Source organism: Pristis pectinata, chromosome 16 (genome assembly GCF_009764475.1).
Source record: "Pristis pectinata isolate sPriPec2 chromosome 16, sPriPec2.1.pri, whole genome shotgun sequence".
NCBI classification, from domain to species: domain Eukaryota; kingdom Metazoa; phylum Chordata; class Chondrichthyes; order Rhinopristiformes; family Pristidae; genus Pristis; species Pristis pectinata.
In genome coordinates, this window is record NC_067420.1 from 25,233,682 (window position 1) to 25,469,522 (window position 235,841).

A 235,841-nucleotide genomic window follows, 5' to 3' on the forward strand; every position below is an offset into this window, starting at 1 on the left:
TGATGAGCCTTAACCTAAGACATTTCTGCTTTCCTGAGTTTACAATCCAGCATTCTCCTGAGCAACTTTTACATATTAATAGCGCCTTTGTTTAATGTTTCAACCAAATGACAGCACTTCCAACAATGCAGCACTGCATCAATCTTGCACAGGAATGTCAGATTAGATTAAGCGTTCAAATCCTGGACTGGTGTTCAGTCGACAATATTTTGACTTGGAGGTTGAATGTTAACCACTGATGGAATGGTTTCGAAACGATAACCTCATGCAGATTACTAAATAGGGACATGTTGCAGTAAATCTCGGATTTTTGTGTCGATTAAGCAAAAACAAAGTGGGAACTGGATTTCTGATATGAAACGGTGACTGTGCCTAAATTTGATGCCCAGGTAAAACGTTGCAAGTGCATGGCGCATAACTGATCCTGTAACGCCATGCAGTAGTTTCATTTTCCAAATACATCTTTTATGGGATCAGGTTCACAGATTTGATATGTACTTTTGTTTTCAGGAAAGGTTCTGAAATTGATCCCAACAGAGTAGGATTTAAAAAAAACAATTCTAAAAATACAAAACTTGCAGGGTATTTATAGTTCAAATTCAGATAGATTTTCAAAAAAAATTGATCGCTCTGAAGCAGATCAATTAATTGCATTCCGGTGCATTTTAGCTCTGCTGTTAACAGTGGCGTCAATCTTCCTCTGAATGACAAAGGCACGTTCAGTAATCCATAAGAGTTCAAGTTACGTTAATGGCATTTAAGTTTCCGCCATTAATATACTGGAAATTGAGCCTAAATTTGGCAGTAATGGGACATATTCGCCGATTTTTTTAAAATGTCGATATATAAAGTTTACAGTGGGGTAGTTAATCTGGCGCCACACGGACAAGACTTTCGTCTACCTCGGTCACGTCGAACGTAATGATGAAGTTTTACGGTTAGGATGATTTTGGTTCTGATTATTTACAACAACAATTTTCCTTTATTTAGTGCCTTTAATACCCATGCGCAATTATCAGGATTTCTAATCAAACACGAAAATAGTGCAGATACTTCAAAAAAGTGAAATTTGAGAAAAGTCCTCAGAAAGGAAAGAGAGTCGAAATACTGGAAATATTAATGGAGGGAATTTCAGAACTGAGGGTCTTGGCAGCGGCAAGCAAGGAGGCCAGTGGTGAAACGATTAAAATTGCAGATGCTCAGGAGGCCGGAACTGAAGTAGGGCAGGAGTGAGGACCAATGAAGATTAGAGTTAAGGAAATCACTCATTTTAAGTTCCTCCCACTTTTTTTGCAGTACAAATGTAGCTGCAGTTAACTCGGTTATAGGGAATCCGCAGAAATTAAAGGCTGTTTTTTTTAAAGAAACTATTTTTGAAAAGCACCGTCGAATTGGTATCAAAGTAGGAATGGTTTATCTGTAATTCCTAATCGAAAACGTCCCAACCACACACCATGCCGTCCCTCCGATAGTGTCTGTTATGACAGAAGAGGTTATTACAGTCTTTCACGAAAAGCAAAGGGAGACATCCAGTACTAAATAGTTTGCCGCAATGTATGCATGCCGTCTTTAAGTTGACAATTACATTTATATAAAATACTACGAAGTATATTGATAGGTTTTAATGGAATAAAACAAATCACAGTATTCTGAAATAAATGCGTAAATGCTGGAAATACACAACAGGTCGGTCAGTGGCTGAAGAGAATAGGATGAAGATCACGGGCCAGAACTGATTCCCAATTTGAAGAGCTTTCATCCCAAACACTAATTTACTATTTTACGAATCCTACATAATTTCTTATTATTGTTTCATAAACTATTTTGATGTATATTGTAGTTTAATGGGTTTTTCGATTTGTAAACCTGTTATTTGCCTAATTTCTATTCGAACTTTACTTTTTCAATTTATCGAAATAACGCACGCCTTTTATGTATTGGTTTATTTTGTTTAATCTTTCACGTCAGTCGTTATTAATTTTAAATATAACTAAAATTGTAGCTTTTATGAAAAGAGATGTCTCAATTTATAATAGACCCCAAAGTCTAAATCAAGTGATGGATAATACTGTTGATTTGGGTTTGACTGTACGCGTGCGTGTAGATCTTCCGTGTGGGCTACTGATTTACTGATAGAACGACAGGCTGACCCACGTTAGTCATCTAGTAGACCTTTTTCAATGCATCACGCCACTGACAAACCTTGAGAAATTTTAAATATAAAAAATGAAATCCAGGCTTAGCTTGCCGATTTAAAAATACCCTCCCCTCACCCCAAACCATCAAAACCATTATTTACTACTGATACTCAAACACTGTCAAGGCAGCAGATAGCAAAGCCTTGGGAGATGTGGTGCGACTTGCTCCTGTTTCAGGTAGTTCAAGCTGTTTTGGAAAGCACTGACATTGGATGATGGTTATCGAGTTTTTAAAAAAAATAATGTGGTGACTTTCATAATGGATTGCGACCAGGAACAGGCTGGGAGCTCGAACAATGCTCCCTCCCTTCCGAACTGCTGCCTGCAAAGCCCCAGTACTGCATGTTTTAGAGGGCACAGCTTGCTTTAAACTAACAATTTTTCATAATTCTCTGCATTTATCTTTCGCTCGATTTATTTATTTAAAATATAGAAGTTTCTTAAGTGCATGCACCGCTTCGAGATTTTATGGGATCATCTCGAGAATGATTGAGGAAGTTGATGGCTGTGGAGGGGTCTTGCGGTGAAATATTCTTGATACTTGTGTAGCCTCATTCAGATTACCCTCATGCGAAGTTACTCACAAAAGAACATTTTTTGTTTTCCGATTTTACATAGAATTGCCTGTAATATTGTTCAAAACCTAGTACCGTCACCATCAAATTATCAACTATTAATTGGCACTGTAACATTCTCCTGCCTGGATCTAATAAATTAGGGGCTGGTTAAAAAAATGGTAGATGGGATCTCTTTTTAAATCCATAGATTATAAACACGCTTCTGAACACGGACATATCGCTCGTCATTACCACAGCTCCCATCTAATTGCCTTATAACATTTGTGCGCCTGCATCAATCTATATGAATGTACTTCAAAAGATCGGGGTGCTGCAGTTCATATCATAACCAAAACACTTCCGCTGGGTTATCGCAATATTCTGACTATAAATCGGCTTTGGTTTGCTCCACGTTGAAACTCAGCACGTCGGGTCACGCTGTGAAATCGGACAAGGAGCGCAATAAGATTTTTGCCTATCTTTTTTATTAAAATGTGCCATTTCTCCATTTTAAGGCTATCAACCCTTAAAGAATCGTGCTGTTAAATCCTCTGATTGATCAATCCGTACCATGTGACTGCGCACAGCGGATTGACACAAATGTCGGATTTCTACATTCTTCCTGCTGTTTACTGTTGCAACAGCTTTATTGCTTTCCGCCCTGTTTTAGTCATAAAAGCCTGGATTATCTGTTAACTTGCTTACCATCTTCCATTCACCATTCAGGTAAATGGAATATTTTATGCTTCCATTTATTATTCGGGTTTCTCTCACGAATCTGCGTGTTAATGATAGTTTATTTTACCAATCCAATCATGGTTTAATATGCAATAAAGCCTCCTGAATACTTCTCAAAGCAATACAGTAGATGTATATCCCAGTTCTATAGACAGATAACTAATATATCGTTATTTTATACAGAAATTATTTTCTAACGTGGGCCTCTCTGTTCTGGGGCAGTAGGTGCATTTGGATAAGTTGTGGTGTTAAACCAGTTGGGGTGATGGGGGCGGAACAAAGTGGATTTGCTCGGTGCCAACGCTGCAGCAGTCGCCCTAGATTCGTGTGGTTTACTTAATAGCTTCCTAGATCATTCCAATCTGCAGGATACTCATCCCACACTAGCCAGGTGGTTAGAGCGGGTGATCAACCATTCCCATTCTTGGAATTTTATGGACATTACAAAATGAAAATACACTATTTGGTGCAACCAGTCCATGATGGCATTTACCTGACAGCAAAACTTTTCTATATTACATATGTGTCCATAGTTCTTTGCCACATTTGGTTTAACCTGCCTATCCACTTCTAAACATTAAAATGGCCTTTCTAATCACAGATCCAATATTTTCTTGTGTAAAAAGAAATTCATTTTTCCTTTCTAAACAAAATATTTTGCAGTTAATCATGAATATATGACCCTTCAACCTGCACTGAATTATCAATAATAGTATGGCTTGCATTAACATTGTGCCTTTAATGAAGAAACCCAGCCTGTATATTTTATTGGATATTATCTGACTGTCCCTATCCCAGTCTGTGCTTTCCTTACAGTTTCTCTTCCAATGAAAACTGCTACAATTCAAGTGTTTATTCATATCTTCTAACGTGCAAAATCTTAAAATCTGCATTCAACCTTAAATATGACACTGGAATCCCTGGCACTGTACAAGACTGCACAGTATGCTATTTTTGTTAGAAAGTCAAAAATCAAACCTCAGACCACTATTTCATCAAACTTTAAAATTTTATACCTCCAGCTATAACTCCCATTATTTTGTTAGCTTTTTGTTTATTGCCTTATCTATTTGATGAACAAGTTTTTAAAAGCATCTTGTGAGTGTAAACCTTCAAATTGCACCATTCTTCTTGTCACCCAAATTTCTCATTCAAAATACTACATTTTTTGCACCAAAAGATACCACTTCACAGCTGCTGATATTGAACTCTACTTTTTAATCTAGAAAAACAAAGGACTGCAGATGCTGGAATCTAGATGAAAAATACTATGACACTGGAGGAACTCAGCAGACCAGGCAGCATCCATGGAGAAAAACAGGCGGTCAACGTTTCAGGTCAGGACCCTTCTTCAGGACTGAAGATAGGAAATGGGGAAGCCCAATATACAGGAGAGAAAAGGAGAGCAGTGGATCCCCCAGTGGATCTGTTCTCCTCTCCTCCCCCACACCTGCCTATCACTCTCTCTTACCTGCATCTACCTATCACCACCCTGTGCCCACCCTGCCTCCCCTCTTTTGTCCACCTATCGCTGCTCTGCTTTTCCCTCCTTTATATTGGGCTTCCCCTTTTCCTATTTTCAGTCCTGAAGAAGGGTCCTGACCTGAAATGTTGACTGCCAGCTTTTCTACTTTTTATCTATTCCACAATATAATCACCTTGCACTTGTAGATTCATTTGGCCCTTGGAACTATTATTATACATTCTATTTTAGTATCACCTGCTAATTCAGAACTGCTCCTTTTACCCCATACCCCCCAAAGGCAGGCACCAGTACTTATTTCTATGAAGTCAAAGTTTTCTTTCCTCCTCCTAGCCCTTACTAACATCACCCCCTCCATTTTATTTATTTATGTATAAGATATACACACACACACACACACACACACACAGATGCTTGGACCAACTCAAAAACTTTACCAATTTTCTCTTGTTTGGTTCTTCATTCAAAAAGTTTCTGGAAGTTCGTGAACACAACATATACTAAAGTTCATCCATCTATTTCCTAACTACAGAACTCTTTCAAGTTTGGCAAGCATGACTTTCATTATTGAAAGATGTTTCTTCATTCTATAACATCTGCATCTGTTTGTAAAACTGTTTAGATACTGCATTTAATTCCCCTTATGCTACACATTGGTAAGTCTGGGGATAGGATTTTTTTTTATAGACAGTATAATTTGTACATGACACAAATTGTATCATCCTATGATTAGTAAGTGCATAAATTGATTTCTCTCTGTAAGACCAAGACTACTTATACATGGCTAAGCAACAGTGCACATACAGCCTATTGAAGATTAATTGATCTTGGATATATTGATTAAAGGCTATTTGCTGCTGCAGAATTCTGTACAAAACCAATAGGAAATAATTAACTTTCCTGCTCCCTTTAAATCTTTGTATAAAGTTTGACTCCTAATATAGTCTTAAAATATTTGTGTGGAAATGCAGTTAAGTGAAGTTTTAAAAATGTAATTTATTTAGTTTTAAACAAGATCTTTTAGCAATATCTTAGAATGTAGATGCATTTCCATTTAGGCTACAATAATTAGCCTGAAGGTTCTTATTGGCAATATTAGCAGATGAATGGAATATTTTCTCAAATAAAATGTGGATAAAGGAAAGAAATAACTATAATGCATCTACTTTCTAACATCAGTCTTGGTCAAACTACAGACACAGTCTCAAAGTAGTGTGGATTAAGGTCTTTAGTGAAGAATGCAGGCAGGAAAACTCACACAGATTGACTGACTGCATAGCTTTGAAGTAGTTTGAGGTTATACTGCATTGTGTGTGGAATCCCCACTGAATGAGACCAGCTCCTGAATAGAATCTATCATATCTTAGTTTAGTGCATTTGGAAGGCAGGGCAATGACCAGATTCTGGACTTGTATTAAAACTTTCATATTACCAGTTCTGTCTCAGTACACCCACATTATTGCACAGCAAAATTGTTACATAGGAAAGGAATATATTGAATTGCATGATTTTTTGGTAGTTGTGTGATTCTGGCAGGATATAATTATTTTAACAAATTATTGATGATTTAATGGAAAGTGTTGATGAAGGGAATGCAGTACATGCCATCTACATGGACTTTCAGAAGGTAATTAATATCCCATACAAAAGGCTAGCTAGCAGACTTGGGCTTCATGGAATTACAGGGTCACAGCATGGACAGGAAATCAACTTAAAAGGCATAATAAGGCAGAGAGTAATGGTAAATGGTTCTTTTTCAGATTGGAAGATGGTAAGTAGTGGTGTTCCCCTGGGGTCAATCCTGCGACCACTGCTTTTTGATATATATGTTAATAACATGGATGTGCAAAATAACATTTCCAAATCTGCAATGGCACAAGTTAGGGAATATGATAAAGTGTGGAGAATGGTAAACTGCAAGAAGACATGGATAGGCTGTCTGAAAGGGCTGACAAGTGACAGATGAAATTTGGTATAGACAAGTATTATAATTTTGCAGATAGAACAAAGTCAAGTTTGTCATCTGCACAGGTACAATGAAAAACTTACTTGCAGCAGCACCACAGGCACAAAACATCATAAGCAGCATTCACAAGAAAAACATAAATTAAACACCATTTTTACAAGAAAGAACACAATTAGAACAAACATAAATAGTCCATTTTAGTGCAAAGTGATCAAAGTGGTCATAGTGTTGCCAAACTCTAGTGATTAGGGACAAGGAGAGAGAATAGGGATTTAAGACAGTCCTTAGGGTACAGAAATGGAGGGACCTGTGGAAAACCTTTAAAAGTGGATGTCATGTTGAGAGAGTAATTATGATTCTGGGAATTATTATTAGAGCCATAGAGTACAAAAGCAGGGAGGTTATATCGAATGCACAGAATCACTGGTTAGACCTCACCAAAATTTAGGAAAGATATGAAGATCCTAGAGAGCGTGCAGAAAAGATTTAATAAAATCTTTTCAGCTATAAAGTGGAAAAGCTCAAGTTCTTTTCAGAGCAAATGTGGTTAAAAGGAAACTGATAAAGGTGTACAAGAACACAGCTGTCTGGGATAGGGTAAATATAGGAAAGCTGTTCACATTTATGGATGCTTCAAAGACCAGAGGAGAAAGTTTAAAATTCTGGACTAACAATAGCAGGAGGAATGTGAGGAAAAGCTTTTTAAATCAGATCAATTATAGTCTGAAATTCATGACCTCTAAAACAAGTGAAAACATAATCAATCAATCAGTGCTGTCGGTGAAGAACAGTATAGGCCATTGAAAGAGTAATTTGCAAGGCAAAGGGGAGAGAGACCTGGCGAATGGGATTATAGGGATTCTTTTAATAACATACAGCACAGACATATTGGGCAGAATGGCCATCCTCTGCTGTAACAGTTCTATGAGGTTAAAAACTGCAAGGTTACCGGCTGAATTTTGAAATCATTAGCAAATCTGACTGATGTTTCTATCAGTAATTGCATATATTATTGGCTAAAATTTAAATCACTTCCAGTAAATATTTTCAGTTTCTTTAGATTTCAAAATAATATAATGGAACTACCTTTACTTAGTAATTTTCTTCACATTAATTTTTTCCTCTGGTCTCCTAAAGGTGGTGGTATACGCAGAGGCACAATGTATCTTACTGGAGTATGGTTCTACAGGCTGCTGTATCTCTTTCAAGTGGACATTCTTCTTATACAAGTCTGGACTGTAAGTAGGGGCAAGTTATTGGATAATAGAAGGTATCAAAACAGTCCCTCCGTCTGACATTTTTCATAAGATCATTTGGAGATCACTAATTTGCTTTCAGGATTATGACTGAATCTTTGATTTTTTTTCTTTCCCCAGTTCCAAGATAACTCAGGTGAACTTCTAACCACAAGTAACATTGCAATGGCTATTTCAGCACACATGGGGATTAAATTAGAACCTGGTCTGCATAAATTCAGCAGTACATTAGAAACACTAAGGGCCAACAAAAGCCTAATTGGCATTGGGACTCCCTCCAGAGGCACTTATTAAATCACAAAGGAATACAGTGAGTCACTCAACCCATATTTACTTAATTAACTTTACCTAATTATTTACTACATTAACTTTTAATGCATGGTATAAACAGAATATAACATGAAGACCTTTGGGAAATCATTTATTTCACATGACTGATGCTTATCATCAATCAGAATGAATGAAATTATTGTCAGTTATCAAGTCAGGACACACTGCAACCAGCTTCTCACTTGTCACTGCCTGTTAAATGCAATCATGACTTTAGATCTAGCCCAAAAAGATGAATGTTTTGAGTTAACACTGCTGGTACAGAGTTTTCTGCAATGTTGGAACAGATTAGGAATTCAGGATTAATTGACAGCAGATCATGCAGGCTATGAAGAGTATGCTGCCTTTATCCCCCAAGCCCCATTATACACCTGAATCTTACAAAGACGTACACTAGGGATAATAAATGCAAAAACAAGTCCAGTGGGTACTCGTAGGCTGAGAATTTTTTTTAAATGAATACTCAGTTTATCATTTAGGTAGTGAATTAGGAGAACTGGAACCTAACTATTAGAAGCTTGAAAATGTAATCATTTTTTGTAAAATGTATTAAAGTAATATCATGCCTGCTCACTGGAGAAGAATCCCATATCACAATTCGTATACTTCATTTTAGTCTCTTTTCTACTTTAAAATATTTAAAGCTATTTTTGTAAACACAAAACCATATTGTGCATTACCAGACATTATATTTCCATGGACATTCTTCTTTTATTTAAATGTAAAATACAAAGCCCATTAAAAATGCATATTTTGTCCACAATAGTTGTGCAGTAAACTAATATAATTTTTGCATATAGCGATGCCCATTTTGCAACTTTTATTAAGCCAAAACATCAACATCTTACCCAACCCATCATTTTCTGTTCCTGGAGTTGGCTGTAAAAGATGTGAAGAAATCACTCAGTGGTCAGTGTCTTTTGTTAATTCTTGGGAAGTTCAGGTGGGAGACTCATGGTATAAAATCTAGGACATCATCAAAACTTAAAATAGGAAAGGAGACAAGTTAAATCAAAAGAAAGCAGATTGGACAACAATGCTGAATTTTAAACAGAATTGTCCAAAGCAGATGATAGTAAGGGGAGGTTAAAATTCTACAGTTTGGTTGTTGATGGAAACATTTTAATCAGAATGGTATTTAAACCAGATTTCAGATAATTAGGAATTAATCAATACAGATTCCAAAAATGGTCAAAGAGTCATTAAAAGTACATGAAAATAAACTAGGAAACAATAGCAAAGAAAATAAAAGAAAAAGCACAAAAGGCAAAATAGAAGTCAGGTGTTTAGAACTAATTTAAGAGTTTAATGTATTAATATTGCAGTAATAACTACTATATACCTTCTTTTGTCAAAACAAGACACACTGTTTAAAAATAATTAGCCTTGGGGACCCAGAATATGCTCTAGATGCTAATGCCTCAAGGTTCAAATTCTACAGAACAGCATTTCGAAGCAAAAAGTTGAAGTACCTCCATTGAATCTCATCTTAAATCTTATTTCTTCCAAGATGCATACAACCTGTTTTTCTTTTCATTCCAATCATTCTCATAAATTATTTCCAAAACCTTGTTAAGGATGCAAAATTCTTTCCAAAATGTGGTATCCCGAACTGAACATAATCTCCCAGCTGAGGGTTAAGGATAGGTTTTCTTAAAGGTTTAACATGACATCATTATTTTTTGCTCTTTGCCACTATTAATAAAGCCAGACATCCATTTGAACAGCCTCACTGTGTCCTGTTACCTTTTAAGTTTTGTGTAAATTCATTCTTCCTGCTCCCTTTTGAAAACTGTACCATTTAGTTTATATTGCCTTTCCTTTTTTTTGGCAAAATGCATCACTTCATGTTTCCCACCAATAAATTTCATCCAGCATTTTACCAGTCTTTTCATGTCCTCTTGGTAACCTCTCCAAGGTCTCCTGCATTTCCCTTCTCCATCCTGATACCGACATTCCCCTTTGTTCTTCCCTGCACCACTGCTTACTCCCAGCTCCATACATGTTTGAGCACTGTTAACTGCTAACCATTTCCACTACCGGTGCAAGGTAATTGACTTAAAAGTTAACCCCGTTTCTCTCTCCACAGATCCGACAAGACCTACTGAATATTTACAGAAAATTCAGTTTTTAATCTCCATTTTAAACCCACTGCTCACCTTAGGTTAGTACCTCATTTGCACTTTCATTAGTGCTATGCAATGCTCTGTTTCAGTGATGAGAAAATTGGATCAAATCAACGGTTAGCTTCAGGTTCATTCTGCAGGCAAATGACCTTCCACTAGAATTGTTCGTTCTTCACCAAATATAAAGAAAATATTTAGTCCTTTTGTGAGAACATAAATGCACTTGCCCAATGCGCTGTTAACATTAACTTAAGGAGCTGCACAAATGTTGCAGTGCATACAAAAATAGAGACTATAGGAACATTGATGTTTAACTGCTCTAGAAATAGAGTTGTTTCTTGAGTTTTTAAATTTGTAGTCAGAATGCTAATTCCCACTGATCATCTCCACAGGAGTGCCTTCTCTTATCATGGTCAAAAGCAGCATTACCCCTTGATCAATGCTTAACAAGCTCCCCCCCCCCCCCCCCCCCCCAAGGAAGATAACAGGCTTGGCTCTCATTTTTTTTTAATTTTGGAAAAACAACATGAATGGGCTGGCTTTAGCACAGACTAATTTAAACAAGGGTGTCAGGCAGCTTGAATAAATGTACAGATGCTGCCTTGAAAAGAATATCAAGAGTGTTTTAAACCACGTGAAGCAAAGGTATGGGAACATGGAAAACCTAAGCAACGGTTTAATCACTAGAGACACAAGAGACTACAGATGCTGGAATCTGGAGCAACAAACAAACAATCTGCTGGAGGAACTCAGCAGGTTGAGCAGCATCTGTGGGAGGAAAGGAATTGTAGAGGTTTTGAGTCAAAACCCTGTACCAGGACTGAGAGCAGAGATGGCCGGTATAAGGAGGAGGAGAGGAGCGGTGGACGGGAGTCCAAGGTGATTGGTGAACGATGACAGGCAGGTTGCGCCAGGTAGGGGAGGGGCTGGAGCTGGGAGACAATGGCAGGTGAACGATAGATGGAGGCAGACAAAGAAGGAAAACAATTGAGAGGCAGATGGAACAAGGTGGGGTGGGGGGGTGTTTCAATCCAGATAGTGATTAAACTATCCGGAAAGAGACAAAGCAAAATAGATAAAACAACCTTATTAAGAAACCTTCTCCTTTATTGAGACCTCCAACCTCAAGAAAACTGAACAACTCAATATATTTACATTAAACATTAAATTTGTATCTCATTAAGCTGTCATTTCCAAAGAAGTTCATGCAGTACTTATGAAGTCAGAGACTCTTAGTGTTTACATGTGTACATTATCTTGCCTTCCAGTGGTGTCACACTGCCATGATGTCTTTTTAAGACATTGGTATTTCATATCCAGAAATAATTCAGTGAACCATCCCACCAAAGTAGTCTGAAGTTCTTCTTGGATAACAAGTGGTCCCTGGTTTCAGAAAGCAGCCATGATCAAACTAACAAAGTCAAATCACAGTCTAAAGATTGGTACTTGTAACCAATACACAGTCATTATTGCATCAAGCATTTTCCTCCACACAGCTCAATTCACCAAAGTTCCTTCTAGAAATTTGCATTCATTTATAAACATCAAAAAAAAACTAGAAATGAACATTTGTAAATGAACACAAGGTTAAACAAATCATTGATAATAACTTTTCAAGCTGGAGCAGCCAAATTAATTCCTCTATCAACCTTCTAAATGACCCAAACATAATGTAACATTTACAAAATAATAATAATTGCACAACTAATATAAATATTGACCAGAAAAATTACTTGTGAACACACGAATTAGGAATGGGGTCTCAAGCCTGTTCCCCCATTTAGTAAGATCATGGCTGATTTGATTGTAATCTCAAGTCTGCATTACTATCTATCTGTGATAACCTTTCGATCCCTTACTTATCAAGAATCTGTCCAAATAAAATATTGAAAGGCTGTACTTCTACCACAGTTTAAGGAAGAAAGTTCCAAACACTCGTGACTCCAAGAAAGAAAACAATGCAGGGTTTCTACCCAAAACGTCAACAATTCTTTTCCCCCAAAAGATGCTGCTTGACCTGTTGAGTTCATCCAGCTCATTGTTTATTGCTGGAATTTTCAGCATCGGCAATCTCTTGTCTCTGCATTCCCTTACTTCTAGAATAAATGGGTAACTCTTCATTATTAAACAGTCAAAGCTTAAAATTAATTAAACAAATGTTGCCTTCCTAACTCTCTTCTGCTCAGAGCAGCAAATGGTGTGAATGTCAGGTACAAAGACTAGTGATAAGCCTAAAGTTATATGCTAGGATGCAAGGTATGAGTGAGTAAAATTTAACAGCAGAAAGAAGCACAGCTTATGTGAGGAAGAATACAAAGGATGTTTCCTCAGCAGTAATGGCAAGTATAACACAGATCCGGCACTAAGCAATAGGTGATGCACTTTCTGCTTTCCTCTGTTTCTCAGTGTTTCACAGTGAGAGTTTGGTCCTACAGAGAAGATGTTGATGGAGGCACAGGGAACTATGTTGGTCAAGGTTGCTGCTACTGGTGTTCTTTTAGTATTTTGTTATAGTCTGTCCAAATAATATTGTTCTGGTTATATAATGAGGGGGCAGAAACATTGCTTATCTCAGAATGTAACACAGTCAAGTTGGATTTCCTCACAAGTGAAGCAATGTGTCCTGGCACTAGTAGCCAGAGTTGGAGTGAATTTAAGGGTCCCTGATTCTGTATACATGGTGGCATTTAGCTACACATCTATTATTTTTGTGTAGCAGCAGCAGACCCAGGAGGTAGAGCTCCATTCTTAAGCAGATGAGGTTCATAGGCAAGTTCCTTTCTGCAAAAGGAAATTTTAAGTTCTTTCACAGGTAAGAACATTGTCGTTCACATGGAACATCAACACCGCTCTCGCTTCTGGATTGCGCCAGGGGTATCTAGTCCAGAAATAGCATTTCAGAAATTGCAAATCACTTGCGAACATTCTACTGGATTTCTGTGGCCTTGATGCTTGTGTCAGTGATGTAATGTTGAAAGCACACATCAACATCTAGAATGTGGTACAGGGCGTATTTACTGCAGAATGGGTATTCAAAAGGGCTGATGCAGACATTGACCTCCTGTGGGAGGCTCTCATTGAGTGATCGTTTCTGGAAAGTCTTGTCAGGATAGTTGCCAAACTTTCAGTTTTTCCAAAAGGATACTAATTATCCTGAAAGTTTAGTGGCACTTGATGATGCTTGAAAGTTTTGGTAGTTAGCCATCACATCAGAAGAAACTTCAACGGCTTTTTCGCTCCATGTTTGCTTGTGGTGGTAATCGTATAGTAGTTACCTGTGAGTGTCTGGGAGGTTGGTTGCAAAAGCATTAGAACTGACTTTTAGCTCTGAGATTGCACCAAGCTGGCCAAGAGATTCAAGGGTTTTCCCCTTTGAAGTGTGAGAAATTGAGATGTTCTCTGGTTTTTTGGCATTGTATCACTCTATCTTCTTCTAAGGAATCCAGGAGAGCTATTGCTGTGTTCAAGTCTTGGGCATTGATGAACTCTGCCAACAGCATTTCACTCTCCTGGGATCAGCAATGGCTTGTGTTGTATTCTATAGCCATGCAGTGCACTTACTGTGGCTGAGAGTTTAAAAAGTCAAGTAAAGCAGTTGTAATTGTGGTGGTATTCTCCAGTTTGTTTCCTCGATGTTATTTGTGAATATGGGTTACAAAGCCTTTGGGAAGTTTCATCTTCATTTTGTGGCAGAATTGACTATTGGCACCTTGACTCCCATATGTATTGCACCGGGCAGTGAGCAGGGCAAGTTCTTAAAGATCTGTTGGGAGCAGCTGGATGGCTGACTTTCACTGTCACCAATCATGAAATAGAGGACCAAGCAGTACACCTTTCAGTGGGAGAAGGAGAAGAAAGGTGTCAGGCTGTTTGGCATCAACGACAAGCAAGATGTTAGGTGCCTCTAGTTGTCTGTCTGCTCTAATTTTTAGTAGCCTCACATTGGTAACAGCTATTAAAATTGCCAATGTAAATAGCCAACTGTAATGGAGAAACAACAGTTGTCTTCTTGAGTGACTTCTTCAGCTTCCATACCTCAATGGATATGGACATACTACTGGACAAGGCTTTTCTTGGCAGGCTAATCAGTGGAAACCAGGCATCCTCACAGTGCATGGGTTGGGTTTGGAATATGGGTTCTTGAAAGGCAAGAACGTCAATCTTCTGTGTGCCAAGTTCTTTTGATAAGACTTCACATTTTGATCCGGGCAGGCCCTTCACATTAAGTTGATTGATGCAGTGTTGGCCCATGGTTTCAGGTGACATCTTTTGGTGCTTCTTTGCTTTCCAGACTGGGGAGCTACTTATGGGCATTCAGTTGTCTTTTTGAGTATACTACCTGATAACATCTCATTAAAATAATACATGGGGAAACCATGTTATAGGGTTACGATGTATCATTAGCTTTCCATCTCAGCACTGAAATCATGCTTAATGTGGTCAGTATTAGATACCAGTTCCTTATCTCCTCCTTCTCTATTTTGAGACAAAGGATTAATCCTTCAATTGATAATCCATCCTAGGACAGTACATTATATCTGTCCTCTTTGGCATGTTAACATTCAACATCTCATGAATAGGTCAGATCAAATAACTGGACCTTTTCTTGTATCAGTACATAAATAAAGCACAACATAAATGCTGATTCTATATTAGCAAAAAAGGGACAAAAAGAACATAAGCTTGTCTGTTATTTCCTTGAAGTGGGGCTTCATCTGGTGGTTCCACACTCATGACTTTCTTTTTCCTGTTCTAATGCTACTCTTTGGTGCAGCTTGAAGCTCCATGCCCCAAGAGGTGATGAGAAATTGATTGACAAGATCCTTATGACAAAGGTGTTCTTCCTCCTGCAAAAGCTTGAACCTGGATGGTTCCAGTGCCAAATGCATCTCTGGGTCAATTCTGGGAAGACTGATAATGCCTCCAGTATTCCAGTGGTGAAATGTTCTGAGGGATCCAACATGCCTGACTAACCTGAGAGAGAGTAGTTTCTGGCATACTGTTGCTGTTGAGCATTTCTTTGCATTGACCTGCTCACCTTAGTCAGAAGCAATGATTCAAACAAGGAAGGAGAGCTGTAATATAAAAATAAACTAACAGAGGCAAACAAAAGATTTTTAGTACAAATATATCCTGTTGTAGAAAGGTGTGTGAAGAAGGAAAATTAGAGGTAGCTTTTTTTTTAATTATTAAGCTTTAGTATAAAGATCTACCCATTTGCTTGATGCATCAATCGTGTTTTTTTTAAAAAAAGGTATGGTTCTAGACTATCCTCTATAACATTCTCCCTATTTAATTTCTAATAAATTAGAATAAATTGTAAGGTGAGAGGAAATGTAAAAATCTAAAGAAAAATTCAAGGCCAAGAGCAGTCTGGCAGATTGTGTAATGATAGGCAGGGAGTGACGGGAAGCAGACAGAATTTAATGCTAATAGTAAGCTCATGAAAAAGACAAATCAGTAAAAAGAAAGCTATTTTTGAATACATAAAGCATTTGTTATGAGGTTAATGAATTAATGGCACAAATAGAGATAAATGGGTTTGATCTAATAGCCATTACAAAACAGGTATGATTAGATGGTGACCAGGGTTGCAAAATGAATACTTTAGGGTGTAGCATTTTAAAAAGACAACAAAATCAAAGAGATGGGATGAGTAGCCCTGATAATAAAAGATAATTGACTGGAAATTTATTACTAAGTGCTAAATGCACTATATAATTAACAGTTCAGCACATCTAGCAATATTATCCATGGACAAATTTCTAGCCAGACATGAGGACAGTGGTAGAGAAGGTCAGATAGCAGAATCATTCCAAGTGAGGATAACAAATAATAAAGGATAAAGGCATGATCTATAGCCTCCTGACCAATAACCATATTGTATCAAGAAAGAAGAGTTGTAAGAAACATAATGTGATAAACATGAGGAACTTTGATCTTGATATTGACTGCACAAATCAAATAAGTAAAAGTATTTCTGAATTTTTTTTATTCATTGCAAGAAATTCCCTAAGAGAACTTACATAAACAACTAGGGTACAGGTAATTTTTAAAAATATCTTGTCCTATGTAATACGATAACATTAATTAATAGTTTTATGCTAAAGGACAAAACAAAACAAAACTTCACATTAAGTTTGATAGGGATTTAAGGTCCTAACCTTAAATAAACCTGATGAAATGGGTATTGGGACATTTTAGAAGTACAGCAATCACTTAACAACTTAACTACGTCATAATTGAAACTTTTAATTTGGAAAGCAATGCTGGTTTCTGAGTCTGTTCTTATAGTGTTGTAATCTCGACAGAATTAACTTGCAATGGCAAATAAAAGTTTCTTTTAAAGTCGTACTTGGCTAATTTCCATGCCCAATTAATAGGAAGAGAGAAAAGGAAATGGAGGAAGAAAACAGATGCAGAACCATGATGGAGAATATCCATTAGATGTGGCCAGATTTGTAAGGGAAGATCAATGAGTCTAATCATCATTGTGAATTAGACAGGACAGATTATAATGCACAGAATATTTCCCACTACATTAACAATTATGTATAATTTTTTGTAATTTTTGAATGTAAAATTGTCCATTTTTCCTTTTTTCTACCCAATTCATAGACAGACAAGACTTCCTGTAGAGCAATTGTCAGTTGCCAGGGTAACTGAATACATGAGAAACACAATAAAGAGCTACATAGATTTACAAACTTGTGTGGTATATTCCCATATATAGGATTGTTTCTTCAGTTTGGATTCAGGATTTCTGTAATTCTTTCTTTTCTTCCCATTTTTTTAACTATACATCCTTTCCCAAAGTCAGTAAGTTAGTCACACACACACACACACACACACACACACACACACAGAGGGATAGAATTCCACATTTAGAAAAGCCATCTCAACTAAAGTGTTAATTTTCAGAGCAAGACAGCATTAAGCTGCTGGACTTTACACAATCCTGTTCTCCCTAGTTCGCAAGCAGTCATAATTTAAGCAAGAATTGTTTGATTTCACAGTTCCTGGTATTTCACAAGTTTTGGTACCACAGGTGTTAGTACAGATCAACCAAAAGCAACCTTGGTTGATTATATCGGTACTAATACCTGTGGTAGCAAACCGAACAGTGGTATCCAACATTGCCACTGGAAGACTGACTCAGCACAGAACTAGAATTGATTGCAGGATATTTCAACTGACAACCTCTAAGGAACTTCACTTCACAATCAGCTGTGTAGTTATGGATCAGCAACTCACCGCATCAGAACATTTACTCAGCTGAAGGAAGAGACTTGAAGGAAATTACAGTTATTTTGCATTTATAATGAGGAAAATACCTAACAGCATTGTAATTAAAACCATGATGGCTCACCTCAAATCATAAAGACCACTGTGAACAATGACCATGGATTTGGAAGAAATTATTCATGTTGAAAATACTTGAGGAAATGATTAAAATCAGTGTACAAAATATTTAGATAGCTGTAATTTACTCAGAGTATTAGAATGCAATAGTTCTACATATATGTGGGCAAAATTGCTTTCAGTGAAGAAAAATGCATGAACTGTTGTTTCATTATGACACCATTTGCTCTGCCATCCAAGGCAAATTTATACCTTAAGGTTTTTTTTAAAAAAAAGCGACCAGAGGAATAAATACAAATGAAAATCCAGAAAACTGCAGATGCCAGAAGTCTGAAATAAAAAGAGAAGATTTTGTGGAAAGAGGAAGAGTTAAAAGATTACAGGGCAAAGACCTTACAAGTGATAAAGGGTCTTCAACCTGAATTGCTAACTCTGCTTCTCTTTGCACAAATGCTGTCTGACCTGCTAAATGTTTCTAACATTTTCTGAATGAAGCAAACAAAACAAGGAAAGCTAAGATCTGAGATTATTTTCTCCTGCCCCCACCTTCAACTATTGACGGAATCAGATTTTCACGGGAGTTTGGCATTGCGGCTTGGTACAGCAACTGCTCTGCTCAGGACCGCAAGAAACTGCAGAGCTGTGGACACAGCCCAGCGCATCACGGACACCAGCCTCCCCTCCTTGGACTCTGTCTTTACCTCTCGCTGTCTTGTTGAAGCAGCCAGCATAATCAAAAACCCCACTCATCCGGGTCACTCTCTCTTCTCTCCTCTTCCATTGGGTGGAAGATACAGGAGCCTGAGGGCACATACCACCAGACTTAAGGACAGCTTCTACCACACTATGATAAGACTATTGAATGGTTCCCTTATACAATGAGATGGACTCTGACCTCACGATCTACCTTGTTGTGACCTTGCACCTTATTGAACTGCACTTTTTCTGTAGCTGTGACACACTACTGTTATTGTTTTTTTACCTGTACTACATCAATGCACTCTGTACTAACTCAATGTAACTGCACCGTGTAATGAATTGACCTGTACGATCAGTACGCAAGGCAAGTTTTTCACTGTACCTCAGTACATGTGCCAATAATAAACCAATACCAATCATGGAACTCAATGGGAAATAGAGAAAATCTCTCCACTGGAGGGAGCCATACCTTGCACAAAGGAATGTTAGTGTTGAAGGTAAATCATCTCAGACATGGGACATCTCTGCAAAAGTTTCTTGGGACCATGGCCCAACCACCCTCAAACACTTCTTCAATGTTTTGCCTCCATCCAAGGGTCCGAAGTAGCATTTTGTGTTCTATTCACAACTTCTCAGATGAAGTAGACTATCACTGCCGCACCAAGACCCAGACAAGTCAGCATTTGGCTGGAAACTGCCAAGTAAATCTGCATCACACACATCTGACAATGACCATCTCTGGCAAGAGAAGGTTGAAACACTTCCCTTTAACATCCAAAAGCACTTCATTGTTAAATTGCCCACTGCTGACTTTCTTGGCTGGAGGAGGAAGTTGTTGGTCACCTTTGCTCAGAAATTGAATGGGACCAGCCATATAATTACTTTAAGAGACCAGGTTAGTAAGTGTACATTCTGTGCTGAGTAATTCCCTAAGCCTTTCCACCACCTACAATGCCAAGTCAAGAGTGTGATGTTATACTGTCTGCTTGCCTTGATGGATATAGCTCGAACAACACTCGTGAAGTTCAATACAATTCACAACAAAGCAGCTTGCTTGATTGGTGCCCCATTCTACCTTCTTAGAAATTCGCTCCCTCTATTAATAGCAGACAGTGCTTGCATTGTGCACCTTCCATAAAATGCTCTGCAGCAACTTGCTAAGGCTCCTTCAACAACATCTCCAAGACCTTGTTAATGAAGTCTGTTCACTATGCAGTTGGTATTAGAATATGGGGATGGACGTGCTGAGTAACTAATGGCAGGTTCACAGGGGTAAGGTGATTGAAGGTCTTGTGCTGAAACTTACACCCACCAGAATAAATAACACCTAGCTGTCTTCTGAAATGACCCAACATGTCATTCTGTTGAAGGGCCATTTACTGTTAGACAATAATTCTTGCATTTGCTAGGGATGTCTGCAACCTGTAAACAATTGGCTTGAACTTGTAGAAGTAATAATATCTAGGATAGGGACATGTTCGGCACAGCTTTGTGGGCCGAAGGGCCTGAATTGTGCTGTAATTTCTAAAACATTGTGAAACTTTGATCCAACTCTAAGCAGTTTTGCAGCTTTGCCACTGGAATTAAGGGGAATTCAGCTGAATTGATGTGGTTAAGCTTTTTACAAACTAGTCCAACTGCAAAATATTCCTGAAAATATTATGCCTTCTTGCATGGGGGTCTAAGAAAGATTTTAAATGGCATATTATGGCTTAGCCCTAAATGCCAAATTTCATGCAATAGGATTTCAGATAAATATTTAAAGCTTCTCACTATTTTTTTTAAAGAATTTATATTTCAGCCACTTTCTTAATAAGATGCATATATGCCCATCTTTATTTAGCAACCTGTAAATATTTAATAAATTAAAACATTAATTTTCCTTTATTGCCTACGAGAATGCTTTAATGTGATTTTTTTTATTTTTCATTCATGGAATGTGGGGATGTTGCTGTCAAAACCAATGTTCATTACCTGTCCCCATCTGCCCTAGCTTCTGGGGAGCAGTTAAGAGTCAACCATTTGACCGCAGTCTGGAGTCACAAACAGATCAAACTGGGTAAAGGTGGCTGATCTCCTTCCCTAAAGAACCAAATGGATTTCTTTTTGTATGACAATCCAGTAATACTAGAATCAATACAAGTATTACAGTATCTTTAGTAAAATCCAGATTATTTGATTAACTGAATACAAATTTATCATCTTCCACAATGGAACCTGAACCTATACCTCCAGCTCTCTAGATAAGTAGTTCAGTATAACAACCACAGCACTGGCATTCCTCACTGATGATGTTTTGCTGCTGACTGCAGAATTCAGACAAATGCTTTATCAGTCTAGTTTTCATGTCAAATGCATGATGCAGTTGAATCTGCTAATTCAAACTATTATACAGTCAAAGATCTTTAAAAATGCTCCCTTCAGCCTAATGTTGTTGTATGCATCATCCTAGTCTCCAGTATGGTCCTCCTTCTTGCCCCTCAACGCCCTTTACCACCATCAGCTGTAATTCCTTCAGTCACCTTGCTTCCATTCTATGGAGTTTCTTCACTGAATATCTCCACCTTGCTTCTTAACTTTTGAAGGCTTCCTTAAGATGCTTCTATTAAAACAAGATTTTTTTAAAACAATTGTAAAGATGTGAAATTTTTTTCAAAGAAAATTTGCATGACTGATTTATGCCAGGTTTATACTAGGTTGATATGCAAAAATATCAAAAATCATTTATGCCAACCGAGTTACATTAGCCAAAATCTCACAGTTCCTCTTCCCCCATGCGGGAAGATGGATTATGTGCCATAGTTTGGGTTTTCTTTCCGATTTCTGATCATTTTATCTCAGCTTTTACATTTTGTATCCATAGATGCAAAGAAAATTAAGATAATTTAATGTCTACTGCCACTTCTTGCAAGCCCTCTATATCCCTTTCTTGACAGGCAGTTGTTGATAGCCACCCTAGATGAGTTGGATTTCACCTACTGAGTCACGGCAAAGACCAAAGCCAGCAACTTGGGCCTCTGTAACATAATCTATACGCTCATTGTTGATTTAACTGCCCTCCCAGCTGTCAGACGTTGAACCATTCCATTGGCAACCTCACTGTCCTAATTGGTTTGGAACCGAGTGTGATCCCATATACCTTGTCTCACAAAGACTAGCTCCAAAATGGATTGCCTTTGAAAAAGGCCAAAGGCAAAGAAGAGAATGACAGTATAATAATAAAACAACATACTGGAGATAATGAAAAGCTGAAATAGTAAAAGGAAATATTGCAAATGCACAAAACATCTCTGAAGAGAAAAACTGATCAACATTTCAGGTCGATGACATTTCAGCAGAATTTGAAGCAATCACAGGCTTAAAAATTTTTAAATCATGAACAGAGGTGAGGCTAGGGGAAATGGGAAGGGGGAGAAAAAAAGGACTGGGCAAAAGGCAGTAGTGTTTAAAGAATGAAAGGAGTGGTAATGGAAAAATAAAGATGCCCAGAGCTGAAGATGACAGCACAATCTCTACCAATGACATTGTGCAAGTCCAAAAGGTTACAATTCCTCAAGCTTAAGTGTTCACTGGAGTATTATAAGAGGCTAAGAACAGAGTGATTAGGGAGTTGAACATGGAGGTGGTGGGGAAGGTGACAACAATAGAACCTTATCATAGTTTTTGGTAGGATGTGGATAAGAACTGTGGCAAGAAGTAGGGAAAATAGGATGGAATAGGTTGAGGAAACAGTAAGAACAATGGAGGGTATTCCTGAGGAAAAAGACATTAAGGAAGCATTTGTGTGAAAGGGTTGCATTTTCAAAACAGGTAATACAGAACCAGAGAAAGCGGAAGATTGGCAGGATGGAAGGAAGCCAAATCAAATGTAGCCGAGGGAGTCAGTTGGCTTATATTGTTTGATAGATAATCCAACAGGAACATATGTCAGAGATGCATTGGAGATGGACCAAATGAAGGTGAGGAAAGAGTGAAAACTGGAACACAAATTGATGAAATTTTCATTTTTGGGAAGAGAGCAGGAAGCACTGATACAGCAATCAGTATATTCCTAAAACTCAGAGGAGATGCAGTAGGGGAATAAAACATTCCGAGTATCTGCAAAAAAAATAATAAGATAGGCTTGTGTGTTATGCATACAGGTTTCCCTAGTACCATCTTTTATTTGGAGGAAATGAATGGAATCAAAAAGTTGTTCAACTTGAGCTAGTTTAGCCAGAGAGGATGGTGTTAGTCATTGGAAAATGGTTGGGCCTCAATTCAAGACGACGACCCAAAGTGGCGTCCTATTGGGAATGAAGGTGCAGGGGAGAAAATGAGACTGTTAAGAACACAAAAAAAAACTGGAAATTGTTAAATCACAAAATGCACAGGAAAAGTTGACGATCTAGGTCAAAAGAAGAAAATAAATTTTAGTTAAACAAGTCCATATAAGGAAGATATGCCAATGTCACAACATACAACCACATGTTGTGATACAAGTCCATACCATGAGTGTATATTATACAATTGCAAGTATCAGAACTAGTACACATTCAACATTACAAACTGCACAAATATATGTTAAATGTTACATTCTATATATGGTGCTTTGGAGGTAATCAAACAGGAAGAGAAAAGTCAATGATGACATCAAGTTTTCCCTCAACTATAACCCATTTAGTCCCAAGTCTTTACCTCTATCATTACCAAGACAGATGTAGAGAGAAGTCAGAAATTTAGTATTTTGCACCTACACAAAAATTGTCTTTGCTGGTTACAGTGCCCCTGATGTTTTGCCATTTCAACTGCTCCGAGCCCAAGGAATTTCAGATTGGGACTATATTGGCGTTGCATTAGGTTTACAAATGATTGACTCGAGTCACTTAAAGTGTCCTCAAAGAAAACAGAAATGTTGATCTGATTTAATATTTTTGCATCAGCTTTTGTACAATGAAGTAAGCTGAAACATTAATTTAATGCTACATTTAATTTCAGCAATGCATGCTGCCTGGCAATATTGACTGTAATGGAGTTTTGCATAGTGTAAACCCTTTCACTTCCCAAACATAATCACTTTCCACAGCAGACCGCCCTTGTCATTTCTCTCAGATTAAATCAGAGCCTTTGTTCACTTGCAACAGAATTAGGTCAGCTCAAGCATTTTTGCTTGTACTCCTCATAAGGGAAGAGAAGTTACCAACGAGTCTGATTAAAAAGCTAATATCCTGCATGCTCTTGAAAAGCAGTTGAAATCATTACATAGATAGGCACCCACCACCAGCACAATCATTCAAGCTGTGATAAATTTTGCAACAGATTTCACCTCCAATATAGTGAGTCAGAGCAGTTAACTATTGGACTTGGGTACTCAGTTAGCTGCCGAACATTGGACCTAACACGATATACAAACCTAGTGCTACACTAATGCCAGAGGGCTTTAAAATAATACAATCACAATTTAAGATTTGAGTGTGGTTTAAGGAGAACAGGAAAGTCTGGAGATTGCACCTAATATCGCAGAGGCAGGGAGATAGTCAATGTTTCAGGTTGAGATCCTACATTAATCCTCCACAGATGCTGCCTGACCTGCTGAGTTCCTCCAACAGTTTGTTGTTTGCTCCAGATCACAGCACCTGCTGTCTTGTGTCTCCTTTTGTCTAATACTGTCTTTGGAAAGACTTGATGAAAATGGGTGTTGGAATTGCATCATGCTACCACCTAGTGGTGCTCTTATGGATGAACTAGTTCCCTTCCAAAAAAAATACAATCCCTTGTGAGTTTGTCCAACGATGAGCTCAGTTACCTTACAGCCTCAAAACCGGTTTTGATTATTGTTATGATTGAAATGATTTCTAACCTTACTTTCTCATGCATGTGGCTTACCAATCATCCTCAATTGTGGGCTATGCCCGTTTCAGTCAATGAAGTCTGGATCTACATATTAATTCAGATCACTTGCTGGAAATAACATTCTACCAGCGATTTTAAAGATTTATAACATCAAAGCACTTTGCACTACTGCAACAATATTCCAACTCTAGATGAGTTGGGAAGTAAAGATTTCAAGAACACAAAATGTACAAGTCATCAAAGGAGACGACTCCTTTTAAAAGTGGCTGTTCTTGTGGCCATTTCTGCCAAGGTGTGAAATAACACTCTGCTGTGAAATAAATACCACGTTAGAGTCTGAAGAATCCATACATTTACTGCTAATGCAACAGTAACAGACAGCCCAAAGCCCTTATATCTTCTCTCCTTTGACATAGACAAGATATTGGTGACTCCTTTATCAGCTAATTTTGGTGGCTTATAAACTGCACTCACTTGATAAGGTAATTAGTTACAAATGGATTTGAGATGGAGTGAACCCGAGGTCACACAGATGGTTACCTTTCTGGGAAATGTGTATCACAACTTATAGGCAATACTGCTCCAACATCAGATCATAAATTTCCAGCAATAAATTGTTCAGTGTGACACGATATAAAAATCTCATATTGCTGCAGACAAATCATGCAGTTAAGCAGCATTAGATTGCCAAATTATGCTTCAGACTTGGTGAGGTGCTATCAGCATCTGATGCAGACAAGCAATCTTTTGCATAGAATAAGGTCTATGCATAACATATAAATGAATTTTGTCTGAAAAACAAACGCTAAATGTGCTCGTCTTCCACGTACATGACTGCTAAACTTAATGTGCTCTTTGTGCCCCCATGGATTACTGTTGGAAATTCATTCAGGGTCTTCTATGCATTTCCCATGTAAACTTACAGAGCAGCCAGATATGCATAATAACATCAACTTCTGAGCACTCAGTGCCTACAAACACTATAGCCCACACACACCAAACCAAACGTTACTTGAAGAATTGAAAGCTGCTTCAGGATTGATTAAGGTCACAGCCTTGGCATCCAGGACAACTGTCAACTTACAGGTTGATCTTGCTACAAGCCCCCTATAAATGCTCAAGTATTTTGAGATATTGTTAAGGTGTCCAGGCTCACTTCCCCTCACTCCAGACCCAACCCAACTTCACCTGGAATAATACAACCCCACTGAATTTAGCTTTGAACTCCTCCCACCACCTAATCTCCTCCCCACCATCCAAACTCGTGTCAAACCACCAGATGCCCTGTCCCTTAAATGATGCTCCTACCCAAATTCCTCCCAAACTCCAGGCCTGATCCTCCCACATTCCACTCCCACCTCCCAATGGGATTTGGAGCTTACATAAAAGTATCTCAGATCTCCACAATGGCATACACAGGTCAATTTTACTGAAAACTCCTCTGACCTCAAGCACAACCTCACACAAAAAACTGGTAGCAGCATTTTACCAAACTATCACAAGACAAGGGAGCAGAAGTAGGCCATTCAGCCCATCGAGTCTGCTCCAAGGAAAAGGGAAAAAAGAAAAAGTGAGAAATTGGGGGGGGGGGGGCAGGTGAAAAAAAAAAACTATTCTAACCCCAATTTCCAGCCTTATCCCCATATCCGTCGATACCCTGACTATTTAGATATCTATCTCTTCCTTAAACGCCTCCAATGATCTGGCCTCCACTGCTGTACCTGGCAAGGAATTCCACAAATATCTCTGGTACAGTATTTGCAAGAAATTAATTTCATTGGTGTTTATTACAAACTTCAGTTCCCCTGGACATACTCTCTGTAGATGCTGTTATTTTTCAGCAAAATGATCTTTGCAGCATTGTACACGAACCATTGGTAAAGGGAACACTTGCATGAATTCTCCCAGTAAATAGGTAACCAAGTGAAAAATGTTAACTGTTTCTCTTCCCACACATGCTGCTCAACCTGTTGAGCATTTCCAACATTTTCTGTTTTGTACCAATTATTGTCACATTATATTTCTGCTCATAACTGCAATGTAAAGTTTAGAAAATACATTAGTTTGACTTAACTGGCTTGATCTATTAATTTCCCATCCAAAGACAGCTACTGCTTTCACTGCTCAAAAAAATAAAAACATCAATTCACTTGTTTAATTTGTACATGCAAGTGTTACAAATTCTAAGTCTTGGTCCTTGATTATCACTACCACACTAATTTTGGTTGGTCTGCTTGAAAGTTTATACCCTTTATTCCAGATTACTGACAGAAAAAAAACAATGGAAAGTTGATGCGCTGGTTCATATATTATTTGTCGAATTAAAGAAGTTCTCTCTAATAGCGAGGTCAAGTGACAGTTGCTAATTAATTTGGCTGCAAACCAGTCAATATTTTGCTAAATGATTATCCTTGTAATATCAAGTGATAACCATCACAGGATTCAAAATCCTACAGGTAGGGAGATTGGAGCAACTGCAAATAATTCTCTTCATGTCCTAAAGCAAAAGCAATGGATTTGGTATTTGGCCACCTTCAAATATGATTGATTTGGCCAATCAATAATACTAAAAACCCTAATTAGTTGCTAAGCCATGCAGGAAATCCTTTCTTTCAAGTAATTAATTATGATAATATTCTTTTAAAAAGAGATTGAATAGTCACACATTTCCTGTGTCATAATTTTTGTCATTTTTGCCAATCATTACAAAGACGTTACCATGGGAATGCATGTAGGCCTGACCTTTGCTCGGGTTTTTAAAGTGAACTCTATTTATTCCAGTCCCTCCCTGGTCTCTTGCCTCTTTTTGTTTTAAAAACAGTTATAATTTAATTTAACCATTCAATATAGAGTACCCAAACTCCAACCAAAAAAACCAACAAACATTGGTCTTAAAAAGCCCTTGTTTACCAATGCATGATAGGTAACTTGAATCAGTTAAAAATTACATTAACTCTTCCTCTTAATGAAGGCAATGTACCTTACTGTATATCATTAAACATTTGCATCCAGCATGCACACTTTTTTCATACCTATCTCACTAACTTTGTCATGTCCAGTAATTACGATAAAGGTGTCAGCAGAGGAACCATAAGATACAAACAATGCCCAAGTTTTCATGGGAATGCTCTTTCAGTCCTTCTCAGATCCCTTCCCTCATCTCATTCACCAGAACACTGATGAGTGTTTAAGTGCTATTTCCATCTCTTGCCTCAAATTGGAAAGATTTGCCTAATACAGGCAAATGGGATTAGTGTAGGTGTGTAACAAGGTTGGCACAGACATGGTGGGCTGAATGCCCCGTTACTGAGCTGGACAACAATGACTCTATGAAAAACTTCTCCAGCTTTGCTTCCCATTTCCACCATTCCCTCAGCTTCATGCCTCTGATTCTTCTTTTCTCATTCTCAACTTCTCTGCCTCAGTCTCTGGAGAGGAGGTTGTCAAATCAATACACAACATCAGCCTATACCGACCCTCACATTTCCTGTCACTCTGACTCACGCAAGGGCTCTACTAATTCTAGTTTCTCTGCTTCTGTGACATCCATCCTGACAATATCACCATTTACACCAGCATATGTCAGTTTAGCTCTGCTCCAAATGACAGAGCCAGTGAATCTCTCCATTTCATTTCCTGCACTTTTGCTCACACCTCATCCCTTCCTTCCCAGAACCATGATAAGTCTCCTTATCGTCACTCTTCCCCAACCCTCAAACACCAGACTCTCCATTCGACAAATCCTTACACATTTATGATGATGCCAAGACCAAACAATGTCATTCTAGAAGCATTCCAACAGGACAATTCATCAGCCAATCACCTGGGTTATTGCTCAATCACATCCCACTTCCCAGGTCACCTTCCAAAGCAAGCACATTTCCCTTCCTACCATCAGAGCTCCAATCACTCCTTACTGATAGTAGAAGTGATTTATTTGCACCTCTTTCAATTTGATGTAGTTTTGCTGCTCCCAAACACAGTACATCAGAGAAATCCAACAAAGATTCTGCAACTGCTTTGCAGGACACAATTATTTACATCTGCAGCTAAGAACCTGAGCTTGTAGTCAACTCTCACACTTCAATTTTTCATCCCAACCCCATCTGCCTCAGCCTATCCCAATAATACTTGAAATAAATTTGAGGTACAAAATGCCAACTTTCAATTAAACACTGTACAGCATGCCAGGTTCAACGAGTTCAACAATTTTAGATTATGATTCTCAATCATATTCAAGAGACAAGATTTCCCACACACAAAGCAATGCTAACAATCCCTTATCTTTCCCTGCCTCCCCAAATGCAGGTGATCCTATCTCTCAGAATCCCCTCCAGTAACTTTCCCATCACTGACATTAGGCTCACCAGCCTGTAGTTCCCTGGCTTGTCCTTGCAGTTCTTCTTAAAAAGACACAGAACATTAGCCACCCTCCAGCTTCCAGTACCTCACCCATGGCTAACAATGATACAAATACCTCTGCCAGGAGCCCAGCAATTTCTTCCTTAGCGTCCCACAATGTCCTAGGATATACTTGGTCCGACCCCAGAGATTTAACCACCTTTGTGCGCTGTAAGACCACCAGCACCTCCTCTTATGTGGATACGTTTCAAGACATTATTATATTCTTCCCTGAATTCTCTAGCTTCCATGATCACCTCCACGGTAAATACAGATAGGGAATATTTAAGACCTCATCTCATGTCCCTTTCTGCCCTCCTGATTTCCATCTTAAGTGTACTCCTACATCCCTTATACTCAAGGGATTTGCTTGATCCCAGCTGCTTACCACTGACATATGCCTCCTTTTTTCTGAGTAGAGCTCCAATATCCCTCATGAACCAGAATTCCCTATTCCTGCCAGCCTTGCCCCTCACCCTAACAGGAGCATGTTGGCCCCGAGCTCTCCCCATTTTGTTCCCTAGCTCTCCCTATCTTGTCTCCCACTTACCTGATGTCCCTTTACCTGCAAACTGCCTTTGCAAGTTCCTGCCTAATGCTATCAAAATTAGCTTTGCCCCAATTTAGAACTTTAACTTGTGGACCAGACCCATCTTTTTCCATAACTATTTATAAACAATAGAATAATGATCACCAACAGAATCACTCCAGACATTTTATGCTCACCTCCCTGAAGTGGAAGCTGGAATCTTTCGACTCAGGCAGAAGTGCTTGTAATTGTAACTCCTGAATGTGCTGTAATAAAACCATTTCCTCCACCAAAACCATCATTTCCAGTAGGTATTCTCTCAGTCTTAAAATCTACCCTGAATCTCAGCTTGAAAAGGCATCATTTTATAGTTGTCACCATGTAACCAACTAAGAAACGTTAAAATCTTACAGCAAGTTGGGGAAACGAGCTCTGATGCAGGGTTGCGAACACAAACAGCGAGACTCCTGATACAGGGTTTTAGCCTGAAATGTTGACAATTCCTTTCCTCCAACAGACACTGCTCGACCTGCTGAGTTCCTTCAGAAGATTGTTTGCTGCTCTTACATTAAGTTGTTAAAAGCATAATATTAAAGATATCCTCCCCCCCCCACAGCAAAAAGTTTCTGACTACATTGTCCTTACCACAAAAGCCAGAGTTATACGGCACAGAAGCGGGCCACACAGCCCACACCAACCTTTTTACCCATCTACACAAATCCCATTTACCTGCATTAAGATCATATCCTTCCACATCTCTTAAAACTAGTAATTGTATCTAATTCCACCACCTCCTCTGCCTTCTCGTTCCAGATATCAACCATTTTCTCTGTAAAAGAAAACTTTCTCCCAAGATAAACAGCAAGCAGAATGTTTTACCTAACATTCTACAATTTATGTTCATTCTAAACATTCTAAAATCCCTATTACAAATCTTGGATGTATTTGAATTTGCTTTCACTGAGTATGTAAGTTACATCTACAATTTATGATCTGATGTTTTGAACCAAAAATAAAAACTTTCCATTTAACAGACCAAATTCCACAAATACTAACAATTGGGGATGAAGGATAATACAATGAAAAGATACAAAAAAGTGGAAGATAAGTTTTACTGGCAAAATAAATGTTATATTTACCTATATTTATTTATACTGTTGGTGCAATTATTTCAGGTTTCAGAACAGTTCAATTTTTATGAATATATTAGGTGGTATAATGCAAATCAAGCAAATACAGAAAAAAATTATTTTTTTTAAAACTGAAAGAATTTGCATTTATTTTGTATTCAACTTCATACCTTCACAATATCATTGGACTCTTAAGGTCACTAATATCCAGTAGTAAAGTGCAACTACACTGGTACTCCAGATAACATTATCCCATAGAGCTGCAATTCACCACAGTGCTCTTGGTCCCAGAGTCCAAACACTCACAGGTTAGTTCTTTGAAAAATTGTGTGCTGTTGTGCCAACAACATAGCACAATCTTCTACTGCCCACTGGGGTCCAGCAACAATGAAATGTCTATGACATCACCTTGCAGTTCAGTGTGCAGTGAACCACCAAAGCACTGAAAAGTTATTGGCCGGCTGAGGCAAACTATATGGCCACTTAACATTCCCATGCAGGGCTCAAGGGTGCAAACACTGGCCAGCACTGTCAGAATGGGTTATTGCCAGGGACTAGCAATGGATGCTCCACACATTGACAGACCAGCTGTAGCCAACATCATCACCACCTGTTGGATGCAATGGAAGCTGTTTCTTCTCCCCAATTCTGCTTGGCTGCAAAGCTTGCCCCAGACCAGCAAGATATTTGTTTTAAAGTTTCATTTTCAGGATCTGAGCATTGCTGTGTAGGCCAAGATGTTTTGCCCATCTCTAATTGAGAAGAGGATGGCAAACCACCTTCCTGAACCACTGCAGTCCCTCTGAAGATACTCCCACAGTGCTGTTGAGTTGGGAATTCCAAGATTTAGACCCAATGATGAAGGACACATGTATTTCCAATTTAAGGTGGTGGGCGATTTGTAGGTAAATCTACAGGTACATATCCACTGCTCGTCTTTCTTGGTGGTAGAATTTGTTGGTTTGGGAGGTGCTGCTGGAATAGCCTGGGCAAGTAACTGTAGTGCACAGCAATTGTGTGCTGATCGTGGTGGCAAAGAATGTCTCGGGTGATTGATGGGATGCCAATCAAATGGGCTGCTTTGTCATGGATGGTGACAAGCTTCTTCATAGTTGCTTGTGCTGCTTTCATCAAACTAATTGGAGAGTATTCCATCATGCTCCTGATTGAAGCCTCAATGGTAGAAATACTTTGGGCTATCAGCAGCCAAGTCACTCGAGGATAACCAGTCCCTGACTTACTGCCATAGTTACAGAATATATATGGCTCGCTCAGTTGAGTTTCTGGACAATGGTGACTCCCAGGATATTGACGATGGGAAACTAAGTGATGATAATGCCATTGAATGGCAAGGCTGATTGGTTGCTAACCACTTAGCTTGTTACCATAGACAAATCTCCAGGCTGGGGAAGAGTTGTACAGTCATGCAAAGAGGGAGGGACAGCAGAATCCATTGCATCCAACAAAACACCTGCAGGATTTGGGCTATCATCACATGGAGCAGCAATTACTAAACACCAGCAATGGCCCGAATTCACCTTATAGAGTTCAACTTTAAGCCTCATATTTCACTAATTCTAGTGGCAACAGCACTCACCCCAGCCAGTCCAAAACCATTCCTTACTGGGGCCACTGCACATTGCCTCAATAGCTTTACCTACGTCCAGACATAAGGTGATGAGATCACTTCAATGTTGCAGGAGAGCCAGCAGAGGGCTTTACCACATTTCTGGCACAGCACCATAGAGTACAGGAACTTGCAAGAGGTTTCCAGCATAGTACAAATGTCTACAATGCTGTTATTCAGTACCAATTCCACTGGGGATGCATATCCATTGGAAAAAAATCCTGTCTTTTTTTTTTTAAAAACCAGAACAATTGAATTTCATTACCCATTTTCAAAGTTTTCACTTATTCAAAACCAACCTGAAAAATCTTGCTAGGCAATTCATTCTACCCAGAGTGCATCAACATAACAGGACGAAGTTTTAAAAATACTAGGAATATTCAGCCCTCAAGTGTGCCATGCAGCTCATAGAGCCTGCCAACTCAAAGACTCCATGCACTTATAATTCAAACTGGCTGACTTCTTTTAATTAAAGTTTTGTAAACCTGGTGAATTGGAAAAAACCTTTCATGTGTGAATACATCTTTAATCATGGTACCAAATTCTGTCAGTCACCTCATCTTCAGATATACATTTATATATACACCCCATGACACAACAAAAGTGCATTATCAGACAAAATTTAGCACCAAAGAAAACAATAAACTTGGTCAAAGAATAAGGCTTTAATGAGCTCTTGAAAAGAGAAAGGTGAATCTGATTTTAATCAGAGGGCTGCATTAACTAATTTTGGATTAATAATTTTTAACTGAATGATGAGGAAGAAAAGAACAGCATTTCAATACACTGATCATTTCTAAACCATACATTCCATAACTATTCACCAAGGCTGTTCACCTTGAAGGTTATTGCTGAACATAGTAAGGAGTTGAACAGTACCGTGCAGGTGTAATACACCCATAATACCAACTGACCAACTCCACCACCATCCATCAATTGCAAAGTTCTTGACTAGTTTACATAGTTACTTGACATTTCTTTCAAGAGAAATTTACAAAACTTGAAGATTCAGAATTCAATGCAATTCATGCATAGTTATTCATTACACATTTTTAACAACACAGTATATCCAAACGTGAATGGAAAGAAAGCCGAACATAATTGAATGAAGCCATGAAGAAGAAATCACTTGTGCTTGCTAAACAGATATTGTTTATTAAGGCTTGTATTCTCCTAGAGGAAAGAAAATCAACCCAATGATGTTCATTTACCTTACAGGCAATATTCCATAGACATAACTAAAATTGTCTAAATAAGTCTAAATGATAGTTTATTTCTTTAAATTGAGGTCCATTTTTATAACTAAGTTTAGAAGAGTTAATTGTTTGCTTCCTAATGATAGTAAAGTTCCTCTACAATAAACACGTGCAAGTTTCTGTGAACTAAAGCAACAGGCATGAGCACCGTTTCATGCTTTATCCAGTCGGCAGCAATTTCAATGGTTCCCTCATTTCACAGACAGTACAGCAAAGTACAGCTTTCGGACAGAAAAAAAGAATCAAAATATTTCGTCTCCGAAGAATCAAGAGACGTTTGCATCAATTTATAATTTTTTTGAGACATCAACCATCATTTCCACTATTTGCTCCTACATTAAAGCTCAGCTTTACAGAAGAAAAAATAAAATGGCCTTGGGATTTTCATGAAAGAATGCAAATTAACAGCAGCTTGAAAAAAAAAGCTCAAAGTTAACGCACATCACCAAAAACTAGTAACGTTGAAAGCATCACATCATCCAAACAACAGAAGGCTGATGCAGTAATATTTCCTATAAAAGGAGCACGAAGGGCTCATCTTCACAGGATTGCTAAACAAATGCAAGCTAAAGCTTCAGTGTAACAGAAGTTACCAGTGACTGCTACAGCATTTAGGTGCAAAATTACAAACAAAATGCAGACCAGTCTGGGCAAAACCAAAAAAAAAATAAAAAAAACAGAGGAGTATTAAAAACATGATATAGCTTAATTCCCCTGCACATAAAGATATCACTGGAGCAGAAAGCTTTGATATTTCATTCTGATGCTGGGATCCCAGCACCAGGTTTTCAGTCTTTTTTTTAATAATTCATCAAGTCAAATGTTTTCTTATCATTTGTTTCGATTCAGGCGTTCCTGCAGAGAAAGAAAAGAGTTATTTTTGTAAAGGTACAAGGAACTATTTTCTTTTAACCTACATTTTATGCAATATACTAACCAATTGTTAGGTTTTCAACTGTACTTCATAATCCATCAACAAAGTCTTTTCTTATCCTCTTGCTTTGCATTTTAAAATGTAAACAATAGCAATTCTTGTCAATAAATTATAATTATAATCATGTATTAATTCACAGTATTGCAAAGACTTTTCTTGTTTTAAACAAATCAAGTACATTTGTTAATTTGTTGGAAACTGATTAGCTATAAGAACAATGTACTGTAGTTGACTGGAGTTCTAGTTGAAAACAAACACATTGGACAGATTGTGAATTGAGTCTCCAAGTCATAAGCATGAGTATGTCCAGGTAACTCCATATTTCAGATAATGATCCAAAGCCAGCAATGCTTACAGAAGTGGTTCTCAGGATGCCAGCCCTTTTCAAAAATTCTATTATCCATCCTAATACATGCTCCTTTTTACGTACCTTGTGCGATGTGAAAACCCCACACCATATTTCTCATCAGTTCTTTACAGCTTGCACATTTGATAATTTTTTTTAAAAAACATACAACATAGCAGCCCTGAAGTTCTCACATCAGCGCAGCCCTACTGCAGGCAAGTATTAGTCACAAGTTCACAATTGTGCTACAGTTGTATCAGCATAATTCTTGTCAGTTATGATTGGGCCAAAGGGAGAATGCAGGTCCCACACTGAAATTCATTGTGTTTGGGACAGTTCTATCCCTAGTGTCACCTTGCACCCCCCCCCACCCCCCCAAAATGAGGGCATCACAAATGTAGTGAAATACGCCAGCAGACTTCTTAAAGCTTACTTGTCATTTATAAAGTTGACTAAAAACTTCTGGAAGTCTTGATATTTACTTGCAATAAGCTCTTTATAGATTTATTTTGCACTAAAAAAAATGTTATTTCTACATGAACATCAGAGAATATTGGCTGAGATTGGCCTAGATCAATCAACCGGAAAGTCAGTAACTGGGTTATTTCTGGCCTTGGGCTGATGCACACCATTCTACTTAGCACTACCAACTTCTACAGATTTCTCAGCTATCACTCTGGGAAACCTCCGTACCTGCTGAGCCCAGACCAAGTATAACAGACCCTGACAATGGATGGAAGAAATCGACTGCTGGGAGAAAGCCAGGAAGAGCAATTAATTTAACCTAAATACTTCTAATTGTTTTTAAGTAATTTTTCATGCTTAGAATTTTAAATATTAAAAAAAAATACATCCATAGTGATTCTGTATGTTCATGAATGTCAAGGTACTCATTCAACAATGGCTTTCAGACCCATGACCTTGGTGTGGGGGCAGCAGGCCTTTTCAATCAGGGCTGCCAGCCAGTTATCCTGAGAAATGGATTCACTCTGTAACCATGCTGTGCTTGGCCCTTCCGATCACCTGGGAGTAGGGCTCCCAGCAGAAAACTACACCCCAGATCACAATGATGCAGCAGCATGATGCAGGAGCAAGTAGGTAGCAGTTTTCGCACTTTCAGAAAATCCTCTGCATTATGTAGCAGATCTTTGCAACTTAGTGGGAAAGGAATTACCTTTTAATACCGCCCCACCAAAATTCCAATCTGCACTGAAGGCCAATTCCCAACCAAGGGCCTATTACAACAAGGGGGAGGGGCCATCCCTATAACTTACACAAAGCTATCGGGGCCAGAATACCCAAAGACAATGAAATGCAATCCTAGAATTGGCAAGAACGTAATTTGACTCTGTAAATAAATCAATAATTGTGTGCCACAACATATAGTACAATATTAGGGCGTTATTTTTTTTTTACTGCTTTTTCTATCCAAAGCAAAAGCTTCAAATTTGCAGCTCAGAGTCAAAAGACATTTAGGATTACAAGAGAATTGGTATCATATTCAAAGGAAAACAATTGTTTTCTACACAGAAGATTTCCACCCATGTTCTCTGCACACAAACCAACCTTTCACCTACCCTGACCTTCCCAAGACTCCTTTATCTGAACCATTTTCCTAGGAGCAAAGAGACATGATTTTTTTAAAATCAGATTGGAAGTAGGTTAAAGGCCAAATTTTTAAGGGGAGAAATAGTGCAGCAAACTCCAATGGGATCTTTCTATTAAGTAAACATATTTATTTCATTACAGGTGGATCTTAGAAGTTTTTCAAAACAGAAGTCTCTCATTACCTGCACAGCCAACTGTTACCTTCTTCCCACTGAACTTCTCCCACTGAAACTCTCAACTGGAATGATTTATGAGAAATGGAAGATTTGTGACGTTAGAAGATCCTCCCTTTCTAGAACAGGAAAAGAAAGAGTCTACCACAGTGGAACTAAATTATATCAAGATGTGCAAAATGTGTTTTACAATGATCCTAATCCTTGGCTTCTCAGAATTCTTGGGAATTTTTAGGATGCAGGGGGACAGAGGAAATGGCTCTCAAAACTACTGCAGCTTTTGCGTCTCGTGAATAACAAGCAGATTAAGAGCCAAGACCATGTGCACTTTAAAGAAAATGGAGGTAGGGTTAAGGATTAATGCAATCATAAATGCCAGAAAATGGTATAGGGAATAGGCTGTGGAGCGCCCAGTTATGATGAAATGTTGAAAGATATAATGGAAACATTTAGGGTTGAGTCAAAATGAGAGAGAATAAGCCCCTTAAGAACACCAGAACAGTACATAAGCCTAAAGGAAATCACACTGCTCCACCATTTAATAAACTTAGCCCACAGATTGATAGAAGCAAGATCTGCAATATTGAAAATAAACAAAGGCCCATGAACAAGAACCTTCCTTAGGCACTATTGACTGCTTTGAAGCAATACCTAGAACAAGCAGGAAAATATATGGAACACAGGACATGAGTAGGGTATTAATTCTTCAACCCCATCTCAATGAGATCATGGTTGGTCAGTACCTTGATTCCACTGACCTGCCTTTGCTTGGAACTTGGAGATCCTGGCTGATACGTTCTGCCTCAAATATGTCTGAGGAACAGTATCATTGACAAAATTGAGTCACCATTGCAGATATCTTACAGGTCTAATCTAACTAGTTGCACAGTATATGTAATCACTAAAATGATGTGTTCCTACTGAAGCCTGCAATACGATTGCTCGATTAGTTGGAAATGTCAATCCAGCCATGTGCCAAGGTGCAGCTCAAATTTTCAAGACCAAATTCCTGAATGTCTTAAACATGGAAACTAGATTATATCTTGCTGTGTTCAGCACATTTTGGCTTTTAATTAAATTACAGAATCTATACTAGGTAGATTAAATACTGTCTTGCTGTTTTGATAACCTTACTATAAACTTCACTCACTAGGGATCAAGTGGTGACCTAATGTGCTCTAACAAAGGGTCTCAGACCTCATAGGTTAACTATGTTTCTCTTTTCACAAATGCTGCTTGACCTGAGTGTTTCTAGATTTTATTTCAGATTTCTAGTCTCTACAGTTTTTTTAAAATTTTTATCCAATTTAGCCACATTGAGGTTTCTAGATCCTCAAAAAAGCCTGTGGTAATCAGACTTTTTCTATTTGTCCAATTATTAATGCTGAAACATAATTATGAACATATTTTCTGCAAATGTAACTAGTTTTCCTGTGTATAGGTCAAAATCAACATGCTGCTGGTTTCAGTAGAGCTGCCTCATTTATATTGCTCAACATTGCCCAAAGAAGGAGCAGTTCTACTACAATCCACTCATTGGCAATTCATCCTTGTTTGGCAAATCAATTGAGCCATGAACGCCATTGTTCTTTGCTACTAGGATTCAATACAGTAGCGCAGCGGTTAACGCAACGCTATTACAGCGCCAGCGATTGGGGTTCAATTCCCGTCGCTGTCTGTAAGGAGTCTGTACATTCTCCCGTGGGTTCCCTCCGGGTGCTCCGGTTTCCTCCCACATTGCAAAGACGTACGGGTAGGTTAATTGGGTTTAAAATGGGCAGCGTGGACTCATTGGGCCGGAAGAGCCTGTTACCACGCTGTAAATAAAATTTTTTTAAAAATTAAGTATGTAGATCGAAACTTAAAATATAAACACAAGAATTTGGAACAGAAATGGAAACAAGTTGATAAAATGAAAGACTACAATGTAGCAATACTAGTATGTTAAAATTTGAAATAGGGACAAACATTCGACATGTATCCCTATCCTGCATGCTAAAAGAAATACGTTAAAATCCAGGAAACAGTTTTATTTTGCACTGCCTGAAAATTGGCATAGGCATTTCCCTCAACTTAGATTGCAATTAAGTGTCAATACAGCCCGTGAATGGGTCAAAATATTACACAGCTTATCACAAAGAACAAAAAAGACACATTTGCTAGGTTTTAAGCTGCAACTAGTTCAGCTACACCAATTGTGTACATGACCCACAGCAGTCCCAAAAAAGTCTTACACCATTTCTATTTCGACATCTATTTCCCATCTTTAGTTTTCTGGGGAGCTGGCTGCAAAGAAATCAAAAGTAATGGACTCTCTTTCAGCAAGTGTACAAATAATGCTATCAAACTATGCCTAACGTATGCAGATTGCACTACATATTGTGTGCAAGATCTAACACACTGATTTAGTGGAAGTCAGGAGTAGCCATTCCAATTTGCCACAAGTGTTTAGGCAAAACGTAGGGGAAGAACTTTTTTCCCCAGTCTCCACCTTGGCACCTAGTTGGAACTTAACACCACGGAATGATGACTCCTTTGTTGGTCTAGATTAAGTTTTCTATTGACGCTTACCAGAGGTCTTTGGAGCAAAACTTGAAGAGGATGAGGACAGATGCAGCCGTTCTGATGCAGCTCATTCTCCCTGGAGCTTGGATGACTGTGCCTTCATAGGAACGGTGGCTGGAAGGGGAAGAGGAGTGGGATGACTTTGAGCACTTGCCGACCAGAGGCAAGTCAGACACTGATGCTTCAGCCATCTTGGATTTTGTGATCTTATGCAATCTTTGAACCAAGACTTCCCAATTTTATTTCCCTTGGAGTTTGACAATTCACATAATGCTACATTGTGGTCATGAAAAAGGTAATAAACATTATGTTCAGTGAAAGGCCAGAACAGAATTCATTACAAATAAAACCATGACCACAACGCCAGAGACAGATGGGCATGGTATTGTAGATCCTCTCACACTCATGATAGTTGCGTGATCACACCCATTTTCAATAGGAGAAAGAACTGAGGAGCAACGGCATGGGGAATGTAGTAAAGGGTATGGGGAAAAAAAAGGGTCACAAATGGGACAGACATCCTAAAACCTCCCACCATATGAATACTGGCTTCGGATCATTACTAAATTTTCTGGAGGAAATGAAAATAATTCACTTTAATTTTATTTTTCGTACTTGTTCATGATTCTAAATATTGTTCTATCACAACCAAAAGTTTTCTTCAATAGAACATAACGTTATAAACAATGTTGAGAATGCCTAAAATGTCACATCAGTGTAACTTGAATCATAGATCACAGTGCAAATGCATAAGAATATGCTGAATAAATAAGCTTTGAGTGACAATATTCAGATTTAATAATTCACAGGCAAATGCAGTTAGTGGCTTCTTCTAAAGTATAATATTTCTCTATTTTTAGCATACAAATGCATATAGGCATGTTGGTAACTGTATCTATGCAAATTAAATTTTATTAGAATTGAGAAGTACAATTGCACCAGAGAACTTACTAGAACATATTTTAAGCTTCATAGATTGGAACAATAGGATAACAATTAAACATTTCTTCAACATTTTATTTAAGTATGCTTGTTGAAGAACAGCAAACCTTTGCTTTCATTCTTGCATGTAACTGGTCTCTATCATGGCTGTCAATTTGGTCACATGTTCAAAGACCCAATGCAAATTTGGACTTTTATAAGAGGCAGTGTAGCATTCTGGACCTCTCCAATAATCAACCCGAATTCAGGAATTGCCATGTAGGAAATTCTAGGCAAAAACCTGTATCATACACTGTACTGGCAGAGGCCATGGGCTTGGTGCAAGAAAGAATGATACAGTATGTTCTAAAATCATCTGACATTATTATAGCACAGGCAAGGAATAAAGTTCAGCAGGCAGCCATGCTCCAAGAGAGAGAATAAAACCAGATACTAAAGAGTGAAAATGTGTGGCCAGATTTGAAAACTGGAAGCATCAACTCGAAAAGATTTGTTTTCAATTTGTAAACATTTTTCACACATATGAAATGGTTAAATGTTACATTGAGTTATTTCTTTATATGGCAACTTTAATCAATTTACACTCTATTTCCTGTGCCAGCTGTTTTCCAAACTCTATCCCAAACACTCAGCAGTCACCAAGCCAACCAAAGATTCTACAGTCTGGTCTGAGTATGATCAGCTTTTTGTTTCCCAGCTGAGTTACAAATGGCATATGCACGTAAACAAAAACCATCCAAAATGCCACAAGCTTTTTTTTTCAAAAAACTAATACATTCTTTTATAATATTTACCTTGTAAATAATGAGAAGCCACTGGCAGAGAAACCTTGTCCTGAAAATTTAAAACAAAAAGGCATGTCTTTTTGATTTGTTGGTTTACTATGTATGACAGAAGTAACATGTTAACTCATTCATCAATGCAACACCCCTTAATAAGAGCTCATAAATAACACTACACTTCAACAACAGGTTTTCTATTTAAATGCCAGAAGTAGTATAGACATTAAACTCAGTTAAATGCTATTACTGGACCAAATTAGCAAGAACTGGAAAAACCTGGTACTGAGTCATTTTATCTCAATATTATTTTGAATTAATGCCTTATGTCAATATAAAACTTTGTAATCTCCACATTCAAATTGGGCATCCCTACAGGAATTAATTTTTTCATGAATCAGAATGGATAAACCATCCATACAGTCAGAGTTAAGTACATCCCTCAATTTACTTGTCCAATGGAAAGACTATCCTAGATGATCCAGTCAGGAACTGCACTTGCTAGCAAAGGGATCAAACAAATTAATATTTTAGTTAGTTGAACTGATTAATGAATGACAAGTTTGCATTTTAAATTCCTTTAAAATGCAAAATAAAGGAACCTAGGCTAACTACAATCTCCGCGAATTACATTTTTATCTCAAACTGCTGTGACCACCAGAATATACTCATTTTGGGACCGTCACTTTGGATACAAAAGTGAGTGGTACAGCAGTTAAATGGAGACAAGAAATTCTGCAGATGCTGGAATCTGGAACAATATACAAAAAGTGCTGGAGGAACTGAGCAGGTCAGGCAGCATCTATGGAGGGAAATATACAGTCGACATTTCGAGAAGAGACCCTTCATCAGCACGGGAAAGGAAGAGGGCAGAAGCCAAAAGCCAGAATAAGAAGGTTTTGGGGGGGGGGGGGGGGGGGGGGGGGGGGGGGAGGAGCACATGCAGGCAGGTGATAGGCGAGTCCAGGTGAGGGGGGGAGGGGGGGAAGAAGTAATAAGCTGAGAGATGATAGGTAGAAGGGCTGAAGGAGGAGGAATCCAGTAGGAGGGCAGTAGTCCACTTTGTGGTCCCAAAATGGCCTTCCGTTCTAGGATCATCTTGGAAAGCATAATGCCGGTTTCTTTTCCCACTAAATTTGTTTAAACTTTTACAAACAGCTCATGGATTATCACCACCTGTTCAACAGCCTCCCATTTTCTCCCTTTCCCACTGAGGTAAAACTTATCTTGGTGGGAAAGGAAAGAAAAAAGTGTTAAATCTCTGCCCGACATACAAATTTCTCTCAATTCTCTTCCCATGCCTCAAGAGCCCCATTCTCAACTAATCAAACACTATTTCTAATTGTTACAAAATAAGGGGGAATAGGAAGAAAAGCTTCAAAAAAAAGAAAGAAAGAAAGAAAGAAAGATTGTTACCATTGGGAACTCGCTCTCTGGAAGGTGATGGAAACAGAGTCAATCAGGGATTCAAAAGGAAATTGGAAAAGCACTTGATGGAAAATAGTTTTTGGGTACTGAGGAATGAGCAAGCAGACTTGATAGTCCAAATGGCTTTCTGTGAGGTAACGATTCTGTGATTCCATTCTTTAACTGCTCCCAAGCTTACAATTCGTAAGTATTTATTATTTTCCCCAATTCTGGTTTCCTCAACACACTCTACCCACTACATTTCTGGTTGTTACACTTGAGATCTGTGGAATTCCCACTCTGAACATTCCTTTGTTCTCTCATTGAAAACCATATCATCTAGGACTTTAATCATTCCTACACATTTTCCTTTGGCTTGAAGTCAATTTATGCATTGGTGAACAATCCTGCAAGGTATTTCTATTATAAAATGCAGAAAAAAATAGCAAGTAGTTACTGGAAATAAAACAAAATTTGACTGAGTCCTAAATCAATACAGACTAAGATTTAGCACAAGTGAAGATTTCATTATTTTTAAACTGAAGACTCATGTTTAGCTTGCATGTCAAAGCAAATGCCAACAAAATTCAGGTCAGTTTTATACAATTAAATTAATCAAAAATAAATTGAATGAATCAATAAAATGAAAGAAATAGCTTTGCAATTTTGGATTCAGGCAAGAAATGAAAGAAGTTGCACAGCACTGTTACGTTCCAATCTAAAATGAATAGCTTATCTTAGTCAGGCCAGACTGCACCTTCAGATATTCCACCAGCATTATTCTTGTGTCAGACTGCACATATACTTTGATTTGGCTTCATATTGTTCTTTGCAGTATTTTCTTAAAGCTTCAAAAAGACTGATGTTATTTTCAATTTGCAATGATCAATAACTTCTAAGAAGCAACTCGGATCAATGTTTTTAGTAAATTAATAATCAGGACAGAGGAATTAACCTTTCTCTTGGCTTTTGTACTATTGCAAAGTGGACAACCTAAAACAGAAAGCTATACTTTCACCTCCCATTAAACAGATCAATGTATAACGTGCTCAGAAGGAACAAAAAAAGCTAATTTAAATACAAGTGTATCATAATACAACCGTTTCTGAACATTGAAATTATCTAACTGGCTGAACACATACCTGGATCGCAGAAATCAAAAGGTTTAGATGCAGTCACCGTATTGTTAGTTATATGCAGACATCAGCTGCATGAACAATGCAAGAGCCAAATAAGAAACAATGTAATGTCTGCATGGCAACCTGGACACGTCTAGATTTGTATGAAACAACGGAGCAGATCTTCATCTTCACCATTTTTATGATAATCCAATGGATCAAATCCAGATTGCACTCCTTTATAAAACCCTAACATCAGTGAAGAGATTACCAGGCACTCTGTGAAAGCGTGGCAACCCACTCCTAAAGATTACTGTCCAGGTGAAGGCAAAACCATGCTTCAATGTTTCAAAACACTTCCACAATGAGAATACACCCAACCACAAAGATTTTATTACTATAGCTGAGCAAGTCCCATATACATCCAAGTAGTTCACCCAAATGTAATACCTTTTACTAATAGTGGGAAGGAAAAATGCTGTCAGAGAAAACTGATTAGATTTTGAATACTTCATAACTGACCAAGTTCTCACAGGCTAATCGATAATGGACAGTCAACATAATACCAGTAAATGCTGAATATCAACTTCCTTGAATATGGGGAAAAAAACAAGAGGATTCAGCACTTTAAATCTGTACCTCCATTTAATTAGATTGTGGCTTCTCAATTTCATTTACTCACCTTTAATCCAGTATTAAACATTTGAGATAACTTTAATTGCTGCATTGTTTTTGGGGTTGGGGTGGGGGTGGAAATTTCAGACTTCCACATCTACTCTGTGTGGAAAAAAAATGTTTTCTTAATTGTGTGGCTTCAATTTTGTAATCACAATCTGTTGTTTGCATTCCCAAAGGAATTAATTTCCCTACGTTTACACTGTCATATTAAGTTCATTTCAAACATGCCAATTAGATCATATTGTACCTTCTAAACAGAAGCAAATTAGGCCCTGGCAAAGTTCTGCTGAAATGTCCACATCATTTAGTTCTGTGCCTACTGTAGCTCATGATTTTGTGAAACTGTTAAGAGGTTTCAGAAGGGGGGAAAGAGAATGGGTGTTGTTCCAAAAACTCTTAAAGGGACACAGCGGATTATGTGTAACTGAATATTCTCAGTTGTTTCACCTTGCTACCTTTATTATAGGACAAATCAGAATTTTTACATCACAAAATGCATTTCTTTTAACAATTTACCTCCAGTAAAGGATTGCATTTTAAAGAATTTTTTTTGTTATTTCCCCACACCTGCTTTTAAACCTTGAGATTGCCTAGAGTTTATCTGACTTAAGAGAAACAAAAAATGGGGAGAAATTTGTCTTTGGTCACAAGAGCTGTCCCATTTCAACTGAACATGTGGCAGCAAGTACAACCGGCAGCCAATACTCTTGCATACATTTAGCTCAATTGACCAAAAATAAATTTCTCCTCTGATGGATATTTAGAAAATTGCTGATCCTAAATGACATGACTGAATTTATGCATTTTCTAAATGTTTGCCAGTTTAAGTAGAACTACCTGAACATATTAAGAAGTTCTTTTAATGTCATTAATTTTTGAAGGTCAGTTTCAAACCGTGTACAATCATTCCCCACAAACCTAAATAAAATTTGTATCCAGTGTGAAGAGTGTAGTAAGGACATGCAAAGCACAACATTCATAGTTATAATTATTTTGCATATAATGACAACTACTCAGTTGAAACAATCAGGATTTTACCTTCTAACTAGCATCAGAACAATACATCTTAGATGATCACATTCTCCACTCTGGACTCTATAAATCACAATAATAAAAAGCTGGGGTGGGGGAGGAATGGGATTGTAGGGGGATAGTGTTTCCTGCCAATTTCTGCAGAACAGCAAAAGATGTGACTTGAAACCTTGAAGGGTTACCAAATTATCATCTTAAACAAATACTGAATGACAACACCGGCCAGGGTGTCCCAATTATACTAACATTCCAACTTTATTGGTAAGTAATTATGTATTTTTTTCCTTCTGCAGTTACAGTAATTGTTCAGTCAAATGTATACAATAAACTCAAATATTCCAACATGAGAGCAAGTTGATTGCACTTGAATCATAAGCGCATAAATACCCCAACAGGACTCACCTTACGTACAACTTCCTCCTCTTCCTGGCGCTTTTCGTAATGTGAAAAGTCATCAAAAATTGAGGTGGTGTGCTTGTAAGTAGCAATAATTTTGAGCACTTGCTTGGCTTTTTCTAAAGGAACCTCCTGTGTGTCTCGAGAGTTAGTGACTGGTTTATTATCATTGTTTTCCAAACGGATATGCCTCAGCTGGTTATTAGGCACATCCTTTACAAAGATCCACTTTACATCAAATTTGCCTTTCCACTTGTCCTGTGACCAAACCCCAGCACATGTACCATAGTCCACTGCTGATTTCATTTCTGCCACTCCACAAAAATGTCCACTGCCATTTACACTGAATAGTAAGTAAACAGGACCTTTGCCAGCCATCGAGCGATACGCACTGTCCAAGCGTTTATTGCCATGTTCTGTACTGCACCAAATGGAGTACTTGATGGAGCGATGGATGTCATCCTCAGAGTAGCTCTTGATAATAAACACTCGACCATTTTTGACATTCCAGTCAAAGTCTTTTGGATTGTAGCTGTAAGCAGCCTTCAGTTTTTCAAGGACAGGATGAGTCTCATTGCTTGGTGGAGAGCTAACTGGTACATTACCCAGAGAGTTGTTTTCATTACCAGCTCCATTGTTTTGACCAAATGCTGCACCTCTGTTGCGAGGGGCAATCCAACGATTCTGTGGGGGTTGCTGAGGATTCTGAAATGGTTGCTGTGGAATCTGCAACTGCTGAGGTGGAGGGGGCTGAGTCAACTGCTGCTGAGGAACTGCCTGAGTAGTAGGGACCTGATGAGGTGGAGGAGCTTTTGGTACAGGTCCTTTATTGTCCCATGTACCAATATCCATATTGTGTTTTATAGGAGGTGGGGGCAACGTAGAACTTCCCACTGCCGCTCCAGTCTTTGGTTTTAGTTTCGGTTGAGGCTTGGCTGGTTTACTTGCAATGGCAGCCCATGATGTCGGCTTTGGAGCAGATACACCTGCTGTTGAGCCATTTCCAGATGCTGCATTGGTCATACCTGGGCTATTTACCACAGACCCCACTGTCTTCACACCTGATGATGTCACAGCGCCACCTATCTTTAATCCAACCATCCCTTGTTCAATGCTATTCATGCCTGGAGCTTTATTCAAAGTATCATTCGGAAACCCTGCCTGTCCATCAACTATTGTACCACCCAAAGAACTAGGTGGGTAACTATAGCTACTGCCATATGCTGAGCTTGGTGTTTGTTGTCCCTGAGACCCACCTGTCCCCCATGCAGAAAACCCGGGGTTTTCAGGAAAAAAGTTGAACCTATGTTGATTTAAATATGGAGTGCTCCCTAGACCCCCAGGTTGACCAAAGACAGCATCATGCATGAAATGATGGTCTCCATTGCTCAGCTGTCCATAGGTTGTTAAGTATGGAATAGGAGGATCACCACCAGTGGACCACGGTGCTGCTTCACTAAGAGAATAGGAAAATCCAATGGAAGGAGCATAATAACTTGACAGATATGGATCAGTCATTGAAGGATAGCTGTTATTCTGTTGATTAAAAAAAAGACAAAGGTTAAAGAACCACGTTATAATCATTTGCACTTATCTATTCTTCCATTCTAAAATAATTCAATTTAAAGTTAATCCAACTGATTAATTTGAAGACCTTCAAGACTGTGATTGGTTGCAGAATTTTCATTTTATTAAGCAGTCAAATAATTAAAAATACTATTTGAAGATACAATTAAACTTCTGAATCTCTACCAGACCCATCACTTGGGTATTGCAGAAATAAACTGACTTAGTACTAAAATTCCACAGGATCAACTAATATAATATGTATTTGAACAGTAAATCTGTTACTACATGACTTATAAAAGCAAAAGAACTATAATAAAATACCATACATCTGGTTTGAAATAATTTGTTAATGTTGTACAAGTAGTATAGAATTTTCAGAAATAGTCAATTTCGTTTGCCATATTCTGACATCAAAATCCTTAAATACCTTAGAAAATTAATACGTGCTGGAAGAAGCGGGTACATATATATCAAAGAGCATTAAAAGTGTGAGTGACAGAGTTGATAGCCTTTCACTCAGTTTCAAATGCAGCCATGGAAAACTCCAATAATCCACAATCCGATTGTTCGGCATCTGGTTCTCTGGGTGATGTTTTCCAGGCTCTCTTTAATATTTTTCAATGAACCAGGAAAGTTTAAACTATTGTGTAACATCTAAGAAACAAATGAATTAAAAATGTATAGTGGTATTAATAGAAATAGCATCAAAAAAAACTACCAGTTCAGCACCTATGTCCCCAGGGTGCCAGATTATCGGAGTTTTACTGTACCAAACCTACAGGAGCTACCACTAGAGGTGACATGCCAAACAAAGCACCCATTTTAAAGAACAATCCATTTTAAACAACTTAAGCAAGAAACTGGATGGACTGAAAATAATTTTCCCCCTGTATTTTCAACACAGTAATAATTTCAGAAAAGCTGAGATGTCATTAAATGAATGCAATTTCTCCTCCAGAGGAAAAAAAATACACTTGAGGTATGTCAAAATTAAAACTATTGTATTTACATTCCAGCCTAATGTTTTGAAAATTAGCCCTAAACTGTTCCTGGAAAACCTGTGATGAACATCCAATCAAACATCAACCAGTAGGAAAGGATATACACACACATATTCTCTGGTAGAGTTAAACTAAATAACGATAAGCAAAAGCAGAACTGATTTTCTACCACTAAATCAAGAGCAATAAAATTAATTCCCTGACTAGGATCAGTGCAAACAAGGGCTCAGATTTAGAACTTTACAACTTAAGACGGTTTAGCACAATATTAAGAAATATAATACAGTAGGATATAGACATCAGACATTTTTGACAGGTGACTAAGCCTCCATTGGTGTGACATGTTCTGTCTAAATTGAGGCCACAAAAAGAAAACAGTATTTGTTCAGGGTGCATTGGGTTGATGGAATGGGTCTGAAATGCAACTGAATTCATTAAATTGATTCAATTTTTGCCCTAAATAAATGACTATAAAGTAAATGCCAATGACTATCATATAAATGCTTTCAGACATTGACACAATATTGTTAATTTAGAAAAAGAATCATCATCTGTTAGGAATCACTGAAATTACGAGACAGAAGGAAAACCATTTGGACCAATATGCCTCTGGCGGGGTTAACACTTTAACTGAAACTCATTATTCCACTCTCATTTCCCAGCACCTCTTAGAAATCCTTTAAAGACATTTTAAAACAATTATCAATATCTTTTTAAAATTATGTTACATAGTTTCATTTTAAAGGCAAATTTACAATTCTAATTATAAAAACTTCTGCCTTAATGGTTACTGTATTGAATTTATAACTCCATATAGTGATCGCCTAATCAATAGGAATAATCCCGCTTTGTATATTTTCTCAAAGCCTTTTGTAAATCTTGATTCATTCAGATCCTTCAACTTTGAAAACAAAAATAATGCAAATGCTGGAAGTACAAAATTAAAACAGAAAATTGTATAGAAAAAGAGAATTAACATTTCAGATCTGGGGTTCAGTTTATATGTCATTGTTTAGGCACCAATATGTGTCTTACTGGAGAAGTGACAATCATGTAAAATGTATACTGCACCAACACTGTTAGCCTGGACCTTATAATCGGTTAACAAACACTCTGGCAAACCAAATTAAATTTTCCTATCTTAAACGAAACAAAAATAGATTCTTAAATTTCCAAGTCCTAAAATCTTTGTTAATTACAAAATTCAGTACCTAATCAATACAATTATTTGTCACATTGCACATTACAAGTTTTGCCCATAAATATCAAATTACAACCCACAGGAACCAAGTCATGGCTTCACAATTGTGGAGTTCAATTTGTGGTGAGCTTCAAAAATGCAAATCAAGTTGGTCACAAATATTGCAAGCTACATCAACAACACCATGACCAATTTCACTGTTGCACTCTCTTAAATAATTATATTACGTGAATGGATATCAGTTGAGTGTTCTTTCACATCTCTCCCATAAAGGTATATTACATGGTGTCTACATTAGAAAGTCCACTTACAAATACTGCACTTGGCCAGGCCAAAGTGGTCTTGTAGTCTATCAAACTATCCAAAAGCCAAATTTTACTGAAAATAATTTAAAATATGTATTTAAGTTTAATTTAAAGGGGGGGGGGGAAAGAGTACATCTCAAAACTTAGGAGGAAGGAATTCATTCTTGAGATGTTTTTCTTGCAAAGTTCACACTTACTGTTGTTAAGGCTTTCCTTTTGAACTGTTACTGAACATCTAGCACTAGCATTAATATAATAGTTCAGTCAGGATTTAGTCCGAGGGAGAATGCAGGACCCACAAAATATACTCAGCTCAAGACTGTATGGTCTTCTAGATGACAGAAGAGATGGGCATGGAAGGAGAAGCAGCAGCAAGTCATTGTAATGTATTGCATAAGTGGACAATGGATGAAGTAAAATACTGTGCCCAGCTGGTACCAAGCATCTTAAGTACAAGACAGATGCACCCATCAAGGAAAGTGGAAAGTACTCTGTCACATGCCCAACTTGCACCTTGCAGGTGGCAAAAGGCTTGAGAGTCAGATAAAACACTCAGTATAATACTAAGTTTTGATATAATATTAATACGAATAATTCAGTTTAGTTTTTAGTCAATTATGTTCTTGAAAGATATTGATGGTGGGGATCCACTGATGGCGATACCACTGAATTCAATACGAGATGGTTTGCTTTTCTTTATTGGAGATGGTTGTTGCCTGCCACATGGTTGGCACAAATGCAACTTGCTGCATGCACAAATAAACTGTTTCATTCCTGAGGAATTCAGTACATGTTTTATGATTAAAGAACTTTTACAAATGCGTTTTCCTTACAATTTAATTTCTTTAAAGTATTGCAGCCCCTGATTGACCATGTATCAGTAACCATTTTTGAAATTCTTAAGTTACGTTACATAAACTTCAGAATTCAATATTCAACGGACACAAGATTCCCCTAAAAGCCATTTTCCAATTAATGTATCAATCCTCTTGACAAGAAAGTGGTTGAATACCATTCTAATGCTGCTGCAAATTTGTACAAAATAATTTTTCTAAAATCCAGTTATTCACAGTAATAAAATTAATTCATCTGCTCCACCATTTTAGGAAATTGTTCTGAAAATATATAACTGCAGATATTTTTATATCACTATGGATTTACTTTTAGAATTTTTAATGTCATTCATAACCTATAGAACAGGAAACAGAAATTTAAACAATACAATCAAAATGTAAAAGCAGTCCTTTCAGTATCTTTTTTTTTAAATACATAATTAGAACATGGGATTAAGAAAGGCAATTCAGGTGTAGTATCAATGGAGGGCTTTTATATTACTAAAATATAAAAAAAATTATAGTTAAAATATAACCAACCAGAATATCTTTTTAAACAAGGAATTTCATATTATGGAGAAAAACTGTACTTAATATTCCAGGTATGGTGCAATCAAGTTTATACAGTTTAAACTGACATTCCCTGCTTTCCCTAGTCTTCTTTTGCTCAATTTTCTCACAAAAAAGTTATTAACCTGCTTTTTGTGACTGATGTACACATACAACTAGATTATTCATTTTAAATGTGATTAATTAAATTTTGTTAACCAAAAGGCATTGAGAACAGGGTAGTCAAAGCTCAAACATTATCTCATTGAATGGTAGAAAGATGCAAGAGGCAATAGATATACCCTGTATCTACAATTCCTTTCCTTTAACCAACCTCACATTTAGATTCATTTTCTAGGATGCCTGGGACTTCTTTCAATTTTACCAGAATAATCTTTAACTACACAGAAGCATTTCAGATATGTTTTAATAGGTAGGGAGCTAAAATTGGTGGCCAGAATTATATTCAGAATTGTGAAGATTACTATTCTTGGGCTGTTATTTTATTTGAATATTCAGCTTTTGAAAATATTCATATGATTTTGCAAGTATAGACCAAACAACTAAAAGATTCTTTATTCTGAATATTAAGAAAATTCAATACATGGTTAGCCACTGTGTAATTTTCAGTTAACTCTGGGAATATTTGGGGGAAGTTAACATAATGAACTTGAAGTCATCTGTTACATCTAATAACGTGTGCAACCCAAGGCAAGTCACAGCAAGTACTTTTAACATTAACTCAGTTGGAACACTTAGTACATTTCTTTGCAATAGACAAAATTCAATAGTAATCTATATCACAAAATAATTCATCATAATAAATGCAAATTTGAACTAATTGATCTGAACTTGCATTACATTAAAAATAAAGAGGCAATTACTACATATAGTAGGCTCTTGAATGGAACTGTAAACCATCCAATGACCAAGCAAGTCACATATACCAGGATGGTCTCAGTTTGATACTGTGTGCCAAGTTAACTGACGCATTGGCAGACATACTATTATTGGCCTCACTGCCCTGGAATAAGGAAGGACATTCAGATGAGGCTCTAGATTCTAATCACCATCACGTAACACCTGCTAGAAATGCATGCATAAGTACATGGAATGAGGCAGCAACAACAATCTGTTGTCCTGTACTATAATCTTCCAGTATTTGGTCAAGGATCGACCAGAATACTTGGTAAAGTATTTCAAGAATTATTGCCACAGACCGCAGGCACAGACAGGAAAAAAAGAGCGCAACTCAAGACCTTTTTGTGCAATGAACAAATAACTAACTTGATTTAAAAAATGTAACTTATTGGAGAGATCCAACAGGTTGTTTGTTATTAGGATTTCTGATCAAGTGACTTCTAAATAGAAGATGGAATGTAATAGTGGGTGAATTTAAGTCATTTGTCTTTACATCCAATGCGTGGCACTATTACAGAACCAACCTACAAGACAATAAGTTACTTCAGTAGAACAAAAGCATTACAAAACAAATATTAGAGCGATCAGCAACATTCCATTGGTTATGATCCAAAAAAAAACAAATCTTTTAAATCATTCAATTAACAGAGTTAATATACTATGAACGCAAAAAATGACTAAACGTCATCAAAGGAATTCAGATGCACACAAACTGCTCAGTTACTGAACATGATGACTTTGAACATTCACCAGATTGAAATGCATATAAAAGCTGACTAACAGGAATTAACATTAGTTCTTTAGCTACTTCACCAATCAGTGATTCCTACTTCAGAAATACAAACACATTTTGATTTTTTTTTGCAGAAAATACTCTTAGTATGGCAGCCAGAGAACTGGATACATGTTTGTGGGCTCAATCATGAAAGCTTCCTTAAAATGAGTGTGAAAATGTATGGCACGATGAAAATGAAAAATTAGACCATCACAACATTGAGATTTTATCAAATATAATTAGATTTGTGGCATCAATATTAATAGTACAACTTTCCAATAATAAACTAAGGTGTGCAGTTCCTCATCTTTTGGTATGGAACATTAAAAGGATGCACTGTTTATCAAATAATGTTAATGGTTTCAAATGACAGTTGTCAAACTGACTAATGTTTAAAATAGCAAATATAATTGGCACAAACATTTTTTCCCCATTAGGTGAAATAGTTTCATAACATCAAAAATGTATACTTTGATTGATATGTTCACTTTGTATCCCAACACTACATTTAAAATGTACACAAATCTTAAACAAGCTCTATCCTAAAGTTCATATAAAAGTATTTTCAGATCTACTGGAAGCCCCATAATACACACACACACAATGTTTTGCTCCTCCAATTAAGTCTACACTTCTGTAAAGTACAATGTGCAAAGAACACAACTTTTTAAACTACTATAATCGCACCTTCCAAAGGATAAAAAAAGTTCTCCCCATTTATTATAGCTGGATTTGACAGCCCCCAGATCTCTATACATGAAATATGCAACAGACTCACTTGATTAGACTGGCTGCTTAGGTATGGCTCAAAATCGTTGTCGTGCACTGTATCCTTTTGATGCAGCGAACCATTTTGCACTGCAAAACAAGACATCCTAATAAACGTCGATATCGTTTCCATAAATCTTCAAAGATGCCAATTACACAACAAATCACAAAAGCTGGAAATCAATAGCAAAACAAATCTACAAATATCCGTCTGTAAAAACTACATGGTCACATCGTATTTCCAGCATTTTGTTTTGGAGAACGGCATTTTGCTAAATAAGGAGACAAAAAAAAGTCTCATTTTATTTAGACTGGTGAAGGTAAATTCGCCCCACAGTTGCTCATCTGGATAAAACAAGGCAAAAAACATATGATCTTTCCTTTGTACAAATCATCCAGAGCCGGGAAAACTTGGCCTTAACTCCTAACTTTACCCAACATTTCCGCCACATATACTGCCAACGTGATTGCAGACCCAAGATCAGAGGAGACGGCCCAGACGGGTAAAGGAAAGGGAGATCGATCTCTCCTCAAAAATGAAAGAGGAAGCAAACATTAAGGGCAACTTTATACTTTGTTTAATCCCCTCTGCAAGAGCCCGGGCCTCCAGGCCAGCATCTTACCTTTATTCTCTTGTCCTTTTGCTCTCTGTTTAGGGCCACCAGATAGACACACACAGCAACAGCAAAATGGGAAGGAAGAAAAAAAAGTGTTAGTGCCCGATTGCTCCGGAGCACCCGTGGCCTCCGCAGATGGAAGCGAGCCCGCCATCCATCGCCCCCCGCCCCCGTGAAGCAACCAGCAGGGGAGAGGGGGCACAACAAAGACCCGGCCGCCTGCCGGCCCTGCCTACCTGAGGGTCAACGCTTGTGGCAGACATGCTTCATTAATCACCGCTTGCACCCGCTCAGCTGCAGACTCGCTATCCCAAGCGGTGTGGGGGCGCTGGGCTCGGGCCGGAGCAGTAACCAGAGGCCGCCGTTTCTCCTCCTCCCCCCCCTCCCCCCAGCTTCAACTTGGCTCCTCGTCCGGATTTCTCAGACGTTTAACCCAATGGCGACCATACTCGGGTTCCAGTGACGTAGTACGCATTCCGCGCACCGACACTGACGGGAAGGGGCGGGGGGGGGGGGGGGGGAGGAGTCCGCCACTATTGATTACGTGGTGCACATGACAACGGGGATGGTGGAATGAATGGCGCTGCTCCACACCTCTGAGCCCGCACCAAACTCTGATGTGTCTTTACCATTCCTGCCCCTCTTTTTGACGCTGAGGCCTAACTTTGCACAACTTATGGCTGCACCTCAGGAAGTTATGGGCCTGACAGGATGTCGCGCTCTTCTTCTGCCGTCTTTGCCTCCGTGCCTGTTGCTTCGGCAAAGAATCCTCAAACGCTCCCCTCCGCCGCTCACGGCCCCCTCTCACATCTCCAGCACTCCCCTTCCACTTGGACACCCTCTTACGCTCTCCTGAGCTTTTCATTTCTAATTGCTGACTCATCATTGACCGTCCTGACTTCTCCATTCCCCTCACTCATTCCAACCTTACCCCCCTGAACTCGCAGCTCTCCATTCATTTTGCACCAATCTCAACCTTATCATCAAGCCTGCAGATAAGGGTGACGCCGTTGTGATTTGACACCCAGACCGCTACCTCGCAGAGGCCAAACGGCAGCTCTTGGACACCTTCTCGTACCTTTCCCTGGACCAGGACCCAACTAACAAACACTAGGTCACTGTCTCCCAGACCATTACTGATCTTATTGCATCGAGCAATATCCACAGCCTCCAACCTGATAGTGCCCAATGCCACACTGCTTCTATCTCCTACCTAAAACCCACAAACAGGACTTTCCTGGTAGACCCATTGTTTCTGCCTGCTCCTGCCCTACCAAATATATCTCTTCAAACCCTGATTCTGCCCTGTCTCCCCATATCCAGTCCATTCCCACCTACATCCTAGAGTCCTCTCACGTCCTCCACCATTTTGACAACTTCTAGTTCCCTGGTTCCCAGCACCTCATCTTCACCATGCACGCCCAGTCTCTGTACACCTTCATCCCTCATCAGGAAGGTCTTGGGGCCCTCCACTTTCTGGAACAAAGACCCAACCAGTTCCTCTCCACAACAGTCTCATACCTCAACAACTTCTTACCCTGAACAACTTCTCCCTGGATCCCTCCCACTTTCTACAAATCAAAGGCATAGCCACGGGGCACTTGCATGGGCCCCATCTAATCCTGTCTTTTTGTTGGCTATGTGGAACAGTCCTTCTTCCAAACCTATGCTGGTACCCCTCCCCAACTCTTTCTCCACCACGTTGATGACTGCATTGATGCCGCTTTCTACATTCGTACAGAACTCATCAATTTGATCACCTTTGCCACCATCTTCCACCCTGGACTATTTCTGACACTTCTCTTCCTTTTCTGGATCTCTCTGTCTCCATCTCAAAAGGCAAATTATCCACCAATACCTACTATAAATCTACAGACTCCCACAGCTACATCGCCTCCCACCCTGTCACCTGCAAGGATGCTATCCCTTTCAGTTTCTCCATCTGCATTGCATCTACTCTCAAGACAAGGTTCTTCTCTCTCTCCTTCCCCCCCCCCCCACCTTTTCTGCTTTCTGCACGAACCACTCTCTCTGTGATTCCCTGTTCTGCGCATGCTCATCGCTTCCTACCCCTCCCCCCCCTGTCCCCTGGTACTTACCCCTGAAACTGTAGGAAGTGCAATACTTGTCCTTACACCTCCTCCCTCACCACCATCCAAGGATCTAAACAGCCCTTCCACGAGGCAGTGATTTACGTGCACTTCCTCTAACCTGGTCTATTGCATTCAGTGCTCGTGATATGACCTCCTCTACAGTGGTGAGACCAAGTGGAAACCAAGCAACCATTTTGCAGAGCACCCGCATTCTGTCCACAATGGCCATCCTGAGTTTCTGGTTGCATGTCATTTCAACCCCCCTTTCTATTCCCACACCGACCTGTCTATCCTTGGCTTTCTCCACTGCCACAGTGAGACCAAACGCAAACTAGAATTGCACCTCGTATTCCTCTTGGGTAGCCAATGGCCCAATGACAGGAACATCAAATTTTCCAGTTTCAGGTAACCCACACCCCATGTTACTTTTCCTCTCCCACCAGTCCACCCAGTTTCTCTCTCCCTTAATTCACCTTTAACATTCCTCCCGCCGTTGTTACCTAGATTCATCATCCTCCCCACCTGGTTCCATCAGCCCATTATCCCTCCCTTATCTGGTTCCACCTATCACATACCAGATTTTGTCACGACCTTTACCCCTCCCCTCCCCTGCCTGGCTTCACCTGCCTATATTTTTCTTCTTATATTTCTCATGTGGGAAAGGAGAATATTGCAGTTAGTGCTGCAGAATCTCCCAAATCTACTACCTAGTGCTAAAATAGAAATGGTCAGAAACCTGATGTTCAGCTACTGCTTCCCTTTTTAACAGTGAGTTAAATTGCATGTAAAATAATGTTTGAGAGAAAAGGAGAACTCTTCTTTTGCATAGCTTGCAGTAAGATGCAAGTCATGCTCTTTTATAAATATAACACATATTACTTAGGTGTAATGTATGTTTGGCTTTAAGGCAGCAGACCATAATATTTGTAAATCTGGAGACCAGTGGGGCAAAGATCAGGTCAAAATCTGTGCCCAGCCTAAACACTTCCCTTACTTTTATTGACCTGCAGCACCACCTCTTCCTCCATGATCCCCTGATCAGTTACCACTTGTGCGCCCTTGGAATGGGAGAAGGAGGAGGAAAAAATGGTTAAAAGTGTTGTAGCATAATCATTCCGGAAGTTATCCACTATATTCAAAGATCCAGTTTGACCGAAAGTGGTGGGCAAACTATTGGAGAGGATCTTAGGGACAGGATTTACGAGCATTTGGAGAAGTATAGTCTTATTAGGGATATTCAGCATGGCTTTGTGAGGTGCACATCGTGCTTCACGAGCCTAATTGAGTTTTTGGAAGATGCGACCAAACAAATTGATGAGGGTAGAGTGGTGGATGTGATGTATGTGGACTTTAGTAAGGCGTTTGACAAGGTTCCCCATGGTAGGCGCATCCAGAAAGTTATGAGGCATGGGATCCGTGGAGACTTGGTTGCATAGATTCGGAATTAGCTTGCCCACAGAAGGCAGAGGGTGGTAATAGATGGAGTGGATTCTGCCTGGAGGTCAGTCACTAGTGGTGTTCTGCAGGGATGTGTTCTGGACCCCTGCTCTTTGTGATTTTTATAAATGACTTGGATGAGGAAGTGGAGGGATGGGTTGGTAAGTTTGCAGATGACACAAAGGTTGGAGGTGTTGTGGATAGTGTAGAAGGTTGTCGTAGGTTACAACAGGATATAGACAGGATACAGAGCGGAGCGGAGAAGTGGCAGATGGAGTTCAATCCGGACAAGTGTGAAGTGATACACTTTGGAAGATCAAACTTGAAAATGGGAGTACAAGGTTAATGGCAGGATTCTTGGCAGTGTGGAGGAATAGAGGGATCTTGGGGTCCAAGTCCATAGTTCCCTTGAAGTTGCTGCGCAAGTTGATAGGGTGGTAAGAAGGTATATGGTGTGCTGGCCTTCATTAGTCAGGGGATTCAGTTCAAGAGCCACGAGATAACGCTGCAGCTATATAAAACTTTGGTTAGACTGCACTGAGAGTATTGTGTTCAGTTCTGGTCGCCTGATTATAGGAAGGATGTGGAAGTTTTAGAGAGGGTGCAGAGGAGATTTACCAGGATGCTGCCTGGATTAGAGAACATGTCTTATAAGGCAAGGTTGAACAAGCTAGTGCTTTTCTATTTGGAGTGACAGGGGATGAAAGGTAACTTGATAGAGTTGTATAAGATTATGAGAGGCATAGATAGAGTGGACAGACAGCACCTTTTCCCCAGGGTGGCAATGGCCAATACCAGAGGACACCAGTTTAAGGTCAGAGGAGGAAAGTTTAGGCAGGATGTCAGAGGTAGGATTTTTACACAGAGAGTGGTGTGTGCCTGGAATGCACTGCAGGGGGTGGTGGTTGAGACTAGTGCAATAGGGACATTTGAAAGACTCTTAGATAGGCATGTGGATGTAAGAAACATGGAGGGTTATGGGCTGTGTAGGAGGGAAGGGTTAGATTGATCTTAGAGTCGGTCGGCACAACATTGGACTGAAGGGCCTGTACTGTGCTATATTGTTCTATGTTGTATGTTCTATGAAAGATAGACGCCACAGTTTACATGGCAAAAGAATATGCTCCCACTCTGATTTCCTCCCCATCGTAGGCTACCTTGCATCCACAAGTACACTTGACCCACATCCTTATGTTCTAACCCCAGATAACTTTATTGGCTGCTTAATTTCAGCCCTGGGTGAATTATTGCCAAAGAGTCAAAGCAAGAGGATTTAATTTCACAAGAAAGAAGTGTGTAACACAGATCTTAAATTGGCTCTGGCACCCTGCACCTGCTGCAGCTATAGGCCTTTCATGAGTCTTGATCTATGGAGTTCCTTCTCTAAATCTTCCATGCTCCAACATGTTATTCATCAATTTCTTCCTTTGGAAAAACACAGGAAAATGGTTAAGTAATTTACTATAAGAATGTAAGAAAAAGGAGCAGTGGTAAGCCAGTTATTCCTTCATATCTACACCACTCATTAAGATTATGGATGATCTTCTACCTCAAAGTTATTCTTCTACAGTATCCCCATACCTGTTTAATCTCTAAATATTGGGAAATCTATCTTTCTCTGTTTTGAATGAACTTAAGGACTGAGCTTCCACAGAGCTGGCAGTAACAGGAAACTCAGTGACAGCAATTATATTGTTTCCCTCAGCAGAGATATGAATTTATCAAAAGAACCAATATTCCATTTTGTAAATGATCAGCCTGATCTACATCTCAACCACAAGAGCCGGTGCAACATCTACAAAAGGATTTGTCTCAGGAAGGCAATGTCCATCATTAAGGACTCCCACTTTGCAGGCCATGCCCTCTTCTCATTGTGTCATCAGACAGGAGGTACAGGAGCCTGAAGACCCACACCTCAAGGTTAAACAACAGCTTTTCCCCCACTGCCATCCAGTTCTTGAACTGACCTGAAAAGCCCTAATTCAACCTCGGACTATATTTCCCACAACTCGCACTGATGTCATTGCATTTACTTCTGGTTATTTTATCGTGCAAGTTATGTATAGTTTTATGTTAATTTAAGTTTATGTAATTAATGTTTGTAATGTACTGTGTTGCTGCTGCAAAAAGCTAAATTTCATGGCATTTACACCCTGGGTATATATGCCCATGACAATAAATTTGAACTTGAACTTGAAACCACCTGACCATGTTTCCAAGTCTCTGTTTTGTCTGCTCTGTCCCTCAAACAAACCTGTTAAAGAGATAAATAACATTTTTCCCATTATGTTAATAAAATACTGATTTCTGAATTGAAGCCCTGCAAATGCTTTTATTGCCTGCCAGGACAGCTTCAGCATCTTCTTCTTAGACAGTCTCTCAGAGTCAAGGATGAATTCCATTCAGCGATTCTGAAGTAACTGATGAATCCTTTGCAAGGACTGCAGATTGCCACAGGTGGCTCTCAATGAGTGGATCGGTGATTAATTTGGATTATTGAATACTCCTTCTGCTCATTATGCTTCCTGGTGTAGAGACATAATGCTAGGGGCTTTCTCCAATGCTTCTTCACCAGTTTGAGCTGATTTGGGACAGGGATTCCCATGAGTTGGTGAGGCTATTACATTTTTTTCCAAGAAAGCTTTGAGGACATTCCTGAGACACAAGAAATTCTGTAGATGCTGGAATCTGGAGCAATACATAAAAAGTGCTGGAGGAATTCAGCAGGTCAGGTAGCATCCATGGAGGGAAATAAACAGTCGGTGTTTCGGGCCGAGACCCTTCATCAGGACTGGAAAGGAAGAGGGCAGAAGCCAGAACAAGAAGGTGAGAGGAGGAGGAGGAGCACACACAGGCAGTTGATAGGTGAGTTCAGGTGATAGGCGAGTCCAGGTGAGAGGGCGGTTAGGTGGGTGGGGGAGGGGGGAAGATGTAATAAGCCGATAGGTGATAGGTAGAAGAGGCAAAGGGCTGAAGAAGAAGGAATCCGGTAGGAAAGGGCAGTGGACAATGGAATAAAGGATAGGGGAGGAGAGGAGATGGGCAGGTCATCAAGGCGGGGAAAGGGAGCCACAGGAATTCAGCAAAGACAAAGCAGTGGGGGGAAGAAAAAGAAGGGGTGGGGTTACTGGAAGTTAGAGAAGTCGATGCTAGAGACTCCCAATGCGGAATATGGAAGTCTTTTCTCTGTCCTACTGGAAATCTCTTGTGATGAAGCTCAGAGATAAGTACTTGCTTCAGACGTTTGATGTCAGGCATGTAAATGATGTGGCCTAAAGCTAGATATACATGATCAGATCATGCTAGAGATGGTGGGCTGGGAGACAAAGTTGACATTGGTTAATTATATAACCTGAAAGTGGAAGTATAGATGCAGCATCCACCAATGTCAATTCGTGCCACCTCATTTATCTTATGGGGCTGCTAGGTTCTTGGTGTTCTTTTTAATTGAGCCCACTGAAGATCCACCTCATCCAGTAGGGCTGCTGTTCTTTGTCTCCAAAATTTGAAACAAAATAGGACGTTAGAATGAGCTGAAAACAATAAATTGTGTAGCCTGGCAGAGTGAAAGAAATTTACTCAGTGTTCAAGTGTCTTCACCAGCCTTAATTTCAAGGGAAACGTTCACGAGAATGCCTCAGATTGCAAACAGAATTGTATATTTGTTAATTATTTTTAATTGTTTGAGTATTTCCTATACCTCCATTAGTTGCCTTTCCATTCATTAATTAGTAAATGAGCATTGTGTCAGAACTGGTTCTATTTTGAAACAAATGAAACAATATAAATTTGGCCCATTTTGCATTTTTGGGCATTCCAAAAGAGTGAATAGCTAATTAACCATCTTTGAAGCGCCAGTGCTGAAATGAAAAACAGAATTACATGCATAATTGGCCAGATAAAATTATTTTCATGATGTTGATTAAGGGATCAAATTGCCCCGGGGATTCCCTTATTCTTCTTCAAATATATCATGAATTTTTTTTACATTCACCTGATAGGGCAAAGGGATCTGCTTCCAATGTCTAATCTAAAACTTGGTGCCTCCAATAGTGCAACACTTTTTCAGTAGTTTTGTCCATAGAGTTAAGGTGCTCAAGTAACTGAAGTGGTGCTTATGACTTTGGCAAGAGTGCTACTACTGAAGTGGTGAGCCAAACCCTAACCGAATTTAGGAAACAAATAATGTGAATTTGTAACGACTATTATTTTGCTGTCTTTGAAAAGAAAACTAATAAATCACAGCAAAGAAGGCAAATTCTCCTTTTATGAATAAATTCTAAAAATACTATTGTTTACTGGATATGGGATCTAATTAATCAATATGGAATCCAATTAATCAGTGAACATTTCGGATTGCTCAACTCATCCTCACAGATGGATTCCCCTCTGTTCCCACCTTTTACACCCTTGATGATTGCCAAGTCTTGTTAGAGTTTCATAGTAACTCATTCAAACACAGGGCTGTTATTGTCAGAAACAAAAATAGTGACCAGTCTGAATCTGAAATACATTAATCACCTATTCAAACTTTTTCTTTTGAGTATAGCTAATGCAGAAATTGCCTTTTTAAACTTATTAGGAATTGCTAACTTACGGGGTAATTTACCACGACAAAAAAGGAAGAGCTGAAATTTACAAAATCAATTATTTAAATTCCATGGGAACACTAGCCTTCTGGTCAATCACTGGGCTACTAACATAAAGTATAGAGTAATGAAATGTCAGTTCAAATCACACTATGGAAACTAAGGTGTCACAGGTAGGGTGGTGAAAAAGGCTTTTGGCACGCTGGCCTTCATCAGTCAGGGCACTGAAAATAAAAGTTGGCATGTTGTTTTATAGATGCACAAGACATTGGTGGGGCTGCACTTGGAATATTGTGGAGACACAAGAGACTGCAGATACTGAAAGTCTGGAGCAACACACAAAGGAGCTGGAGGAATTCAGTGGGTCAGGCAGCATCTATGGAGGGAAATGGACAGTTGACGTTTCGGGTTGGGACCCTTCATCAGGACTGGAAAGAAAGAGGGGAGATAGCCAGTATAAAAAGGTGGGGGGAAGGGGTGGAGCAAGAGCTGGCAGGCGATAGGTGGATCCAGGTGAGGGGAGGGTGGTGAAAGGCAGGTGGGGGAGGGAGAAGAGTGGGAATGAAGTGAGAAGCTGAGAGATGATAGGTGGAAGCACAACGGGCTGAAGAAGTTGGAATCTGATAGGAAAGGATACTGGACTATGAAATAAAGGGAAGGGGGTGAGGAGGGGAACCGGTGGGAGAAATGTATGGGTGATGAGCAGATCGAGAGGGTGGAAGAGAGGAAAGAGATGGGGTGATTGGGGCTGGTGGGATAAGGAAAAAAAAGTATGTGTTCAGTTTTGGTCAGCTTGCTGTAGGAAAGATGCCATTAAGCTCGAAAGATTGCAGAAAAGATTTTCGAGGATGTTGCTAGGACTAGAGGGAGTAGTTTATAGGAAGAGGTTGAGCAGGTGAGGACTTTATTCCTTAGACCGTAGAAGACTGAGGGGTGATCGTATAGAGGTGTATAAAATTATGAGGGGTATAGACAGGGTAAATGCACACAGTCTCCTTCTCAGGGATAAGGAATCAAGAACTAGAGGGCATAGGTTTAAGGTGAGAGGGGAAAGATTTAATAGGAACCTGAGGGGCAACTTTTTTACACAGATGGTGGTACGTATATGGAACGAGCTGCCAGAGGAAGTGGTTGAAGTAGGTACGTTAACAAAATCTAAATGACATTTGGATAGGTACATGGATAGGAAAGGTTTAGAGGGGTATGGGTCAAATGTGGGCAAAAGGGGTTAGCTTAGATGGGCATCTTGGTCAACATGGACGAGTTGGGCCGAAGGTCCTGTTTCCATGCTGTATTATTCTAAGACTCTATAACTCTAAGACATTTACATTTGAAATCTTTCAGTCTGAAACAATGGCATAGTAAGAATGGACATGAAACCACTGGATCGTTGCATATGTCCTGGCCCATTAGCAGGACAGGTGTAGCAGATGGAGTGGCATAACGATGGATGGTCAAGAGGGAATGATGCTCATTCTCAACATGGAATCAGGTGGTAAATGGGTATGGAAATCTGCTGAATGCCAGCTCATGTCTTTCCACAGCCTATGAATCATCTTCATGTGGAATGCCACTTTGAAGCAAGTACTCTCCACAGGGGTCATCAATGCCTATCACCAAGGGTAGATTTAGAGCACAGCAACTAACCTTGTCCTGTAGCTACCGAGACTGAGTCTGCAGTATATGTCGTGAGAGGATGAACACAAGAGGTGAACTACTTCCCTTCACCCTCAACACTTTACCTGTTGCAGATGCAGCTGTTCAGCATTATTGGTATGAGTGACCACCACACACTCTTGTGGAAATACACTGTGGGTACCATGAATCACACATGGTGCTACCATTATGCTAATTCAGTTCAATTCAGAGCAGATATACATGCTTAAATCTATTTGGGCCATCAGGAGGAGCAGAAATATATTCCATTATGATGTTTAACCTCGAGCCCAGCTGCCTCACTTTAGCACAACCAATGTGGAAGGAGCATTGTTATACCTGGTAAAGCTATAACACAGAATTATCTGCTTACTAAACAGCAGAAATGGTGGGCTGAGTGATCCTGTAATTAAAACTTTTCATTTGTGAATGGTGGTGAACTGTGAGCTAGCTTATGGAAAGATGAGACTTCATGAACATCCTTCACAACCAAAATGGAGCCACAATGCTGAAACAGTGATCCATTTCAGCTGCCTTCTAAGGTTCCTGCCATGACAAAGTCAGTTTTCAGTCAATTTATTCATTTCACACCATAATAAGAAAGAAAGAAATGCACTGGATACTGCCAAAGGTAAGAATCGCAACAATATCGTAGCCAATGGGCTGAAGGCTTAAGCTGCAGAACTAGCTGCACCAGCTTTCCCACTACAGTGTCCCTTACCTAGCCTTGTGGAAATGGGAAAAAACTGCAGATGCTGGAAATCTAAAATAAAAACAGAATGTGCTGAAAATACACAGCAGGTCAGGGCATCTGTCAGGAGTGAAACAGTTAATATTTCAAGTCAAAAATCTTTCATCACCCACATAAGTATGGCCACAGGAGCAGATCAGAGGCTAGAAATCCTGTGGTAAGTGACTCATTTGCTGGTTGTCCAAAATGTACCTTCTTCGACATAAGCCAGGAGTTGGATTATTTTACCAAAGTTAACTATTTTTATTCTATCATCATCTAGATTCCAGTATGTGAACATTAGTTAAAAAGATTAATTTTACTGAGTTCAAAATGCAGTAGGTTAGATTTCCAGCCCCCACTCTTACTATATTGTTTGAATATGATTTTGAAAAAGACTTCATAGACTCATGAAAATCATAAGGAAACGTTTGGAGTTGACTTCTACTGAATCATTAAGTGGAAACTTACATGCTGTTCCTTATATTTCTGGGTAACCAGCATTTTTTAAATCAGGGCACAGACTTAGACAGTATTTGATTAGAGTACCACTCTCACGAATCTTCCAACCTAGTGAATTGTGGACTAATGTGCTGATGTGGATTTGTGAATACAATTTTCCATTTGGTGAGTTTCTAATTTCAAGGATACCACCTTGGGGAGTTGCTGAGTGAAAAAAAGACATTTCCTCACATGAATTTAATAGGACCAATGCGATTGTTTATTTGCACTAATGGAATACATACCCCCCGGAGATAATGGAAATTAGAACCTAAATAAAATCTCACATAAACAAGATGCACACTGATCAATGGTTAGGGTTAAGTGTACAAGCCTTCTATCCATGGCTCTGCTTAAACATTTTTCTTTCCAAATGTTTTTTTTTGTGTTTTCAATTGCTGACAAACGATGTGAAGAGCAACAAACTGTGCTCTTAAAATGCAAGAAACCGGATCTTGATGACCAGATATTGAGAACCAAAATGCCAACTCATCATGTTTGTCTAAACTTTGGCAGGATGGGCAAAAGCAGGCGCTTTTCATTATATCATTCTACAATATGGAAACACATAGTTTGGTCCACCAAGTCTTTGCTAGTATTTCTGTCCTCCTTTGGTGAAATCCATTGAGCTTGCTAACCATCAGCCCTTCAGTATCCCATGTCAAGATACTAATTTTCTTTATTTTAAGAAATAGGTTTTCTTTCAACATCATCTCCCAGTACAAAAACTTATATTCTAATTCCCCTCACTATGAAACTTTCTTCCAATCTCCCCGGTGATTCTTAAGATTATTATAAGTTGGTGCATTGTTGTAACTGTCAAACCTCTGGAAACAATCTATCAAAGTCATTGTCTTTATAATCTTGAAGCCCTCAGTGCGATTTCTGTTTAACTTTCTTAGCTCCACTAGTAAATGTAAATTACAATTTAAAGTTTCTCAGCTTTTTATTTAAATCCATTCATCAGTTTTCCACTCCATATATTTTACAAACTTTTCCAAGCCTACAACCCACCTAGAACACTTTCTCTTTGACTTCCTCTTGCGTGACTCCTTTTTCCTCAGCCTCATCATTTAGTTGTCCATAATTCATGATGTGGAATTTGTTTCCAAAAATATTTTACCTCCTCCCCTCTCTCTTCTCCTTGAAGGCCTACTTTAAATTGATTGTCTGAAACTCACCTAACTAACATATCTTTTGTTGGCTCAGCATCCATGCTTGGATGGAGACATTGTCAAGAAAGAGAGATTTTTTTGAATATCGGGAATGAAAGGATATGGGGTCTGTACAGGAGAGTGGTGCTGAGGTGAAAGATTAACCATGATCTTACTGAATGATGGAGCAGATGTGGAGTGGCCAGAAGACCTACTCTTGCTTCTCCTTCTTTTGTCTGATTAGGTTTCCATAAAATGCATTAAACTGTTCTGCTAAAATTCAGATGCCAGAAATATAAGCAGCTGTTTTAAGAAGTATATAGTTTCTCTGTCTGGGGACCTACATTGTCATGACAATATTTACTTCACTGAGAGTTGCAAAAATAACTAGGATAAACATTATAAATAGGGTTTTCTGTCTTGGGTGTGAATTGTGACCATTAATAGAATTAAGTTTTAACAGGGAACAAGAAATTGGATCACTAGGTCTTTTGCTTAGTCCATGCTGAATAACTGTCCTGAACATGTCTTTGGTCAGGCTGCACAGTTCTGTAATTCAGTCTTCCATCTTTTGAGCAGGGGGCTCATAAATAATGCACAGTGGATGAAAACGTTGGCCTTTAGCAGGCCTTTTGCTATTTCACTGTCTGCTTGTGAAAAGCAGGTGTAAAAGTCTACAATCAATATAAAGAAATAGATAGAATTTAAAATATATTTCCTTTATTTTTTACATCCTAGATATAATTATATAATAATACAGTATTATTCTTTCTAATTATACAATGTTTGTAAAATGCATTCATTTATTGTTATTGCAGTATAATGTTATTGTGTAACAGATTTTTCATGTCAAAATCCCTACCAAATATAAAGTAGGTATTTGCCTAAATAAACTACAGAAATTCCAAGGAATTTATCTTTTTGCGGAAATGGTAGGTTTTCCACTCTTCCCTGTTTAAATCTAGAATGATGGTCTCTGAGGTAATAACTGTCATGTTTAAACCCCAACCTGGGGTATTGGATTTAATTTATTACATGAAATCTGTAAGAACTGCCACATTAGTACATTCAATTAAGCAACTATGTTAAATAACTCTACCTTCTTTTCCTATGTTTAGAAACATCATTCACAAATTTGATGGCTGTTGCCACATTTCAATTCTACTGCATTATTTTTAAATATTTATGAAAATGATTTTTCATTTATAATTTAGAAGTAGATCATACAATCCAAACACCTTACTAAAATGAAATTCAAAGGCAGAAGTTCACAGTGCACACAGATATTTGACACTCAAGAATTCTAGATCAAAGTAGCTAAACAACCTTTTTTTGGTGAAAGACAGGCCTGGATGTGTACCAGACTTTATAAAAATGCATTACCATTTCATGTTGCAACCATCTGCTTCTTATGCCTTTTGTGTTATCTTGTTTTATTATCCTTTCTCCTGCTAGTCTTGTTATGATGTATATCTTCTCTGAGCAAGACAAGTAAGCCAAGCTCACTCACTCCCTGTGAGAAGCAACCCCGCCTTTATGAGCTGCCTCTCAATATTAACATGATTGAACCCAGAAATTCAACATTGAGGGAATTACCACATTTTACCATAGAAGCTCTTTGTGATACATTTCTTTCGAGTCCAAATAGATTGTATTCACTGTGTTATCGTCATTCACCATTCTTGTAACTTAAAAAAAAATTAAGTTTTTGAGAGGTAACTTTCTTTACAGAAACTGTGCTGGGTATAATTAGGAGTAGTGAAATAGAAGATTCCTAATGATAGTATCAAGGATCATATTTATTAGTAAAGTTGAACTAATGGCCCCTTAGTTACTTATTTATAGCTTACAGCATTGTGAGAAAAATTGAACTATGATGGCATTCTTCCAGTTTAAATAATTGCAATTAATCATGGGAATGTTGTTGGTAAGGACTGTTTGGTATTTGGTACTCTTGTTTAACAGTGGAGAACAAATAATATGTCAGTGTGGAGGCTCAAGATTAGGATATGATGGCTAGCAGTGATTTTACTTGGAAGACTTAGGTTGGTGAAAGAAGCAGTTCTTTGGGAGGGAGGTGTGGTGAGGCTTCCAAAGAAGAGTACTCTAATCATCCAAGAAAGTATGCCACTTCACTTGCTTCCTGCAGCATCAGCTGTGTAACCATCTGGCTTTCTGATATTCTCTGGGACATATTACCAATGTTTTTTTCTGATCGTAGAGTTGTGAAACACACAATATGCTCCCACAATTAGCAAGATAGTACTGACTGCAGACTGCAAGGCATCTTTGGGCTTATCTAGGTACTGGAACTTTCCTTCAAGTATATCGATAGTTTGCTCAGTTCTTAACTCTTTCTTATTGTTCCATTCTTCTGCAAACACTGATCCTATAAAGAGCTGTCGTGAGGGTTGCAAGTTTCCTGTCTTATTCAGCCATCCTTTCTGCTGTTGAACCAAAGCTGAGATTCTGAATTAACCAAGTATGAGAGCGAGAACGAGAGCAAGAAGCAGTTTGAAAAGATAGGCCCGTTGTTGTTGTTTTTGTTGCTATGGTGAGTTAATAGGGCTGTTGATTAGCTAATTAGCCAGTAAAAAGAAATTAGGGTTAAGCAGAGTGGCCATTTTGGGGTGGCCATTGTCGGAGTGGACAGTGTTAGAGTGGGGAACTGAGGCTTTGGCTAAAGAGGCATCGGCGTGAAGAGGCAGAGTAGATGAGTGAAGGCTTCTGGTAGGTTCTCTTTCTCTTGCTGTTATTTGTAATTTTCTTTGTATAGAACAGTGGGGACGGCAGTCAGGGTAGAAGTATGCTCATCCTGTAAGATGTGGGAAAACAGGGATACCTCCAATGTCCCTGATGACTTCGCCTGCAGGAAGTGCATCCAGCTGCAGCTCCTTACAGACCACATTAGGGAGCTTGAGCTGCAGCTGGATGAACTTGGGATCATTCGGGAAGCTGAGGAGATGATAGATAGGAGTTACCAGGAGGCAGTTACATCTAGGGTGCGGGATGTAAATAGTTGGGTGTGTGTAGTTAGAGGAGGGAAAAGGAATAGGGAGTCGGTACAGGATGCCTACCCCAGTGACTGTTTCCCTTGATAACAAGTATATCTTTTTGGATGCTGTTGGGGAGGATGAGTCACTGGTGGAGAGCCACAGCAGCCGGGCGGAGTCTGGCTCTGTGGCTTAGAAGGGAAGTGGGGGTGGGAAGAGGAGTGTGATAGTGATAGGGGATTCATTGGTTAGGGGGACAGACAGGAAATTCTGTGGACAAGAACGAGACTCCCGAATGGTATGTTGCCTCCCAGGTGCCAGGGTGAGGGACATCTCAGATCAAGTGCACAGCATTCTAAAGGGGGAGGGGGAGGGGGAGAAGCCAGAAGTTGTGGTGCACATTGGCACCAACGACATGGGTAAGATAAGAGATGAGGTCCTGAAGAACGAATATTGGGAGTTAGGAAGGAAGCTGAAAAGCAGGACCTCAAGGGTAGTAATTTCTGGATTGCTGCCTGCACCACATGCTAGGGAGGGAAAGAATAGGAAGATAGGGCAGACTAATGTGTGGCTAAAGAGTTGGTGCAGGGAGCAGGGGTTCAGATTTGTGGATCATTGGGATCTCTTCTGGGGTAGTTATGACCTGTACAAAAGGGATGGGTTACACTTGAACTCAAGAGGGACCGATGTCCTTGTGGACAGGTTCGCTAGAGCTGTTGGGGAGGGTTTAAACTAGGTTGGCAGAGGGATAGGAACCGGAGTGTCAGATTAGAGGATGGATCAGTTGGTGTCGAAGTAGATGCGATGTGCACAGAGAAGGTGAGGAGTGATAGGCAGGGGACGGGGCATAAACGCAATCAGTGAGATGGGTTAAAATGTGTTTACCTTGTGTTAAGTGTTAAGAATAAGGGTGATGAACTTAGAGCATGGATCATTAAGTAGAATTACGATGTTGTGGCCATTACAGAGACTTGGCTGCCGCAAAGGCAGGAGTGGCTGCTTGAGGTTCCTGGGTTTAGATCTTTCAAAAGGGATAAAGAAGGAGGTAGAAGTGATGGTGGGGGGGTGGTATTGCTAATCAGGGATAATATCACAGCTGTAGGAAGGGAGGACATCATAGAAGGATCGTCTATTGAGTCAGTGTGGGTGGAAGTCAGAAACAGGAAGGGAGCGATCACTCTATTGGGAGTATTCTATAGGCCCCCAAATAGAAATAGGGACACTGAGGAGCATATAAGTAGGCAGATTTTGGAAACATGAAAAAGTAACAGGGTTGTTGTCATGTGTGATTTCAGCTTCCCTAATATTGATTGGCACCTCCTTAGTGCAAAAGGTTTAGATGGGGCAGAATTTGTTAGGTGTGTCCAGGAAGGATTCCCGACACAGTATGTGGACAGGCCAACTGGAGGAAAGGCCATACTGGATCTGGTATTAGGCAATGAACCTGGTCAGGTGAAGGACCTCTTGGTGGGCGAGCATTTTGGGGATAGTGACCACAACTCCCTGACATTTAGCATAGCCATGGACAAAGATAGGAGAAAACATCATGGGAAAGTATTTAATTGGGGGAGGGCAAATTACAACGGTATTAGGCAAGAACTTGGGAGCATAAACTGGGAATAGATGTTCTCTGGTAAATGCACCGCAGAAATGTGGAGGTTGTTTGGGGACCACTTGCATGGGGTTCTAGATAGGTTTGTCCTGCTGAGACAAGGAAAGGATGGTAGGGTGAAGGAACCATGGTTAACAAGAGAGGTGGAAGGTTTAGTCAAAAGGAAGAAGGAAGCATATTTAGGTTTAAGAAGCAAAAATCATATAGGGCTCTTGAGAGTTATAAGGTAGCCAGGAAGGAGCTTAAGAAGGGACTTAGGAGAGCTAGAAGGAGTCATGAGAAGGCACTGGCAAGTAGGGTTAAGGAAAACCGTAAGGTGTTTTACACATATGTGAGGAACAAGAGGATGACTAGGATGAGGGTAGGACCGCTCAGGGATAAGAGGGGAAAAATGTATCTGGAGTCAAAGGAGGTAGGGGAGATCCTAAATGAATATTTTGATTCAATGTTCACCAGTGAGAGGGACTTAGATGAATGTGAGCTTAGTATAGAACAGGCAAATGTGTTGGAGCATGTTGAGGTTAAGAAAGAAGCAGTGTTGGAGCTACTAAAAAGCATTAAGACAGATAAGACCACAGAGTCGGACAGGATATACCCCAGGTTACTATGCGAAGCAAGGGAAGAGATTGCTGGAGCATTAATGATGATCTTTGAGTCCTCCCTGGCCACAGGAGTGGTACCAGAGGACTGGAGGATGGCAAATGTTGTTCCATTGTTCAAGAAATGTATAAGGGATAATCCAGGGAATTATAGACCAGTGAGTTTTATGTCAGTGGTGGGCAAACTATTGGAGAAGATTCTTAGGGACAGGAATTATGAGCATTTGGAGAAGCATAGTCTTATTAGTGATAGTCAACATGCCTTTGTGAAGGGCAGGTCGTGCCTCACAAGCTTAATAGAGTTTTTTGAGGAAGTGACAAGACAAATTGATGAAGATAGTGCTGTGGATGTGGTATATATGGGTTTTTAGCAAGGCGTTTAACAAGGTTCCTCATGGTAGGCTCATTAGAAAATCATGATGTATGGGATCCATGGAAAATTGGCTGCATGGATTTGAAATTGGCTTGCCCACAGAAGGCAGAGGGTGGTTGTAGAAGGGAAGTATTTGACCTGGAGGTCAGTGACTAGTGGTGTTCCACAGGCATCTGTTCTGGGACCCCTGCTCTTTGTGATTTTTATAAATTATTTGGATGAGAAAGTGGAAGGATGGGTTGGTAAGTTTGCAGATGACATGAAGGTTGGTGGTGTAGTGGATAGTGTCGTAGGTTGCAACAGGATTTAGACAGGATGCAGAGCTGGGCAGAGAAGTGACAGATGGAATTCAGTCAGGAGAAGTGTGAAGTGATACACTTTGGAAGATTGAACTTGAAGGCAGAGTACATGGTTAATAGCAGGATGCTTAGCAGTGTGGAGGAACAAAGAGTTCTTGGGGTCCAAGTACATAGACCCCTCAAAGGGCAGTTAAGAAGGCATATGGTATGCTGGCCTTCATTAGCCGGGGGATTGTGTTGAAGAGCAGAGAGGTAATGTTGCAACTTTGTAACAGTCTGGTTAGACCACACTTGGAATATTGTGTTCAGTCACCACATTATAGGAAGGATGTGGAAGCTTTGGAGAGGGTGCAGAGGAGACTTACAAGGATGCTACCTGGGTTGAAGAGCATGTCTTATGAGGAGAGGTTGAGCAAGTTAGGGCTTTTCTCTTTGGAGTGATGGAGGATGAGAGGAGACTTGATAGAGGTATATAAGATTATGAGAGGCATAGACAGAGTGGACAGCCAGCATCTTTTCCCCAGGGTGGCAATGGCCAATACTAGAGGTCACCCATTTAAGGTGCATGGAGGAAAGTTCAGGAGAGATGTCAGAGGTAGGTTTTTTTACACAGAGAGTGGTGGGTGCCTGGAATGCACGGCCATGGATGGCGGTAGGGGCCAATATGATAGGGTCACTTAACAGACTATTAGATAGGCACATGGACGAAAGAAAAATAGAAGATTATGGGAGGTGAAGTAGGGAGGTGGATAGATTGAATGGGAATAAGGTTTATATAGGTCAGCACAACATCCTGGGCTGAAGGGCCTGTACTGTGCTGAATTATTCTATGTTCATTCTAACAGGTCCTAGCATATGAATTTCACATGTAGGAAGTTGTTCTGTCTTTGGTTTATATATATTAAAAGATGTATTTAAATTTAAATTTCAATGACATGTATTTCAGCAAGGCTCCATTATGCCTCAGAATAGTCATCACTTATGTAATTATTATGTCATTACTTATGTGCCTGTGATGCTGCTGCAGGTAAAGTTTGCATTACACCTGTGCATACATGTGTTTGTGCATTTGACAATAAACTCGACTTTGACTTTGAATAACTGTACTTCATGGCTTAGCATGGGTCACATACAGATGACCGCCCAAGTCCAGGTTCTGAGAGAAGAAGATCAATTGAATTGTCATGTGATGGTCAAACAACCAAAAAAGTATTTGACCCTCTGCATCTGCACCATTCTAATGCACCCTAATGGTTGAACTAGAATTCCCAAATAGATAGCAAATCCTCAATGTAGCATTTAATGCTATTCTACTGATATGGTCTCATATTACAGTGTCAAAAACAATGTACTGAGCCAATATTTTTCAAGTGAATTGATAATATAGTTGCTGGCAAAGGAAGTCAAGCAGTGCTTTTGGGTCATTGCCTTGTCAATTAATATTATGTCCAAAAATAAACAGATTGGACCTAGTAACCACACCAGGAAGCAAATATATTCCAGGTCACCCTTTTGATGATGTTGTCAGACCACGCACATTTCATTGTTTCACTCAACAGATATATATAGGACTGCCAGGGAGCTCAATTGTCAGGGCAATCTGATTTTAACTTAATTCTTGAAGCATATACAGCGAGGAAATGTCTGATGCCATGTATTCACAGAAGTTTTTTTTGGTTACTTCCCCTTCAAAGATAAATTACTTCAAGCTGGATGCAGAATCAGTTAAAATACTGGTCAACCTGACAGTGTATGGATTTGAGCTCCTTGACTGTTGCTTAAGATTGAACAGGCCTATGAGAGGAGAGGCAGTGTACGCTGCCCCCGGGAGGACTGCACTGGGGACGAGACAGTCGCCCACCTCTTTGCGGGCTGTGGGTTTGCAAGGAGGGTGTGGCAAAAGATGTAATGGTTCTTGTCACGGTTCATCCCCAGCAGCTGCGTAACAGAGGATTCTCTGATCTACGGGCAGTTTGGGGCGGCACGGTAGTGTAGCGGTTAGCGCGACGCTATTACAGCGCCAGCGATCGGGGTTCGATTCCCGTCGCTGTCTGTAAGGAGTTTGTACATTCTCCCGTGTCTGCGTGGGTTTCCTCCGGGTGCTCCGGTATCCTCCCACATTTCAAAGACGTACGGGTAGGTCAATTCGCGTTTAAAATGGGTGGCGCGGACTCGTTGGGCCGGAAGGGCCTGTTACCACGCTGTAAATAAAATTAAGGATTGATGACCACTGTTTGAAACAGAGTTTTATAAATGCTCAACCAAGCCACTAGATGGAGCTCCTCGGGTTGCCTTGACTCTCCTAGAGCTATTTATAGAATAGCATAAAAAAGTTTTTTTTAACCAGGAAACATTTGTTTAAATTCTAATTAAAAATAAAAATTTCTTTGTGTCCATAGCAGTAAGTCCCAGCATGTACACAAAAGAAATTAGAACATTAGTTCCGAGTCCTCCACCCTCTTCCATTCCAGATTAACAGAGACAATAGAAATTCATGACTCCTTTGGGACGTTTCTGTAGGAAGTTGGAGTTGCAGATTAATCAACCGTTTGATATTATTCAAGCTGCTGAAAATATGTTTAATTGCAATGGAAATATGTTTTAACAGTTTTCCTTTGAATTTGCTTCAAATTATTATGTGTTTACCTATTAAGCTACACCACAAGCAATCTCTGTCAGATGCCTATTTAAGAGCTGCTTATTCTACCTTCCTAAAACTACTACTGAACATTGCTCAAGGTATCTGTGAATCAAATTTACACGGCCTTTGCTGACAGATATTTCTTGATATAAATAATATTGGCATTTCATAGGTCTATAACAATTTCTCATTTAGATTGGAGTAAAATCTTCTTTTCAAACGTAAGAAGAATTTTTCTTACCTAAAGAAATGTAATTGTCGATGGTTTCTTGATAACATTTTTTTACCTCTTGTGTAGATTTAGTCCATAAGTTATTCAGTATACCCTAAGGGAAAGAGCAATATTTACATATATCTACTTCCATTCGGGAAAAAAACTGTTTGGCCCACTGAATTTTAAAATATGTTGCATTGGCCCAGAATTTATATGATAATGATGCCAAAATCATCAATGTTTACTGTCATCCATGTACAAGACCTCAAGCAACTTTTTCTATCTGTGCATATATAATTACATGTAAAAATCAAGAAGTTGCTTTCAGTTATACCCTACTTGTTGACCACATCTCCATAGATGTGATCAACACCAAATGTTTGATTTAACAAGATTTTCATTACTTTCACTATTCTCAAAGTTAGATTTGTTCCTTATCTATCCCACAGTCTGATGATAATGCCACATGTCCTCAGTATTAATACAGGACTTGTCTTCACAAATACAGTGTAGTGGTCACTCCTGCTAATATTATCAGGGACAGATGGATCTGTGATTGATAAAAAAAACTGGCTCGAGTGTATAATTCCCTCATGGTGGCTCCCTCACCACTTGGTATAAGCCAACAAGATTAATGATTTGACCAAGCACTCCTGTGATGGATTTTAAAGATCCTAACCTGGAGTATATTCTATGTCCTTGCTATCCAATGTGGTGGAGTATGGATCCATCAGCTAAAGGAAGATGATAAATGATTTTCAGTCTGAAGTTTCTTTACCTATATCTAGCTTGAAACTATGTGATATCTTGGGATATAACGTTTAAGTTTATCACAATAACTTTCACTCAACCATGATTTTGCTTCCAATGTGAGTCTGTCCTCACAATTAGACAGGGCACATCAAGGTATCCTGAGAAGGAGTATGAGACATTAGCTGATTTGGATGAACTTGTGACCATGATTTTACCAGGCTATTGCTTAACTAGCTAATGGTACAAACTCTTGTCAGAATCGGCATCATTCTCAAGACACTAAGGGGATAATTTTGAATGGTTGACTGGTCTGGTTTGGATATACCATTGTCATTTTTTAATTCAATACATAAGTCACAGGTCAGTAATCTATCTGGTTCTATTGTTATTATTCTGCCAGAAATTTGACAAAATTGTGGCTTCAGTGGAAAGTTAAGGGTCCCCATATCAGTTCAGTACTGGGGTTACACATAGGTTGATATATTATATTTCCTTCCCTGAGAGATATCAGTGAACCATTTTGCTTTTTATGATAATCCAATCATTTCATGGTAATTTTAACCGGTACTAACTCTTTATTCCAGCTAAATTAATACTTTTAAACTGAGTTCAACTTTTTTAATCTTGTATATTGGGATTCAAATTGATTGTCTCTGGATTAAAAACTCATTACCATATGTAATGTATATTTGCACTTTTGTCACCATATCAGGAGTTTGCATACATTTTCACCAATATTTTCGATGACATACCATTACACCATTATGTTACATAAAATTTTCAAGTGATAAAGTTACATATCTGAAACACAGTTTTATAGTATTATTCTTTTTTTGTGGCGCTTGAGGCTCCATGGTAGACCCTATAGAGCCCTGGAATAAAAGCAAAGTCCTTCCAACTCTAAATCATGGAAAAAAAATCTAGCAGTATCATATATCCCACTGTGGAAATTTTATTATGCTTCATGTATGTCTCAAGTGATTATTATCTCTATTTGATAATATCATTTTGAACTGATATTAACTTTCACTCATGGAAATGTTTCCCCATTAATACAATTGATGTGACATTAAAATAATATTACGCATTTGATATTTCAGAGATTTATGGCATCAGTATGTTGCCATTGAGGCTGCAACAATGATATCAATTAAAAGAGAATTAGTTAAGTATTTGAAAAGTGAGAAGATAGGGGGAAAGCTACAGAATAAGGTTAGCTAGCTGCACTTGAAGAAGCAGCATTAGAAAATAATGTTTAGGCTAGGTAGCTGGTGCACATTATGGAATTACATTTGGTGCACAGCTGATTTACAAGTTATCGATATCTTAACATTGCTGTTTTGTTAATGGGACAATCAGAAACATTAAAAGCAATGGATATGCCTGCAAAATGTGGAAGAAAATGATCAAATGAAGAATGAAATGATTTCCAAGATGATAGTCAGAGCTGAATTTTTTTCATTTGGTTGCTTACTTTACTCTTGAAAGGTGCACTTCCACCTGGGCACAGAGCTCTGACTTAGGTCCCTAAAATCTCTCACTCACTTGATATTTTATCTAGCTTCAAAGCATTCCTGACTGCCCTGGCTCAGCCCTAACACCTAGATCCAAAGCATTCCATTTGGACTCACGTCAAAACATTCCCAGGTGTCCGATTTATTCCAGCATCAATTCACCACTCATTTTTTTTTGTTTATTATTGTCATATGCACCAAGGTACAGTGAAAAACTTGTCTTGCATACCATTCATACAGATCAATTCATTACACAGTGCATCGAGGTAGTACAAGGCAAAACAATAACAGAATGCAGTATAAAGTGTCACAGCTGCAGTGCAGGTAGATAATAAGGTGCAAGGTCAGAACAAGGTAGATTGGGTGATCAAGAGTCCATCTTATTGTACTAGGGAACTGTTCAGTAGTCTTATAACAGCTGTCCTTGAGGCTTCTGGTATGTGCTTTGAGGCTTTTGTATCCTCCACCCGATGGGAGAGGGGAGAAGGGAGAATGTCCGGGGTGGGTGGGGTCTTTGATTATGCTGGCTGCTTTACCAAGGCAGCGAGAAGTATAGACAGAGTCCATGGAGGGGAGGTTGGTTTCCGTGATGTGCTGAGCTGTGTTCCCAACTCTCTGCAGCTTCTAGTTGTCATGTGAAGAGCAGTTGCTATACTAAGCCATGACAAATCCAGATAGGATGCTTTCTATGGTGCATCAATAAAAATTGGTGATGGTTGACGGCAACATGCCAATTTCTTTAGCCTCTTGAGAAAGTAGAGGCACTGGTGAGCTTTCTAGGCCATGGCGTCTCCATGGTTGAACCAGGACAGGCTATTAGTGATGTTCATTCTTAGGAACTTGAAGTTCTCAACCCTCTGGATCTCAGCACCGTTGACATAGACAGGAGTATGTGCACCGTCCCCCTTACTGAAGTCAATGACCAGCTCTTCTGTTTTGCTGGCAATGAGGGAAAGGTTGTCATGTCACTAAGCTCTCTATCAAGTCTTGAAGAGAAAATCAGCTGCAAAAGCTTCTCTCGTTGCTTCTGCACTTTTACTTCTAGAGTCCCATCAGAATGTATCCTTGGATTCTTTATTTCTCATCCCATTAACAAAACACGTTAGATATCTGAAGTAAGCTGAAGACAGTTTCTTCTTTCTGGACCTATCCATTTTCTTTGATTTGACAAAAATGTTTCTATTTGTATGATCCTTCAGTACCTTTGAGTGTTCTTCACTATGATAAAAGCCTCATATAAATCCAAGTTGGTATTTACCGAATGCTATCCATGTCCCATTGCTCTACCTTGTACTGCTGCTCCTCTTCTGTGATAATCATATATAAGAGTATCCTGAAGATGTTCTTATAGAAGGAGGTGGTAAGTTTGCACACTTACTAGTGATATAAGCATGAAGAAACAGTCAGAAACAAGCGAAGGTAGCTATAAACAAAATGCCGGGGGGCGGGGGGGAGGAACCTGCTTTAAACGTAATTACCTATCTGAAAAAACCTGCATTGAATCTATCCAGACTTGACTGACTCAGGAACCTTTAGTTTAATCAACAGATCCTGGCAGCTGCTGCACTCTATAGAACCAATATAATTTAACTCAAGTGCAGCAAAAGTCCAAACCCAGCAAAGTAAGAATTAACTCACAATTAGTGTGCAGATGACAACATTCCAGAAGCACAAAGAAACTTGAGGAAGTGCTTAAAAATAAAGACTTACATTTAGCAGTTTTCACAACCTCTTGATGTCCTAGAGCAAATATAGCCAATGAAGTAGTTTTAAAATCTAATCATTTTTTAATGTAGAAAGTACAGCAGCCAATTTGTGAACAACATAAAGAACAAAACAATATGTTACCATACAATCTGTTTTAACTTTTGGCTGAGAGACAAATAGTAACCAAGATACCATAAATGGAAATCTACTATTGTACACAATCCAGTAGCCATATATAAGTGAATTAATTAGTCTAAGTTAATATTACACTATTAAATAACTGAATGAACAAAAATGTCTCTACAATGGATGATCCAATAAAATGACAATAAGTAGAGACAGACCTGTCACATTATTATAAATTGCACATAAGTTACTATAAGTTTCTTTGGAGCAGCAATAGGAACTATAATAAGATATACTCGCAAAAGTAACTCATATTTCAAATTAGGTTTAGTAATTCTGCATCCTTCAAGTTTGTTACAAATATGATGATCCATTCTGGCCTTTAATGAATTACAAGTGATTCTTTGACTCACATGGGTGGTCTTTAACACTATAAAACATCTGAAGGTGCTTCACAAAAGAGTTATCAAACAAAATTTGACACAGCACAAGAGGGGATATGACAAATCATGATAAATAGATTGACAAATAAGTATTATGGAGTATCTTAATTGGATATAAGAGATGGGGAGGTTTTGGCTGAGAACTGCAGACTGTAGGACCTTATTAGATGAAGGCACAACAGATGGAGCAATTAAAATTGAGATGCTCAAGGAAATTGAAGGATTGCACTTACCTTGGAGGGCTGTAGGATTAGAAATTATGAAGGGAGAAATGACACTATGAAGGTATTTAGAAACAAGTATTGGGATTTTAAAACCAAGACACTGCCAGAAACTAATGTAGGCCCATGCAGAGTGATGTTTAAATCTGGTGTGAGTTAGGACATAGGCAGCAAAATTTGTATGACTTTAAGTTTATAGAAGGCAGAATTCTACAAACTGGATTGCTCATAGTGGTCACCTTCCAAATAAAAATGTAACACCTGAAAGGCATAACGACCTCCAGTGCAATTGCTTCTATGGATTTTTTGAAAATGATTCTTTATTGTCAGAAGCGTTATCTTATTATTGTGAACAGGCAGTGTGCTCTGTATGCAGACTACTAGTGTACATAAATGTGGAATGGATTATATCACTATCAAATTATTGGATGGGACTTCATTATGAAAAGAATGCCATATGGACATTCTTGGCAATAATTAAATATCAAATTGTACTACTTGAGAAATCTGGATAGTGGAATTTCCTGTCTGCAAAAAATGTAGATCCAATGAATAATGCAAACTTACAGCTAAAATATAAACATCTCAGTCTGTCACTTTTCAACATTTCAAAAGGATATTAAGATGTTTAATTTTATGCTGGATTTTCCTGATTGGGAGCCAAAACCTGTAAGTACCTGCCAACCTGCAAATTCCTCCACCAAGCAATAATTAACTTTCATTTGACATCAGAATCTGCTACTTACAGCTATTAGACCTTATGCTTCAAATGGACAGGTGGAATTGCATCTCAGCAACAAAATAACTCTTGCTAATTGTCATGCCTTAATACTTATAAGTTGTAGCTATAAATTGATTATCTATTAGAATCTTTAAAAATCTGTCAGACAGAAACTATAGAACATTAAATTTAAATACAAGTATGTGACTAATCAACAGAAACCCCAATAGTTAGGTACAGATTATTTACAAAAAACAACTGATATCATTGAATGTTCTTTGAATTTTTGCCTAAAATTAACATCTTTCTCTTTGCTCCCTTTGTTCCTTTCCTTCTGTTTCTCCACACCATTATTTCCACTGGAAAAAATTAGTAGCCCATCACATCCCATTGTTAATGGTACTAAACAATTAAACAAGTTATGGGAGGAGGAGAAGGCTCCCAAAATATTAATCTCCTCAATGGTTCAAGGACAATGCCCTGAGGAATTCCTTCATTGATGCCCTAAGGTTAAGGTGATTGATTTCCAATTATTACAAACATCCATGCATACTGTGGCTACAACAACAGGGCAGAATCTGGCTATCCTGTCGCAAGTGATTCTCTTCCTGACACCCAAGACCTTTTCATTATCTGGAAGGTACAAGTCAGGAGAATGATGGACTACTCTACACTTGCCTGGATGAGTGCAGCTTCAACAACACTCAAGAAGTTCAATACTGTCCAGGACAAAACAATTCATTTTATTACTATCCCATCCACCAACCTAAAAATTCATACCTTCCACCACTGATGCACAGTGGCTGACTTGTGTACTATGCACTGCATTTAGTCACCTAAGATACTCCAACAGTACCTCCCAAGCCCACAAGCTCACCAAGGAGGACATAGACTTTAGGCACATGGAAGACTACCACCTGCAGGTTCCCCTACAAATCACACACAATCTTGACTTGGAAATGTACAGTTGTTATATCATCATTACAATGTATAAGTCCTGGAAGTCCCCACCCAAAAGCACAGTAGGAGTACCTTCACCAGAAGGACTACAGCGGTTCAAATTAGAAGTTCACCACTGCCTTCTCAAGGTCAATTAGGGATGACCAATAAATATTGTCCTTGCTAGCATTTCTAAGATCCCCAAAAATGAATAAATTGAAAAAATTCTAAACATTCACATTTTCCACTGCCAATATGCTATGGCTACAGAATGCACTCATTTTAATATGCACAGCAACTACACACCAACTATTCCAATTGTACCTCCCAAACTAACACCTCTACCACAAAGCAAGACAAAAATAGTGGGCATTTCTGAATGCCATTGTCTGGAAGTTTCTGAGTCACTCCATCCTGACTTGGTAATATATCACTGTGGCTACATCACCAACTTTCTAGATCCTGGAACTGCCTATGCAAAAATTGCAAGGGACTATCTTCACCAGAAGGACTGCAGCAGTTCAAGTGGCATCTCCCAATCAAGTGCTCAAGTGTAATTAGAAATATGTAGTAAATGGTGACCTTGCCAGTGGCAACTACATTCTGTAAATGAATTAAGTACATCTGCTCAAGGTTAATAAGAGCTAGGAGAAATGATTGTTGTAGAGAAGTACCCTGTAGAAATGTCTGCAAATTCAATAGTCTGTATGTATGAATTCTGAAATTTAGCCTCTAAAGACCAAAAGATAGTAAAAATGTTGATTTCTAATCATATTTTAATGGCATTAAGTAGTTTGCTAAAATGTCCTCATTTGTGGTGAGGAGAAGTTTTTATCATTGATTGGTTCAAAAGTTGATTGCCACAAACAACAGAACATCCTTGACACTGACAGAGTGTAGTGCATCCACAATCAAACATGACTTTGTTAATACATGAACATGATTCATGGTAATGGTCATCATTTCAGAAACATACTAGTGTTCATGAGTTCTTGGTTCAGATCAGTTTTGCTAACTGCTTGGCTACACCCAGTTAAAAGGGGACCAATACATCCTATTTACCAACATTTGGTCAAGGTGGCCATCCTTCTCGTTTCTCAGATTTGCTTTGGATCACAGGTTCAGCTTAATGAATAGATTTGAGAAGCAAATGTAAATGTTACAGCAGTGCCATGCTTGGAAATGACCAGCCTATGGGGGCTGATATTCTATGTCTTTGTGTCCAACAGTATCCGTAGTGGAACAGAAATGCCCACAGGTTTGTAAAAACAAATTATGGAATGCAGTCCTTAACTTATCTGGGGCAGACAGAATTGGCAGACCAGAGGATTTTATCTTGATCTACCAATGGAAAACATAGAGGTCCATATTTCTCCACAGGAGAATCCAGACACCATTTCAATGCTATTCTCAGAGGAGTGTTTATAAAGGAATGTTTATAAAAAATGTGAGATGTAACCACAGTACAACAATTTAAAAAGAACTTAATTGGATGTAAACCACCTTGGATGTCTTAAGGTCATGAAAAGTAAAATGAAGTAAATGCCACTTTTTTTTGCAATCAGTACACGAGGAATCAATTACTTTTATCATAGAAACTTTTGGAAGCATTTTTTTAAGCTAAATTGAGCTCATGTGAGTTCCTAGCCAGTAGGCACTTTGATTTCCTTATGCAGCCTGGAACTTCTCCAGATATGATCCCTTCATGTGGAAAAGGTTAGTGAAAAACCAATGTGCCAGGTTATGCCCTAAATTCCAGCTCTGAGGGTTTATCCAGTCAGCACTCCAGATGCCATAGCTTCCAGTCATACTGCAGAGGGTGAGGTTGCTTATACTCTTAACATTATTTATCACACATGTAGACCTGAGCTAATAGATACACTAGCCAATTGAAGCAGTTAGCTTGTCAGCTATTTAAGAGATTAATCTTAAAGCAGTAGGCTCTGATCACTACTGTAGTTAATACAAACCATCTATTGAAGTTTTCTCAGTGATACACTGAATCGTCTGTGAGCCCTCTGCTACCTTTTCTGGTTAAGTAATTTTGTTCAATAATGATTTGTCACTTAAGTACTCAGAAATTCTGAATGCACTTATATATTTCTTACCCATCTTCATACTCGACTTTAATTTGTGATTTATAAGCAATAAATAGTGTTTAATAGTCTGGCATCTTCCTTGATGATGTGGCAAGAAATAATGAATTCACTTACTCAGCAGCTTGAGGGTAACCTAACTGAGAGTTAGTAAATTAAATTCATTTTCAAATGAACTAGTAAGTATGAACAGTTTGGCAAGTCAAGTCAGGCACCATTCATTCCTAAACACATCTTAGTAAATGATACCCCAGATAATTAATATATGGCAAGGAACCAGATAATCCCTACATGATATTTATCTGGTTCCTTGCCATATATTAATTAGGATGCTTTCTTTCAAGCTCTCCCTTCCCTTTACCTATCCTTTTGAAATTTCAGATGTGAATAGACTGAATATAAACGGTGCTCTATGTAATAACATGATGACTTACATAAGCATGTCCACATACCTTTTAAACAGCCGGGGTAGTTAGCATGTATTGATTCAAGATGAATATTGCATAGCGCAATGTTGGACTGTATCAGAAGAATAGCATGGCTCAGTATCAAATTGCTGGCCAGCATATCAGCTCATTTGTTTTTTGTATACCTTTTTGTATTATTAAAATGTTGTCTTTCTGAATTTTGAAACATAACCTTGAAAGACCATCTTGCATCTATTTCAATCCTATTTTTCTTTCACTTTATTTGTATCCATGCCTAATTCTAAACATTTGTTAAATACTGCAGCCAATTATTGAGACATATATCACAAAGAGAACAAGAGTTAGACTAAAAGACTATTTTAGATTGTGTGAGTATTGCCAAAAATCCTGCAGCACAAGTCCTGGGCAGTAAAGTGCAATATTATTAAAGGTTGTTTGCAGTGTCAGCCCAGGAAACCAGACAAAAATAAAGCTGGCATTTGGCTAGCATTTTCCTGCAGATGTCTTTTGTTCCAGGAATCTGGCAGTATTCGTGTAATACTGAATTACTTGTCCCGTAACCATATAATTTAACCCACAAGTAAAGAGACAGATCACTACCATTTTGTGAAAGGATCAAAATGTTGAAATCTAGAATTAAATCACTACTGCTCCAAATTACTACATGTTATGCTTTTCTAAATCAATAAAAACCTGCATATATGCTACTTTGAAAGTATAAATGGAAATCTTTGAATATAAAACTTCAAAGTTTAATATATATGAAGAAAATTACAAACCCTGTACAATGGCAATTACACATTAAAAAGTTGTGAATATTCACAAAACAGAAATAATACATAATTCATCACATTTTATATGGGAAGCATTGAAGAGGAATTGTAAAATTTCTGGGAAACTATTTCCCTCATCCTACATATTCACACTTAGTCTATTTGTTCACATCCTACAGTTTCATTAAAAGTTTTGTTTCTAAAGAGATCTTTTATTTATTACTTAGCACATTAAAATGAAAGAAACAGTGGAAGACTGCCATTTAATGGAGGCACATGCTAATAAACTGAACGTTGTGATCTACAATGTCACAATGCACTTTTCAAACAACCTCAATAATATGTAATTATACATTATAATACATGATGCAATCATGAATCAATAGCAACAAAATTATCACTTGGTATGATTGTATATTTTCTGATGTATACTCACAATTGTCTATCAGAATTATTACAATATCAAAATAATTGCTTTCCCAGGTATCTTTCCAAAATGTTATAACATGACAGTGTATTATAACAGAAAACTGGTTATCAGGCAAATTATTTTTTGCAAATGGAAAAGACAATCTTTCTAACATTTTAGAGATGGCTCTAGATAATCATCCATAAAAGATATTGGGTACTTCTTTTTTTGTAAATTCACTTGCAGTGCAGCAATTGAACTTATACTGTATCAAGTTAATTTTGCTGCCTTTGCAAGGTGTCACTGATGCCACCTATTTTAAAGCTGTTTACATTTTTGCAATCAATATTAATTATGATCTTGATGGATGTGTCCATGCAACTCTCTGCTCTTCTTGCACCTGTCAATCATGAAGCTGTATTCAAGGTGAAGACCAGAGGTGAATGAAATGAATACATAAAAATGTTTCCCATCATTTCAAAACTTAAATAAAAGACTGCATCAAGAACAAAAATGTTCAAAGAGGTTATTGAGCCCTTCAACTAGTTTGGACCTTTTGTTTTTGTTCATCTGGCCTGATATTCAGAACTTTAGGAATTACTGCTAATATTTACTTCATTGATATAACATTTTCCTGTCTGCTGCTTGAAGGGAACATTAAAGCTGAGAGATATTTTCCTTCTCTCATCCATGTTTAATGAAAATATTGTGGTGTATAAAGAAACTTGTGTTGTATGTGGTATTGCTTACTAATATACAGTGTTGCACCTTTGACTAAACCTTGCTAAGGACCAAGCTATTTCCTATTCAAATCGATGGAGTTTCTTCTTCATATGTCCTAATTCAAGTGTTAAATGCCCTAATTTTTTGTAGTTAAAAAAAAATCATTAAACTGAATGGAACATAATGTAATACACGGACCTAAATGTAAATTAACCTACTGAACGCTAGTCATCATCTTTTCTCTTATTTGTAATACAATAGTCATATCTATCTTACTTATTTTGTTTCCCACTGCTTTTATACTGAGCAAGGTATAAATATTGTGAGAAATTATTCCTGACTACCTCGGCTGCTACACAAAAACAGCTACCCATCTTTGTACTTTCTTTTACACCCAACATACATGTGAAATACTGCTTACACTATTGACCTTGATAATATTATGTCAAAAAGAAGTTATGCAAAGTCCAAATGACATGGCTGGTGATTGAAGTTCAACTCAAACCGAAATTTGGCGATCCTAAACTTGGTGTAAGGCACTGTGAATAATGGAAATATCAGTGAGACTCACAAGTGAAGTCAAGAGGGTTGGAACTTTGCACAAAGATTCTTCCTGCTCTAGATATCCCTCTAAAACAATGGCCTTGTAGATGCAGTGGTCTGTCTGACCAAACTGTGGAGGACAAACTGGTTTGTATTGTTAGGTTGTGCAATTCTAAATGCTGAAAAGTGCCAGCTTAATGCAGTCAATGGACTACAGTTGCCAAAAATGTCATTACCAAGTTAGAAACCACAAATTTCATCAAATGTGCTGCAAATAAACTTACATAATTCCTTATTTTCAGATTAAAATGTTCAATTTTTGTTTGATTTTTACACAAGGCTTGTAAAATGTACATGTTACTACAATCTTCTGTTTAGAATTGCTGTTACTTTTGTTTCAGATTTTTTGATTTGTCCTTGATGGCATATTTTACAGATATACAGTTGATGGCACGATTATTGACCTGCCTCTATTAATAACTCCAACAGTAAAGATTTACTGTCAAACAGGTACCCACTGATGCTATAACAACTGATAAGCATGGACAGTTAAGTCAGGAGCAGACACGCAAAGATTATTTGAAGTACCAAAGGCAGGATTCTGATGCCCCAATGTAAATATATTTTTGAACAGATGAGGGCAGTGTTCTCCAAAAGTAGCTTAAATATAAAATTGGCAGATTCAGTCTGTACACCAAGATTTGCTTCTTTATCACCCTTCCCACCAAACTTTTCTTTAAACTAAGAAGTTACAAAATGGCAGATACAATGCCTTGGGTAGCATGTCATATTACATACTTCACTGGACAATAAAATGATTTTAATGTCAATAAAAACAAAAGGCTGAGGACAGGTAGACATTATCACATCCTTCACTGCACCATTACTAAACATGTTGCTGTAAACTGATGCATAGCGTTGGTGAACTAACATGTCCACATCAGAAAGAGCAATGAAAGGTGACCCAGAAGCATCAAAACAAGAAATCTGAAGCCCAAGAAGGAAGTAATAGATCTGTACTGTCCAATATGTCTTTATGGCCTCTCCATTAACATGAATGGCAATCAAAAATTGACATATCCCTGAAACAGAATATTAATCCTTAAACTATATGGCGTATCTTTCTTGAAAAGTGTATATATTTAGAACATTACTAGAAGTAGATCACAAGACTGGACATGAAGTACTTTGATAAGATTAATCAAGTTTCCATTTTAATGTAGCAAATTAAAACTTTTAATGTACTGCAATGGTGTGAAATTCTTTGTATAGTGTTTTAAGGATGGTGTTGCCTCTTTTATTGTTTCTTACAAAATATCACCTCTCTTTCTCAGTGCTCCTTTAAATACTTAAACATATAATGCAGTTCTTGCCAGCAGTGCTGTAGGATTATATAGCGTCTCTTCCAAGATGGGGTGGCAGAATCTAAAGGCTTGTGTTTAATGTACAACCTTATGTTTTCCTTCAAATTAGTTTGCAAAGTTATGCAGTTTCCATGGAAAGGGAGAAGTGCTAATATTAATTTTGTGTAAACATCAGCTGTTATCAAGATGGTTAAAATTCTCAAAAATATTAACACCTCCTTGCCATTCACTCAAGACCTGTCTTTACGGTAGAGACTTCATACAGGTGTAATAAATAATGAAATTTCATCTGGTGTCAAATGTGGCTTGGTTAGCAGCACTTGTCTCTGAGGTGGAAGGTTTGGAGTTCAAATCTCACTCCAGAGACTTGTGGATGAAAATGTAAGCTGGCATCCAGTGCTATACTGAGAGAATGCAACATTGCTTGAAGTGCTGTCTTTCAGATGTGATATCAAACTGAGGCTCCTTTTGCTCTCTAGATTAGATGTCAAAGCCATTATGTTCCATTTAGAATAATAGGGAACTTTATATCCGTCAACACAATATCAGTAAAACAGATTATCCGACCAATATCACAACACTGGTTGTGTAGCTTGTTGTGCAGAAAATTACTGCCTCGTTTCTTACATTACAGCAGTGACTACACCTCAAAAAATGTACAGAACTTTGAGCCATACTGATGTTGTGAACAATGCTATATAAAAAAAATCTTTCAGTTTCTGAATTTCAGAACAAGTAGTGCATGGCTAAAGATACACTACGTCTGAGCTCAGTCAACCATTTATTCTTCATCTTAGAATGATTATTAAAGCTGAAGAGGATTCAATCAAAGATCTGAAAAACAAACCTAATGTGGGAGCAATTTTCTATTTATGTAACAAGACCTGAAAGCCAGCACAGGTGACATCAAATAAGAACCTTGACATGTCACAAATCAAAACAATTCACAGTAGAAGATTGTGAAAAATTCTAACACAAAAGAATAAAAAGTTCAATGAGATTTGAAGCAGCTCCTGTTTAAACAAATGTTGGAACAAACTTTGAACAAACATTCTGCTAAAACGGAGACAATATTTTGCCAGGCAGCAAGGCATGTTGTTTCTCTATCCCAAGGAAATTAAGAGCTATTCTGATGAACAACAATTTAGCAAATTGAAGAGTAAAACATCTTTTTTCCACTATCCAGAGCTGACTGTCTTGATTTTCAGAGTACAGAAAATAGAAAAATGACTAAACTGGACATCTTTCCTTAATGTGCACCTATGACTCTGTAAACCAGTTCTCTATATTGCTCCAGTAGACTTGCTGCTTGAATTCCCATATCTCGGTTCTCAGATGAGCAATTTTTCGTAAAGCTAGACAAGGGGAATTATGGCAATTTAAATGAAAACATGTTTATATTAGAAATGACTGTAAATTGAGGCATATTCAAAAAGTTAATTGTTTTGGAATGAGATGGCTGGAACCAGGTGAGCTAGCTCTTGGTGCACTGATCTTCGACAGCTGAAGAGTTGTTGCGGAGAAGTCTTTTCACTTACGTAGACCTGCGGGGAAAGTAAGAGACAATGCTATAAGTAAACTGGATTTTATGTCTTAAAGCTTTTCCTCCTTAACTAAAAATGTTCTGTTTCCTCAACAACAAAATGAACTTAGCCAGCTGAGCCATACCATCGCAGCTGGATTCCTGATCTGAAAAATATGGAAGAGTGATGCTTGTTTGTGAGGGAGAGGGAGGTTTTCCTGGTCAGAATCTCTAACAGCTTGTACCATAGATTTGTGCGTACAAGGTGGATCACACTTGGCCTTAATTTCCCTGTAGTCCCCTACCCCACAACAGGTTATTAAGCAGCATGATCAGCTATCTGTGGACTGAAACAATAAGGTTCAAGGACTTTTCCATGTGTTTAATCATTTAATAGAAGGCTTTCTCCATTCCCTGACACTGAACTTCCTAAACTGGAGAATTAGATGATGATGTCTAGCTAGTAACCAGCAAAACCCATTGTCCACTCAGACCCATGGCAAGCTCTTTGAAAGGTTGATACTTGAGTATCTATTATACTAAATTACCAGAATCAAAATCATGTTCAAATTTCATCTGGGTATATTTCTTTCCTACCCCTTATTCCCAGGCTAGAAAAACCAAATGAAATGGAACATTCAGGACTTCTCCTCTATTAATGATTTTATTTGCAATGCATTGCAATGTCAAATGTTGAGCATAGCTAATCCATTTGAGCCTAACCAGAACAATCTGAAAGCATGGAACCTTGCAACACAAGAGCTCAGACGGGACCAAGATGGAAGAAAACTAATTTCAAAATTGGCCAGCAGAAAGTGCATCCTCCAAACGCTTCAGACCACCAGAAAGTGCAAGGTTACAGAAGGTTGCAGTCCAAAATGTAACCCTACAAGTTATTCTTATAGAACACAAATTATTCTGGAATGAAAGGGTATTAGCAAATTCAAATCTGCTTAAGAATTTTTTTCTTGGGAAATCATGAAAATAGTTTTCCCCCACACATATATAAATTGGTTCTCACATTCAGTAAACTTGAGCCTGTATACATCAGCATTTTTAATTTGTACTTAAAGTATTTGAGTCTTGGTCCAATGTACAGCCTGTTACAAAGATTTCCAGCATGAAGAGCAAAGGGAATGAAAGGCTACAAAATAGTTCCACTCCATTTTATGGTAGTCAGCTAAAGTTATATATTCTTTTTGACCAAACACTTGTCAAGGGGAATTCTGTAACACTGAATCTTGTTTTTTTTTTCACTTAAGAGATTCAAAAGGGAGTTAAACATTATATGGGGGTGAGGGGGAAGAAGGTAATTTCACAAACCCATAATGCCAGGGGTGCTTCAATTCACTGGCACAGTAAATTGAAAATTTGGGCTAACCCAACTTTCCAATTTGTCCTGCAAACCAGTGGGCACTCTGCTGGTGGCAGGAGCTTGTAAAATGATTGCCAGTGAATTCTGTAAATTCTCAATCTTGTATTCAAGCAGTATCAGTATACCCTCCATCTATGTCCAGGCCTTATTCAGACAAGGTTGCTAAAATGGAAAATAGACAGGTTAAAGATTGCACGTTGCAGTACAAAAAGCCATTATGGTGACATGAGTAATTACTTACAGATAAATTGGCTTTAATAGTACATGAGAGTGTTTCTGAGGCACATGGTAGACGGAGAATGAATCAAATCCACCTATAAAATCAACTGAAATCACAACAAAATTGTAAATAAATAAGACGTATGAAGAACACCTTTCCATGGTTAAAACAAAGCAACCAAACAGCAATTTTAAATGAAAATATAACAAACTGATCAAGATAAAGTTAAAAATGAAAACAAACCAAAGTTGAGGTACAAGAAAATACAGATAATGAAAAAAAATCTCATTTTTAACAAGAAACTGAAGTAGTATTGCATTAAGTAGATCAGAAAGGTTCCTGCTCCAGTAATTCTAATTCAACATCATTTAAAAACTGTGATACATCAATGTTACAAATTCAAGCAGGCAACTAAATGCAATCAACAAAATGAAAAGTTGAATGAACCTTACATGATGGAGGAATTATCCCAATTCCTTCTACTTGACTATGACTGTCACTGTAAAAATTTAAGATGCAACCTATGGTTCCAAATAACATTAATGCTGCCAAGGCAATGTTTGAATCCCACGCTTGACATTTATTGTAACTCAGTTTCTTATAACAGCAGATTGAAGGTGTGTGAGCTCTGAAGTAGTGCACCTCATTCAACCTCAGACTCAATTATACATTTTATTCATGACTTCCAGCTCCAAGAATTTATAGCTCTTTAATTCAGTAATCATAAATCAAATGTACTTTTCAGCTGTTGCTTAGAGATCAACCATGATTCAAAACTGTTCGAGAAATTTTCAGGATTTCAACCAGTTCTAATGCAATCGGAAGGGAAAGGAAAACAGCAGCCTTATTTCTTTTCTTTCCAACTTACAATTTCAGATTATTGCCTATAATCAGATCTGTGCCCACCAAACTTTTACAAAGATAAAAATGAACACCGTCACTCTCCACTGCAGGTGCCAATGAGGAGCTTTTAATAAAGCACTTACAGAGAGTTTTGAAGATTAATGTTGAACTTACAGAATGACACAAGAAGCGAGATGGCTCTCAGGAAAGATTTTAGCACTGATTCATAGGATATGGGTCTTACTGACAAGGCCAGCATCTATTGCTGATCCCCAAGTGTTTTTGTGCAGTTGGTGGTGAACCACCATCTTGAACCATTGCAGTCAATAAGATGAAGTTATTCCAGTAGTGCTAGTAGGTAGGGTATTTCTAAGTGAGAAGGTTTGCGATTGGAAGGGAAGTATAAAGGCAGTGGACTTCCCAAGCCTTGCTGTACTGGCACTTCTAGGTAATAGAGATTGCAGGTTTGGGAGTGCTGTTCAAGAAACCATGAGATGCTGCTATACCTACTTAAGACAGTAAACATTGCAGATTTGTAATAACAATGGTGTAAGGTGGAACTCATTTGTGTAAAAAGGGGAAGATAGAAAAATAACCAGGCCGACGTCTTCAAGATTATGAAAGGATAGATTTGGAAAAGATTATTTCCATTTGAATCAGAATCAGATTTATTATCACTGACACCTGACATGAAATTTGTTGTCTTGCAGCAGTGGTATAGGGCAAAGACAAAAAAATTTTAATTTTTTAATTTCTCCTGCCTTCCACCCTATCACAGACTTTCACTTTTATTCTCACTTTTCCTTTCCACTTCCTCTGCACTTGATTTATTTCCAACAGTTTACAGTTTTGATGAAAGGCCATCCACATAAATTGTTACTTCTTTCTCTTGGTCAAAAGATGCTGCCCGAACTGCTGACCATTTTGAGCAGTGTCTTTTTTTTCCATTAGCATTTCCATTAGATTGCCAAAGTGAAATAAAAGTTATTCTTGAAAATTAATAAGATTTTCTCACAGTTGAAGCACGATTATCTTTCTTTCTTTATTATATGTATGGTGAGAGAATATATTTTCACTCTCATATTTTCAGTTATATGTACTACTGGCATTTACATACTGTTAATTTCATTTTTTTTGCACAAGTTCCAAAGTTCCAATTAAAAAGACATTTCCCTCTCATTACGTAAGCATGGCCAAAAATGCGTCAATGGTTTTCTCCAAAGGATTTTGAAACAAGGTGAGAAGTTAAGAGAGAGACAATTCTGGGTCAGGCTAATAAAAAAATCAATGTTGTGTTGAATGAAGAAGGCAAATTAGCTATAATGCAATTGGTGGAGCATAGAGGAGCCATGGTGGTTAGTCGACCTAAGTAATTTCTGCTAATTGATCCCGGCCTTAACAAAGTTCATAACAAGCTGAAATGTCACACAAAATAGGAAAGCAAATGTAATTAGTGTATGATTAATTGGGAATGAAACTGAGAAAAGTCTTGTGTACCAGAAAACCTACTATCATTGATTATTTTAACAGGATCTACACATTATTTCTCATTTGTCTGACCACAGCAACCTCAATCACACTGGTCACATGTAATGATGTGGTATTGATTAGTACAGAATAAAGGAAAGCGATAAAATAGCACTTTCACCAAAACAGATAAACTTGATGTAACTACTGCATTTATTTGTACTGATACAAAGACAAACATGCATTCAAAGAAATGGACAGATTTGTACTTGATAAGCATATAGGTATATACAAGAGCAAGCCAACATTTGAACATACATGAGCATAAACGCATAACATTTTGTTCACAGAATCCCACACTCGGGCTGCCTGCAGTCCTGGATTGTGCAACTTCAGTGTTTTAAGAGAGCTAACAAGTGTGCACACCCTTGAACTTGAAATGAATCTCCAGCACAGTGTTTTTTTTAAACCTCATTAGACATTGTAGTGGATATACTCTACTTGGTCTCAAACCCAAGCCATGTGGGAAGACTTATTCGTAGGATCTCAATTATTTCTTTTCATGGTAATATTCAGACCCAACTGAAGAAATCGCTGCTGATCAGCTTGAAAATGGCTGAACCTGAAACATTAGACCATGCTCTACAACATGTTCACTGGAACACTGACTTGAAATAATATAAATACAGTTAGTCTTGTGAAGCTCCTCTCATAGCTGAGCCATTACTATTTAAAAGAATCAGATTACAATTGGTACAATATTAAAGGGAGTCCAGGAACACAGAAACCAAGACCGGGAGTGTTGCGTTCACCTGCACAAATCTGTGAATCCTTATTAAACTTTAAATAAACATACAGGATTTTGGGCTTCATAAGCAAAGGTATCAAAGAGGAAATTGGTATTAAGTCACCAGCACTAAGTACATGCAGGAGTCACCCATATGCTCACCTCCCAATGGTCAGTTCTACTGAATGAAACCGGCGGTGAATACTCTTACACATACTTTGTGCTGGCAATCACAAATCGATTTCTTCCTCTATGGAGAAAAATAGCATGACAACACTACAATTACGGTATCAATACAGCTTCTATTGAACTACCCCATCCTACCTTTCAGTTATTAGTTTTGACAGAGTCACAGCAAAACCAGAGTGCACTGAAAACATTATTTGCCCATGGTCACTTCCTTGTGCTGTTGCAGACAGATGTCTTTCTGGGTTATAGGGGATTTTATACCTAACCATATGATACAGAACCTGAAAATGCTTTTAATAACCTTGGGTGGGATAAATGAAAATATATTCTATTCCATAACACTGACATCTCTCATCTGGAAGAGCATAAAAATGATTTAATTTATCAGGGATCCATCACAATACAGTGCCCTTGCAGGTCACATGATGACATGATACACTTAAGTCGTTCAGACCTGAATGACAAAATAGAAATGATTTGAGAACTGTTTCGGCTGCAAGGTCAAAATATACAGTTGAAAGGTTAAAGAAAATAAGACAAATTGTTAACTTTAGTGAAAGCAGATAAGTAGAGGCTGTTAAATATGGCAGAGACAATGATGCTACAGGTTTACTTTTTGCATTGGCTCCAGATTTCTCTGTACTTTGGAGGAACAGCAACTTGTACAGGCAGATGTGACACAATGTATAGGTTTAATAAAGCAGCAGTATCCAAGGTTTAAAAGTTGTGGATGAAAATGTGTAATGATGCAACAGGGAACAAGAAATCATAGCCAATACTTAAGGAAAAAAAATCTATTGCAAAGATTTTCACTGCAGAATCTTTCACTGCAGATCACCTTTTACTTCAGGGTAATAAAATGTACTGTGGCACTATGAGGGAAGCAAATGCAAAGAATTCTGTAAAAGGCAGAATACAGAAACGAGTCATTCAACTCGAATGGCCCATGCTGGTTTTTATATTCCACACAGGTCTTCTTCCAATGGAGTTACTTCAGCTAACACTGTCAACATTCTTTTCTTTTCTGCTTTACATGTTTATCTAGCTTCCTACTAAACATATCCATGCTAATTGTCTCAATGACTTATAGTAGCAAGTTTCATTTTGTAACAATTCTGGGTAAAGCTGCTGTCCCTGATCACCCATGCAATTTCTTACTGACTATCTTATATTAATGGCCCTACTTTTGATATGCCCTAGAAGTGGAAACACCTTCTCCACAGCTAACTTACTAAACCGCTTCATAATTTAAAAATTTGCTGCCAAGTTACTCCTCAGCTTTCTCTCAAGAATAAAGCTCCAGATATTTTTTCCTTCTTGCTACAAATAATCTCTCAGTTCTGGTATCACTCTTGTAAATCCTTGGAGCACCTGCAGTAGCTCTATATCCTAAGACAGTATAGAAACTAGAACTGTGTAGTGCATTTGAAACATCATTTCCCTTAGGTTCTGCACATGGTTAAAAAATTATTTGCTTTTCAGTGTTATCCCTCTACTATAAAGTCAATTAAGGTACCTTGTTTTCACAAAAACAGATTTGGACAAATTGTGGTAACTTTCCCAAGTACCAGCAGCCTTAAATCTTGATTCTCGAGTGCAAACTGGACTACGTATTATAATTTTTCCATGCGTCTTGATTCCAGGTATGGCTACTCACCATCAACATTAAAACTTAGTTTATAGGGCACATAACCACTTTTTGGAAAACAATTAATAATATTGGCATGAAATGAATTGTTACAGATTTTAAATTGGATTATGTTTGATGTTTCACCCATCGGCAAACAATATGAAAGTGTTTAAATGCAGAACAAGGGAAAGATGTTTCTGCATAAAATGTGTTGTTTCCTCCACTGTTGGCTCACAACCAAAATGTTGTGGGTTGAATTCCTTGGCTGGTCTTAACTCAACTTTCTAATCTCCCTGGTAAACTGATCTTCAACCAGTCTTAAGTCAGGCACTTCGATTCTGTATGTGCCTAATAAAATGTATGGCATCATTGAGTAAAAGCTGTGGCAATAGTTGGTGAGATGCCATAATCAAGTTTGGTATTTGCATATTCCAAAGAGTTCTTTGGTACGGCCCTGAGAGGAAGCAAATAAACAAATCTGGCCATGCCAACATCCTGAATATCATATTATTTACTTTGAATGAGATATTATCTCCCTTTGTAACTAACCTTGCCCATGTTCTTTGTAATAAACCTCTGGCATCCCCATGGATTAAAGAGGAATTAATGCAAATGTAACAGGTGGAAGGTGACTCGTTAGAGTAATTATCACTTTTGGCAAACATCTTGCAGCTGGCCATGTTGTTTTAAGAGTTATTCAAAAACCCAAATATATGTATGATGGCTTCAGAAAGTGCTCAGCTTTCCAAAATTCATTATGAAAATGTTCCAGAAAACTGAAGGATATTTGAGTTCGTTTGGCAAAACTATGCTGTGGCAATGAAGCTGCAGCAGGAGATGGAAAACGTCCAGGTAACAACACATTTGACTGTGATGGGTGGAAACATTTAAAGGTTATTCCATTTGGACAAAATGGTCCAAAAAGGGGAATAAATACAAACTAGTACATGCTCGGAAGTTGCGTCTGCACTATTGATCATGCATTAGTTTAACAGGGGAAGCCAGGAGACTGGAGAATCATATGGCCACTATGCAACAGCATTATGAAAACTTACTGAAGGGTATGAGTTTCATACAATTACACAGGAAGAAATACTCAGAGATAGATATGTTTGGACTTGCAGATGAGAGTGTGAAAAGATTGCTCTGAGAAACTAACCTAACCTTACAAAAAAAAGTGAGATTTGTCAGATGGCAGAGAGCATAGAGACTTAATTTAAAGTTATCAGTAAATCAACAAAATAGAATATGTGCAGCATGTAGATCGAAAGAAATATCTAGGAATGACAAAAATATGCTTCAAGCTATGGCTAAAGAAACCCAGGTCCACGAGGTTTTTGGAATCCTGAGCAGAAGCACGAGTTCCACAAGAGACAATTATGTACTAGTTTTGGTAAAATATGTGATAAGTATAGATAGAGCAATCACTTTGCAAAGAAATGGCATGGAAAAGAATAATTTGCATATAAACAGCCAAGCAGATCTATTTATTAAGCATCAAGAATAGTTTTTTTGTGGTCAATGAGGTCAATACTTTTGGTTTGGATGACAAAGAGTCAGTGAACTACTTGTGATTTCAGATAGACACTGGAGTTCAATATGATGCAGTTCCACTTCATATACAGTGTTGTAACCAATGATTTTAAACAAAAGTGCAACCACATGTATCTGCAATCATAGGTTAAAATGGAACTCATCTTCCTGCTGGAGGGCAGGTAGAACTATTAGCTTAGAATCCCTACTATAAATGTAAATTGAACTGTCATCTTGTGAATAGCATGAGCATAATGCTTCTGGTGGACAGTAAACTTGTTTGAGCATGGATGTTATTAGTTATAACGATACGATAGAACACAATCCACTGCAGTCCTGATCAATGCGATAAATGATCATAAACTAATAACCAAGGAGTGTTTAATGTTGGAGTATTCTGAAGTGTTTAGTGATAGAGTTGGACAACATAAAGGAGAATACCAAGTTAGTCTTGTTGAAGCAGTAGATCCATATGCCAATTTAAGGGATAAGCTGAAAATAAGCACCAAAAGGCATGATCAGATAAGGTTTTCTGGCTCTGGGAACAACAACTGTTCAGATGTTCAATAGGAGCTATAATGAAGCAGGATTATTCAGCTTTAGGTTCCAATGACTTTAATAATGCTACTTTAAAAAAAAGCCTTATCTACTGCCAACAATAGAATATGTAGCTACACCCACAAAGTGCTAAAGTTTTCACGATTCTTAATGTTCAGAATGAGTTTTGGCATATGAATTTTGATGATTAGTCATCAGACTTAATCACTTTCCACATACCTTCTGGGCAGCGTTATTGGAAATGCATGACATTTGGGATTAGCTCAATGACAATGTTTTTCAAAGGACAATACATGAGTTGGTGGAAGGACAAAGTCATTGCAGATGTTTGATGTGGTTGCAGGCTTTAGAGAAACAGTAGAAGTAATTTAAAGCTATAATAAACACCCAGATGCATTTCTTCAAAAAGCATGCTGTGAAGATAAAGTGAAACAGAGGCAGAAGTTGCTATTATTGGATATTGATATATTGTCATGGACCAAGGACTTGGTGTTGATACAGCCAAAGTATACTTGGAGGCAGGATTTCAATATTTGTTGCGATATCTCCTACATCCATCAGACATGGTGAAGCTGTTCAGTGATTTAACATGGAAAGATGCAGAGTGGTTCTGGGGAGAATCCCAAGAAGCAATGCCATAAAAGCTTTGTGGTCAAGTAGCATGCCAGTTTTAAGATATTATGATATTAAGGAAGCAGTAACTTTACAAATTGATGTATCTCAATCTGAACAATGAAATATAATGGATACCAGTTGTCTTTGCATCAAGGGAAGCAGAGATAAGATATGCACAAATGAAAAAGGAACTCTTGGCAAATTGTATTTGCCTGTGACGAACTTGAACTATCTTTTTTTAAGGACTGGACATAGTAATATTGAAAGAAATCATCATCAGTCAAAATCAATTCTCAAACCACTAAATAATGCTCCCACGAGACTCAGAGAATGCAATAAAAATTACAAACTCTTTCTTGAAAAAGGGAAAGGGTTGTCTTGTCAGATAGACTAAGCAAAGGATACCTGTCAGAGGTCAGCACCTATGATTTTATACAAGTCTGAAGAAAGTGATCACTGTAAACACTTCCAGTTAAGGATCCATATTGGCAATAGCTTCATCACATGGCTAAAAATGTACCTGTGCTAATGAAAAACACAATAATTCTAGAGGAACTCAGGAGGCCAGGCAGCATCCGTGGAGAAAAGCAGGTGGTCAACATTTCGGGTCAGGATCCTATCTTCAGGACTGAAGGTAGGGAAAGGGGAGCCCAATATATAGGAGGGAAAAGCAGAGCAGTGATAGGTGGACAAAAGGGGGGAGGCGGGGTGGGCACAGGGTGGTGATAGGTTGATGCAGGTAAGAGATAGTGATAGTCAGGTGTGGGGGAGGGGAGAGCAGATCCACCAGGGGATGGGTCAAAGGTAAGAAGAAAGAGAAAAAAAGGGCTAGGAAAGGGAAGAAGCAGCATGGTGGGTTGGGGATTACCTGAAGTGGGAGAATTCAATATTCATGCCATTAGGCTGCAAGGTTCCAAGACGAAAAATGAGGTGCTGTTCCTCCAGTTTGCACTTGGAATTCTCCTGGCGGTGGAGGAGGACAAGGACTGTCATATCAGTGATAGTGTGGGAGGGGGAGTTGAAGTGACTGGCAATGGGGAGATACAGGTCACGGTTACGGACAGAGCGCAGGTGTTCTGTGAAACGGTCACCTAGTCTGCATTTGGTCTCAGCAATGTAGAGGAGGCCACACTTGGAGCACCGAATGCAGTAGATGATATTAAGGGAGGTACAGGTGAATCTCTGTCTCACCTGAAAGGACTGTTTGGGTCCCTGGATGGAGGTGGTGTAGGGGCAGGTGTTACACCTATGGCGGGAGCAGTGGAAGGTTCCCAGGGTGGGAGCAGGATGGCTGGGGGGGGGGGAGGGGGGGAGAGGGGGAGAGGAGTGAACGAGGGAGTCGCGGAGAGAGCAGTCCCTGCGAAAGGCGGAAAGGGGTGGGGAGGGGAAGATATGCTTGGTGGTGGGGTCCCCTTGGAAGTGGCGGAGGAGGATACATTGGATACGTAGGCTGGTGGGTTGAAATGTGAGGACAAGGGGCACCCTATCCCTCTTAGGTCTGGGGGGGGTGGGGGTGAGAGCAAAGGTGCGGGAAATGGCAGAGATATGGGTGCAAGCTCTCCTGACCACAGTCTGGGGGAAGCCCTGTTTAGAAAAGAAGTTGAACATCTCAGATGTCCTGGAATGGAAAGCCTCATCGTGGGAGCAGATGTGGCACTGGTGGAGAAATTGAGAAAAAGGGATTGCATCCTTGCAAGAGACAGGGCGGGAGGAGCTGTAATCGAGGTAGCCATGGGTCGGTCCTGAAAAAGGGACCTGACCCGAAACGTTGACCGCCTGCTTTTCTCCACGGATGCTGCCTGGCCTGCTGAGTTCCTCCAGCATTATCGTGTTTTTCTTCTAGATTCCAGCATCTGCAGTCCTTGGTTTCTCCTGTACCTGTGCTGATGCGTGTTGAGTGAGCAAAGACATTGGGCCAGGTTGTGCTGATCCCAATCTGGAGGTCACTGTCCACCTCTGCCTGTGCTGTGGGTTAGTGCAGGAAAGTGGTGCCTAAGAAAACGTCAGCCTTGATCTTACTGAGTCCAGTCGATTCAGGAATTAATTAACCATAAGCACAAGATGTTACTGGATTGGAACTTGGAACTCTGCCATGCCTCAAAGGAAAGGAAACAACACTACAGACGCCTGAAGGCAGAGGTCCAGCAGAAAACACATGACCTGAAGAACAGGTAGTGATGGGAAAAGTGTAGGAGACTCAGCAGCTCACTGACAGCCATGTATACATACATACATACATACTCTTTAATGCTGCCAAGGTTACCTGCAGCCCAAACACCCAAAATCCAACCCTAATGAAAGCTAAAAACAAAGGTGAACTTAACAAGAACAGAAAAAAGAAACACTTTGAAGACTGCACCTCTGTCTTTAATATACACACCCTTGACCCCAGAGCAACCTATTCAGTTCAGCCTTGCTGTCACCTCTGACCAAAGAGAAGTCAGAAAGGCTTTGTGCCAACTGAAAAACAACAAAGCCTCTGGAGCAGGTGATATCCTTGATGAACTTCTAGAACTCACCAGTGAGGAATTTCACTCACAAATCCAGAATTTCATTGTTTGTATCTAGTAAGAGGAGGGTACAAAATGAGGCCTCAGAGGTGCCATAATCGTGGATAAAAGTGATAAATCCAACTGAGACAACAACTACAGAGGGATCTTCCTGCTGTCTACAATCAGAAAAGTTCTGCTAGATCCCCTTCTCACAGTAGTCTGGAGCTCCTCCTCAGATGGCCGAGTGAATTCCATCCATATAGTGGCACAGTTGACATGATCTTCACTACACAACAACACCAACAGAAATGCAAGAGGCAGCATCCATCTGACCTTTTTTGACCCCACTAAAGCCTTTGACTTGGAGGGGGTGGAGCTCCTTCTTTAAATTTGGCTGCCTGCGGAAATTCATTTCTATTTCGTGTTATGACAACCGAGATCCTAACTAATGAATCCACAGCGGAGCCAATCTCAATGAAGACTGGTGTCAATCAAGTCTCTGTCATTCATTGTCCTGACACATTTACAATTTTTCTTGCAACGATGATGCACCTCACGTTCAACACGCATACCACTGGAGTGGAACTAATCTATAAGGTTAATGGGAAAGTGTTTTGCCTTCATTAGCTCTTTATGCAACACAGCTGATACCACCAGTTGTTGTCCTTTGAGCATTAGGTTTCCTTGCACAGTTAGTTCATTTAAAAAAATTAAAGGAGGGAAGAAAACACACAGGTACCACTGAGATGACCCTTGACCATCCTTGCTGAATAACAACTCATGGCTGTTTCTAAGCTGATCATTTGTGATATTTGTTATGTTCAAAGTTCACCACGTAAGGAACCTTCAACACGACATTGCGGTTTGGCCAGCAGTGAAGATTGTTGCTATTCCATGGATTATATGTCTTAATTCCACTTATTATTTGTGATTATTACAATAATTATATTGAAGTGACTAGAGTTACTTCAGCTACCTCGAACAGTGTTTTTAAAGAACATCAAACATTCACTAGATCCAAATGCCAACATAACAATTCGTCTGCCAAGACAATACCAAACACAAGGGACCACAATTTACATTTGCAGTGTTTGCTAAGACATTAAGTAATGTGGCATGTGTCAAAAACATCCATTCTATAATCAAATGATCAAGCCAGGTATGTAGACAAAACTGTTAAAAAACTTTTCATAAAAAGCAAGGAAACCTGCTTTGTTAGATTAGTGCAATTTACAAAATGAAGGGATAGAATTAGTAATTGGTTTATTATTGTCACACGTAACTAGATACAGTGAAAAGTTTTTATTTGCATGCCATCCAGACAGATCAATCCATACACAAGTACATTGAGGTAGTACAAAAAGGGGAAAAAAAACAGAATGCAGAATATATTGCTACAGTTATAGAGAAAGTGCAGTGCAGGTAGACAAATAAAGTGCTAGGGCCATGATAAGGTAGACTGAGAGATTAAGAGTTCATCTTTATCGTATAAGAGATCCATTCAATAATCTTATAACAGCGGGGCAGAAGCTGTCCTTGAGCCTGGTAGTATGTGTTCTTAAACTTTGGTATCTTCTGCCTGAGAGAAAGGGGGGGAGAAGAGAGAATAACCAGGGTGTGAGAGGTCCTTGGTTATGAACTGGACCTGATGAGAGATTCATGAGTCGAGTGTGCAAGGACTACTACCTTTTGTAGGCACATTGCCACATCATTGAAATTATGCTCAGGTAGACACTTGTGCACTGACGGGCATGAAGAAATACCAGTAGCATTACTTTAACACTAAACTGCATCAAAAAATATATCTCAGAGATAATAGAAGGATAGGACTCCTGGGCCATTGTACTAAATTGTAGCTAAATGGAGAATCTGAGAAGCTTATGTACAAGCTGGAAACTCATTTTACAGCAATTGATTTATGCTGATGAACTGCCTGAGATTGAGGACTATTCTGAGATATCTTTATATTTTATAAAATACACAAAGCATTTTACATGTGGTAACATACAACATGTAAGTAAAATAATATGTAATTTGAGAGGTATTTCTTTTAAAAATAAACACCTTCACTTTTTTGCAAGAGCCTCAGGAAGTCAAGCAATGCAATTAATGTGAAACTCTCCTTCTTGTATACTCCTACTGTATTGGGTTTACCAGCAAAACCACAAAAGCAATATTTTACTGAATCAGACCTAAAATGGCTTTAGAATATCAATATTAAATGTTCTCAATATTGTACCCAAATGTGCCAATAAAATGAGTTAGAATTCAACAATTGATGAATGTGCTGATTAATTCCAAAAGGAAAATTTACTTGAATCCCATCAAAGTGGTGACCTTACATGTTTTACATCTTTAACAGTAGCTTTATTTGAACAAAAATACACATTTCAAAATTTGTCAGATGATTAACTATTAAAGGTAACTCTGTGCTTATAATCAAAATGAATAAAATGAATGTGATTAACAAAATGCAGATGAATCTGGGTAAGCGACTGTATCAGCTGCCGACAATATTAACTATTGATGACCTACCAAAGTTAATCATTTTAAATGATACATTGGGGATGAGTGAAAGAATGAAATATCTCTCCTGGACATTAAAACATTAAACAGTTACAGTCATAAAACAACTAAGTCATTCGGGAATAAATCCGGTGTCACTAACGTAAAAATGAACAAATATTAATATTTAATAGACCAATAAATTAAACATTAGGCTCATTTGGAATATTGTGTGCATTTCTGATTGTGCCATTATAGAAAGAATGTAGAAGCCTTGGGAAGGGTGCAGAAGAGGTTCACCTGGATGCTGCATGGATTAGAGAATATTAGCTATAAAGAGAGACCAAACAAAGTTGGATCATTTTTTCTCCAGTGGAACCTGAGGGGAGATCTGATAGAAGTTTATAAAATTATGAAAGGCATAGATAGGGCAGATAGTCAGAATATTTTTGCCCAGGGTAGAAATGCCAAATACTAGAGGGCAAGCTTTAAGGCAAGAGGGGAAAGTTCAAAGGAGAAGTTCGGGGCAAGTTTTTTTCCCCCACACATAGAGTAATAGGTGCCTGGAACATGCTGTCAGGGGTGGTGGTGGTGGTGGATGCAAACACAGTAGTAGCATTTAGACAGGCACATGAACATGCGGGGAATGGAGGGACATTGATCATGTGCAGGCCAATGGGTTTAGTTTAATTTGGCATTGTGCTCAGCACAGATATCATGGGCCAAAGGGCCTTTTCCTGTGCTGTTCTACATTCTGTGTTGCAGTGTAGAATTCTCATATTCTTTCAATTGACAGGATAAAATCATGCAACTTTAAGTCTGATATACTTTAGTATTTAATTTTTTTTTGTATTCACTCAAAAAGCACTGCAAGTGAGAGCAAGGTAAACAGCACAGAATTTCTTGGCACCAAGAACAAATTCTTCACTCATATAGTATACCATTAGAAGGGTTTATCATTACAGAATAAAAGGGATAAATCATTGGAAATTGTCTGAACATGATTTAATAATCCAACCTACCTTTAAAATGTTCTGTTAAAGAATTTCTGTCACAGGAACTATATTTACATGAAGACACGTTGACAGTTCCTGTGGAAATAAGCTGGTGTGCTTTGGAGCCTTAGGCTACTAATGAACTTCTCATGATGGTATAAGTTCTACAATTTACTCAAGGATTCAAATCAGTCTTCTTCCCTGCTCATTAATCCTTGAATTTTGTCAGTTTCAGTGCAGTATTCCCTATTGAAATGTTGCAAGTTTTCACAGTTGTCAGCATGTAACCCAGCAGGCGTGACCTCTGAAGCCAATTCTTAAAGGGATGTACCACATTGTAAGCAACACTCTGCCAACTATGGGCGGATTGGGGGACTGTCCTCAAGGGATCAGAGGGAACCTGGAGCTGCCAATGAACCACAGTGTTCCAAAAGGCATGTCTTTTGTAAATGGCAGCACCAAGACCCTCCTGGGCTACAGCCAGGCATTGTTGGCAGGAGATTGCCGGGGAAGTGCCTATTAGGACATAAGTGTAGTCTATGAATGCTTGCACTTTGAGGAAGCCTGAAATGTTCCCATTCTGCCTGTCCCCATGAGCTGAAAGAAAATGCATGCCGCCTCCCCTCCTTAAGTGTGAAGTTTGGCTGACCTCTATAATGCAGCAGTGAGTAGCAATCTGTGAGATATGACAAAAATCAGCCACAGCTTGGAATAGCCCTAAGAGTGACTATTACCCTGATCTCCACTGGCAAAGCATAGAACATAAAATATGAACGGCACATCTCAGGAACAGGAAGCAGTCAAGCTAGTATCTGATGACATGGGACGGCATAGTTCTGGGTCAGGGTAAAGAATGCAGTTTGAGTGTTGGACCTTTAAATAGCATGAAGAAATTAGGTCTGTGAGTTAATAAGAACTCTTCAGACCTGACAACTTCACCATAGACAAATTTTACATGCTGATGATGTTGAAATGTTGATGCCACTGGGGAAAGTTACAACAAAAGTACGCTAGCGCAAATAAAAACCCCACCAAAAAAGATTCCCCATGTGCAAGATTACTCTGCATTAAGCCAATTTCGAAAAGCACAACACCACTTTTTTCTGCAGTTGTAAGACTGTTTCTAACTCAATACTATTCCTTAATGATAAGAGATCTATTTTGTATTTGTGTACAAATTCAATGGTCCCCATGCTGAATAATCAGTACATTTTTGCTAAAAGACACAAGCTGCAGCTCTGTGAAATCTCATTTTAAGATCAATTTAGACTTAACTTCTGAAATGTTAAAAGATTTGGGTAAAAGTGACAGGAAAATAGAACCGAAGCTAATAGCTCAGAAATGAAGTTGGCATTGAGGCAGGTTTGTTAAGCCAAATGATCTCTTTATGCTCTGACATTTTGATGGTTTTATGTCAAATAGGAAATTAATCAAAATCATCATATCTGATAAACTCCTTTGAAAAACATTTTTAAAAATTTGGAGAGAAATACTGCACCAAAGGACAGGACTATTTTGTGTCCAAAGAAATGTTACTCATAAAAATAAAGTTATTAGGAAAATAAATATCAATAGGATTTATAAATCTGAAGTTCTGTAACTAAATGTGGTCAAAACAGTCTCATTGGTAAGAACTAGAATACACTGCTCAATAAATAACTACTATCTCCATTAAAGAATGACAACAAGTTATTATGGAGTAACTTTGTATTCTGGCAGAATTTTGTTCATATAAATTGCTTGAATTTTACTAATTAGGTAGTGAATCACTATCAACCAATTTTTCTGGGCATGATGTTAAAATAAGTTGAAAGCCTATCATCTAGCTATCAGATTTCAAAGCATCAAAAGTAAATTACGCAAAATTTAATGCACAATAACACAGGAGCAGGAGTAGGCCACTTGCCCCTCAAGCCTGACCCACCATCCAATATATTCATAGTTGATCTAACCAGGCCTCGACTCATTCTCTCTTTCAGATCCCTATAGCCCTCAATCCCCAGATCTTTCAAAAATTTATCTCGCCTCCACAACTCTCTGGGCCAGAAAATTTCAGAGATTCGCCACCCTCTGCAGAGAAGAAATTTCTATGAACCTCTACATTTTCAATTTCAATCCAAGGAAACTTCTCCCCCTTACAAGCTGACTTTAAGTTTCTCTATGAGGCTTGGGGCCAAAACTAACTTGATTAAGGTGATTAAAGTGATGCTGTGAAACAGTCCTTTAGACTCCTTTGAAGTGATCTCCAGGTAAAACTGCTCTATTATTGCATAGAGACTTAGGTTTCACTACTGGTCAAGTGCCATCTATATATTTTACATACCATTCAATGTTTGCTTCCATTGAACACAATATAAAAGGTAAGTGCAATATTGTTTGAAAAATATGAAAAGAAAGGCATCTCTTCCTGAATTTAATTCATATTACTCTGTATAATAGTTAAATTATGAGGCATTCTATTTTCCAAAGTCTTCTAATTTAAAACTATTTTAAACCAGATTAAGTAAATCAATTTGGTTAAAACCCAGAAAGCATCTGTGAATCAGTAATCACCTTTCAGAAAACTGAATTACATACACTCAAGGTGCAGCATGGCTGAACTTCCCAAATGCTGGTTACTCATTGTTCAAATAAGGAGTGTCAGTGTATTGAATTGTCCCCTGCATGTATTAAAAGAAACCTCTCAGATTAACGGCTATGGTACAATTTGGCAGTAGGAGTTGCATATTGGCAGTGGGAGCAGGAGTAGGCCATCTGGCCCTTCAAGATCATTCATCAAGATTATGGCTGATGTATCTGAGTGCTATATTGCCACACCATCCCTATATCCCTTCGTCCCCTGAATGTTCAGAAATCTATCCATCCCAGTTTTGAATGAACTCAATGATTGGACTTCCATAGCCCTCTGGGGAAAATAATTCTTTAAGGGAAGAAATTTCTTCTACATCCTAATCCTAAATGGTTTAAATCTTATTCTGAGATTATATCCTCAGGTTCTGGAGTCCTCAGCCAGAGGAAACATCCTCCCTGCATCTACTCATTGAGCATTTTATACGGTTCAACGAGATCACATTTTATTCTTCAAAACTCTTGCGAATTTAGGCCTAGTCTCCTCATACGGCAATCCCAGGAACCAGTTGGGTGAATGTTTGTTGCATTTCTTCTCAGGACTGTATATCCATTTTTATTAACTAGACAAGAGTTCACACAATACTCCAGGTGCAGGCTCACTGAAGTGTCACATAATTGTACTGAGATATCTTTACTTCTGTTTCAAAATCCTCCTGAAATGAAGACCAACATACTACATTTCATTCTAATTGTTTATTATACCTGCATATTAAGCTGCCAGTGGTTTGTGTACTAAGACTTCTAGGTCCCTCTGAACATTAATATTTTCCAAGCTGTTACCATTTTAAAAAAATGTGGTTTTGTTTTGTCCTGCAAAGTGAATGACATCACATTTTTCGATATTTTATTGCATATACTCTTCTGGCCTACACCCTTTGCTTGGCTCTATCCGCTCAAAACATCTTTAGTCCTCCTTCATACAAGCAACCCTGCATAGTTTTGTGTCATCAACAAAGTTCAGGCTCAGAGTTTGAGAGGAGAGGAATTAGGGAGGTGACCAAAGGAACAGCTCAAGAGACAAGGAGGAATCTAGAACAAGATGGAAACATTTTAATGGGTAGTTCCAGGATGTGGAAACAAAATGGCTTAACCAAAAATAAGGAAAAATACTGAAATCCTTGTTCCTAGATTTTGAGTTATATCTCTGACCCAAGTTTGCCCAATGCTTAGAAACTGTCCGTTATGCTTGTGATTGCAATTCCCTCTCTCCTGGCAAACTCCTTTCTCAAACTACATTGAAGCTGATTGACATAGGATGAAGTTTCAATGCTCTTTGAATTACATTGCTGCATCCATTGTTTCTCAGATAATACTTCTTCCTTGATAAAAATACAACAGAAGTCACTGCTCAAATACAGCGTCTGTACAAGTTGCTAAAATAATTTTTTGTACATTCCAAATAATGCATCTTACACACACAAATCAGTGAGGCGTTTGTTGCAGCTGCTGTAGCTCTGTGACTGCTGCTCTGCTCTTCAATGCCAGAAGTCACTAGAGCTGAAACCTATAATTCACATGGGTTTGAAAGAAAAGATTCCAGTTCCCTTTCTCACTGAAAGCTGCTACAGCTGGCTCACTTTACACATACTATGTCTCACTCTAATTAACCAGTTAACAGTTTCACACACCACTACTTACAGCTATCTTCTTCCTCTGTAAAAACACTGATAACATAACAGGCGTAGACAAATCCAACGAGCTGCAAGGGAAAGAAGAAAGGCTTAATAATAATAGATTATTTTAACTGTACATTTATTCTCAAGTTCTGATCACTCCATCATTATACAACAGAATATCCTCTACATGAATATTCTCCTCAACAACTATGCTATCTAAATTAAAACATTCATGTTCTTTTAGAGGATTCTATTATTAGTGCAAAGCTGTAAGTAATTAATTTTATAGAAAATCTCACAGTGCAATCAACCTAATAGAGAATTGCTGGTGTAGAGTTGATTATGCTTTCAATAACAAATATGAATTATAGTAACTATAATATACTCATTAAAACCAAGAATGACCATAATAATTCTATGTCTTTTTCTGTCTCCATCCATGTTATCTTCAGGATTTTTCTAATCTTGTTCAGACTATTAATATAGTGCATTTTCACCAACCAGGATACATTTTCATCAAAATAATTTGAAAACTGACAGATCTCCTGTTGTATTACTCAGCTGGTGGTCTGCACTGCAGATAGAATGTTTAGCTGCTAATCTGGCATGTCTTCAACTGCTCCATGTGGTGTAAAGGTCTGAGTACAAAATCTGGATAACCATAGTTGTTTGTAAGACCCAAAGGTCAATCAAGGCCCAACTGAAACTGCTTATAAATACTCAGCTGAAGGACAGAACAGTTTTCCCTGAAACTGTTTTACATATATAACAACATTTGAGATGCTGTCTGAAGTGTGAAGGGTACAAGTTAAACACAAGAATTTCTTTTGTACAAAATAAAACATAATTCTGCTTTCTGGTATTGCCATTCTTACCAATTAGTGATTAGCAAATGGCCATCTGTATTGAACTGCCAAATAAAGCACATGCTGCTACTATTCATTATTAGCCTTGCCTGCACCTATTGTAATGTTTGGGACTATATTTTAAGCATACAAGATAAGATATTTATAGGTCACATGATCATTGAAACACACAATGAAATGCATCTTTTTGTGCAACTGAGAATGTGCTGGGGCAGCCCACAAGTGCCGCCCACAGCTCCTAATGGAATGTGGGAGGAAACTGGAGAACGCGGAGGAAACCCACACAGACACACGAAGAACATACAAACTCCTTACAGACAGCTGTGGAATTGAACCCAGGTCACAAGCACTGTAATAGCATTACGCTAACCACTACGCTACTGTGCCGCCATATTTAGAAATGCCTTTATGTTCATTCACAAATAAATCATGGCAATTGATAGCCATTGGCTGTACTTCTGGTGAACTGGGTGGTTATAACGTAACACCATTCCATTTTGATGAAGCCTTTCAATCCTGTTTTAGGTTAGTCAGTAGAGAAAAACAACAGTTCATGTGAAAGCCTAATAATTCAGAAGTCTGAAAATTGTTTAAATCGGGAATGGAACATGATTGGAACCATTTCCAGACTGAATCCCACCACTTGAGAAATTCAGCCAGGCATGCCTATAAATAGATCACCCTTCTGCTTCGGACATAATTTCCACTCAATATAGCACAGGACAACATCTTTCCTCATGCAATGTTCCTTTGCATGTTAGTCCAAAAAAGATTGATCACATTGTTCCAAGGAGCAGCCATCATTGGGCACTCTCAGAACTAATGTTTTGTGGACCTCCCTGAGTGGGTCCCAGCCCAATGTTTGCTACTCAACCTCTAGGGCACTTTCTTTTCTTTAAAAAACTTCCCTGCTCTCTTTGGAATCCTTCACAAAACCATAGCAACCTCCACATCCCCACATGATCCAACATTTGTATCCCAAACCCAATCTCACACCTCACCTCCCTCGAAGCGTATCTATGGGAACCTTCAAGCACAGAACTCCATGTAACTCCACTCCCCATGCCCTAATTGGGCCTACAACCACTAGCCATCTCTGTCCCAACTCCTATCCGGAAAACTATTTTAATATCTTAATTATTGCTAATAAGTTTTACCACTCTAGCCTACCTCAGCAATCTTTTCCAACTGTAACTCCATCTCCTGCATCTCCAATACAAGCTTTCTCCTCTTCTATTAGTGTCTCTTCCTCCTGCCTGTTGGAACTTCCTATTCAACAGCTACAACATGTTATTTCCTTCCCTGCTTTTTTAACTAGTCTGGTAATCCCTTGCCTATGCTTTTACCCACCCACTGCACTACCCCCCACCTTGTTTGTAGAAAACACACTATAAAATATTCTTGAGAAATTTATAATTCAAGGAACACTATAGAAACATAAGCTAAAGAAATACTGGGGCCTATAGTTAGTCTACAGGGACCTATCATAATTGACCATGAAGCTAAGCAATATCATAAGGAAGAATACATGAGGGAACTCGAACTTTCCTCATCAATGTGAACATTGTACGTATTGTAAAGATTCAAACAGATAACATTGAATAATAATAAAGTTTTCAAAAATGATCAGAAAACTGGAAACAATATTTGGTTTAATTAAAAGTCATTGTTAATAAGTTTTTTCTTTTAGTTTTTTTTGTGAGCTTTGTAACGATAATCTGGCCACCATGGTAAAATCAACATTCTGAAAATCAATGGCTCCCAAATGCTAATTGAGAAGAAAGCCAATGTAAAAGGAGTGAAATATACAAGGTCTGATTCTACCAATGTATGCTGGTTGAGAAGCTCCTTGCCCAATTATACTAGGGAAATCACAGGTGAACTACCTAAAATTGTCCACCCATCAATTTTCTTGTACAGAAGCTTGCGAGCAGCTATTTTCGAATATGAGCAGCCAGCAAAAAAAAGCTCACCATCACAAGTATGTGCTTGTGCAATTATCTCTTTAATTTTCTCTCTTTGTCACAGTGCATTCTATGGTAATTAGAATTTAAGCAGATAATCATGCAAACCAGTTCCATTATTAGTAATGTTAAGAGATATTTACATGTCTGGCAACCTTTCAGAAATTGAAAAGAACTGGTATGTTTTTTAAAAGCTCAAAGACATCAGTGAAAGCATGAGCTAGTTATGCAGATGACTGCACCAAGCTATCAAGTCACAGCCAGATTGGTACAGTGCATCCTTCCCTATCTCATCCCTGGTCAATCTGCATTTTGTCAGCATGCATTGAGCTTTTCCAAAGTCATAATAAATAACACAGTGACAGACAAGCTATAATTGCATATTTCCAATGCTGTCAGTAGAAATGCATCATGATATCATGGCACTGAAACAAAGATACCTACTGATTCTCTAAGTAAATTCTGGCAGGTCACATAAATCTACTCTCAGTGTATTGTTTATCAATGCTAATCATGATTATTCTCAAATTCTCCTCTGCATTTGGTAGGTAACTATGGACTTGTATTCTATGAACTTTATCCCCAATCTTTAAACGCAACAAATCTTGCTAAGCAGTTTCCTTGCATGCCCAGCTCCCCAAGCATGTCAAAGTACTCATAAGATGATGGATGAAAAAACAATGCATATGAATTCTGTTTTATAACATGCATAGGAAGGTTCAGAATAAGTGAAATTATTGGCAGAACCTACCACATTGGAACAAATATCAAGTAGGCCAATGTTGATGCACTTTTTCAGCCAGGGTTAGGGTTGAACAGTTCGGAATTACATTGATAAAGAGTAATGTTTGCATTTTGCAAGGAAATTGGTCTTGACACTACCTCCAAAACATAAATGCATATTTTGATTTTGTATCAAATAATGTGACTGGATACAGAAAAGGCATTTCAGAGCCTAATATGATTCATGGATTAATATGCAATGAATCTGCACCAGCAAGTCCTCAACAAACTGCCTCACTGAACTCAGTCATACCTCAGTCGTAGTGCTGAGAAAATCAGTCAAGATTGGCTGCTTGCCCACAATAAAGGTAGCAAAGAAAATTCCAGAGACTCATCCTTTATCTACATGAGAGTAACATTAAAATGTGACCTGACACATGGAATGATCTCCAGGTGGCACAGGGCACTGTTTGAAAAGAGATGGGATGCATTATGGTCAGCATAAAACTAAATGGTCAAAATTCTTTCAGCCCGCTCAACCATTCAAGATGTGATGAGGAAGATTTATGGCTGAAGGTACGATTCAGTACTTGTCCTGTCCCAAGTTCTGAGAATGAGCTCTTCCCTTTTTACAAGTAGATGATGACGACTCAGAAATTGTGCTAGTTACTATAGTTTTTGAGTGACATCCTCATGAGTACAAAGATAATCTTGGTAGAAATTCATTCTTTGCTGTGTTGCAAATTGTGCAATGGAGTAACACAATGAAGTCAATGGAACCAAATTTCAGAAGTAAATTTGACACACATACATCGCTGTATCACACACACAGGATAAATTTCTACCCCTTTGTGCTTCCATGCAGTTCTATTGGCCAAGAAGTATACTATTTAATGAAAGGTTATTTCTCTACAGCTATTTTCTTAATCGCAACCAATCATTGGAACTTAAATACAGAAGTGGGCTATTTAACCCTTTGATGGCTGATCTGTGACCTGGTTCCATACACCTGTCTTTTCTCATATCCCTCAATACATTGGTTAACAGACATTTTTAATTTCATGTTTAAAATGAACAATTGATCTCCATTATGAACAGTATGTTCTAATTTCTACCACAACCCATACAAAGAGGTGTTTCCTGAAAGGCCTAGCTCAGACATTTAGTGTATGCTCCCAACCCTAAATTCACAAATGGATGAATAAGTTTCCTCCATTTAACCATTCAGTTCCTTTTTAATATTCTGCAAATTTCAGTCAACTCACCCCTAAGTTTTTACATTCCATGGAATAAAACCCTAATTTGTGTAATCAGTCCTTGAAAGTCCTTGGAAGCCAGGTTGAAGACCAAATAAATGTTATTCTTAAATCTGTATTAGACCAATGGCTCTATTTTAGTTATTGTGTCCCCTTCAGTTATTCGTTACTGTAGCCAGGAAAGGTTAAACTGGATGGACATCTAGTCAGAATATAAGAAATAGATCCTGAAGTAGGCCAAATGATTCCTCTGAGCCTGGGCGAGGGAGGGTGGAGGAGAGAAGAAGGGAAGTTAGGGCCTTGACAGTTGAGTCAGGCATTTGAGGGGGGAGGAGGGAGGGGGGAGGAGGGAGGAGGGAGGAGGAGGAGGGAGGGGGAGGGGGAGGAGGGAGGGGGGAGGTAGAGGGAGGGGGGAGGAGGGAGGGGGGAGGAGGAGGTAGTGTCGTGATTAGGTAGGTTTGGGGTTAGTTATTGAGGTAAGGAAGTGATATTGGTGACAGGAGGTAGGAGCAGCTGTCAGTGTTGCAGCTGAGCTGTGGTACAGGAGTAAGTACTTGAGGAAAACCAGCAACAAAGGAGAAGTTTTTTAAACTTGCGGTTAGCTCCCTGGACTGAACTCAACAACTGGGACGTCTTATTTTGGATATTGCTAAAGTGGGGGCCTATACTCATGGTGAAGAAATACCTCTGCACTTGTCGAGGTAATTCCATGCATTAGCAAATCAAGCACATGGAATACATCTTTATGGATGCAATAGTACAATTCAATTGGTTTCCGATAAAATCATATCAAGTAGCACACATAAATGTTTGCACTGTGGTAAAATACTTTTGGTCAAAGCATTCACACTTTGCCTTATTCTACAGCTGCAACAGAAGTGTACTTGTCAGAAAAAGTGTTGCCTCAGTCCTCAAGGAGCCATGCTTCTCATCCACCTTTGCTTTCAAACAAGACTGCCACAAATAACTGCCTTATAATGAAAGTATTGTGACTGTTGCCTAGGAAGTCAGCATTGCACTGCATAACATGGTGTCAGCAGTCATTGTTGCAACAGAAGTCTTTTGTGCACAATAAAAGCAATGCCAGCAGACAATCAGGCAGGAAAATTAGCACTGTGTGCAATGTGGCTGGTGCTTTCACTGCCACAGACTTCCACTTCATGGTGCCTGCCGCACTCCCACGCAAACCTTGAGCGAAAATGGCAAGAGGGAAGCTGCAGAACTTGAGTAGTAATTGAATTGTACCTACATAAAAACTGATCCAAAAAGACAATAATGGTGTCATTTGGGGCACCAAATACATCGATGCAGCTTTAGGTCAATTGTTGTGCATTATTAAAGGGAAAATGGATCATCTACAACTAAAATTGAAAAATCAATATATGTTACAAATGAATTCTGAACACTGAAGTTATTCTCTTCTTGTGAACCTGCTCTATAAAGTAAATGGATGAAAAAATATTTTCTCATGCTTACTCTAAAATCAACCTTCATAATTTTTCTAATTAAAATTATGCAGTCACTGAATGAATCACCCAATTCTGAGAAACCAATATTAACTAAACCACTTCAGTTAGTTCAATAGTGCTGCTTCCTTCTATGCCATTTATCAAACAAGTGCATTCAAAAGTTATGAGCCTGCACATACAAAAAAATGCAACTAATTAATTACACATACTCCATGCATTAGTAAGGACTCTTCAGGCACCATAGTTTCATTCGAGTCCAAGGTGCTGCTTGGACCTTACCAAGCCCAAGACACTGCTTCTATTTAAATGCTGAAAGCATACAGAATTTATTCAGTGACCCATTGCATGCTCTACCAATTTTCACAACTCTACAAAATATGTGATGGGAAGTAGATTCTTGGCTACTGAAATTTGCATAGTAGCCAAATTGTTTCTCCAGGGACAGGTCTGCTTACCATAGGAAGACTGGCTGAGGACATCTGCTCACCACCCATGTTCCTAGTTATGGGGCCATGGGTTACACAGGGAAGCTTCCTGGCAGGGTTCTCACCAGCAAGAGATTAAACACGCTGCCAAGGAAAGAGGAGGTGAGATTCTGCAATGGGTCAGCACAAGAAACTAGTCCAAATTTAAAGGGTCAAAGGATCCTAAAACTTCCCATGGCTGGGTTGTGTCCGTGTTAGATGATTTGTCTGGAGCACAAGTTGAGGTTTTTGGGGATGATGTCCCCACTACTAAGCCCTGTCACTCCAAAAGGTGTTGAAGTGGGTGTTATGACCTGGTCTGTTTATATTGTTCTCCCTTAGGTCAGGGAGGAAGTTAAAAGAGATCCCAAATTCCTACCATATGCCTAGAAATGAATGAGCGGCAAATGCTGACACATCACCCCATTGCTGGACTCCACATGGAGCTCTGTGCCAGAGCCCAACAGTATGAACATCAGCCTGACCCATTCTCCACAGCAGAATTACTGACCTGAAGGCTGGGAAGAAAAAGGTATATTCAGTTATTTTCTTTTATTATTTTAATACTTTGAATTATTATTTTAATATTTTGATTACTTTTAAAGTTAATTAAAGCGGTTATAATAGTTTTTAAATGTCTCTGTGTGTGAGAAACATTTAAACACTCTTATAGAGCTGATACAACTTTAAGAGGAGATGACACTGTACCCCCCAGTCTCTATTCAAAGGTCGTCTGGCATGCTGGACACAAGGCCTCATCAACACACCAAATGAGGTTCTTTATTACATAAGCCTTGCTGTACCTTGCTACCTAACTCTCGTATCCAAAGGCACAGGATGATTGGATAAACACACCCACACCTGTTTAGTATGGATGTGGAGAAAGTGCTGAGGTTGAGCCAAATCAAGGACAATTCGGCTCATTAATTCAATATTACACAATTTTGGTTGTCACAAGTGTTGCAGTTGAAGTGCAATTTTAATAATGTGTGGGTGTCTTCTTTTAAATAGAACAAACGTTTTAATTCTTGCATTAATATGACTAAACATTATTTGTTATGCTTAGCCCAACTGTTTGCCAAGCTTTCCCTCTGGATTTCAGTATAATGTATTGCTGGCAAGTTAACATTCTTTAAACATTATCTATGGTTCAAATATCTTTTAATTATAATCCATTATCCATAATATTTAACTACTCAACTTACAGTCAACAGCTGGCGTTAGCTGTCAGCTAGAAAGAAAACAGTTCCATAGGGAAATGATGTTCTCTCATACACACATTAAAGTGTTCACAGTACTATTACCATTAATACACGTCTGTTTATTGACTGAGGGGTTGGATAAAAGAAGTATGCCTGAAATAGACGGTGCCTGTCAAGGCCTTAGAAGCTAGACTAGGCCTGCCCATTGATAAATCCTTGTATCAGAAAAAGGTCATCGAGCCCTTCTGTTGCAAGACCTTCCTCCAGACCTAATGATCTGTTTGGAAGGCTGCAAAAGAAAACCTTCACAGGCCTCCCCTGGCCTTGCTGCTTATTCCCTTCAGATGTTCTGACCTATGCAGGTACCCAGGTAATGCATTAACATTCAGCTTCCCTACCCCTAAAGCAACTATAAATAAAAATATCTCAAATTCAACTGCAAATCAACAAAAATGCTTTGGGCAGATTTTCACACTGTGCCTCTATCCTATAAATCCAGGCTCTACAATGCAAAAATCTATCTTTCACACCAATTAATCAACTCTATATTTAAACTCCTAAACATGTGTTCCTGGTTAGACACAACTTAACCATGAAAAGGGCAGGAGGTTCATGTGCAGACATCTCTAATGACTAATAGGAGGCACAGAAACCAATTTGGTAGGGTAAGGACAGGAATACAAAGTACAGAAGTTTTTAGACAGTACATGGAGCTTGCTTAGTCTATGTCTAGAATGCTGCCTTCAGTTCAGATATTGCTTCAAAAGAAGGATATATTGCTGCTGGAAAAGTCATATTAGAATAATACCAGGGATTAGAGTGTTAACTTCTATTGACCTATTGCAAAGATAAGGATTTTGTGGTTCAAAATTATGAGGAAGCACTTCTCTCCTCTAGAAGCAGTTGAAATTCCGGCTCCCAACAAAGCCCCAACATGCCTACCCCACCCTTTCATCATCTTACAGGTTATACTGGATTAGGACAAAGCATACTGAAAATTTAAAACATTTGAGTAACATGCCTAAAAATTCTTTCATGAATCATAACGTTTTTGTACGCTGTATTTTGTTGCCCATTGATGTGTACATAGGTAGTGGAAGTACATAATTTCAGCCCTTGTCCTCTGTATGGATCATGTGGACACGCACAGAGGGTTCCAGGCACGTGCAATGAATTTAGTGGTGCACATTGGACCTTTTGATGTCACTTGCACAAATGACTTGTGCATATGAGGCCAATGAATGGTGCAGACTATTCACACTACGGGCCTTAACTGGAGATTTGAGACCTGCTAAATTGGTTAAAAGGAACTAACTTCATATAGTTTATTGCCATGGAATTTTTTTTAAAGTGCTTTTTAAACACTTTTTTAAACACACCTTTCCCAGTGCAAAAGAATTCATGGCTCCTATATTTTCATCCATAAAACCATTAAGATAAATGGAACCAGGGCAAATAAATGGAATTACAACACAGATCTGGTCAGCCATGATCCAAGTGAATTATGGAACAAGGATGAAACTCTAAATGTTTATTATGGTTCAGTGTTAAACTTAAAAAAAATATTACCAGATCATGTCTGAAAACCAGACATGTTTTCGAAGGCACTGGTCCTCAAACATGGCTGAACATGGGCAGACCAACAAACATCTAACGTATACCTGCAGTGAAGAGGAGGAGCTACAAAACATGTTGTCATACAAAAGAATAGTGCAAGTCTTGTAGTCCACATTATACTTGAATGAATGATAATAAAATCAATTCAAATGTGTAATACATTAACAATGAACATTAAGAAATAGACTTACAACACAAGTTAAAGGTGTAACGTGCTTTTATGATTAAAGATGAATGATATGCATGTAGCCTTATGTAAAGAACGCAACATAAATACAAGCTTTCATCAAGTTTCTTTTAGATTCTTATTATAAGGAAATAAATTTCAGTGATGCAGCCGTTTTGCTTGCTCCAGCCCAAGTCTGGATCACACTTACTGATAGACATGGTGGTGAGCCAATTGCATCTGTTATCATAGCATGTTGGCTGGAAATAGGTCCAGGTGTAGCGACTCACTGTCCGAGCAAGCAAACCGGCTCGGCAGTCGGGTCGCGCATCGTTGGAGCGGCGAGGCCCAAGATGGCGCTGGGCTTTCGTCTTCCTCAAGCGACGGGGAGAACCCGCGCGCAGGAAAAGTTTGATGACGTAGTGCATACGTCATTGCCGTTTTCAGTGGGCAGGAACAGTTCTTAAAAGGCCCACTCAAGGCGGGAAAATAAATCAGTTTTGTTCTGCAACTCATCGACTAGTGTCTTACTTTCGCATCGCCGTAGCAGCCGCTACATTGGTGACCCCGACGGTCCAAACGGATTTTGGACCCACACAATGGATGACAACGCAGCAGCCAATGCAGTGGCACTCAAGCTGCCCACCTTTTGGACACTTCAGCCCCGCGTCTGGTTCGACCAGGCCGAAGCACAATTCCAACTTCGGTAGATCACCTCCGACTCCACACGGTACTACTCGTGGTCAGCTCCCTGGACCAGGAGACAGCCGCCTGGGTCGGAGACTTCATCCAGTCTCCTCTGGAGCAAGGCAAGTACCCAGCTTTCAAAGACCTTCTTATTCGGACCTTCGGCCTCTCCCATCGCGAGCGCGCCACCCGCCTGCTTCATCTCGACGGCCTGGGGGATAGATCCCCATCGGCCCTGATGAACGAGATGCTGGCCTTGGCTGAGGGACACAAGCCCTGCCTAATGTTCGAACAGGTCTTCCTCGAACAAGTACCCGATGACATTCACCTGCTGTTGGCCAACACTGATTTCAGCAACCCACGTGAGGTAGCCGCCCGGGCGGATGTCCTGTGGAAGGCCAAACGCGAGAGCGGGTCGTCCATCGGCCAAATCGCCAGACCGTGGGCCCAACGCCTACCTAAACCAGTCCCAGCAACCGAGCGACCACACCCCAGAAACATAGATGACGACACTGGCGACCAGCTGTGTTTCTACCATCAGAGGTGGGGCGCGGAGGCCCATCGATGCCGCCCACCCTGCAAGTTTCAGGGAAACGCCAGGGCCAGCCGCCGCTGATGGCTATGGAGGCTAGCCACCAACACAGCCTCCTATTCGTTTGGGACAAGCAGTCCGGGCGTTGTTTCCTCATTGATACTGGAGCAGAGGTCAGTGTTTTGCCCCCGACCGGCCACAACACTCGTAGCAGGCAACAGGGTCCCGCACTCAAAGCCGCAAACGGCGCAACGATACGAACTTTTGGTACCCCAACAGTTCAATTACAATTCGGCGACAGCCGTTTTACCTGAAACTTTACCCTTACTGCCATCCGAAATCAGCCCTGATGGCCCGCCTGAAAGGTCCTAACTGGGTCAATGAATTGCCTTGGGTCCTGCTCGGCATAAGCACTGCCCCCAAGGAAGATCTCCACACTTCGTCAGCTGAACTCGTGTACGGTGCACCCCTGGTCATCCCAGGGGAGTTCATACCCGCCCTTCGGGTGCAAGAGGAACAACCCCGCGGCAGTCCTGGAAAGACTGCGCGAGAGGCTCGGCAGCTTGGCACTGATTCCCACTTCGCGGCATGGTCAAGCCCCATCCTGTGAGCCCAAGGAACTACGAGACTGTAAGTTCGTTTTCGTTCGCAGGGGCACACCCCGGGCACCGTTGCAACGACCATACGAGGGGCCATTCCGGGTCATCAGGAATAATGGGTCCACCTTTATTTTGGACATTGGGGGCAAGGAAGAAGGCTTCATGATGGACCGCCTCAAACCAGCCCATTTAGATCTACAACAACCGGTCGAGGTCACAACTCCACAACGCAAAGGCCGACCCCCTAAGCAACGGCTAGCACAGCCCACAAACCTTGGGGACTGTATCGACTGTATCGCTGGTTCTGGGGGGGGGGGGTTGTGTAGCGACTCACCATCTGAGCAAGCGAACCGGCTCAGCAGTCGGGTCACACATCGTCGGAGCAGCGAGGCCCAGGATGCGCTGGGCCTTCATCTTCCCCGAGCGACAGGGAGAACCCGCACGCGGGAAAAGTTTGATGACGTAGCGCATATGTCATTTCCGTTTTCGGTGGGCGGGAACCGTTCCTCTTAAAAGGCCCACCCAAGGCAGGAAAATAAATCAGTTTTGTTCTGCAACTCATCGACTAGTGTCTTACTTTCGCATCGCCTTAGCAGTCACTACACAGGCTCTGCTGTGTCGGAATGTCCAGCTGCATTCTGACTACACATTAACCAGTCATCCTTTATTATAGTAATCTATTTGTGGCAGTTTTACTGTAAGAATCATTGTGTTAGCTACTCTTTAATATTGATTCAGTGAAGAAAAACAGCTCCTATTAAAAAGAACAATAGTCTCAGCTTTCAAATCACTTGACTTGCGAATGCAAATTAGCAATGAGCGCTTCTGTCAGTACTAGTTAATACCAGACAGCAGAAAGTAATAGATTTGTCTTCTATTGGAAACCCATGTCCCAGTTGTATCTATAACTATAGAAGGGGCTAAATTATGCTACAGAGTGCACTTTTCTGTATGCACTTTCTCATTGAGACTCAAAAACAGCTATTAGTTTATATGTATCCCTCTAATGCAAGTATGTTGGATGCGATATAATAAAGATATTTGTATATTTGTTCCTAACAGATGTGGTAGCACACAGAGCAGCAAGATGAAGGTAAAAATCAGGTTCAACCATAGTATGAAGCAACCTCTGCCATTCTGCACCTCAATATTCCAGCCTTGTCCTTATCATACACAGCCGTAAATGTTAACTCAAGTGAAGGACTGCTCCCCAACCAAATCACCACCTCCACCACATCAGACCCACCCCATTCTCTCAGGCACGACCTAAACTATTTAAACAGGCACAGCTACTAGAGTTGCTGCCACATAGCTTCAGCAACCAAAGTTCAATCCAGACCTCTGGTGCTGTCTGTGTGAATTTTGCACATTGTCCCTGTAACCAACTGGTTTCCTCGAGGTATTCTGGTTTCCTCACACATCCCAAAAACACCCAGGATGGTATGACCACTGCAAATTGCCCCTGGTGTGCAGGTGAGTCATAGAACCTGGGGGAAGTTGGTGGAAATGTGAGGACAATACAAACTGGGATTCGTGTAAAATGGGTGTTTGATGGTTGGTGTGGACTTGTTGGGCCAAAGGGCCTGTTTCTGTGCTCTACTGTTCTAAGTTCTTGAAACACTTCCAGGTGCATTACTGGATTATTTCTGCAGGCTGTAGTTGCTTTGGGAGGCTTCTTATACTTGGTTAAAGTTTAATTATACTAAAGGGAGTAGTCTGGCTGGTCTAAAAGTACATTTTCTCTGTCACATAATAGACTGTGCTGCCAATCAAGGGCAGCCTGGTAAGAGCTCCTCTGTTAAACGAGCATGAATGGCAGAATGACAGACCTGGTAAGTTGCAGAAAGAGGGAAGAAGAGGTGAGGGGCAAATGCTCTCGACAGAAGGTCATGTGCACCAAGGGTCTTTGGAAGGCAATATCCTCACCTCAAGTTCAGTGAGACATCAATGCTCAAGTCATGAGTGAACTCTGCCTCTGGTACAGCTACAACTGCAGCCTCAACCAGGGCAAGGACAGCACTGCTTATGGCAAAGAGTGCTCTTATATTTTTTGTTGTGTAATGCTATATAAGAATGCTCATTTAAAGCATTGAACTGCAAACTATTTCCCATAGTTTGCAGTGCAATTTTGTATAAGAGCATCCTGTACAACAAAGTATTTTTACAATCACCATCACACTTCATTGTCTCGTTCCACAGAGAACCAGACAGGGTTTACAGTGACAGCAGCTTCCCTCTGGTGCTTGGGATTGACTCCACCATGGTACGTCAAAGGGTGGTTCTTCCATGACATGTAATGTGGCTCATGGTTCCACACAGGAACCAACGTGCACTGCACACTCCCAGATCTACAACGAGAGCCAAGCACGTCACTGCCATATTCAATTAGTGGCTCTGCTTCTGGGTCTGAACTGAAGAAAAATGGGGAATAGGATTTGATACTGAATCACATGTTGCATCTCCCTGACATTTTAAGATAACAGCTCTTGCCATCCAGCTGAGGAGCAGGAGATTAGGGATCAGCAAGGCTTGCTAAAGAAAGTGAAGGAAGGCAGCAGTAGGCTAAGACAAAGAAAGACCTTTCTGCTCAGGCTCTATGAGATCAAATTATTACAAACAAAACACCAGCAAACACAATGATGCATACAAAATTAAACCAATCATCCTTGTACATTCCTTTATTGCCCGACTCAGTGTGGTTTTATCTTTTCCAGAGCTTCTACAAGGCGCTTCCCCAGTGACTATTACATGGGAGATGGAAGATTGATGAACTTCATTTGTGGAGACTAGAGGAGAAGAGGATAATCTTGACACGCTGTAGGACCAGCTTCACTTTTCGTCACTTCATCCTGAATTGTAGCCTACTGGGCTAGTTGATTGACAAGCAGCAGGCCACTGCTGAAGTGACAGGGAGGGAGCTACCTGAGGGAGGACAACCTTGAAGGCTTTGCCATGCTCAGCAACCTCGATGATTAATTGAAGCAAAACAAAATGTTGGATATTTTGTTTTATTTATTCATTTTTTAGGATGTGATGTCACTAACAAGGCCGGTACTTGTTGCCCATCCGATCCTTCAGGAGAAGGTACTCTGTTAGGTAGGGAGTTCCATGAGGTAGACCCAGTGACAATGGAGGAATGATGATATATCCAAGTTAGGATTATGTGATGTGTTGAAGTTCCCACTGCTATTAAGTCCTGGAGGCCCCTGGGGTAAAAGGTACCCAGAGCCTCAAAACTCAGAGTTTTGATGAAAGCTGTAAAAGCTGTTGACCAGATGGTGGATGCCAGGCTTCACTGCTGGGCTAATGGAGACAATCAGGGCAGATTCCAAGCTCTGTGCAAAACCCTGAACCATACTGCATTTGAAATCTCCCATGTGCCTTAATTTTATACAAAGAGCTTTCACATACACAAGTGTGTGATTACAGTTTCTACAGATTTTGTGGGATATGGGAGAAATGAGGAGGCTTAAACATTATTAAATAAGCAGATATCCTCATCATTGATCAATGTTACATCAGTGATAGTCATGTCCCAGGTATTACTCCTTCCTTGCTCATTCGCATTGGCTCCTCCAGGGGAGCCACAACCCTTCAGCATTTTGATTTTTTTCTATTGGGTTCAAAGTTGGGCTTGGGCTTCAGAAGAATCTGTCTAGCCAACCATTAAGACCTCTTTTTTGTGTGTTTAATGCATTGGTTTTATACATTTTCTTAAAATTTAAAATTGCCATTTGGTTTGTTTGTCTTTTCATGTAAATTTAAAGAGCTTGAAATTGACTTTAGATATTGAACTCTGTGCCATAGACATTCATTTAGAGCTTCCCTTTCCCTAGGTAAATTTGCCAGGATTCAAACACATGACCTTGTGTTGTCCCAATTTGTAAGCATTTTGTTTAAAGCCATCTCATTTTTAATGAATCTCTTATGAAAGGGAAACTGAACTATTTGCCAATATCACTGGTTACTTTTCTTAAAACTTTATTTTTTGCTAAAATTCAAATCAGTGCTCTCCTATTAAGTGGGAATATTTCAAAGGGAAGGTAGTATGTTATCATAAACTGATATAATTGCCAATCAAATGTGTACAAAGGAGGTCAATGACTGAATAGTAAATAATCCATTTCTGCCCATCTCACTCCTGCAAGGACTTGTCCAGTAAACAGTGAGTTATGATTATTTATTGATCTAATGAGCAATCCAACTTACCCAGAGACAACACATTTAAATGGATGCAAGTAATCATGACCAAAGTTGATGTTTTTATAACGCAAATACGAATTTTATTTTGCGATTTATTATTTAATTTATAGAGCTGTACTTTATGACTGTACAGCAACAATTTACAAATGAACATAATTCTTGATATTTAACTGTGGTTTGATAACGGTCATCCATCTAAAGAAACACCCTTTCCATGTTGATCAGAGGAACACAAATATTTTATGACATTACTCAGCATGTTATTGTCTGATTGCATACTTACTGCCAGCAGTTTGTGAGGAGCTGTGAATAACCTCAATATATTGGTAATCAATAATGCAGCCCATCACGGAGATATAGGAATGGCCATCCAAACTTTTCACATAGTTGGTTGACATCTCTCTTCTAACACAGCCAGGACCATGTTCACTCCACCAGGAATGGTGCACAGATATATTAAATGTCAGAAGGTCACTCTCCTGTACAGAAACAAGGATATGTTAAATTATTGTTGCATCCATTTGGAGTAACCAACTCACCACAATCAGCAGTAAATATACAATTATTTCCATCATCACTCAACACATCAGGACAGCAGTGTATTAGCCAACTACTTGGTGGTACATTGTGACTCAAACACACCATCCTTCAACCTGTGTGCCTCAACTGCCCAGCCCCTGAATGCATTAAATATGCATGCATTCTACTCTCATGTCTCCCAAATCCAAAGCCCACATGCACAGATGGTCATTGATTTGCTCCAACAACAAATGCGGTTGGGATTCAATCAACATGATTAAATATCAGTTAACTATAAGAAAACTGAGATTCATTCCATTGCAGATAACAACCAAACCTGGAGAAATTGTATTCTACTGCCCCCACCTGCATCCCAGGGTCCTCCTACCACTGCTCCCCCTTTGAACCATATACTGTACCTCTGACCAACAGCCTACAAAGTCCCAGATTGAGCTAAACACCAAATTACTTCCCAGGGTTCACTCAATATGAGGCCTCTCCTCAGTCAATGATCCAAATGCAATTAAAAATCTCAGCAGAGACTTTATCACTGAAAAGGGTGGGCCATTTGTTGATGGACGGGCCAGGAGATTAAGCTCCCAGTGGCGTGGTGATGGGGCCCACTTGCCAGTGGGCGAGAGATCAGGAGGTTGGCAGTTTGGAAATCACCAGGAACTCAGCAGTTTTGGCCATTTTATGATCAAAAATGCAGTACCAACAATTACTCCAGTAACCGCCAGTCAATGGGTCAGACAATCTGGCCATTCAATGACAATGAGTTCATTCCAAAAACTGAAGACAAAGCTGGGAAAAAGCTGTGACTCCAACACGTAATAATCTGTATATTATCAGCCTCTGCCAAAAACCTGCAAATATGAAGCTGGTACAGCTCCAACCAATTATTGTGACATTATGTTCCAAATGTGCCTTTTCTCCTCTTGGTGTTTGAAATTTTTTACTTTCTCAAAAATTGTTCCAGTTTTAATTCAGAGAATATCAAATGCCTGTAAATGTATCTGAGCCAGAAAATAACTGCTTCCAATTGCATTATTAATATTCAGAAAACTTCAAAGCAATTTCAAAACCATTTGGTCACCAAATCTGAACAGGTTCAATGTTGCAGTAATTAATCATTGTGACCAGGTAGGCTCTCTATCCTTATTAAGCAAACTTAATTTTTCATAATAAATACAATTAAGAAAATCTGAAAGGAGTGGTATACTGGGACATTTCTGCAACAACAAACCACACATGACACAGGATGGATCTTTCAACCAAAAGTTGGTATCATTAGTTGTATTTTTCTGTCAGATGTATTGTATAAACCTCCTGCAGCATTTTGTAACAAGCACATTCATTGCCTTAGTAATGATGTTGCAGTCAGTTCCTGCTGAGCAAATGGCTCATTTTCTGCATTCGCCAGAAGGATTCACTTATTGAATATTCAGAGCAAAACATTGATAACAATTTTCACTTACATGCTTTTAATTGTAATTCAGTAGTGTCTGAACTTTAGTATTTCCTACTACAATTGTGAATGTGTAATTTGACAGAATGTTGAAATAATAAGACCAAGTACAGTGGGTCATTATTATTTTCCTCATTTTATCTCTACACCCCTGAAACTGCTGACTCTGTTTTGTGATGCAAAATACCTGCAGGTAGTATTTGCAGTCAGTCTTAACCCAGAAAACAGTATGCATGTATGATTCTCAACTGACTTCAGCATAGGTCACAGGCATTCCTTTAAGTATCAGTGGCAACGCAGTTCCAGGGAACCCTATATTGCTGTCATGAATTGCTGCAGCCAATTTCCGAATGCAGAACCACCGAGTCAATTCATAGATTCATAGGGTAAACAGCAGAAAACAGGCCCTTTGGCCCAACTCGACCATGCTGACCAAGATGCTCTCTACACTAATCCCATTTGCCTGTGTCAGCCCATGTCCCTCTAAACTGTCCCTATCCTTGTACCTGTCCGAATGTCTTTTAAACATTGTAATTGTACCTGCCTGTATCACCTTATCTGGCAGCTCGTTCCATATACCCACCACCCTCTGTGTGAAAAGCTTGCCCCTCAGATCCCCTTTAAATTTTTCTAGTTGTATAAAAAAACTGTGACTATCTCCTATATCTATGCCCCTCATGATTTTATAAACCTCCATAATGTCACCCCTCGGCCTCCTTCACTCCAGGGAAACCAGTCCTAGCTATTCAGCCTCTCCTTCTTAACTCGAGCCCTCCAGTCCGGGCAATGTTCCTGTTAATCCTTTCTTCTCCCTCTCTAACTTAATCACATCCTTCCTACAGCGCGGCGAGCGGAACTGCACACAGTATTCCAAGTGCGGCCTAACCAACGATTTGCACAACTGTAACGTGACGTCCCAATTCCTATACTCAATGCCTTGACCGATGAAGGCTAGCATACATACGCCTTCTTCACCACTGTCTATATGTGTTGCCACTTTCAGGGAACTATGTACTTGTACTCCAAGGTCTCACTGTTCAATGACACTCCCCAGAGCCCTGCCATTCACTGGGTATGTCGTAGTCTGGTTTAACTTCCCAAAATGCATCACTTCACATCTGTCTTAGTTATATTCCATCAGCCATGCCCTTGCCCCTTTCCCAGTTGAGTTAGATCCTGTTGTAACCTTAGACAACCACTCTTCACTATACCACCAATTTTGGTGTCATCTGCAAACCTACTAATCAGAACCCATATTCTCTTCCAAAATCATGAATGTATATGGTGAACAATAAAGGACACAACACTGATCCCTGCATCACACCACTGATTACAGGTCTCCAATCTGACAAACAACCCTTCCTCTGCCTCCTTCCAACAAAGTCATGCCGACTATCCCTAATCAGCGAGACTAGAGAAACGTTGACCGCCTGCTTTTCTCCACGGATGCTGCCTGGCCTGCTGAGTTTCTCCAGCATCATAGTTTTTTTTATGCCTAATCAGTCCTTGCCTTTTCAAATGCAAATAAATCCTGTCCCTCAGGATCCCTTCCAGTAACTTTTCCGCCACTGATGCAAGGATCACTAACCTGTAGTTCCCTGCTTTGTCCTTGCAGTCCTTCTTAAATAAAGACATAACATGAGCAATCCTCCAGTTTTCTGGTACCTCACTCAGGGCTAACAAAGATATTAAAAAAATTTCTGCCCCAGCATTCCTGTCCCTACAATGTCCTGGGAATCATTTGGTCAGGCCTCGGGGATTTATCCATTTTTATACATGTCAAGGCCGCCAACACCTCCTCCTGCATAATGTCAATATGCTTCAGGATACCACTGTTCTCTTCCCTGATCTTGCTAGCTTCTATATCCTTCTCCACAGTAAATACAGAGAAGAAACATTCATTTAAGACCTCGCCCATCTCCCATAGCTGCACACAGATGACCACATTGACCCAAGATAACTTCTTGCTCTTAATGTCCTTGAAGAATCCTTATCTGCCAGAGGTATCTCATGCTTTTAGACCTCCTAATTTCCTTCTTAAGTGTACTCCTGCATCCTTTATACTCCTCAAGAGACTTGCTTGATCCCACCTGCCTATCCCTGACATGTCTCCTTTTTGCCGAGCAGAGCCTCATCAACTAGAGTTCCCTGCCAGCCTTGCCCTTCACTCTAACAGTACTGTCCCTGACCTCTTCCTATCTCACTTTTAAAAGCCTCCCACTTTCCAGGTGTCCCTTTACCTGCAAACAGCCTCTCTCAATCAATCCTAGCCTTGCCCCAGTTTAGGACTTTAACTTGTGGACCAGTCCTATCTTTTTCCATATCTATCTTGAAATTAATAGAATTGTGGTCACAGGTCTCAAAGTGCTTCCCCACTGACACGTCAACCACTTACCCAGCTTCATTTCCCAAAAGGAGGTCAAGTGCAGCCCCTTCTCTAGTACAGCCATCTACATATTGATTCAGAAAACTTTCCTGGACACCCTTAACAAATTCTACTGTTGTGGTAGCCTATCCTATAGCAGAACTATCCTGGGATTGGATCTGGAACTATCCTGGTCACCTCACTGAATTATTGATCAGTACCTTCTGTGCAAATTCTTCTGATTATCGACATTAACTACTTTGGAACTTAATTGCTTCGAAAAGACATCCTTTAACTACTTTGAAAAGGCATCCACTCTGTTATTAATATGCAAATCAGCTTGTAAATTCCAAGGACAACAGGACATATCGCAAGTTGTGAATCTCTAGAACTTGGTTTGTATTGCCCCATCATTTGCTTCCCATAACTGACATCTACCCATAGCTTCACATTATTTTCAAGAATTTGCTGGGGTTTTACATATTAAAAAGTCCAATAATTAAGAGTGTAAGTACATTTTTTAATGACAAATAATTTTAAGTAATGCCAGTCGCTCTCTGCCCAGAATGGGAATACTTCAGAGTTGAATAGCACTCCTGCTTGCAGTCAATTGTTGTTGGAGATTTTTAAAAAGATAAAGTTTATTTTTTTCTTGTTTATGTTATCACTCTTTCAATCCAGTCCTGCTTGCCCTCTGTATTTTTCCTTCCGAGTACAATATGTTTATAATTGTCTCCATTATTCTTCTCATAAAGTCACCAAGGTCCAAAGCACCCCACTGTTTTCATTGGACCATTATCAGCACAAATGCAAAATCATTTTAGTGAGGAATGATAGAATATATTTGCACATAAGAAATATATGCAATAAGTGAACTTGATTGTACTCCTATAGGACATTCTGTATACAGCATGCTATACTGTGAACAGTCTAGTTAGTGTTCATTTGCTACATACAATGATTTAAATCAAGATGAAAATCTTTCCAGTTCAGTCTTACTTCTTCCACATTGTCTTCACATTCAGATTTAAATTTATTACTTTTGACTCAAACACAACCTTTTTAATATCATACGAGTTTAAGATCCCCCCCCCCCCTTATAACCAATTATAGGGAATTTTTGAGGTGTCTCACTTGGTAGAAAAAGGGCATCAACACCTGTAAAGTGAAGGTGAGTAATCTTTCACTCCATCCCTATGGCTGCTGCAACTTCCCTTGGTCTATCCTTGGATCCCCTCCCACAGTTTAATATGCCAATAGGCCATTACAGGGCAGTTCAAGGTGAATTTTCTGAGCTCCACCAATCTAGAGACCTACAACCACACAATCCACTGCCAACTTCTGTGATCTTCACTCTTTGTACTGGTGTGAAAACACGCATTAAATATTTTCCAATGCAATATTTTCCAATGCAATATTTTCCAAACCAGCTACAGCAATAAGCTCAAAAGTACATTACTACGAGAGTATTGTGAAAATTATTTATGTTTACACTGTCAAAATTAAATCGCTGTTCTGATTCATCATATAATGTAATCGTCAGAATTCAGACAATGATTCACAACCCATTGTTTCTGGAAAATATACACAGTTTATTCCATGGTTGTGAATGATAACCTCATTTCCCAGTATGTGATAATTCACAACAGCGGGATTAAAATAGTGCACTACAACTAAGTACCACCCAGCAGTTCACTGAAAGAAATAGGTTCCAGGACACATGTAAAAATTGAAGGAAACTCCCTATGGTTTTGATGAATAGGGTAGCTGTTTAACAAGGGAATTAAATTATAAATAATAAGCATACATTGTGAAAGTATAATTTTGTAGATATTGCCCATCTTGGTCCTCTGAGGGATACTAAACTGTATTTTCACCAAATGAAATCACTCCTGCTAATGCATTGGCTGACTCCCTAAGTCTAGAAAATGTTCAGCTTTTGAAAAATACTTAAATACAAACATTTGGTGGTTCATTCTAATGGATCAGGAGTGTTAATGCTGGCATAGGTCTCATCCAACAATAAAGCAATTGTGAATTTATAGTCATTTTACACTGGTTAACATTTAGCCATTTAACATTCAGCATGCACTTTCCTCCTATACACACACGTGTATGATAAGTACAAGCACCAGCATTGGAATTGCAAACCCAATGTGCTTAAAAGGCAGGAATAACGTAGACAATCTATATGGTTTCTTTATAACTTCAGAGAAGAATGAGATAAAAATGCATTTTGGTTAGAAATTCCAAAAGAATTAAGCAGCACTCCAGCTAACCATCAGAGAGATTAAGGCAATTATGTAAATATGTATTGTTTAGTACCACTAATCTTGAAACGAGTTCAAATAATGTTTGTTGCAGAATCCAAGCGTGCTTTGTGAGTTTATGGCAGGAAGCAAGTCTATCAAGTGCAAGACGACAAAAGAGACTGCAGATACTGGAATCTGTTACAAAAAAAAATAGAACACTGGAAGAACTCAGTGGGCCAAGCAGCATCTGTGGAGGCAAAAGGTGTCAGTCAACATTTCGGGTTGGGACTCTGCATCAGCTTGCAAGTCAACATCAGCAAAGTCAGGTCCTGATGCAGAGTCTCAATCCAAAACATCAGTTTACACCTCTTACCACCACAGATGCTGCTTGACCGGCTGAGTTCTTCCAGCATTCTGTTTCTTTGTTCTATCAAGTGCAATTAAAGAGAAAAAAAAACAAAAAGGCTATTGCAGAAGAAGCATAAACAATTGATAATCCTGTTGTTTTACAGCAATGTGAAAACAACCAGCAACAATCTGTCCGCCACGGTTACCCTCTTGCTGAGGTAACAAAACTGTTTATTCATACTGTTGAGACAGTGGTTAGACTGACTAAACTGTAATGTCCTGCACTACACAGCATAGGGAATTCAGAAGAATTGTCTTTACCCAGAAGGTGCTGAAAATTGGAGTAGCTGAGGCAAAGAGTCTAGGTGCTTTTAAGAGGATGTTAGGTAATCATTTGATTGAGAAGGCAATGGGAGCTATACTGGTAGCTATAGATGAGAACACATGTGAGGTGGTTCAAATGCAGATTGAACCTCAGCATGGATTAGTTGGGCTGAATGGTTTGTTTCTGTACCGTGTACCATGTACATCTGTGCAAGATCTTCCTTGAATGGCCAGAAACATGTACAGTGAAGACATATCACATTCATCATTTCGATCTGAGTGTGTGGGTCAGGTTTCTGCACAATTTGCCAAATTGTTTTGAAAATCCCAGAAGTACGAAGTCCCAAGATCTATCATGCTGCTTTTCAGTAATTGCCCTAGAAAAGCAGCGTAAATCACCAGAAACCCTAGACCTAAATATGTGGTCCTGAATGAATCTTTATTCGTAACTTTCATTAGTAAAGAAACTTTTACTAAAAAGCTTAATTTGCATATAATGTCTAAATTTCCTCTCAGTTCAAACATTCCTGTAACACAAAGCCTGATCTTTTCAAAGGATTTTTACACTTAAGAGTGTGCCATTGACTGGATTTAGACTTGGAGAGGTACATGTCTTAATCAAGTTTCAAACTACCAACTATAAAAGAATGAGTCCCAAAATATTTCCACTTTCAATAACACGACCGTACCATGTCCAAGAGTGTGAAAGGACATGGCCCTGAAGCTAAACAACAGATCTGAACACAAAGGGCGGTTATTTAACTCGGGTCAGATTCAGATCAGTGGTGCCTGTGCAAGTTACCCACTGCTCCAGATAAGAGTATATTTAATTGGCAAGATGGGTTGCTAAGGCTATTCCATAGTGATACGGGGTAAAGGTAATGACCAGCCTTTGGGGATACCCACATTATGCTTGCAAAACCAAGCAGAGCACTAATGGTGTTGCAAGGTGCATAAATGACTAAATTCACCTTACAGCAAAATCCTCCTTCTCTCCAAGTTTACTTTGACAGAAAATCAAAAAAAAAATGTAGATGCTGTAAATCTAAAATAAAAAAAGAGAAAACATTGGAAACACTCAGCAGGTCAGGCCACATCTGTGAGAAGAGAAACAGAGTCAACGCCTCAGGTCAAAAACCCTTCGTCAGAACTGGGAAGGAAACAAAAGAAGCTTGTTAAGATACAGGGAGGGTGGAAGAGGAGGTTGTCTTTGATAGGGTAAAACTAGGGTGACCATGGGGATAAGCTACAAACAAGTTTACCTGGTCAGTGAGTGAGTGGGAGCAGTTAGAGGTGAGAACATAGACAACTGAACATAGACAAAAGAGTGTAGGAGTTGTGAAATGCAGAGTGGGAAGATATGCCCAGCATTTCAGGCTGGGCTCATCCTCCACGTCTAGAGGGAGAAAAAAGGGTAAAACAAAACAAGCTTATCCAATATCATAGATGATGACTGAAATCTCTGCCTGTATCAGGATCCAAACTGGTCAATGATTTTTAAGCAGATAAGTAACCACGGTGATTTTAACTGTACACCTGCATGTTATTTGCTGAACCAGGATAGGATTAAAATCACCTCTCCAAAGTTTTGAAGTGTATAACAGCTTCACATTCCAGGAAAACAATCTGCAAATTAGGTAGGAATCTCATGCAAAAATTAATTTAGTATCTAACAGTGGAAAAGCAAATTTGTTTTCTATGCTGCAGCTGCAACTCTTATCCATGCCTGTACTTCCTTCTTTAAATATTTATTATGTTTCACCTCAAACAACAATCACACCATTTCTTTCAATAACCTTTTTGAATCTCTGTTGCAATAGAATACCTTGGGCAGACGAAGGCATATTTTGTTGGATCCATGGTTGAGAGAGAAGAAAATTAAGACAGACTTGCTCAAAGGACATAAAGGAGGAAAGAAATGAATAATAATGAAAAGAATTGGAAAGGTTTGAATTCACAACACAGAATACATCAATTATTAGAATAAAGGAAGGCAAGAACAGGATGAAACATAAAAAGAATAAAGGATGAATTATAGGGGAGATAAAAGCAAATACAAAGCTGGAAAGGATCAGAAGAAATAGGGAAGGGAATGTGACAAAATCAAAGACAATGGGAGGAAATAGTGAGGAAGATGATAATTGCAGAAGTGTTAATGAAAGTAATGAAGTCATAAGAAAACAGGGCAAATTATAATTGAATATCAGAATGACTGAAAGATCAGCAAAATTTCAAAACAACATAATGAATAAACAAGTGTTTAATGGGCTCATATTACATTTGTATCTACATTATCATCAACCCATTAAAAAGTTTTATCACCATGAAAATATATAGAACAACATGCTTAAAATATCATAAAAAAGTTAAAATAACTCTTCAGGGAAAATTTTAGTCCAGCCTTGGAAATTTATCAATTAGAAAATGTTGCACTCTGTCATTTATTAGTTTTAGGGCCAAAAGAACTTCAATACTTTAATAATTATATGACAGGATAGCCATTTGCAACATCTTATTTTTCTGAGATAAATGGAAGTTACTTTGAACAGTGAGTAACAGCAGAATAATAGTCTATAATAGGCACAAGGTCAAAACATCAACGGATTCTGTAAGCACCATTTTAATATTTTTCCAAAAGAACAACCACACAAGAGTAGATGGTGTAATACCAAACGGAGAGAGATTAGTTCAGGTCATAAGCATAAAATTTGCAATTCTATCTCATGAGAAAATGAAAAAAAAAACAATTTGTAAAAGATCCTACTGATATTAACCAGTGAGTGAGCACAGCATTAGAAGCCAGAGGAAAAATAAGCAACAAGATTAGCAACAAGTCTGGCAAAGAAGTCTTTTAATCAAACATTGCATTGATTACAATGGAGGAAAAAAAATGATGTAAACAAATATGCCTGCTAATGTCAATTTAGAGATACTTGACATTAAGCTAAGGGAAGTTTGGCAGTTTTGAAGTATAGTAGTAATGATAATGAAGAATTAGGATTAAAGAGCTATTCTCGAATGCATGAAGAAGTACACACAAAAAGAATGTCATCTTCTGAGGGGGAAGAGAACATTTTGTGTTGCACACAAGACAGCTGCTAGGCAACAATATAGGCACTTTCTCACAACCCACAACATGTGCAGTTGGATAAAGCTGTCTATCCAGCTCAAAAAGAAGCTCCACATCCTCTGCTATTTTATTAAATATACAAGTTTAAAACTTATTTGAAATATTATGCACTTGACACTACTTAATACAAATACATTTTTTTTTATTTGCTCTACCCATTTTTGAAAAATTAAGTTACTCCACCCTCATGAGTGTCACTTACTTTATTCGTGAATTATTATATCAAGGCTAATCATGTGAATGATTAAAAGCATTTATATGACTGCTTGTGGAGCATGATCTACGTACTTTGCTCTGTGACCCAGGACTTATATTATCCATTCAACCAAGGCAATATTTATTGACTTGACTTCATTAAATCTGATTTATGAGAGGTATGCTCTAAAGTTCAATACTTGTAATTCTCAACATGTTAAGATAAAATGCTTTATAATGAACCCAAGTTGTAAGGGTTCTTTTTTTAAATGGTGAACACTGTACCACTTTGATCATCAACAACTACAAAATTCTAAAAGTTCTACTGCATCATTTTTGAATGTTTAGACTTACATTTTTCACAGTCAGTTTCAGATAACTGCAGAACAAAATCCAATCAATATATTTTGTTAAACATCCATTTTGATTGTATTATTTCATGACAAAATGTCAATTCTAAAGTCGTCTGTCCTTGAGTTATTAACAAAAATCATTTAGGTTGAGCAGCTGGCAAGAAATATGATGAATAATTAGGTATAAGGGGGCATCTGTCGGTGTCTTAGGATAATCACCGAACAGATGGACAATTTTGATATCTTTGTGACTTCATATGGAGTGAGAACAGCAAATAGGAAATATGTGTGTTACGATCTGCATTTGTACTTTGAAGATATTGCCATAACTTTAGACTTCTACTTTGAAATGATTCTCTCCTCAGCTATTTTGTTACTGCGTGTAATCAGTCTAACTGATATGATTCCATGGAACCCAAATATATTCGAAATAGCTTGTTTAAAATGAGTCTACTTAAATTATATTAATAATGGTACCTGATAGCAAATGTATTACCATGTTTTCTAAAAGACTACAAATCAAAAGAGGCTGCAAATTAAGGTCTCTGATATTAGTGACTGGATGAAATTCTTAGTCTAGTAGCAGCAATAAACCACTTGAAACAAAATAATGTTAAAATGATGTGTTTCCATTTTAGCTACTCATATCTCACAATAATTATTGGACCATCTGAGGTTATAAGGATGTAAAATGTTCATTTAAAACATATTTAAGCACAAATAAATAAATATTACACTTCGCTCATATTACTAGATGGGCAGTAACAATTCTTGAGCATCAAGTATTAGCTAATCATTGTGATGCATTTGAGGGGAACATCATCCCTTGATTTGTTATGACAATGTAGGACACTGCAATCCTTCTCTCTTCTGTGATTAACTATATGAATAAAGGTGAATATTGGCAACTAAACACATGTTAATTTTCTAAACCTAATTAGTTTTCATGGGGCTACTAACAAGTGGTTGCTATTAGTAACCACATATGGTCATCCCAGTCTTTAAATTTTGACACATACTTGAATCAGATGCTGGTGCTAAAAAGTGCAAAACCCTATATATGAATTTTGATGGCCCAATCAAATTTGTACTGGTTGAAATACCAGTTTAGAGGCATTTATTTTCCAAGATTAGAAACCGAGAAGCATCCTACAATATCTGTGCAAGGTTTTTCTCTTGAGGTAGCTTTATACCAGATGTTGCACCAATAGCCAACCAGCTGTTAAATTATAGTGCCAGTGTCTCAGTGTCAATACCAGTTTACACATGTGGTTCAACGGATATCTACCTACACCGAAATTCAAAGAAATTGAAGTGTTTTGGGAGCTCCTGGAGAAGTTTTAGGATATTCTTTATTACTTTGAAAGGAATACATTTTAAGAAATTACTCAATACTCCAGGATGAATGCTTGAAGGCAGATAAAGAACAAAGTGAGAACGTATGGGGTCTTTAAACAGAAAGGAAATGGAAGCTAAAATAGATTATATTGAATTAAATGAGAAAAAGATTAAATAATAATGAAATAAGACTTTTCAAGAAAAGGTGAATCCATCCAATGTTACCATTTTACTTAAGACTGTATTAAATAGCTTAAAATTATAATTACAAGATTAGTGCTTCACTTGACATTTTTCCACCACTTAGTAAAATTCAGCCAGATACATTGCAAACTAAAAACAACATGTTTGTGAAGGGACAATATCATTTCCCTGAATTCACCAACAACCATATTAAAATTTGAACAAATTAATGCAAATTAGTTTCTAGGGTATGTATACTGAACAACTGGAAAATATAACATAATTACCTTGTTTTTCAAATGTAACTTGAAGGTTTGTCTTTAAATAGAAGGAACCACCATTGCAATATCCAGTTCTAAATGAGAAGGCTGAACTTAAATCTGGATCAATTAATGATTAGTTGATGTCCTAAAATATAAAGAAAGTCTATACAAATTATCAATGTACTTTTTAATCAAATTTGATTGGATGTTTCTCAGTCAGTAGCTTTCCACTTCTGAACTAGAAGGCTCTAAGACCAAGGATCAATCTATAATCTAAGGTGACAATCCAACAAAGGACTACGCTGTCAGAGATGCTGCCTCCAGAGGGGAAGATTCATGAAGGTCCCATCTGGTTGTTCTGCTGATTTGGACAGATGCATTAGATCTCATAGTATTATTCAAAGAAAAAGGAATCTTGACCATTATTCCTTACTCAATCAAAAACAGATTATGTGGTCATTCATCTCTTTGCTGGATGTGGAGCCTTGCTGTGCATAAATTAACAATCAGAACAGCAACTGCATAATTTAAATCTTTATATAGAGGCATCCTGGGATGTTTGATATATGTGATAAACATTGTGACTTACAGTTGCTAGTTAAATATATACTTGCTTTTAATGTTTAATTATCTGCATACTTTAGTGGCCAGTGCAGTGTTTTGTCTTTTACAAGCCACACAAAACAATCCTTTTCAGAAACATTTAAAAAAGACAACTAATTCTACATGGCCATCATTTTTCAGACACAGCTCATAATTGTATTTTTACTTCCCTAATTGAATATAACCATAAACACAACACTCAAAATGCCTTCAATCGACTAGTGAGGGGACGAGCACAAGTTCAGTGCTAACATGGGGTGTTGGTATATTTATAATTACACAGGGATTCCTAATTTGTTAATGTTTGAACAAATGCATCACCAGGTTATGTTGACAGTAAAGGTAACATCTTTCTAAAGATGATCTCAATGTAGACATCTGTAATATTGCTGTTCCATGTAATGTCCTTGCTATCTGTTATAAATTAAATTTCAGACAAGTGTTTATAGTGAAGCTTTTGCTGTTGGTCATGGGTCATTTGGTGGAATTCTCAGAAGATTTAAGTTATAATTCAAACAACAAAGTACAAAAATCTGATCAACATTTCACTGTAGCACGGAGGATCGCTTCTCTCTCTGAGATGCAAACTTTTGGATAAAATGTTAGACCAAAGCCTTGTCTCCTCTCCTAGATGGATATAAGAAATCCCATGGCATTATTTCAACTAACAGGATAAGATATATCCCCGGTGTTCTGGCCAAGATTTAGGTCTCCATCAACATCACTAAGAATGGATTATCTGGTCATTACCACATTGCAGTTTGTGGGATCTTGCTGAATGCAAATCAGTACTGTCCTTTTTACAATACAACAGTGATTACACTTCAAGAATTCTTATTTAGTTGTGGAGCATTTTGCAAAAGGAATGTGAAAGGCACTATTAAAAAGCAATTTATTTTATTTTAGCAATAGCCCTGATGATCCCATACGTCATGTTTCTGCAGAGTTGTGTAAGGTGCCAATCAAAGGACAAGGCAACCACTTGGAAGAAAGGTCAGATGAGTTGCATTTGGCATCTGACCTTTCAGGTTGGTGCATCCTTTATAGATCAACATTAATAAACTATATAGAAACTGCAGGTTGAAGAAGATGGATCTTTTGCCGTATGCCTTTCTGCATTTACTGTCTAATCCTTTCTTTCTGGGTATGACTTGAACCAAAACACAATGTCCATCACCTATTTAATGTTTAGAAAAGACAGAATACTTTTTAACAGTACATGAACAAATACTTAACATTACAAAATACTCTTGAACACTTTTTCTCAGTCACGGTAAGAGTCACATCCAGGAGAGGTGTAATGTTTATTTTCTCACCAAAAAGTCCAGAAGTCCTCAGACAGCACATTACATCTTTGCTACCGCACTGTGCCATTGAACAAATCCCCTTAAAGCAGCTGACCCAAGATTGGGAAATAAGCAACAGGTACTGTTCTTTTTCAACCATGCCACCTTGCATTCACCACATAGTTGAAGAGTCTTATCTGCTTAAGGCATTACCAGAATTGATGTTGCCCGATCACTCTGGCTTGTCTTCACTAGAACGTAATGTTATTCCAATTTACCCAAATCTCCCTTGACCTGATTCATAAATGCATGTAGGTCTGGGCATGGCATGTAGTAAATTAGTTTTGCACCTGGCTTGATACAAATATGAGCATTATAACCTGTAAGATCCATATTTCTGCATACCTTCCAATAAGTACACCCATGTGTGATTTTGAAGCACACAAGCACCAATCCAGCTTCAGTTTCCTGAGCCAATCATTGCCTATCAACATTGGTAAGTTAGTACAAATTGAATATGACCACTGGTAACTCTATTTGAAGATTGCATCTAACTTTTCATCTGGCCTAATGCTTCAGCTGACAATGTTTTCAAGTTCATTCTACTCTTCAGCAACAGTACTTGGCTGAGCTTAGCTATCCTTTCTATAACTGAGCAATCTGTTGTTGCGTTGATGCTTATATTCATATACTTTTGTCTTGAAGTTGTTCTGCCTTCCATCATTGCTGCTGATGGCACAAATGCTACATTTACATGCTGAGGATATGAACACTTTTTTTCTGGCAGTTAAAGACACTTTGCCATTTTGAATTGACATACTGGTTTCCACTGAATCTATAACAGCAATTCACAACAGTCTCATCAACATGTTTCTGATTCTGCTTTCAAATTCTAGCCTTGGCTATTGCTCCACAGTTATGAACTACAGTCATATTTGTACCCAACACTGGGGACAAGTTTCTTTAGCATTCCTCAATGCCATCTCTGCAATGTTGCAATTTTGTATTCAGGATTACATGCATAATTCAGTGTATTAAATAACTTTGGTTGAATTCACTCATTGATTAAACCACAAACAAGCTTTTCACACAAAAACTTCAGAATTGCAATATGAGACAGATCCTTAAATGCAACAATACACGTGGGGACAGTTTCACTGAACTTCAGATTCCTAGTTCCAAACTGGCAGCTCTCCACAATTTCTGAGAGTTTTGGGTACCACTCACTAAACAAAACATGTTTTTCTTTCCAGACTAACCCCATACTTTTTGACAAACTTGAAAATTTCACACTTTTTGTTAATCTTCTCTCCTCATTGCCGATTTGTAATGGATTTATACGTCCATATGCTCGTTACTTTGAGCCCCAGCAGAGCAGAATATGTAGACAGACATAAAGAACTGTTTGAACATGTGTAACTCATTCATTGAACTTTCTAATTAAACTGTACTATTGCACTTACACGTACTTTTTAGATTTACATACACTACAAAGACACATTATTGGATCCAAGCACCAAACTTGGGTCCACTCAAGCAGGTCACCTTTAAGTTTCATTGAAGCAGGCCCCACCTGCATTAAAAAGGTAAATTTATCCATTAGCGAACTATGCTATTCTCTGACCTCTATGCCCAAAGGAATTTTAAGTGAATGTTGTCCAAGCATGCATGACATGTCTTGGAATATAACTGTCCATATCTAGAGATCTCCATGAGCAAATACATCAAACGATTTGAGAGGAGGAGGACCAGGAAGCTATTTGGCAATCTTCACAACCTGAACACTGAGCAAAATTCTGTTATGTAGGACATAATAACATTACACCATGCAGCAGAAGTTCTAGACCCATGTGCATTTTCTTTATTCAGTTTTCATTGCTGGCAAAATTACACATTCTGAATTGCCCTTATGTAGGTGGTGATGAGACACCTTCATGAACCCATCCACAATCCTGCTGCAAAGAGAGTTCCAGGATTTTGATCCCAGCTTTGATGAAGAGTGGCAATACATTTGCAACTGAATGTTGTGTGTGACTTTGAGGAGAACCTTTTTGACAGTAGTGTTACCATGCACCTGCAACCTTTGTCCTTTTTAGCGATAGACATCAGAGGTTTGAGAGGCACTGTTGAAATAGCCCAAGTGAGTAACTGCAGTGTACTTTCCAGGTGGCACACACTGCAGCCACAGTGTGATGGCAGTGAGGGAATAAATGTTTAGGTAGGCAGATGGGATGCAAATATGTGCAGTGTGAGCAAGTAAGCATGTTTGTGACACCCACAATAATTTATAAGTTACTTTGCTATTAGTGTTTTCAGTTTCTGTATTGAATGAAACCCACTTTATTTCAAACTAATTCAAATGCAAGGAATACTTATTCTGAAACCATCTAATGCATTAATCAACTAACCACATTGACGCAGGCCAATTGTGCAGGGAGGGATAAATTTGGAAGAGAAAATTATAAGTTTGCCTTTCCCTACACGCTACTTGGTTTAGACATGTTGTATGTTTGTCAGGATTCCCTCCTGGGAATCAGACCGAGACATGCATGGCTTCCAGTCTGGCACAGAACATTGCAGGCTGCAGTCCCAGCTGCCACAGGGAGCACTGCAGAAGGGCTACAATCCTGCCCCCACTGTTGCAGCTCCGATCTGGGGCAGGAATTCCTGATCTTGGAGCGATGGTTTTGAATTCTGACTCCAAGGGATATGTAATCCCTAATCTTGGGAGGTCAGGGAGTGGAAGGATAATCCCCACTGCATATAAGATTGGACAGGTGGGGTTGTGGAGAGGGGCAAGGAGTTGTAACTGTTCCCTGATCCAGGAGAGGTCTGATGAAGGGGTTTTAGCCTGAAACGTTAACATTGTCGCTCTTTCCACAGATGCTGCTGACCAAACTGGGAAAAAAATACAGTCATGAGGGGCTTTGATCCCTGATCTCAGGGTAGGTGAAACGGTTTGTGTGATGGAGTTGAGGTCTGACTCAAGAGCTTGGTGGCCTGGGTGATAGCTCCTGCACCTCCTGGGTTGTAAGGAGAGCTCCAAAGTCACTTCTCACTCAATCTGTTCTCACCTCCCCTTATCTGCCGTGTTCCTGAAACCCAGGAAACAGGGCTGCCAGCTTAAATCTGGAGATTGCCGTATGTATTATAACATCTAACTACATAACTTTGCCTCTGAGGAAGCTTGGCTCTCTGCATCCCCGTCCCAGCTCCACTTTTTGTGCACTGTTGGCACTTTATTTGTCTACCTGCACTGTGCTTTCTCTGTAGCTGCAACACTATATTCTGCATTCTGTTTTCTTCTTACTAGCTCAATGTACTTATGTATGGCATGATCTGCCTGGATGGCAGACAAACACATGACAATAATAAACTAATGCCACTGAGAAACAACAGGGCAGGTTAGAGGCAGATTGGTGGTTGCTTAAGTTTCTGCATCTCCCTTGACACCAACTCACCCACTTAGGAGTTGGGAACGAGGGGGGAAGAGGGAGAGTTAGTGGAAGTTGGGCTGACATTCACCTGAATGCTGATGATGTGCTGTGCTAATATCTTTGGAATCCTTGCCAACGTCAGCCAGCTGCAACCTGGTGGGCGGCCTTTCTATTCTTAAATGTGCCTAAAAAATATCTGGGTAAATAACACTTAATCTATGCTGTGACCTTGGAACATAAAATATTCTGATGTTCCACATGCCTGGTCATTTGAATTCAGAGCCTGTTGGTGTTTAAGTTCTAAATCTGCATGTACGATGGTTTTTATTTAATTAGCACACCATGCCAGGTGCACATTTTATGAACCAATACCAAAAAATTTGATTCTTGCACATGTCAGACTTTAAGTGTAAACTTTCATGAACAATGAGTGAGGAAAATTCCTCGATTTGTAAATTTTATTTAAAAAGCTGGTTGAGGATATAATGATTTTGTGTTTAATATTCATGGTCACTTTTCTGCAGGCTTCATATCAGTAATTATACAATGGAATTTCTCTGAATAATAAAGTTGAAATAACACTTTTGGTAATGAAACAACTGCTGGAATGTGCAGTTTAAATGTTTCTAGCTGACCCTTTTTTCCCCTCAAATGGCAAAGATAATACATGACAGTATATAGAGGCTGCAGTGGTTAGTGAATATTTTGAATAATCGAAAACAAGCTGACTTGTAACCTTAGTATAAGATGAGCTTTGGACTAAACATCCGTTCCACTACTGACTGCCAATTCCACCTCTGTAACATTGCCCTGCCTCAGTTTATCCACTACTTTAAGCCTCCCATGCCTTTATTTCTTGCTGATCTATTTCAATTCATTCCTGACCAACCTCCCTTCTTTCCATTTTCAGTAAACTTAAGGTCATCAAAGACACTGGTGCTTGTGTCTGAACTCATCTCTGGAACCTCTGGTTAACAAAGACACCTACGTCAGACTCATATTTATTGATTATATCTCCACCTTCGACACCAAACTCAGCTTCAAACAAACTCATCTCCATTTGCTTCCCCCCCCCCACCCCCCACCACCCCTTTTTGACTGGATCCTTGACATCCTGACCAACAGAGTTGCTTCCTTGGCCATAGTGTCAACATGGCTGGACCAGGACAATCATCAACAATTTTTCCTGGTCCAGCCACATTGACCCTATGGCCAAGAAAACACACCAATTTCCCTACTTCCACAAAATGCTAAAGAAATTCGGCATGTCCCCAATGACTCTTACCAATTTTTACAGCTGCACCATGGAAGGCATCCTATCCCAATGTATCACAGCTTGGTGTGGCAACTGCTCTGCCCAAAGCAGCAAGAAATTGCAGAGAATTGAGAATGCAGTCCAGTATATCACACAAAACAGCCTCCCCTCCATTGACTACATCTACACGTCCCACTGCCTTGGGAAAGCAGACAACATAATCAAGGATCCTTCCCACCCCAGTCACTCTCTCTTCTCCCCTCTCCTGTCGGGCAGAAGATACAAAAGCTTGAAAGCACGTACCACCAGGCTCAAGGACAGCTTCTATCTCACTGTTATCAGACTCTTGAATGGACCTCTCGTATGCTAATCGATCTCGTCCTGGCCCTTGCACTTTATTTGTTTACCTGCACAGCACTTTCCCTGTAGCTGCTATGCCATATTCTGCATTTGTTTTCTTTTACCACCTCAAAGTACTTATGTATGGCATAATCTGCCTGGATGGCAAGCAAACAAAAGTTTTTCACTGCATCTCAGAACACATGACAATAATATTAATAAACCAAACCAAGTTCCATTCGGCCATCACCCCTGTGCTTGCTCACCTCCATTGGCTCACAGTTAAACAACAACTAAATTTTAAAATTCTCCTCCTTATTTTAAAGTTCTCCGTGGCTTTGCCTGTCCTTTATAATCTCCTAAAACCCACTGTGGTATCTGTGCTCCTCAATTATGCCCTGTTGGCCATCCACAAATCTAATCACATCACCATCAATTGTTGTGCCTTCAGGTACGTAGGCTGCAATTTCTAGAGTTCCTCACTAAGCTTCTCCACCTTGTACCTCTCCACCTGCTTCCCTTTCAAGCTGGCCCTTAAACCACAATTCTTGCAAGAGTTTTGACATCTGCTCCAATACATCATTATGTGGTTTGATTAATATTTTGTTTGAGAGTGCTCCTGAGAGGTTTCTTGGGACAATTTGCTGCAGTAAAATGCCACATAAATATGTTGCTCTTGTTAATTTATAATTCTGAATGTTTAGCCTTTATCCTTTTGTCTCCTGAGAATCATAAATAGCTTTTTAATGTTTCTTTTATCATCCTTTTGGCCCATAGAATCTTTACACAGCCTTTATGTCATTTGTATTTACAACTATTAAAGTTACTCTATTTCTATTTACATATGTAAAGTCTCAATATCATTTGATTTGAAACAAGTCCTCTAAATCTACTTCTACAGCCTTATATTTAATTTGCCTTTATGATTACTTGCGATACCAATCAATCTAGTGATTCATCCAGTATCTGGTTATCAGTTGCAATTACGTTTTATTCACGATGAACCTAATTCAATAATAAACCTTTTACTCTAGAATTATATTTGCTATTTTTAGATCATATGCATTATTTAACATTTCTCAATATTAAACACCATCTGGCATAGAAAACCAACCTCTTTGAATTAAGTGCATTTCCTCTTAGCATTCTATTTCTCCAAACTACCAGTTATCATCTATAAAGATTATACTTCTGAAATCTGCATCATAATCTTTTGTAAATTATTCCAAGACCCCTGGAGTGTTCCAATGTTCATAGGGATGCTATAAGATGAGTCTCAAAGAGTATCTTAAGACTAGTACAGAAATAGAAGGGTCAAGAGCAAAAGTGGAGACCAAGTCTTGGGATTTGTAGGATATTCCAGATATGGCGATGTAATGATGGGAAGAGATGCGATTGGTAGAGATGCTTTGGCTATGATCGAATAGTTAAGAGTAGCACCAACTAAAGAACTCGTCTCTGGGTGAAAAACAAAAGAAAGTGTGGCTACAAATTGATGTAAAACCAGAGAGGTTGAAGAAGGTAAGGAAGGTAAATGTACCTCAATAAGATCACAGCTAATATTGTACATGAGCAATGAACTATCTGCTGGAGGAACTCAGCGGGTTAGGCAATGTGTTTGGGGGAAAAGGAACTATCAACATTTCAGATCAAAACCTGCATGTGCAGTCTCTTGTATCTCCAATAATGTACACAAGTTCAGTTTGAGCAAGTTGCATACTGCAGAGGAACAGAAATCCAAATCCTTTAGAATAACTGAACGAAACTGCAGGAGAGACAAACACAACTCTGAGAAACAGCTTCAAAAAACCTGAGAGGAAAGAGAGGTTGGAGATTGAGAGATAGTCGGCGAATATAAAGAGTAGATGACAACATTAGGAGTGGAGTTCGTGGCAAAGGAAGAATTTGTGAAGTGAGATCTTTTCAAATATTGGCTAGAATGGAGGGCAGAACTCAAAAGTTTAGTAGGAATGTAGTCAAGGGAACAAGAGATTGGTCTAGTTATCAAGCTGCAAATGATGGATGTTGGAGGAAAGAAATTGGAGCGTGGCAAGGGTTCAAGGCAACTTGGCAGAGAGCTGCAGTAAATTGGGTTAGGTGGGATGGCAGAAGCTTTACAGCAGTTAATGTTTCTTTTTATATTGTAGAAATCAATAAGATCCCTGCATTTTCTTCTAGTATAATGGCTGTGTTAAACTTGTATATTAAATCTATATTAAGTATATCAAATCCATGTTAAGTATTTTAAATCTACATTAAAATATGTTAACCTCCTTCTCTCCCCATCCCCACCATCAACTGATTCAAAAAATGACATGTTATGATACAGTCAAGCACTTGTCCATTCCATGTTAAGGTGAATAGGTTATCAACTCTATTAAGCAACAAATAGAGGGGTGTTATACAAAAGCAACCACTAACAAAAATCATTTCTATCCTGTGGGGAATTAATGCACTATTAAATGCCAATCCATTGGATTTCCCTTCAATAAAATAACACAGGACATTTTATGTTGTACAAATGCAATTGCAGTCAAGTGTGCTGTGGGGATTTCTTGACCATTAGTATCTGTCATGTTTCAGCACAAATATTACAGCATTCACAATATCAGTTGCATCGTAAATCTTAATAGTGCATCTGGCTTAATGACTTCATTCAGAAACCTGAATTAGTATGTGTTAATATCCAAGCACCAAGGAAAAAGGAAATGAAGGAGACCAAATGTTTCCCCCCCACCCCATTCATTAGTCATAGATAAAACATAGGGCGATATAATTCCCTAGGTAGCTGTGTTCTTAGTTTTTCTCTCTACCATTATATTTTGTTTACTCTTTTTAATTAATTTCCCTTCCTTCATGTCTTTTATTGTGTTTCCATCCTCTTCCATCTTTTCACTATTTTCCAGAAATGGCTACCAACATCAGCAGATAAATACTTCCACACCAGATAACATTCCTTTGTTTGCTGCTCTGGCAGAAGAAATAATTAATTTGATGTAACATGGTTATTGTTCAGATCAAACGAAATGGCCAGGAATATCAGAACAACATTTCAAGTATTAATCTGCTAATGTCACTGCTCCATTTTTCTAAACGTGTGCCACTTTTTCCCCTCATACAAATCTGGATGGTGACTCAGTCTTCTATACTGTTTTGATAGGATAGCTAAATTTATTTTAAATGGTAAATGTCATATTCTAAGGACATACTAAATCATTTATATAAGAGGTAAGATATCTTTTAGTCATATGTACATCGAAACACACAGAGAAATGTATCTTTACGTAGAATATTCTGGGGGCAGCCCGCAAGTGTCACCACGCTTCTGGCGCCAACATAGCATGCCCACAACTTCCTAACCCATACGTCTTTGCAATGTGGGAGGTAACCCATGCAGTCATGGGGAGAATGTACAAACTCCTTACAGAGAGCAGCCAAAATTGAATCCTGGTCGTTGGCGCTGTAATAGTGTTACGCTAACCAATACCCTACTGTGCCTGCCCTTATTTTATACAAATAAGAAATTATTAAAGTTTTTTAAGCAAACATTTACCATCAGCAGCACCTACAGGTGGCCTAATGTTTAAGGTGCGGGCAGGGACACTTTAATATCCCGGGAGCCAAAAACGTTTAAGGTATTTTGTCCGAGATATTAGGGTTTATGACTCCCACCACCCCCCCCCCCACCCCAGAAAATTGGTCTTTTAAGCTTCTGCTTCACAGCCTATAAGTAGCAAAAACAAGGTTCACCTTCTCTTTCTACAGTTACAATTCCTGCTACAGGATTCCTGCCAGAATGCTTACTAATGGATATGCTCTCTTTAAAGGAAATGTTAAAGAAACCTTCCCCCCCCACCACCCCCCCAACACTTGCTAATTTAGGTGGATGCAAAAGATCCCCTGGAACTCATCAAAGAGAAGAATGGAAGCTTCCCAGGGTCCAAACCATCATTTCGCTTTGAATGCACTTCATATATAATTTATTGGCCAAGAGTGTTTTGGGATATCTTGCGGACATGCTAAGTCATTAAAGAAATGCCAGTTTCTCTTAATAAAAATAGCTATAACTTTAAAACCAAGAGGTTCCTTTCTTTGCAAATGCACTAAAGGCAACTTAGGTTACAAAGCATTGTATTGTACAGAAGTGAAAGAGTTTGCATTTCCTGCAGTAACTTTCAGCATTGTTTGTGGATGCTGACGTGCGTGTTCCCATCGTTTATGTTGCTGACTATACTACATTCTGTTATACCTAATTAAAGAATAAAAGTAATTCCATGAAGTTGTCCATGATTTATGTTATCTTGTGGGCTGAACAGTAATGGCCATGATACAAAGGATCCATTGTGATTGGTTCAGGAATGTGAGAATAATGGAAATTTATAGAGGAAACTACAAGTTCAAGTATCATTCAAAAACAGGTCAGCTGATTAACCATTTAAATGCCAGCCAAAAGCTCTGAATCATTGAATAGCATTTAATTTCAATTATTCAAATTTCAGCAGATTTTGATCAACTGTGGTTAAATAGTAATTTTCATAAAACTACTAATGAAATTAAAATTTCATTTTATTTTATGATAGAGCTTCTTTGTAAAGTTATACTGAAGTAAAATTGTTCTTCTGAGAATACAATAGTAGTGATTCAGGAATAAAAATTGGTCATAAGCTTGGAAATTACCATTGGTGAAATTAAAATATGATTGTTATTGTGTTAAGCAGACATTTTGTTTGCTATTTTTACAGCAGCATTAACTCAGCTAACGCCTACATTAAAACAGTGCACAAAGGAAATCCTTTTTTCCATTAGCTTCAACAATAACAATTTCTTGGCTCAAATGTGCCTGGGCATCAGATGCTGTGTAAGTAAGTATTAAGTTCTTTTTCTAAATTTCCATTCTAATCATTCAAGTATCACCAACTGTTCTGCATAAATAGAATCTGCTTATATTGACACAGGCCTTAACAAATACTTTGTAGAAAAAAGTACGCTATGTAATTACTTTCTACGCTTTCTGTAACTATGATGGGTTTAAATTTACTATAACACGATAAATAGTAACTAGATTGTAACATTACCATTTAATTCTGACAAAGGTTCACAAGATCACAAGACAAGGGAGCAGAAGTAGGCCATTCGGCCCATCAAGTCTGCTCCAAAGAAAAGGAAAAAAGAAAAAGAAATGAGAAATGGGGGGGGGGGGCAAAAAAAAAACCTAACCCAATTTCTGGCCTTATCCCCAATATCTCTCGATACCCCGACTATTTAGATATCCATCTATCCCTTCCTTAAACACCTCCAATGATCTGGCCTCCACTGCTGTACATGGCAAGGAATTCCACAAATTCACAAATTTTGAAACTCAACAAGAAGTAATCTACACCTTTCCAAAAGTCAGTCTGACTGTGTAAATAAACTGCAGCAAGGATGGTCAAAAAAAATTAACGTGAGGATAATCAGATGTAAAACATTAGCACTATGATCAATGACTATAATACTCCTAATGTGGTCTTCTCTACACTGGAGAAACCAAATGTGGATTGGTTGACTGCTTTGCAGAACACCTGAATTAAGTCCACAGGAACAACCTTCAGCTTCCAGTCCAGATGAATGGTCTTGACCCAAAACACCAACTGTTCACGTCCCTCCGTAGATGCTGCCTGACCTGCTGAGTTTCTCTGGCTTTTGTGTGTTGCTTAAGGTTCCACTTCTCTGTCACTTGTAGCTCTTCATTCCACTCCCACTCTGAGATATCTGTCTGTGGCTTTCTCTACTGCCCTTACAAGTCCCAACATAAGCTTGAGACACAGCATGGTGTCTTCCATCTGGGCGCAGTGCAACCTTCCAAAATCAAATTCAACATTTTCAGGTAACTCACTTTTTCTGTTTATATCAGAACTGGCTGACTATGCTGTAGATTAGCTCAGTTGTTCTCTCCTATTAACACTGCCTGATCTGCTGGGCATTTCCCACAGCTCTGATCTGCATTTCACAGCTTTTAGATGCTCCTTTTTTTCTCTCTCTAAATCTAACCACCCTTATTAACCTATCAACAAAATGGCTTCATCAACAGCTTATTACCATGGCAACCCTGACCTCACCCTGTCAGAGATATTCACTGTGTCCTATTCATCCCTTCCCCAATCTCTCTCTGCAACTATGAAATAACTTGTTTTCTCCCTTTCCCAGTTTTGACAAAAGGTCTTTGACCTGAAATGTTAATTGTTTCTCTTTCCAAAGATGCTGACCGACCTGCTAAGTGCTTCCAGCATGTACTGTTTTTATGACTGCAAAACTCACTGGATGAGATCCTGCTAGGAGCAGTGAATGAGACACTTTGTTAAATTTATTAGACTTGAATTGAGGATGTTATACTAGCATGAACTGAGTGTTGGTTAATAACCAGGAAAGCTCAATGGCAGCTTCCATCCCATTGTTATAAGACTATTGAATGATAAAATAGATTCTGGAATCCACATCTACCTCTTCATGGCCTTATTGTCTGCCTGCACTACACTTCTCTCTGTAACTATAACATTTTATTCTGCATTCTGTTATTGCTTTTCCCTGTGACTATCTCAATGTACTGTGTGATGAAAGATCTGAATGGATGGCATGCAAAACAAAGTTTTTCACTGTACCTCAGTACATGTGACAATAATAAACCAATTCACAAGAGTAGGAATAAAATGATCCTTCTTGGGTTGGCAGGCTGCCATTAATGAGATGTTGCAGGGATGAGTGCTGGGCCTCAAAGGTCACAATCTATATCATGTGTTTGTCTGGTGAATATAAAAGTAATGTTTCCAAGTTGCTGATGATATGAAGCTAAGTGGGAATACAAGTACTGGCGAGGGTTCAAAGAAGCTTCAAAGGAATACAGACAAGCTGAAGTGATTGGTCAACAAAATGGGAGATGGATTCCAATGTGGAAAATGTGAAGTTATCCACAAAAAAATGTTGAGTATGATCAGATTAAAGGAGAAAGTTAAAACAAAAATATTAAAAGAAACTTTTAAACCTTCAATGATAATTGATGATACATTTCACAGATCAATAAATTTTCATTGACAGTAAAGTTGCTTGGTAGTAATTAAGAATTGCTTCACCATTAAAAGAGTAAATATGTGCTCTCTTCTTGCAATGTTTAATCTCAATATTTGGTACTAGTATAGGAGCTTCATTACATTTGAATGGCATCCATTCAATACGATGTCATTGTGCACAGTTTATGGAGGGACAATGCATCCCAGAGAGCACCTTCTCGATATTCATAGTCAACTATGAATGTGTGCTTACAGCAGTTTACTTTTGGATTTCGTGCATAACTGACAGTTTGCTGCTAACCCCAGTATTACTTCAATGTAGAATCTGACCCAATGTATGTTTACCTGATGTACCTTAAAAAAAGATACAAAATATGAAATAATACATGAATATCCTGCTTAAATCCTAAATATTCAACAGAAATCTTTCAATAATATTCAATTTGATATAATTTTTTATATCAGTTTTCAGAATTTCCATGCCCAATATACACAACATTGACGGAGGCATGCTTCTTGGTAACAATAAATTCTAGTCCACAACTGAAGTGTAAATGACAGGTGTTAATTATGTTGCTCCTGGAAACAAGCTATCTGATTGACAGTTAAGTGTCAGCACAGGAACCCTCAAATGTCAAATGTGTTAATTCACCACATCTAAATTCTGTCAACTGAATAGATGGTGATTCCGTGTCATTTGAGTTTGGGGAGGATGGAGGTGGGAGAAACAAAACCCTTTTGTCTTGCAACGGACAATGTCAGAAGGTCACAGTATATTGTGCAGGCAGCAAAATAGTTAACTGTTTCATTGAAAATATAACATGAACAGAAGTGTTTTGTCCATAAAGAACAAGAGTGCTGTGTCCTTTAATTTTGTCTATTTTAAGCAGATATTCTGTGTCATGCATTGAATGAATACAAATGAAAACTATCAGAGCTGTTACTGCGGTTAATGTACAAGGCTTGACTCAAGGCCTTTTTGCCTTGATTTCTTTTGAATTGATTGACGAAAACTACAGTCTCTCCTGACAAAAAAAAAGACATTGTTGCATGCTATTGTGTTTTGATTGAGAAATATGCTATGATTAAAATCACCAACTCCCAGTGAAGGTAAATCTATCAGTTGCACACAGTATTTCCCCAATATGAAGTACACCAGTTGTAAGAATTATGAAGGAGAAACATGTATTTATATACCAGTTTTGTGGCTTCTGGATTTCATAAAGCACTTTACAGATATTGATGACTGTATTTCAAAACTATTCTCTTGTAACATGGGAATAATGCTGTCAATTTGCAGCATAATCATGACATAGATCTATAATTCACAGTAATATATCATTCATCAAATCAAAAGGGCCAAGAAAATTTTGCAAAGAGACTTCACACAAACTAAAAGTAAAAACAAGAAATGCTTTAAATACACAGGAGGCCTCTGTCACCAAAAACAAAGCCAGAAAAGGCCGTGATATTTTAAGTGTAGCCTCTTTGTCAGAAGAGATAACTGGAAGTAACCAAGGCTCCAGAATAAAACATAAGGCAAAAGAAAAGAAAATCAGGTTGTAGTCAAGCCTCAAGAATGCTGTCTCCTATCACCACGTGGCGTTTAAGACGTTAATGGCCACACGCAGGCCAGCAAAATGATAAACCACTGGTGGATAATAAACAAAAGCTATCTCAGTATAGATGCCAACTGCCAGCCCTCGAAGGTCCTGTAAATGTGACTTGCTTTTCTCCCTTAACTTGTGTGTGTGAATGATATGTGTACAATGCAGACCTGCTCTTCTTGAAAATGTCAACCCAAGAATATTTAGCATATTTGTGCATGTAGGTACACTGGGGGGTGCTTCACCTACTATCGAATGGGTCATACAACAGCTTAACTAGCAAGGTGCTGCAATTGGGCAGAACTTCAACTACTTTGTATCTTATGTCAGCTGTCAATGACACAGAAGGAGACCATCAAGCCTATGCAGGATCTCAGAGCATTGCCATCAGTCCCATTCGCCCACTTATTTCCCTGTAAACTGTTCTCTTTTGCATGCCCGTCAACTTCCCTTTGATTCTTTTTCCACTTATCTATACTGGGAGCAATTTACAGAGACCAATGAACTCTTTTTGGGAGGTGGGAGGAAACCAGAACATCCAGGGGAAACCCAAGTGGTCACAGAGAGAACATGCAAACTCCATACAGACAACACCAATGGATTAGGATCTGATCCAGGTCTCTGAAGTAGTGAGGCATTATTCTAACTGCTGCACCATTGTGCTGCCATATTAGTCAATTGGTCTTGCCTCAGACTCAGATGGCCAGAGGTTCAAGTCCCACGTCAGAGACTTAAGCACATTGATCTAGGTTGATACTCCAGTGAAATACACTATAGGAGGGGGCATTTTTCAGATGAAACATTAAAGTAAAGCCCATTTGCTCTCTCAAGTGGATGTAACTGATCCCATGTGATGTTCCAGAAAGGAGCAGGGAGTTACTCCCCAATGCCCTGATCAATATTTATCCTACTGTCAACATTTCTAAAAATTGATTAACTGGCTATTATACTATTTATGTGGGAGTTGGCTGTGCAGAAATTGGCTGCCATGTTTCCTGCATACAACAGTGAGATCATTTGCTCTGAGGCACCTTATGAAGTCATTATGGCCATTACATAAGTGGCCTGACATTCCTTATTTATGTACTGCCTTTATCATGGCAAATATCCTGCACTGGCAAATGAAATGTGCACCTAGTCACATTATTGGATAACCAAAATCTTAGTCAGAGGTAGGCTTTAAGTTGAACCTCACAGGAAGAAAGGAATAGAAAAAATAAAGATGAAATTCCAGGATATTGGCAGCTGAAGGTATGACCACTAATGGAGCCATTAGAATCAGAGATGCACAAGAAAGTGATAAAGCATCTCAAAGGAATGCTAGGCTGGAGGAAGTTACAGAAAAAGGGAGAGGCAAGTCCTTGGGGTATTTTAAAATAAAGATAAGAATTTTAAAATTCAAGCATTATGGCACAGGGAGCCGATTCAGCTCAACAAGCCCAAGGGTGGTAGGTAGGAGGCTCAGTGTGAATTTGAACATTGGCAGCAGAGATTTGGAACAGCTTATTTACGTTCATGGGTGTGAAGGTCAGGACTGTTTGCAACAGTCAAATCCAGAATCAACAAAAGTATGGATGCCTTTCTCTTTCCAAGATAACGATCTGTTTCATAAAATAATGTGATCTGTTGGCGAACTTGTGAGATGCCTGGATTAGACGATTATACATGTGAATCACTGTGATGGTCAGTCACTCTTAGCTGTAATGTCCATGCACACACTTAAGGAAACCAGAAATTAGCATCAGTCTCAGCTTCCCTTCCAATATATTTACTTTTAAATTGGTAAATTGGTTTATTATTGTCACATGTACCAAGGTACAGAGAAAAACTTTGTTTTGCATAACATCCTATACAGATCATTTCACCACATCAGTACATCAAGGTAGTAGAAGGGAAAAGCAATCATGGAATGCAGAATGTAGTGTTACAGTTACAGAGAAAGTGCAATGCAGGCAGACAATAAAATGCAAAGCCATGATGAGGTAGATTGTGAGGTCCAGAGTCCATCTTATGGTATAAGAAGTCCATTCAATAGTCTTATAACAGCGAGATAGAAGCTGTCCTTGAGCCTGATGGTACGTGCTTTAAGGTTTTTGTATCTTCTGCCCAATGAGAAGGGGGAGAAGAGAGAATGTCCAGTGTGGGAGGGTTCTTTGATTATGCTGGCTGCTTTACTGAGCCAGCAAGTGTAGACAGAGTCCATGGAGGGGACGCTGGTTTTCGTGATGTGCTGAGCTGTGTCCACAACTCTCTACAGTTTCTTCCGGTTTTGGGCAGAGCAGTTGCCATACCAATCCATGATGCACCCGGATAGGATGCTTTCTATGGTGCATCTATAAAAATTGGTGAGGGTCAATGGGGACATGTGGAATTTCTTTAGCCTCCTGAGGAAGTAGAGACACTGGTGCACTTTCTTGGCCATGGCATCTATGTAGTTGGACCAGGACAGGCTATTGGTAATGTTTACGATTAGGAACTTGAAGCTCTCAACCCTCTCGACCTCAGCACCATTGATGTAAACACGAGCATGTGCACCGCCTCCCTTCCTGAAGTCAGTGATCAACTCTTCTGTTTTACTGTCATCGAGAGAAAGGTGATTGTCGTGACACCATGCCACTAGGTTTACACCCTCCTAACATGCCTTAAATTACATCAGCTTTTTCATTGTTTTTTTTAAATTCCTTGGGTATTGCACAACAATCAATGGAAATCTATATTCTGGTGGAGAGAGAAATTAAACACGTGCAGCGCTTTTATTTTTGCTTAAACAGAGCGTCAGTCTTCAGCTGATGAGTAAACTTGGCACATTAGCACTAACTGATTATTAATGTCCACAGCCCAATGCAAGGTTTAGTCTTGCACACAATGCATAATAAAAATGGCATTTCATTCCTCTCATACATTGTGTTTAATTTTTTTTAGCAACTTGGTACAAGTTCTAAGATACAGAAATATAACCATTCATCTTTAATGACTATTCTATTTTCTGATAATTTAAGTGATGTGGAAACTATACAACAATATTGTAAATCAAACAGAAATTTGACACAGATGTGGAAGATTCGTATTTTGTATCCCATCCATCACAAATCTAACTACTACCACATCGAGAGAGTAACCCTGCTTCACCCCATCCATTCTGAAATCCCCAACCACGCCGGTCATGTCCAGGCCAGCTATTCCAATGCTCTTCTGAACAGCCTCTTATCCACTTAGCTCAATGTATTTGTATTGCAATTCCCATGTCTATTTCTATACAAATCCATGCAACATCAGGTTCATCAGAAAATATCTTACGTGATATTTTGATAAGATAGTTCTTAAATCAATTATTGATAAGGGAGTCAGTTTTTATAATATTCTTGATTGCATGGTGATTCACATAACATTTGCTCCTTAAATTATTGATCCCTGAACAATCCCAGCAAAACACATGGTGTGGAATTCATCAGGTGATAACCTGATGGTCTTACTAGCGGGTACATAGCCACGTTACGTACACATCTTGGGATCTATGTGTATTGCTGTGTCCCAGAAAAGGCTAACATAAACAATGCATGACACTTGTTTTGATAGACATGCCAATACTTACTGTCCCAGCACAACTTTCCCTCTGGTTTTATCATCTATTGTCTCAGGGTATGTATTTTTTCCCTGGTCCTTTGGATTTAAAAATCTAATATTTCTCCAAAATTAATATAAAAAATGCTGCTTGTAATGCAAGATGAACTAAGGGTGATATACTAACTAAGAGAACAGAATAGCATTCAAAACTGAAAAATACCGGTGCGTACTAATTTTTAGCAAACTATGTCTATAAGTAACATGCAATGGATAACCTGGAGTAATTTCAGATGAGAAATTAATTTAAGCACCTTCACATCTGAATAATTTGGCAGTTGTTATAATTGAATGCAATTTATGGTATTTTTTTTAATTACAACAAGAATTAGTTTTCTCATATGGTCACACTGATTTGGCACCAATGGTGGGGTTCGGGTAATGGCAAGTCAGCAGTCAGGTTGGGAGTGAAATCAGCATTTGGTGGGGGGGGGGAGGTTGTTGGTCCAGTTAAATGGTTGGATTTGGAAGTGGTCTGGAGTTGAGATGGTGTTGGTGAAGGTGAATGGCTGTTGGAGGATTGCTAGTCAAATCCAGGTGTGTGATCAGCAGTTGAGGCATAGGTGTAACCAGTATCAGGGATGTACTAACTTGCTGCTCTCTGTAAATTAGTATAACCCTCCTAGTTCTGGGGACTTGAGGGTTACTATCAATGCAGGAGGTGTGGGTTAGTTGTCAGATGGGGTTGTTGACATATGTATATCTGAAAAATTAAAAAGTGGCAACCAAATGTGCAGTGTGTGTCACTGGACACCACCATGCCTTGCTGGATCCTTCAGCATGTGAGCACGTCAGAGGTGTGAAAGATCTAGAGCAAGAATCACAGACTTTGCAATCTATGTGGTAAGTCCTTGATTTCCAATTATGTAATATAAATTTAAACTGCACAGTGCACGCAAACATGACAATGCAATCCAAACACAAATGTAGGAGATGAACAGCCATTTCGCCAGCATCTGCTCACAGTCTAAAGCTTCAGCCATTGAGAGTGGATATCAGCAAATGAGTTCTGCAGCTTCTCACATGGTCCCCTCCCCAACCATCCCCAATGCCCCCTCACCAGCACCACTACCTCCATCTCTCTCTCATGACTTTACTTTTTATTGGGCAGAAGTTTGCTGGGGCGACATTGAAACTTCTACTGTGTTCTCTGTGGACACAGTTGTATGCTGTAAGCACCATTTTATATCATAGTAATTTAATTAGCACCCACAAGGTTGGGTTTAGACTCCTGATGACCGTCGACTGATCCAGTGCAAGTTAACATTGATTTACTGTGATAACAGATACCAAGCTACCCTGAGAACAAGGAGTATCAAACCGCAGTTATGTTGGAAATGGAGCAGATAAGCATAGCGCTCTGATGGCAGAACATACCACTGTATCAAGTGCACCAGTGAAAATGGTTTGGTGACACAGTGAAACAGTTTCCCTATAAACAGAGGGGCATTTAGCCGAGGTTAAATTCATCTCTTCTCATACAAATATAGAGCACGAGTTGAGGTGTACATTACCCATCCTCTTCAGTGGGCTTTTGACTGCACTTCCAACATAGAGCTTTGGTTAAGATTACCTGCAGAGACGTTCAAATGTTATATAAGTGACAGTCATTTCTTTCTTTCTGCCAATAATGGTGAAATATATAGAGCAATGTAAATGGAGGAGAAAATAATTTTTTTTTAAAAATAGGTTTCAAAATAAATTTATCCTTAATTGTTTACAATAAATTGTTGCTGAGAAACTGAACATATCATTCAGCTATTGTGCAAGCATCAACTACTCTCAGGTGAAATCTGTCACAATAATGTGACTCAGGCCCAAGGGCAGAACAGCCCTGCAGCCACATTTGTTCCACAACTCTGACTTCTTTGTGTGAGATTTCAATCAATGTCAATTGAGGGACAATTTTGTGAACAGCCGATGACCAGCCTCATTTCAGGATCAGAACAATAAGCAGACAGAAATGGTCATCAACCGTTTCAGAATTAGATTTGAAATTACATTTCAGAGTCGAAGGAATAGATCTTAACCTACTCCAACCTGAATAACACTCCCCACTTCCAAACCACCCAACAATTAGCATAACATTTCTAAGGGTGTCAATCACATTTCAAAAGTGTCAAATTATTAAAGTATAAAACAACAATGTCAGTCATTCCCTGAGGGATTTTCTGACATGCAGTTAGAGATTTACATGCAACATCTAATCTAAAACTCTTCTCACCAAACACCAATTAAACACTGAGCTCAGACCTGTAATTACTGGCTCTTTGTTAGAACATTGTAAGGGTAACATTGCATCAGAACACAAATATAACTTGATTTTTGTTTAAATTGCTCCATAATTCTGATTTTTTTATTCAATGTCAAATATAAAGATTGCTGGAAAATAAAATGTGTTATTCACATAATGTGCCCAAGTATCAAAATCATTAGATCAGAGGGCAAATCACGCCTTACTCTAATCCCACAATGGATTTTAAAGATACATTTACCAACCTTGTGTTAGCTGCATTCAAAGGGTTGACAGAACAGAGCGAGCACTATAATGAGACCAACCAGCATCCTCCTCCAGCACAGCTTCCCAGTGGGAGGCTGGGATCAGTGAATGTGCATTTTAATTCCAACTTCTGAGAGCAACCTTCCTGCACCAATACATTTCAATTTCTCACAACAACAATGCTGATAGTTAAATTCTTTGATATTCAAGCAGTAGGTCAAAATCCATTAAAAACATGGCCTGAAATCTGTTGAGGGTGGATGCAAACCCAACCTCAAAAAAGTACAAGATCGGCAATAGTAACCCAATACTTTACTCAACGTATGTCCATTGTAAACCCACGTTTACCACTGACTAAACAATGTGATTGATTTATTTTATGACAGAACGTGCTCAACAATGTTAATAGATCAGTAGTTTAGTCAAATAATACCAGCCTTTACATAGTTAAAATAACTTACCTTTGATAGACCACCTACTTCCAAATAGAAACAGATGATGAATACATTCCAGGTGACCCATAGAGCTGTCCAGACAGCATACTAGAGAAATAAAGCAAGAAGTTTAAGATTATGTTCACACACACACACACACACACACACACAGTTAAGAAAGAACATCAATAAACTCAATAGCAGCTGCAGATGCGGAATATAATAATAATTCAGCTGTACTCAGACACTCAACTTTTTCCACACATGGTAATTGCAATGGTAATACTGCAGTATTAAATTGAATTAGAGTCAATAAAGATATTGTGCTGCTGGAACAATATTACTGAAAATTCAATTCAAAAGAGTGTAAAACTATTATGGAAAACATTACTTTCAATCATTATTGGACCATTGTCTGCATTTTTATACTTTCATCAATCAAAAATGATCGAACCAGCCAGAAATAGATTTAAATTCAAAATATTCATATTATTATCCAATGATTTATAACTATGCTGCTAGTCTAGTTTCAAGATGACAGATGTATCACTACTTACTCTAAATGCCATCATGTTTTCTTTCAGCCCCACACATTATGCACTTTGTTCAGATTGGTGTCAAAAAACTGAATAATTTTTGTTCATGTTGTGAAACTAATTCTGTGCTATGGAAATTATGACCTATGCTGTTCTGGTCCTCATTGTGGCTGCTTTAACAAAATGCTATGGGTTAAAATAAGGCAGAGAGGAATATGGATTAAGGATTCAAATTAAACAAACAACAGTGTCAACTATAAACTTGAGCCTGACCTTGGTAGTATATTTCAATGCTGAGTTTGGAATAGATGATGTTGAATACTGCATTTTAAAATAAAATTAGAAATATCATCATAGATAGGACTAATGTCTTGTGATGAAGCAATGTTGAGGAAGCATTTAGACAGGCACGTGAACAGGCAGGGAATGGGGTGACATACACCACGTGCAGGCAGTTTGTATTGGTGTCATGGTCGGCACAGACATCGTGGGCTGCAGTGCCTGTTCCTGTGCTGTACTGTTCTTAGGTTCGATGAATTGAAGGACTGCAGGCCAAGAACTCATGGTTTTCAATCTTTTTTTAAAAACTTGAGAAAAACATCATGGAATCAATGAAAATTTTTGCAGAAATATTTGGAGCTGAATGTTCAAAAAAACATTGAAATGTCAAAAAATTAACAACTCTGGTTTGTATGTATTGTGGTTAAAAACTAAATTAACTCACAATTATAGAATGGCTGAGTGATTGCATCTCATATCAAAACATTCCTATACAATTGTAACATAGTTCTGGAAATGTATTACAGGTCCTCTCTGCGTATGACATAGCTACACATGGAAACAGCCTTGCATGCACTATGATGTTAAATGACATGCAATGCATGTTTTGACATCACATGTACAGAATTCTTCTATCTTACAAGACCCATAAATGGCACGAGCTTTGTACGCCAAGCAGACCATAACTGGTGAGCCAAGGCAGCATCGGTGATCACTAAAGGGGCTTGATTTTACTTGATCCACTGCTCAGGAGTCGGAAATATCCTTCTTCCAAATCCTCCTTTAAATGGCTTTCTTCACGTTTCCTCTCACCATAGCACCAATATTCTCAGAGACCCCAATTCCGTTTCTATCTAAACATGATCTTGGCCCATTAGCATGTAGGTAGCACCTTCACCCACTTCCTCTGACTGACTTCCCACTAACTGATTAACTCCAATTCAACCTCTGTCAAATCAACCCCACAGCCACAACTAATAACCTGCAATCACCTGTCTCTCAACCAATAACTCCAATTCAAGTCTGTTCTCCAATGCCACTGACTGTCGATCTCCGAGTTGGCTTCATCAGCTCCAGCAACAATCCTACTTCAGCCATGGGCCAAGTGATATCCTTGCTCGCTCTGTGGTGGTAGAACAAGTGAGAAAAAGGTTCTTCTTCCATGAAGTGTGCAAAGCCTGTTGTCATGCATGTGACACCATGGGCCCTATGCATGATATAATATCATTGCCATAGGGCTTACACAAAACAGGGACATCCATCCCCTTCCCCACGTTCTGCCGCTTTATCATGGTATCTTTTCAGGCACCATAGCACTTCTAGCCCAGTGCTTTACACAGGTTCAGTGCAAATAAAGTGCTTTGCAACAAACCAATTACTTTCGAAATAAAGTCACTGCTATTTTTAAGTACACATCATGTTTATCGATGTATAGTATGATCAAAGACAACGCAAGATGCAATGCAATAGATGACCAGTTATTCAATTTGACAGATTTAATTGAAGAATATTTTTGGCCAGGCCTCTGGGAAATCTCACCAGGTCTCAAGTGTTTTGTTTAAATGGGAACCTGCTTAAAAATTATTGCTAATTAAAGCATTTGGAACCCCATTGCATATGTCCACAACTCTCTCCTAATCTATTGAAGTCTAATATACAGTGAATAGCATGTAGAAATGTTTCTGCAGGCTACTTACACGTTACATTAATAATAAAGCAAATCATATCACAATGTACAAAGTTTAAATGAATGTAGGTAATATTCGTGCACTCAAGTGCAAAGTAATCACTTCTGACAAGAGAGAGGCTGATTAACTCTCGTTGATATTTATTGTTATTGCTATCATTGAATCCCCACCTTCAATATCCTCGGAGACACTAGTAGCCAGAAACTTAACTGAACCAAAACACTTTGGCTGCAAGGACAGGTCAGAAGCCAGGTTTTCTGCAGCAAGTGACTCATCTAACTTCCTGAGGCCTTTCCACCATCTTCAAGTAGTAAGACAGGAGTATGATTGAATATTTTCCACTTCCCTGCATAAGTAGTGTCACCAACACTACAGAAATTTGACACCATCCAGGATAAAACAGCTTGCTCATTTGGCAGCCCCTTAAACTAGTTGTTCACTCTCCCTACCATTAGTTCACCCTGGCTGCGCACTGTTTACAAAATGCATTCCAACAACTCTCCAAAGATTCTTCACCAATGACCCCAACCAAATAGAAAAAGAAAGATAGGAGCACCACCAGCAAGTTCCCCTCCAAATAACACACCATTCTGATTCAGTATCTTGCTGTTCCATCTTAATCACTGCACAAAAGGTGTGGAAATTCCCTCGTTAGGTCTGTGGGAGTACATAAATCACTGCAAGTTAACATCAAGTTAACATTCAGCCCTTACTGCAAAAGGATTTGAGTACAAGAAATGAGGCACTTTGCTCCTACTATTTCAAGCCCCAATGAGACTGCATCTGGAATATTATTACAGATCTGGTTTCCCTGACAAAGGCGTGGTATACTTATATTAGGAGAAAGTGCAGCAAAGGTTTTGCAAATTGATTTCTAGGATGGCAGGCTTGTTGTATGAGGAGAGATTAAGCAGATTGGGCCTGTACTCATTTGAGTTTGGAAGAATGTCAACAACGGATGCAATTTCTCTGGCTCCTCACTCTGCTCTGGACCATCTGGACAACAAGAACTAATACGTCAGGCTGCTGTTCATCAACTACAGCTGGGTGTTAAACACAATCATCCCATCCAAACTAATCATCAAGCTTCAAGACCTGGGCCTCTGTACCTCCCTCTGCAACTGGATACTCAACTTCCTCATCGGCAGACCTCAATCAGTGAGGATTGGTAACAACATCTCCTCCCCGCTGAACATCAACACAGGTGTACCTCAAGGCTGCATGCTTAGCCCCCTGCTCTACTCTCTGTACACACGACTGTGTGGCTAAGCACAGCCCAATGTCATGTACAAATTCGCCAATGACACCACTGTTGTTCAGAATCAGATTTATTATTACTAACGTACGACGTGCAATTTGTTGTTTTGCAGCAGCAGTACAAAAATAAATCAATAGTGCAAAAAAAAGGAATAAAGTAGTCTTCATGGGTTCATGGATCATTCAGACGGCAGAGGGGAAGAAGTGGTTCCTGAATCATTGAGTGTGGGTCTGCAAGCTCCTGTACCTCCTCCCTGATGGTGGTAACGAGAAGGTGGCGTGTCCCAGATGGTGAAGGTCCTTAATGATGGATGCTGCCTTCTTGAAGACGTTCTCAATGGTGGGGAGGGTTGTGCCTGTGATGGAGCCGGCTAAGTCTACAACCCTCTGCAGCCTCTTGCAATCCTGTGCACTGGAGGCTCCATACCAGGCTGTGATACAACCAGTCAGAATGCTCTAAAACGTACATCTATAGAAATTTGTAAGAGTATTTGGTGACATATTAAATCTCCTCAAACTCCTATCAAAGTAGAGCCACTGGCAAGCCTTCTTCCTGATTGCATCAATGTGTTGGGCCCAGGATAGATCGTCTGAGATGCTGACACCCAGGAACTTGAAGCTGCTCACCCTTTCCACCACTGACCCCCTCAATGAGGACTGATGCGTGTTCTCCTGACTTCCCCTTCCTGAAGTCCACCATCAATTCCTGGTCTTGCTGACATTGAGTGCAAGGTTTTTGTTTGCAACAACCACTCAACCAGCCAAGTCTACATTGGGGGATTAGTGGTGGTGAAGGTCAGTTGCTTTAAATTCCTGAGTGTTAATGTATCAGATGATCTGTCCTGGACCGTACACATAGAAGCAATCACAAGGAAAGCTTGCCAGCATCTTGACTTTCTTAGGAGATTAAGGAGGTTCGGCTTGTCACTGAGCACTTTAACAACATGGTCTGGTACGGCAATTCAAATGTGCAGAAACACAAAAGGCTGCAGAGAGTAGTAGACTCTGCCCAATACATCATGGACACATCCCTCCCCACCATTGATAGTATCTACAGGAGGTGCTGCCTCAAGAAGGCAACATCCATCACCAAAGATCCCCACCGTCCAGGCCATGCCATCCTTTCACAGAACCATCAGGCAGGAGGAACAGAAACCTAAAATCCCACACTACCAGGTTCAGGTACAGTTACTTCCCTTCAACCATTTGGTTCTTGAACCAACTGGCACACAACCCTAATCACTCGAGTTTAGCAAACACTATAATCACTTTAATCACTTTGCACTAAAATGGGCTTTGTTTTTTTTGTGCTAATTGTGTTCTTTCTTGTAAAAATTGTGTTTCATTTGTGTTTAATTTCTGTTTTTCTTGTGAATGCTGCTTATATGATGCTATGTACTTGTGATGCTGCTGCAAGTAAGTTTTTCATTGTACTTGTGCATATGACAATAAACTCGACTTTGAATGAGTGGTGAGCTCATTGTCCCAACCTCAATATTCATACAAGGCTTGACAAGGTAGATGCAGGAACATCCTTACCCCTGACTGGGCTATCGAGAACGCAAGGCCACAATCTCAAAAGAAAGAATCAGACCTCCAAGAGAGATGAAAAGAAGTAATGTAGTGAATCATTAGAATCATCTACCCAAAAGGGCTATGGAGGATAATCACAGAAAATATTCAAAACTGAGATCAATACATTTTTGGATATTAAAGAAATCATAGATTATGGGGTTAGTGCCATAAAGGCATATGGGGTTAGTGCAGGAAAGTAGCAATGAGATAAAAGATCAGTTATGGTCTCATTGATTAGCAGAGCACATGAGGGGCTGCCAAATAATAACATTACAGTGGCACAGGCAATAAACCAAGAAATATTTGATGCATGCAAGAATGGAATGGCAGTTGTCATGGGAGACTTTAACTTCCACATAGATTGGGCGAATCAAGTTGGTCGAGGCAGTCCTGAGGAGGACTACCTAGAATGCATCCATGATAGCTTTCTTGAACAGTATGTTAGTGAACCTACAAGGGAAAATACTATCTTAGATCTGGTCCTGTACAATGAGACAGATAAAATTAATGATCTTGTAGTTAGGGATAGTATGATTGAATTTCTCATACAAATGGAGGGTGCAAAAGTTAGATCTAAAACCAATGTATTATGCATAAACAAGGGAGACTACAATGGGATGAGGGAGGGGTTAGCTAATGAAGACTGGAAACACAGACTACATGGTGGGACAGTTGAGGAACAGTGGAAGACTTCCAAAGAGATTTTTCACAGTAGTCAACAGAAGTATATTCCACTTAAAAGCAAGGACAGTAAGGGTGAGGAGAGACAGCCTCAGATAACTAAGGAAATAAAAGAAAGCATCAAGCTAAAAGCTCATGCATACAAAGTCGCCAAGAGTAGTGAGAAACTGGAAGATTGCAAAAACTTTAAAAAGCAACAAAGAACCACAAAGCAAGCAATAAGGAAAGGGAAGATAGATTATGAAAGTAAACTAGCACAAAATATAAAAACAGATAGTAAAAGTTCTTATAATTATATAAAGCGGAAAAGGGTGGCTAAAGTGACATAGGTCCCTTGGAAGATGAGAAGGAGGAATTAATATTGGGTAATTTGGAAATGGCCAAGGCCTCGGCTGACTATTTTGTGTCGGTCTTCACGGTGGAGGACGTGTCTAACGTGCCAAAGAGAGATGTTATGGATGCGCGGGGAGGTGAGAATCTCGATACAAATCACTGTCACTAAAGAGGTAGTGATGAACAAACTAGTGGGCCTAAAGGTCGACAAGTCCCCTGGTCCTGATGGGATGCATCCCAGGGTACTGAAAGAAATGGCGGAAGTTATAGTAGAGGCATTTGTGATAATTTACCAAAATTCTCTGGACTCTGGGAAGGTCCTGGCAGATTGGAAGCAAGTGTCACGCCACAGTTTTAAAAAGGGCATAGGTCAAAGGCACGTAACTATAGGTCAGTTAGCTTAACATCTGTAGTTGGGAAAATGTTGGAAGCTATCAATAAGGAAGAAATAGTGAGACATCTGGATAGAAGTGGTTCCATCAGGCAGACATAGCATGGATTCAGGAAGGGCGGGTCCTGTTTGACAAAGTTACTGGAGTTCTTTGAGGATATAATGAGCGCAGTGGATAGAGGGGAACAGGTGGATGTTGTATACTTGGATTCCCAGAAGGCATTTGATAGGTGCCGCATAAAAAACATCCATACGGTAAGGATACATAGAGTTGGGTGTAATGTACTAGCATGGATAGAGGATTGGTTAACCAATAAAAGGCAGAGAGTTGGATAAATGTGTCCGTGGAGAAAAAGCAGACAGTCAATGTTTCAGGTCAGGATCCTTCTTCAGGACTGAAGATAGGAAAAGGAGAAGCCCAATAAATAGGAGGGAAAAGCAGAGCAGTGATAGGTGGACAAAAGAGGGGAGGTGGGGTGGGCACAAGGTGGTGATAGGTAGATGCAGGTAAGAGATAGTGATAGGCAGGTGTGGGGGAGGAGGGGAGAGCAGGTCCACCAGGGGATGGGTCAAAGGTGAGGAGAGAAAGAAAAGGGGTAGAAAAAAGAGAGACAGGTGAGGAAAGAGAAGCAGAGAAGCAGCATGGTGGGGTGGGGGAGTTGTGGGAAAGGGGTGGGTGAGGATTACTTAAAATGGGAGAATTCAATGTTCACGCCATTAGGCTGCAAGGCTCCAAAACGGAAAATGAGGTGCTGTTCCTCCAGTTTGTGCTTGGAATTCTACCCCCCCCCCCCACCCCACTCCCCCACCCATGCTTCTTCCCTCTCCTAGCCTCTCTCTCTTTTTCCTACTCCCCATTTTTCCCCCCTTTGTCTCCGGTGGATCTGCTCTCCCCTCCTCCCCCGCACCTGCCTATCGCTATCTCTTACCTGCATCTACCTATCACCAGCTTGTGCCCACCCTGCCCCTCCTCTTTTGTCCACCTATCACTGCTCTGCTTTTCCCTCCTATACACTGGGCTTCCCCTTTTCCTATCTTCAGACCTGAAGAAGGGTCCTGACCCAAAACATTGACCATCTGCTTTTCTCCACGGATGCTGCCGACCTGCTGAGTTCCTCCAGCATCAGTGTTTTTCATCTGGATTCCAGCATCTGCAGTCCTTTGTTTCTCTGGGATGAATGTGTCTTTCTCTGGTTGGCAACCAGTGGTGAGCAGTGTGCCGCAGGGATTGGTGCTGGGCCTGCAACTGTTCACGATATACATCAACGATTTGGAAGAGGGGACCAAGTATGGCATATCTAAGTTTGCTGATGACACTAGATTGAGTGGAAAAGCAAATTGTGCAGAGGATGTAGAGTCTGCAGAGAAATATAGATGGGTTAAGTGAGTGGGCAAAGGTCTGGCAGATCAAGTACAATGTTGGTAAATGCGAGGTCATCCACTTCAGAAGGAAAAATAGAAGATCAGACTATTATTTAAATGGTGAAAGGTTGCAGCATGCTGTTGTGCAGAGGGACTTGGGAGTGCTTGTGCATGAATCACAAAAAGTTGGTTTGCTGGTGCAACAGGTTATTAAGAAGGCAAATGGAATGTTGGCCTTCACTGCTAGAGGAACTGAATTTAAGAGCAGGGGGATTATGCTGCAACTGTACAGGGTACTGGTGAGGCCGCACGTGGAGTACTGCGTGCAGTTCTGGTCTCCTTACTTGAGGAAGGATATACTGGCTTTGGAGGAGGTTCACCAGGTTGATTCCGGAGATGAGGGGGTTAGCCTGTGAGGAGAGATTGAGTCGCCTGGGACTATACTCACTGGAATTCAGAAGAATGAGAGGGGATCTTATAGAAACATACAAAATTATGGAAGGGATAGATAAGATAGAGCAGGAAGGTTGCTTCCACTGTAGGTGAGACTAGAACTAAGGGACATAGCCTCAAGATTCAGGGGAATAGATTTAGGATGGAGATGAGGAGGAACTGCTTTTCCCAGAGAGTAGTGAATCTGTGGAATTCTCTGCCCAGGGATGCAGTAGAGGCTAGCTCATTAAATATATTTAAGACAGAGTTAGATAGATTTTTGCATAGTAGGGGAATTAAGGGTTTTAGGGAAAAGGCAGATAGGTGGATCTGAGTCCACAGCCAGATCAGCCATGATCTTATTGAATGGTGGAGCAGGCTCAATGGGCCAGATGGCCTCCCTCTGCTCCTATTTCTTATGTTCTTATGTAACAGTCAACATGGAAGTCATGCACAAGGCTTTGATCAGGGTTATAGTTAGGATGCAGCATCTGGGCACCACAAGTATACATGCCCATTTTCACCTTAGAGCTGCGTTTTGTTTTACTTGCCAGGAGACCATTCATGTTTGAAATTTTCATTAGTTTGAAATTATTTTATACCTAGTTGACAAATAGTGAGAGATAGCAGTGGCAATGAATTTGAAGAAGTTGGAGCCTCCACAAAGGGCCCTGACTACTGCAGTTTAGGTTCAAATTCAACAGCATGTCTAAGTCGAGTAGCTGTCTCCCTTCCTCTACAACTAGAATTATTTTTATTAAAGTTCAGGTTGAAGGTTGTAAAAACCAGACCAAGTTAGATTTTTAAAATTATATGTGGTGTTCTTGTTGAAGGAACCACTCAAGATGTACACTGACATTCCTGCAATAAATCTCTCCAGTCAGAAAATGTCAAGAATATTCAGTACATTCTGTTGTCTAATGCAGCTGTCTCATCCTCATTGAATATCATCCTCCGCATAGTGTCAAAATAAGCTTTCCCATCAGTACATTACCGCTATTCTCATTATCTTCTCCGAGACAAGGTGCACTATCATCCACCTCTGTTGAAACCATTTTGTCTTGTTCCCTCAGAATAATTCCCTTCATTAATATTTGGTTTGTTGAAATATAAACATTAGTGTAATGTTCAACACCTGCTCCATCCAAGATGTGAAAAGCCAGAACTGTTAAAATCAATATTAAAGTCCTGCAAACTTTCTAGTTGATTAAAAGTTGTGGAGATTCCACATATAACGTACTAGAAATAAACAATCTCAGTTTCATAGCATCTGTTATGATCAGGGGATGTCCTAATTCATTCACAGAAATATGTCACCTGTAGCGCAGCACTCCTTCAGTTGTGCACTAAATATCCCTTCTTAGATCATGTGCTCACATCTCAGGAGAGGGATTTAAATCTATAACCTCCTGACAAATGCATAAACTAGCATTATAAAAACAAACATGTACCTATTTTTCAGATGTCATGCTGATTATTAATAAGGATAGTATGTCATAATATATAATATTTTATTGTCTCAGAAGAGAGTTGCCAATGAAGAGAACCAGAGACAATCGTGTTCCAGACCTCTGGTTTAGTCACCAATAATCAGTCATCCCAGTTCAGTGTTTACTGATGTTTGGGAAACAGCAGCATATTGTTCTGAAGGAAATGCCAATATCCACCAGTTTTCTCCCCCTGTTGTGAAGGAGTCGACTCCTGCTATGCTGGAATACATTAATGCCACTTAGCTCTCTCAGGGTATCCATGATTAGGAAGCCTGGTCAGCAAATGTCAGGCGGTTACTCTTAATATCCATGGAAGTCATCTCAACTGATGCTACCTCACCCTACAATATGGTTCCAGCAAAGGTCATTGTAAAAGTATTTAGGAACAGAAGTGGATGCCCCCTGTCACGTGTATCACTTCAGAAGTATTTCATTGCCTCTTCCAATTGTTTTCTTCACTGTTCCAGAGTAAAGTTCCAAGCAAATCACAAGTAGACATAAATTCCAGTCTCCTGACTTTATGAAATTCAAAAAGCTTGCTACCCCTAAGCTTCAAACAAACAATTACAATTTTCTTATCTGTCTTTGAGACCCCTTATTAATAAAGCTTCTTTGCTGCACTATGCTACCACGAAGAAAATGGTACAAAGCCCAACTCACAAGTTAGGCTGTACAGGGAGAACCCAGCAATTCTACTTGGTTAGAATAAATTTCCAGAAGAACTTCCCCTCCTCGGGGAACAACATCATAAGACAAAAATAGATGGGTGGAAAGTGAACTCAACAATTAATTCCGCTGGAAGAGTATGACATTTGATCTTCCACAATTTCCTATGTGCTCCCAGTGGATGAAGGATTGTTCTCGGTATGTGCATTCGTCATCACATCAGACTCTAGGATCTCTGGGAATTCCACTTTAATTTTATGGACAAACATTGGATGGTAGCTCATCAGGATTATTCATAGGATAAAAGAAATCGGTTAAAATATGTAAAAATGTAATCTAGCAGCATTATTTCCAAGAAATGAGATTAAGGAGCTTTCTTATTAATGTATTTAAAATCATGAAGAGAACAAACTGCACAGAGAGCAAATTTAGTTGAGCAACCCAGAACAGGGACACAGAACAGTATTTCACTCAGAATGAGGTTAATTTCTGGTCTGGAAGTTATAGGTTGTAAAAGTGGGAACAGATTTAGAAGCAGGAACGTTGCATACCTATTTGAAAAAGGGCAGATTGCACAGCAATGGTAAAGAACAGGGAATTGGGACTAATTGGAGAACTATTTCAAAAAAGCCTGCACAGGCACAACGGCCTCTTTGTGTGGTGTATTGTTCTATGATCCCATGATGTGATCCTATGGATGGAAAAGAGATTTTTCCAATTAAATGGTCAGAAAAGTGAGAAATGTAACAGCAGGTCCACTCAACAGGGATTCCTTTAGAACCCCTCTGTCACTTTATAAGCAAAGGCATTCAGCCTCCACTTACTCTTCATGCTACTGTAAAAAGGCCCAGAAAATACTCAGCTTAAACCCCTTAATGGCACAATCATTATTTTTGAAGTACTGTCAGATAGTCCACTGTGTGGGTGAAAGATTACAGGTAAAAGTAGCTATACCAAGATTAAGAGACAGACGATAATTCTCTCAACGCTTTAGTAACAATGCACAGTTAAATCCTGACTAGCACACCAACACCAATCAGTAGTCTTTATCTGTTCAGGATTGGCAGAGTCCTTTCGCAGGATTCAGGCCCTGTTGTCTTGCTTCTTTTGCAATAGAAAGTCTCCACTTTCCAGCTATTAATCTTGCTCTTCTGTTGCATTTAATTGTTTAAAAAAAAGTGGTTCATCTTTTTTCCCTCACTTATCTGCTGGTCACCCCTCTACTTAATGATAGGTAGAATGGGTCTGTGATGACCCATTTTACCTATCATTAATGGGGTGTTCAGTTGCTAAATTAGACTGTAAAGGGCGAAACAGGACAGGGGAAAATTGGTGACATAGGGGAGTGGAGGGTGGAGGAATGAAGAGTGTGAGGAGATAGTGGGTGGGAAGAGGGGAGGAGCACTGTGTTCATTCGTGAAACTTGGTAGCACAGTGTTTGTGTATAGGATGTGATGTGTTTGAAGAAGGAACAGAGTATTAAAGCAGTTTGAGCTGGAATCTAAGACGGTGTATTACCATCTAGGGGATTTTGTTGATTGGAAGCATTGCAAACAAAGGCTTTGAGACCTAATTAGGGAGAGAAGGCAGGAGAACTTGATCAGACATGGATAAAGAAGATAACGTAATTATTCTGGAAAACTGAGTGTGTAATCATGGGGTTTTAGAATAAATGAAAATTCATGCAGTCTCAGTTGAGGTCTGGGACTGACTGCAGGAAGATGTAATAATGTAAGGAGTCATGTTTTAGGGACATGGGGAGAATGATTCTTTGATCCTTGAAAAAAAATAGTATCCACAAGACTGGAAATGGTGTCCTAAACACTGGGAAGGCGATGCTTCAATCTGGGATTGCACAAGCAGTGTCAAAAGTGGTAGTAGTCAGGCTAGGTAGTACAGGTCTGAAATAACAAGAAGGAAGAATCTGAGTGTGAGAATGCCAGAAGCAGAGCCCTTGACATTGCAGCACTTGGAGTGTCATTTTGGGATCTGACTAATGAGAGAAGGAGAGTCACAAAAGTGCTGGTCTCAGGGACTCGAAACACTGTGAGATCAGTAGGTTTGGGGAATCTTACAAAAAAAGCTACAGTCTGGGAATGTTATTGTGTGACTTTGTTGTTATCTCGCAGTTTTCTCCTATGTATTCACAGGATGGTGGAGACACTGACAAAGCAAGCAATATTACTGACCCCAGTGTCCTAGTTTGAAATAGTTGAGTGCTTTGCTGTGTAATTTCAGAGGATGGTTAAGAGTCAACAGCCTAGAAATTGATTTACTACCTTTTATTTGCCTTCAACTGCATTGTAGGTCATCCTAATGCTGTCTATGGAAACCCATAAGGACAGATCTTCTATAGCAAGGCTCACAGAATAGTATTATTGGGTTTCTCTGTGTTGCTCTAAGCTGTACCAGTTTCAGTTCAGTGTGTCACTTTCTGCTCTATCGATCAATTCCAAATCCTGAGAGTTGCTGGCACTTAACCTTTCAAGTGCTATCTCAGCAGCCAGCTCTTAAAGGAACATACCACAATACATACAACTCTCTTCAGTGCAGGGTAGTGTTGATGTTTAATGTATGGATGCTGCAGTGATGGGGGTGGTGAAAGAGTCCCCAAAGTAGACAGAGGAACACAGTCAAAGGCTGATGAAGAGCAATACCCAAAGGAGGCATGTTCACTTTGCAAGAGGGCCACTAAAATCCCCAGCGCTATTGACAGACAGGTCTTTGTATGGATACGAGTGCAGTCTTTTGAGATCCTGCACTTTAACGAATCCTGCAAAGCAAAAATTCCCCATGCATCATCTGCTCTGCTCATTCATATGAGTTTAACAAGGGTGATCTCCCTGATGCAGCAACGAGCAGCAAATTACAAGATGTGGTAGAGATCACCAGTTGCAATCTGTAAAGAGGTCAAGGCTAGGAAGCAGAGAATGATTATGACTCTGATCTCCACAGGCAAAGCACTCAAGGCACGTGTGTGAAGCTTGGTTTGAGGTCACAGATCTCAGCGAGGACAAAAATACAGTTTGAGTGTTGCCCCTTTAAATTGCAGTTTAAGAGAAGACTGGTTTAGTCACGTCTGGTTGCTCTTTGAGTGAATAAGAACTGTCACTTTTCAGGGTTGAATATCACACTGGAGAAGAATTCTGCATTGTACTATTGTTGATATCATTTGGGGATGTTTTTCATTGCAGGAAAAGTGCAGGGGAAACAAAACTCCCACCAGAAAAATCAAGAGTCAAATTTTCCACTGGTTGCAAAGTCAGTCAGAATATGTGCAATGCTCCAAGTTAAACCACTTTTCAATTGCACACTACCAACTGTTTGAAGTAGTGAAAATTTGAAGGCAAGACGGTTATAGAGGGAATGGGAGCACAAAAGAATAGAAATTTGCTTACTGAGATTACACATCAGGCATGTCAATGAACACGACACAGAATTTTCAACTATTAAAAAAGTTAGAAAATCATGTGATGTGCAAATCTAAATTTTCAGTGCTTATTTATGGGGTTCAAATATTGAAAGAGATTCCTCTGCAGAATCCAGTCAATAAGAAATAATTTAAAATACTAAAGAACATCATATCTTGATCAAGCATGTTATTAGTCATTATGAAATGGTTTCTTACATGGCAATGGCTGGTTAGAGTTAACATGATGGGTAAATTGTAAAGTTCTTACTTACCACCACAATGTACCGAGGTCTGTATTGAATTGTACCAAAAAGGCCAAGTATAACAACAATGATGTGCAAGAAATTTGCAAGGATGGGAGCCCATTGATATCCCAGGAAATCAAAGATCTGTCTCTCCAAAGCAGCAAGCTTGAAAGGAAAAGAAAAAGAACAGCAAGGTTAAACCATCATCAATTATTCCAAACAGAAAGAAAAGAACAAACTCGCTTTCATAGTATCCTTAATTAAAGCTCTCAAAAGGTTTTGCAATAATGCTTTACATATAACTAATTCTTTTGAAACGCTATGACCATTATCACAGACCGTAGTGCTGAGAGACAATTTTGGTTGCATTCTGGAGCTGAATTCTGGATAAGAATAATCTGGTTTTATACCGCTTTGTATCTGGGGGGAAGACCAAAGTTTTACACACTCTTACATCCATTTGGTACAAATCATGTGCAACATTTGTTCTACATTAAACAATCCCAGTGATGTACTATAACTATTTTGTCACACTAATATGGAAAATGCTAAAATTTGTTTTATTTGAACCGTGCTTATAATACAAAATGTAGTGTTTCCATTTTCAGAAGGCAAAACAAGTTAATGTCCTCTGCAGACAATGACACAAGATTATCCATCCAACATTCCCAACACCCTTACAAAGGAATATAGTAATGCAGGCAAGGCATCTCTCCTAAGAGATTAGACTCACTTGTTCACATTTTTCTGCATAAATACATGTTGCACACATTAGATAGCACTAACAATCATTTCAGGGTCCACTCGCAACCATTCAGGAAATTGGCCTGGGGGCAATTCATGTTAGTGCCTCTAGATGTTCACCCTATGTCAGAGACACATCTAATGAGGTCATCCTGTGTGCAGCAGTCATTTCCATAGTTACTGACAGAAACTGGTTGTTAAAGATGCCACCTACCACCTGTACTTTTATATACAGCAAAACCAAGTGCAAAGCCCAAGCAAGTCATACAGTCATACAGCATGGAAACAGGCCCTTCGGCACACCTCGTCCATACCGACCGAGATGCTCATTTACGCAAATCCTATTTCCTTGCATTAGCCCATGAGTCAATGAAAGGAACCCCACTGTTCCATCGATGTATTGTTTTCTGTATCCCAGTCTGTTTTTATAGTTTAGTATATGTTTGATGTTACATTGTTGTGTTTCCTGTTACTTAATTCATGCCTTCCTCTAGTATTCACCACAGAGATTTTTGCTAGCATGATGAACCCATGCCTCACTGTAGCCTCGGGCCACTCCTGGCACAGGAATGAGATCAGTGGACATGAATGGGGATGGGGGAGTGGAGGAGGTGAAAGAGTGCTGGGTAGATGCACTGAGGACATGTGCCTCCCCCTTCCCCCCTTTTCTACAGCCACTTCATGGCTGCCATGGAAAGAATACCTTTAAAGATCTTTGGCCTCCCATTGTTCCCAGTGACATACTCACTACCATCACTGCAGGGAGCCGCTGCTGAAATGGTGCAGGTAAGTTCAACCACGTGGATCAGGATAAAAACTATCCTCAGTTATTTTAAAACCAGGCTTTTCTTCTATTTCCTGATATTTTGTTCCAGTGACCAAAGTAGGAAATAGCTTTTCTTGCAAGTGAAGAGGTGAACCCCAACTTCTAGGTGCTCTTGTTGAGAGGAGTCACCTAGACAGTCATCGAGATTTCAAGAGGGCACAGCCCACACTTTATTTGCCATGTGGTCTGTTTACACTGGAATTTCCAATAGGTATGCATTCTCAGTAACAAGGTCTCACCTAATGAGCACAGAATAGGGAGTTAGCCATTTTCTATTCTCTCAGATTTTCTTGCTCTGAAAACAACTCCATCAGCATCCCTACTGTGCATATAGTTCATTTGAATGTCCAAAAATGTGCTTACTTAAACAGTAGGAGAATGTCTGTGCCTGATACTTAGTTCAAAGTAGAGCATTAGGCACAGCGAGAGTCTAAATTTCCAACCCAAGTCTCCACATGTGCCTAAACACTTGAGTGCTTAGAGAATGTTTGTTAATAACGATTTCCTTTTGCTTCCAATCAGTTTTAACAGTTGGGCACTATATTAAACTAGCACTAATGCAATATATCACTTAAATACTTTTATAGCATATCTATAGCAACATACAAAACTTATCGTGCTTACTGATGCATTGGGTTTCACTTGGTAGTTTAGCATCTTACAATCACATGCAATGTACCATATGAAATATTTGTACAGTCCAATATTTACAACCATGTCACTATGCCACAATATTGACGAGTGAGTAAATGTTCATACCTAGGTAACCCACTGTGGGCTTGCAGCTGCTGATGTTGGTAAATATGACCAGAGAGCTTCTGGTGAACTCAGGAAATTAGAACTAGCTCAGTCAAGTCAAAGAGTAATCATTAACAGTGAGTAAGACACAACATGACACAAATGACATGACTAAATTGACATTAAAACAACAAACAAAGCATTATCACATTGGTAATACTACTGGGAATAACTTCTAGGGATAGAATGATTTATCTAGTTAAAACTGCTATGGTATTTTTAAGCAACTGTGAGAAGTAAAATGTCAGAGGCATTTTTGCCATGTTACAATTTTCAATAATAACCACACAATGATGTACCAAGGACACTGAACAAAATCACAAGGAATGTTCTGCTGACATACCTTAACAATAGCTGCTATATCTGCTCATCATTCTCTCATGCTTCTAGTTATTTACTTGCCTGCAGCCACTGTTAGTCACTATTGGGCAACTCCTGGAGCAATGGCAAAGGTGGTGCTGGCAAATTTTTCAAATTTGGCTTCTTTTCTAAAAGAAAACAATAGCTCCATAATCGGCCAATGGATAAGGATACAAAGCACCTGCAGCAGATTTACCCCAGGGGCACACTGCTGGCCATACAGAAATTTGGATGTTAGAAGTTTTCACAGAATTACAGATTTAAGAAAAAAGTTAACATGGTGAGTTTCAGTACTGTTCATTGAAGCAGTCAGGTGAACTCACTACAAATGATTTTCTGAAAAATATCCAATAATTTAATACAAAGACAACCCTTAATGAAGATAATGGATGCAAAATTCAGTTGAGGGTTCATTTGATACCATTTTTGCAGTGATGCTGAGCTATTTATTTTAGAAGGGATAATATTCATCTAGAATAACAAGTAGGAATGCTTTTGGAAGGAAGTGAGTCCCAGTCAATGTGGGCTGGAAACCCATAAATAGAATGTCGGGTCCCATTTGAGTTTTATTCCCCATTTCCTGACCAGGAGTCACTCAGATTGAGAAGGAGGTACCTATGAAGAAGGGCCACATCTAGGAAGAAGAAAAAAGATGGAGGGAATGTTTGTGAGGGGCAAGAGACATCAAGCTGGAAGTTGGTGACATGCTGAGTCAGGGAGAGAAGACTGAGAGATGGGGATGGGACCATTGTGGGTCAGGGGAATTCCTGGTTACACAAGGTTATGGGTTGGTGAACACTATAGGTTGGGAGGGATCGCAACTGTGCAGCGATTACAAACGTTAGAAGTATATTGGCCTTTATTGCAAGAGGATTTAAGTACAAGAGTAATGGCATCCTACTGCAATTATGCAGGCCCTGGAGAGCCCACAACTGGAATATTACATAAAGATCTGTTCTCCCCATGTATGAAAATATATGCTCAGAATACAGGAGGTGTAGCAAAGCTTCACCAAACCAATTCTCAGAAGTGGGTGGGAGCTGTTTGAGGTGGGAGGGGGATTTTCTTATGAAGAGAGATTAAGCAGACTGTGCCTATTCACTAGAGTTTAGAAGAATGATCTCATTAAAATGTGTAAAATTCTTACAGAAGTTAGCAGGCTAGATAGGGGATTGTTGGTTCTCCTGGCTGGTGTACTCAGTACCAGAAGAAAGTCTCAAGATAGGGGATCAACCACTCAGGACTGAAAAAAATTCATCTCATCTCCTTCAGAGGGTAGGGAATGGCTGGAATTCTCTACCCAAAGGGTTGTGGAGGCTCAGTCCCAGTATATCCAACACAGAGATCAATAGATTTTTGAATATTGAGAGAATGAAAGGATATGGGGTTAGTACAAGAAAGGTGACACTGAGGTCAAAGATTAGCCATGACCTTACCAAATGGCAGAGTAGGCACAAGAGTTATGTTCTTACCTTTTCAGGGATCCATCACAGGGGTGGCCCTGATTCAGGAACAAACACATCAGAAGGTGGTCATGCCTTGTGGTGGAGTGGGGCAAATCGGGGGAGGGCTGATTGACAGGCAGGGGAGAGGCACGGCATGTGATTCAAGACGTTGCAATAACAAATCCAATCTTGAAAGGAGAGAACCAGGGAGAAACCTAAATCACCAATATCTCTGCAACTCCCCATCCCCAAATCACTGCCCTTGGTCATTGCATCCAAATGGCTACCAAAACCAGATGCAGAATCCCATAACCATAGTTAAATAACTGACTAATCTCAAGGGAGCAAGTTAGGTGCCCAACTCTCCCAAATGATCTCACTAAAGTATCAGGTGTCTGATTTTGAAATGTTAAAATGAGCATCCCTGTTTCTCCACAGCCCCACCCTTCTCCTGCACATCACAAGGGGTTAACATTCTACAGAAGAATTTCAATCATGTCAGTTCATGGTGTTTGTTTCCCCCACAAAAGAGGAAAAAATGTAATCAATCCTAGTCGCATACAAATTCTCAATGAGTTCAGACCATATCTTGTGCTTTAGTTCAAGCATTAAAATAATGCAGAGAGGAACATGATACAACCTAACAAGGCTTTTGTATTTCTGCGTTACTGATCGTTAACGTACATTGTTTATACTAAAGAAATGAAGGGACGCTTTGTAAAACCCTTCCCCTCTGCAGACTACAGGAAACATCTGGGAAATTTAGTCAAGTAGATAAAATTTCATATTATGAAATATATTCATTGGGTTATAGAGGAAGATCAATGAATCTGAATTTTCTTGCTTAATCCTTCTGAAGTAACATCAGCAAAGGAACGACAAAGGTTCTGTTCATGCAGAGTTCACTAACAAGTTGAAACTATCAATTTGATCACAGGTCCATAATCAGTTCCTTAGTCAGTTTTCATAATCAGTTTTAAGCCAACATCCACACCAATGTGATTGCAAACAAGCAGACCCATGAAAAGTGTGTGTATTCCTTCAGAGGTGATGGCACTTCTTTGATTAAAGTGCTACAGCAATTTGTCATTCTGAAGAAATTGTGGGCTAATAGTGATGGCTAAAATGATGGGTGACATGCCTTTTCTGACCTTTGCACACTTAGCAACTAAAAGAACTTGCCCCAGTTTGACTACTTACTTATCCCAAGGTGAAACTGGGGAGATTAATGGGGTGAGAAGGACTTCTGCTAAACACCTGCCTCTAAAATTGACCTCAATAATTTCCTTGCATTGGCCCATCCAGCGCATGTAAAGGACAGCAAGACTGAGCAGACTGGTCTGATGTCGTGTTTCCCCTCAGTCATCACCTCAACTCCACCTCCTGGAAAGAAGGCCTGCATCAAACAGCCACTTTGTCAGCAGGAGTTAGATAGTGGGTAAGTTAAAGCGTTCCTGAATGTTTAATTTGCATTAGTCTGCTGTGGTTTCCTGCACCTCCCATAACTATTATTTGAAGCAGAGGCTTTGGTTTTGCTAATTACCCCATTTTTAAACTACTGAACCACCCTCTCAGCAGCTGCAGCAGGTATTGCACAAAATATTCCCCTCACTAAGTGACCAACTCCCAAACGAAGGTTCAGAAAGTGCTAGGAGTTGATGGAAAACCAAATTGATCCTCAACCAGGGAAAAAAAATCAACAAGCTCACAGTGGATGACCAGCTTGGCAGCCAGAGGTTCTGGCCCTCCCACCTCACCTCTGGGGTGTACAAGATGAAATCCTTAACCAGCAAATTAATTTAACCTTTTTTACATTATGATGTTCTATACAAGCTAAACGCATTCTAGTCATAAAACAATACCAGTCTGTCATTTAATGGCAAGACATTTACAAATTCCAAATCTAAACTACTTGTACAATTTTACACTTCAAATACATATGGTCACCAAAAAACTTTGTGTCTTTGTATGAGCCACTTAATCCTGTCTTAATTCGCATTATAATTATAGCTCTCTCCGCTCCTGGCACAATATGACCATGTAAAGTAGGAACATTTATTCTGTTCTGATTTGCTAGTGAGAAGCACAAATGCACAATGGAGTGTATTCACCACCAGAGAACAAAAACGACATGAGTGAGAGTCAGGAATGGATTATTAAATGCAAAGGTTATGACAGGACTAAGAGCTTTCAGTGTTTAGTGCTTAATCCTGCATGCATTTAATATAGCAAATAAAAAGTTTAGAATTAATTCCAGAACAAAAAAATAGGTCACCTCAAATGTGTACGTTAAAGTATGAAAATCCAGTGAGAGGAAGAGTTGCCACTGAGCAGGTAATTCAGTCCTGTGCCATAAACTTTATGGGTGCTGCACAATACAATTTCATCAATTCTACCAGTTTCCTTAAATCTCCACCATACCTCAGACAAACCATTGTATAGGTCACCTGGACATATGCAGTGCCATCCAAAACATGCCATGTAAACCCAGATACTACTACTACAATTTTCATGCATTCATGGTTCACTGATGGCACGAGTCACAAATACAGAAACAGTCCTCACAACACAAGTGAGGCCTGCTTTATTATAATCTAAAGAGGGTTCAAGTATCTGTTCTTCCTTGAGGATCTCCAACTTCTCCTGACTTTTTCACACCCCACCCACACAGCCCAAGCAGATCTGCAGGTTACAATCAGTTAGGGAAATGGGCCAAGGAGTGGCAAATGGATTTCAATACAGATAAGTGTGAGGTGACGCATTTTGGAAAGCCAGATCAGCGTAGGACTTATACTATGAATGGTAGGGCACTAGGGAGTGTAATGAAACAGAGGGACTTAGGAATACAAGTGCACAGTTTGCTGAAAGCGGCATCACAGGTAGACAGGGTGGTGAGAGAAAGCATTTAGCATGCTGGCCTTCATCGGTCAAGGCACTGAGTATATGAGTTGGGACATTAAGATAAGACTTTATTAGTCACGTGTACATCGAAACAGTGAAATGCATCTTTTGCACAGAGTGTCCTGGGAGCAGCCTGCAGGTGTCGCCACACTACCGGTGCCAACATAGCATGCCCACAACTTCTTAACCCATACGTCTTTGGAATGTGGGGGGAAACTGGAGCACCCAGAAAAAACTCACACAGACGTGGGAAGAACATACAAACTCCTTACAGACAGCGACGGGAATTGAACCCGGGTTGCTGGCGTTGTAATAACGATACACTAACCACTACACTACAAGTTGTTGGCAAGGCCACACTTGGAGTACTGTGTACAGTTTTGGTCACCCTGTTATATGAAAGACATGGTTAAACTGGAAGGGAGCAGAAAAGATTTACAAGAACATCGCCAGGACAAGACGGCCTGAGTTACAGGGAGAGGTTGGCTAAGTTAGGTCTTTATTCCTTGGAACTCAGGAGAATGAGGGACGACCTTATAGAAGTGTTTAAAATTATGAGAGGCATAGATAAGGTGGATGGTAACAGTCTTTTCCCCAGGGTAGGGGAGTCCAAAACTAGGGGGCATAGGTTTATGGTGAGAGGGGAAAGATTTAAAAGGGACCCAAGGGGCAACATTTTCACACAGAGGGTGGTGAGTACATGGAATGAGCTGCCAGAGGAAGTAGTTGAGACAGGTACAATAGTATCATTTAAGGGGCACTTGCATAGGTACATGCAGGGGCTGGGCTTAGAGGGATATGGGCTGAATGCAGGAAATTGGGACTAGCTGGGTGGGCACTGTGGTCATCATGGACTTGTTGGGCCGAAGGGCCTGAATCTGTGCTGTATTGCTCTATGATTCTACCTCTGCTGGATTTACCTCATCCATCTTGAAATAGTAACAAACCAACAGCAATACCAGAGATGGGAAAACAAATGATGCAAGAGTCACAAGCTTGTCCTGGTCTATGCAAACAGACTGGTAAGTATGTAACATCTTTATAATTGAACAATTGAATGGATGTAATTAATTTAATGACTAGTGTGAGTGCTTCCAGAACCCTAAAATATAAGCTGATACATCAGAAAAAATGAGGAAGACAACAAAATTGGACGATCCTTGAGCCTGGAAGAGGTCTGAAGATCCAAAATGATTCCAGAGAGTCTTCTATCAAGATGATTATTTACTTGGCATTGTTCAAGATGTGGTCTCCTATATATTAGAGAAACCAAATTCAAGTTGGGCAACTAACTTTGAAGAATTTCTCCATTCAGTGACCCTGAGCTTCCAATCGCCTGTCAATTTTATTCTCCATTCAACTCCCACTCTGACCTCTGTCTTTGGCCTCCTACCATGTTCCAACAATGTCCAACGTGACCTTAAGGAACAGCACCTCATCTTCCATCTGCGTTGGTTACAGTGCTCAGAATTCAATATTGAATTCAACAATATCAGGAAACCACCTCTTTTTGTTCAAGTATTTCAATTTCAACTTGTTCCTGCATTTCTTTTTGCTTCTGTCTCAAACAGAAGACTCAGGAAACCCTTTGGATCTTCAAACCTCTCCCAATCTGGAGGATGATCCAGCTTTGTTGGTTCCCTGTAACAGACATTCCCTTTGTTCTCTTCACCCCTTCCCCTTTCTGCAGTCTAAAACGTGCTTGTTTTCTCACTTCTCCACTTCTGATAAAGGGCTTTTGACCTGAAACCTTGCCTCTGTTTCTCTCACACTAATGCGGCCTGACCTGCTGACAGCTTCTGGCATTTTCTGCTTAGGTTTTAAATTTCTACATCTGCAGCTTTTTGCTCTAAAGGAGAAGCAGTTGGCCACATAGGACTAAAAAGGGAAGAAATTTCCTTTGCAGGAGGTTGTCTCTCTCTGGAATTCTCCACCTCAGATGACTCTGGATGCTCAATTATTGAGTATATTCAAGGCTGAGACTGAAGATCTGCTGATAAAATGATCAGTATCCAGGGCACAAGATCAGTCATGATCTTATTGAACATTGGAGCACATTACGGCTGTTTCTATTTCTTTTGTTCTTATTAAAAGAACTGCAGTGGTGTACACTTAAAGATCTCCTGTGATTCAATAAGAAATTTTGGTATTCTCCCAAGTTTTGGAGAGAGCATCCATTAGTCTAGCTTATATGGACATAAAATGAAGAATAGATCATGTATCTCTTGTAGTCTGTTCTGTCCTTCACCAAGATCATGGCTGATCCACAAATTAAATACACATGTCCGCCTTTTCCCCATATTTTGTTATCTTTGGTTTATAAAAAAATGTATCAATCTCAGATCTAAAATTAGCAATTAACCTATCAACTAATATTTGCAGAGTTCCAAACCTCTACAGGTGTTTCCTAATTTCACTCTTGAACAACCTGGTTTTATGTTTTAGAGCAGGTCCCCTCTGCCTAGACTTCTTGAAGTTTTGGACTCTATAGTCTTTTGCAGCAGTGTAACCTCATTGCAGTGTTTGCCAAGAAGAGTGACTAGCATGAACAATTTGAACTTGCATAAGACAAAACTCTCAAAATCTGTTACTTTCCCTCTATTGGGGCATTTTTCAGTTCAGTATTGGCCTTAGTCATGTATCTAATTTGCAGTATGGGTCAATGCATTTGTGTTGGAAATCGCTCTGTAACATGCAGCTCCACATATTTCTTCAAGCACCCAATGTCAAACAGAACATGTCTTTCATCAGCCAACAGCCCAGGCCAAAGACATCAAAATCAACAAGTACATGCTTCATTTTCACCAGAAAATTTCAAAACCAAGCAGTCATCAAATCCTTCCCAAGATCAGAGTTAGTTGCACTTTTTGGCAAATTTTAAGATGTGCCCAAATTCTTGCTCTTTCATTTGCTGAATGAATAGCTGTAGCTTTGCCTGAAATTTCATCAAATAATATGCCAAGTCACAAATTTCAATCCCTTAAGTTTCACATTCAGTTCATTCAGATGACCTTTGACATTGAGGAAGAAGAAACTGTACTTTGAAGTTTTGTTTTCAATTTGTAAGAAAATGTTTAAGTTCTTCTTTCGTGTTCACATAGCATCTGACCAATTGGAGTAAGATTATTTCCTTTTCTGACATTCGGCCTGATTTAGCCAATACATTTGCACTAATTCTGAAGGGGCATCAATCTCTTTCAGTAGCTTGGCAAACTGCCAACAATTTAACACACTGGATTCAATAAAATTGACTATGTTTAGAACAGTTCTCACTGCATCTTTCAATAAATCATCGACAGTAATATGACGGCATAGGCTCTTAGTGAATTCTACAGTGGAAGGAGGCCAGCAACAGCTGTGTGCATCCAATCTCACTCAGATACTTTTCCAACGGTACAATAAGGCTCTCATTCTGTGTCAGCCTGGTTTTGATGCAACCGAATGGTTCGCCAGAATCAGCCACATTGCTCTGCCTCTGGAGACGCATGAACTTGCAAGTTCAAGCAAGGTCAGTGGATTTCCTTCTCTGAAATGTCTTAGTGAATTAGCTGTCATTTAACGACAAGCTGATTATTTTCCTCAGTCATCATTACTACTACTAGTTATTTTTCCAATTTGATTATCTGAAGTCAAATTCTTGAATAGCCATGGTTTGACTTGAACTTTTCCAGATCATAACATGGACATTAGATTGTTGAGTCCACTACATAACTGCTAATGATACTGGACCCCAATCATCTGAATTATACAAGAATTCCTTATGGTATGTCAGTTGCTTCAGGAGTTATATTACCTGCAGTCTCTGTAAAGGTTATAGAATAATCTGCACTAGCTGCAACACATTAATTTAACCTTCAGTTCACTAAAGACGATCCTACAAGAGCAGTTTAATTGATTGTGGGAACTATCAAAATTCTGAACATATTGGTCATATGTTTTATTGTATTGCACATTACTGAATTTAAATTCTCAAGATGATCTTCTGGAGCTCTCATACTGCCGGCTATTTACCACTCAGGATGAAGGTGGTCCCTTTTTTTATTTTATGCTCTCAATTCAACAACTAGACTGAAACCACAAGCTGCATTTTGGCTCCCAGCCAGGAAAAATATGTTTACTGCCTGACAAGTGCCTTAAATCCTGCTTAGGAGAGAGCTCCATGCATGCATGAATGCACATGGGCAGAGGTCTCTCCCAAGTTATAAATCTGAAGAGGTGTAAAGAGAGAAAATTTAAATCTTTAACAAGAAGATAAAGGTTTGGTGGGCTTACAAAGTGAAGCAGTTTGGCAGAACATCAAAGCAAAGCAAAACAACTCTCAAGACTTTGGATAGCAGATTTCATGTCACACTGGATTTATAAACCAAATACTATCCGTGTGAAACTACCCCTGCAAGGAGCCTCAGGCTGGAGTCAGGTTAGGCTGCAGTTCTAAGTGTTTTCTGCAGATCCAGATATATTCTACAAGTTTGTAATAACTCTGGAACTTTAGCTGCACTGATACTAAAACAGCACCCCCAAGTTAAAGCACATCTACGAGTGTTAGTTGCTGGTTATAATAACATGAAAAGTAGTTGGATGTAGATGGTTGCTCCCAAACCATGAGAGATGCCCACCGTGAACTTATACCCTGTTGTTTAAATATACATTTTACCTTGACTTAATTTTCTATGGCGAAATGAACACGTTTGAAAAGACATGCTGCAACAGTGTTACCTTTGAGTATTCCAGGATATGACCTGAAGAATGGAACAGGTGTGCAAGGAATACATCTGCAATTCAGCCTGTCCGCTAATGTAACATGGAGCCAGGGAGTGGAACAATTGGGCCAAGTGAGAGCTGCAAATGAATACAAGACTGAGCAGAAGTATGGAAGGAATTTATTTGTTTTCCTTGGCTATGGAAACTGGGAATGTCAAAGTCAAAGACCCTAGGTGGCAGGGTACATTCCTAGGGAGAAGATCATATATGAAGTCAATCTTTTCACCAAGGCCAGGAGTGGAGGTATCCTTGCAACAGAAGTTGGGGCCAGGACAGAAGTGGACAGGGGCAGTAAATTTACTTAATTTTTGGTCTAATTACATGAAAATCTCCTGTCAAAGGTGTACTGTTTTCTGCTAAATTTACCTCATACAGATGTCAGTTGTTCATTTGTTATTCTGTCGCATTTTATTATAATTGCATGTTCTGATAATGATTTAATTTTAGCCCAGTCAGTTCTTTTGCTGTTCCACAGAGGGTGGTGAGAGAGAGTAAACAATAACAATATCCCATAACAGGCCAGTCCTGATGTCTTAAATTAAATGTGGGTGTTATGCAAATTCTTTCAAAACATTATTGGTGGTTTTTAGATATGAAAGAAGCCAAATTTAATGCATTTTAGGGTTTGCAGCATCCTACATCATTAAACCTTTTCTTCAAGGAAGCAACAGGAGCGCAAGGCCTACAACGTGCAGGATTCCATTTCAGCACCATAACTATAACATAATAAAGTGATATTATATGAAACCAATAATTATTAATAATAATAAAACATTTATTATTTCCTTTGGGAATACCAATGTAAAAACAACAAATTGAGCATCAGGCAGCAAAGTAGATTGTGAAGAGGCCATAAGGAAGCTACAAAGGGGTAATGGATGGGTTAAGTGAGTGGGGAAAAATCTAGCAAATTGTGTTAAAAATGTCCACTTTGGCAGGGATCCCATAAAATCAAAGAATCATAGAACATGGAAAAAGGCCCCTCAATTCACCAACTCTGTACCAATCATCAGGGCTGTTCCAGCACGATTTGCAAAAGGCTTGCATGCAGTTACAGTGAGTCATTAGGAAAGATAACAGAATATTGCTTTTTATGCCGGGGGACTGAAGACAACCAACATGAGGTTATGCTTCACTTATACAAGTCAATTTCTTATTTAAGAAAAACTATAAACGCAAAACATCAAAAAATCTGAAGGTGCTGGAAATCTAAAACAAAAACACTTAGCAGCTCTGTTTCTCCCTCCAAGGATGTAAATGCTTTGGAAGCAGTTCAGGGAAAATTTATGAGACAGATACCGAAATGGGCAGGTTGTGTTATAAGGAAAGGTGGGACAGGTTAGGCCTGTATCTGCTGAAGTTTAAAGGAGTGAGTGTGGACTTGTCTGAAACATACAAGATCCTGAAGGTCTTGAAAAGATCAATGTGGAGAAAAGGATTCCTCTGGTGGGAGAATCTCAAAGTAGGGATTCCTGTTTAAAAAAAAATCAGGGGTCACCCATTTAAGACAGATGTTTTCTCCCCCCTCAGAGGATTGTGAATCTTTGAAATTTTCTTCCTCAAAGGGCAAAAGAAGCAGAGTCTTTGAATATTTTTAGGAGAGATAAATAGATTGTTACTAAACAAGGAGTTGAAAGCTTACTGTGGGTAGGCGATTTGGTTACAATCAGATCAGCCTGGATCATATTGAAAGAAAGGGTAGGCTTGAGGGACCAAATCGCTTCATCTACTCCTAATTGGTAGGTTTGTATGTTTGTATTGTCTGGAATGCATTGAATTAGCTGAAGACTGGTTTCACTGCTGTGGAGCTTCTCAGAATAGAATCATTGACTTTTACAGGCCCTTCAGCCCAACTCATCAATACCAACCAAGTTGCCTCCCTGAGCTAGTCCCATTTGCCTGCACTTGGCCCATATCCCTTAAACCTTTCCTTTTCACATACCTATCCAAATGTCTTTTCAATGTTATAATTGTACCAGCCTCTACCACATCCTCTGGCAGCTCATTCCATATACCCACCACCCTCAGTGTGAAAAAGTTGCCCCTCAGGTCTCCTCTAAATCTTTCCCCTCTCACTTTAAATCTATACCCTTCCATACCCTCGGAAAAAGACTGTGACCATTCACCTTATCTCTGCCCCTCATGCTTTTATACACCTCTATAAGGTCACCCCTCAGTCTCCTACCCTCCAGAGAAAGAGGCTCCAGCCTATCCAGAAGGAAGATAAAATGAATTATCCACTTGGCACTCTGACTGAATATGAATGCCAATGCTCCCAGTCTGCATTTAACGCTCATAATGCAATATTCTTGAACCTCTTCCTCATATGAGCTGCTCAGTTTTCCACCACTGTTCATCACTAGATGTGGCAGGACTGCAAAACTGAAAAACTGAACACCACCATTCAATAAAGTTTGGACACTACCATTTAATTATTAAAGGTAATTTACTGAATCATCACATTTTGATGATATAACTATAGTTTTGTGAAAGAACATGCAATGTTTTATAATGAAAGTTCAAAACTTTTAATTCTTTTATACCCTACAATAGAGAATATTAATGTAACTATTTTATGCACACGTTTCTATGGATATTATTTCTGAGTTGTTGTCAATTGCCTCCAATGACTATTAACCTTTTAGGCAATAACCACCTCAGTATCTTAAGTTTCCAAGTACTAATATCTTAAACGTTCTGTAGTTCCCTTTACCAGCTGTAAAATGAAATTGTCATGGTTTGTAACCCCCACCCCAATAAAGTATAAACACCTTTTGTGGAAAAGTCTGTTTGTCTCCATGTTAGCCAAAACCCAAAATCCCCCAATGTATTCCCGAAGAAATGCTAAGAACTAAAATTCTTCGGAAGTGCCGGATACAAGGTTTCTCAGTCATGAATGGCCATGTCACCATTGACCTATGCAACGTCTGATGTTCCAAGGTGTTCCTATATCATGATCATATCTCTGATCGGTGCTTTCAATAAATCACCATGGTTCAGCCTGGTGATCTGCCTTTGCCAATGGTATGGTACGAGTACAGATTTATAAATTATAAGTACACTGAAGCGAACCAGGTCCTGTAATGATGGAAAATGACTAGAGTTAATAAGATTGCTGCTTGTTGCACATTTCATAATGACTCTGTTATACGTATTTTCAAACAGCAACTCTTTATCTTACAAGTCAAGAAGTAATGATTTCAACACCTCATCTGGTGTGGCATTTCCATGAAGTATCTAATGAGTGTTGAAAGTTTAATCTTTCAATTGAGCCATAATCAGGAGAATTAGAAGGTATCCTTCAACATTATTCAAAGAGTACTATCAGGGGTTTTGTGGAGTTTTGGACAACATTTGTTGCTCTATTAAACCTCCAAAAGCAAATTCACCGATCATTTGTCTAGTTACTGTCTGTAGGACTTGGGTGTGAGCAAACTGGCTTTCACATTTTCCTATAAAACTGTGCCTACAAGTAGCTTTGGGACTGCTTGAGCCTATGAAAGGTTGCATATTCATGAGTGTTCTTTATTCTTCATAGCAATAAAGCTTCAATCAATTGTATGAACTGTATTAATATATTATTCAAATCATATCAGATCTCACAGCCTAGTACAGGTCATCCCAGGTTAAGACAGTGTTCCATTCCTGTGAAATGTTTGTAACCCGAACAGTTCACAAATCGGAAATGCGGCCACAAACCAAATTCCCATGTGGTAGAAGATGCCTGCAGCCCCACAGCAGCCAGCAAAACCATGCCGTCAGTCTCCCAAACGCATGTTCTTATGTATGGGCTGAATGTAGGTTGGGTGTTCCTAACCTGGGGAGGACCAGTACTTAAGCAAGACTCTTTCAGGACAGATGATGAAATCAGGTACGTTGTTAACCAAAAAAACCTCAAATTTGCTTAAAATTGATGAGATATCATTTCATAAAAATAGGAAGGTAGAACTGTGTGCAACTTGTCTACAATCTTTGGCGATCTAGTTCTTGTCTTTATTGGAATTAATGAGAAGCAGCTTTATTAGTTCATGCCTTCTACCATTTTGTCTTGTTATTGATGTGGTTACACAAGCAATAACTCATAAGAAAGAAATTGTGAAGGTCATTGTTGGAACAGCTTACAAGTCTCTCATCATGAAGTTTAGTGCATACAAAATAACACATGAGCATTCAGCTGGAACTGGGTGAGCAGCTTTAAGTTCCTTGGCGTCGACATCTCAGAGGATCTATCCTGGGCCCAACACATTGATGCAATCACAAAGAAGGCACGACAGTGGCTCTACTTCATTATGAATTTGAGGAGATTTGGTATGTCACCAAGGACTCTTACAAATTTCTATAGATGTACAGTGGAGAGCATTCTGACTGGTTGCATCACAGCCTGGTATGGAGCCTCCGATGCACAGGATTGCAAGAGGCTGTAGAGGGTTATAGACTCAGTCAGCTCCATCACACACACAACCTTCCCGCTACCAAGGACATCTTCAAGAGGCGGTGCCTCAAGTAGGCAACATCTATCATTAAGGACCCTCACCATCCAGGACATGCCCTCTTCTTGTTACTACCATCAGGGAAGAGGTACAGGATCCTGAAGATCCAAACCCAATGATTCAGGAACAGCTTCTTCCCCTCCGCCATCAGATTGAACGATCCAGGAACACTACCTCATTATTCCTTTTTTTGGCACTATTTATTTACTTTGTGTAATTTATAGGTTTTTTATGTCTTTGCACTGTACTGCTGCTGCAAAACAAATTTCATGTCATGTGTCAGTGATAATAAATCTGATTTTCAATATCACTGTGTTTCGTGTTGCAACAAGAGAAAGAGAATCCAATGCCACAAAGTAGTGATTATTACACATTTCCACATACAACTAACCTTGAAACCTCTCAGTCATCGAGCATCAGTGGGGAATGGTGAGTGTGGTTGCATGAATATGTCAGTTGCATGAGACTAGCTCAAAATAAACATTACTGTACACCACACACTAGGATTTTCTACATTAAATAATTTGCCAAACTGTCATCTCCTTACCCTTTTAAATAATAATGTTTTACACTGTAATTTTATATGTAAGGCTAACCAGTATTCATGTAAAATAAAGCAAAACCGAATTCTTAGAAATTTTTGACAGTGGCATGAGAACTCCGTTTGCATAAATACTAAATAAATGAGACTTTACTGTAGTAAGGTTCCCCAAGCATCTGCTACAGATTAACTAGTTCATAAATCCGAATGCACCACCTGTTTAAGAGAAACACTTGCCTACACAATGATAGATTAAATGCTATTGCAGTGTACCATGCTCCAAAATATCTGAAGTAAAATACATGAAGTAGTTCTTTTAAGAATGGTTTATGTATTAATTCTGCTCCGTGGATGACTATTTTCAAAATGCTATTTTCTCCAGAAAGCAGAGCATTTTGATCAGTGCTGCTTAGAAATGTGAGACACCCAAGTAATATGGGCAAGGATGATAGAGGGATCATAAGTGATCATAGATCTTCGGGAAACAAAGAGGTGATGCCTGCAGAACTGCCATATATGGAGTACCACAGCAGTTCTGTACCACCTAATAATACCTTATCTAAAAATAGATGTGGGAGAAAAGGCATAAATGATATTTATATGGCATTTTTAACATACTGAAAACTTCATCACCTATAAACAGGAGTTTACTCCCACCTGGTGCATAAAATAGATGCTGTATATTGCACGTGCCCATTTCTATTTCCCCATAAGTATGCAAAAGTGTCCAAAGATGCAAGAATGGTTGCACTTTTGTGTTTAGCTCAAATTCAGGCTCCAAACTGGGACCTCAGCAAATCCAGTTAGAATAGCTATAAAGAGCACACAGCTGCCATGCCTTTATCTCGATAGTTGCTGGAAAGTGGGTCAGCCCTAAAAGAATTCACCCCATGGCAAGCAGTGTACAGAAGCAGAAAGGGCTGCCGAAGAGGTGAGGGAAAGCACAGGAGAGAAGAGATATGGTGCTCTCCACTGTGTTTAAACCTAGCAATGAACTAGCCTGATGGTCATCCTGCATCTTACAGTGGCTTAGGAGGCCAATGGGCCAGTGATCACTGCATGTGGGTCTCAAGTGACTGTAAGACAAAAGGCTGCAGTCAGTGAAAGAGAGTCATCGAATTATTTAACACCATGCTGATTTTGAAAAGTGAGGCTGGGAAATGTGCATAGGACACTCATGTGATACAGCAGAATCTTTCATTGATGTCTCATTCCCAAACTCTGCATGATATGTTCACAGCTTTCTTAAGAGTTAATAATGGTCTGGATTTACTACAAAATTGCCAATGCTGCCAATGGTGGAGGAAAATGTGTGCTGTATAACCTCTAACATCATTAGTTGCCCACCCATCAGCTGGACATGAGCAAATCACTCACAGAAGTGCCCAAGCCAATTTCCGGGACTGTTTGCCAGCAATGACTTAACATGCACAAAATGGTACAATATCAAAGTTCTAAAAGATCAGGAAGCATTAAGGAGGGGACAGGAAGAAAAACTGTAACCAGATGTGGTGTCACGACTGTGATGAGGTGCAGCAGGTGGGGGCATAGACAAGGTCAAGAACTATTGATTTATATGGGCTGGTTGGGAAGTGGTGATTGGACAAGGGTCTGACAATGAGGAGCTCCTGAGAGGCACCTGCTGCAAGAGGTAAGTATTTGACTCAAAGGTTAGTTAAATGCAGATGTTTTCAAGCGCTGAATGCCATGGCTTTGGACCAGCTCAGGCAGAACTCCCTCAAGCTGGCATTATTGTGAAAGTCAGCCTTCACATCAGTGGCCTGAGCCACCAACAGGCAATGCACATGTGATAGAACCTATGGCCATTAAATGCCATTGCCCCATTTCAGGTGCACAGTGCATTAGTATGCCATATGCACAAAAGATTCAGAAACAATTTTATAATTTTTATAAACAATGCAGTAAGTAGCTGATGGCTTTCAGTAATCAGTTTCCTACAAAATTCTATCATGTAATGGACAAAATGTTGAGCTATGTGATAGAGTTGCTAAGCCTTTGAAGTGCAAATGTTTCAGCACAGTTAAATTGAAAAGCCTCTAAAATGTAAAAATCCACTGAACACATCTTTCTCAATTTGACATTAAATTCACCAAAAGGGCATGGGTCTCATCAAAAGCATTCATGTGAAGTTTCAGTCACTGTTATGTCTGAAAGTAGAGCTGTAATGGGATTTTATTTATTGTTAAGTGTGTCACATTCTACCTGCCACAGATTCAGCCAGCCTTGTGCTGCATATTACAGCTGTGACTCTGCTCATAATTGTTTTACCTTCAATAGGAATTTGGCCCTTTTTACAGACATGGGCCTGCCTCCTGTATCACAGTTGCCCTTCCCCTAAACTTGCCTTATCCGAGTCCGGAAGGCTGACCTTGCTTATCCTGATAGTCTGAGTCAAGCGGCAAACCACTGATGCAGAAAGTCTGGAACAAGCCCATATACAAATCTCCTCTGGAAGCCTTTGATAGTCAACAAAGCCCAAATATTGGAAACATGAAAGCACCTTAAAAGTCAAATAAACATTTGACATTTATTTAAAATGTTATTAAAAGTAGATTTAGCTAAAAACACTTGAAACAATTTAAGTAATTAAAACATTAGACAAAACAGAAATAATTCAAAACCTAACTTACCTATTTCTCACCTACTTCCCCAGACCCAAACAATCTCCATTAGTGGCTTTGTGATCCTGTTCCAGGTCTAGCTTGGAGCTTGCTTTTGTTGCAAAGGTCCCACATCCAACTGGCTGATGGTTCCAATGGAGCAAAATCCAAGCTGTTATGATTATCTCTTTCTCTAATATCTTTACAGAAAAGTGATCACACCTCCTCTCAATTCAAATGTTTTTAACATCTTTTGAGAAAATGTTACATGGCACACACAGATATATACATATATTACACACACACAGTACATACATGCACACACACATAAATCTGGCTGCATACCCAGATATAAACAAATAAATGCTCTATCATCATTTTAATATCTAAATAAATGATGGATTTTTTAAATTAAATCATTTCATTTTAAAAGGCTTCAGACTGTTAAGTTCCCTTCCCATCTCCCTTCCTAGATTGCTGGCAAGTTCAAGTGGGTCCCAAAGGGAGGAGCAGTGGTCCAGGTGAAAGCAGTGGTTTCCAGCACCGAAGTGCTCTGTTTCCCACTTACATGCTCTTAATGTTATGCACCAGTACTGCAGATCTGATGGTGCATAATTAATGAAGTTGGTTACACATTCAGTAATAAACATAAACTTGGATTAACAAACAAAAATCTCACAAAATATTGCAATAATCAACAATCATGCTTTCCAGGTTCACCTCTAAAACCTTTTCTTCTCAAAATGAACAAGTTTTTTAAACTGAATATACAAACACAATAAAACGATTCAAGCAAATGAAAGAGGAATCTATCCTCAGCTAACTAAATCTTCCTCTCACAAGGAAGTAGGAATTAGATGCCACAGATGTTGCTGATCACTAGTGTTATATACCTCTACCGTTAATAACTGTCATCATTTGTCTTAAATATAACATTGAGAATGCAATCTCCTCTTTCGTTCCAGATCTTTTTGTGCAAAAAGTAATGCTCAGATGTGAGAGTAAACCTTTCATCTGTCAATTCACATTCACACTGAAGTATGCTCAGAAACTCTCCAAACTGAACAAGCTCAGAATATAGAGAATTGGTTGAAAATTCACTCCAAGTTTGAGAGCTTCATTAATAAATTATGTTGATGATATGCCAACATGGACAGTTCCTAAACCCGAACAGAAGATGCTGAAAATACTCAATAGGTCTGGCAGCATTCTTGGAGAGAAAAAGTACGTTTCAGGTTAATGACCTCCCATGAGAGGGTCCCATGAGAGGGTCATTAGCTTGAACCATTAACAATCTCTCTTTCCACTATTGCCAGCAGACCTGTTCAGTATTCCCAGCATCTTCTAATTCAGATTTCCAGGATCTGGAGGACTTTACTTTTTATAGGATTTCCCTATTTGTAAAGGTTGGCATACTCCCCTGGGTGGGGAGTCCTTTCATAAATGTTTGCACAGACTGTTTAAATACTGACATAGTCTAAATAGAGTAAGATTTATGGGTTGGGAGGCATGTTACACACAAGGCTTTTTGATAGATAGCAGGAACCAAAATATTACACAAATCTGTTTCATTAACAAGAATCAGTTGACTGAATAAATCGTCATTGCAGAGAGGCAGCTCTTAGTAGCTAATTGAAAAAATATAATAGATTATATAGATTGGTTTACATAGCCATCTGCTTAGATGACAATGATTTCATAACCTCACAAGGCTGAACTTCCATTACAAATGCATATCAGCAAGACATGGGAAAAATGGTTTATGTGTATCTTGTTAATTTCAGAAGGGCCTGGGCAAAAATAAAAGGCAGATTATGCTGTCAATCTTCTATTATATGGGAACAATATGGGCCATATATTAAATCATGCCAAAACAAAACCCCTTCCCTTAATGAAAACCATCATAAGACTTCACCAATGATTAATTAAAATATTAAAAATTAACGGATTCAGGCTTCTACTGTCAGATTGTAATAATATTCCCTATATGCTGATAAATAAATAATGTTTCTTTCTTAAAACATGTCCTTTGAAACATGAAAGAAAGAATACTTAGTGGACAAAAGAATGAAATTGTGCCCACTCTTTTGCCAGAATACTGCAAAAAGCTCATTAGGAAAATAAAACAATTTAGAGCATAGTGGATTAAAGAATCAATAAGATAAACAAGAAGTGTTTGCCAGTATGACAAAGCTCCAAGACTCAAGTCCCTGATGTACATCAGTCACCATGGAAACTATTAATGAGCAATCGCTTGCAGCGATATAGAGCTTTATAATGTGAACAAAAAAAAGACCAGATAGCCCACAAGGAACTGTGAATCCTATCAAATGCCATCGCATATTCCAAGGCATCTTCCATTTATCCTTGATCAGTAGCACATTTAAACTTCAGTTTCCAACAATCTGTTTACCTATAAAGTTGTGTAATCCTAATTCCATGTAACCTAACAAGGCAAACACTTCATTCACTATTCTAAATGTCTGAACCCGTATTCAAAGAAATCACAATGGCCTATTGCAGAATAATTTACTTTAAAATGGAGTTCCTGACCAAGTTAAAATTATTCACTCATCATCAACAAATGTAGAGAATGGTAAACAGCCAGAAGAGCAATGTAAAGAAAAAGCTCCTTTAAACTGATATCATTGGTTTAATGTACATTTGTTGCATACAACATTTTAGGATCTTTCACACCAGTGTGAGTTTACATCATTAAATATGAAACTACTTCCTTGCCTAAATCAATTCATTCAACTCATAAGAGGCTTCTACCATGTCTTATTTGCTATAATCAATCCTATAGTTTACTTTTAACAGTTGTAAAAGAAAACTTTCTAATTTAACACCCAGGATTTGGTTGCTGTAAGCAATAAGGCCATAAACTGCACTTAATATGACACCAAATTTATTTTTTTTTGTTCACATTTTCAATCAAGCTCATTTAAAAATTGCTGAAGGTAACATTTTCCACGTAGCAGGGGAATGAAGCAGCGTTTTAAGTCTTGATTGTTTATGTTTTCTTACACTAAAATACATTCCTTTTAAATATTGTAAATTCAGTTTCAGTAATGTACTGAACATAGTCTCATTGCAACAAAAAAAATCATTTGATAAAAAGCCTTTTTACATAAAATAACTTTATATTTCCATATTTCCTTATGACATAGAAGGCCATTTGGCACATCAAGTCAATACCAGTTGACAGAGTAATCCTGTTCCCTCACCAATTTTCTCAGTAACCAAATGAAAATATTTACTGGTTTCATTGGTGTGCTGGAATCAGTTCTTTCGTAAATTATGTCTTTAATATCTAAAAGCTTCTATAAAAATACATAAAGATGAGTTAATTTTAAAGGCAGTCTTTAAGCTGGAACTTGGCACACTGATATTTTAACTTGTGTTTGGCCAGTGCAGTGAATGAGGCACGCATCGAGTACATTGTTTAATAAACAACATCAGAGATTTTAAGTACTCCGATTTATGCTGAATTCAAGTGCTTGAAATTCCTCAGTTGTGCTAATTTGACCAATGTTGGATGAATTATGCTGATAAAAAGGACATAACCTGGTGAAACATCTTACCTATTATATCTATTAGATCACTTACTCCCAACTATGAAACAAAATAATATCTCAACTTCTATTTAAAGATTTTATTCCAGCTAAAAGTTTTCACAATGGTTGGGGAATTTATGCAGAATTTAAATAAATACTAATAAGATGAATACAATGGCCAGTTCACATTCAGTTTATTAATAATATCTTTTAATGTGATACATAGCATTGTGTAAATTTAAACTGGAAAATGAAATGTGTGCAAAGTAGACATTGGTTCAACTGCTACAACATCAATATATGGTGTCAAACTGAGTCTTTTAATAAAGCTGCATGCTGGGTGTCAATAATCCAGCAGGAGTGTTGATTTCAGGCCTAATCCATTAAGGCATAAATAAAAGTTCAGTAGCGATATGTTAGCATCTTTTCATTGCCTATTCTAACTAGACAAAAGACATTAACTTGATTGATAACAGCACTGATAGGCTGACAAACTATTTATGATACAAGATTTTAGTCAGGGATTACCTCAACCTCAATTAACTATTGTGAAGAAAATAATACAAAATGTTAATAGCTTCAATTAATCATTTAAAATCTATTTCCTATTAATGCTGTATAAACTACCGAGTATTATATAAATAACAGTTTAGAAATTCATGGTGCTGTTTGTCACTGTTTTCGGCTTTCTGAAACTTCCAGCCAAAATCATTTCATCTTACTTTTGACACAGTGGCACAACATTTAACTCCAGCAACCTGGTTTCAATCCTGACCTTGTGGACTTTGCACATTCTCCCCCAACGGTGTGCATTACCCCAGGTCATTCAATTTCCTCTGGTTTCCTCCCACATCCCAAAGATCCACAGGTACATCAATTGGCAACTGTAAATTACCCCAGTGTAGGTTGGGTAGCAGGAGTATCGGGGGAAGTTGATATGCATCCAAGAGAGAATAGTTTACAGGAAAATAAGTAGGGGAATGAGAGTGGTGGAAATGCCCTGAGATCCAGCATAAATTGATGGGGCAGTTTATAATTGATGGGGCCTTCTTCCATGTCATAAGAAAATCTGAGAAATATATGACTCCTTCCCAGCTTCAAAAGCCTTTTCAAAACATAAACATATGTGCATTTAAGACAATCTCCTATTTTTCAATCCATTCCCATGCATATGAAAACCTTCTGTATTTTTACAGCACCAGACAAATGCAAGATGATGCTATTTTAAAACCAGTTATAATAGAGAAACCAAAAACAAAGAAATACTGAATCAAAATGTAAATTAATAATACCCACAAACAGCATCTTTAAGTTATCCAAAAAGGTTTACAAGATAATTACACCAAGCTATGCTGATTTCCTAAAACACTTTGCATGTTGCAAACTGTTAACGAGCACATTTCATGACTTAATTGGCTAAATGTCACAATTCATCCCCCAATGTAGATTTTTTTTGATATCTTTATTAAATCACACAGCGAAATGCATCTTCTGCGTAGAGTGTTCTGGGGGCAGCCCGCAAATGTCGCCATGCTTCCGGCACCAACATAGCATGCCCACAGCTTTCTAACCTGTACGTCTTTGGAATGTGGGAGGAAACCGGAGCGCCCGAAGGAAACCCACACAGACATGGAGAGAATGTGCAAACTCCTTACAGACAGTGGCCAGAATTGAACCTGGGTCACTGGCACTGTAATAGCGTTACGCTAACCGCTACACTACTGTGCCTGCCCTTACACTGCCGTGCCTGCCCTTACACTGCCGTGCCTGCCCTTTTGAAAAATGGTTCATCCCATCACGTATGATCATCCTTCCTACTCACAATCCAGCATTACATTGGGCATGGATCAATTCATTTGAATTCCTTCCAATTAATTGACTTCAAGTGAAAATTGTTTATTCTAACTTTATTATGTACAAATCACTCTGCTCTTTTGCACCTCAGTGGGTACCAACTGATGAGGTGGCAATGGTACAGATGATCTTTCTTCTTTAAAGCAAACTACATGCTCCACAGTACCATAATCATTGGTCTGTGGGTTAACATGACCATTAATCATGATTTCATACCACAGATCAGTGGCATGCTTGATCCCCTCATCGTTATGTTCACCAAGCCTTTCAAAAGGTAGTGTAGGGGGAGAACCCCCAACCCCTGACTGGCATCCAGCCACTGGAAGAGATCCCTGATTTACTGCGGAGAGTGGCACTGGCTCATATCTCATTCCATTGACATTGGAAAGGCTGCCCAAACACTCCACTCAATACCTCATTTTGCACCAAGTCAAATACTTCTTTTTATCAACTCTTCAAATAGACAACATCTGTGAGAGGCAGAATTAATGATTTAGAATTTGTAATTCATTTGCTAGCAATTAAAAAAGAAACAAAAGATAATGTAATCAAGAATGAATTGCTATTTATTGTTGTTGGCAATAGTGAATAGAGAGGTTATTTAATATAAAACCTGGAAATTGAGCAACTGAGCATTTTATGTTTTTTCTTGTTTATGAAAATTTATATTATTCAAAAGGTTTTATAAGTTATTAAACTTCAAGAAATCCATTAAATGCTCTGCCTCTACACTCTTGTAGTAAGCCACAGCCTTGTCCACTTTTTATAAGAATCTCCCGACCCCATTCCTGTCACAAAATGTCTAGATCCTGTTTCCTCCTAACGTGGTAACTCCCAGTACCAGCAGACTACAAAATACTATAAAATCCTTTCCCTAAGACCCCCACCACCAGACCTGCCCTCTATATAGTCACCAGCCTCACTTCCAGTGAGTGCTAATCCAACATCTCGGCCCATTCTCTGAAACATCTCTCCTCGATGCCTGTCCCAGAAACGTTAGTTCTGTGTTCCCAGAATCTCCTCCCCACGTTTCATTTGGTAAGGGACTGACGTTATGAATCATCAGGTCCTGCCCATCACATTTGTTTGGTCTGAACGGCTGCATTCCAGATTGGAGGTATGGAACTAGACTAGAAACTCAAATCGTGGGTTCAACTCCCATAAAATTGTGAACAAGAAATCTCTTAATTTAAGAACTAACATCTCTGAGAAGATATATGAAAACCGCCAAATCATGGCAAAAAGTCCAAATGATTCATCAATGCTGGTCAGAGAAGGGAATTCCCCACTAACCAGTCTGTGGTATGTTTGTGGTCCACACAACTTGTTCGTAACCTAAACAAATGTTTTATAAAATTGTATCATTCTTGCCCTGCACCTATATTCTTTGCCCCAGCTAACGAAGGCATATATCCTATATGTCTTCTTCACCAGCCTATCTACCTGTGCTGCCATTTCAGGGATCCTTAGACTTTTAAACTGAGGTCAATATTCCCTGGAGCCCTCCGGTTCATTGTGTACGTCCTACCCTTTGATGCCAATCTGAGGCACTATAGGCAGAGTCAGTCAACCTCAGAGCATTATGAATGGAATTAGTTATTGGAGAGTCAAGTTGAATAATAACTCTCCTCGTGCAACACTGCACCCAAAAGCAATTCTTGAAGAACTGCAAATTCACTGCCGAAAGTAAGGGGCAGAAAAAAAGTCTTTCATTATTGAATGACTTACAAGAAGAAAAAGGTATGTGGAAGGATGAGGTAAGATTAAGTTTCTTGCCTCAAAAAGTTTTATTAAGTAGAATACAGATTCTATCAGCATTAAATCTTTGAAATTTGTATTCAACAAGTTATTTATTACCACATTGATTGATATTCCTATTTTTTTTAAATTGTACCATGTGATTTTTGCAATGGAACACTCACGGTGGAAGAAGTGAAAGTTTAGTGTTATGGATAAGATCCCCATGAACTGAACTACTCGGTCCTGAATGAAGCTAATTAAGTGTCATTGAAACTCTACTCAGGGAAGTGGAGAGCATCTCATCACACTTCTGATTTGTGTCATGCTGGAAGGATTTTGGGCGTCAGGTGAGTCAGTCACTCGCCACGAGATACTCAGTTTATTCCCCAGATGCCAAAACCACATCAGCAACAAATTACACAACCATTGTAGCTTAATCTGATTCTACCTGCCACATGTCTTCAGAGAAATTCCCTTTGTTCCATCTGCACTTCACTGCTACCTAGCCTGACCCGTTTCTGTCTCCTTCTCAGGTATGATGAAGGATCCTTCGTCTGATACATTAACTTTTATCTTTGCACAAATCCTACCTGACCTGCATAGCTTTTCCAGGATTTTATTTTTATATCATGTTAGGTCAGTTTTTCTTATCCTACTTGTAGAAGTTTAGCTTGCTGTGCAAGTCCCATCACCTCACTAATAACAACACATTACACAGACAAAGAAGCTTAATGTGCTAGTAACTACTGCTAAATTTTAACTCATCCTTCATAGACATTCCCTTATTCTACTCATCCCTTCCCCAGCTTCTCTCCTACTGAAAATTTCCCAGTTCTGATGAAGTGTTACAGACCAGAAACATTGCCTGTTTCTCTTTCCACAGATGCTGCCTGACCTGCTGAGTTTTTCCAGCATTCTCTATTTTTGTTTTTTTTACCCAGCTTCTGACCTGTTCTTATATCCAGAGTATGTGTGTGGCTGGTTCAGTTAATAGTTTAGTATGTGAAGACACCCAGAAGGTCGGAGGGGTAGATTCAGTAATGATAATGCTGTTGAATATTAATAAAAGATGGTTACAAAAGGGATGGGAGGGAGCAGTGACCAGAAGTTGGAGAATTCAATGTTGGCATTTTACTTCTCCCTCCCATTCCCACACCAACATGTCTGTCCTCAGCCTCCTCGACTGCCAAGCTGAGGCTAAACGCAAACTAGAGGAACAGCGCCTCTTATTCCACCTGGACAGCCTACAATCTGGCAGTATGAACACTGAATTCTCCCAACTTCTGGTAACTGCTACCACCCCATCCCTTTTCTCTCCCTTCCTGATCTACCTGGCCTCAGTACCATGCCTCTTTCTCCTCCTCCACTCTTTCAGTCAGCCCATCCCCACACACCCCTCCCACTGGATCCCCTCTCCCACTACTCCTCTCTGGCCTCTCCACCTCCCCCCTTCTATTCCATGTTCCACCTTCCTCTCCTATTAGATTGCATCTTCAGCCCTTCCACCCATCTCCTGGCGCCACTCTCACTCTTCCCTCCCACATCCGACTATTACCTGGATCCACCTATCACCTGCCAGCTCTTGCTACTCCCCTTCCCTCCACTTTTTTATACTGGCTCTCTCCCCTCTATCATTTCAGTCCAGATGAAGGGTCTCGACCCAAAATGTCGATTACCCATTTTCCTCCATAAATGCCGTCTGACCCACTGAGTTCCTCCGGCATCTCGTGTAGACCTCGTATAGACCTTGTTGCAGATGAGATTAAAATCATTTTGAATATAACCTTTTTCAAAATCTATGTCTAATAATAGCCTAAATCTTTACACAGAGTTCTAGCTTCAGTGGCAATAAATTGTCCACCACAGTCAGTGTGAAATTATCCTCCCAACTGCAGCCATGACTTGGTCTACAAATCCAGAGTTCCTATTAAAATTGTCTAACACTGAAATCTAATGTCCTTCAAACTATTTTGCATTTAATAGGAGGACATAATTTCCTGCCTGATCACTCCCCACAATTTCAATATGGTAATTTTCTCAAACAGGGAGGATAATGAAATAAGTAATTATATTCTACAGGCATTAAGTTAGACACGTCTGTTAGTTAATCTTCATTCAATTTCAACAAAAACCCAGAACAGGTCTTTAATAACAGCTCAACTTTCATTGAAAGGTAATATATCGCACAACCTACTGCCATTTGCTCTCCATTATTGAAAAGATTAACATTTACACTTCTAATGTCTCTTGGTGGTTTTACTTGATGTGTGCAACTCCTATGAAAGTTACTAACAATATATGCCTCATTTAATTCCATGAATTCCTATCACAAATGAGATATTATGAAAGTTTAAATCCGGAATAAGTTTAAATGCTGTAAACGGGAATTTCCTCAGAAAACCCAGAGAAGTTTCCAATCCTCACATTAAAAACCCATAACCAGCATATCTAATATCACTTAGATATGAACAGCCAAGTATCAAAAGGTATCTGACTATGTCAGTCAACAACATTGATAGTTTTTAAATGTGCTGACTTGCTGAGCTTCTTACTTTGTCCAAGCTTCAGCAGCTAATTGCATTTGGAATAGAATGCTCTTGTAGTTTCTTGAATTTATATTTGCTTTAATAACAGAGCTGGAAATTGATCATCTTTTGTCGAACACGTCACGTACATAAAAGGATAATCCAGCAAGGAATCAGGGGAGATCAGAGTGCTTCCATAATTGATGTTAAGACTATCATAAGCACAGGATCTCATTTGAATCCATGTAGCATTTTTCATTCACACAACGCAAGCACTACCAATTCTTGAATGTCTGCACGAGAATATTTGGCCAAGATAACCACTTCAAGGGAGGAAATCAAATACTCAACATGGAATAATAATGCAACAAAAATGTATGAGAAAGTGGAACCACTACTTAATTCTTTAGTCAGTCTTGAAGTCCTATTCAATAAGCATTATTTTATGGATGTACTGCAATGTATGGGGATAAACAGCTTCCCTAAGTGACAATTTAATACATTATCTCACTAGATTAATATAAACATGTTATTGAGAGCATAATTTTAGCTACAAATTGAACAAGTTCAGCTACAAGGACTTGTACTTAAACTTCATACAAATCTCAGAGGGAACTGTATCAGCACCTCAGCTTGTTTAGGTAATGATAGAAAGAGCTCTCATGTTCTTATGATGACTCAAAGCATCATCTAACAGCCAATTCATTATTTTGCAGTTTTGCTGGAAAACGTACCAAAAGTAAGATCCCATGAAGACCAAATAAAAGGAACAGGCAGACAAAGCCTCATATCAAGTGGCAGGTCAAGTTAAAAATTAAATACCTTCAAGTAACTGTCTGATTTGCATCACTCCATCCTTAGCTTTGCAAAGTGCCATCATGCTGTCTGCCTCACCATCAAAACATAATGCTGCTTTCATTCTGATTACTTTGTGTTGCTTCTCTTCCAAGACCACCTCAAAGTATAGATTGATCTCCCATATGGAGGGCAAGAGTAAATGCACCCAGAAACTCACAAAATGCATACATTTCAGGGCCATATAAGAACCACAGCTCTGAAGTTATGAGAAAATACATGTAGCAGCTCAGAATTAAGGCCTAAATATTACTTGGTTTGATGAAATGGGTTTAAGGGATAAGCCCATCTTTAGAACAGGGAGACCTCATGCAAACCAGATACTGGCAGAGGTCGCACAGTGGTGCAGCAGGTAGTGGTGATGCTGCACAGCTCCAGCAACCAGGGTTCGATCCTGACCTCTGGTGCAATCTGCGTGGCATTTGCATGTTCAGCCTGTGAGTGCATGAGTTTCTCTTGGGTGACCTGAAGGCAGAGAAATGGTTGAGGCAGGTACATTAACAACATTTAAAGAGGCATTTGGACAGGTATGTGGATAGGAAAGGTTTAGAGGGATATGGGCCAAACGCAAGCAAATGGATCTAGCTTAGATGGGCATCTTGGTTGGCATGGATTGGTTGTGCCTTAGGGCCTGTTTCCATGCTGTATGACTCTATTCCAAAGGCATACTTGCAGTTAATTGGCTATTGTACCTTGACCCAAGTGCAGGTGGTGGTAGGAGAATCATGTGGAGTTGATGGACATGCAAGAGAGAATATTCTGCAGGAAATGAGTGGTGGAATTAGACTGATGGGATTGCTTTGAGAGCTGGCATAGACTTGACGGGCGGAATGGCCTCCTTTGTTGTCATAAGAAAATGTGAAAAATTTGGTTTAGAGGATTTTTGAGCCACTACTTCACCATAAAAGGTCTTTTGAGAGACTTAAATTTGGTTTATATTCCCCTGAATTTAAGAAACCTAGATGATCTAATTGGGAACCTCAAAAAGATAAAGGAATTGATAAACCAGATAACAATATTAGCTTAGGGAGTCCAGAGGAATCACAATATTAAAATTAGAGCCAGGCTGTTCAAAAATAACATTTTGTACAAGAACATTCAGATCACCCTGAAACCCAGCATTCTTACACCACTTAAAAATACTGCTTTTCTATTAAAAAGCAGTTCCTAAAATTTCTACATTATCTCAGAAAATGCCTTTTCACACAAAAGGTGATGGAAATCTGCCTCTCCAAAAGGCTGTGGAATCTGCATCAATTCAATCATTCAGGGTTGAGATTGGTAAATTGTTATTGTACACAGGTATTAAGGAATATGGATCGATCATGACCCGGTACAACACGCTACAGCTGGGAGGAGCCGAAGGCCTTGCTCGTCTTCCTTTGTTTTTATTAAAAAATGTAAGTCTTCTCTCTGAATATACACCTTTCTAATTCTGTGACAGGAAGGGAGACCAGTTCCAGCCAAGCAAATTGAGGTCAATAGTTCCAGTTTATATACAGGCTGCCAGAACTGAATCTATTGGCTGTTTCCTTCCATCTCCCTGTCCTACATGTTGCTGGCTGGGCCCCACTGCCCACATTTCCTGATCATCCCACGTGGAGCTGGTTTGAATTCAAAAGCCTTAAATTATTTATCACGAGCTAACGACTCAGAAAGCATAATAGGATCATATGGATGAGGCAGATTAAGCCCCACCCACAAAATTGCCAAGAAAACATTCAATAAACAGCACAGAAACACCCTCATCGTTAACACCTGACTCTGACATTCATGAGCTTTCAAAAATTAATTTTAAAAAATCGAAAAAAACTATTAGGCACAAAATAAAATTTTGAAAACAATTAATCAAAGAAAAATATTCAGACTAATGCATTCCTCATTTCTATTGTCCTTCCTTGCAGCAGCAAAATTGCCATTAAAGTGAATGGGCAACACATGGCCTTACCTGCTGCAGAATCCCCAACATAAGTATTAGAGAATCTCAGTAAGATCATGTCCTGCCATGCAGAGTCCAATGCTGGAGTCCACTGGCATCTGCCATTAAGTTTGGGACTTCAGTGTTTGTCTATACAAAAAGGTCCCAAACTTGCTTGCATTTACACAAACACAAACTCTCCCACTCTCTTTTTCTCTCAGGAAAGACAGTCCCAGTACTGGACTCTCACTCTCTGAAGTTGTTTTTCCCCCATAATGGAAACTTGAAACTTTCTTTAGTGCAGAATAACCATTTACATTTCTTGCTTACTTACTAAAGAGCAGACTTCAGTGGGAAAGGAATGAATTGGCATAACACAATTGAAGTTATATATTAACAAGAAACAGTAGAAAAACACAGGTGAAAAGGTGGAAAAGATGAATACATATTAAATTAGGAAAGCCCATTTTTATGTCTGATTATCTCCTGCTGTCATTTAATTTTACCAGATGATTAGCTTCAAAAAAAGTGATTCTAGATCACCCTGATACATAAAGAGACGTTGCATTGTTGAATTAGTCAAATGCAATAAAATTTCCATACATATCAAAATACTAATAATGAAAAATGATTTTTCTTCGGTTTCAATCAGATTGCATTACTGAAAATGATTTATAGCTTGACAATGCTCCCTATCTAGGCAAAGCATTTTAAAATGAAGATCTGATTTCAATAAGAATATCACTAAACCCCAAAGCATGGCTCCACAATGTGTGCCAGCCAGGCACATTCAAACAGTTGCATCATTGTTTTATTCTTCTAGGCATGCTTTTCTGGCATATTCCAAGATATACTAAGAACTATAAAAATTTTTATATTTTTCCCCATTGTATAAACTCAATAACTGGAATTTCCTCCCATTCACCAATAGGAAAACCTCCTTATGTTTTTTCCAAAAATTCCTCAATGTTGAATGCACAGGTCTTAGTAGCAAACCTTAGCGACCTTTCTCACCCCAGATATAACAAAACTCTAAAATGATTTTTAAAAATGAAGGAAGGTTCAATTAAAATAACATTCAGTTAAACTCACTAGCTTTGAATTGACTGTGTGAATAAGAAGCATCAAACGTTTGTATTAAATTAATTGGCTCACTATTTTAAACTAACTTAAGGTTTCATTATACAACAGATAAAAGAATGGTCTTAAAACTTGTGCATGCATTAATATTCACTGATTGTAACTTCAGGGCACCATGATTAGCTTGTTCGAATTGTTGAGAGGGATAGCTATCCTTGCTTATTTAAATATACATTATAATTAACATTCATTCAAAGACTGATCTTGTGCTGTGTATCAATACTGAAAAGAAGCACAAAAGATCACGTCACATTATGTGCTAACCTCAATGGACTAACTTTCACTGATCATTAATCACGGTTGCTGTGTAAATGGAGATCATGCTGAATGAATAGTAGTTTAAATGATTTCGTGGCAATTTCCAAGGTTACTTTCTTTTCACAGATTCCCAAGATGTTTTTCTTTTAAATCGATATAATGGAGTCTTTCTGAGTTCAACAGATAAAGTATATTTTTGCATTTATTCCTAATGAACACTATTACATAAATATTTGAGTCTCATTAAAAATGTAAAGTTTACACAATGCTCCAATGAACTGGTAAAGACAACTGTGGGTGTATAATACTATTATTGTGTCTTTATACAAGTTTGGTTTTTTTGCTATTTAATTATGAGAATCTTTTCTATTAAAAAAATACAATTTGGAGAAAGAAAACAGGAAGTAATAACTAGACTATTAATGCAAAGCATTAATCAGGAATCAACAATATTAAATAATCAGTAAAAGAACATCTCATTTTACATCACCTTTGCCTTTCATAAAGGATTACTCTAACATCCTTTTATTATTAACATCCTTTCAAATCTACTTTCCTATAATCCTGTCATTGCCAGCCACTATTATCTCCCCAACCACTGACTCATCAAATTCAGAGTCTTTAAAATCCTTGATTTCATCCACAAATCTCCACCTTTGCAACCTCTTATGGCCCAGCATGAATGCATGCACTCTCCAATATGCCAGCACTGCCCTATTATGTGTCTGTCCCATGCTCACTCCACCTGCAGCTCCCCAAGCCTGTGGCCCTATAATCTGAAATATAGTCTGGAATTCACTCCACCTTGCTACCACTTTTTAACATCGACAATTCCTTTTCCCCCACAGATGCTGCTCGACCTGCTGAGTTCCTCCAGCGGATTGTTTATTGCTCCAAATTTCCAGCATCTGCAGTCTCTTGTGTCTACCACTTTCTAATCTTTGAAGGACAATGTTGAGGTCTTTAGTCAATTCCCCTTTAATTCTTTCATCAGCTGCTTTGGCTTATTCCTCCGCGAAGCCCTACTTTGCATTGTTTAATTTTTTTTAAAGATTTACAGCATTAATTCCTTCCAAAAATTAAGTCTCAATTTTAACTCAGCTGCAGAGACAGATGACAAACTGTCCAGTCCTCAATTCTATGAACCTCCCAAACATCCATATAGTATTGTGACACACTGAAAGTTTTAGGCCCTTGTTTCATTTCAGTCAATTTACAGTACGAAAGCGGGCACATCATCATGACTACAGCAATCACAGTCAGAAGTTTTTAAACACCCAAACCTTATCCAAAAGCCCCTTGTACCCAAAAGCAGTGGGAAGCAACAGTTTGTGAATGTGCTGGTAATCTGTGCCAAATGACAAGTGGCCTGCTTCAAGCTAGCCCCTAAAGTAAAGGTAAAAGATCCAACTCCTCAGGCTGTTTTGGCAATGGCTCCTTTTACCACCAGGTTTGTTACGTTGACTGATAGTAAAGCCACAACAGCTTCCTCAGTGAGGTCCAAGGTTAAAGTAGCAGGTGAGCCTCACTTTGCACATTTAGGAAAATTACACTGTTGGTTTCTGATTGACATTCTTCCCTCCTGCCCAGAATAGCAGGTCAGTCAGTCAGTCAGTCACATTTTGGTAGTGCAGAAAAAGAGTGTAATATTGGCAGTGAATCTACTCATTGACTTTTAAATGTCTGCTTACTGGCATATCTGGCAGGAAAGCAAAGTAAAAATAATCACCTCATATTCTAAAATGCACACAATAATGAGGATCTCCAATACAATTATATTCATATTTTTTCCTAATAAATAAAACATCAGCAGAGCTAGTTTTAAGTTTCAGTGGTGGTGAAAATGATCAATAACAAATGACCCACATCTTATACAGCCCATCCAGTTTGCCTTCCCTTTATGTCAATGAAAAGGTGGCCAACCTACCAGTGGACATGGGGAAAGGCTGGGTAAGTGGAGGTGGAGGTCAGCAATGATCTTATTGAATAGTGGAACAAGATCAAGGAGCCTCCTAAGTCTATTTGTATGTTTCTTATTCTCAACCTACCAATTTATTGTTCACTGAAAATTAATCAATTCTGGTCTTGTTATTCTTCATTGCTAGAGTTTGAATGGATGAACTATACATTCAGTGCACTATTATTGTAGAAATGAGACAGGCCACATTCCAAATGCAACTGCATGGACAAGATGGGCCAAATGGCCTCCCTAAATGTCCTTACAAGATCAGAAATTGTGCTCTATTGGCAGGGAATCACACCTATGGATTATCAAGCAGGCTAGAAATAGCCAAAGATGGGAATACATCTCTATCACATGTAGTTACAAAAGGAATAGAGGGAAAAAGAAATACTTGCTCATGGGATATGATGTTGTTGCCAAGGTCAGCTCTTGTTTCACATCTAATTGACCTTTGGTGTTGGTGAGCCACCTCCTGAACTATTGCCATCTGTGTTATGACTTGTGAAAATGACATATGCTGTTAGGACAGGATTTCCAATATTTTGACTCTGTGATGATGAAGGATTGGTGATATTTTTCCAAGTCAGGATGATGTGTGATTTGGATGGAAACTTGCAGGTGCTAGTATCACCATTCATCACTATTGTGCTGGTACTGTTCATTGTCTGGTACTTGTTTGGTATAAATATTACTTGCCAGGTATAAATATTACTTGCCACTTAGGAACATTATTGATTTCAATTTTACTAGATTTCATTGATGCTACTTGGGCCAAATATGGCTTTGGTGTAAAGGGTGTTATTTTCACCTAATCTTTCAAATTCAGTCCTTCCTCCAAATTTTGAGGTCTAGAGCTAAATCAGCATCAGTTAGCAGACTATTGATGAGAACATACTGCTTGGAAGCATCAGCAATGACACCTTCCATCACATTATCAATGATTGAGAATACACTGATGGAGTACTAATTGAATAGTTTGGATGCTTTCTCCTTTTTCTGGACCAGACATCCCTAAGCAATTTCCCACATTGTTGAATGGATTCAAGGCTTGTAACTGCAAATGGAACAGCTTAGCTAAAAGTGCAGTTGGTTCAAGAGAAATTTCAACAATCTTACATTAGATTTTGTTGCTCAAGTCCTAGCTCACTCACAATGACATTACCTAATTGTCATATAAACCAATCTGGTTCACAAATCCAGGGTGAGCTAGCCTATTAAAATTGGCCTGGTGGTAGGAGGCAGAGGGTGGTTGTGGAGGGCTGTTTTACAGATTGGAAGCCTATGATCAGTGGTGTACCACAGGGATCGGTGCTGGGTCCACTGATGTTGCCTTCTACATTAACAATTTGGACAAGAATGTAGGTGGCATAGTTAGCAATAACATGCTCTAGATCAACTGGGAAAGTGGGCCACAGAATGGCAGATGAAATTTAACTCAGATAAGTGCAAAGTGTTACACTTCAAGGAGTTAAACCAGGGCAAGACTTGCTTAGTAAATGGTAGGGCACTGGAGAGTGTTGAAGAACAGAGAGACCTAAGGATACAAGTACATAGTTCCATGAAAGTGACAACACAGGTAGTCATGGTGGTAAAGAAGATGTATGACATGCTTGACTTCAGTTAGGGGACTGAATACAAGAATTAGGACCTCATGTTACAGCTGTACAAAGTGTTGGTGAGACCGCACTTGGAGTATTGTGTGCAATTCTGGTCGCTGAGCTGTAGAAAGGACGTCATTAAGCTAGAAGGGTGCAGAAAAGACCCAAGGCTGTTACTGGGACTGGAGGACTGAGTTACAAGGAGAGACCGGATAGGCTGACCCTTTTTTCCCCTCGGAGTGTGGGAAGTTGAGGGGCGACTTTATGGAGGTTTATAAAATCAAGAGGGGCACAGATAAAGTGAATGGTCACAGTCTTTTTCCCAGGGTATGGGAGTGTAAAACTAGAGGGTATAGGTTTAAGCTGAAAATGCAAAGATTTAAAAAGGGAGCCGTGCAGCAATTTTTTCCCATGCAGGAAGTGGTGGATGTATGGAATGAGCTGCCAGAGGAAGTGATAGAGGCAGGTACAATCACAATGTGTGAGACATTTAGACAGGGACATGGATAGGAAAGGTTTAGGGCCAAATGCAGGCAAATGGAATTAATGCAGGTAGGCAACTTGGCCAGCATGGACAAGTTGGGCAGAAGGGCCTGTTTCCGTACTGTATAATTCTATGAATTCAAGTGTCCTCCAGGGAATGAAAGTTGCCATCCTTACACAACCTGGCCTGCTTGTGACTTTAGAACCACGAATGAGAGTGACTTTTAACTGCGTCTTCGGTTTAATAGCAATTAGAGGTGGACAATAAATGCTGGAATTTCCAGTGATGTCCATTTCTCATGAACAAATAAGTAAATAAAACAGGACAAACAGTCATAAAATGTTACACTTTAATCACACATTTGAAATGAAGGAAGAATGCTGACACAGAAGAGTCAGATTTACAATAAGAATGAACTGAATGGATATATTTAAATTAACTTACAGTCATGATCACACATTCAAAATTTCTTTTACAGTGAAATGCTTTAAGATATCCCATGGTTATGAAAGGTGCTTTATGAATACTACTTCATTGTTTCTTTTAACTGTTTATCTGGCAGTGTTCAATTAACAGCAATGTGAAACCATTGCTCTTCCAGTTAGAGAAATAGTTTATAGGTTGTGCAATGTTGTTGCTCAAGCAAATGCATCCATTGTTTGTTTTAATTAGTATGAAGCAACAGTCTGCACTTACATGTTGTACCACTGAGATAAAGAGATCATTGTTGACTTGTTCTCAGTGGAGAGTTACAATGGAAAAAAGTGTAAGCTGTTTAATCAACAATTAAGATCTTATTCCAAAACTCTAATAATCCTAATAATTCTAAGGATTTTAAAACTAATCAAAGTCTATGTAAAGCTTAATAAATATATGACAAATACAATTTATATGAAGAAAATACTTATCAATGGATGCCAATGCATACCTATATACAGAAGATAATGATACATTTTTGATGATACATGTATCTTAATTTCAACAACTGTTATAGAATTTATGGTGCCTGATTTATGATTTTCTGTATCCGAATAATATGCATTAGGTTTGTGAAAGTACTGCTTGTTCACCAGCAAATAGAAATAGGAATTGGGGGAAAACACATAGCTTGACCTTTTATCATTGACCCACATCATTAACTCCATTTCTCTCTCTGTGAATGTTGTCTGTCTTGGTGAGTACTTCCAGCATGTTGTGCTTTATAGATTCATAGTTATACAGCACAGAAACAGGCTCTTCAGTCCAACTCAACCATGCCCACCAAGGTGTCTAGCTACACTAATCCCATTTACCTGCATTTGACCCATATCCGTCTAAACCATTCATATCCATGTACTTCTCCAAATCTCTTTTAAACATTGTAATTGAACCTGCCTCCTCCATTTCCTCTGGTAACTCGTTCCATATACCCATCAATCTCTATGTGGAACATCTTGCCTCTCAGATTCCCTTTTAAATCTTTCCCCTCCCACCTTAAAGCTAAGCCCTCTAATTTTAAACACCCCTACTTTGGGAAAAAGACCATGACAATCTACCCTATCTTTGCCCCTTATAATTTTATAAACCTCTAAGGTCACCCCTCAGCCGCCTCCACTTCAGGGAAAACGTTCCCAGCCTATCCTCATAACTCAAGCTCTCCAGTCTAGTTTCAGATTTCCAGTATTGTTGATATTTTGCTTTTTCTCTAATGCAGACCTCCATTGTGCCACAACACAATATCTTGGTGCACCTGGTCAATGAAGGCTTCCTCTTTACTGAGGTACAGGAAAGTGCCTGGTTTGTTCTCTGTGATATAATAGTTTGACAATGAAATTGCAGTAACAAATAGCTTTGCAATATTTAATGAGTGTAAAACAACCAACTTATCCCCCCCCCCCCTTCTCTGCCATCACCACAGGCAGAAATCAGATTTAAAATCAGAGTAGGAAATTGTTTGATTTGCTACTACTTCTCCTGGTTGCTATCAAATTGCTGGCTATGGCAGCCAGCTGCATGTAAAGATACTGCTACAATTTATAAATGACATCAGTTATTACCGTTTAAAAGGCACTGCAAAACACTTTTGGGACATACTGAAAAGTGCATTAAAGGTGCTATATAAATGCAAGTCTTCATATCATTCTTTCCCATAACATTCCCCAGCTTACACATCATTCACTACTGATGGCATCACACTGCCAGTGCCCAGAACTCTGACAATAAGGATGTCAGCATATGTTATGAGCTTCAGAAAGCTTAGACCATTGGAGAGTCAAGTGTTCAATCTTGGAAATATCAATTTTCTCTTATGCTAGATTTGCCAATACTACCAAAATTGCAAACATGGTTGATAGTGAGGAAGGCGGCTCTAGGCCAAATGAACTGGTTAGGAGGACAAAACAAAAAGTGGCAAGTTAATTCAACCCAGAAAAGTGTGAGTCATTGTATTTAAGGAAGACAAATAAGACAAGTGAATCCACGATACCGGCAGGATAAAAGAACAGAGGATCATGCAGTGTACTGTATGTCCACAAATCCCTTGTTTGCAGGGGGAATACATAAAAGGAGGTTAAGTAGTAAGAGGAGATACTTGCTTTTACTGACCAAGGGACAGAACAGAAGAGAAGGGAGGTCATGTTAGAATTGTGCAAAACATTATTCAGGAGTTTTTTGAATAAAACAAAAACTACAAGAACTGGAAATCTGCAATAAAAGCAGAAGATCTTGGAAACACTCAGCAGTTACAAGCAACATCTGTGGAAAGAGAAATGGATGTAACATTTCAGGTCAAAAAACACAGAACATGAAGACCTGAATGTTAACTCTTTCCCTTTCAGCAGATGCTGCCTAACCTGCTGAGTGTTTCCCATATTTTGTTTTTAAGTCAGCAGTATTGTGTACAGTTCAGCTCAACACACCACACAAAAAAAAATGCAATAGCATCAGAGAGGGTGCAGAGCAGATTCACTCTGGCTGTTTCCTTTGGAACAAAAGGCTGTTTCCTCTGGAACAAAAGATATTCAGAGGAGATTTAATCAAGTTGTGTAGAATTATGAGTGGCCCGGACATGGTAAGGAGAAAGGACAAGCAGCCAGGTTGTTGCTAAGAGGGCAAGGATCAAAGTTAATTGGTGACAGAATCAGAGGGGAAATGAGATAAAATTACTTCACTCAACACATGATGGGGGTCTGGATGTCACAAACTGAAAGGGTAATGAAGACAGAAAGCCTCACCACCTCAACACATAAAATATCCAGATGAGCACTTGAAGAGCCATAACCATAATTCATATGGCCTCATATGACACCTTCCGAGAAGGATTTGACATGGAGAGAGATTTAAGAATTCTCCTTAAACCAAATTTAAGAGTAATTTTATTTTGGAGTTACTAAAGAGGAAGTGTTTCCACCTGTAGATAGACCAATAACCAAAGGATGCAGATTTAAGATAACTGGCAATTAAATAACGAGATGAGATTTATTTTTAAATGGAGCAATTTTTATAATCTGGCACAGACTGCCTAAAAGAGTTGTATCTACAACACTAACTTTCAGAAAGGAAGTAGATTTGTATCCAAAAGGAAAAACTACAGGGCTGTAAGGAAACAGCAAAGGAGCAAGTATATTTGGATAGTTCTTTCTGTTGGCTGGTCACTGTTGGCACAATGGCCTGAATAGTTACCTTCTCCACTGGAAGATCTCAATTCAGCTTCAACTACCAAACGAGTTTCTTATACAGTAAAGGAGCAGCTGACTAATGGCAATGACCCAATTGAGTTAAGTTTCCTTCCTGTAAAATCTATCACCTTAAGTAATCAGAAACCACAGTCAACACAACTGGGTGATGAACTATACATCTTTAACATGCATTTTCCTTGCCTTCTATACAACCAATCTGCCCATTGGTCACCGTATCCTTCCCAATGACAGCATCACATGAAGCCAATAACTGAGTGGCAGGGAGGTGGGGATAATGACATTCTCTGCTTGACCATTAGTTGTGTTACTAACTTACCTAGATATGGTTTAAACAGTACATTCCACCAAACAATCAGGACTTTATTTTAAAATATCTGTCAAATTCAAACTATTGTCAATTAAGCACATTTTGAAAAAAATTCTCACAAGAGCATTGTATTGAATTGAATGATTTGATCCCAATTAAACAGAAGCAAAGTGTCTGAGACAAAATAATTATAATCTGTAACATGCTGTCGTAAGTGAAACTTGCACTTAATCCTTGCACTATGGTAATCATAAACAGGTGAAAATAGTGCTAAATCTTAAACAATAATATGTCATTTTCTCATGAGAGTTTCAAACACATTAAAGATCCATTCAGATCTACTCAGAATTTCGGACCCAAAATATTTTCAGCATCTGCATTTCTATCTAAAACTGTCAACACAAAGAGCTGGAGGGTCCTATGTAACTACAATGGGATCTAATAAACTCATAGATTTAACAATGTAAAAAAAACATTTATTTACAGTGATAGGCTTTAATTACTATTTATGCCATAAAGTTGCATCAAGATTCAAAGAATACTTTTCATTGATAAATAGTCAACAGATGGGGATGACCTACAGAATAGATTTATGAGTTACTGCTCACCCTTCATTTGTAAATAATGTTAATAAAATATGTATTCTCCAGATGTCTGGAATTTAAATTCATGATTGATGTGCAATATTTGCTTTCATTCATTTCTCAGTAGTTTCGCATCTAACACATATGTATATTTTTAAATGGCTAAAGCAAGTTGTTGAATAAAGATGCCAATGTCAGCTTGATCTTTAATTCACTATTATTTTACATTTAAAAAACAACTACTCTGAGCTCAAAAAGGCAAACCCTCAGTACTGGGAATCAAAATCTATTTTTGAAAGCTATGGTGCAGTGGAGCACTTCAAAGTCAAGTGTAAACCTCCATCACCAGGTGTAAATCTCAAATTAGACCATTCAAGTATTGAACTTCAATGTAATTCATTAATCATAATCACAGTTAGTGTGACATCTGTATTTCCACCAAAACCATTCTTATGACCCCAGTGAAATTGTAAGTTCAAAACCAAACTATGATTAAATGCCTGTAATGTGGTCCTAGACTGTTTAAATAAATTCACGGCAATTGGCCTGAAAAGTTGATTCAGTTCCTTTCTCCATAGAAGCTGCCTGACCTGCTGAGCATTTCCACCATTTTCTATTTTTATTTCAGATTTCCAGCATCTGCAGTATTTTGCTTGAGAATAAATACAAACTGTTAAGTACACAAGTGACAAATGAATTCTCATTGCTCCGAGAAAAACTTCCATGACCATCTCTGGACCGCTAGTAATACCGAAGAGTATCAGTTAAGTAAAACAATGCAGCTTGCAAACTACAACATTCAGCTGCCGATACGGATTGTTGTTCTGCTGAGATTTCGATCAAAGAATTCTCTGTAACTGGTTTGATTCTAGGATGATTTAATTTACGTGAACTAATCAACTTAATCACTGGAATTGAGGTTATGGAAGTTAACCGTAATGTCCAGTGCGATGGGGTGAGAATTTGCATTGCGCGGGATAATTGTGTGGATAGGCGTCAATTCTTCCCCAAAACTGAATTGTTCCTCATGTGGGCGAGAGATAAAAATACCAATAAAGCCATACCGAGTTCTCTGCTTCCCTTGTTTTGCAGAGTTTAAACAGCTGTTACAAACTGCTCGCAAGTTATCGCATGAATGACAAATGCATCATTTTTGTTTTACACGATGTGGGAAGCAGCTCTCGCCGTAATCTGTAGAGTATTGCCTGGAAAGTATCGTGCGCACAATTCACCGTCGTATAAACGGGGGAAAATACACCGAGATGAAACGCCGTCCCGCAGCACAAAAGTGGGATTTGTCCTGCCAACCGGTTTCCTCGCCCCTCCATCAGCCCCTTCCCTGGAACAAAGGGGAACGACACCAGCGAGAGATGGGCAGCACCTCAACAGTGAAAAGAATTCTCCCTACTAACCAAGGACGGATACATGACAACACGAATTACAAATTGCTGAAGGACAATTCACCATTGTTGCAGTTATTACTTGGACTTTGCACTACAGAGAAATAGAATTAAATATTGCTGAGGAATTGAAAACACACTGATGTTCAGACTTTTGGGAGGATGGATATGCTGTTTTTTATTAGGCTCTTGCACGTTATTGTACGCCGCTGCGGTTATGTTTACAAAAAGATATTAATTAGTTGTATTGCTCCAAAGTTCTTAATAAATTGTAAATATTAAACAGCTCACCATCTAACAAATCTGCTCAGAATTCAGTAGCCCTAATTCATAATCAATGCATTTGAAACGATTTTACACTCACCAGCTGAAGGATACACAGGAAGATTAGAGCACAGCGCCCGGTACAACAACCCATCCTTAAATTCAGGGAGATTTGTGGGTTCTGTGACAACGAGAAATCTTTTTATCTGATAAACTAAGCAGTCAGTGAGGCTCATCCAGCACCATAACGAAAAAAAGGATGTAATTGCAACGTGAGCAGCTTTGGGTATCGGGTTGTGAAGTGCTTTCTCTGTCGGCGATGGTGATCGCAAGTAATGGAGTGCTTCTAACCGCCTGGCAGAAACTTCAGTTAAGTGAATGTGTCGGGCTGACAGAGCGAGGAGTGAGTGTGTGTTAGAGAGGGAGGGTCACTAACGGACGGATGTTGTACACTTAAAGACAACGATTACTTACACCGAGGCACCTCCGTTACCACTGGCGGCCTTCAAAGGATTTCGTTTTCAAATCAACTCGCAGAGCATTTTAATTTTTCCCCAAATATCAAAATTCTTCCAAACTCACATTATCCAAATGTAAAACCTTTCTTAGATAGCCACCCCCTCCCGTCGTTAATTTCTAAACAAAAAGGTAAGTATTCTGCTGGAGGTTAAATTGGGTCCGCTAACACTAAATGTCAAAGTAAATGGGAGTGAGATTTGGATATTGCCATTCATAATAGGGGCTTGGAGTAATCCGGAGAAACTTGTCGACATATCTATAGAGTGCTTGATCTAACTTCTTATCCTGCGCTTTCTGCTAAAAGGCTTTGCTTTGATTATGCTTTATGCAGAGTAGGATTTTTGTCTAAATCCTTTCAAAACTCCATTTGAGGAGTGGGACATGAGTTCAATTAATAAGGACTGGGTCACTTTAAATTAACATTAACTGCGTTCAGCTGAGGAATACAGGTTTTGCATCACCATTGTCTTCCTGCTCTAGATGTGAAATTTTTATCTTATACCTCCTTCAACTTTCAAAATGTGTAAATGAATGGTTTGCAAAGTTCCAGTGTTCAGCATACTTTGGCATTATCCCTGGTGACAATGGTTGCCAGCGCAACTGCAGCAAGGGCGGGTAAATGCATTTCATCGGAAGGTTCTTTTGCGCGGCTGTGCAACGAACATTGGACGGTTTTGCAGCAGCGCTTCTCCAGACTTGTAGATGTTTGAATTAAACCTCACTCGGTTTCTGAGAGTCACTCAGACTAATTCACAAAGAAAGCGAATTGATAAAAAAAAGTGAGACGTTGTGGCTTTGAAACACACACAGGAGGCCCCCTGGTGGTGCCCATTACTCAGCGGACCTGCTTAAAATGCAAAAGTTTTAGTTTACGAGTGATAACTCTTTTCCTCTACTCGGAACTACTTCTAAATTTACCTTGCGTCAACTGAAGAGCCGATTGGAGAGTATGTGTTTCTAAATTTATTTAGGGAGGATAGATGTTAATCCTAAAATAAGTAAATGATGTCGCCCCATGCAATTCCCTTGTTACTTCACATAACACCGGAATCCCAAAAAACCTACAGAGAGACATTTCTTGGCACAAATCCATAGAATCAGCTCCTCACGATACTGCTACTTAGCAAGAGGGGCCAGGAGTCTTGTGTGTGTGTGTGCACCAGCCAGGACAAGGGTTGAGGGCAGCCCAGCAACTCTGGGCTGAGGTTACAAAAGCTTGAAAGCACCCACCACCAAGCTCAAGGACAGCTTCTCTCTCCCTGTTATAAGACTATTGAACAGTCCCCTAGTACATAAAATGGATTCTTGATCTCACAATCTACCTCATTATGGCCTTGCATCTTATTATCTGCCTGCCCTGCACTTTCTCTGTAGCTGTAACATTTTATTCTGCATTCTGTTATTGTTTTCCCTTGTACTACCTCTGTGCACTAATGTGATGAAATTATCTGTATGGATGGTATGCAAAATAAAGTTTTTCACTGTACCTTGGTATATGTGACAATAAAAGAAAACAATTTACCATCAGGAAGGTGAAACACAAGTTCTTTTTGTGTATTGCTCTGGAAGGTGAGTTTATATTTATAAATTCGGCATAGATGAAGGCTGATGTGAATGCATTGGCAGGCCTGCCTTAAATGACATGGAGCTTTGGAGAGTCCAGATCCAACAGAATGTGGGGTCTATCTTTTCCTGCTTGGAAGTGGTGGTCAGCTCTTTATGATGTCTCGGATTACAATGTAGCCTGAGCCACCTAACTCCAGGGTGCTGTACTAGAACAGAAGTTCAGACATTTGAAATGGATGGTCAAACTGTTGCCATCTTTGTTCTGCATACTGTTGTTCAAAGGGACCCTAAGGGTTTAATTTTTGTATTAATTTCCAGATCATCTGCTTAATTCAATTTAAATTCTTCAGCTGTGTGGAGGGATTTGAACTCATGACCTTAGATCATTAGGCCAAGGCTCTGGATTTCTAATATAGTAACTTTACCATGATCCCACTGTTCCTGTAGTCTATAAATAACTGATAACCAGCTGGGCAGCTGAGGCCTTATATATGCACACAGTCTCAACAACATCCATTACCTGTGGCAAAACTGTCTATGTCCAACTACTCCTTGAATGAAGAGATTTAGGTCATCTCTAACAAAAACAGAAATGCTAGAAGATCTCATCCACTCAATCAGCATTTGTGAAAAGAGAAACCAATTGACATATTGGTCAGGTCCCTTCCTCAGGGATGGAGTGTTTACTGTTTTCAAAGCAGAGCTGGGTGCAGGAGTAGGGTATAAAACAAAAGCCTAGCTAGGTTAAGATAGATTAGGTGATAAAGAGTATGTGTACTGACCATCAGCAAGGCATGTTAAAGAACCCTTTCTCATTCCATTTCTTTAAATACAGTGAAAACTCCACTTTTCCCCCATTTCTGAGGAAGGGTCCTTGACAAGGTGGCACGGTAGTGTAGCGGTTAGCGTAACACTATTACAGCGCCAGCAACCCGGGTTCATTTCTGGCTGCTGCCTGTGAGGAGTTTGTACGTTCTCCCTGTGTCTGCGTGGGTTTCCTCCAGGTGCGCCGGTTTCCTCCCACGTTCCAAAGACATACTGGTTAGGAAGTTGTGGGCATGCTACGTTGACGCCAAAGTGTGGCGACACTTGCGGGCTGCCCCCAGCACAGTCTCCACAAAAGATGCATTTCACTGTGTGTTTCGATGTACATGTGACTAATAAAGATATCTTATCTTATATCTTAACTGGTTTCTCTTCCAACAGATGCTGCTTGACAGGGTGAGTTCTTCCAACATTTCTGTTTCTGTTTCAGATTCCACCATCACCAGTTTTAGTTGCTTTCTTATATAGTCTCTAGCTTATTCCTCTAAGAGAATTTAAACTAAAAATATATAAGTTACCCAGACAAAATCACTGCTACATACACGTTAAACCCATCTTACTGGCTAAGATATGTATTGGAAACTCCTTTCCCTATCGATGCTAATGTATCTAAAATAAATGCACTGATGTCCCCACTAAATTAGTTGGCAGAACAACTTCAAATACACCATCATTTTTACACTAATTTATTAGTCTCAAGTTTAATAATCTATGTCTTCTTTAGAGCATTTTGGGAAAATTAACATGTTTTCTGTTCATGACATGCACAAACATCTAATCACCTTGGTAGTAAAGGGATGTGCAAACAAACCTTTACCTTTACAGACATGAATCATTTACAGATATTTTTCGGACTTCCAGGGAGATTAGTTGTGAACCAATTAAAAAAATAATCAATGACACATTAGGAAACTTTGCATGTTGTAGTTTAATCACTGTCCTGATCAGAAGTAATCCAGCTCTTTATTTACTCCAAGTGGTAATAGTGCCAGCAGTCAGTTCAAGATAAAAATTGTTTAGTCTCATCACTCACCAATGAACATCAACAGCCAATGGCCAGCCGTAAGTGACAGCAATGGAAAATGTAATGAAGAATATTGTCTTAAGAGAATCTCAGACAATATCCTGCAACAAATCAAGGCACATATTTCCTGAGGCAATTCAGCATAGCATGCCACCTTGTAAAAAGTAAGCACACCATTCTGGGAACTTAATAATTTTATAACATCTATGCTGATTGTTGAAGAGGGGTAGATACTTGCAAATCCTTTTCAAAAACATCTCAGCCCCCCACCCCCCAACCTCCTTAGGACATGCACATGACTGTTCTTTTGCAAATAAATTTGTCCAAGATTTAAATGGACAATCTCAGTTCTGAAAAAAAATATTGATTTCAACTGATCAGTATTGAATTGCATTGGTGAACTAACATCCTGCATCATTGACAGCTAGTTTTGGATACAGAAATAAGATTTCAATTAAGCTTTCTTGGAACTTTCCCCTATGTTTTATTCCCTCCTTCAATCTGTTAGGTTTGAGCAAGTTCCAAAATATGGTGAATAAAAGATGACTAAGAGGATCCTCATATAGAGATCCTTAAAATTATGGAAGGTTTTGATAGATTTGGTACAGAGAGAATGTTTCTGCTTGTGGGAAGAGCCTACCTGGAGGTTATCCATGTAAGAGAGTCACCAGAAGATCCAGTTGGGAATTCAGAAGAAACCTCTATACCCAAAGAAAATTTGGAACTTGCTACCACAGGGAGTGGTTGAGGTAAATACTACAGATGCAGTTAAGGGACAGAGTCGAGTACATGAGTAAAAAGGGAACAGAGGCTTTAGAAGAGGATAGGCAGGAACGGGCTTGAGTGTAACGTGGGCTGGTTGGGCCCAATGGCTCTGTTTATGTGCCAAACAAACAATACGACCTATCATGTTATGGTGAATTGCAACATGCAGGGAGGTGAGTTTAATGATCTGTGTGATCATTTTTGCTCCATTTCCTTAAGATGAAGTGAGAATGTTAAAGATATTGTGCTTTGTGTCAATTGTTTTCTGTCAGTAAAACAGAAGTATGAAGGCTCAATTTCAGGCATGATGTCCTGTACCTAAAATACATCTAGGTGATATTAGATCAGTAACGATAACTTTCCAGGTGTCCCAGGCAGTCCCTAAAACAGATTAATATCACGTATGTCTAAATGTGGTATGTGGTACAGAAGCCTGAAGTCCCACACCACCAGGTTCAAGAACAGCTACTTCCCATCAACCATTCAGTTCTTGAACCAACCTGCACAACCCTAATCACTGCCTCCACGTAGAAATACTATGACAACATTGCACTACAATGGACTTTTTTTGTTTTTTTTGTTTTAATTGTGTTCTTTCTTGTATAGTTTTGTATAACTTATGTTTAATTTATGTTTTACTTATGAATGTTGTGTCTCTAATACTACGTGCCTGTGATGCTGCTGCAAGTAGGTTTTTCATTGTACCTGTGTGTACATGTATTCGTGCATATGACAATAAACTCGACTTGACTTGATCTCACACCTTTTAGGGCTACCTTGTATAACGTTGGATCTTTCTTCCCCGAGGACTCTTCCACTGCCAAAGCAGTGACTCCTGTGTCCACATGATGGGCTTCTTCACATTGTCACAGGACAACCACTGTCAGTGAAGCAAGGAGCCAATACTGGTTCAAATTAAATGCATGAACTGTTTGTGAAGATACAACAGCTGGCACATGCATAAAATTGTTAATGGGGCCTGAGGATCAATATCAAACCACCCTGGGTCCTGATTGGAGAATATGCTGTCGGTTATGGATCTGAAATTGGGACAGTGCCAACTTCCATCCTGTGACTTTTAGTATGAAGGCATGTCCTCAGGCTCCTAACAACAATCATCCTTGTTTAAAGATTATTACAGCTTTTATTGATTATCACCATATTGGCTGTTCAGTGACCTTCTATGTCAAGGACATAAAAGACCTACCTTTATACTGTGTCTTTTATGCCCTTTCAGAATGTTTTAAAGCACTTTGCAGATAATGAGGGAAATTTTATAAGTGTGGACAGTGTTGTAATGATGGGATACGACAGCCATTTTGCTCCCGACAGGCTCACACAAACAGCAATGTGATAATGACCGAATGAGCAGGAAACTAAGGATATCTCCTTTAATTTTTTTTTTGCAACATAATGCTCCGAGATCTTTTTCAATGGCCAAGTCAGGCTTAAGGAAGTTTGTTCCTCATGGACCAACAAAAATAATTGTACTGTCTTTTCAGGCATCTTCCCCTTGCTCACCAGATTTTACTGTAAGTGCACAATCCACCCAGTAAGTCATCAAAATTACATAAGAGGTCTTACATATTTCATAGGACACCAATTTATATAGACTTATTTATGTGCTACTGGCTGATTCAGGCTGACAGCTCACCCAGCCATGAAAACTCTGGAGGCAAATGGCAGTGGATGGGAAGTAGAGGAGCAACAATACAGTCAGTCCAACACCAACATCTTCTCTGCTCGCACTACCTTTCTACTGGGCAATGGAAGTTAATATCAACTCTCACGAGAGTCACTAGTTTTAAGAATAACTTCCTATCCATGGGCAACACAATGTTTTTACGCTACTGCATCTGCTACAATTGGTTTGATTTTAAAAACATAAGATAAAGTCTCTTTTGTCTTGCAATCTTTTAACTTAGTTCATGTTAAGTATTATTTGTCACAATTTCCAAAAATAATGATTCATTTTGCAATATCTGCATTGGTATTTGGTTTCTTATGAGATTGCATTAAGTAATAGCTCCTTGGTTTAAGTGAAAACTTTAATAGAATTCTGAAAGATGGTTTTCAAAATATATGTAGTTTAAACAGGGTGAAATGAATTAACAGATTATGACAAAGTTGGGATTTTTGTTTCAAGAAATATTAAGTTAGGTTTCAGGGTGATAGTTATTTTGCACTTTGCTGTTATTGTCAATAACTTCATACACCTCACTGAACTATTTCAGCAAATAGTCTGAGTTTTCTTCTAATGGTGAGCTGCCCATCCTCACCATTGACCCAAGTATGAAGTAAAAACTTACTGTTTGCTGAATTCCCTTGTCAGCTTGTGTTCCCAAGACAGCCCAAATCTCAAAAACCAAGCATTGCACAGTGGAAGGGCCTTGCAAGACATAATCCTGTCACATGGGAGTCCAGGAAATGACCCATGCAAATATTTGACAAAAAGCAAAGCCTGGTTGAAAATCATAAAACTGCAAATGATTGAAACTGGAAATAAAGACAGAAAATGCTAGAAACATTCAGCAGATCAGCCATCTTCTGTGAGAAAGAAACAGAGACAATGCTCGGATAAAAGACCCTTCATCTGGAACATTAACTCTTTTCTCTTTCCATAGATGCCGTATGACCTGCTGAGTGTTTCCAGGACTTTTGTTTCTGTTTCATTTATTTTTATTAATTAAATCCAGCTTAGTATTAATGCATATAACTCAACATGATTTTCTAGAGGAGGTGCGTTCTTCATGACTTCTGGGGCATTTTGGAGCCATCTTGAGGGATGCAGAGAATAAATTCTGATGAAGTCCAATAACAAGCAGTGTGCTGCAATGTCAATAATTCAAAATAGCTTGGGAAGAAATACTGTACAAGGTGCATTGTGGGCAAAGATTGATGGATTTTTGATTATAGCATTAAAAGCTTAGTAAATCGAGGACACATACCTTAAATGGTCAATATCCGAAAAATTCCTAAATCGAACATTTGTAATTCAAAGACCCTGTACCCCTGTTGCCAGCAACTTCCCCAGCGATTTTTGCTTCAAATATTTCTAATCTCATTTCAAAGCTAAAACTGAATCAGTACCCACCATTCATTCAGGCAGTGAATTCCTGATCATAACTACCCACTGCTTGAAAATAAAATTTCCTCATGCCATCTTTGGCTCATTGACCAATTATCTTAAATTTCACTAGTTCTCCCCCTTTCCATCAAAAGAAATCTTTTCTCTTTATTCACTTTGTCTAGACCTATCATGATGTTGAACCTTTCTGTCAAACACCTGCCCAACCTTCTCCATTCTAGGGAACAGATTCCCTCACTCGTTCTACCTAATTCAAAGATTTGTGCATGTACACCTCAAGGTTCCTCTGTTGCTGCACTACCTTAGAATTGTACTCTTTAGATTATATTCCCTTTCCTTGTACCTTCAATTAAAATGTATTTCTCTGGATTCCTCTATACCAAATTGATTCTGGCCATGTTCACCAATTCCACCAGCTTGTCTACATCTTCCAGTTCAAGGTTTTAAACGATAAAACAAAACATATTTCTGTTAATTTTTCTTTCTTTCTGGGACCTCCCTCTTTCTCATTTTACTCATATATCCTAGCCATGTTAATATAATTAATCTATATTACTATTTGTATTACTTGACAAATACCAAAACTAAGGAAAAATTGGGAAACAAAGAAGCAGAGCTGATTCAGTATGTAGCAATTTCTCTCCAGTACAGGGAGGTGGAGCTAGAAAACACAACTGAGGTCCCTGCAGTGCTACCACTGGTAAATCGTATAATTACAGTCCAAGGTTCGCTAGACATTTTCAGGTCACCAGCACCCAGGAGCACTGGTGAGTGCATTTGTAACAGTCCTTTTTATTTGAGGAGGCAAGGAAAGCAGAAGTGCAACCACAATAATCAACAGCATATCTACTTACTGTTCATATTAGCAGAGAGTTCAAAAAGCAGGGCTCACAGATTTAAAATTTTGAGCAAAAGATAAGGAAGGAAAACTCTTTAATTCAAAGTATAGTTACTATCTGGAAGTCATGTAACTTGCTGACTGTAGGTGTGATGGAAACATGGCTTCATATTTTTACATCTGTGACCCATCCTGCAGACGTTATTAGCATTCTGCATACTGTTTTTTTTATTTATAACATCAAACAAAACACCAACCCTGGTGGTTCCCCCAGACTTGGAAGGCCTCCAGTGAATCAGCGGACACTGCATGCTCCCTCTCCAGAATCACCCACACATGGTCATAACCTGAACATTCCATACAGCAGAGGGCCCTTTGCACAATATCAATGAGGTACAATCAACTGTGTGCACACAGGAGGCTCATGTATCTGTCTGTATTGCTGAAATCTCTTCCATTTCATCACTAATCTTATGAGATCAAAATTACTGTGCAAGGATGACATGTGCCACAGTCTTCAGTCAACACTGCTGGTTCTTCTACCTTTCTACCTGAGTTTCCTCTAACATATCATTACAAGTCCCCAGAGCATGTAAAAAAACAAGCCTATTATGGAAAGAAGAGCCAGTTGGCCTGTCAAGCCATTGCAACCCCCAGCAGCGCAATCTCATCAGTCCCATTTGCCCCATTCTTTCCCCAGAGCCCTTAAATTCCTCCCTCAAGTACCCATCCGCTTGCTTTTGGAAAGCCATGTTTCCATCACCCTACAGCCAGCAAGTTACACAACTTCCAGATAGTAACTATACTTTGAATTAAAGAGCTTTTCCTCTTTATCTTTTGCTCAAAAATTTAAATCTGTGAGCCCTGGTTTTTGAAAACTCTGCTAATATGAACAGTAAGTAGATATGCTGTTGGTTATTGTGGTTGCACTTCTGCTTTCCTTGCCTCCTCAAATAAAATTTAAACAAGTCTTAACCTGTTTGGCCTACTTTATTTTCTCTTTAAACCAGTCAAGAAAATTAAACATTGCAGTCAGAGCATATCTAAAGAAGGACTCTACCAGCCAAGGACTGCCTTGGCTGCTCGTTTAAAACCCCAAATTAAAATTGTGGTCAGTCCGATCAAGACAACTTTTTTGTACGGATTGACAGGTAGGATTAAAATAACACTCACTCTCAGGGAAAAGCCAAAGATAGAAAGGCACAAAGACATCAGGGGTTAACGCAATGTAAGACTCATACTGCGAATGAAAAGATGTAAAGGAACAACACTATACTTTTCATCAAAATAAAGCTAATAAAAGTTAGGTAAGCTACCCAAAATCAAAAAAATATCAGAGGCAGGGTTCTGGGCATTATTTTTCACTGTAGGCAGAGTGAATCCTAAAGTGGCTGAGGTGATCAAGAGGAGCAATATTCTGAAAGATGAAATGAAAAATTAATGAACATATGGAAAGAAAAGCATGAATGCTGGCATAATTTCCGTCTTGGCCGCTCATGGGATATATGCTGGAACCAAAAGGCATTTAAGGAGGAAATTGCAAAGGTTCCAGAGACTATAATTCAGAATGTTTTTATAAATGTATTTATACTTGGAACTTGGGAATTACTGGCAAGATCAGCATTTATTGTCCATCCCAATTCAGTTTGATTATGTACCCAAAGACAGGAGAATAATCAATATTGAAAACCTTTTATTTTGAAAATGGAGAAAGCTAAACCAGGCCCATTACTTTACAAGTAGCAGTGAAGGGAATATTAGCAAATTGAATTATCGTTGAAATCATCTGGCCCCAAACACAGATTTGAAAAGGCACAATTATGTTTGACAAAACTTATAAAATGCTCTGAAGAGTAACAGTCATGGTATATGGGAAAATATAGTGGTTAGTAAGTACATTAATATGAAAAACTGTTGAAAATCTTTTGACACATGGGAGATTGTTGAGAAGATTAAAGGGTAATTGAATGAGGATTAAAAACTAGAAAGAAGAAACTAAAAGTAGAAGTTTATAACGATATGATTTAGCTGAAGGCAAATGATGATGCCCGAATAAGGTATTTAATTCTTTGGAAGTCTAGATGAAGTTGAAAAGGATGGATAGGGCAATGCGCAGAAAAGTAGCAGTTTAAATTCAATGTCAGCAACATGTCAAAGAGATCCTCTGCCTTGTCACAGCATCAACCTTTCTTCCACTTACTCTGAAAGGAAATAGGCTTAGTCCTGTAAAATCAAAGCAATATTTGGGTGCACATTCATTGGATAAAGGCAACACAACAGGTTGATTAAAATATACAAGGTTGATCAATACAGAACTTGACCACAAAGCCATCAATTCCGTCATCCAAATCGTTAACATATATAGTGAAAAGTAGTGGACCCAACACCGACCCCCGCGGAATACCGCTAGTCACCAACAGCCAACCAAAAAAGGCCCCCTTTATTTCCTACTCTTTGCCTTATGCTAGTCAGCCAATCTTCTATCCATGCTAGTACCTTTCCTGTAATTCCATGGGCTCCTATCTTGTTTAGCAGCCTTATGTGCAGCACCTTGTCAAAGGCCTTCTGAAAATCCACTGACTCTCCTTTGTCTATCCTGCCTGTTACTTCCTCAAAGAATTCCAACAGATTTGTCATGTAAGATCTCCCCTTAAGGAAACCATGCTGACCAGCCTATTTTATCATGTGCTTCCAAGTACCCCGAAACCTCATCCTTAATAATGGACTCCAACATCTTACCGACCACTGAAGTCAGGCTAACTGGCCTATAATTTCCTGTCTTTTGCCTCCCTCCCTTCTTAAAGAGTGGAGTGACATTAGTGATTTTTCAGTCCTCTGGAACCATTCCTGACTCTAGTGATTCTTGAAAGTTCACTACTAGTGCCTCCACAATCTCTTCAGCTACCTCTTTCAGAACCCTCGGGTGGTGATACAAAAATAGGTGGAGGGGCAGGTAGAGTTGAGGAAGCAGGGAGTCTGCAGAAGGTTGGGAGAATGGACAAAGAAGTGGCAGATGGAATACATCGTAGGGAACTGTATGGTCATGCACTTTGGTAGAAGGAATAAATATGTAGACTATTTTCTAAATGGGGAGTGAATTCAGAAACCAGAGGTGCAAAGGGACTTGGGAACCCTAATGCAGGATTCCCTAAAGGTTAACTTGCAGGTTGAGTCGGTAGTAAGGAAGGCAAATGCAATGTTAGCATTCATTTTGAGAGAACTAGAATATAAAAGCAAGGATCTAATGCTGAGGGTTTATAAGGCATTGGTCAGACCACATTTGGAGCATTGTGAGCAGTTTTGGGCCCCATATCTAAGGGAGGATGTGCTGGCGTTGGAGAGGGACCAGAGGAGGATTACAAGAATTATCCCAGGAATGAAAGGGTTAATGTATGAGGAGCATTTGATAGCTCTGGGCCTGTACCCACTGGAGTTTAGAAGGATGGGGGGGGGGGGGCAGTGGGGGGGAAGAATCTCATTGAAACCTAGATAGAGTGGATGTAGAGAGAATGTTTGCAGTAATGGGAGAGTCTAGGACCAGAGGGGACAGCTTCAGAATAGAAGGACGTCCCTTTACAACAGAGATGAAGAAGGATTTCTTGAGCCAGAGGGTGGTGAATCTGTGGAATTCATTGCCACAGATGGCTGTGGAGGCCAAGTCATTGGGTGTATTTAGAGTGGAGGTTGATAGGTTCTTGATTAGTAAGGGTGTCAAAGGTTACAGGAAGAAGGCAGTAGAATGGGGTTGAGAGGGAAAAATAAATCAGCCATGATCAAATGGCTGAGCAGACTCGGCCGAATGGTCTAATTCTGCTCCTATGTCTTATCATCTTATAAAGAAGTAATTGAATTCCATATTTGGTCAACAGATGAAAAATAATGGTAAAACTATACAGGATGTCAATGATCTATTAGAGAACAGCATATGGTAATAAGAGCAGTATTCATGCTTCAGAGAGGGTACAAATTACTAATTGGGACATTCCCTGGTGCAAAAAGATGCAGTACAAAGCAAGGCTTTAAAAAATTATCATTTTCTTTCAAACAATGCAGATTACCGGCAATACAACAGAAATGCTCAAATGTTACAAGATGATAGGACAGGGTGGATTAAAGAGATAGTTTCAATGAAAGAACATGCCTATGAGATTAAATGTAAGAGAATATGAAAAGAGCAAAATAAATTCCTTTGGAGATTTTTGAAACTGTGCCTATTAACTCCCAGGTTAGTAGTTGAGGCAGAAATTACGTCAACATTCAAGATCAGATTAGATAAGTATATCAAAATGTGTCCCGTAGTAGGGGTATCAAAAACAAGAGAGCATAAGTTTAAGGAAAGAAGAAGAAGTTTTAAAAGAGATCTGAGGGGTAAGTTTTTTTATATAAAGCGTAATCTGTGCTGATATCTGGACATGCTGCCAGAGGAGGGTGTAGAACCAGATACAATTACTACATTTAGGAGGCATTTAGACAGGCACTTAAACAGGCAAGGCATATAAAGATACAGTCCTAATATGGGAAAATTGGATTTGTGTAGATGGGCAGAATAGTTGGCATGGAAGTTGTGGGCCAAAGGGCCATTTCTGTGCTGCAGGATTCTATCCCTCTATGACTCTACGGGGATGAAGAAGTTTAAATGAGGGAAATTTGAATAGAACTACACAATGTGTGAAAAATAAATGCTGCCATATTCTGTCGGGTTCGATGACCTGCTTCTGTGGTGTCATTTATGCATATTTTCATGCACTGATATAAGAAGAAGGAAATAATCTGTTTATTTGGGGAGCAAACGATTTCAACTGAATAAACAGCTGTAGAAAAACACTTGAATCGCGGAGGGCCAATAGAAAGACTGGGCACAAAGTAAAATTGGGAAGGAAGAGAAAACACAGAGTTGTAAGAGTAGTTTTTGGCGCACAGTACAGAACAAATATCTAAGTAAAGCCCAAAAACAATGCAAAAAAAATTAGTAAAGTAATAATAGTAAGAAAAGATGATGGAGTCGTCTTTGAATAAATGAATGTGCTGTTATAGAAATGATGATGTAAGAAAATACAAATCCTGGATGCACATTTACAAACACATGTTGCACTAGAAGGCGAATGAGATGCCTTCAGTGCCAACTATTTGGCAGTCAGATCTCACAACCTTACTATCTCAAATTCATTCAAGCCAAAACTGTTTGGATGTTTTCATGCTAGTATTTGTTTATGTGATGCTGGGTGTCATAATTAATATAGCATTATTTTGAGCAAGTGTGCTTAAAGCATTTTTTATGCCCATCTTTACAAAATGCAGACAGTTGCTTTTCTTGGAAAGCAGCTTTTGGAACTCAGTAATTACAACTTTTCTTCCTGTTATATTGAAGCATTTGAGAGTTGCTCTTCGGTAACTTATCCTAATGCTTGATGCCTTTGTACATTGTAAACAGTGGCAAATAGAGGTGATCGAGTCATCAATGGTGTGGTGGTGAAGGTAATAGTTTGATGTATAATGACTTTTGTTGGCAGGCTGACCTCTTATTCCTCCTGGAATTTCCTTTTAGTTTCCTAAAAGCAGATCAGCTCTGCTAATCCAATAAGCGACAAAGAAGCGGTCACCAGCTGTTCAAAATTACGTGTAGATTTCTCTGACACAGTCCTAAAATATGTTAAGTAGTTCCCTGATAAATACAATAATGAACAGATTTTGAGGAAAAAAATCCAATGTAATTTTATGATGTTACTGACTACAATTCATGGATTTGTGACAGTGAGCTATTGCTCAGGCCATTGCACCAACAAGTAATTATCAAACAATATTCACAAACCTGTCTGAGCATTGGAAAGAAATCTTCCACACTACATCATTTTTCACAGCATCAAATGCTTTAGTCAAGACAATAAATAACATGTTGAGCTGCTGGTACTCTTCCCTACAATTAGCAGACTGAGGAGAGAAACAACCAGATCAAAGTCCACATTGATTTCCCAGGAAAAGAAATTTAACTATTACTTCATTAATCATCAGATCCTGGCATGGGCAAGAATTCTACCTGCTGCCAATAGATGAACAATTCAGGTAAAGCCTGTCCAATCTGGGGCCTATGAGCTTCATGCATTTATGTCCTGTAAAACTTAATTCTGTCCATTTTTATATACGTTACTTATTGGCTAGTTCTGTGAATTTTGCATGCCTGGATATTTGAAATGGTCGGTCTTTAGTGCTGTTACCCCTTTGTTGCATTGATCCTCAGTCAGCACCAAGATCTATTGTTGTCATCAGACTGAGATGGGTACATCTCATGATAAAATGGGTACATTATAATGATTCCAAGATATGCTTCAAAGTTTCCAAAGACAAAAGTATAGACGGCTATTTTATATGCAACTGATGTATTTGTCTCTTCAATTTTTTTAACTTTTATCATTCTCAAGTTGTGAATATTGCTGGTGAGGCTGTCATATGTTACTTATACTTAGCTTGACTCAATAGATTGTGGTGGAGACCTTGTTAGACCACTGAAAAAATCCATTTTTCTTTCAGTTTGATGTAACTGTGTGGTGTGATAGACCACTTCAGTAGTTCGTGAAAATTATATTGGCATAAGGCTGAACTCACATTGCTAAGGCAAGGACAATAGATTTCCTTTCCTGTAGAACTTTAGTGAACTACATAGGTTTTTACAACATTCCAAAGGCTTCATAGTTCCTCTTATTCATAGATAGTAGTTACTTATTTCCAGATATTTAAATGAAAAACACTGAATTCAGCTTGTACAATGTGATTCGGACAATCATTACACCAGTCACCTAATCACTACACTACTATACCCAATATTTTCACATTTGTTCTTCTTCTCATTTTATGTATTTTATGTCCATATTTGTGCTCATATACAATTATATCTTATTATCTTTGTTCATGGGAAATCATGTCTCACAAATTTGATTAAGTTTTTTCAGGGAGTGACCAACAGGATTGACAAGGGCAGGACAGTGAACGTTGTCTACGTGGACTTGCAAGGCCTTTGACAAGATCCTTTTTGATAGACTGATCCAGAAGGTGATAATACGTGGGATCCAGGATGAGCTAGCAAATTGGAAACAAAATTGGTTTCACGCTCGGAGGCAGAAAGTCATAGTGGACGATTGTTTTCCAGATTGGAATCCTGTAAGCAGTAGTGTGCCACCGGGATCAGTGCTGTGTCCCTTATTGTTCATCATATATAATAATGTTTTGGAAGAGAATAAAGGTGGCATGATTAGTAGATATGCAGACGACTCCAATATTGATCATATAGTGGACAGTAAGGAAGATTGTCTGAAATTATAACAGGATCTAGATCAACTGGGAAAGTGGGCAAGGGAATGGCTGATGGAATTTAACTCAGACAAGTACAAAGTGATGCATTTTGGGAAGTTAAACCAGGTCAGGGCGTACACAGTGAATGGCAGGGCACTGGGAAGTGCTACTGAACAATTTACAAGTACATAGTTCCCTGAAAGTGATGACACAGATAGATAGAGTGGTGAAGAAGGCATATGGTATGCTTGCCTTCATCAGCCCAGGCATTGAATATAGGAATTTGGACATCACATTACAGTTGTACAAACTATTGGTTAGGCTACATTTAGAGTATTGTGAGCAGTTCTGGTCACCACACTATAGGAAAAATACAATAAAGTTAGAGGGGGCTGCAGAAAAAATTCACAAGCATGTTGCCAGGACTGGAGGACTTGAGCTATAAAGAGAGACTGGATGGGCTGGGATTGTTTTTCCCGAAGCAAGGGAGGCTATGAAGTGACCTTACAGAGGTTTATAACATGATGAGGGGCATAGATAGATTAGGTAGTCAGAGTCTTTTTCCCAGAGTAGGGAAGTCTAAAACTAGCGGGCATAGGTTTAATGAAGACACAAGAGACTGCAGATGCTGGAATCTGGAGCAAGAAACAATATGCTGGAGGAACTCAGCAGGGCAGGCAGGATCTGTGGAGGGAAATGGACAGTCGACGTTTCAGGTCAAGACCATTCAACTAGACTGAAAGATGAGGGGAGATAGCCAGTATAAGGAGGTGAGAGGAAAGGGTGAAGCAAGAACTGGCAACAATAGGTGGATCTAGGTGACGAGGGGTGATAGGCAGTTGGAGAAGGGAAGAATGGAAACAGCTACGCAGGCTAGGTGGTGATGGGTGAGGAGGCAACAAAGGGCTGCAGATGATGGAATCTGATGGCAGAGGAAGGTGGAGCTTGGAACCAGATAAGGGAGGTGGGGTGGGCAGATGGGAACACCAGGGGGTGGGACCCAGTAGGAGGAGTGTGTGGGTGATGGGCAGATGGAGTGGGTGGAGGGGAAAGAAGCAGGGTTATGGGGGGGGGGGCTGGGGGTGGATGGGATGGGTGCAGGAGGAACTGGGGTAGAGAGAAAAGGGACAGGGGGGAGTAGTTTACCTGAAATTGGATCTGAGAGGCAAGTTTTTCACACAGAGGGTGGAACAAGCTGCCAGAGGAGGTGGCAGAGGCAGAATCAATTACAATGTTTAAAGGACATTTGGACAAGTACGTGGATAGGAATGGTTTACAGTGATATGAACCAACATAGGCAAATGAGATTAGCATGGGTCGGCATCTTGGTGAGCATGGACGAGTTGGGCCAAAGGGCCTGTTTGAGCTGCATAACTCCATGAATCTATGACTCCAAGTGGCCACATACCATTAACAATGTATGAATCTCTTAAGTACTACTAAACATAATAAGGGCTGAGAATATAGATCCTTTCAAGCCATGTTGGAATAAAATTAGGACACAGAACCCACTGTGTAGAGAGGTATATCTAAAAGCAATGTTGTTCAGGTTTAGTGATTGTTGGTAGAATATCCATGAGGTCACAGATGCAGAGTTTGAGATGGTGTCTTGAATACATGCTTCTATGAACATTGCATGCCATTACTGGAACATATTTAATAAGGAAATTAATAAAAATAGAAAATATCTGACAAATGTTCTATTTTTATTAATTTCCATATTAAAATTACCAGGCAGACTTTTTTTCTGGCCACTCAATGCGGGTGCCAACTGATTGCTTCATTTGACTACCAAAAATAATCATTTTCCTACAAAATGATACATTTTGTAGCTGGAATGGTTAGTGGGCTGTAATGCATTTCCCCTGCCCAAAATGAGCTTAGAGCCATAGAGTCACAGAGTTCATGCCAACTGTTGCCTAACTGAGTTAGTCCCATTTGACTGTATTTTACCCATACCCCTCTAAACCTTTCCTATCCATGTACCTGTCCAAATTTCTTTTAAATGTCTTAATTGTACCCACCTCTACCAGTTTTTCTGGCAGTTCATTCCATTTACCCACCACCCTCTTGTGAGAAAAGGTTGCCCCATGGGTCCCTTTTAAATCTTTTTCCACTCACTTTAAACCTGTGCCCTCTAGTTTTGGACTCCCCTAGCCTAGCGAAAAGACTGTAGCTATTCACCTTATCTTTGCCCCTCATGGTTTTATAAACCTCTTTAAGTCAACCCTCAACCTCCCAAGCTCAAGGGAAAAAAGTCCAAGCCTATCCAGCCTCTCCTTATAACAAACCCTCCAGTCCTGGTAACATCCTTGTAAATCTTTTTTGCATCCTTTCCAGTTTAATGGCAAGTTTATATGAAGCTTTTTGAGATATTTTTGAGAGAAAAATATGGATGTATTTTTCATATCTACCAAATATGAACTTAAAATGTTAGGATATGGGCTATTTTCTCATTGTAAATTTTGGAAGAACTCCTTGACTTCTTTGTATGTTGTATTTGCAAAAGCCCCTCCACATCACCAAGTTGATACCATGTTGAAAACTAACATTTCAAAAGCTCTGCTCTGTAACATTGTAGGACATATTACTTCTCCAAAGTTCCATTCCCAAATTAAGACCTTGCTTAATCCAGCCAAATTGTCCTGTAAATTTTCCTGTGGATCCCTCCTCCCCCATCTGGTTCCATCTGCCAACCTCTTCCCTAATAGATCCCATTATCAACTT

The 235,841-nt window shown here is 39.1% G+C and overlaps 2 protein-coding genes across 7 annotated transcripts; both read right to left on the minus strand.

The window, feature by feature from the left end:
- Positions 1-32,609: 32,609 nt before the first annotated feature.
- LOC127578922 (YTH domain-containing family protein 1-like) lies at positions 32,610-54,478 on the minus strand. 6 transcript variants are annotated; one of them, XR_007957594.1, is made up of 8 exons: positions 54,244-54,453; positions 54,014-54,038; positions 53,401-53,480; positions 45,475-47,004; positions 40,853-40,892; positions 39,123-39,230; positions 36,561-36,670; positions 32,610-34,345 (listed from the first exon to the last, which is right to left on the minus strand). XR_007957594.1 is itself a non-coding variant. In XM_052031498.1 (6 exons), the coding sequence occupies exons 1-6, from the start codon at positions 54,268-54,270 to the stop codon at positions 34,302-34,304; spliced, it is 1,746 nt and encodes a 581-aa protein (XP_051887458.1). In that variant the 5' UTR covers positions 54,271-54,468; the 3' UTR covers positions 32,614-34,301. The 6 variants fall into 6 exon arrangements, 4 of the variants coding, with proteins under 4 accessions (XP_051887460.1, XP_051887458.1, XP_051887461.1 ...); XR_007957593.1 differs by lacking the exon at positions 36,561-36,670 and having other exon boundaries at positions 32,611-34,345; XM_052031498.1 differs by lacking the exons at positions 36,561-36,670; positions 39,123-39,230 and having other exon boundaries at positions 32,614-34,345; positions 54,244-54,468.
- Positions 54,479-84,726: 30,248 nt separating this feature from the next.
- LOC127578804 (sodium/potassium-transporting ATPase subunit beta-1-interacting protein 3-like) lies at positions 84,727-217,538 on the minus strand. Its single transcript, XM_052031270.1, has 8 exons — positions 217,306-217,538; positions 173,622-173,759; positions 159,275-159,355; positions 124,675-124,863; positions 116,584-116,592; positions 108,659-108,719; positions 90,797-90,881; positions 84,727-89,202 (listed from the first exon to the last, which is right to left on the minus strand). Exons 1-8 carry the CDS (start codon positions 217,357-217,359, stop codon positions 89,193-89,195), a joined length of 627 nt encoding a protein of 208 aa, XP_051887230.1. The 5' UTR covers positions 217,360-217,538; the 3' UTR covers positions 84,727-89,192.
- Positions 217,539-235,841: the final 18,303 nt, after the last annotated feature.

Coding starts and splice junctions, on each gene's coding strand:
- LOC127578922 (XM_052031498.1), bottom strand. CDS start 54,270: ATGTCTGCCACAAGCGTTGACCCTCAG. Junction 53,481..54,013: donor AAAAGGACAAGAGAATAAAG/GTAAGATGCTGG, acceptor CTTGTTTTGCAG/TGCAAAATGGTTCGCTGCAT. Junction 40,893..45,474: donor AGGAGGAAGTTGTACGTAAG/GTGAGTCCTGTT, acceptor TTAAATTTTCAG/GACAAGGTTTCTCTGCCAGT.
- LOC127578804 (XM_052031270.1), bottom strand. CDS start 217,359: ATGGGTTGTTGTACCGGGCGCTGTGCTCTAATCTTCCTGTGTATCCTT. Junction 124,864..159,274: donor AAGTAGGTGGTCTATCAAAG/GTAAGTTATTTT, acceptor GTTTCTGTACAG/GAGAGTGACCTTCTGACATT. Junction 90,882..108,658: donor TACAGAGGAAGAAGATAGCT/GTAAGTAGTGGT, acceptor TTGTGATTTCAG/TTGATTTTATAGGTGGATTT.